The 216,830-nt window shown below is 40.5% G+C and overlaps 5 protein-coding genes across 7 annotated transcripts; 1 reads left to right on the forward strand and 4 right to left on the reverse strand.

The window, feature by feature from the left end:
* Positions 1-573: 573 nt before the first annotated feature.
* kcng2 (potassium voltage-gated channel, subfamily G, member 2) lies at positions 574-44,797 on the reverse strand. The gene is made up of 3 exons (XM_080863960.1): positions 44,349-44,797; positions 31,120-32,017; positions 574-1,771 (listed from the first exon to the last, which is right to left on the reverse strand). The coding sequence occupies exons 2-3, from the start codon at positions 31,903-31,905 to the stop codon at positions 944-946; spliced, it is 1,614 nt and encodes a 537-aa protein (XP_080720086.1). The 5' UTR covers positions 31,906-32,017; positions 44,349-44,797; the 3' UTR covers positions 574-943.
* A 26,043-nt stretch (positions 44,798-70,840) lies between these two features.
* On the reverse strand, positions 70,841-164,694 carry ctdp1 (CTD (carboxy-terminal domain, RNA polymerase II, polypeptide A) phosphatase, subunit 1). Of its 2 annotated transcripts, none has more exons than XM_080862594.1 (13): positions 164,130-164,694; positions 162,940-163,023; positions 160,572-160,665; positions 158,513-158,641; positions 157,949-158,099; positions 156,993-157,083; positions 156,040-156,206; positions 149,875-150,918; positions 147,096-147,237; positions 146,744-146,974; positions 143,910-144,063; positions 123,285-123,508; positions 70,841-72,282 (listed from the first exon to the last, which is right to left on the reverse strand). In XM_080862594.1, the coding sequence occupies exons 1-13, from the start codon at positions 164,423-164,425 to the stop codon at positions 72,090-72,092; spliced, it is 3,000 nt and encodes a 999-aa protein (XP_080718720.1). In that variant the 5' UTR covers positions 164,426-164,694; the 3' UTR covers positions 70,841-72,089. The 2 variants fall into 2 exon arrangements, with proteins under 2 accessions (XP_080718720.1, XP_080718721.1); XM_080862595.1 differs by having other exon boundaries at positions 149,875-150,915; positions 164,130-164,693.
* Positions 164,695-166,678: 1,984 nt separating this feature from the next.
* On the forward strand, positions 166,679-179,046 carry adck5 (aarF domain containing kinase 5). Of its 2 annotated transcripts, none has more exons than XM_080862596.1 (15): positions 166,679-167,042; positions 167,683-167,777; positions 167,869-168,018; positions 170,836-170,911; positions 172,368-172,568; positions 172,650-172,790; positions 173,957-174,070; positions 174,378-174,509; positions 175,727-175,810; positions 176,054-176,135; positions 176,780-176,858; positions 176,939-177,030; positions 177,122-177,374; positions 178,341-178,457; positions 178,528-179,046. In XM_080862596.1, the coding sequence occupies exons 1-15, from the start codon at positions 167,019-167,021 to the stop codon at positions 178,628-178,630; spliced, it is 1,743 nt and encodes a 580-aa protein (XP_080718722.1). In that variant the 5' UTR covers positions 166,679-167,018; the 3' UTR covers positions 178,631-179,046. The 2 variants fall into 2 exon arrangements, with proteins under 2 accessions (XP_080718722.1, XP_080718723.1); XM_080862597.1 differs by having other exon boundaries at positions 166,894-166,939.
* An 8-nt stretch (positions 179,047-179,054) lies between these two features.
* Positions 179,055-198,004, reverse strand: cpsf1 (cleavage and polyadenylation specific factor 1). Its single transcript, XM_080862593.1, has 38 exons — positions 197,846-198,004; positions 197,212-197,377; positions 197,085-197,112; positions 196,859-196,992; positions 196,680-196,760; positions 196,443-196,594; positions 194,619-194,765; positions 194,280-194,419; positions 194,085-194,195; positions 193,900-193,993; positions 193,727-193,814; positions 192,718-192,861; positions 192,504-192,555; positions 192,344-192,417; positions 192,188-192,262; positions 192,022-192,102; positions 191,628-191,723; positions 191,353-191,535; positions 190,307-190,448; positions 189,924-190,102; positions 189,581-189,717; positions 189,322-189,502; positions 186,827-187,033; positions 186,575-186,664; positions 186,353-186,499; positions 186,106-186,258; positions 185,636-185,752; positions 185,275-185,365; positions 184,665-184,749; positions 183,138-183,279; positions 182,866-183,018; positions 181,097-181,273; positions 180,710-180,776; positions 180,555-180,602; positions 180,321-180,476; positions 179,531-179,660; positions 179,302-179,440; positions 179,055-179,225 (listed from the first exon to the last, which is right to left on the reverse strand). Exons 2-38 carry the CDS (start codon positions 197,353-197,355, stop codon positions 179,178-179,180), a joined length of 4,413 nt encoding a protein of 1,470 aa, XP_080718719.1. The 5' UTR covers positions 197,356-197,377; positions 197,846-198,004; the 3' UTR covers positions 179,055-179,177.
* Positions 198,005-199,286: 1,282 nt separating this feature from the next.
* parp10 (poly(ADP-ribose) polymerase family member 10) lies at positions 199,287-210,739 on the reverse strand. The gene is made up of 11 exons (XM_080862696.1): positions 210,633-210,739; positions 209,443-209,618; positions 206,612-206,848; positions 206,174-206,404; positions 205,045-206,099; positions 204,721-204,933; positions 203,715-203,820; positions 202,640-203,641; positions 201,172-201,305; positions 200,915-201,089; positions 199,287-200,841 (listed from the first exon to the last, which is right to left on the reverse strand). The coding sequence occupies exons 2-11, from the start codon at positions 209,615-209,617 to the stop codon at positions 200,543-200,545; spliced, it is 3,627 nt and encodes a 1,208-aa protein (XP_080718822.1). The 5' UTR covers position 209,618; positions 210,633-210,739; the 3' UTR covers positions 199,287-200,542.
* Between the last annotated feature and the right edge of the window lie 6,091 nt (positions 210,740-216,830).

Consider the following 216,830-nt stretch of genomic DNA (forward strand, 5'->3'; position numbering starts at 1 on the left):
ACAAAACAAAATGGTTACATCACGACTATGCAAATGATCACTTGCAATGTTGAACAATAGTTTTGATGATCCAGGAACAGCACCAACACATCGCATCAGATCGTGCCTGTATTCACCCCATTTCCAGTCTTTATGCTAAGCTAAGCTAATGTTTATTCTAGTTTGCTTTTTGGCAACACATGAGGCTGGTATCAGTCATAAGCATATACGCATGAACTATCAGACTATGCTACTGAAGCATCTCCCTGTGCATCAGGCAAAGCCTTTTAATGGAGATGCCAATGTGGGAACAATCTTCCTGTCAGTTGCCAATTAAAACAACAAAACATCCCAGCAGACTGAAAAGCCCTCTGACGGATGAATGAGTGTTATATCATTATGTTGAGAGTAAATAGCTGTGTTCCACTGGAAATGAATGCACTGAGATCATACAACACATAATTAAATACTGAATTGAGATCTTAATAATAAACTGCATGTTTAAAATCTCAGAAAACACCTTTATTTCACACAATCCACTCAATGCAGCTACATGAGGAACATAAACTATTATTCTGAGGTCTAAACAAGAACACGTGTGTTTTAGTAGCAGATTTTCTTTTCAGAGACTAAACTGAGTCACAGTCAGTGAGAGTACGGTCCATTAGGTTTGTTTTTGTTTTTTTAAAGATATTTAAGTGTGAATATTGTGTTGTTTCCTATATTTTAAAATCAGATTTGTAAAAAACAAAAAAGACCTCGTCTGCGGCTCTCCTGTAAAACCTGTGAAATTCAGACACACTCTGGTGCACAAGCGCTTCACACGTTCAAAGCGGAAACCCCGAGCTCAACAGAGAAAACCTCATCCCTGTTCACAGTGCCGCAGCTTGTCATTTTTGAAGTCCCAGTGCTGGGTATCAGCCTCTGTGGCTCCCGCTTGAAAAAAGACAGGCTGACAGAGAGGCTAAGTCTTCATGGACGCTCTGATCTCAGCTGCCCTCTGAGCAGCCATGGACTTTCTCCGCTGTATGGCTGAAGCCGTGGCCTCTGTAATGCCATGGTAGCTGTCCGTCTCCTGGGAGTCCTCGCTGTTCTGCGACTTGGTGCTGTCCTGCGAGTCTGGCTTCTGCCTGAGCGCCCGGCTCTGCTCCTCCTTCAGCTCAATATAGGAGCGGGAGAAGGTGTGAAAGATGGACGTGACAGGAAAGGCCATGAGGAGGATACCGCTCAGGATGCTGCTAAGCGCCACCACCTGGCCAGGGATGCTTCTGGGCACCATGTCCCCGTAACCAACTGTAGTCATGGAGATGACCGCCCACCAGTAGCTACCAGGGATGCTGGTGAATTCCTGCTTTGCGCCCATTTCGCTCTCAGCTAGGAAAACGAGTGGTGAGAAAAGAGCCATGGCCACGCACAGGAACAACAGCAACAGGCCAAACTCACGCGTGCACCTCCTCACTGTTAGGCCGAGGGTCTGCAAGCCTAAGGAGTGGCGGGCCAACCTCATGACGTAAAAGATCCGTAGTGCTCGGAGAACTCGGAGAACTAACCCCACCTTCTCCAGGTAGTTGTTCCCTGAGCCTGCAGGTTTCCCACCCACCGACAGAGAGTCCACGATGAGGGTGATGTAGTAGGGAAGAATGGCTACCACATCGATGACGTTTAGAGGCGTACGCAGGAACATACACTTGCTCTGAGTCTGAATGAAGCGCAGCAGGAACTCCAGGGAGAACCAGGCGACGCACACTGTCTCCAGAACAAAGATGTTATAGCATCTCTGGGAGCACTCACCCTGCAGAGGAGGGGGAAACAACAACAACACAAAGACAAGTGTTACAACCTTCAGCGAGAGAAACAAATCCAAAAGTGTTTTAGATGAAAGTGAGGTTAGGACACAGCATGGAGCCAGTCATTAAGAAGGTATTTTAAGGCTTGTTATTTCATCTACAGGGTTTGTTATTGACAGCCGAGGTTGCCACTTAAGCTCTGACAACAAAAATGTGTCTGTCCTCTCACAGAACAAAACACAGCAGAGAAGGTGCTGAAAGATTCATGAAGCTTATAAGTACACGCTTTGATTATCTGATTTAGGCAACCTCACTGAGTCACGCATCAAACCGCACTAAACAAAAGGCTTTAAGAGGTGTACAATGTGAAGATAGTGTTAACGTGAAGAGTCCCCGACAAATGAGGCTATGCTGGATTTTTAAGATGAAACACCTCTTTTCATAATAATCTACTGTAAAATCATCTATTTTTCCAAGCCTGATGAAATAGAGTTCATGAATATTTAAAAATATAATTATAAGAGATGACTTTATTTGATTAAGTCAAAGTTACCCCTGGAGCAAACTGAAAACATAAAGTGTGTGAGTATACTTTACATTTTTCTGACATGACTCAGTGTGATTAATGGCCGAGAAATATTCTTTGCTTTGCAGTTTCTGTGGTTTTACATTCAAATATGAGGAGATACAAAACAGTGACAAAATACAGCAAACATATGGCAACTTCAGCAGCCCATTAGAGCCACCATCTACAAGCACTGGGGTGTTGAATTTGTGTCGGAATGTGCACAAGGGTGAATATGTAAGCCTTTGCATTTGCCTTCGCATTTGCTCAGTCAGCCTCATGCATTTTTAAGAGTATAAACTCTGCTTTGCAAATAGCAGGGTTTTTTGCCCTTGAGACATCAAACTCGCTAAGCCCATTAAGGACCATGTAAATGACTGATAGGCAAAGCTGGAGTTGCAATTTTTCACCCAGTAAAAACAGCAGCAGAAGCAATAACCCACTAAAGTAAAAGTGAGGTCACATATTAAATGAGAGTAAACAGCAATCATGCTGAATATTAGGATTTCTAAAAGAATGTAACATGAAAACTAAGCAGTTTATTCAGTCTTGCTGAACAGGAAACATGTCATGGAAGAGTCCAGTCTGAATGCAACTGAATGCAAAATTGTAGCTTGACATCAAACTTACCCACATACATATTTCACTAGACATGGAGTTTTTACTGTACATCACTCAGCTAGCAAGAAATCTGCAGGCTAACAGCCAGAACTCCACACTGAAGGCAGTAATAAGTGGCTTTACAGCTAACCATCACCTTCCTCTTTAGGCATGAAGTACACAGTTACAAGGAATGGAGTTGGGGGGTGCCATAAACCACCCTGAGTGCTCAGAAAGAGTAGAAAAGTGCTAAGAACCAGTCCATTTGTCATCAGTTTAACTGAATCTTAAAACTAAGAATGAATTAAATTCAATTGTATTTATACAGCACCAAATCACAACAACAGTCACCTCAAGCTGCTTTATATTGTAAGGTAGACCCCACAATAATACATCAGAGAAAAACCCAACAATCATATGATCCCCCCTTGAGCAAGCACTTTGGAGAGAGTGCGAAAGAAAAACTCTCCTTTAACAGGAAGACACCTCCAGCAGAACCAGGCTCAGGGAGGGGCGGAGCCATCTGCTGCGACAGGTCGGGGTGATGAAATGATGGGATGCTTGAAACTGACTAATCCTTGAAACATTTTTAGTATACAGCCATGTTTGCTAGTCATGGCTGAGGCAGTGGGTTTCTGAAATAACAATCTGTTCTTATTTCCTAGTTGTCATATACTGATGTGATGACAGCGTGTTTCATATGCAGGAACTACACTCTAATACTTACAGTACACCTTTACTCTTTTTCAGTGTGCAGGTTAGGTGCATATTTACTGCTTTTATACTGGAGAACAACACTGACAACACTGCTCCGGATTGTTTTCATGGTTTTCGATGATTCAGTTAATCCAATGACTGCAGTGCAGTGTTAGCCAAGCGCAAATGAAAGCAGTGAACAAAATGAATGAATTATTCATCATTATTGTGTGTGTGTGTGTGTGTGTGTGTGTGTGTGTGTGTGTGTGTGTGTGTGTGTGTGTGTGTGTGTGATGCATCTAAAACTAACAACAATTGAACAATTGTTAGTGTCACAATTATAAGTTTGTCATAGTACAAATAGGAGGCACAAGCATCACACAGACTTTCTCTCTGGCTCAGATAATCGCTTTTTGTTTAACTTTTCTGTGATACTGAAATCATTTTTTTTAATTAGTTCTGAGGATGACAATCTTACAATTTGTAATATTTTTCCTAACACCACAAATGTGAATCTTGATTGAAACTTTAAACCTCTTGGTGTCAGGAGGTCACTAATCATTACAATCTATCCTCTTTCATCAAAGCTCATGACAATTCAATCAAGAGCTGTTTATCATAAAAGCAAAAATATAAATTTCCAGGCGGCACAAGAGCAAAAATACCATCAAGGGCAAGCTGGAGTTCGAGGACATAGAAGCATGTGGACAGGAACAACTAAGCCTTTCTGAGCTCTATCAGTTTTTCCAGTTTGGACTGACAGGCCAAGATTCCCACTTCGTGTCGTTACCTCTTGGGTGGGATGTAGTGCAGAGACTAACATATGCTTTGGGTGCAAGTCCCAAGGTGGTATTAAGAAAATTATAAAATTGTGTCATGTAACTTTTTGGTCTGGAAGCAAACTTATAAGAAATCAGAGACAGCATCCCATACATTTCAAAAGTGGATATGACTCCCATCACAAGATAATCTCCATAAAACAGTTGACAGTAGATAAAAAGGTTAGGCTTCACACTCCAATTGAGAAATATGAAATAACACAATAACTGTTAGATTAAAAGAATACCATCAGCTTCATTTTTGGGAGAATTATCAGCCAATTTCGACCGCTTTGTTCTCTCTTTTAAGGAAGATTTGGACAGCTTGCAGAAACTATAATACTGTGCTAAATATAACTGTATTCTCTGAAAAAATAAGTGCATACCCATTTACAGTTTATGTGCTACATATTTGGAAAAAGCAATCATTTGATCCCCTTTGGTGTACTACCCACAGCTATGTGAGTCGTGTCAGTAAAGTTAGCTTTTTTAAATATTAAATAAAAATAGAAATCTGTAAGTGTGTGTGCCTAAAACTCTCCCTCTGTCGGGAATCCATCTTTTAGTCCTCATGCTCCCGTGGCAAACCATCACATGGCAATTTTGAAGCTTCATGTGTTATTGCAGCACGGCCATTCAAATTTGAGCTAAAATCCACCCTCTAACCACATGCTGTCATTTCACATCCAAAGTAATGAGTCTGAAGCCAAAACAAATAAGTGTGCTACTATCCAAATCCTTAAGGAACACGCTCATTTTCACATGGCAACCAGCATGCTTCGCACTTCCTTTGTTTTTCTGCTCTTCCGTGTCCACGGGGGAATCTGTCTGTTTGTGACACATTTGCAATTGATGATGCCATCCCTTCGTTTGAATCTGACCAGTGTATATGTATTGTTCTCTGTCAGAGGCTTTCTGGCTGAGTGCATTCTCCACTCCCTTCTGCTCCTTCTCCACTCTGAAAAGCCTCTGATGTACATAGATGTACCGCTGAGGATCAAATTAAAAGCATGCAATTATTCATCTCAGCAGTCAGGGGACTCTGACCCCGTCACAGCTGAAGACAAGCATGTAAACCAAACAATGCAGGAAGCGACGGCTAACCTTTGATATGCACAGTAAGTTGGAGTGGGCTCCGTATAACAAACAGGCACACTTCAAGTACTGAGCTGCTCCTGTCTTTGGCACACCCAAGATTTTAATGGATCAATTTACTCTTCTCATTTGTTCACTTCACTGGGCTTTACCATGTGCAGCGAGTGTCTGTGTGTGTAATTCCCACCCAGATAAACTCCGGTCTTTTCTTCCGCACAGCAATTTACCTGTTCACAAAGGAATTTCAGACAAGTTGGGGAATTTAAGAGAATGCCTTTCATAGATGGATTCTGTCTTTTTAAATCATCTTCATGTCAAATCAACAAATCAAAACAAATCGTTCCAACACCTGGAGTCAGGTTGTGGCATTGTCTCAGCAACACCTGGCACTACCTGGCCAGGTATGATCATTTCTCCAGCATGTTTGGGCCCTAATTGAAAAATCTCTCACCACTTGGAAGATTTCAAGAGCCATGGGGATCTGATGCCTGAGTAACCTCAATCAGCTCCTTCCAACATGAAGGAGCAGCAGCTATTGAGGTTCCTCAGGACACGTCTTGCACACACTACTTGTGATCTGTCGGCCACATTGGACATGGTATAACCACCTGGTGCCAGTGGTTGCAGACGGTCGATGCCCTTTCACTTGGTGACAATCATTTGCAAAGAATGGTGGGTTCACCACCGAAACCTTGGCTGATTGTGACCTACACCCGTTTTCACTCCCAACTCTTGAGCCACGATCGCCCCTACACCCGTTTTCACGGGTGTAGGGGCGATCGTGGCTCAAGAGTTGGGAGTTCACCTTGTAATCGGAAGGTTGCCGGTTCGAGCCCCGGCTTGGACAGTCTTGGTCGTTGTGTCCTTGGGCAAGACACTTCACCCGTTGCCTACTGGTGGTGGTCAGAGGGCCCGGTGGCGCCAGTGTCCGGCAGCCTCGCCTCTTCTGTCAGTGCGCCCCAGGGTGGCTGTGGCTACAATGTAGCTTGCCATCGCCAGTGTGTGAATGTGTGCGTGAATGGGTGGATGACTGGATATGTAAAGCGCTTTGGGGTCCTTAGGGACTAGTAAAGCGCTATATAAATACAGGCCATTTACCATTTACCATTTCACACCTTGGCTCGTGTGATTAAGAAGAGGTAGGGGGTCCATGTCCCTCTTGTGGGATACTCTGATAGGGCTTAAATCTATTAAATCTTAAATCTCCACCATTTGACCTTAGAACTGAAGAAACGTCTTGAACAAGAGGTGAAACGTCTTCAAGCTACTTAAAGAAGTCCAGATGCTTTTCTTTCTAAGCTCATTTGCAAAGAATGTGCTACACCAAAAACCTTGCATTGATGATTTGGTTGTTGGCAGATTCCCACATCTTTGTCTGCAAGACAGCAAGTTCCACCTCAACACACAACATTTGAGATTAGGTCAGCTTTTTCAAGGAGCAGTTTTTACATTACAAAATGCCAGCATGACTGGAAAACAGCATTGTAATTATTTGTCTGGTAAGATGGTTATGGCTTTATTACCAGTCAGTGGTTCTGGCTTGGAAACTTTTGTTGTTGATCACCAGCTGAATTAAACTCATTATATGTTATTGAAACACCTGACCAAATCTTAAATATGCCCTGTAAATATGTGAAAACATTATCAGTCCCATGGTGTAAATGCACTTCCATGCTTCCTGCTACCATGGTTGCAGTGACAGCGCTCTCCTGGAAAACTCAGAAACAAGCTAAGATACAAGAGGAGAGAGACTGTCACCAACAGTTTCAATGACTTACCTGTAAAAGCATATTAAGACAAAGTTGCATCTGCCTTATGTTTCCTCTTTGCACAAAAACTCCTAACTCAGTCTAGATTTACTGAAATGTTGTGCAGCCACAGCTTTTCTGAATGGCCAAAAAGCAATAAGGAGTGAAAATCCAACCATCACTGAGAGGAATGCCTATGGGGGCAAACTAGCATGACAATCAAAGAACCAGGTTTTAAAAATTACAAAAAAGAATGGAGGGACACTTGTACAATGGCAACATTCAGCCACTATGAAAGGTTTGACATGCAGCTTTATTTTTCTCCTTTCTTCTTCTATTATGTGCCCACTGTTGGTGCAAAGTGTCCACTACGGCGTCTGAAAGCAATGGCAACTCTCACAGAGATGTACACAATAACTGTTACACAAATCACAAACACTAACACAGAGGAGCTGTCGTGTGGAAAACACTGAGCATGCTGACAGTTGCCTTGTGCTGCATCGTCTTTGCCTCATTCTTGTTGGTCTTTTGCTGCACTCTGTGGCCAGTGAGTAGATTGAATTGTTCAGAAGTGCTCTACTGCGTCGTTGTCCCCCCATCACCCACCGCATCATCGACAAGGAGCAGCAATAAGACCATCTCACACAGCCATACAAGAGAGATTTATCTCTCTTGTATGGCTGTGCTCTGTCAGAAGTGTCTTTGAACTGCAAGGTTTGTTTCTATTGAAAAAAAAAGAGCTTCAAGGATGAGAACAAACAGTTTGGTCAGGAAATAGTGCACAGCTGTTTCCCTGCAAATATTAGTGGAAAGAGTCTGGGGCTGTCTAACACACTGTAGATACGAAACAGGGAGTGGAAATTCAAGGAAGTCAGAGCTTATTTTAGTCTTGTCTATCCCATCACAGGGTTAGGGTCTGACCTGGGCTAACAAAAAATAAATAAAACACTAAATTTATGAAAACTCATTGCATTGATGTGTAGTTTTAAGGTTAGATATATTTAATGCTACAGTTGCACTAGGAAAAATAATGATTGGAGACTGCGGTGCCAAAGTTATTGCAACCATGTGAAACTGTTTTAAAGACAGGGACAAGGCTGCAGTGAGTGGCACTGTCAGTTACCACGTTCAGAGTGACTTTGGTGTATCAAGATGATGATAAAATGGAAATAAGATGGAGTCAGTCTGCTATCAGCTTGCAACTGAATGAGTCCATTTTACAACTACATGCAATCTGTCTGTGATAATACAGTAATTAACTGTCATAAATCAATGGAAATCACAAATCTGTTTCTGTCTGATAAAGATGACGAAGTTCACATTGACTACTTACATTCAGAGCCTTGCTTTTATACAGGAATAAAATCAGAATACAGCCAGTTGCCAACCAGTTGATTCGAGTTCGCTAATGCAAAAACTGCCTGAGAGTGATCCAGTCAGCAGAGAGTGAGTAAACTGTCTGGCTGTCCACCACCAGACAACCTGTGTAATCACAGTCGAAAGTGGTCACCCAGAGGTTAATGGTCTTGAATGCTCAGTGTCTGGGGGACCGGTTGGTCACCACAGCTGTTTGCAAGCTGTGAAAAAATTAAAAGGCAATCACCAGCTTTATTTTAGGAGGTTTCCATCCTATTTATACTCCATCAGCTACAAAGCAATCCCTTTGCTGATGGTTGATTGCTATAATGGACTTTGTGTCAGTTGCCCTCTAGTGTAAGGGTGTCAGACTCAACTGGAGCTTAATTGGGCCAGATTATATAAAACCACTGCGTAAAACAACATGCCTCCAAAAGGTTTCCTTTCTTTAGGTTCAAGAAAATGCAAAAAAGCTGCAAATAAAAGTTCAAGTGAAAGGCTCAATTAACCCTACTCCCTTACAAATCTGACACCACAGAAGCTATGATTTCTTGATTATTATTTTTCTAATTTAATGAGTGATGATTTGCAAAGAGACAATCAACCACCAGAGTCATTTAAAGAAAACCTGCAATTTCAAAATAATATGCCCCAGTTTTACTACTCTGTCTACTTCTACAAGTTACACCTCACAGTTTGGTGGTGCTTGGTGCCACTGCTCCAGTGCACCTCAGTGGTATATGTATATTTTGTTGTGGGCAGTCTGAGGTACACCTGTGCACTACTCATGATGTCAGATCAGCATCCTGATGTGGCACACCTGTGAGGTTGAATGGATTATCTCAATATAGCAGATGTGCCCACTACCACACATTTGGACTGATTTGTGACCACTGTTTGGGAGGGATGGTTATATTGTGTATCTGGAATGAATTTTAGGTCTCTACGTCCATCCCATGGGGAATGGGAGCAGTAACAAAGGTGTTGCGTTTATATTTTTGTTGAGTGTAATATCTCCACATTCACAAATGTACATTTCTGACATTCAAAAACAAAACAAAAACAAATCAGTGACCAATATAGCCACCTTTCTTTGCAAGGACACTCAAAAGCCTGCCATCCATGGATTCTGTCAGTGTTTTGATCTGTTCACCATCAACATTGCGTGCAGCAGCAACCACAGCCTCCCAGACACTGTTCAGAGAGGTGTACTGTTTTCCCTCCTTGTAAATCTCACATTGGATGATGGACCACAGGTTCTCAATGGGGTTCAGATCAGGTGAACAAGGTGGCCATGTCATTAGTTTTTCTTCTTTTATACCCTTTCTTGCCAGCCACGCTGTGGAGTACTTGGACGCGTGTGATGGAGCATTGTCCTGCATGAAAATCATGTTTTTCTTGAAGGATGCAGACTTCTTCCTGTACCACTGCTTGAAGAAGGTGTCTTCCATAAACTGGCAATAGGACTGGGAGTTGAGCTTGACTCCATCCTCAACCCGAAAAGGCCCCACAAGCTCATCTTTGATGATACCAGCCCAAACCAGTACTCCACCTTGCTGGCGTCTGAGTCGGACTGGAGCTCTCTGCCCTTTACCAATCCAGCCACGGGCCCATCCATCTGGCCCATCAAGACTCACTCTCATTTCATCAGTCCATAAAACCTTAGAAAAACCAGTCTTGAGATATTTCTTGGCCCAGTCTTGACGTTTCAGCTTGTGTGTCTTGTTCAGTGGTGGTCGTCTTTCAGCCTTTCTTACCTTGGCCATGTCTCTGAGTATTGCACACCTTGTGCTTTTGGGCACTCCAGTGATGTTGCAGCTCTGAAATATGGCCAAACTGGTGGCAAGTGGCATCTTGGCAGCTGCACGCTTGACTTTTCTCAGTTCATGGGCAGTTATTTTGCGCCTTGGTTTTTCCACACGCTTCTTGCGACCCTGTTGACTATTTTGAATGAAACGCTTGATTGTTCGATGATCACGCTTCAGAAGCTTTGCAATTTTGAGACTGCTGCATCCCTCTGCAAGATATCTCACTATTTTTGACTTTTCTGAGCCTGTCAAGTCCTTCTTTTGACCCATTTTGCCAAAGGAAAGGACGTTGCCTAATAATTATGCACACCTGATATAGGGTGTTGATGTCATTAGACCACACCCCTTCTCATTACAGAGATGCACATCACCTAATATGCTTAATTGGTAGTAGGCTTTCGAGCCTATACAGCTTGGAGTAAGACAACATGTATGAAGAGGATGATGTGGACTAAATACTCATTTGCCTAATAATTCTGCACTCCCTGTATAAAGTGCCTTGAGGCAACTGTTGTTGTGATTTGGTGCTGTATAAATACAACTGAATTGAATTGAATTGAATACTTTGGAACCTAGTATAGCTAAAAAACTAGCATTTACATTCACTGATGGAAGTGTAACAGTGGTCTCCTTTCTGGAGTTTCCATGTAAGCATTAATCATTATTGTCAGTTTTCATCAACCAGCTTTTTTTTTGTCTGGCAATAACAAAGACGGTAACTAAATAAAAACTAAAGGTCAAAAACTATGATAGACAGTGACACTGACACTGACTGACACTTTTGTCAACAAACAAAAATATTCTGGAGAGACCTGATTCAATCACAACTGAGTTGGGACGAATTTGGGAGTAATCAAGTCAGAAGTAATCTCCTTTGTGCCTGTGACATACGGACACATTTAGCATTTGATGTCAATAAAGATATGATGCTTTGTGAAACATGCGGAGCAGCTCTCACGAGTAAAACCACAACAAATTTTTCCACCTTACATTTTAGTTAACTTAATCAACTTTAGGTTTAGTCTGCTATAATCTTCTGATCTTCTGACTACGACTAAAACTAAATTTAAAAACGTTTGTGAGCTGGGTACAGATTAGGTGAACTGGAAACTAAACAGCCCATGGCAGTGAATGCATTCATACAACTATTTTTAACTGTGGAAAAACAACAACCTGCCCCCACCCGCCCTCACTTAATGAAGTATTTAATAACCATTAGTGCTGATTTAACCTGTTTCATTTCACCAGTAACTCCAGGCTTCATGGTTGTCACCTTTAATACAAAACGCTGTCACTCAAGTATTTTTGTTGTTTTGTTTTTTTAATACTCATCTGGATTTGTCTCCTGAAAGCTTCAAACAGCAATCTGTGAAACTGAAAGCTGGTTTTGAGATTACTGTAAGTAACCAGGATGCTTGAGAAAGTGGATACAGAAAGTGCTCACTGATACAAAGAAACCAGGCAGAGCAGAGAGAAGTATTTTACACAAATTGTTATAAATAGACCAATATTCCAATGGTGACCTTCTGCGTGTGTCATAATTTATCATAATAACCAAACACTAATACCTTATCAATCACATGCCTTCTCCTCATAAACCAGGCAGTTATAGCTTATGGTTTAACTAATTTCCCCGGTTCTTCTGTGTTTGTGTATAATTACTGAGTTGAATCTTAATTAGGAGGTAAATTATTCAGCTCAAACCAAGAGTCAGTAATGGTATAATCATGATGACTTTGCCAGGAACTTAAACAATAATAATCATATTCACTGACTCTGCCTGGGAGAAAATCTCTAACCCACCATCGCTGCTGAGCTTGATCAAATTTATTGAATCATCTGAAATACATTTCTTTTTCAATAATGTGAAAACACTGCTGTAACTCACGCACGCGCCACACCGACCCAAGCAGTTTTGTACCTCATGGGTTCACATTTATTACACTCGGCTGTTTGGGGATGGAAGGAGAAAAGTTTTGTGTTTGCTGCGCAGAAGTATTTTAATCATGTTGATTTGTGGCTTGTGCGGTCTGAGAGCCACATAAATTTACTCATACGTACTTTTTCTCTTTGAAAAAGCCATTAATCAATATTTACGCACTAGTGTTACCAGCAGTCGCACTGCTAGTGTGTATTTGCACTTTATGACACGTGAATGTATTTTTCCACCTCTACATCCACTTTAACTTGTAACAAAAAGAAGGCTGTGTCTTTACACTGTTATTTATATCCTGTTCTCTGCTGTGACAAGCCATATTCCCCATGGGGGCCATTATGGTTTCATCTGCTCTAATCTTACCTCAAGTAGCAGCGGTATTGATGGCTGTTGCCTAACAAGTGTATGCCCTCACTCTATCTAACTTCTATGGTCAAATGTACCTCTATTACTCATGAACAGAAAATCGTGAAAACAAATATAGCTCGGTGAAATAAGTCAACGTGACCGGGTAAACGGGTTTCTTTATATCTAGAAGCAGGTACGGAGGATTTTCACTTTTCGCTAACAGCACTTTTTCAGCCCATCACAGATCTGGTTCATTTGCATTAACATTTATGAGCAGGGCTAATGCACTTCAATTGGGCTGACAATGATTGCCTTAAAGAAAAACATTTCTGTCTGACTGACATTGCATTCAGCAGCACATTTAGACGAGTTGAAAGCTCGTCGTCTGGCACTGAAAATCCTTTCCATGTTGTATTAGATTTTTCTTTAGGTTTTGGAACAATTGTACCCTCATATCCCCTGAGAGTTATCACTGAATAAGTCAATATTCCTCATCTTTTCCACACAGTAGAGTTCTTCTTTTGTGGTCACACTGGGAAAATATATTTTCAACATACTTGGATTCACTGGTGACCATTAATGTTGCTGGCAGATAAGACTCCTCTGGCTGGAAATGTTTGCTAATGCAAATGATTCTCGCTAAAGCCAGTGATGTTCCTTCTTTATGTGCAGAGAAGTTGTTCAGCTGGGTGTGCTTGCAGCTCCACAGGGAGAGGAAATTACAGCCAGCACAGTTGGAGCTTTTCTGTTACATTTAGCAACCAAAAGGTAAAACAAGTGCATTGCTTATCCTCCTTTCCTTTTAGTTTTTGTTTGTTTTCAATTAATTCTGAATCCAAATGACTACATTCCAGCTGGGTAACTATATGGGGCAGGTAAGCTACCTGTGGAAATAATGGCTTTAATTTCCATAGCTGTTGTTTTGATGTTTGGAACTTAGGAGTGTCCTGATTTGTAAATGAATCTTTCTGAAAGACAAACAATTGGCGCTGAAATCAATCATGATAAAATAAATAAACAAATAAAAATTAATTCTAAGGTTTTATATATGAAGGCAATAAAAAGTAGTATTTATCAGATATTAAAATGAGGTAAATACAACCTCAGATGAAGAGCAACATAGCACGTTAACAAAACTTGAGCCTAAATGCAGAAGCAGTATATGAAAAACTCAGTACAGCCCATGATTCACCAGCTTGTAGAGCCAGATTCAGAAGCAATAACTTAAAGTAACTGCTTTCTGTATGACTCGTTCAGCCGCTCAGGTCATTGTGGAAGAATTTTGGCCCACTCTACAACATTTCTTCTGTTCATTGAGGCTTTCAGGCATTTGTTTGTGGATAGCTCTCCAACCACAGTAATCAGTCATTTGGAGTTTGACTGGCCATCGCAATACCTTGATTCTTTTCTTTTCCTACCATTCTGTTGTGGTGTATTTGCTGGTGTGTTTAAGATTACTGTTCAGTTGCATGACCCAGTTTCAGCAAAGCTTTGGCTGTTGGACACGTGGCCTCACATCTGGCTCTAGAAACTTCATGTATACAGAGGAGTTCAGTCATTGTGCCCATGTCCTGTGGCTGCAAGAACACGCCCAATCACCCTTCCACTACCATGTTTGACAGCTTATATGATGTGTTTAGTTTTCAACAAATGATGCCAAATATCTTAATTTTTTTTATCTTCGAGGACATTATTTTAGAAATCTTGTGGTTTGTTCAGATGCAACTTTCCAAACCTAGCCTGTGTTTCCATGTTCTTTTTAAAGAAAAGAGGTTGTCTCAGGACAACCCTTCCAAACAAGCCATACTTGTTCAGTCTTTTTATAATTGTACTTTTAACATTAAAATTTAACACTGAAACCTGCAGAATCTGAGATGTCACTCTCAGGACTTTTGCAGCCTCTCTGAGTTGTGCACAGTCAGACTTTGGGGTTTGCTAGGATGTGCACTTCAGGTAAGACTGGCAACTGTCTTGTTGACCATCTTCTTATGAGTAACTCTTCTTACTGCAGAATGATGGACTTCAACTTGTTTGGAAACAGCTTTATAACCCTTCCAAGATAATAGAACCAATGCTGTTATCATTCCTCATTGGCAAAACTAAATGCTCCAAACCAGCAAACGGCCAAAACCTGCTGACGATCAGTTAATCAAGTTAATCTGATTAGCACCACCTTTCCCTCTTAATTCATATGGTAGAATAAGGGTGTACTTATATTTTCACACACTGTTTCTGAATCTTGGTTTAATTGTTGTTAAATAAATAATGGCACAGTGTAATAGGTAGGGATGGGTATCGTTTAGGTTTTATCCGATACCGGTGCCAAATCGGTACTTTTGAAACGGTGCCGGTGCTCAAACGGTGCTCAAACCGGTGCTTAAAGAATGGAGAACACAAAATTGGTCCAAAAACCTCTCATGTTCAGCTGTTTTTTTGTAAAAAGATAACAATGTTAGCCTTTTCTGCAGCTATGGGGCATATATGGTATCACTCTTGGCTGGAAGCAGTGCTTAAACAATGGAAAAAACACAAACTTTGTCCAAAAACCTCTCATGTTTAACTGTTTTCCACTTTTTCTTTGGTCATTTTAGCCTTTTTGGCCAGGGTGAAGGGAGTATCTGCCATCAAACAAGAAGACAGCCGCATATAGCTATGATGATGTTTGCTAGTTCACCTTACATGCATTAATGTAATAACGTGGTTAGCCTACTCAACGTAAATCACACAAGAACAACATTAAGCTACTCACGCAGAGAAGAACGGCTGCTGCTGCCATCAAATACGGCGCATTTCTCGGCTTTTAAAAAAAACGCTATGCATCGCCAGGTGTTTCATGAGATTCGAGGTGTTACCTCCTTTGACAGTATCACAGTATCAGCTTAAAGCACTTGTTGCAGGCTGCTGAGTTTGCATATTTTGCTGTGAAGTACAGCCAGACTTTTAACCGCTTCGCCTTGGGCATTTTTAATCTGTAGCTCTGCGCTAACAGAACGTACGTACCTGGCCCCGCCTACTATCCTCAGAAACGTAAAACGATTGGCTAAAAGTGTATCACAGCTCAGGAAAAAAAAAGCACCGAAATAAAGCACCGAAATGTGCGCTGCTTTTCGGTCTGATTACTACCGTTTATGTCTACCGTTTACACCAGTACCCATCCCTAGTAATAGGTCATGTTTTGTTATTTATCTGAAGTTGTACGTTCCTAATTTTAAAACCTGCAAAGGACCAGATTATTTCTATTTATGTCCTGATACATAAAGCCAAGAATAAACTCAGAAGCACAACTCGGAAGAACTAATCATAAGTAAAAATTCCCGAGTAAATATAAGTATTGAACTAGGGCACGGCCCAATAGACCATGCCCCAGTCCATGGGCACAGCTGAAGAGGGGACCTAGGTCTACCCTCCTATAGGCCCACCACCTGCAGGAGGTGGCGTAGTGGTCAGTGGCACGAGTTACTGCCCCAAGTGGAGGAGTTTAAGTATCTCAGGGTCTTGTTCTTGGGTGAGGGGAGCAGAAGATCAACAGACGGATTGATGCTGCAGCTGCGGTGATGCAGACGCTGTATTGGTGCATCGTGGTGAAAAGAGAGCTGAACATAAAAACGAAGCTCTCGATTTACCGGTCAGTCTACGTCCCCGCAATCACCTAAGGTCACGAGCTTTGGGTAGTGACTGAAAGAACAAGATTGTTGATATAAGTGGCAGAAATGAGCTTTGAAATGAGGGTGGCGGGCCTCTCCCTTCAAGATAGGGTGAGGAGTTTGGCCGTTCGGAAGGGGCTCAAAGTACTATTCCACTTCAAAAGGAGCCAGTTGAGGTGGTTCAGGTATCTGACAAGGATGCCTTCTGGGTGACTTCTGGTTGAGATGGTCCAGGCATGTCCCACTGGGCGGAGGCCCTGGGGCAGGCCCAGGACACACTGGAGAGGTTATATTTCTTGGCTGGTCTGGGAATGCTTTGGCATTCCCCCAGACAAGCTGTAGGACCCAACTCTGGATAATGGACGAAACTGGAAGGGTGGATATATTTCCATATAAACACAATAGTGCTCATCATGTCTCTGAACATTACACTTTGAAACTGATTGTAGAGAAGGTCTGCTAAAGTTCTTGCATAAAACATGAACAATATTCCCACTGTTGTAAAGTCAAAGAGAATCACAATTCAACTAGAATTATTCACCAAAACTCAGAGTGAGCAGCAAATCATCACCACTGAGAAAAATGATGAAGCGGATCATCACCACCAATCATCAGCACACACTAAGACAAAATTACTGGCTTTCCTAAAGCTTTTGCGCACATCTTTCTTCCTTGCGATCACAGTCTGAGCTCTTGCTCCCCTGTTGCCCTGTGAGGATATATGACTGTGGCAGGGCTATACTTTGTGGCTGGCATTTACATCACAGTGGAGTGTATGGGCCAGTGAGGCATTGGGCAGAGTCACTGAAAGGTTAGACCAACACCCGGGGCTCTCTGTAGTGATGAATGGGACAAGAGGACAGTTTTCAAAGATGCTTATGTGAACAGAGTAAGCGATTCTGAGGGAAGAAATCGACAAAACACTTGAGATGTTTAATCCCCCATTCATGCAGCAAGTGCGGATGAGAGTCAGTAAATTTAAAATGCAATATAACTTCTTTTTTTTTCTTTTTGCTTGTGTGAGAGAGAGAAAAAGGCGAGAGCCACTGAATGCTTCTCTAAGAGCCACATTAGATTAGACAGACAGGCTAAGTGCTTTCCATCTAAGACGACGCCTTAAAAACTTCCGGTTTCAGCCAAACTCTTTCCTCCGGCTAAAGAGATTGAGTGCATTGTGGCTTCCTGGGCTTAGGTTGCAACGCTCCCTTGGTTAACAGTGAAATGTCATTTAATTTACTGGCAAACTAGAACTGCATTTGAATATGTGTGCCAGCTGCTGCTCCTCTCTGTCCATCTAACAAGTACCTGGTATGAGCAGGTTTTTCCTCTCTCAGGTCCTGTGTTTGTTTGTTTGTATTTGGGAATACCTTCGTGTGTCACACTGTCATCTTTGAGATTTTTCTAAGATTCATCTACAGAAATGAAAACAAATGATGTCTAATGTGTCAGGCTGGTAGTAACAAAATGCCTAAAGATACAGTTTTAAACTGGTTCTCTGTTAATGTAGATACAACAGTACTGCTTGAAACCACTTTAAATTACAGGTCTGACTCCTTGGAAGTAAACGATAAAGAAATGAGGGGTGGTATGAGACTTGAATAGTACGGTAGTTTAAGTACAGTAAATACAACATTCGGGCACCTCCCCACACACATCAGAAGCAGAGAGAGCGCCAAGAAGATCCAACGCATAACAGAGCTTTCATCAGTGTCAACAGATGTGAGACTAATGAAGTCAGATACAACACTAAATGAAGAGTGAGGTGTCAGTGTGATGGAAAGCGATATGAAGAAGTGCAGCAACTGTGGGAAGGCTAAAGTAGCTTAAATATCCCTATGTCAGATTTGCCAGTTGCCAGCTGAGCTGATCAAATAAATGATCATGTTGATTTATGTAATTGTTTCCTGACACTTCTTCCACTCTTAGCGTGTTGTCAAACCCTGGAGCAAGCCCACTTTATTCCAAGTTAGCAAGTGTCCAGTGACACAGTGCAGCATTTAAAAGCAAAACAGCTGACTAACAGTTTGTATCTAGTTTTGACCTTTAAATCCAATCCTATAATAACTCTCTTTACTGAATGTACATTACAACCTTGTGGAATCAAAATCAGTTTGTCCATGTTGTGTTTAGAGCATACCTTTGACCCGTGTGGCCACAGTATCACTTTTAAATGAAGAGTGTACATTTCATTTACGTCAGTAAAATTCTATTCAAGGAGCAGCGCTGATCAAACGATACATTGTGGCATCATATACCAGCCAACAAGTTATTCCAAGTTTAGTTTTATAAAGCAGAGTATCAATTATATTGCCAACACTGGGGCCACATCATAAGCATCATAAACATTCTATCTAATAATTTTGCAATATATTATTACAATCTTGAATTGGGTAGCCTGTCTATTTAAGAAGCCATTTCATTTCATTAGTGTAATTTGTACAGAACATTTGTTGAGATCTAAATGGCAGGCTATTAAAGCCATTAGGATGCAGTGTAATAGAGAAGGAGGGTTAGTGGGCGGATTCAACTGGAAGATTCTAAGAAAAGTGTTTAGCTGGGTAAATGCTGACATTAGTGCTACGAAGGGGTCTACACATAGAACTGATTCACTTCTGAGCCAAAACATTAAACCCAACAGACTAGCACTGAAGGGATTCCTCTCATGTCACCAGAAACTCTGACCTGTACATAAGAAGGTGTGCTATGCTGCTGAAAATGCCAAGACCAGATACGTTGGCTTATTCTTCTGTGGACTGAGGTTGCTCCAGGCCTCAAGGGCCGGTGTTCTGCAGGTTTTAGATGTGTCCTTGATCCAACACAGCTGATTTAAATGGATAAATTACCTCCTCAACATGTCTCAACAGTTCTCCAGAGGCCTGGTAATGAACTAGTCATTTGATTAAGGTGTGTAGACCCAGGGTGAGATCTAAAACCTGCAGGACACCGGCCCGTGAGGCCTGGAGTTCCCCACCCTGAGGACTGATCAGACCTGGAAATTAGGATTTTTTTTCATCCACTTTTTATTAACCATGATGTTAGTTTGTTTTTATAAGCTCCTAAAAAGCCAAAGTTTTAGAGAGGTGGGTGGCACTGTTGCGAGAAGCTTCAGGGTTTGGGTCCAGCCTGGGACCTTTCAGTGTGGAGTTCTCTCCGAAAATACTGGCTTCCCCCAGCAGTCCAAAGACACGCAGAGGGTTAGGTTAACTGGTGATTCTAAATTAGCCTAAATGTGAGTGTGAATGGTTGTCTGTCTTTATGTATTAGTACTGCAACCTATCCAGGGTGTAACCTGCTTCCCATTTCATTGAATCTGCAATTAGATTTCACCGCCCACCACAACCCCGAATTAGATAGTTAGAAGAACATGGAGGGATATTCTTCATCTATAATGCACATTTTAAACACTTAGTGCCAGTTTCCATTAATAATAATAATAATAATAATAATAATAATAATAATAATAATAATAATAATAATAATAATAATAATAAAAAGAGGAAGAAGAAACACTTCCTCAGACAGCAAGGTACGAAGTGTCCACGACAGTCTGGGCAGAATACAACCAGATGCTAGAGAGTGTCAGCAGAGAAAAGCAACACAAAGTCCTGAAATGCTGTTTTACTTTGGTCCATTTGTTCCGGTGAAGCATTAAACAGCTCAACTGCTCATTAAGATGGTTTGGTGTCACCACATCCCATGTGATAATACTACCCACACAAATGCCAGCACCTGAGCAGAGCAGTGCATTTAATGATGCATGATCAGCGTTAATCGTTTCACCTGTCTGCAGTTCTAATGTTGTGGCTGATCAGTTCTCCAGACCAAACTCTTCTACAAACACTGACGGAGGAAAGGAGACTCTCTTCTGCCAATTACTCCGACAGCATGGTGTACACCACGACTGTTGGGAACATAACAGCTCGATCACACCTATATTTTTTTTATGCACCACTGAGAGAGAAACTTTTCTTCATCTCATTTTTCATTTATGAGCATGTGCACATTGCCCAATTAACATTTCTTACCAGAAGCTGTAAACAAAAGTGACTCTTTTATTTTATTCTCTGTCTCTAACTTCTGATACTTAAAAATACGTTGGGGGGAGTGGCACACTGTGGTTTGTCTCAGTTTAACATGGTAGGTTTGTCAAGAATGACACAGCTGTCTCATTATACCGTAAAATTCTGGGTTTGGGGGTTGCCTCCTATAGCTGCTTCAAATCAGCTTCCCGGCCCTAATGAACCACCATCTGCAAGACATTCCAGGGAAGCCCCGGTTGTTTAATTAGTGCCACAATGACACAATTTTCAGCTGTCCAATGACATACTGTTTTCTTGATCAGTCCTCTTCTGACTTGGATAATTAAATAATTTGATTTAGAATGACAGATGTCTTCAGTCAGCGTTCACCTTGTTTTCTGTTTCTGGCTGATTTTCCCGTTCAAGCTTACGTACATGCAAACACACCCGGCTGTGTTGATGAAGATGGATCTTTTAAGAAAAGGAAAACTGCCATATGGCCCCTTTATAATCACACTGAGGTCTTTTGACATCATTCAAAAGGTGAATTAGTGTGACACAAACACTCTCCTCAGCCTGATCTCAAAGTCTCTCACGCAAAGGCGAACATGAAAAGGAACCAGAGGGAGACATCGGCAGCTTTAATATGCTTTTTTGCTCCACTTGTCATTGACTGTGACAACATGTCTAGTTAGCTGGGGGGAAAGAAAAGGCCTGGGGTGGCCACCTGGGTCTGGGTGCAATTCCCCCCTCCAGGGGCAAGGGTACCTAGACCCGGTTTGTAGAGTACGCTTGGGGAGTGTGATTGTGTGTACAGCGTCTCTTTATGTCTGTCTCCACGTTGGTTGAGTGTGGAGTGAGTGCATATGAGAGCATGAGGGTGGGAATGGATGTTTGTGTCTGTGTGTGCCTGTATGTCTGTGTCTATATGTCAGGTTGGGTATCAGACGCCACCTCTCTGGGGACACCTCAGGCCCTCCAAGGTTTGGAGGCCTATCTCCACCCACCACCACTTCCCCTGCCGGTGGCGGACTCCCTCAGGTGTCGGTGTGTTGGTGGTTCTTTGTGTCTGGGGGTGGGCGTCCGGGTGCACACCGGCTCACTCCTTGGCGGCCGCTTGTCGGGGCCTGGGGCCTGGGGCTCGCTCGGGCCCCTTTGGAGGTGGGGTGCCCCCGGCCTCTCGGCCTAGGGCTCGGTCACTCAGGCGCGGCTGGGGGCCGGCGGAGCTCACGGGCGCGTCACTGCAACTCCCCCTGACTTCTGCTCCGCGGCTGCTGGGCGAGCCCTCATCTGGGACTCTCCTCAGCTCTTACTGGGACAGTGGCGCGGCTGCCCCTCTGTTGGTCTTCCATGGTCTCTTGTGTTCTGGGGGCCTCTGGATGTCTGGAGTTTTGATCTCCTCCATACCCGCTTCACACCCTGGAGGACGGGGCTGTGGCCCCCCCCCACACTCCCTAGCAGATCATTACATGGAGAAACCTTTGGAATGCAAGCATGCTGATCCACACAGGTATGCACACATGGGTATTCACAGACGCGGACTAAAGCTTTCTTGGCTGCTGCCTCAAAGCACACTGTGCGCTGTCTATCTTGCGTGCTGCACAATATCGTTTATTACTTAGTAAATACTGATATCTATGACTAGCTAGTTTATTGTGATGGTGCTTTGTTTTCTCTATTATTATGTTGCTCTTTGTTGTTTGCTGTCTCCTCTGTTTGTTTTTGTTTGTTTGTTTGTTTTTGTTTTTTTCTCCATACAGGTGACCCAGGAGTTTTTTTTTTTTCTCTCTCTTCCCCCCCCTTCTCACCGTCTCTTCTCCCCTTTGGTTTTCTTTCTTTCTCTCCCCCTCTCTCTCTCATTCATTCCCCCTGTCCTATTTATTAAAAAAAAAAAAAAATGACAAAGGATGAACTGAAGCTCTGCCATCACGTAATGTCGCATACTGCTGTTTCTGATGTCATTTAAAAAAAAAAAAAAAAAAAAAAAGAAAAGGAACCAGAGGGAGACATCGGCAGCTTTAATATGCTTTTTTGCTCCACTTGTCATTGACTGTGACAACATGTCTAGTTAGCTGGGGGGAAAGAAAAGGCCTGGGGTGGCAGTGCTTTTCTTCCTGCAAGATGAAAGCTAAATGCAGCAACAAGTGAATCCAATCTCCTTGCACTTTTAGACCTAATTAGAGCTCAGAGACTGCAAGTTATGAGCATCATCGCGTTATTTCACAATTTTACAGGTTCAAGCTTTGTATTGTTTTGAACGTACAGCATTTCCTCTCAGTTTGTAATAATCATACATCTTCTCTAGGGTATACTGCCATTAAAGGGCTAGGTCTATGATCTGGGATACACATATGATCGCGAGGTTTCTACCAAACAACTTTATATTTTTTATTCTTGAACTCTACTAGACTATTAGAATCAATAGTTTAAAATAATCCTCATTTATCTGATACTAGGTCTGAAATCAGCTATTGTGAATTATCTCCTCTTAGGCCAACTTTGATGCATGCATTTATAGAAAACATGCTGGAACAGACCAACAAACCAACAGCAGTTACCATCGTCCGAGTTTGATAAAGGGTCTTCCATGAAGCATTAAGAGTGAAAAGAAAATGCAGTATAGATAAATTATATTGTCAAATGTATTTACATGTCTGCCTTCTCACACACGTATGGACTTGAGTAAAATCCCAGCCCACCCTTTGCAGCTATAACACCTTCAAACATTCTGGAAAGGCTTTAAACGAGGTTTAGGAGTGTTTATGGGAATTTCTGACCAATGTTTGAGAAGTACTTTTGTCAGGTCGGACACTGAGGTTGGATGATAAAATCTGGCTCACAGTTTTCGCTCTAATTCATCCCAAAGATGTTCTGTCAGGCTGAGGTCAGGACTGTGTAGGCCAGTCAAGTTCCTCCACAGCAAACTCGCTCATCCATGTCTTTATGGACCTTGCTTTGTGTACTGGTGTGCACAAAATGTTCCCACAATATTGGGAGCGTGAAATTTCCAAAATGTCTTGGTGTTCTGAAGCACTAAGAGTTCCTTTTCACTGGAACTTAGGGGCCAAGCCCAACTCGTGGAAAACAACCAGACACCATAATCTCCCCTCCTTTGTCTATTTTTTGCATTTGGTATTTGGTAGTGGCTGCTATGATGTCTCCCTCTTGCGACAGGTGGTGGTCTTAAGTATTATTAGTAAACACTGGCATGTTTTATCTTTTGACCCCTCCATAGTTTACTTCTGTATGAATATCTATTTTTTTGCAAACAAATGTGCCCATTAGACTGATTGGCGTGAATCTCCTCAGCCTTCCTCATCTTCCGTATCCAGTTTACTGTGTGGCCATTTCCCACATCTAAACTGTGTTATGATCAAAGAGTGTCATTTCTTGCACCGCCACACTGGCAGGAAGTTTAAAACCAAAATCAGGATTTCTTGTAAAACCAAATTTGGGGTCCATTTGTTGACCTGTCCCTGTGGGCTGGCATACTTAGGTTAAATTAAAAGAGGACTAAACGTCATGATCTTTGGGATTCTTTATTATATTATTTGTGTGCTCAGTGGCCATCATACCAATTCCTTCATTTCCAAGGCCTCCTCCTAAAAGATGAGCTGACTGACAAAGAGCTTTGCTACAAGGGAAGTGTATTCATGCACTACACACTGAAAGCCCTGAAGGCTTGAATGAAAAACTATTTTTAAATTGTTTTCAGGATCATTATAAATTCTTAGAATGATTCATTTGAGGATTTATTCTTTCACTTAGTTAAGGAGTGTTTCTGCATTTTTTTAAATCTGTGATCACTTTAGTGGAAAAAATTATTTTGCTAAAGTTATTGTATCTATATTTTTGTGTGTATTTTATGCTGTGTTGACATTTTGGTTTGGAAAACTATATTCTTGTACAAGTATATTTTGATTAGGACTTTTTTAGCAACAATTGTTGCCATGTTTATAACCTTTTGGGTTAGTTTTCTCTGCAGATGGGTTTAATTATCTAAATAATTGGAACTGGAATATTATCTGGCATATATATATACACATACAGTGGGGCAAAAAAGCATTTAGTCAGCCACCGATTGTGCAAGTTCCCCCACTTAAAATGATGACAGAGGTCAGTAATTTGCACCAGAGGTACACTTCAACTGTGAGAGACAGAATGTGAAAAAAAAAAATCCATGAATCCACATGGTAGGATTTGTAAAGAATTTATTCGTAAATCAGGGTGGAAAATAAGTATTTGGTCAATAACAAAAATACAACTCAATACTTTGTAACATAACCTTTGTTGGCAGTAACAGAGGTCAAACGTTTACTATAGGTCTTTACCAGGTTTGCACACACAGTAGCTGGTATTTTGGCCCATTCCTCCATGCAGATCTTCTCGAGAGCAGTGATGTTTTGGGGCTGTCGCCGAGCAACATGGACTTTCAACTCCCGCCACAGATTTTCTATGGGGTTGAGGTCTGGAGACTGGCTAGGCCACTCCAGGACTTTCAAATGCTTCTTACGGAGCCGCTCCTTTGTTGCCCGGGCGGTGTGTTTTGGATCATTGTCGTGTTGGAAGACCCAGCCTCGTTTCATCTTCAAAGTTCTCACTGATGGAAGGAGGTTTTGGCTCAAAATCTCACGATACATGGCCCCATTCATTCTGTCCTTAACACGGATCAGTCGTCCTGTCCCCTTGGCAGAAAAACAGCCCCATAGCATGATGTTTCCACCCCCATGCTTTACAGTAGGTATGGTGTTCTTGGGATGCAACTCAGTATTCTTCTTCCTCCAAACACGACGAGTTGAGTTTATACCAAAAAGTTCTACTTTGGTTTCATCTGACCACATGACATTCTCCCAATCCTCTGCTGTATCATCCATGTGCTCTCTGGCAAACTTCAGACGGGCCTGGACATGCACTGGCTTCAGCAGCGGAACACGTCTGGCACTGCGGGATTTGATTCCCTGCCGTTGTAGTGTGTTACTGATGGTGACCTTTGTTACTTTGGTCCCAGCTCTCTGCAGGTCATTCACCAGGTCCCCCCGTGTGGTTCTGGGATCTTTGCTCACCGTTCTCATGATCATTTTGACCCCACGGGATGAGATCTTGCGTGGAGCCCCAGATCGAGGGAGATTATCAGTGGTCTTGTATGTCTTCCATTTTCTGATGATTGCTCCCACAGTTGATTTTTTCACACCAAGCTGCTTGCCTATTGTAGATTCACTCTTCCCAGTCTGGTGCAGGTCTACAATACTTTTCCTGGTGTCCTTCGAAAGCTCTTTGGTCTTGGCCATGGCGGCGTTTGGAGTCTGACTGTTTGAGGCTGTGGACAGGTGTCTTTTATACAGATGATGAGTTCAAACAGGTGCCATTCATACAGGTAACGAGTGGGGGACAGAAAAGCTTCTTACAGAAGACGTTACAGGTCTGTGAGAGCCAGAGATTTTCTTTGTTTGAGGTGACCAAATACTTATTTTCCACCCTAATTTACGAATAAATTCTTTACAAATCCTACCATGTGAATTCATGGATTTTTTTTTCACATTCTGTCTCTCACAGTTGAAGTGTACCTCTGGTGCAAATTACTGACCTCTGTCATCATTTTAAGTGGGGGAACTTGCACAATCGGTGGCTGACTAAATACTTTTTTGCCCCACTGTATATATATATCAGGATTGTTGTAAAATACTTGTTTTTTTGAGAATCCTGGTGTTTTCTTTGCACCTCTATGCTCACAGTTGTGTGCCTGAGATGACCACATTAGAATTATTAGCTCTACACTGATAACATATCGAGCCAAGAGTGGAAAAATCTATCTCAGATGCTGCAAGCCGAAGCTTTATTACTCACAAGGAATTTTTGTACATACATTTACCTTCTTATTCAGAAGTTTGGACATATTTAACATAAACAACCACCATTATAATTGAACAAAATAAGAAAAAGCACAATTAGTCAGCTGTGAGTAGGAACTAAAGTACTGTGAAAAAGTCTCATTTCTTTACATCTTGATAGAAAAACAGGAACTAGGTGCAGCAATTTATTGAAATGTGCAAACACGCAAAGAAAGAGTATGTAAGATAAAAAGGGAGTTTGCACAATTCTAACAAGCTTGTAAGTCAATATTTGGTATGACCACCTTTTTTTTTTTCGAACGCAGCCTGAACTCTGTTAAAAACATTACAAGGAAGATTGTCTAAGCAGTCTTCAGGAATAGTTCTCCAGGCTTTCTGGAGGACATTTAAAGCTCTTCTTTGGATGTTGGCTGCCTTTTGATCTGTTCTCTGTCAAGAGGATCCCACACTGCTTCTATAGTGTTGAAATTCGGGCTCTGCATGTGTTCTGTTGTGTGTTCTTGTGTTTTTCTATCCAGGTATGCTTTCATTGCATTGGCAGTGTGTTTATTTGTGTGTGATGATTGTCATGTTGACAATGAAACTGTTGCCTGTCAGATGCTTTCCATATTGTACTGTCTCTGATGGTCCTTTTCTGTGTTCATAATTCTATCAACACCACTGACCGAAATGCAACTCCAAACCAGACACTCTCTCCTGTACCTCTCTCATGACCTCCTTTATACATCATGATGTTGTGATTTCACATTTGGACATCTAGTATTTCCATTTTTGTGACCTTTTGCAGGTGCAGATTTACAGTTTTAGTGCTGATCTCAAACTCTGGCAGAAAGCAGACATCAAATTCTCTTTGAAATCTGGAGAATCGACCGCAACCGCGACTTTTGAAATCCTCCCCAAAGCCCATGAAAGTGAAGCAGTGAGGATAACCATCAGGGAAACTGCTAACATTCTCGCCCTAGTTCAGGAAATCAATTTTGAAAATGGATTTTGTTGCATCTCCTGAAGGTCAGGTCATCCTACGGGATCCTAGGGAAAGCCTCTCTGGACCTTCAGGTCCAGAATTACCAGAGGTGTGTGGTTGGATGTGCAGCTATGACCCGATAACCAGACTTCACATCAGTCTTCATAGTTAAAGAGCAGTTGGCAAGACTGAAGAGGGTCAGCAGCAAAACCAAGACCAAGCTCATCATTTTCTTTGACACTCATGAGGTTGTGAATTATGAATTCATGCCCAAGGGTCAATTCTGTTTAAAGCCAGGGCGCGTCTTTTTCTCCAAAAACAAAAAGAAAACAAACTGAAGTTCAAGGTTCACCATGTTGACAAAAACCAAGGCTCATTACAGAATTGGGCTTTCAAGATTTCCAAGGCTCTTTTTTTGACTAGTAGTGAACCCCTTTTAGTGAAAGATATACACAAACAGAACCATAAAAAAGGTTTTGATTGTTGTGGTTGGATGGAGTGGATGGAGTTAGAGTTGCCATTCTTTCAAAGGACATTTTGAGGCCATTCTTTTCTCCACACTAATTATATGTAGCAAAAGATAATTAATGGCCTAATTCCTCACACGGTAGCCCACACACTCCAAGTTACGCAAACATCGTGCTAACAGATGTAAACACATCCTTAAAATGTTTGCCTTGCCCATACGGGAGGAAAGTACAGTCTGAAGTGCTGCTGTAGCTGTGATTCACTGCAAGGGAACGCTGCATATTTAGTGATCGGTTGACTGAACATACAACACAGTGAAGTGAGGCCTGAGTGCCAGCTGGAAACACAAACCGCCCAAATCGAGATCAGCAATTCCAAGAGTAAGGCTGAAATGTAGATCAGTTTAAAAAATATATATAAAAAGTTAAAAGTCGTTAAAGTATATTCACTTAGGGTACTTTTACCAGCTATTAAAAGTACTAAGCAAAGCGCTGCAGTAGCTCACACATGTCAGTGCTAAGTTATGGCAACATTTATGGATGTCAGAGAAACTGAGGTGATGATGTAAGTTTCCCTGCTGCTGCAGTTTCTTCAGCATCTTTTTCTGTGCTTGCAAACTATTCTGTTGCGAATATTTGTTCAAATTGCAGACATTTTGATATCCTGTTCTAAAATAGTGCACATGCTTCTTTAGATTTTTTACAAAGATGGATAAAAGTCATGCTGAAGAATGAGTTACTGTGACAGTCAAGAAGTGCTGGCAGAAGAGAAATTGCCAGATTTCTCTAATTTATTTTCCTTACAATGTAAAGTATCACTGAGTACTTAGAAGTGAGCAGTTTTCTCTAATTTATTAGAATGTTTCATAATATTAATATTAGTGCTGTCAGCGTTAATCTCGTTAAAATGATGTTAATGCATAACCGCATTAATGCGGCAAATCTCTGTTAGCTAGTTAACGCGGATTGCCCCGTGCGTGGGGCTGCACGGTGCTAATGCGGTAACAAGCTAACCGCGCTAACACGTTGACGCCGTGCAGCCCCACGCACGGGGCAATCCGTGGTTTAAAGTATACAGCTGCTAACTGTACAGATTAGCATGTCACGGTGTTATATAACAATAATGAGCTTAATTCATATTCATTTTTTGAAGCAGGTCAAATAAAATCAGCCACATGGAGAGACATTCAGTGGGATTCTGCTAATGAAAAATTAAAATCCATTTATTCTTTTAAAGATGAATACAGAGCCTCGTTATCGTCCTTGTAAGGCGCTTGCTGTCACTTATTCCATATAGGAGAGAACATATATCATGTGTTGCTGTGTAATAACATATGCAGAGACTGTGAAGGGAGCCTCTCAATAATCTGGTATTCGAGTGAGGGGAGACGAAGCCTGAGCTGTTGTGCCTGAGCCTTCGCCTCAGTATGTGGGCTGCTGCATCAACATAATCTGAATTTTACTGAAGCAGCTGTACAGCACATACAGCCTGAGGCTATACTGAAACAAAGAGAATTCCTAGGACAGGGTTCCCTTCCCATCAGACTTAAAGATTGTTTTTGTGTGTAAAGCCATAACTGTGGTGTTCCTCATAAAGAATCTGCTGCTATACTGGATCAGCGCTGAGTGGGAGCCAGAATCCATGACTGCTATCTGTTTGTCTAAACTTAGTGAGGAAATCCTGTCTTATCTTCTAAAGTTCAGAGATGCCACCTTTGGATTTAGTCATGATTTCTAATAATAGATATTCTGGTGCCCAGCGCTGCAGTTTTTACTGAATAAAAGCAAAGCAGTAACTCAAAAAGGCTTCATTCTGGAAACCAGTTAGGAATTTTTGAATAATTTCAATTAAAATCTGTGGATCTGGAAAGATTTGCAAGTTCTCTTACTTAGAAATCATGGAGGGGTCTAATATTTTCAGCAGAGGTACATTTCCACTGTGAGACACAGAATCTAAAAAGAAAAATCCAGAAATCACATTGTATGATTTTTGAACAATTTATTTGTGAATTACTGTGTCAAATAAATATTTGATCACTTAAGTCAAAAAATGTTAGATATTGATACAGAAGCCTTTGTTAACAATTACAGAGGTCAAACGGTTCCTGTAGTTCAGGGAGGGATTTTGTCCCACTCCTCCATACAGATCTTCTCTAGATCTGTTAGGTTTCGGGGCTGTCGCTGAGCAACATGGAGTTTCAGCTCCCTCCAAAGATTTTCTATTGGATTTAGGTCTAGAGACTGGCTAGGCCACTCCAGAACCTTGATATGCTTCTTAGGAGCCACTCCTTGGTTTTCCTGGCTGCGTGCTTTGGGTCATTGTCATGTTGGAAGACCCAGCCACGACCCATCTTTAATGCTCTGACTGAGGGAAGGAGTTTTTTCCCAATATGTCACAATACATGGCCCCATTCATTCTCTCCTTAATACAGTGCGGTCGTCCTGTCCCCTGAGCAGGAAAACACCCCCAGAGCATGATGCTTCCAGCCCCATGCTTCACAGTAGGTATGGTATTATTGGGATGATACTCATCATTCTTCTTCCTCCAAAATGGCGAATGGAGTTAAGACCAAAATGTTCTACTTTGGTCTCATCTGACCATAGGACTTTCTCCCATGACTCCTCTGGATCATCCAGATGGTCCCTGGCAAACTTCAGACGGACCTGGGCATGGGCTGACTTAAGCAGGGGAACCTTCCATGCAATGCAATTTTAAACCATGACGTCTTAGTGTATTACTGACAGTAGCCTTGGAAACGATGGTCCCAGCTGTCTTCACGGCATTGACCAGCTCCTCCCGTGTAGTTCTGGGCTGATTCTTCACCATTCTTAGCATCATTGAAACCCCACGAGGAGAGATCTTCCGTGGGGCCCCAGTCCGAGGGACATTGACAGTCATCATTAGCCTCTTCCATTTTCTGGCAGTTGCTCCAACAGTTGTTCTTTTTTCACCAAGCTGCTTGGCAATTGTAGCCCTTTCCAGATTTGTGAAGGTCTACAATTTTGTTTCTTGTGTCTTTTGACAGCTCTTTGGTTTTGCCCATGTTGCTACTTAGACTTTGGCTGAATGTGGGGTGCACAGGTGTCTTTATGACAGCTAACGATCTCAAACAGGTGCTACAAATTTAGAATCATGAGCAGAGTGTAGCTGGACTATTTGAAAGCAAAATAACAGATCTTTGAGGGTCAGAAATCTGGCCAATAAACAAGTGATCAACTACTTATTTGACACAGTAATTCACAAATTAATTGTTCAAAAATCATACAATGTGATTTCCGGATTTTTCTTTTTAGATTCTGTCTCTCACAGTGGAAATGCACCTCTGCTGAAAATTGTAGACCCCTCCATGATTTCTAAGTAAGATAACTTGCAAAATCACACAATACTTATTGACCTCACTGTATTTTGAAAAAAAAAGTTATTTCTGAAGAGAACTCACTCTCTCCTCCTCCTCTCTGAGGTCGGGCATGGTGCTGACACACAGGGTCACAGCAGTGATGGCTACAAATAAGACCGAGAGGCAGGCGAAGATCTTCCCTGGAAGGCCCGAGTGGGGGTTCTCCACCATGTCCCTCAGCCTCCGCATGCAGCCTCCTGAAAAGGTCTCCTCTGGTCCTTCCACAGGCTGCTGGGTCTCCTCGCAGGACTGCGGTGAGTTGAGCTCGGCCCCCTCCTCCTCCTCCAGCCTCTGCTGCTCTTTGTACTCCTCCTGCCTTAATCGCAGCTTCCTGAGGCAGCACCAGTCCAGGTTGTTCTCCTCCACCCCCCAGTACAGCAGCTCCTCCTGGAAGGACAATGCACACATCTCCCTCAGGAGCCTCAGTTTTCCCGCTGCCAGGAAAGTCACGATGATGCGGAAAGCTGACGGGTTTCGGTCGAAAAAGTACTCGTTGCAGCTGCCGTCGTAATCATCGCACACGTCCATGATCTCTGCTTCGTTGCTACAAGCCCGTAGCTTCCCCAGTCGCGTCAGAGGGAACTCATCCAGCGTGGACCAGGGTATGTGGTACTTAATGCCACCCACATTGATGATGGCTACCCCATCCGCCAGGTCAATCTCACCTCCATCCTCTCGGTGAGACTGAGGCTGAAGCAGGAGCTGAGCGCGCTTATAGAACAACCCCTTCTTGGATGTGACCTCTTGTGGGTTCTCCAAGCGTTTAAACTGGAATGTGGTGAACTGGTGATCAGTGCTCCCTGCCAGGAAGGCCACCTCCTGGTACATCCCTGCAGCTCTGCTGGGGGAATCCTGTCCCGCACGATGCGATGGGAGGTGGTTTCACAGGGCTGGTGACGTGAGTCGCAGCTCGTCATCCATTCAGCAGCACAGCGCGTCTCTATATGACAGAAAAGACAAATATCTAAGTGACATCAGGTACATGCTCGTGGCCAATGCAGAGCAGTTAGACAGGTTTGTGAAGGTCAGACAGCAACTTTGATTTCATTCTTCGCACCGTCATCACTTTTTATTTGCACACAGCATTAAAATGTATCAGTTCATCTGAACGTAACAGCAGCAATTAGTAGATTTACTCAAAGGTGAATGAGAAGCTGTAGATTCAAAGATGGAGGAAGCTAATGAAGCCTATTAGGTGGTGCTAGGTGCTCAGAGAGTACTCTGCTTTGAATTATGTAAAAGAGGAAGACAGAGGATTACAGAAGTGACTGACATTACTTATTGCATTTGATTGCACAGAAATGCTGGTAGATGCATGTGTGTACGGGAAGTGTTTTTTTTTTTTTCGTTGTCTCGCATGTCTACCCGTTTTCCACTATCCTACACAAAAATTATGTAAAAACAGATGACCCACTTAGAAGCATCAGCAAACTAATTTACCTATTTAAGGGGCTTTTATGAAATCCTGGGAGAGGCCTAGAGAAGTGGCATGAATGAGTATGTTTTTCAAAAGGAAACAGGCATAAAGAGAACATGCAAACTCCACACAGGAGATCCAGACCTACCCACTGAGCAGTAGTGGAAACTAATGTGTCTGGGGAACTATTAGTGCTTCAGAAAGTTCCCAGTCTTTGGAAAACTTCCTGGCATTATGAAACTGGTAACTCACTTTCTTCAAGCTGACCTCTCTGTACTTGTGACTTATATCATCAGGCTAGCCAAGTATATTTTAAGCTGCAAGAGTAAACCAAGTAATAGCTGCAATCATGGCTTTTAACTCCTTTTCTGGCTGGCCTGAAGATGGAACACATAGATGAAAAGTTTTTAAGAAAAAAAACACCTCAGTCAAGAGTCAGATTTTTTCCATAGCTGTATAAAATGATGTGGAGTCAAACAGCAGCGTAAGCTCAGAGAAAAGCAACTAGAGTTCATGCTGAGGTTTGAAATCAAAGCAGATAAATGAATAATGTTTTTCTATTCACTGCATCAGCAGGCTGTGAAAAGTTCGCTTTATTATCCTGTAGGAAATATAGAACATCACACAGGTCCAATCGCAGCACGCTGAGACGAACATGAACACAGGAGAGGATCTACCTACAACACATGACATTAAAATACTGTTCAATATTTTATCTTCATCAAAGTGTTTTTTTTTTTACTGTTTTACCTCAAATTAATGAATTGATTTCCATGTGAGTGAAATAAGTCTTTGATCCTTAAGCAAAATATTTCTTAGAATTTGTTGGAGAAACCCTCGATGGAAGCGTTTCTCGTAGTTGATCGCCAGGTTTGCACATATCAGTTTCAGCTCCCTCCACAGATTTCCTGTAGGACTGAGATCGGGAGACTGGCTCCATGACTTTAATGTGCTTATTTTTTAGCCATTTTGTTGGCTTGAGGGTATGTTTTGGGTCACTGTCACGCTAGAAGGCCCATGTAAGGCCCATCTTCAGTGTTCTGGCTGAGGGAAAGAGGTTCTCCTCCAAGACTTTACAGGGCATGGCTCCATCCACTGGTACCTCCATGAATGAATGAATGTTACCATGTAGCCTCAGCAGAAAAACAGCTGCAAAGCTGTGCTTGACAGCGGGGATAGTAGTCTTTGGCTCATACTTACCATTTGTCTTCCTCTAAACATGGCAGGTCAAATTGATGCCAGTTTATTTGATTTCGGTTTCATTCGACCACATTGCATGGTTCCAAACCGAGGGCAATTGATGCTCATTTTATATTTCTTCTATTTCAGATTAATCACATCAACCTTTGTCACCTTCTCACTAAGCCTCTTGCTGATGTTCTTGTAGCCCATTACAGTCGTGTGAAGTTCTACAGTCTTGTCCCTGGCATTCTTTGACAGCTCTTTGTTCTTGCCCATGGTGCTGGAGTGGTTGGAATGGAAGGAATTGATTCTGTGGACACGTTTGATTTATCCACATAATGAAATTCGATCAGGCGTATCTGTAATTATGATATGCTGATTGTTTGTAATCTGCATGACTCATGGCCGCATAGCCGATCTTTGGGAGCCAGAATTCAGGCTGGGTTATAGGGGATCAAATGCTTATTTCACTCAAGGATATGCAGGACTTTTGATTGGTATTTTGTCTCTCCATTCATTCTAGGCAGCACAGTGGAACAGTGCCTCACAGGAAGAAGGTCCTGAGTTCAATTACACCCAACAGGCCAAGGTCTTTCTGTCTGGAGTTTGCATGTTCTCCCCGTGTTTGTGTGTTCACTCCAGGTACTCCAGCTTCCTCCCACAGCCTAAAGACATGCAGTTAGTGGGGATAGGTTGGAAATTGGAAACACTGAATTGCCCATAGGTGTGAGTGTGATTGGTTGTCTTTGTCCATGTGTTAGCCCTGTGACAGATTCGCAACCTGTCCAGGGTGTACCCTGCCTCTCCCCATAAGACAGCTGGGATAGGCGACCCTGAAAAGGATAAGCAGTAGCGGATGGATGGCAATTTCTTTTTCTCCAACTGTAATCACTAAAGATGAAAACAGTCATTGTAAGTATTATACGTTTGCCGAGGGTCTCTACTATCCTAAAAGATTAACTTAAGAAAGGTCCCAGAGACAAGTCATATAGGAATGGTTACTTCAGGCAGGACTCCTGTAGTCAAAAGAAATATCTCATTTCCATTGTCACACATGGTGGCAAGGCTCCATTCTAACAGTTCTGTGTCCTTTCATGGAAAGCTATGCATGGTGGGAGTGTCATCAAGACCCAGAACAGAGATCAGTGACATCAGAAACAGCAAAGGATGAGCAGGGGGGAAGGTGGGTAGCAAAGGGGATTGCAGATCCTTGGTAAATCCTAATGTGAGTATTGTACAGAAAGGTATCAGCTGAGTTGGCACTGAGCTAAGCTGATTTCCTTCAGATGCATTTAATGCCAGTTCCAGAGCCATGTTTAACATAACAGCGATACCACATATTGATAACAATTAGTTTTTCTACTGTCCAAGCACATTTGATGAGGAAGCATTACCTTTTTTCTTATAAATGGCAAATGAACTGTGTGTTTTTCTACACTACTGGAGCACTCGAAGCATTTATAAGCATGCCTCATTCACCTACTCAGACCTATTCAAACAAACACTTTTTTCTATGCCTAAGTGCTTTCTATGTAACATTCACACTGGGATGAATTCTTGATAGGACTACTTGGGGTTCAGTATCTCTCCAAAGATCATCTTCTGAAAATAACAGCAAAATTGTTTGTTTGTTTGTAAAAACAATCTACCTACAAATCAGTGCTGTTGAAGCAAGAAGTCTTGCTTTTGCACATTTCTGATTGAGTTTTGCAGTGATGCCTGAATGCCTGCTGTTGTTGCTGAATCAGACTTGTGTCATCACTCGCTGATCACACAGACAAACGTGTTGCTTCTTCGTTGCTTCTTTGCACATCTTTTCTCATCTTCAGAAACTCTTTGACTCTAATTACATATTTGTTGTGTTCAGTTCATAACCCTTTGCTTTACGTAACATGGGTATTTGCACACATAAACCAGATATGTATAGCAAAGGCCTGTGATCCTGTTTGCTGAGAATGACTGGACTGGACCCAAGGCAGTGGAGCTGATGTAGAGAGACTCGGAATATCGTCACAACAAATTAAGAGTTGGACCCCTCCAGCTATCCTCAGTTTCCTCTTCTATTTGTGGGGCCAATCAGTCTGAAACAGGTCGTTTTCTCCCGGGGTGGGGTTCAGAGAGCGTCACCTCTACAGCAACTCAAAAAAGTGGTTCTGACAGGAGCAGTTTATTGAGCATGACACTGCACCCCAGGGTGGCTAAAAAAGTACAGAGAGAATAAATTCAAGCTATATAGGAAGATGGCAAACCACGAACGAATAACATGTCAAATAAGGATTTATTTAATCGTGAAAATACTACATTTCTAGCCAAGTAAATGAAACATTAAAGCATTTGCAGCAAGAGTTTGGCCACCAGACTGCATTTGCTGATGTGTAGTCTTCATTAACGATGTTTTTTGATGTTCACTGTTTTGCTGAATCTGATGAGGCCCCTCCCCGATTATCTAAAAATTCTAAATATAATATTTTGCTCATAAGTTTACATACACTGCCAGAATTCATGATTTCTTAACCATTTTTCAGAGCATATAAATCATAACAACGAAAAAAACTTTAATTTCACTCATGGTTAGTTGTTGGCTGAAGCCATTTATTGTCAAATAACTGTGTTTACTCTTTTTAAATCATAATCACTACACAAACTACCCAAATGACTCTGATCAAAAGCTTACATACCTCAGTTCTTAATACTGTGTTTTGCCCCCTTTAACATCAATCACATCTTTAAGTCTTTTCTGGTAGTTGTGAATGCTGCTTTTTTATCTTCTCAGATGGTAAAGCTTCCCATTCTTCCTGGTAAAAAGCTTCCAGTTCCTATAAATTCTTGGGCTGTCTTGCATGAACTCAGATTGGTTCAGTGATAATGAGATGGCCACTCCAGAACATTCGCTTCATTTTGCTGTAGCCAATCAGAGGTCGACTTGGCCTTCTGTTTTGGATCATTCACATGTTGCAATGCACAGCTTCCGAGCTGATGAGTGCAAATTTTTCTCCAGTATTTTTTTTTTTTGATAACTTACTGCACTCATATCGCCATCACTTCTGACCAAATTCCCTGCGCCTATGTAGCTCACACATCCCTGAAACATTAGTGATCCACCAACAAGTTTCACAGTAGGAGTGGTGTACCTTTCATTACAGGCCTTGTTAAATCCTCTCCAAATGTAGTGTTTATGGTTTTGGCCAAAAAGTTCCATTTTCGTCTCATCACTCCAAATGACTTTGTTCCAGAAGGTTTGATGCTCGTCTCTGTGCTGTTTGGCATTTTGTAAGTGGAACACTTACAAAATGTTGTTTATTGTGTTTATTGTGCATCAAGGGCAGGGATAGCTCAGTAGGTAGAGTGGTGGCCCCATGATTGGAAGGTCGGGGGTTCGATTCCCCTGAACAGCTACCCTGAGGTACCCCTGAGCAAGGTACCGTCCCTACACACTGCTCCAATGGCTGCCCACTGCTTCACTGAGTGAATGGGTTAAATGCAGAGAGGGATTTTCCCCACGGGGACCAATAAAGTACACTTTCTTTCTTCTTGAAACAGCCACACCACATTTTTTTCAGAGAGTCCTGTATTTCACCTGAAGTTATTTCTGGGTTTTTCTTTGTATCCTGAACAGTTTTTCTGACAGTTGTGGCTGAAATTTTAGTTGGTCCACCTGACCATGCATTGGTTTCAACAGAACCACTAATTTTCTACTTTGCAATTAGAGTTTGAACACTGCTGATTGTTTTGACATTTTCTTATACCCCTTTCCTGTTCTATAGAGTTCAGCTACCTTTTCCCGCAGATTCTTTGACAATTCTTTTGCTTTACCCACGACTTTGAATCCAAAAAACATCAGTACAGCAGCACTGGAGTCTGTCAGGAGTCCAGAAAGTCACTGACCTTTTATACACACCCACCAATTACAAGCAAACAGATCACAGGTGAAGATGTTTATCTTTAATAGCCATTCTTACCTTTTTGTTTCAAGTCGTGTGCATGTTATTAGACCAAATCACCAGGCTGTGTAACCATTGATCAGGGTCATTTGGGTAGTTTGTGTAGTGATTACTATTTAAAACGAGTAAACACAGTTGTTTGACAATAAATGGCTTGAGCCAACCACTAACCATGAGTGACATTAAAGTTTTTGTGTTATGATTCATATTCTCTGAAAAATGGTTGAGACGTCATAAATTCTGCCAGGGTATGTAAACTTATGAGCACAACTGCATGAGCAGTGATCATAATTATCATAATAACCCCCTCCCAAATAAAGTTAAGCTTCTCTGCCTATTATATCAGTCCTGCATACATATTAGTTTTTGTCTATCTGCCGAAATACAGTATTGGTATTAAAATAAACCAACATCTTAATATTTTAAATGGTAGTGGCATATTATCTTAGTAAGGACTCAGAAATATCTAAATATATCAAATATTTAAATTTAGTGTTTCTGAGGAAAAAAAATAATGGCCAATTTCACCAAATATCAGTACTGGTATCAGTCTTAAAAATCCTCTGTCCATTAAGCTCTAGTTTTACTGCAATCAGAACAGACTCGAATTTCTCAAATAAACACTGGACATTCGTGTAATGTAAAGTCTGTCTCATAGACCACAGAAAACTCAAAGGGTTCACATCAGTTTCCTTTTGCAGCTGTTTAATAACGGCAGGGTTAAAGAGCTGCAGGTAAAGCAGCTGCCTGTGAGCAAAGACTGATTTTTCAGTTTTTAGCTCAACATACTCAAGACAGCCACAAACTTGGGGTCAAGATCACATGTTTTAAGATCGCTCACCGCCCACATCTCCAAGCAGAGCTTTGTTGACAGTTTCAATTATATTTCATCGCTGAGAAGAAGGGCAGAGCGTCTTCTCGTATCATGTACACAAAAACATTTTTGTTCAAATATCCTGTCTGATGGTATTCATGATATCTCTGAAAGAGACTGCAGAGCCCTCACATCTTGAAGTGAGGTTAAATAGGTTTAGCTTTAGGGTAAGAAGGCAGCTGATAGTAGAGAAAAGTGTGTGGGTTGTTCTTGTGATCAGCTATGAATGTAGAAAAGCAAGCTTGCCGAGCATTGCGGGGTACTCTGCTAAGCTTAGTTGTTCTTTTAGAATGACCCTGTACACATCCAGCTTAGTTTTTCAGTCTCTTTATCCCCTTAAAAATGAAAAGCTGTAACTAGTCCTTCCAATAAAACTCAACAAGAGTTAGTTCAGTCCCAATTCTAATTAGACACAAAAAGACACAAATAAAACCTGTTTCTTTTTAAGGTGTAGGATCTTCAAAACTCAAAACATCTGTTTAAAGTCTTGTAGCTTTAGATGTTTGAGAAAAAACTAGATGAGGAAGTTATTCATTCCTTTATTGGAAAAAGAACATTAATATCGATTAAAACGTATCTAGTGTAGTGAGTCCTGTATATATATATATATATTTTTTAATTAATTAATGTATTTATTTATTTATTTATTTATTTTTTCCTTGTATGCTGTGACTTTTTGTTCGTACACTCATGTGGACACTGATGGCCCTCCTGGCATTTCCCCAAGCCAGAGCAGAGGTTCATATCTAAAACAAAATATCTCACCTACTTTTACACAGAAGGACCTTATAGCTATCTTTATTTAATTTAGGGGTTTTTATTATAAGCCTCACTTTGTTTTTTGGCACCATCATTCTTATGGCAGTGCTCACAATACCACACTAAACATAACGGCCGCTGCATTATCGATGTACACCGTCATCGTAGAAACATCCCAGATGGACATAACAAACCATGCAGTAAATATATATTCGCTGCATGTTGATATTAACGTACTTGGCCATTTAAAATGGATGTAGCATAATATGGATGTTAAACTTTGAACAGAGCATTTGGCCGCTGTCATCTCAGCTTTTTGAAAACAGATGTATGGACTCTGCATACTCAATCGTGCACTGGCGAAAAGTTTGCTCCAGACTTAAGTGAATCCTTTTTTTAAAATCATCCTTTCAACACTAATAGGGCTAGCATTTCTAAAATGCATATCATCTTGTATTCAGTAAGACTAGAAACCATTGATTTAGGACAGCAAACTCATCCGGGTAGTGCTGATTTAGGGAATGGATCAAGAAAGCCAAGCTGCCTTTTACTCTCTGTGGATCCAGAGGAGCTGGCCCCTGTTGACCATTAGAGAAAACACAGGCTCCATTTTCTTTTATCTTTTATACATTATCTATGGATCTAAGTGGTTTTAAATTTATCAGATGTGCTCCCTATAATCCACCACACAGAACACCCTAAACATGTATACGGGGCAGGAGGTAGTGAAATGAATGATTTTGGACACTTAGTCTAATTTTTAACTTTAGCCAACTCGTTCTCATCCCAGGTCGTCACATACCGCCGGTATGTTGCACATTCGGAGGCATGAGAGCCATTTGGACTGAATCTATACATGTTAATGTGTTTTATGCGCTGATCATAAATCACTTTGGAAAACACCATCTGATAGGGTCAAGGTTAGGGTTAGGGCTGGAATAGATGGCTGTAGCATGTGTTACCGCCGCGAGCGTTACTGTGAGGCGCGTCGGGACGTGATAAATCGTCGGTATGTTATGGGATGGGATGAGGATGCTCTGGCTTTAGCACATTGATCCAGTAGTTCTCAATTCCAGAGCAATTCTAATTTAATAAAACAGGACATCCAACATCCCCAATAGGTTGAGGTATCACAGCTCAAGTTACAGTTACAGCCTTTTATTTTTAATAAAAAAAGGCTTTTGTCACACCAGGTGACCTTCAACCCCAAATATTGGATCTGTGCAATCAAAAGTAAAAGAGTCACCTTTCTCTCTGTCCCTCTTCAGAAATAATAAGTGAAGAAGACAGAGAACTCTTGAAATGTGAATTGCTCTTTTACCTCCAACTGCTCATGAAAATACAATTTACATGAGTCTTTGCATAAATATGCCATCCTCGCATCACTGATGCATTTGCCTTCCCACATCCACTCAGCCTCCGTCTTTGTTAAAGGCCTGAAGCAGACGTCTGTTTTGACTGACACCGAACCTTCACCTGACCGGCTGCTAAATCACTGATGGTTACCCTCTGGATGACTTTTTGGCCGCTGAAAGCCCTGCTCGAAATTATGAGCACCGTTGAGTTTCTTGCCAGCAGTATAGGTGCAGCAATCATCTCTGAGAAAATTATTTCATAATCTAGAATGACGCAAACTGCAATAATCACAGAAAGAGTGCTTCTCACGGCATAATCACATATGTACCACTCAGGGGAAGCAGCACAGAGTACCTATTAGATTATGACTCATGGAAGCTGATGGTTTTGTCCAGCCAGGTTTTGTCTCACTTAACTGTTATGGATTCAATACCTAATGTTCATAATTGAAACTGGCAAACCAGTATGGGATGCTTTCCACACTGTGAATTATAAATGGGCTAAATGGGTTGGCTTTCCGTAACCCAAAGCCTATTATTTATGTACACTGCTTTGAAAGCTTAAAAAATGCACTTGCACGACTGTTCATTTTGAACCGGAATATTTTGGAGATCCAGCTTTGCAGATCAGACCGGGAAAGAGATGCAAAGGCAGAAATGAGCCTTGCAGCACTGACCCACCTACACTGCACTCACTGTAAGTTTGATCAAAGTACATTTTGTAGCTAAAAGAAAAACACTAAGGCTGCAGCAACTGATGATTGTGATTCAACTGAATCTATAATACTCTTCTTTATACTGTTACAGTGGCACAGGATCATATTAAACATGGGAAAAGCATCAAATAATGAGGTATATGTATGCAAAAGAAACCCCTGTGAGCCAGAAGCTCAGGCTGCTGACAATTCTAGACGCTCCATTTCAGCTCCTTGGATTTATGTAGAACTCTCTGTTGCCAGATCCAGCCAATCAGAAGAAAGCTGGTTTAAAGTGAGAGGGAAGGAAACTAAAATGATTTTTTCTGGCAATGGAAGAACCCAAAGGGTAGCATCAAAGCCCAGTATGGCTTAAAAAGGGTTACATTTAAACTGAGAATAGTGCAAAGCTACTCTTTGAGCTCTACTACTAGAGCTCAAAGATGAATGTACGGAGCTGTCCAACTTCAACAACAATTAATCAATTATTTGGCAGTGTTTGTGTGGCTGTTGTTCTACCTGTAAACACGATAGGTTAAAAGGTTTTGAATACCAATAAAACTTTGTGGGGTCATGTTCACAGTCCATAAAAAGTTGCCTTACATCAAGGTCTTCAAGGTCAACATGATTCATGATTTATTTGTTGAAAACTGACAAAAAGTTTTATATTGTTAGCCTTACAAGTGTGGTGCGATTGTCAACATACAGTAAACATGTCATGTCAACTTTGACCTCGGGTCAGAGGTCAAGTTTTCTGAAAATCTCGTGAATGTGATCACTTGAGAATTTTGAAATTCATATTATAGGTGGAGACTGGGAGACTGAGGGGTATCTCTGGCCGCCAGTATTTTTTCAGCTCATTGCATCATCATTCCTGTGATGTTCCTGAGGGGGCTTCTATAAGTGTCCTTGAGGTGCTTAGTGGCAGTACTACAGGGTGCATTCTTTCATTTAGAGATGCTTTCATGCACATTAAATCATTACCTTGTAATTATTTTGGATCTTTTGATTGCCATGACTTGGAAAAACAATTTTCAGAAGCCAGAAATTGCGTATGTGCAGGCACAGAGTTTAGATTAGGGACACTTACACCTCAGCAGCTTAAGAGGGGAAAAAAACACAGTTGTGTCCATTGACTGCACTCAATTATTTTGACTCACAAGCACACAATGTGGTCAGCCTAGCTGCTTGCTACAGCCAGCAGCCTTCCATTCTTCTGCTCAAATTATTAGTAATTGATGAACCACCTGCACAGCCAAATTTTAGGGAGCTCTTTTATTTATTTATTTTTAATCTTTTTCATGTAAAAAATGACAAACGCTCACACACTGGGGCAACTGAACACCAAACAAGTGGTGGTCAAGATTTCAGGCTGCAGGGCCAACAGCTGAAACAAACTGTGATGCAGTAAATTCTCCTTTTCATGCAACATTTTGATTGTGTTGTCTTTTGTGCATCTGTAGAGTGTTAGCCACACTGTATCAGTGCTGAGGTTTTGGATCTAACTTTTAGCTTTATTCTGTGTATTCTCTGTCAGGAGGCATCTAATAGCAACACAGCAGACTTAAAAGTGTCTTTTTTGAGCAGCGTGTTTTGCTCTGTGCTTTTTACTTATGCGTTATTTATAATGGAATCAATCATGGGCCTGTTTTTCTCTTTTAAAAAAAGTTGCTCCAGTTGCTTTCATACAAGTCCGTCCAAATCCTCTCAAATTTTACATCATTACTACTTTTTATAGAAGTTTAAGTACGTGACCGTTTCAATTTGAAAATGAAACCTTCCCTTTGAGCCCAACACTCCGTGTCAATCAGCTAATTCAAAGGACTGGATTTCTCAAAGCATGAGATAGGGAGGGGAAGATAATGGGTTGAATAAATTGCTGCAATGGAAAGTATCTATTTGATGGTGGGGCCAGTTAGGATGGAGATGGAGTTTAGGGAACAAACATCGGGGGGGGGGGGGGGGGGGGGGGGAAGAAGCTGCCTAGTTCCACATAATGAATATTCCCATTATGTTCCTTAACAAAGAACACAAGCAGAGCAGCAGCTTTCTACCTTCCATCTATCATGTCCCAAGAATCTGCAGGCTTCTCTGCTCCTTCTGTTAGCTCAACCTTCAGCTGGAGGAGGAGGAGGAGGAAGGCTAATGAGGGAAATAAGTTGGTGGAACTGTTTGCTTTCAGGGTGAACTTGATAAACCAACATATTTTTAATAGGCAAGACAATAGCCATGTTCCCCACCGCACAGGAAGGGTGGGGCATGCTTTAACACACAGATTTACATTTCAGGGGAAAGAAACATTTGCATCCCTTTATAGCAGGTTAATGATCCCAGCAGGAGGAGGTGCTGGCATGTTTATACAGGCAATCCACACAGGAAAAACAAGAAAAAAAAGAATGGGGGTGCTTCTTTTTTTGAAGCTTCTCTTCTAGTCACAGTGCAACTCCATTGCTCAAATATTGACAGAAAAATCAAATAGTCTTCCTCTTGAGATGACAGGTCAAGGTTTGGTGCTCGTTAACCCTGCTCTAGAGCACATTTAAAGCAGGAGGCTGCTGGGAAGAGGCTCCTTAAAGGCAAGGTGACTATTTAATATGCATGAAAACATATTTAAATTAAAGAAAGCAGGCCGTAGTACTCCTCGTGCTGCCTAAAGGAATTACCTAATAATAGCATAACAGGAAGAGATGCAACTAAGCACCTTAACGACACTTCTGGAAGTCCCTTCAGGAACATTACAGAAATTATAATCTAATGGAGAAAAAAAATTGGAGGATATTATGAATATATTCGTTGGACCTAGTATCCTCTGTAGCCACTTTACTGCTCGCTATAGAATAATTAATGGGATAGTCCAGTGAAATGGAGGAAGTTTGTCATATTTGTGAGTTTAAAAGAGGAAAAGCCGGCAGTGCCTCTCTTATTCTTCAGTCAATATTTGAGCGCTTGCATGTCTAAGACTGACTATGCTGTCTCTACCGAGGCAACAAATAAAAACAAAACAAAAAAACAACCTGTAATGTGATGTTTTGCAGTTGTCAGACTTACCCGGTGTGTCGCTGGGCTTGCGTCCATCTGTTTCAGCCCGCTCGCACGTACGCGCCCCTCCGCGTGCAGCATGCCTGTAAGTTTCCCACGCAGATGGTCTGGGACATTGTAGTGAGAACGAAGCACCGAGCTTCACACACAGCCCGCACCGGCGTTTCAAGGCTTCTCAAAGTCACCGGTTTGAACGATCGAAAACGATCTGCGTTAAAATTCAATCATGTGGTCCAGCGGAGACGCCAGGGGACGCAGAAATGCTCCACACCCGCGAAGACTCTGTCCGGGCTGTCCCCGTCTCTTCATCATCAGAGGCGACGTGGCAGATGTTGCGGAGAAGCGTGTGCGTGTGTGTGTTTGTGTGCGTGTGGCTCAGAACAGGTGAAGAGCTGTGTGCAGCTCTCCGACGGCCACGCCGCTGCGCTCCGTCTGCTCAGGTGCGTCCGGATCTGCGCGCTCCGCGGTGCGCTCTGACTAACTGCGCGTCTGGGAGAGCAGGACCGCTTCTCACAGCGTCAGGGGGGAGTGTTTGGTATCTTTTCCCCTTCCCCTTCGCTTGTGATAAGATTAAACTCTCATCATTTCTTTTCTTTCCATGGGAATGTTTTAGTTTACATTTGAAATAAGAATTCAATTTTCTTTGGTTTGTTTTTAGGATCCCAGCACATCTAATGCCTTAATTTAGAATCGTTTCTTTAACATTTAGGTATTGATCAAAATGTATTTATTTATTTATGTATTTTAGGACCTCTGATTCTCATCTTTGTTGTCTGATATGAATTAAAAAAGCTTCCCAATGCAGCGGAAAACTGAAAGAAGTAGCCAATAAAGTGAATAAAGTTCAACGTCTTTGCGCTTTGGCCCTTCGAGAGGCAGACGCACCCAGCTGATTCAGTGGGTGTGGCTTTGCGGAGCTGAAAGACAGCCTTTAACAACACCAGTACGTTCTGTCAACAGCTGAGTGCATTGAAAATGAGAGACAGCCGCCAGTAATTGCAGGACTCTGATTGATGCTAGAGCAAACAATGGGGATGGCGGCGGAAGAATCCATTTGCAGGATATCTGCTAACAGCTCGGGGTTAAAGCTGCTGTTGCTCTGACATTTAAAAAAACGACAGGCCTGAGATTTAAATAGGAGCAATTTTCACCTACTCAAAATGTAATCAAGTGCAGGCATTTGTTTTTAGCAGTGGCATGCTGGCTGCACAAACTACCCTTCAACAGGTGGCATTAAATTAGACTACCATATGGAATGGCTGCTCCGTGGCGGTGATAATGAAGTTAATATATAATTATTCTTTTAATTTGCTTTAAAAACTATTTTAAGATAAAGTAGATCATAAAATGTCAGACTGTGTGATCATAGCATTGTTAATGACCCGTATTGCTCTTTTTTGTAATCTAACTAATGAATTTATTGTTGTTTTTAGGTCGATCAGCCCACAGTTTTTAAACGGCGGGTATGCTACTCAAAAACTGTGCACAAAGTTTTTGTTTGTTTTTTTTTTTTTTCATTTTTGTAACTTCTTTAACAAACAGATTAAGCAAAGGTGTATTTCTATTGTTGGGGTTAAACCATGGAATGATCCTGATATATGTGCAACTGATATTTTTTAATTTAAAAAGATACATATTTGTCTACAAATCTTTCAAGGTGATGTGATATGTGTTGTTGTTAATGATAAGCACATACAGCAGGCATATATATATGAGTACTGCTTCGGCATCAGCTTGTTCAGTAACTATTTATTATACAGGCAGTGAATTTCTATGAATAGTTTTACACGGTCTGTGTAATATCCAAAATTTAAATCAATATTAGCTGATGTCTGTGTGAGCCCATTGGTTGATGACTCAGGTGATATTTTTCTATACAGCCACTTGGCCATATGTAGTGCCTTAAACTTCAGCTGCTTTAGATTTCCCACAGTTTCTGTGCATCTGCAAGCTGCTTTGCATCCCACCCACACCCCAGCTTCACCTTTCATGTTGTGTCATATCAGTTTAGATGATTTCCACATTTATTTCACCCATGCTGGAATCTGGCTGCTCTCTCAGACTCTGGCTGAGAGAGCATTTCCATGTATACATTTGGCTGTTCAGGAAGGTCCCTGAACCATCATTGCAGAAGACAATAAAAATCTTGTTTTGACTAAAGTGGTGCTGAATCACATGATAATGCATAAAAATAAAACAATAACTGTTTAAAATTTAACTTCGTTATTTGGGATTTGCAACCTACGAAAGCCACTGAACATAATTCAGAACCACTCATAAAATAGTTTTTTCTTATTATATTCTTGTATTTCTTATTATTTTTTAATAAAATGTTATTTGTGCTGTGGTGATGCCAGCAGGGAAACTTAAAATTATTTCTAAAGTCTAACAAACTGATTAAATAAAACGATAAAACATTATTAAAATTGAAATTGAAAGCCTTTATTGTCATTAAATTGGAAACAGCTCTATAAAAGTGCACATGTGCTTATAGCACATTATAAAAACTATACAATAATAATTTAACTATACACTTACTATAAATATAAATACACAGAGACAGACAGGCAGAGAATATTTCAGTGCAGAAAACTTTTGTGAAAGTTTGAGTTGAGTATGGTGATGGCTTTGGGGAATAAGCTATCCCTGAGTCTGTTTGTTCTGGCTCTTACAGATCTATAGTGCCTGCCAGAGGGCAGTAGGTTGAAAAGATGGTAGCCGGGGTGGGCAGTGTCCTTTAAAATGTTTCTGGCCCTACTAAGACAACGGGAGTTGTAGACAGCAGACAAGGAGGGCAGGGGGCAGCTGATGAGTTTTTGTCCTGTGTTTATCACCCTCTGCAGTCTCTTCCTGTCTGCCTCCGTGCAGCTGGCGTGCCACACTGTCGCTGCATAGGTCAGCAGGCTCTCGATGGTGGATCTGTAGAAGGTCACCAGCAGCGGGGTGTGTAGTTGCTCCTTCCTGAGCACCCTTAGGAAGTGTAGCCGCTGCTTTCTTGAGGGCCGTGGTGTTAGCTGCCCAGGAGAGGTCTGCAGAGATGTAGACGCCAAGGAATTTGAAGGACTCCACTCGCTCTACACATTCTCCGTTGATGTGTAGGGGGCAGGGGCAGTTCTGTTAGATCCACACCATTCTCCCAGTCTCAGGACCTCATCTCTGTAAGCCGCCTCATTTCCCCCTGTGATCAGCCCCATCACTGTTGTGTCATCAGCAAATTTGACAATGATGTTCTCTGGGTGGGCTTAGTACACAGCCCTGGGGAGAGCCAGTGCTGAATGTGTGAGGGGAAGAGAGGTGAGGACCCATTATTATTACATATGAAGTTTTGCAACTTTGCAGACTTATTGTGGTCTGTTGCAATCCACATGTAATTACAGCAGACTGATCATACTAACTGGAAAATGAGTTTGTCACCTCTGTTTTAAATAAACCTGAATGCCTCTTGTGTCATTAACTGTGCAAAGTTAAGCCAGTGAGACACCTAATGGTAACTGGAAATGACTCCAAATTGAGTCAGACTAATTGTACAGTAATAATGCTTACGGCAGCAAACAGATGAGAGCAAGCCAGTGAGTTAAACTGGACTTAGACTGGTTCGCTCTCAGTCCTGACAGATTGAGAGATTATCTGAGAAACCACATAATTATTCACGATTCTATGCAAAAAGGAGGTGAAGAAGTTGGTGACAAAGGACTCATTTTTCCCATCATTACCGCTAATTTTGCTTTTATTTGACAAAAGCATGCAGTGGATTCTTAAACTCCCGGAGAGCAGCCATTTGGCTTTTCTACCTTTAAAACCCAGAGAGCAGCCAAATGGCTGGTAGGCTTTTAGCTAAGCTTTAGCTTCAGCCAAGTGGAAGCTAAATTGGCTAGTCATTCATATGTATATTAGGTTGTTACCTGGGAATTCTGGAGGGAGGGGAGTGGGGGTGTGTGATTAAGGGGGTGGGGGAGCTGCTAAAAGCTGTGCACTTCCTTTTGTGTTTCATCTTGATGCATTCTCAATCATCCAGGGAAATAAATCTCCAAAAGTCACCAACTTGGAGTGTTTCAGTTTGCCATCTTAGGGAGAAATCAACACACATGGGTGTATGTCCTTTGTTGCTGAGATTTATTGATAAAAACAGTACAAAAAACCAACCATTTGTACACATATTTACAAATGGCCTGCTGAGTGGTGCATGGAGCATGTTCATTGGTTCATGGACCTCCCTGAACTAATGGCATTTATTGCAATTGTCATCTTGCGGGGGATTAACAGGGTTCCATCTCTAAATGACTGCTGGTGGGCAAACCTGGGAAACCCACAGATAATTGGAACTATGGCACGAAACCGCTTCCAAGACATCATGCAACACCTACGCTTTGATGACAAGTCCACCCGCAGTGATCGAGCAAAGACTGATAAGTTCGCTGCAATTTCCAGTGTGTGGGGATCATTTGTCACCAACTGCATCACGTGCTACAACCCTGGTCTACATATCACCGTTGATGAACAGCTTTTCCCATCAAAGACTCGGTGCTGTTTCCTGCAGTATATTGCAAGTAAACCTGACAAGTTTGGGATCAAGTTTTGGGTGGCTTGCGACCTAAAATCCAAGTACATTTGCAATGTCTTCCCATATCTTGGCAAGGACCCCAATCGTCCCACTGGGGAGAGACTTTCTGAAAATGTAGTAATGAGGCTGATGGAACCATTCCTAGACAAGGGCAGAAATGTTACCACGGACAATTTTTTCACATCGCTTTCACTTGCGCAAAAACTTCTTAGACGGAAAACCACCATCCTCGGCACAGTCAACAAGATTCGCAGGGAAATTCCTCAATCCACTCAAACCCCCACTCCCCTCCCTCCAGAATTCCCAGGTAACAACCTAATATACATATGAATGACTAGCCAATTTAGCTTCCACTTGGCTGAAGCTAAAGCTTAGCTAAAAGCCTACCAGCCATTTGGCTGCTCTCCGGGTTTTAAAGGTAGAAAGGTAGAAGCCTGGGGATGCTACTGTTAAAAAATGACAAAGACTTGCTTTAAAGATTAGAGTCAAGAAACACCACTCAATTGGCATCGCTAATGAACACGCTGAAAAGAAAGTGTGCTGGTGTTTGTAAATAATCCTTGATCTCTGTTTTGGTTCTTTTGTGTTTCTCGTGCGCTTGCATACACGAGTGTCTTCGTCTTGCCTGGAGTGATTGTTCTTGTTTGTCGTGTTAGTCTTTGTTCTTCTGTTTACTTTCAGCTTCCTTTTGTAGTTTTTAGTGTTTTTATTTCATCCCTTTATTTTTGTTTCCTCTCTCATTATTTCCTAGATTGAATTCACCTCTGCTTTGTCATCCCTCTCCTTCGTGTCTATGTAGTCACCTACTGTCTCCATTAGTCATTGTCAAGCTGTCGTCTGATGTTTCTTCATGTCGTCCATCATCCTCCTATGCTTCTCTTGTTGGTTGACTTGGTTTATTGGATTTCTTTCCCTCTGCTATAACTGTTCATCTCTGTTTGCTCACTATATAGTTTCATCAGTGATCTTTTTAGTTTACTATGTACTTTGTCAGCAGTTGGATCCACATAACTCTTTGTAACCAGTGCAAAAGAAATATTGAAATTGTGGTATCTTCTGCCTCCGCCTTGAGTTGGGATGGGAGAAAAGACAAAGGAGAGTTGATTTAAAGAGATCCTTTAAATTTGGGGAAATCTAATAGGGCTTTTTAAAAATACATTGTGTTATGCCTGCTTTTCACGGGATGTGAACTCTTCAAGCCCTTTCCCCTCCTTGTGCCTCCAACAAGGACTGTGTTTTTCTGTGTGTGTTTCATGAGCTAACTCTACCCACACAGAGGAATCAGATCCTCTTGGGCTCCTTTAGTCTGGTGACAGACATTTTTAATCTGCTTCCCATCCCTTGCATACATCTGTCTCTCTCAGCAGCCTGACTCCAAACTTTTCCTGTGTTTGAACTTGTTATTCAAGGTGCCTTCAGTTCACATCACTTGATGAGATGAAAATGGAAGGTTTCTGGTTGTTGTTGTTGTTGAAAATCATATTTAATTTAACCATTTTGGGTCACACAGCTATTCTTGGTTTTTATCCTTTACATGAAAAGATTATGTAGTCAAGGAGGGTTAAAAGAATCAAAACACAGCTAGGAACAAAAAAAAACCCCCATTGCAGTGGGTTTAGACCCTGAGAGATAACTATGAGCCACACTGATACAGCTATTAGCGGCACTCCACAAGCATCTGACACTGATGAATTACCATGCTCCAAATATGCTGCATCAGCCATGTGGATACATAATAAACTTAGACTTCATCATCTCAACTCCCCTCCGCGGGAGGATGAAGGGGCTTGGCCATGAGTAACGAGCTGCTAAACCTGTGATTATGGTCATGGCATGTTTCCAGCCTCGTGTCCTCTCAGGTCTCCAATGATACGGGAGGAAAACATGAAAGGATGAAAGGGAGCACAAGGCCTCGTTTTCTCCAGAGCGAGACTAAGAAGTGTTTACTGTTGGTTAATAACGCTTGTTCCAACTAATGCGCGCAAAAGGTCTGTCTTTGGTTGTAAAGCCTCATTAGCCATGTTTTTATTTCAAGGCCACATAGGATTAGTTAGGCTGTTGAAAGCCTGTGTGTCCGTGGTTCCCAATCTTCATATCTTGGACATGTTCCCATTGAAAGATTGAGTTACAAATATTCTTTTTATATCAGCTACATTTCAGTGGATTTTGTTACAATATTATTATAATACTACAAGGTAGGTGGTTAGGGGTGTGACTCTGAAAGGTCCATTCAACATTGTTGTAGCCCGTAGATTCATCACTCAAAGGCAATTAACATTTATAAGATGCCACAACACTCCTGCTGCTGTAGTAAACTCTTAATAGTGGAAATATAGTTGTTTACAATGATCAAACACAAAGAAGAGAGATGGAGACCTCAACAAAAGTAAAGAAAAGAGGAAGAAGACCACCCTCCAACCTCCACGCTCCACCTTTCTATGGCTTAAATGAGTGCAGGTGAGTCAGTCAGCAATAGGAATAAATCAGAGAGGTGAAAGCAGGTTAATAAGGAAGACAGAAAGACAGCAGGAGATTGATAGATGTGCTGGCACAGTGGGGTGTGCATAACATTAATAAGTGTGGAATAATGGGGATGCATAAACACCGCTCAATCCAACCAAAAGTAATGTGTCAGCCAAAACATAGTCTTTTCTTTGATGTTCTCAACTACAATGATGAAGTGTAAAAATAATGCTCAGCTTATCAGTCCCTGGACTGAGTTGCACATTTGACCAATGAAAACAAGACAAGCATAACAAGCATAACTTTTACTCAGCACTAAATCTTTGATGCTAAATCTTTGATACTACTCGCCTGCAGAGGATAATAATCAGATGTAGTAGCTTTTCATTAAGGCGAAGGCTCCCTAGTTGCACATTCTTTTCCTATACCAATTTATTCATGCTATAAACATTCTGATTGCCTCCCTGCTTTGTTCTTCATCCACCAGTGCAAGCCATAGAAATGCTCCTTTAGGCTTACCCATTAATGATATTGTTAGCTAAAAGTATGTTTAGCTAACTATTTGCACCATTACGTTTAGCTAACAGTTTATATCATTCCTTTTGGCTAATTATTGCCAATTTAAGGTAATTATTTTAACTGTTTGTTATTTCACACAATAATAATTTTTTTTAACATAAGATGAGCTAATTGTAAATTAGCTGCTTTTACTTGTATTTAAGTTTTATCACCACTTAGTACCGTTTCAATTCATTCTTTTTTCTTTCTTTTTTTTGTGTCCCGTTTGGATCTTTAGCCATCAGAATTGTTGTCTTAAGGCCACCTGTGTGCATACCTGTGTGGATCAGCATGCTTGTATTCCAAAGGTTCCTTCATGTAATGATCTGCTAGAGGGGGGGGGGCCACAGCCCCGTCCTCCAGGGCATGAATTAGGTATGGAGGAGATCAAAACTCCAGACATCCAGAGGCCCCAGAACACAAGAGACCAAGGAAGACCAACAGAGGGACAGCCGCGCCACTGTCCCAGTAAGAGCTGAGGAGAGCCCCAGATGAGGGCTCACTCAGCAGCCACCGAGCAGAAGCCAGGGGGAGTTGCAGTGACGCGCCCGTGAGCTCCGCTGGCAGCCAGCTGTGCCTGAGTGACCGAGCCCCAGGCCGAGTGGCCGGGGGCACCCCACCTCCAAAGTGGCCCGAGCCGCTTATCGGGGCCTGGAGCCCCGATAAGCTGAGATCTTCCTCCACGTTTCAATTCATTCTACAGGTAATTGTATCAGGAGATTTTTAAAAATATTTTTTTAAGCTTTACTATACAATTCATGCATATCTCCTGAGCTCTCAATGAATTGCTCTATATACACCTTATACTGAGAATCACTGGCCAAATGAAGCAGTACTAATCAAGCAAATATGTTGTGTGTGTATATATGTGTGTGTGTTGCATTTTACTTTAATTTTGGGAATTAATGTTATCACAGAATACTGTTTCCTGTTACATTTTCACATTTTGGCCGGTTTAATTCTGCATTATGTATGAGGGGTAGGTGCATATGAGCTGTTGCTGCACCATTTCTGTCTCAAATATAGTTGGGTTCTTTTTTATTTTTTTATTGATTTTTCTCTCTTTTTTCTGTTCTTTTGTTTTTGGAAAGTACAGCTTGTTTCAGTATGATCAGAAAGAAATAAAATAAATGTAAATAAAATAAAATAAATTGGCCGAGTGCATGGATCTGAGAGTGTGTGTTCATTTACTTCCCTGTGACCAACTGATGATCTGTCAAGGGTGTATCCTGTCTTTCACACTATGTCCCCTGGGACCTTCTCTAGCTGGATTGGTTAGGAGATGGATGGATAGATGGATTGATTTCCTCACTGGATTGAGTAAATGTGGTACATCTTTAATTTTAAGCTTTTTTATTGATTGAGATTAATATTTTATTTGTTCAGTAGGTTATTTTTCAAGGGTACAGCAAGCAGCCTTGATTGAACATGTGCAGCCTGCTTCGATTTGGCTTTATGATAATGACCAGCTGTCGTAAAGAGACGCTCACCTTATGTAAGATCTTGTCATGATCTGAAGTGAGCAGCTTCAATATTAATGACCAAGCTGTTGATCTGTATCTTCCCATCGGTCTACTGGGGCTCAGCTGACAGCTTGTTGATATCAGGAGGGGTAATCCTTCTGGTGTAGGATAAAAAGAAGCTTAAAGTATCAAAAAGAAAATGCCCTTGTCTGTTGTGAGTAAAGTTGCCGATACTATAGATTGAGAAGATAGCACTTGTTGTAGAATTCATATAAAAGATGGGTTTTATGTTTAAGCATTTATACCTACTATGAACAATGGCAATATATTTTCCACCAAAGCCTTCAAGCTTATTTTTGTATAAATGTTTTCACTTTTATTTAAACAATGACTTTGGCAGCTTCTCTACTTCTTCCCACAGCAATGAGCTAACAATCATGTAATCATGTAATTTTCATCTGTGTTATTCAAAGGCTGATATGTATCATTCCACTGCACAACAGAGCTCGGACTAGACCGTATTTCAGAGTTTGCACTGCCTGTACACTGAGCATATGAAAGGTGAACATGGCTACCGTGGTATTACCCATTGTTTTGCGAAGTCCCGTTCTGAAGCCTCAAGTTGAGCATTTCCACCATCAGTAGTCATGAGAATTTGCATAATTATGATGAAGGAACTGACCTCCCAGCCCACTGTTCGGTTTCAGTCATTATGCAAATGTACTGTTTATAAGATTGGGGAAACCTGCAGTCAGCTGAGACTGAAGAAGTCACCTGGATGAGTGACGAAACATTTCTCCCACTGAAAACGCTACGTCCAGATGAACAGAATCAACTTTTGGAGAACTAGTAGACAGCTTTTTTTTTTTTTTTTGCTTTTTTTGCCCTTTCACCTTTGGTTTGGTTCATTGTTAGGTTCAAGTTAAGCTGGGCATACACTATTCAGCTCCTGCTCAAACTACACGATTGACTCACAGGGGTTAGAAGTTCGTAGGTCACGATGCAGGGTCTCACACTATACGGCCCGATGCTCTGATGCGACCTGAGTGCATCCATAACACGAAGCTTATAACACAAAAATCTGTGTGAGAGGCTGCGGTGACACCCTCACGACATCCGACAGGATTTCAAACAGGTTTGATTTTCTTACGACCAAATGACTGATGATTGGGAGCTGGTCGTGAGGTGTTAATCGCTTCTCGTTACCCCACGTATACTGCACGATGCACGACACACGATGAAGGCGAAACACGGTCCGACCCCGAAAACGGTCGCACGACTGAAAAATCGGCTCAAAAAGGGCCAAAAATGGCACAGTGTAAGCCCAGCTTTAGGCATTAAAAAATATTTGCAGGTTTGAGTACAGCACGGTCACATAGAAAAAGGAGCCAATTTATTGTACTTACTTGAACAGAAACACAACAATAAACTCATTTATATGGTACAACACAGCACAGCAAGAGACACAAAGATCTCAACACCAATAATTTGTCAAACATAATGGAATGGTTTTGTTCCATTATATTTTCTGTTTTAAGAGCATTACAACACAAGCAGTCTCTGGGGAGACAGCTAATGGAGATCTTAGCAGAAATAAAGATATAACATAAATGCTTTATACAGAGTGGAGGAAAAAGTTAAATGTCACTCTAAATGGAATCTACTTTCAATGCAGTTTTAAGACTGCATTAAAGAAATTTGTACTCCTCACTCCGCAGAAGCTTAAAGGTCTAGCTCCTCAACATCCAGTAATCATTGTGAGATAATGAGCCCTAATGACTAAATCACTTCAGGAAAAAGCACTTTAGAGTTGAACAAATTACATAATTGCATTTCATGGGGAGCAACTTCCACCTTTTATAGACTTTTTCTTTCTGGGTCTGTACAGTAGTTGGATTCAGGAAATGTCAATCAAGGCCAGACCTTGTGGGTAAAACGTGGGCACAGAGAGAAGTGTTATATTCTCCTCTGTAGCTGCTGTTATTCATTCACATCATTTAAAGGCAGAGCAATCGATATTTGTATTTCACCAATGGATCAAATGATGATGACTTAGCGATATTCATTCAGTAGTTAAAATGAAAATAATTCTATCGAGAGGGGAAATCTGCTAAAATCAGAGTGTTTGACTAAAGAGACATCAGATGGACAGAAATGCTTCTTAAAATGAGTGATCAATGTTTCTATGTGTAAATGTGAAATTCCCTTGCAGCACATTTGTCATTTAACTCTACAGATGAGGCTTAAAATAATATCATAATATATTAATCACAATTCCACTGACAAACATTTATAGTAGGATATATAATTTTTCCTTCAAATTAGAGGTGTAGCCACTTTTACAGGATTGTTGATCAGAGCCAACATAGCTGACTAAGATAAGATATTGATCCTGGTCAATATTTGTAATTGTAATTATTTACTAGGTTTTCCTATTTACATTTCTATTGATTTAATACAGTTTAGTTTTTATATATAAATCTGGTATTTATTGATTCATTGAGTCATAACATATTACACACACACAAAAACAATTTATATAAGCTCAATACCTACAAATAATGACTGAAAAGGCTCCAGCTGAACGAATGCTTATAATTACACCTGGCCTATATTCTTATCATTAAAGATTCTAAGTAGAAAAAGAAATAACATCAAAAATCATATAAGCCTCAAAAATATATTTGTAGAGCATTATTTTGAAGACCACACAGGAATTTCACATTTTTATCTTTATAAAAACATTATTCCACAATTTAACCCCAACAACAGAAAAACATCTTCGTTTAGTCTCTTTCTTTGTTTTTGTTTTTTACAGTAAAACAACAAAAGTCTCTCAGATCACACTTCTTGTCTTTTACTGAGAAAAACCTTTGTACAAAGTTTGAGAGTAAATTAGATTTAGCTTTAAATATTAAAAGAAACCAAACTAAATTTATTATTGTTTTAAAAGTCGACAATTCCACCAGAAAAAAAAGGGAAGTATAAGTGAACAATAAATGATATCTCATGTTATTATATTATTTTCATCTCCATCTTCATCCGCTTTATCCGAGGCCGGGTCGCGGGGGCAGCAGCCTAAGCAAAGAGGCCCAGACCTCCCTCTCCCCAGCCACCTCCTCCAGCTTATCCGGGGGGATACCAAGGCGTTCCCAGGCCAGCCGAGAGATATAATCTCTCCAGCGTGTCCTGGGTCTGCCCCGGGGCCTCCTCCCGGTGGGACATGCCTGGAACACCTCACCCAGGAGGCGCCCAGGGGGCATCCTTGTCAGATGCCCGAACCACCTCAGCTGGCTCCTTTCGATGTGGAGCAGCAGCTGCTCTACTCTGAGCCCCTCCCGGATGGCCGAACTTCTCACCCTATCTCTAAGGGAGAGGCCAGCCACCCTTCGGAGGAAGCTCATTTCTGCCGCTTGTATCCGCGATCTCGTTCTTTCGGTCACTACCCACAGCTCGTGGCCATAGGTGAGGGTAGGGACGTAGATCGACCGGTAAATTGAGAGCTTCGCTTTTACACTCAGCTCCCTCTTCACCACGACGGACCGGTGTAGCGTCCGCATTACTGCAGCTGCAGCCCCAATCCGTCTGTCGATCTCCGGCTCCCTTCTCCCATAACTCGCAAACAAGACCCCGAGATACTTGAACTCCTCCACTTGGGGCAGGAACTCATCCCCGACCCGGAGTGGGCACTCCACCCTTTTCCGGCTGAGAACCATGGCCTCAGATTTGGCGGTGCTGATCCTCATTCCCGCTGCTTCACACTCGGCTGCGAGCTGGAGGCCCTCACCCGAGGAAGCCAACAGAATCACATCATCCGCAAAATCAGAGATGAGATTCTGAGGCCACCAAAGCGAAAGCCCTCCGCCACTTGGCTGCACCTAGAAATCCTGTCCATAAAAATTATGAACAGAACCGGAGACAAAGGGCAGCCCTGGCGGAGCCCATCACCCACCGGGAAGGAGTCCGACTTATTGCCGGCAATGCAAACCAAGCTCTTGCAACGGTTGTATAGGGATCAAATTTCATTTTCATTTTTATTTATGAAAATAATATTTAGGTCTGTCTCAAACTTTTGTGAGTATTGTGCCCTGTTGCACATTTAGAAAGCAATTAAAGTGTATTTTCTGATTTACAGTGAACACCAGTCGTTAGGGAAAAGAGTGTATTATGTGACCTGTCGTGAGTAGTTTCTGGAGGCTGATGGCAGTTGCTAGATGATCAGAGGGTTGCTCGCAGGCTGCAGTGAACGGCAGTAGTTTGCATGGAAGACTCTGTCAGACACCCAACCAAAAAAATCACAAGGAGGGTTTTGGTGCAGAATCCACTTTGTAACTGATTTCACCTGACGACCACTTGTCAACCAGTTGGTGAACATGCATTTTACCACAGTGACTGGAGGTACTGTAGTGAGTCAGGGCTGCCAGGAAGTGGCTGACTGGTATTTAGTCTGTGGATTGGCCAGTTACTCCTGTAGAGAAAGTCTGAACTGGCTCTTTGTTCAAAGGGTCCAGGTTTTGATTTCATGGATGTTCCCCCAACAGACAATGCAGAAACCTGATGGAGCCAGGGACGAGGAGATTCGCCTGGCTCTACCTACCTACCTGTGGCTGTCTATCTTGCTTCCTCTGACAAAATACTTTTCCTGCGTAGCCTTGCAAGTCCAGTGCTATTTGTCAGCCACATCCATTAGCTCTACTTTATGATCACTTTGTAAAAAGCAAAAGAACCGGCGCCATGGGTCCGTTACATTTAAGGCTAAGAGCAACATATGAGAACCTTGTAAGCCACGAAATGTTCATACACAAGTTTTGTGCCTCTTGGTGTTTTACGAAGAGTTATAAAGGGAATGCACACAATTTAGAAAGGCGAAAGCAAAAGATCAATCAAATAGGAATTACCACTTGATCAATTCACGTAAACTTTATCCTAATTTATGTAATCTACTCTATGATAATACTGATTTCTGATATGGGTCTTGAGATGAATGAGAGAAAGGAGAAGCAGTACATCCTTGCCAGCGGTGGACTTCTCTCCATCCTGTGCCCAATAAAGTCCAAATGGTGAAGCAACGACTCAGTACAAAGTATTTCAATTGCTCTGAGACTTTGATCCAACATGGCAAAAAAAGAGCAGATCAGTCACATCCTGGTTTCCACTGCTGTTGGCATATTGAGTAATTTCCTATATCTCACAGCCTGTATGAGCAGTACTGTAGTTCTGCTAGTTAAGACACATTTCACTGCGTGTTGTACTCGTATAACTTTGCATCTGACAAAGACTCTTGAATCTTGAATCTTTAACCATAAAAAGAGGATTCGACGGAGAGGTTAGTGACGGAAGTGACGGACAAGGTAAGCAACTCATGTTGTAACTGACGTCAGACGCCGGAGATTTTGGCGGAAAATTAAAGCAAATGGTAGTTTAGAACTGAACAAATTCCTTTAAGCTTCAGTATTACCAAATACACTTATCAATTGTCTTATAACTAACAACATTTGTCTAAATCATCTCCAACACCCTGGAGAACAACGGGGAGAGTTTAGAGGCTCTCCAAGATTACATTGATCAGTGCTTCCAGGATCTCGTAATGAAGAAGACTCAGAGTGCATCTTCCCCGGCCAAATCTGAGACGCCGTCGTCGAAAAGATGTCGTTCCTCATCTGGGGCTCTCCTCAGCTCTTTCCGGGACAGTGGCGCGGCTGCCCCTCTGTTGGTCTTCCTTGGACTCTTGTGTTCTGGGGGCCTCTGGATGTCTGGAGTTTTGATCTCCTCCATACCTGCTTCATGCCCTGGAGGACGGGGCTGTGGCCCCCCCACACCCTCTAGCAGATCATTACATGAAGGAACCTTTTAATACAAGCGCGCTCATGCTCACAGGTGTACACACGGGTGCTCACACACACAAACTACACCCTTTTTGGCTGCTACCTCAAAGCACACTGTGCGCTATTGATCTTACGTGCTGCACAATAATGTTTAATATTTAGTATTTACTGTTATATTCACGTAGATCCTCGTGATGTTGTTTATTATGTTGCTCTTTTTTTTCTTCTGCTTGTTTTCTCTTTTTTCTTTCTCAACAGGTGATCCAGGTGATTGATATTTGTATTTTTTGTCTGCTTATTTTGTTGGTTTTTGTTTTTTGCCCTTTATCCCTCACCTCGGCTTATAGCACTCACTGAACTCAAACGATCTCTCTCCTGTTTATACTGTGGGTGCGTTTTGGAGAATTTTTAATGGGATTATCTGGAATTATATTAGATCCATGATACTCTGGTAGCCAGAAATATTTCCAAACAAAGTTTGCCTTACCAACTTTATTAGTTGAACACAGTTGCTTTAAAGAGCTTACTGTCCCTAAGTGGCCTAAAGCAGGTATTAACACCGCTTTAATCCCTCACCTTGAAATAATAAAAAGATTAAAGCTTTATCTTTTTGTAATGCCATGAAACCCTTTTGGGAAGGAGAAGCTTTTATCTGCTGTAGATCAAAGGGATTTTTTTCTTCGTTGTTTTTATTCAGAATAGGACTAATCTTAAATTTTAGGACTATTTGCTAAAAGAAATACTTGTCATATTGTGTTGGGGCTTATTCAGAACTATCCCATTGTCTTGTTTTTCTTTTGTTTTTTTGTTTTTCAATTTTGGAACTAATGAAGTAAATTAAAATTATCTGAGACACTGTAGAATGAGACATTTAAGTGTACAAAAAGGTCGACTCATGTTCTGATTATTTGTTGTAAAAGATCTGAAGTTAGTTCGGTTTGCACTACCTTCAGTCAAGTACTTTTCATGTGAAGCTGCAGTTGAGATAAGGATGCTGGAGGCAGTAAATAATGTACAACCTCCTGGAGAGCTTTCTTCACGGTATCACATCCCATCAGAGAAGAGCTCTTTCTCTTTTTATTGGGTGAGTCGACAAATCCTCTGCTGCTGTTGTGCAATATTGAATAGGTGGAGGGGAGCAGAAGGACCAACCGCATGCGATAACACTGTGAGATTTTTTATCTCCTTTAAGTCACAGACGCAAACAATCTAACAACCAGAATCCCAGCTGTGGAACTTCTTTCTGCATATACATGGATCTGCATATTCTAGGTCATCACGCAAAGGGATTTGATTTGCAGAGTTCACATTAGATGCTGTACCAGCGAGTCTCCCGCTTTAAAATAGTACCTCGAGTCAGAGATGAAAAAGGAAGCGCGAGCAGGACCTGACATCCTGTGTGAAACAGGACACGCAAAGAAGAGCCCTGCCAGCGTCAGGGAGCAGCCTCAGCAGCAGCAGGAGCAGCTGGATCTCCGGATGAACATTTGACTGCTGCCTTTGTTTTACACTCATGCTGGCCCACTTCCCCGACAGGAAAAAGTGATGACACAGGAAAAAAACTGTAAAAACTTGAGCTTTTACGTCTATTATTCCCTCAAAAAAGGGGACATAAACACTTCGCCTCTGTCAGTGCGCCCCAGGGTGGCTGTGGCTACAATGTAGCTTGCCATCACCAGTGTGTGAATGTGTGTGTGAAAGAGTGGATGACTGAATGTGTAAAGTGCTTTGGGGTCCTTAGGGACTAGTAAAAGCGCTATACAAATACAGGCCATTTACTTCATGGACTGCCAACGTGATTTTCCTTGTTCAAACACTAAGAATGAGCGCTAACATCTTGAGATAAAATGATCAAGATTGCTGCCACTGCAGCAGCAAAATCAGACTTCAAACACATTAATTTTCTTGGAAAACAGGTGAAATGATTTCAGATTATCTGGTCTTTGATAAAACCAGCATTTTCCAGCTGAATGACTGGCACTGATATTTCATTGATAGTGCAATGAAAAACAAAAATAATTAGCATCTGCTGCTTCAGTCATGTTTCACCATCACAGGCTAATACTGCAGCTGCTGCCTGGTACCAGGTACTAGCTAGTGACCGTTTATTTAGATTCACATAACACCTGACACATCTCTGTCGACTTATTGGTTTTACCTTCAAGCCACCATCATTTGCACTTCATCACTGACTGAACTGTACCAGAATGGTCATGTAAACCTGTTTATAAATGGGACCTAATCCTCCCTCTACTGATAGGCTTCTTTTGTTTCATCCAATATATTCAGTACATATTTTGTATATATTCAAATACCGGCTTTTACAATACTGATCAAAAGTATTGAGCCATGTTCAGTGATTTATTGAAATGTACATGTAGCCTCTTTGTCATTTCAATTCTGATAGGTTACATGAAAAATGCATGTTGACCATACCTATCCTGTCACCTAATGAGATGGTAAATGAGATGGTTCTTCTATAGCGCTTTCCTTTCTTCATACAACATGCCTCATTCATCCAGTCGTACAAGCACCTTTTTCTACGCCTAAGTGCTTTCTATCTAACATTCACACACATTCATACTCTGCTGTACGCATCATTTAATCTTCCTGCCCATAATGAGGAAAGTAGCTTTTATCTACTGTGATGTAACTGTGATGAGACAAGTGGAAAACTGCTTCTGTCCGTCTATAGTTCCTACAAGGAGCTGTTCCCTGCAATCATTGGTCAACCTCACAGCACTAGTTCCTAAATTCAATCTTGAAACTATGTGATATCATCTGATGACAATTTAGTGTTCAATTAGCTTTCTAAAGTGTGGATTTGCTAACAATAGCTGACACAGTTATTGTTTGGCGACACTGGAAGCCTAAAAGAAATTCAATGAAGAATTCTGGAAAAGGACACGCGGCGGCGGTCCTGCATCTGTCCACAAAGACAAACAAATAATGTTGTGGCCAGTAATATTATACTTTAACCAAAGCTATATAATGATTTTCAGGTGCACTGTAATTCCTGCAAATCCATGACAATGCTAGCCTATTTGAATAACCCCTTATATGGACTTCAGTGTTTAGTGTCTGTTAGCAATGCTAGATGTAAGAAAACTATGATGACAAATATAATAGGACAAAGAATGCTGACGTTAGCATTTGGCTTCATGCATCGCTTTGTAAACAGTGAGTACAGCATGAAGAATTAACTGAAAATCTAACAGAAAGTGACCAGAATGTACAAACTTATGCTCTACCAGGTGCATCAGGCTTGTTCTTGTGTATATTGACTCTGTGTGCACTTTAGTATTTCAAAGATTTAGGATCAGACTATTCAAGAGTTTGCATGGATTTAATGATTTCCAGTCAAAGTTCTGGAAATCTGAAAGTCACATGTTTTTTCTGCTCCGAGGCTGTCAGAGCGCCTCTCTTTGATGCCTCTCATCACAGCCACGGCTGCGCTGCCGCACACAATCAGCACCCAGCCAGTGAGAGGCATGTGGGGCGGATTCATGGGATGGCACTGCCTGGCACATTCGTTACTGCTGTCACCAGCAGCAGGAGACATCTCATAAATGGAGTGGGCTGTGGGTGTCAGAGGACGTCCATCTTGTCAAACAGCAATATTTGGGTTTGCCTATGCCGAAAACCACCTACACCTACCTCCCCTCTCCATCCGTCTCCACACTGTCTGCTTTGCTGCTCATTGCTACAGTGTGACACTGAAGGACAGTCATAGCTACAGAGGATACAGTGTGAGGTTTTACAAACTATGCGAGTGTTAAAGTAAACCTGTTAAACCCATAACATCCACCAGATTATCTCTTTAGGATTGGGGTTAGGTTAACATCCACCTCTTTCTATGGCATGCCCAACTGTAAGGCTGGAAAATAGCACTGTGGGCAAATCTCGAGCCACCCTTTATTTCTTTATATTTTGCTAAGAAAATGGAAAACGTAAATAATATGTGTTGTAATCAACTTTTTATTCTTTTTATTCTTCAACATAGGCTGAAATCTCTGAAGCGAGCTCTTTAACTAGTCTCCATGAATTGTTTTCCAGGTTTCTTGATGGACAAAGCTTTGTTTATTTTTTTAACTTTGGTGATGGGATTTGTGAAACGATACCACAGAGAGAGACTGATGCAGAAAAGACTTGAATATGTTTGACTGATGATATTGCTGATCTTCCTGATACAGATCCAGAATCCAACGGTTGTCTGGGAGAGGCTCATGGTTGGCCTTATCCTACAGAGAGGTGACAGACTGGCACATCAAAAAGAAAAGTAACCCAGCCTTCTGTACTGCTGAATATTTGACTGCTACAGATAACATGGTTGACATCAATAAATCCATTGCTTTATGAAGGCAACACTGTAACCAAGGACTAGCTTCTCTTTGCGCTTTGAGGTACTAATATTAATAATTTAATCATCCTTTTCAACAGAAGGCTTCCTTTGAACAGCTGATAAGAAACATTGCCACTTCCCGGTGGCATTGGTGTTATTGTCTTAGCCTCATAGTGCCTGCACCTTCAAATCTGTTTACGTGGTTATTAAACATTGTGTTCAGCTCCATCTGTAGCAGGAGACTTTAGAATTTAGCCACCAAATTCCAAATAAATGAAAAAATAGCTTTGACTCAGCATTTCTCAGTGCAGTTTTACCTGCCAACTTAAATGCAACTCCTGTGCTGCATCGTGATAAGGACAGAAATCCTTTGAAAGGAAAAACAAAAATAATTTGCATTGTACACAGCTGGAATAATCCCCCAATTATGAGCACCATTTCAAGGCTCATTACTGGACAAATTGACATAGTAAGAAGGATATGTTTTTCTGTAAGAAGCTCAGCAGGGCTGCCTTTGCAAACTTCTGTTCGTCCTACAGAAACAATGCCGAAAACGGCCCCTGATGTTTTCCGAAAAGGAGCTGAAGATAAACTACAGTGCACGACAATGGACAAAAATATCCTGGGTATTAGTGAGTGCTGTATTTCTGGATCAACGAAAATTAGCAGAGGTGTGGGGATTTTGATTAATATTCTTAGTCCTTAATGACTCGGGACCAGAAAGCTATTGGCTGATAATAGCTAGATAAGTCTTTGAGAGACCTGTCATCTGGATTTATAAAGATATCAGTCATTTGAGTTTAAGATGTAAGACCTCTTTGCATAAAAATGTTAAAGTGAATCTTTAATTTATGACTAATTTATCTAAAAAGTCCAACAGATAACAGTGTCATTTATGTTTCTTTCAGTGTGGATCTTATTTTTACAGTAATTTACAATAATTCTTGGCAATAAGTCAAATCATATCTCGACTTATTGATCTTAAAAAACACACACACATACATATATATATAGTGAAAGTGTTGTTTTTTAAAGTTTTGAAGGTTTAAATTGGTGTCAGAAAAATGTTCAAGATCAAAACAGAAGAACAGTAGGACAGTATCTATTGTGGGCCTTTGATTAGCATCACACAATGGAAGTTGGCACATGATGTTGACCCAGTTACAAGCAGCACATTTACACTAAAATAGTGTCCCTCATTATTTCTGGAACCCATTAAAAACTTTTCTGACCTGTTTTAAACGTTGGTTTCAGTCTGCAACTGATATATGACTTAAAGGTAATTTGAAGAGGACTCAAGGGCCAAATTCAATTTGATTGATCTAATTTCATTATGCAGCTCTTGCTATCATGTATCTATCTTATCAACTTAAACCAGGGATTACTGATTCTCGTGTTCATGCATCTTTTTTTCCTGGAAAACCATAAAAAAATGTTGAAAGGATTACATGAATGGAAACACATATGTCATGCAGTGCTTGTAGGGTAATGTTAATAATGGAGTTAGTTAGTCAAGCTGGCACTGCTGCATAAACTCAGAGACACCAGTGGGTTTCCAACAAAAGCAAAGAAAAGAGTCGCTGTAATTTTAACTAATCTAATGATGCTCTAAAATGAACTGTATGGAGTGGTGTATGTCATTTCTAAAATGATCATTCACAGTTTTCTAACAGATTGGGGCATTATCTGTGGTTGCTGTAATGGCTTACTAAAATCAGATTCATCGCTCCTTTTCATTCATTCATTGACTTTCATCGTTTTACAGCAAGTTCCACCTCCTTCTAGTTCCCCACACGCTAACAGCTGCAGCCTGTCTGCGCTCTGCTAATCAAAGGTGTGGAAGGTTTGGACGACCTTTGATGTGAGTCTTGCTATTATGCTTTGCCCTGTATCATATTTGGAAATGCACTTGCATGACTCAAGATGTGAAAATCTACAATAATCCACATGAATGCCCCGAAGTCTGATGACAGGAAAGCTGAACCTTGGTCTGATCTTCTAGGAGACTTCCAGCTCGATGTGTGGGGGTATGTTCATCCATCACTCTTTTCTCAACTTTATTATGAACTTGATTTCCAAGTCAGTGGGTTTACATAAAGCAAACAAATATAATTAGCATGTTTTGGCAATTATGTTACGGTTTACACACTCTTTTATTCGTGGCATGATTTTTTTTAACCGTTTCTGCAACAAGGGCTTATTCCTACCTGACTGAAGAATCAGTGCCACCGGTCGTTTGCATCAGTGAGTCCACAGTAGAAGTCTGAAATGATCAAAGGCTCATCTCTCAATAGAACCCAATCTGACTCAAATTCTGTTGTGGAACCTTAAGAACTGTGAATAAAGAAATGATATTTCGTTATTCATAATTGTACTTTAATATTAAACATGCTAACTGAGATGTAGCTCTTCGTTTTTTGGAGTTTCTCTGGGCACTGCAGAGTCTGAGCTTCAGGTGGGTTGCTGGGACGTACTGGGGAGACTGGCAACTGTCTTCAGTGTTTTCCACTTGTGAGGAATACTTGTCACTGAAGAATGATGGACTTGTTTAGAAACATCTGTCCACACTGGAACCAATTCATACCAACATGGCGACCAGAGGCCATAGAAACACAATGAAGCAGCAAACAGACAAAGTGGTCACACTTACTGATGATCATTTGATCAAGTGCACCTAAGAATATGCGTTCTCACAGGACTGCTTAGATGCCTGTAAAAATGTTCTTTTTCACATCACTGTGGGGATACAATGGCTGTTGAAAATTAAACTAATAAAGAATAAAATTAATCAAATTCAATTCCAGTACTCCTGTCTGCTTTTCTACCAACATCTGCTATACAGAGAATGGATAGGCACATAAAGCGGACACTCCCGATTCCGGTAGCCCTTTAATTTATTCATCATGTTGTTATTTGTCAATGTGGGGCACCCTGCACCTTCACTGGTTATCATTTAAACCGCTTGTCTCAAAGATAAGAAAAGTTTAACTTAGATCCCACTTCACTTTGCAAGCCATTCATTCAGTCATTGTCGCTCATAGTCATGGAGTGTAATTGACTTTCTAATTCTCTGATCAACAAATTGCTGCTGGGAAGCAATTCAAAATAATGTAGTGTGTGGCTAACTTTAAATGTATATGATATTATAATTTTATTCATATATGATTTTTTTTATTCCAATGTATCTAATTATCAAACTGTTTTATAACTTGTTTTATTATGTTTCTTCTAAAGCATTTTACACCCCAATATGCAGAGCTGACAATTCTGTTAAGGTGGGATCCAACAGAAGGTCAGGTAAATGACTATCAAGCTTTCTTTCATTTTACTGTGTGAAAGACAGATATCATTATACTCAACTTGAGGCACTCTTTAAAGCCATCAGAGCTGCTCTCAGACGCAGTGTAGGCAGATCTGACCTCAGCTGTCAGTCAGACCAAAGTGCGTCACCAGTTTTGTAGTTTGTCAATCGTGTTCAAGACACGGTTAGGACAAAGATACAAGAATAAAATCAGCTTCAGCAGAAGTAAGAGCTGAGATAACTACAAGTGGGAGCAGCTGTCATCAGCTGTCTCATGAGCAAAGAAAGCATTTTTCCATTTTGTTCAATCTTTAGGTTACGTCTGGAGGAAAGATCTAAAGTCTCATTTGCATTTCTAGACTAAACAGCAGTTTTGTCTGCTTATACAAATTTCTTCAAGTCAGAGAATGGTGCATATAATTTAATTTTTGCTTGATAATTAAAATTAAAAGATTAAAACTGATAAAACAAGTTTTAAAAAAGGAGACTTTTCCATTTGATTACATTTTGTATGATGGATTGTGCAGAAAAAGTAGAATTGGGCTGAAAGATCTATTGCTTTATCACCTATTCAGGTTGTAAATCGTGTTTTTAAAAAGTAACTAAGTAATTAATTACTTTTGAAAATAAGTAATCAGTAAAGTAACGGGATTACTTTTTTGGGGAAGTAATCAGTAATTAGTTACTGATTACTTTTTTCAAGTAACTTGACCAACACTGCTGATTAGTACTGTATGTGCCACAGTGGTTGTGAAACACTGCTGTAAATGGTATTTATTAAAGTGAAAGGCAACAATATGACTCAGAGCCAGCTGTTACACCTGAACTGTGCTGAAAGTTTCTTCCTGTGAAAAGGGAGCCTTTCCTTCCCACTGTCACCAAGTGCTCATTGTGGAGTTCTTCTCTGTATCATTGTAGGGTTTACCTTACAATATAAAGCACCTTAAGGTGACTGTTGTTGTGATTTGATACTTAAGTTTGAAATGTAAAAATAACAACAAAAACCAACACAAAACTATATACATACATTAAAACTGAATTTAACTATTTATACATTTAATTATTTCTCTTTCTTCATTTCTGTTTCTTTCTTTTTTTATCACTGATGACAACTGTCCAAATGTTACAGCACCCTGGAGTTACCATAAAAATGTTTGCTGCCTTAAAAATGTGTTGATCTGGCCACACACCAGGCAGGAAACATAACATGATTTTGTGTTTGCAGGTTGTCAACATTTATATTCAAAGAAAGGTCACACTTCTTGTATCCACAGCCATAAAGCCGGATTCTACAAAAAAGGCTTTTGTGATGCAATTTGGCAGTTAAGGTAAGTTCCTCTCTGCAGGAAGGAGGTTTTGGGACCATGTAGTCTAAATTGAAGCTACAAAATAAGCCTAATTTACATTCAAATGTGGACATCAAAGCACTGCTGAGCACTATAGCTCTGTATATTCACAGCAGAGGATGATTTGCGCACGGGGAGGAAAAGGGCCTCCATTTACTGCTGTTTGCTTTGGCTTTTAAAGCAGCCGACGATCAGCCGTTCCAGGAAAGAAACACACCAAGCACCATAACAGATCTGGCAGAGTTGCGCTTTTAATAGACTTTATGACCGTGATTTATCCTGCTGTGTCCTGTGCAATCAACATCACACCTGAACACCCATTACTCTGACTGAATGACAAGATGATAGAGTAATATCACAGGTGTGTTTCTTTTTCTGGCCATAAAGCCCCAGACATCACCGTGCCCTGACAAACACAGCACAGAAGGAAATGTTATGTATTTGCCATCCATAGATGATTATTTCGGTCTTTGTTTCCCTCCTGCATCTAGAATTGCAAACTGATGACTTGCGCTGTTTGTAGACTCCAGTAATGAGGCTGTTTGCGTCTTTGTAGTAGGAAAGAAAACAGAAGCAGAGGTTCTTTTCAGGTTGCATAAACCCAAGCAGCAAGATGGAATGAAGGCTAATTCTGTTGGTTATTTTTAACCAACAGACCATTAACCGAGTGGCATCTCCTGGTGGGAGTCTATTGCTGTCATACACAATATAATTCCAATGTTTAAAACCCAACTAGGAGCAGACGGCAAAGGGCCAACAGACTTCATCCCGAGTATGATTACGATGTTAAAGGTGGTTAAGTTCAAAATGTAAAAATATATCATCCCAGAACAAAAACCAACACAAAACTACTGTGTTCTTTAGAAACAGCTTTATTAAAAGAAAGTATCTTTTCTCTCTAGGTTAAGTTGGAAATAAAGACTTTACATGTCAACTGTTCTTTCTGTTGAAAGTCAACATCAAATCCACACCAAGTATGGCTGTCAATCACTGTCACAGTTTTGGGGCATAAAAGGTGAAACAAAGTAAAATGTAAAACTTTTACTAAACAGAGACTCAAACAGACACCAGCCGTCCTGCCTTAGGACAGTAATTTTATTGAATTAGCTGAAATGCAAAATATGTCACTGCTGAGTTCTGCAAGTCAAAAGAAAAAGAAAACAGACTCAGTGCTATAGGTTTGACACTAAACAGATGCCAAACACCAGGGGTGAGCGTAAGCAACCCTCGTGCAGCACATGCTCCATTAGTCACAGTCTGTTCAAAAAGAAAAAACTGGAATGTGTATCGTCACCGATGTGCCTGAACTACAGGCAGATACCACCAAAAACAAAGAATGAGATGCTGTTTTGTGCTGCTTTCTCTCCACGCTGCCACGAGCGAGTAGGGACAGTTGATCATAAATATCTCTTGAAAAATTAGGCTGAAGCAACAATCATTTTTCTATTACACAAGAATCTTGCCAAAGGCATGGCTTTCTCCAAGGTCCTTATGTCACGCTATTGTTTTTTGTTTGTTTTTTTGTTTGTCAGAATTGTCACCCCCAATACCATGTAAGTGATAACACAGCCTCATTAGTTTAAAAAAAAAAATCACAAATGTGACCACAGCACACAGGAATGTCCTGCAAATTCATAAAAACACCATTTAACACCAGTCAGTGTGGGTGGTATATAACAGCAGAGCAATGTTTAATGGGCAGCAACAAGCTAATGCTGATTCCCATTAGATAACTAATACCCCCAGTAATGAAAGATTAAAATGTTTTCACCGCTGAGTCGATGTATCCATAGATTTTGTGGTAAATTCTCAATTTGCTTGTTTGTCTAAAAGTATGGTATTTATATGTTGTTGTTGTTTTTTTAAAGGGCTGTCTCTCAAGCCTGGGCTATTTGACTTTTTTGAATGGGTTCATGCGAATATCGCTACAATAGTGCACTAATTACTCGGATGGCAAAATTAAAAATAAAAAATACAATTGTGTGAAACTCTTCACACTCTATCATGGGGTGCCATCTAAGACAGTAGAAAGCAAGGGACTGTCAAAAAACGTATGATGCATTGTCAGTGGTGGACAACTCCAGGCCTTGAGGGCCGGTATCCTGCAGGTTTTAGATATCACCCTGGGTCAACACACCTGAATCACCCGATTAGTTCATTACCAGGCCTCCAGAGAACTTCAAGACCTGTTGAGGAGGTAATTTAGCCATTTGAATCAGCTGTGTTGGATCAAGGACACATCTAGAGAATGCCAATGGTAGCTAGCAACCTAGCTAATTGTAGCATTTTTCTTTAATGTTAGTTATATCTTGTAGAGTCTTCTTCTTTGTAGGATGAACTATTTTAATGTTCTCTTTTGAATCTAAGAGGAGTTGAAAATGTTAGCCAAATACAGCAGCTAGCTTGACTACTACAGTCGGCTAATGTGGTTATTGTGTATGCTAATCCTGCAACAGTACTACAAGAATGTGTACTAGCGTCTGGAAAGAAACTACAATAGTAACTAACTTTGCTTTTTATACCACTTACAGTTAAATGAATAGCTCACATTTTGGGAAATATCTTAAGAGTTAAAGATGTCATGTATCCCAGACAGCTTAGTGTTCCCCCAACCCCCGAAAAAACAGATAAAATCTATTGTTTTAATGAAACACAACATCTTCATTTCTTAATAAGTGACCTTTATTTTCATTACTGATAACCTGACAATTATTTTCATGACTAATCGATCAGCAGTTTTTTCAACATAATATCAACACAGAAAAATGGCTGTCAAAAGACTGAGGTATTTTTTTTTTCCTTTTGCCTTACTACAGTTGACCAAATATTTACCATCATACATGAGAAAGAAAGAGTAAAATCTTCACACTGGGAAAGCAAAAACTGGCAAAGGTTTTGCATTTTTGCATAAAAAGGAGAATAAAACAAATATTTTATTATCAAATTATTTGTCACTTAGCCATCCCCACTTAGCCAGCTACAGGTGGTCACCTCTCGACAAGAAATATTTCCCAAAATATCAGACTAGTCCATCAAATCACAGAATGCTGAGCTACAAATGAAATCAGATTAAAAACCCAAACTAGATAAGGGAATTCAGATTTTGTTTCTTTTGTCAATTGGTGATTGGCTCCAGTGGGAGATAAGTAAAAGGAAGGTATCCATTCTAACAAAAGGATCAACAATTAAGGTAGCAGATGAAGGAAATGTGAGCCATATTAAAAACAAAGTTGGGATCACTTCATGGTTATAGAGCACAAAAGACTCAATAGTTGATCTCATTGTCGCAAATGTACCAAATGTACAAACACAACGAAGAGGAAGAAACAAGCTGTGGAAACACATTCATATGTCTAGATCTGCTGGTTGCATTCATAACACAAAGAAACTGTCAAAGAGGCCAAAAATAAAAATAAAAGTGGAAGTCAAGAGTAAAATATTTAGCTGCAGGCCTTAGTAAAACTATCTCAAACTCTTTGGCATGTACAATCAGCAAAATTTACATGTTATGATTTCACTCATTTGTTTCTCAACAATATAAAAATCGAAATAGAAAAACAAAATGTATCAAATTTCACGTGTCCTACAGATTTTTTATGTTACAATAAAATGTTAACATCAAAGGGTTTTTTTTGTTGCATTTTGTTATTTTTGCCAAAAAGGTTACACATCAATGCTACAAAAATCTAAGTCTTTATTTTTGTCTTGATTTTTGTACAACACATCCTTTCTGTACAGGATAATCTTTTTTTGTCTTCTTTATTTTCTATTACAACACTCATACATCCTAATTACACACAGATCCCAAGCAGAAAAATAATTGTTTAGGTACCATTTTTATGGGAGAGTGGGGTTTTATTTTTATTGTCTTTGAGCCCCTTAATTTCATCATCACATAAAGTCATTTAGCTCTGCCTCCAAGGCGGCGGCCATCTCATCTTCCTCCGAGTTACTGCCTTCTTCTTCCTCGTTAGAGTCTTTGGAAGATTCATCGACAAATTTCTCCTCTTCTTTCTTGTCTTCTGTGTTGTTGCTGTCGACATTGTCTTCCTCCTTATCTTCCTCGTGCTTACGTTTCTGGCCCCTAAAGAAATGACACAGGATTATTTATGAGAACTTATAAAGCCTGATATTTATGAGATCCTGAGGAATATTTTCAGTTCGCACTATTAAAACATTCAATAAGATTTAAAGGTGCTTAATTTTGTTAAGTTTGTCAGAACAATGCTAGCATTTTACCTATTTCCTGCCTTTGTGCTAGGCTAGTTAGCTGTGGCTTCATACTTTGCAAAAACACATGAAAGCGATGTCACTTAGCAAAAAAAGAGCATTTAATTAAAAAAAACAACAACTTTGAAACATCATGAACGGAAAAAGTGCCTGCTTTTAAATTCTTAGCCAACTATCCAAATAATCTTTAGTTTCAGTCCTATTTTGAATATAGTAATCTCTTCCAAGATGAAAATGACAGCTGGATAAACAGATTTAATCTCTTTCAACATGTTCAAAACATGAAAGAATGACATTCTCCCATCTATTAAACTGCTAGGACCTTCTCAGTCCCCATATCGCACCTATTCCCCTCTACAGCAGATTATGGACTAATTTCTTGGACATCATGAATAACCATCACCCTAGCTTACATTAATCTGCATATCTTCATACCAAAATGAGCCTAATGAGTATGTGCAGATTAATGTATCAATTAATAAATGTCACATTTGCTACTATAGGTAGTCCACCCCATGACAAATGCTATGATTTGCTCGTGATACCAGTCCTCATTTAGCCCGATAATCTGTTTTTAGTCTACAAATCTCACACCCATCACTAGACAGTTGTTAAATTCATATATCTTATGCACAGCCTTCTCAATAGAAACTAAAACATACAGTGAATCCACCTTAAATGTTCTATACTGATGGTATATTTGAAGCATCTGTGTAGGTATTGTTGAAGCTGGAGGAAAGCACACATAGCTGAAGAATTCTTTGATATTACTGTGAACATGCCATCCCTCTTTTCACTCCACTCCAGTTTCTCCATGGCATCCTCAGTAGAATGGCTTATTAGCATGATGCTAATGAGGTGTGTAGGTGTTTTGTATGGTCATTGAGAAGGTCTGACACCGGCTCTGACAAGAGGACCCATCTCATTAGACCGCACTGTGTCAGACAGCCTCGCTAGCCTCCCACGGCAGTGGGGATCTGCCTTTGTGTTCATTAAAGGTCAGATGTCGGCTTACATCTGTGGAGAGGTTTCGTGACATGACGGTTTACAGCGGACCCCTGCAGACGGTGTCTGTGAGCAAAAGGGCTGCGCTTGTGTTACAACAAACGAGCTCAGAACCCCTGAACTAACAAGAAGTTTAATCTCCAGAGCCAGAAGTTGGAACCTCAGCGGTGAGAGGGTAATGTGAGGCTGAGCTGTGAGGGCAAGAGTGGATATGAGGAACTAATTATTATTTATCTGGAGACAACGGAGAAGAAAAGCCAATCCATCAATGTACTGTATCACGCTGCCTGAGCACGCCCATCACGCTATATGGGCCCGTTTATCAGGATGTGTGTATCACATGAATATTTCCATACCCACATCCACACCGAAGAATGGTGATTCTTTCCAAATATTAACAATGGGGACAGCAGGGGGCGGGAGGGGAATGGCTTCCCCCATTGCTTTCTGCTCTGCATCATTACATCCAATCTAAATCCTCAGCTATTAATCCAACCACCCACAGACACACACGCTACTTACTCCCACGAAACTCATTCAAGTCACCTCCCAAGCAGGCTTCAGCAGCTATCCATTTTAAAAAATCTTTTTCACCTTCTGTTAAATGACATGGCTACAAAGGGAGAAGCTGCCGTTCACTAGTTTATTTACTAGTTAGTAACAGGCTGCAGAATAAGCCATCTACAGCTTCTTTCTTTCATTTAGATATTAAACGGTCATAGCTGAGGGTGTACAGTCCTGGTGCATGTACACCCTCTCTCTGCTCTGGATCAGGATGTAATAGAAATAAGCTAGTCCTTATTAGATATCAGCAACAACCTCAAAGAAGCTGCTGCCTGCTATGCATAGGTTATATGACCATTTCCAAACAAATCCACAGTTAAAGATTATTCACGCATATAAAACGTTCAAGACATTTGCCAGTTTTCCCAGGAGTGGACGTCCCAGCAAGTTTCTCCCCCACAGTCAGATCATTCAAAGCATGGGAAGCGCTACTAAACGACACCTGTGGTGAGGGGTGCTAGTGTCAGCGGAGCAGTCAAAAAACGGCAACATAGAGTTCATTTTTATTGGGTTCACTGGTCTGATTAAAGTTTTGTAGGAGAGGACAGCAAAAAATGAAAAAGTTCAGAAGCAGTAGGTAGTCTTCTACCCAACAGACTGTATATAAAAAGTCAAGACACCATAACAATGGCTGATCTCGATTTTAAAGCCTTAAGCACTTAGACCATGACCATCTTATTGTTTGAAAACAGGTATGTTGAGCCAGGAGAGAATCTGAAGATGAAATAGAAGAAACTGAACAGATGAAATGAGCAAATGAGACTGCAGAGTCATCAGCAAAGAGTTCATAGAGCAGAGGAGCCAAAGGTCATTCACCTGTAGACTCTTTACAATGAAACTTCTTTTTGCAAATACAAAATTTGCCCCCTATTGGCCATCATACAGAATGCAGGTTTAAGGCCCCAACCTCTAGGTTCACTGGGTTTCACTTTTATTCAGTCAGCACATTCACCAAGAGACATGCATGCTGTGGACTTTGTGCACAACTGGGGGTTTGTATATATGGATACTGAGCAACATGGACATAAATATTTATTATTAGCCTTCAAGCGGGAGTAGAAATTGATTTATAAATAAAGTATAGGGTTGTGAACAAAACAAAACAGACTCTTTTTATTTTTGTTTTGATGGCTATACAAGATGACCAAACTGAAAAACCCCAACCCCCAAACAACAACAAAAAAAACAAAAACACGAGGGATTAAAGCTGGAAGTGTTCACAATCTGCATATCATATTATTTTTAATAAGAAATGTCTAAATTACTTGCAGCTGCCAGTGCTACGCCTCGGTCTCCTAGTAGATATACCTATGGTATGAATTTGAAAATCCTACCTGACAATTTTGTTTAGTTATTGCATTCACAAGACTTTTAAAACACTTGATCTCTGATCTTGGAGTCAAAGTCACTGGGATTTAAACTTGTGTGAGATTTTTAATAGCAGATACATGTGTGCCATGAATGTGACAATCTTGCATCACCTTGCTGGAAAGTTACTGTATTCACAAACTTGGGTATCTATGCTGCCAGGGGGTGATGACAGTACCCTATCAGTCTTTTTGAATGATAAAACTATACAGAAGCTCAAAAATATGATGGATTTATGATCTAATCCAGCTTGCTTCATGTAACACTCACAGAGTTTAGACACATTCGTTACATGGAGTACTATAAAGCTATCATTACTAACTCACGTATGCAAAGCCCTGAGGGGTTTTGGTGAATGTGCTCCTCAGACTCTCAGTAAAGTCCAATATTTCACTCTCTCTTAAATGAATACAGTTCCATCGTTTTAAATGGCTCCACAGGAAACCCTAGAGCTGAGTCAGATACTAAAGGGGAGGAAACAAACCAAATGGGGACAGATGAAAGTGAAAAAGGCAGCCTGCTCCCTAGACAAAATAAAAAGATAAGACTGCTCGGTAATATAAAGCTTCCTCATTATTTTCAGTTGTATAACTGATACAGTGCAAGTGTTGAGATAATAGGATCTCTTAATGCACTTCTTTCATTTAAATTTCCTCATTACTGGATCTCTTATTGGCTAGTAAATTTGACGCTGTAGCTGTGAAGGCCAATCTGCCATAAAAACTTCAGGAGGAAGTTGCTAACAATGTACTTTAAAGTGTTAGCGAGGCACTTTTGACTTCTTTTTCAGCATGAGAGGATTTACCACTGTACACAAATGCTGGCTTGTCAAATAGCTGCAAATTATCAACAGCTAAATGAATTGGGCCCTAAGCCCAGAGAGTGTGCTTGAAATCAAACTGCTGTTGATAGCACAAGAAGTAGAATGGGGCTGACCTTCCAGGTGGTAATCCGCAGGCACAGTTCCTGCTAGTTATGAAAAAGAACTCAATTTTGTGTATCTAGCACCAGCTCACAACAACAGTCAGGGTGCTTTAGATCAGCGGTCCCCAACCCATGGACCGGTACCGGTCCGTGAGTCGTTGAGGCTTGGGTGTATGGTTTTCAGCGGTATTTTTGATCGTTTTTATTGTTAACTCAGTTTCCCTGGGTCTTTTCCCTTGTGTTATGAATAAATCTTCTTTTTTTGGTACCGGTACTGGTTTGATTTTAGTTGTATTTATTCGCACCTTAAAGGCCAGTCTGTGAAAATAGTGTCGGTCCATGGCGCAAAAGGTTGGGGACCGCTACTTTAGATGTTAAGGTAGAAACCCAACAACACTGGAGCATTTGGCAATTTGGGACAATGAACTCCCTTTAAAGCCAAAGCACCAGACTCAGGCAGGAACAGTCATCAGTTGTGACTGGCTGGTGGAACAAGAAGAAAGAGCCAATAAAAAAAACAGAACACAAGGAAACCATGGAAACCAGAGCAAAACACCACGTCCACTAGCACCTGATCCAGCTGTAACTAAGTTTTACCAAAAAGGACAATTTGAAGCCTAGTCTTAGAGGATGTCCGAGTCCTGAACCCCAACAGAAGCTTATTCCCCAGGAGAGAGTAAATAAAGTCAAATGCAATTCTGAAGCCAATGAAGAGAAGCCAGTTGGGCTGGTATTACCCAAATGATAAAAGGCATTGCTAAAGATTTATTATATTATATTATATAAGAGGATTAAAGATATATCCCAGTAAAAACCAATGTAAAAAAGCATGTGGTTATACAATGTGTTTCTGAGAACTATGCAACTGTTTGGAATTCTCACATTCATGCCTTCCAGGTGGTTTTGGAAATTAAAATGATATTGTGTTCCTCAAAAAAATACCAGAAACGTCAGTTATGAGGGTGCAAAAGGCGATAACATGCTTGTTATTAGAGACACAGATGTTCCGGTCATTACTCTGAGGTTTTATTATGTGTGTGTACTATGGGAGTATAATTGCATGAGGACATACTACAGAGCGCCTGCTAGCGAACAAATAGCCTGCAGCTACAAAGCCTAAACACATCATTAGAGCCACCAGTGATACAAAATAACAAATAAAAGTTAGGAGAAATGCATCTGCCCCAAGTTGACATACATTTTTATAAAACTGCGTTCTTCAATCCAGGCAGCACGAATGGTGCCCAGGGGAGCATTCAAAGGAGCTGCACTGGGAATGACTTCACAGAAAGGGCACGGTAACCATCCCGCTGATAGAAAAGTAAGCTCTTATTTAAAGCCGGGGCGCCGAACACCACCCAAGGCATCCTGATCTAGGACTGTTGAGGAGACGCAGTGAGAAATCACTTCAAACACTTCTGACAGCTCTGCTAACAGCAAGGAGGAAGGAAGGGTTGGTTGGAGGGGAAAGATGGAGCAGAAAGGCAAATGGAGCAAATGCAGTGGGGAAGAGGAGGAAACAGAGCACAGAAGACATAAGAGGGAGGTAATGAACTGAATAATGAACTAAACTTTGAGGGGCTCAGACCAAATCTTGTTGATTTCTTGGGGGGTTGATTTCTTACTTTCTACAGTTTGTTAAGCTAATTCCAAGATAACTTTTTCAAAACAGAGGATGGAAATCAAAATCAGATTTCCTTTCACACTTCATCCAACACTTTTTCTATCCATAACGGCCGTTTTGGCACAATGTCAACTACTCCCAATGTATTTAGCCAGCTAGAATTTATTTTTAACCATAATCCATATCATTTACAGCAGATATGTCAAGCACAGATGCTTACACAGATACATGCATGTATTCAGAAGCTCCATATGCAGATAAATGATAAGCAGTCTATTTAAAATGACTGTTTTTCTGCTGACTTTATCTTCTCAGTGTATGAGGGAAGCTTGTCAGTTTTGCTTAGCTATGCTTCAAACACAATAGGGGCTTTCAGCAGCGTTCAAACCAAACAACAGACACAATGACAGTTAAACAACAAACAGTCACACAAGTCCCTTTTTGAAGCCACATGCTTTTAAGCCCCACTTTTCAACAAAGCTCACTTTCTGCACTGTTCTGTTCAGTAAGGTCAGGAGAAAAGTCAAGACGAAGACACTCAATTCATAACAAAGTACAACAGTAGTTGCCTCAAGGTGAGGGGAACCAGACAGGACCAAAGCCGTGGAAGAGAACCACAGATTAACAATAACATTAACAATTAAATACTGCTTGTGTAGTTAAAATCCATTTGATCCATTTGAAACCATTACACTAGCAAAAACCTGCCCTGCTGTGCTTTTTCAAATTCTACACTCTGTATTTTGTGGTGACTCAAACAAATTACAATATAATTATTTTACCGGCCAACCATTTTGACAAAATCTGCACGTCTTGCAGATCCCAAAACAGAAAAGCTTGTGGCAGGAAAACTGCAATACCAAAATGAATGTACGGCACATCTTGTGGATAGCGGCATCTTCAAATTTGCAAAACAAACCCCTAGATGAACTGCTGTTAACATGGGTAGTGTTAATCATTTAAAGATATAACTGGTACAGCCTTCCTATAGTTTTTAGTTTTTCTCTACTTTTCCTCTAAGACCTTTTTCTCCTTTAAAACAGTTCACCAGACGATAGGCATCTCCAAGCCAAGGCTGTGACAAAGGTGTGACGCAGCATGTCAACTGTGTGATTCCCTGTCAGTATCATTTATATCTTCCCCTGTCACCAATGTCTACATCAAACCACCCCCATCTCTGGCTAAGCCACAGGCTGCAGAATCACATTAAAGCCCCCCGGCATCTTATCATATGACTTCTGTTTTTTTTTTTATTTCATTTCTGAGCGCTTACTTGTAGCATTAGCTTTGACGAGGCAGCAGGGATCATTTCTCAGGAGTTTCAGATGGATTTGGACCAGGATACGTTAGTTTTTACCTAAAAACACACTAGGGGATTAGTGAAACATCAATACTGATGAAGGGAGAAGACTCTGGTTCAATACTGCAACAAAAAACATCCATTACATACCCCAAAATCTTTGAGATAGGGCAGAAAAGTCTTAAAACACCAACACTTTGGACTGGTTCCAACATTGCTTAATTCATTTTTAAGCTTGCAATGTCCCCACTCATAAAATATTTGAGCTGTGTCTTTGCTTTGGGGCTTTCCGTCTCTATACTCTACCAGAGCTGTGCTAACATCACTGTTGACCCTGCTATATCTCTTATGTTGTATCATCCCCTCCCCCTCCAAAAATAAAAATTAAAGACTGTTCGAGTTAGCGAACAGTGACAGGTGACACATGACTGCGAGGTTACAGGGATATTCAATATAGTTGAGTGAAAAATGGAATGAGTCTACTCAACGCAGAACTTTGCAGATGTGCTTCGGGTGGTACATAAACCTCTAATCCCATCAGTGTGATACCGAATAATCAATGGATATCGGGGAAAAGGGCACGCTTCACATCATTCCTTTGTTTCCTCTTTCTTCAGGGACTGAGTCAGCAGACTGAACATGCGAATGCTTAGTCCAGTCACTTGGAAAAGAGCAAAGTTAATATTTAATCTTTATACATGGGAGGTGCCAAGGGTCCAGTCACAACAAGAATAAGTGTGTCTGGTACAGAAAAGATGTCGGAGCTCATACAGAGAGTCTGAGGCAATTATGACGCTGATTTATGGCTTTAACACCGAGATCAGCTCCACTTGGAAACAGAACACCTGCTGAGAAATAAACCTCGGATGGATGTCGTTTGATTGGACATGAAACAGAATTTAAACTACTTATCTAAGACCTGAAGTAAGAAAGGGCTTTTAATGTCTATAACACAGCAGCCTAAGTAAGGTTTACATTATTGAGCCTAATTAAAAACAAAGTATACTGGGAACTTCGTGTTCAGACAAAATCTAAGAGTGGAATTTATTTATTTTGAATATTTATATGAAGACTTTTATAATAAATCTACATTACAGCTTAAAAATCAGGACTATTTTTGATATTCCACAAACCCCCAACAACTTCAGTCCATGCTGTGGGTGGAGGTTGCTAAGGACTTTCTCATCTCAAAGCATTTTTTTTCCTTAACAGACTAACTACCCCAGTGTTGGAATCTGGCTCCTGATGAGGTACTTTTTACACCTCTATTGTTGGCAGTTGCCTACTGACTAACAGCTCGTCTAATTATCAATATTGAGCCCTAAGTAGAGACCATAATCATGGTCTTCAATCAGTGGTGATTACACCAGGACACTCTTTGTGTTTTCGCTAAGCTGTGAAAATAGGAAAAAGCTTTAGATTCAAATTTGTGACGTTTGCAGTAAGACGACATTAGCACAGTGTCAAAAAACCAAACAAACAGAGCTTCCTATTTTGTGCGCTTGCAGAGTGACAGCAAAGCAAATGCGGAGTCACCAGGCAGAATGTGAATGTGAATCAAGTTTTGTGAAAATGCAATGATGCAGAGTCACAGCGTTCAGTGAAATGCCAGTCGCTGGGATGGAAAATAATGAGTCTGTCCCAATTATGGCTTCATGCCATCATTGCACTGTGAGACAGTTCTATCTCACAGTACAAACACAATCCCAGAAACGTTAGGGTGCTGGGTAAAAGTAAATAAGAACAATGCAGTGACTTGCAAATTTCATAGACCCATATTTTATTCAAAACAGAACATACAAAAGATAACATGTTTAAGCTGAGACATTTTACTATTTTATGAAAAATATTATCTTATTTTGAATTTGATAAGAGCAACATGTTTATACAGGGCCATGTTTACCACTGGGTAGCATCACCTCTTCTTTAACAACAGTCCATAAACTTCTGGGAAGTGAGGAGACCAGCTGCTGGACTTTTGAGAGAGGGAACTTATCCCATTTTTGTCTGATATACAATTCAAGTGAATTTGAACTACATCTACAAAAAACGTTGCCATTCCAGTCATGAATATCCAGGCCAGGGAGTTAAAGTCACCTTTGCTCTTTCCAAAGACCCTTAAAACAAACAGCTTAAAAAAGTGTTGCCTACAAAGCAGGTTTATTGTGGGTATAATGGCAATCATAACCTAAAGTAAAAGCAGGTCAGGGTGGCTGAACAAAGCTGCGACCCATACCCCCTTTTACATGAATCACTGTCTGTCCAATTTCCAACAGTTAGCAGATATTAAGTGGTGACTAAAGTACACGAGTGAAGCCTCAGGAGTTTTTCAAAATCCACTCCCCCCCCCCCCCCCACACACACACACACACCGCAAACATGTGTTGAGGACATGTAGCTTATGCATGACTGTATGGCTTATGATAAACAGTGGCTATTGACAGACCAACCTTTTCCTGAGATCCATCTCTCTACTTCAGATCAATGTGTAGTAAGATAATAAATAGAAAAACTGTGTGCGTCACCAGTTTGTAGGACAAAACTGGCTCAGATTACTTGCAGTTTCGGTTTTCCTTCTCGTGCATTTCTCCTTCCTCCCACTTTCCTATCTGTGAAAAGCCTGAATAAGCATTCCTTTTCCTCATGGTCTTCCGCCCCCTCTCGCACTGCTGAACTGTGCGCACAGGGATCACTACCCTGTTTTCCTTCTGCTTTGCTGAGGTTCGGCTTATTTACAAGAGACATGCAAGTTAAGGTGGACTGCTGCCGCCGTCTTTTAAACCCTGTGTCACTCATAATCCTTCTTTACTGCATGTGACAACTTCCAAAGCACCGTTGGGATTAAGGCTTGAGGTTTCAGTGTCAGACTAACAAGAAGGCTGTGTGTCAACTGACAAAATGTCCCATGGGATAGATTGATCCATTCAGAGAGCCAAGACGAGGCCTAAAGCTCCAGTTGCTCACACACTTCAGTAACCACTACATAACTAAAATTTTCATTTTCAATTCACTATTGGTGTTACCATCAGAGAATACACATTTTTCCTAGCTACAAGTGGTTGCAGGTAGAGCAGGGCGATATGGCCAAAAATATTTATCACGATATATATTTGAAAATTTGCGATAACGATATAACTGACGATATAATTGATGCGAGACAAAATACAGTTGTATTTTGTAGTAATGTTGTGGAGTTCCACAACATTACTAGCGCAAAAAGACAACCTTCCATTTATTTTCACTTAAACAAGAAGCTGGTTTTTATGTACATTAAAGCTTTATAAAAATGTAACAGTGCAAATGCAAATTCCTTGCTGAAAGTTTAACCAAAAGGCATTTCCAGTAGAAATGGGCTGACATATCCTGAGCATAACCATGTATAATATCCACTGAAGTTAAAAAGAGGTGCTTTGCAACATTAAACTGCAGTGTGCAGTACGCATTTTTCGGACCATAAGGTGCACGGGATTATAAGGCACATTAAGCGAAACAAAGCAGTCAGATAAATCAAACTTTATTAAACTCATTCTTCTTGCTTCCTCCACTTCTGTACCATTGATTCATTAATGTTGAATTCTCTGGCAGCTGCTCTATTCCCATGTTGTTGCAGTATATTAATGACTAACCTTGTATTGTGGATGGATTATCTCAGTTGTTCTCCTGACTGAAGTTTGGTCCGTTTACAGCATCCTGCCATGCGATTGCATTTGTCTCCAACTATCAGGAACTTTAACGTTAACTTTTATAAGTGGAAAAATGTTAGTGTTCGTCCTCCAGCTTCACTGTTTATGTTATGCTAACATAGCTGTGTCGCTAGCGATCATGTAGCACATCATTATATACCAGCTAGCCCAACTTCAGTAACCCTACAAACGTCACTGCTGTTTAGTTTCCTGTCTTCATTTATGTTGGAAGTGATAGCAGAGCTGTATGTTTTAATTTTTTCAGAAATCTCTCAGTCAGAACATGCTATATCATGCTTAGGTAACTAGCAAAACTAGCGAGCTAACTTCCGCTAGCTTCCTGCTAACTTCTAACTCCGTTAAATGTAATAAATTTTGTTTTCATGGATGCCTGGAAGTTAAACTTCATAGTTACACCTGGTAAAGCAGCAATGCTGATCGTTTTATTAAAGATGAAAGAATTTAGAGAGTTTTTAACTCTCAGTGATGCGGCAGTGTTGTTTGACCTGAAGCATACAGAGTTTAGGACCCAGATTACTCCCAGATTTAAGAGCATCTTAGTCCGACAAATACGACAATAAGACGGCCGCTTGCATGTTCTGCAAAAAAATGTGCTTTGTCGTGTATCTGACGGACAAACACCAAACCAGTTCCACATCACTGAAGTTGCACCATTTTTACAAACCAATTCTGGTTCATCTGTTTCACTCAACAATCGGCCATGTGCGTATGAAAACAAAGGCACTGCGCACGCGCGTTTTACTCCCATTCTATCACGATATTTCATTTTCCTATCGTTGCCTAACATTATACAGGTATTACCGTGAACGGTATAATATGGCCCAGCCCTAGTTGCAGGGGGTCTCTGACTGGTTTCTAGACCAGTGTGGCTGGGGCTTTAGTTATCTTTCACTACAGATACACATTTTGTAGACTTTTAGATAATTAAAGGTTTTATTATTGGTGGCTGATAAGGTGAGGAAAAGGAGCAATTGTCAATATGCCAAGAGCGCAAGTGTTAGTGTCAGCTCAGAAAATGCACTGATGTAGTGACAGGTAGCTATCAGAATAGTTTGCTAACATCTGAAGAGCCAGATAACTGCTCATGGCCAAACGCGACAGTGATGCACTAAAATGGTCAGGCTATGGTAATGGATGTCCCTACTTCATGTTATAGTTTATCCACAGTTAGCAACCGGTTAAATGACAAAAACAAATAAAAAAAATATAAAATAAAATAAAAACTGTCCTAGAAAAATCTTTGAAAACTATCAAGAAAACGTGATAAAGAATCTTAAATGTTAAAATCTTTTTCTACTTTTAGAAATGATATCAAGTTATAGGTTTTTTGTATCCGCAAGCAATTTTCCACCAAACCTCCACCCCAGCTCACTGTTTTCATACAGTTTCTAACTTAACTTCAGTGTGCTTCAAGTCTGACAGAAATATGCTGCCAAATATAAATTACTGCAGATGGAAATAATCTTCTTTTGACTACAGCAGTGCAGAATGAACCAGCTTTTTTTTTATAGCCATATCACTTGTTGCCACGTGCACTTCCACCTCATGGCTGTGAGAAGCCTCGCTCAAAGGTACCCTGGTGCAGATTGGAGGGGAGGGGCAAATGGTCTCTGAGAAATATCCAGAAACCTTTCTTCTTTTTATACCACAGTTCACGTGTCTATTTCTCTCTAAAAAAGAACTTTGTGCTGAACACACAAATACTTTCAGAATGTGACAAAAACACTATCAAATTTAAACACCATTTATGCTGTTCTCCATCATAATGACACCTCACATTAATAACTTGCGCGCTGGAGCGTGACACCTTTTGTTCTCTGTGGGCTGATACTGATATCAGTATTTTAAAATATAGCAATATAAAGCTAATGTATTTTTTTCTACATTGTATCAAGCATTTCTGCAATGTAACTGACTAGACACAGAAGCATGTTGAGCCATTAGCATAATGCTAAAAACCTCTCTTCTGCTGATCTGATAGGATGCAGAGCTGAGGGAAGCTGGTCAGGCTTAGCCTCAAAGTCTCCTTGAATTCAAGGCATCTAAAATAAATTCTTACAAAATATTCAGTGCTTGTAGCTCCTTCAACCAATGATTTGCTCATAACATACATAACACCAGGGTTTCCCTCTGCCTGTCTCTGTCCAACAATGGAATCAAGGACTTAACATCCAGCCTCCTTATGGTTAGAGTAACACAGAGTACAAGGATAAAGTTTACCCATATGTGAATTTGCTGTTAGAGCTCCTCACCACCAGCTTAAACCAGTTTCTGCATTATCTATTGGGGAACACCACTAGGAATTAGAAACTTGGACCCTCTAAACTGAAAGTTAGTCCAGACTTCCTGCATTAGGAAACTTAGTTAGTTGTAAATGTAACCCACATAAAATTAGGGTACCACTTTAAGGAGTAATAGATATGAGGAGAGATGGACAGCCTGCTCAACCAATCGAAATGCACAAGTCCCAGTATGCTTTGGCCAATAGGAAAGCATCCTGCCGCTGTGTGTCCCACCCACCTGCTCTGAGTTCGCTGCTACTGTATGTGTGGAGGTAGTCGCGTGCTGGCAGGAGAAAAAGAGAGCTGCGCTGCAAAACTTTGATCCCTGAGAAACCGACGTTTTTGGAGAAGGGTCTGGCTGCAGCCACTGGGGAGCGCCATATTGGAACCTCCACAGTAACCGGAAACACGTGACCTCCACACTAACCGGAAACACGTGACCTCCATAGTAGGCGTAAATACGTTCCTGCATGGATCTTTTTTTTTTTTTTGTCTCGTTCCTGCATGGATCATTAACCTTGCAAATCGATCGTAAAGGTTGGTACGGAGTCTTCCATGTATAAATTTGCCGTTAATAATTATATAATTCTAGGAATCATCTACTTTGCTTACACTGATTACGTTGCCACTTTGTTAGCGTTACAACAACGGTCAGACCCCCGAGGTATCTAAACTTAAGTAAGGAATGTGTGCACTTTTGACACCTCTGGTTAGCATTTACTGGTCAGTTTCGGACATATTTGATTTTTGCTTGTTATTGAACAAATTCACTTCACTGCTTTTCACTATCTGACATCAATGCACATTGTTCCATTTACTGCATATTGCGCTTTATTCATGTCTCTCATTCCACCTGCATCAACATTGTAAAGTTTGTCACAAAGAGATTTATACATTTATAAATACTAATATTCTCTATTCCATTCTGTTCTGCTTTTTTATTGCCCAGATTTTAGTTAGCCTTTGTTAAATTGTCTTTTATATGTCAATATATATGTATGTCACAAATAAAAGTGTCTTGTAAATTATGTTTTTGTAAAGAATTTTCTCCCCAAATCTCTTACATGCTAACTGTAACGTGGTATTTCTGCTAAAACCTGAACTTAAATGTGTATATGATGTTTATCTGTTTTTCTCTCAGTTTTAGATGCACATATCAAATTTGAATTCCGCCACCAAGCCAGAATTGCAGGAATGCACAACATGTTGCTGAAGACTCTTTCACTGCCCTCTGTGCCCCACTTTCAGCCCTACTGTCAGGGCAAAGATCGAGGAGCATATAAATGGATACATTAAAAATGTATCAAAGGTATGTTTGAAAGGCAAATAGCAATGGCCCTTTTTATTTTTAATCAGCCTTATATATATTTAATAACTATAACTTTGTATATTTAATAACTATGAGGTATTAAATATACCTCATAGTTAAAGTTATAAATATGCACTTCTTTTCAGCACTTCTGCAGTCTCTCTGTTGACTTTTCACATTGTACAGTTCAGTGCATTGTAAATAAAATAAATAAATAAATAAATAGGAAGATTTATGAAACCATTAGGACTTTATCACCTTTTTATCTGAAACGTTACTGGTACTATATATAACCTAACTGGCATTTAAAGAGTAAAAAAAAAAGAATGTAGATAAAATTTTGGTTTTGATGAAAAGGACTGGTGCTAATTTAAAGAGTCAAGTCGCTAAAAGTAGATAAATGTTTTAATAAATATACATATTACAGCATTTTGTGAACATACACAAAAGTAGCCTATTTTGGCAACGAACAAGCTGAGAGAGAGTTTTATAGTTTTTGCTCTCCTTGAACAAAAATAATAGTGCATGATAATCAATGTGGATGTTAATCAATTAGATGTCCCAGACTCTACTGTTAATAATACAGCAGTCCCTCGTTTATCGCGGGAGTTACGTTCGCTACGCGAAGTAGCCAATTTTATTTTTTACAATTATTATAGATGTTTTAAGACTGTAAAATCCCTCACCACATGCTTTATGTTTCTCAGACATGCATGAACATTTTCAAACTTTTCTCTTTTGTTTAAACACTCTTAAAGTTCAACCCATTATAGAAACATAAGTCCAGTATTACAAAATGAAACCGTGCAAAACTTTTCATGTGCAGATTTATATAAATTCGACAAGCTAAACGCATTCTGTAGTGTACAGCAGTGGTCCTCAACCTTTTTTGCACCACGGACCAGTTTAATATCAGACAATATTTTCACGGACCGGCCTTTAAGGTGTTGCAGATAAATACAACAAAATAAAATGATACAAACAAAGACAAAAACGGTGGTATTTTGTAAATATAATAATAAACGCGAATTCGGCTGTGTAGTTGTGTAACTTTATGAGCAGCGTCTTCCTGAAATGCGCCAACATTGAGAGTAATGTCCTCCTCTCTGCTTCTTGATGCTCTCTGGTCGCTATGGTAACACGTAAATAGTTCTTTCAAAATAAGACACGACCACAACACGGGAAAAGACCCAGGGAAACCGACTCAACGGACCGGTACTGGTCCGTGGCCCTGTTGGAGACCGCTGCTGTACAGGAGACACTGTAGTAGGTTGATTGACAATGGTCTACAGCAATCACAACGCACAACACAATGTACTGTAAAAAATAAATTAATTAATTAATTAAAAAAAAAATCAGCGAAACAGTCTGCAAAAGGTGAACCGCGTTATTGTGAGGGACCATTGTACAATAATTTCCAGTAGCACTGCTGATATATGATATGGTGAGTTTTGAGGTTGTCTTCAAACAAGTGCATTGTACTAGAAAAAGGTGTTTGAAGGATTAAAAATGTAAAAAGTGATTTTTTTTAATAAACCCAGATTGTTAAAAAAACCCACTTAGAATCAAATTTATTTATCAGCAGCATCAATAGTAACAAAAATACACTTTAGTTTTCGCTGTCAAAGTCGATTTAACTGAAGTTATGTGTTTCCGGTTAGTGTGGCGGTCGCAATATGCAGCCAGATGCTCTTGTGGGAGTTTTTGGGCTGGGAAAAGTATTAGATATAAGTTGCAACTAACTGTGCTGCACATAAGTTTGCTGGTTATCAGCTATCTTCCATGTTAAACGTAGCCAAAGTGAGTAAACAGGCGATGCTGCAGTTTTCTGGCAACTTTAGAAAGTACCGCGTGGAGCTAAACTGTTAGCCTTTGTTAGCTCTGGTTGCCATCAACTGCCTGAAAGTTCATCTCAATCTGCTTCCAGAAGTAAGGTAACACTTGAAGCGCAACTTATGTTTATTTTCCTTCACGTCGTATTACTGTTATTAAAGAGAAAAACAACATGTCCTGTTACGTTATTTAGAGCCCTGCATTTTCCAACCGAGAGACACCATACCATTGTCTTTGGCCGTGATGCACTGAGATCGGTGAGCACATGTTGTATGTCTCAGTTAGTTCACGTCTGTTTCACATTTTATCGTTGAGAAACTGAATTAATCTCAATTGTTTGATTAATAATTGTCGCATATGCACTGACTTTACTTGGTTTAATGCATAGTTTGTGTAAGAGAGATGTTTTATTTTTGCAAATTTGAGTATTTTAATTGCAAATTGATGTTGAATGTGATTTCAACAAAATCCGAAGTTGTGAATTATAGCTAGAACAGCATAATTAATATTTGAATTGCTCTTCTGACCCTGTCTGTTGACAGGTCAGGTCTTTTTTGTATGCTGAATTGTTCCTGAGGTGGATTCCTCCGGTGAAATAGACGGCGAGCCTTCCCTCCTGGACTTAGAGAGACTGAGATTCGCTTCTTTTCCACTTGATGATCTGCTGCACCTTGCGGTGTGGTAGTACTGTATCACTCACACTTTTACACACAGCTGGTTATACATGAGACCACTGACTGACATTCTCTCACCACTATTTTCTTTCACACCCTGGGAATTTTTTGAACTTTACCCCTTGGACATTTTTTATTTGGGACTCTGAATAATAAGCTGTTGTGTAGAACACTCTCCACATGTGAAAAGAGTGTGGATTTTCATTTGAATGTACATTGGATTTGTGTAATCTGTTTCTATAAGAATTAAGGAGTCAGGTTACTAGGGTGCACCCGAGCATTGAAACCCAACATTGAAAACCAAAAGTAACACTTGGCCAAGTCATTGTCTTAGTAGTTTATGTGTTTTAGTTTTCTTTCATTTTTTGTAAGTTTCCTTTCTACCATTGTAAAGTGTCTTTAACCTGTGCTTGTCAACCTTATGGTTTATTTCACTAAAGTTGGCTGGTTCTTTTGAGTTACATTCTTGTCTCTGTGTCTCATTTAAACACACCCCTGTGCTCCTATAGTCGAGCCTATTGGCCCATTGATATATTCTTTTCAACAATTCCCCTTACTGTGTTACATAAATGATACAAGATATTTATCCCAGAAGGTCACAATGCCTGATTACTTCCCAAACCAATTTGTTGAAGATTTGTTGGACACTTAGCATGTCAGACATTTTGGACTCTCTCGCTGTATGAGCATCTACCTGCTCTGAGTTACCCAGCTACTTTGCACAAGCACACTGAAGTAACAAAAATGATGTGGACCCTTTATCAGTTGAAATTCTATTTTTTGAATTTAATTTTGTTGCTCAGCCGCTGACATACAGAGGATCCCTTTAACAGGTAAACACAGGCAAAGGTGAAAAAGCACAAATTTACAATTTTTAAATTATTATTATTATTTTAAACCATCCACCAATCCATCACAAATGCTGCTATACAACACTGTCTAGAAGAAACGGTGTGCGCACCCACACCAGCACACACACCTTACCTCCTCAGCTAATATGACAGCTGAACTCCGACAGCAGCAGTTTGTCTGAGGAAAAACTCTGGATTATGGGAAGAGATGGAGGCTTTGTCACTGAAACAACTGTGCTGGCTGCTGCTGATGAAGAGCCTTTGTACCTGACAAAACGCAAAATCACAAAGCCCCGGGGAACAGGAACAGCTCTGACTGCAAGTTAAAAAGAGAAGGCAGCCAGCTGAGTTGCGATATGAAATCAGTCACAGAGGTAAATCGGTTATAAGTGACAAGCTTGATTCAATTAGGCTGTTTGTTTCCTTCTCACCCTGAATGTCAGACACCTGCATAAGTTCCTGCTGTAATTGTAGACGTTTAATTAATCTACAGCGAGCGTCAACATGCCCTGCAGCAGGGGACAGATATGAAAGCTTCGCCTTTACCGAGACAGAGAGAAAAAACAAAAACAGCGCTCTGTCTATCTATGGGTTCACAAAAACAGCTTTAATAAATGCAAATAGAATAATTTGAGCACATAGAGCAGAGATACAGTGTCATTACAGCAGGCCTCGGGTTGTCGGGCGATCCTTAAAAGCAATTACCTCAAACTGGGCCCTCGGGTGCAGACGTTGTAATTGGAAAGCTCATGGAGTCTAACTTACAACATGCACACATGCAGATAACAGCCTCAGCTTTCCCTTTACAACCCGAACCAACCGTCTTCAGGAGTGAGCAGCTCGAATGTAATGAAGATTACAATGTCAGCACTTAACAGCAATTTCTTCACATTTGAACGAGGGTAACACGGTTCACGAGCTCAACGGATAAACAGAAATTCTGCCCAAATTAAAAGCCTGATTGTCGGGACTTCAAGCCATCTACTAAAACGTGCTCACAAATTAAATACTTTGATCTGTGAGAACTTACCAGTAAATTGCTCTTTTTAGACTTCAGAATGCCAAACACTGGCAATATAAGCAAGGAAAAAGAGAATAGCCAACTACTGACTACAGTGTACTTCAGAGGGCCACAGATGACATGAGAGAGCGACTGTAGCCCAAGAGTGACAAATGTGCAGAAACAGGTGCGGTACAAGCTGCAATTTATACCCCGAAACCTCAGTTTTTCTCTTAACTGGATGGAATTATGGCAGCTATAATAGAGATGAGGAGGCAGTCAAGGGAGTGCTCTGAATGTGTGTGACAGGGTGAACTGCTATAGTGAAGGATGATGTTGTTTCTCTGTAGACTAAAGTGCTTCGGAGAAGAGGAATAAAAATTTAGAAGATAAAACGAGACAACATGAGGTCAGTAAACCTGTCAGGGGATCAAACTCATGTCCCAAAAATTAGCCTGCAGAGAGACACAAAGGTTGATTTTACAGTTTTTGAAGTTAAACTATTCTGGCTCGCTTGGAAACCCACGAGCAATGCCTCATGCGGCAGAGCAGGTCATCTAATAATGGTAGTTGGTGGTTCGAGCCCTGGAACCACCAGTCCCTTTGAAAAATGTAAATTTGATCTTGAGTTCTGAATACATTTACTGAAAAGGAAAGACCAGAAGTGTTCAGCAGACTTGTATCACTTCTCACAGCCTCTGCTCATTTTTGATTTTTCACGTTTAAAAACGTCCTTGCTGTCCCCATGTCGAGACTGAAACACCGAGGGGACCGAGCATTTGCTGTTGTGGCCCCCAAATTATGGAATAAGTTGCCCCTCCATATTAGGCTGACTCCAACACTTGAGATTTTTTAAATCACTTTTAAAAACACACCTTTTCTCCAAGGCATTTTAGGAGTAGCACCAGAGTCAGCTTCCAGTCAGTAATAGTCAGTTTTAATCTGTTTTATTTATTAATTTTCATTATTGTCCATGTTATTAATCTTTTACCATTTATTTCCCCCAGAAGCAACCTCCAGCAATGCTCCCCCAGCAGTGTTATAGGTGCACAAACAAAATGCAGAGAGACACACAGGCTTTCCACAAGTCTTGTGGACGGTTTAGAAAACCTACGCTGTGCTGCCATGCTCTTTAGATAGAAGGCAGCTTTCTCCTTCCAAACAAGCCGCACTTGTTCAGTCCTTCATCAGTGAGTTCAATGTGATTTTGCAAACTCACTCGTTTCGTGGGAGTACTGTGGCGTTATTATATTAACACGCACCTGAATGCTCCACACAAGAAAATCACCAAGCCAAGTGCTTTCACAGAGGCACTCACACTTGTAATTAGTACTTAATGAAGTGCATTTGATTAACAGCACTTGGCTGCTACTTGCCCCATTAATGCCTATGGAAGCAGTAAGGGTGTACTTGTGTAAACTCTTTTTCACATGAATGTACATAGAAACAGATGCAACAGGGGATCTTTGTAGTGGTTTCCATGGCGCCACAGGTTACAGGGGTAAACAAATGAAAACTGCAAGACTAGAGTGGAAAACAATTTACTCTGAAAAATAGATTCTAAAAAGCAGGCGGCTATGCTTCTCTTGACCCAGAGTAACAAAGGCCTCAATCAAAATGAGAAGGCAACTCGTGTTTTTCCCAGGAGGTAAAACAGCACTACAAGATTACAGTGGGGCAAAAAAGTATGATGACAGAGGTCAGTAATTTGCACCAGAGGTACACTTCAACTGTGAGAGACAGAATGTGAAAAAAAAATCCATGAATCCACATGGTAGGATTTGTAAAGAATTTATTCGTAAATCAGGGTGGAAAATAAGTATTTGGTCAATAACAAAAATACAACTCAATACTTTGTAACATAACCTTTGTTGGCAATAACAGAGGTCAAACGTTTACTATAGGTCTTTACCAGGTTTGCACACACAGTAGCTGGTATTTTGGCCCATTCCTCCATGCAGATCTTCTCGAGAGCAGTGATGTTTTGGGGCTGTCGCCGAGCAACACGGACTTTCAACTCCCGCCACAGATTTTCTATGGGGTTGAGGTCTGGAGACTGGCTAGGCCACTCCAGGACTTTCAAATGCTTCTTACGGAGCCACTCCTTTGTTGCCCGGGCGGTGTGTTTTGGATCATTATCATGTTGGAAGACCCAGCCTCGTTTCATCTTCAAAGTTCTCACTGATGGAAGGAGGTTTTGGCTCAAAATCTCACGATACATGGCCCCATTCATTCTGTCCTTAACACGGATCAGTCGTCCTGTCCCCTTGGCAGAAAAACAGCCCCATAGCATGATGTTTCCACCCCCATGCTTCACAGTAGGTATGGTGTTCTTGGGATGCAACTCAGTATTCTTCTTCCTCCAAACACGACGAGTTGAGTTTATATCAAAAAGTTCTACTTTGGTTTCATCTGACCACATGACATTCTCCCAATCCTCTGCTGTATCATCCATGTGCTCTCTGGCAAACTTCAGACGGGCCTGGACATGCACTGGCTTCAGCAGCAGAACACGTCTGGCACTGCGGGATTTGATTCCCTGCCGTTGTAGTGTGTTACTGATGGTGACCTTTGTTACTTTGGTCCCAGCTCTCTGCAGGTCATTCACCAGGTCCCCCCGTGTGGTTCTGGGATCTTTGCTCACCGTTCTCATGATCATTTTGACCCCACGGGATGAGATCTTGCGTGGAGCCCCAGATCGAGGGAGATTATCAGTGGTCTTGTATGTCTTCCATTTTCTGATGATTGCTCCCACAGTTGATTTTTTCACACCAAGCTGCTTGCCTATTGTAGATTCACTCTTCCCAGTCTGGTGCAGGTCTACAATACTTTTCCTGGTGTCCTTCGAAAGCTCTTTGGTCTTGGCCATGGCGGAGTTTGGAGTCTGACTGTTTGAGGCTGTGGACAGGTGTCTTTTATACAGATGATGAGTTCAAACAGGTGCCATTCATACAGGTAACGAGTGGGGGACAGAAAAGCTTCTTACAGAAGACGTTACAGGTCTGTGAGAGCCAGAGATTTTCCTTGTTTGAGGTGACCAAATACTTATTTTCCACCCTAATTTACGAATAAATTCTTTACAAATCCTACCATGTGAATTCATGGATTTTTTTTTCACATTCTGTCTCTCACAGTTGAAGTGTACCTCTGGTGCAAATTACTGACCTCTGTCATCATTTTAAGTGGGGGAACTTGCACAATCGGTGGCTGACTAAATACTTTTTTGCCCCACTGTAGATGGCAGAAAATCATAAATTAATACATTTGGTGCTCTTCTCAGGCAGACTAATTCACTTATGATTAGTTTTTGTATGGAAGCCAAAACACATTCAGGCACAGACGGCAAGGAAAAGATGCATATCAGCTGCGTAGCTCAGCTGGTGGGCTTTCATCTCCCTTGTTAACTTGCAGGAGATTTCGATGTTTATCTGCATGAACTGTCAATTTAAATGGTGGAGTCACAGCTTGAGACTATCTAACCTTTGGAAATGGCATCTTTTACTAATGTATCACACAATACAAAGGACTGAATGTGTAGCATGTGATGCATGTGCGCATGTTGTGACACACTGAAGACAAGGCTCTCGTCTTGAAACACGATGCCCTCAGACAACAAGATTAAGCCAGAAATGATTAAGATGGGTAATAATTACATAACGGAGCAGTGAAGGAATTGAGATTTCACACTGAATGATAAAACGCAGTGGCAAGAGGACAGAAATTTGATGTGTAGTCTATATGCAAGGCCTTTTCTTAATCCCCAGAAAAAGGGCAGAGTGCCAGAGTAGATAGCCAGCTCCACACAGAACTATCGCCTGCAGAAGAACAAAAAAGAAAGGTAGCAGGGAGCGAGACGAGAGAGCAAGGCAAGACAGAGCGAGAGGAAGAAAGCGAGACCAGCGAGTTCCAATTCACAGTACGCCAAGATGGGCTATATTTTTACTTTCCCCTTTCATCTCTGTCAAAGCACACACTGAACAAAAGGAGGTAAATGCTGATGAGACCAGCCAGCCTCACTGTGTTGCTTCTGTTTCTGCTGTTTGCAAAACAGAGGACAGAGCATGCAGGGGGATTTAAGTAATCAGGTTTTCAGTGGTTCTACACGTTTAAAGATTGCTTCCCCATTAATCAGCAGGCTGTTATTCGATTATGTAAAAAACATGTTATGAATATTTACTTTTAGATGTTAGTAATCTAAACCCTGCATATCATGTTATATAACCATCCTATTACTGAGCAAGGCTGGGTGTTTTAACAAGCCAGGGCAGCTTTACACAACATGAATGCATTATAAGCTAACACAGTGAGCTTGTGAGTGTGTTTGTGCTTGACTAGCAAATCAGTTAATCTGTTTTTTTAAGTGCCACTTATGTAGAAGCCACAACAAAAATCAACCAAAGTCATATTAGCCAAGCTGCGAGGGGGTGGTTTCTTTGCGATCTGATGAGGTGATGAATGTCAAGTGTGCTAACTCCAAGTAGCTGCACAAACTGTTTGCTGACGAATAAGCTGACACCGGAGAACTTGAGCTATGTGAAAGCAACTATTATTCAATTAGGGAAATTCGGGTTCTGGTGGGTGGTCAGGGTTCACTGCAAACAAACAAGCCATTAGTGACAGTGTGAGGAGAGCGAGTGTGTCTCACAACACTGATATGTTTCCATATTGTGTGCTGACTTTTCAGGAAGTGCAGCTCTCTTAACCTCAATACAGTTCTTTTAAACATCAAGATTTAGTTCACATTTTCACATATTGCTACAATCAACATTTAGTGCTAATTGGCAGAAGCACTGAAGATACAACTGAAGTCGCTCCGTAGAACTGCTGACAATACATTAACAAGTCTGAGTCACTGAACTCACGCTAGTTTAACTAGAGCAGGATCTCATTCTTCTCTGCTCTTCATGAGCTCTTCCATCAAGTCTTGTTCTTCCTGAACGCCTCTATCTGGCGCTTTGTTTTATTTTTATTCACCTCCTTGACGCCCTGCTTGGTTCCTCGTTGTTTTACCTTGTTTAGTTTCAGTTTCTTGCATAGCTGGCTTATGCCTGATTTAGACTTGTAAGAGAAATTTCTGTCGTAACCAGAAACTGCTGTTAACCCAGTGCCGTAACCTGAAGTGCACCTCCCGAGAAATGTAACTACACATCGGGTCGACACAGCCCGTAATGACTTGAATGGAGTGGAAGTAGAGCTGGGCGATAGAACGATAACGATATGTATCGCGATATAACTTTTACTCGATAGAGAAATTAAGCTATCGCGATAGACCTCGCCGCTCTTGTCCTCAAAAAAAATAAAAAAATAAAAAAGGTCAGCCAATCCAAATTAAGTAGCGCAGCGTCACGTCGCGTGACTTGTAACGTACAGCACAAGTGCCAAGCCGCACGTGTGTTTGTTTGGGAAGCAGCCAGCGGGTAATGGAGCCAGCGCGTAATGGAGGAAATGAGTGTGCCGACTAGAAAAATCAACCGAGCGTGACCGAAGAGAAAACAGATGATGGTTCCAATGCCGGAGAGATTGTCGAACGGAAGAGCCATAGAAGTTCCGTAGTGTGAAGGTATTTCGGCTATTTCAAGTCTGACAAAAAACAGAGTAGCGTGCACTGTAAATTGTGCCGAAAGCAAGTCTGGAAATACAATAAACCGGTGCATGCGTCACACTGCGCCACGTTATTGTTTCGGTGAAATGAATTTCTACAATACTGTTACTGTTAATTCTACTCTCTGCAGTGTTTAAATGCTTACATATACACACAGTTACTGTCCGTCCACACATACGACTCGGTTCTGCTTCTATGCCCCAGCTTTGTTTACTTTTTCCCACCGAGGCTTCTGATTGGCCAACATTTCTGCACGGTTAGGAATCTAGCGCCACCTGCTGCTTTGGCATGTTCATAGCAGCGTTTTCCTTCATTTCTGCCTTTATGTGTGGACGAGATTATTTTTTAAAATGAAAACGGAAAATCGCCGTTTTCAAAAATACCTGTGTACGTTTGGACGTAGCCTCAGTCTCTGACTGGAAGCGCTAATTCGTCATTCGGCTTTTGTCAGACTAAAGTAACTGTTAAAACTGTTTGAAAAGCTCAGCTATACAACAAGGAGAGATTGAGAATTTCCTTTTAGTTCTCAGTTTATTTGATATTGACAAAAGTTAGTCAGTTTTGTCTGTTCTTCTGTAAAACAAACTAAGATTTATTTTTAGAATTAATATTTTGTTTCTAAGTGGAATTGACAATTTAGTCTGTTTTGTTTGTTCTATTTTGAAACTTAAACGCTTTAGTGGCTGCCTTTTGTGTAGTTTGCAATATTTGCCTTTATTTATCTGAAAAAGTCTCATGTTCCCTTAAGTACATCTACCCTGTTGAACTTATTATGGGAAATAAATATTTAAATAAAAACAAGCTGCTGATTATTTCACATTTTACTTGTGAGCAACGGCACATTTAAATCTTACAAATATAGTTATTTGGCTTATATCGTGATAGATATCGTTATCGCCTGAAATGAAAAAAACATATCATGATATGAAAAAATCTCATATCGCCCAGCTCTAAGTGGAAGGTTGTGGTTTAGCGTTGGGAAGGGTTTCCGTGTACATCACAAGTTAGGATGTAGCTTTCCAGCAGCTTTCCAATCTTTATTCTATTCACCTGGGTTTCAGTTATCTTGCTTTGTCCTTGGCTGATCTGGTTTATTCTTATAAAGCTGGGCCCCAATGGGTTTTGCCCCACTTTTCATCCTATGCCTCTTAGCTTCTCTGAGTTGTTTTGTTACAGACCCTCCTACACCCAGCTCCAGAGTCATTACATTTTCTCCTGTGTAAAATCTAGTAGGTGTAAATGTAGTAGCTGACTCATTATTTTCTTAATTAATTCAGGAAAATTTGGAAGAAAGTGAAAAATCCCCACAACACTTTTTTTTAAAGTAGTTAAAACCATCCTAAAAGTTTATCATGTAAGACATGGAAAAGCACCAAAGCCTGAGAAGGGGAGATGTGGAAACAAGACAGTTTGCAATTTACATAAACATTTACTTGAAAGTCTGTTAGAATGCTAAATACTTCTCACGGGTTACTGCATAGTCAACTATTTGATTCTTCTTTATCATTACTTCCTCATGATGCAATCATCAAGGACGTCGCTTCCTCATACTGGAAGAATTTGATACAGCCTTATGTGCTTTAATGAGAAAACGTCGGGCTCTGGCTGCTAATGCTACTGCTTACAACCAAGTTCAACAGAAGACACTTTGAAAACATGACACCTTTCCAGGCTCTCTGTCACAGAGCATGTTTACCGTCAAATAATTTGAAGAACTACCTCTGTGTGCTCCTCATCACATTCTCTTGAAGTCGACTGAAAATGTCATATGATCAAAGAAAGATCTGAAGATTTCTGACGACTTTATCTCCGTTGCTTTCATAAAGGTGCGCTCCAGTGCAGCTTATGCTACAGCAGGTAAGACAAGAATCACTGAGGAACCTTCGCTTCATATTCTAAAGATTCAGTTGGGAACCTTCACAAGCAAAACTAACAATTCGACCAACCCCCAGGCTTTTGTCACGGATGGTTAAATAATTAGCATTAGTCATAACCATCAAGTAAAAGAAAATACAACTCTCTTTGGATTTGGATTGGATTAAACTAAATTAATATTCTATCCCTATAGGTCCTCTATAGACGTTTGGCTTATTTACTCAGAAATCCACAAATCCTCCAGAGGGAAACAAACTGCCTCCAAAAAACAGAACAAAAAAAAGAGCTCTGACGAGTTGGACTGTTAGATCTTTTGCCTCTCTTCCCCCTGTGGCTCTTTTGCATAAAGCATCACAGACTGGCTGGGTTGGCAGACGCGGGGATGCTGTAACCAGTTCACTGACGTCATTTCGGATGATTTCTGAAATAGAAGCTAAACTTTTTCCAAAGAGTTCTGGTACTAGATCGAGACAACCCTTTACAGCTTCACAAATGGGTTTCCTGGGTCCTGAATTGAAATAATCAGATGAGAAAACAACGTAATCAGCCGGGATAGTTTCCTCAGCCCGGGTCTAAAGCATCACCATGCTGGAGTTTTGCAGTCTGAATATCCAGAGCTGTCAGAGAACATACAAGGAAAACATTTTCCCCTGGAGGAAAATGTGCACTTTGTCAAAGAAAGAACAAAAAGTGATGACTACAAAGTGAAGCGGCCGTCTCTTGGAATGAGGAACATCTGAAAATAGTGCTGAGACTGGGGATTCTCCAGTTTTCCATGGGACTATGATTTGGCAAATAGTTAAAGGACTGGGGCCACAACAAAAGGCGTCATCATCAGGGAACACTAACAAACACATTCATCAGCCAGCTAGTGTTTCCTCCTTTAGTGCGCTTACATGCAATGTGTGAGAAAGCAATGACGTCTGCAGGAATCAGCATGATTTCCTTGATGCTCCTGACAAACAATTTTACTCTAATGAATCTTGGGTGCCAGGAACAACAGGCTCTAACTGCTGATGCTGGAAACAAACCCATCCCAAGAAATTTAGCAATGATACAAGCATGAGATGACAAATGAATGCTGGGAAGCAGAACTAGTGGGAGAGAATGATTATTCTATTTAGATACAGAACAGAAAAAAGCCTTTCACAGCATGGCTCCAATTCATCAAGGTGTGCTGCTTTACACAGCCGGTAATATATCCCGAGGCACACGTTTTACACCAGTTATAATGAAGTATGTAGTCCCTTTACCCAACTTTGAGAGCTGGAAGTATATTCAATCTGTATAGTAAATTTGCGTGACTTGCAGTATTTTCAGACACAGGCATTTATATATATGGCACTGCAGTTTTCTGCAAGTCTGTCAATGATGCCACTAAAGTGCTCAAATATATCCTGGGTTTCAGTGCTCACCACATTTAACGGCAAACTTTTACGACCCTTTAACAGCACTGAATGCAGTTTGACACTTTTATCAGTCATACTGGACAGAAACAAAGCAGACGGGTTGATGGATGAGTAACGCATGCATGTGCTTATCTGAAGTCTGCATAATGTGGTGAAGTTTAGCTACAATGTTTGCTCGAGGGATGTGCGCTGCCTGAAACTCAGCTTAACTTAAACAACATCCTTTGCTGAGTCTATGCTTTAGTTCCCTGTTTCACATTGATGTTTTAAATCTTTCAGTTTCATTGTATCACCAGAGAGACCCCCACAGCTGGAAGAAAATTTGCCGTATTGTGACATGCTTGATTAAACAAACAAACAAAAATCTGATTCTGATTCTTTAATAGCTTCAAAAGCTAGCAGAGGTGCTTTGTTTCCCTTTGAATATTGTGATATTTTCCAAATGGCTCTCATCATTATCTTTAAACACTCACTTGTTCCAAACAAAACCACTACATTGCTTATGAGGTGACTTTTATATTAAAACAAACATAAAAAACTGGTCTGAACAACTATGCTTTAAATATCAATTTGGATATTGTGCTAATACACTGTTAACTGATCAGGATGCACAACTGTACTGTGTGATAGTGCTGCTGAGGAACTGACAACAATACTATCTTACCTTACAAGCTACTGGACTCTGGAATGTAAACTTCTACACAGGTGCACTACATCTATAATCTATAGAGATTTACATCAACCATGACGTCTCTTAATGGGACTCAAAGACATTGACAGAGATTAACATCACATATACCTCTCAACTGAAGCATAACAAAACTAATCATTTTCAGCAACTGCACTTTGAGCTGAATTCTTAAGGCGGACCACTAAACTGACAGAACATATATTAAAAAAACAAAAAACAAGCTCCATTGGACCGATAAACAGATTGCTGCTTTATAAGAATAGACCAGATGGGCATTGATTCACTGTTTTTAACTGCTAACCTTCCTGGTGTCTATTGCTGAAAGGTAAAGCTAGAATTTTGTGCCTGAGGCATGAAGAAGAATCAGCAAGGAGATGGAGCTACTAGATTACAAACCAAATTTTTAAATGTGGTAGCAATATTATCACATTCACACTTGTGCTGTTAATGTACAGTTTGAGAGTTGTTTTTTCTGCTGCTATATGAATCCATTATACTCTTGTAGAAAATGTATGTAAGGTCAAATCCAGAATTTGTAGGCATTGCTGTGTGTTGAATTAATGAACATCTTTCCAGAGCTATTACAGTATAAATTTGTATATACAGTCTATAACAACAAGGACACATCACTTGATGGAACAGTGTCGGATGGAACAGATGTATGACTTTTTAATCAATTCAGATTTCTATACGGGTAGTAGACACAAGTACAAGTAGTGCTGTGCAAATGTGCTGAGGATGCTATATATTAGGGCAGGGCAATATGGCCAAAAATATTTATCAGGATATATATTTGAAAATATAAATGAAACTTTATTAGTGCAAAAAACCCCATCAATGTATTTTCACTTAAACAAGCAGCTGTTTTTTATGTGCATTAAAGTTATATAAAAATGTAACAGTGCAAATGCAAATTCCTTGCTGACAGTTTAACCAGCAGGCATTTCCAGTGGAAACTGGCCGACATATCCTCAGCATAACCATGTATAATATCCACTAAACTTAAAAAGAGGTTATACACACACACAATATGGTAATATTATGTTTACAAACCAATTCTGGTTCATCTGTTTCTTTCGCCCTTCTCATTCTCCGTCGCCGCAATGCTTTTTCTGACATATGCTTATAAAAACAAAGGCAGTGGGCATGCGCGTTTTACCCATATTCTATCGTGATATTTCATTTTCTTATCATTGCCTAACATTACACCAGTATTACCGTGAATGGTATGATATGGCCCAGTGTAGATCTGGCATTAAAGACTTCTAAGCAGTGTTTTTGGCTTACAACACATTTCTTTAATGACTGCTACTTTGTCTCCAGTGTCAGAAATACTTTATGCCTGTATGGCCTGCTATGAATACGTTATCTATGTTATCTTAAATAATGTACATAACATTACAAAAAAGCTTCTAGTGTTGATATTAAACTAAAATGTCAGATAATGAAACCTACTTCCAGACAGATTAGTGTCTATATGTTAGACATTTAATTTAAAAACATATAACAGTGCCTGAGAGAGCAGGCCAGGCCATAAGACGCTTCATGAATACTTGAGAATGCATAAGGAAATCCTTTAGGTTAAAAAATGATGTGTAGGCTTTATTCACCTGCAACAGCACAAAGTCAGCACAAAGATTACAGTAAGTAACACTGCACAAAAATCCGTTTCAGTTCCCCGAGGCACAATACATCCCATACTGTGCAGCATGCCCTTTACTTTAACATCAGCGGCCCATTTGATAAACCCATTTCAACAACGTGCCTCAGGTTTATTGCTGTGGCATCAGAATCATCCACTAAGAAAAGGGGGACATGCACCATTATGTGAAACATTTCCCAGGGTGCCTGCTGCTCGCAAACAACATATCACTTAACAGCAGCCGCCTCCCCACCCTCCACATGCAGTGGCACCACATTGCAATACTGAAATGTGGTCTGAGCAAAAACACTCGATATTAGCTTAATTCATTTTACAAAGCAGAAACTTACACGAGAATGAAATATTAATGTTTACGTGTACAGCAACGACCAAAGTGAAGAATATTCAAGCAGGGTAGCTGTCATGTCACCTGAATAATTAACTTGCTTACTTCAGCTGAGTTCAGTGAGTGAACTCTTACATAAGGATAATTATTTCACATGCAGAACTTATAAACTATCATTTAAATACTTCTGTTTGTAAACATTTATTAAATTATTGTGAAAGCTGTGAAAAATCCTAGAAGCATGTGGTCTGTGACTCAGCTATGAAAAAGGAAGATTGTACTGTCGCTGCTATATCTGACTAAATTAAATACCGATTTCTTCCCCACTGCTATCAGACTCCTAAACAGCTGACCTACCTCAACTGCAATTTGCACATCAGGACACTTTGCACGCCAAGTTCATTTTACACATTAAGCTCTTTTGTACATCCATTTACATCGACATCTTTATACCTCACTTGTCTTCACTTACTTATTTTTGTACTTATTTAGTTATCTTTCATTAATTTTATCCTTATTTTTTTAAATCTTTATTTATCTTAATATCTTGTCTTATTTTTATCCTTATTTATCTTGTTCCTTCAAACCTACCTAACTTGGGATTTGTGTATGAACAGCAAAGGAAGAATTTCATTGGACAGAGAATTGCTATTTCTTCTGTACACATGACAATAAACACTTTGAATCTCTTGAATGTTAGTATTAAGTTAGCTAACACTACAACATATGTACCAATATTAAACCTTAATGCTAGTTACTGCCTGCAGTAACACACAACGAACACCTTTCATAAAGGATTGCAGTGACACAGTGTATAGTTACTAGTGACAACCAAAATTCCAGAGGAAGAGAAAACAAACAAGAGCAACTCGCTCTGCTGACACTGAAAAGGTTAGCTGGAAAAGCCTGAGTGTCCTTTTTTTAAAGTTGCTGTAATAATGGTCATGATAACTGTGTTGTGAAAATCTGATACTGTGGTTCTGTATTTTATTTAAGATTAAGGTTTTAAGCGTACATTATTAATATTTTAATCTCTGAACTGGAACTTCTGGTTAAGCTAACCTGACTGTATCAAACCTATATGAAAGCTAAGTTGTCAAGCTAGCTAAACAGTGAGTGTTGACTCTTCCGTTGATTATCAGTTTATTAATATTGTTTGGAGATCGTGCTAATTATTATTAATTATTAACATTTACTTCTTGTTTTTCTGCTGGAAGCATCAAAGGACTCAATTCAGCAAAAGTGAGGTAAGTGTAAGTAGCCAAAATTATTGACCTGATTTAGAGGTTTTTTGTAATAAATTGGCAAAAAAGCTTATGCAACATAGTTACACAAGTTCATATGAAACCTGTGAATTATGGTAATCCTCAGTAGAACTTGTATACAAAACTAGAGATCAATTGGTTTCTAATTTTATATTTTAAAGAATCACGATTTAGATAACAACAATTAAATAAGTTGGTAGAATTATTCTCGTACTCCCCCATATCAATAAGTTGTATCTCTGTCTGCAGGCAAACATGAATATCTGTTTAAAAAAAAAAAAGAGCATAAAAACTCAAGAGACTTTTGGCATTTCCCAGCACTTTCAGCAGCTTACAAATCAAACAAAACACAAGGGGATTTGTGTCAAGCACAATCAAACTTTATTCGTGGTTTCCTAATTCAATACAGAAGAATTTGAGAAAATGTTTTAGGTCAAATTAAAAATTCCTAAGGGGAATCTAGGTCATCACGGCAGCAGAAGATAATGAAGATGGAAATACTGCAAAAAAAAGCAAATTGCATGGAGCTGTCTTTGTAAGTAAAGAGAAAAAGACTTGCTTTATTATCAGTAGCCTTCAAAAAGACTTGTTTAACAGCCTAAAGGTAATTCTCAATAAAAGGCTGCTCTCAACATTGAGCTATTCACAGATTGAGATGAAACACTAGAGGATATCCCTGATGGCTTACCCTAAATCTTTCAACTTTAACTGAGGATAATGGTAAATAGCAAGGTGACGCCATGAGGCCCTCCAGATCATAAATCGTCATAATTTAAGATTTAGTAGTGCATTCATTAAACACTGAAGTCACTCAGTTCAAAATGAGTAAGGCAGGATAGTCACAGTGAGAGAGAACAAAATGAGCTTGAACTTCTTGGTAGGTCCGGGGCATTTTGCAGCACTGAGTTTCATTCATGTTTAATCAGCTCTCGGACTGTAGCACCTCTTTGATATCACACAGTGGGCACAGTGAGAAGAAAGCCATGACTGCAGGCTCTACTGCACATCTATCCTTTGATTAATGAGAGGACACCATTTAATCACTCCTTTATCCTCAGGAAATTTCAAAAGACCAATCTTTAGACTCAGCTGAGGGACTCCTGTGTGTGGAGGGGTCATTGTCTTCCATTATCTACTTGGACATAGAATAGAATATTTCTTAGCACATTTTAATGAGCGTGTATGGGTGTGGGTATGCATGTTCCCTTTGAAATGATAGTTTAAGGCTCTTGTTCTCCATTGTTCCAAGACCGGAGTGGATATTGATGGGATTTAATTGACATTAATGTTATTGTCCATTTTGCTTGTAGGTCAGGTTATTTATTGATTACTTCACTGATTCCTGATTAACTTTATGTGGAAGCCATTGTGGAACCAAAAAAAATGTTTTATCACTTGAATTGGAGTGCATTGTAGAAAGAATCTGATGATTTAGAACACTCCCAACACAAATGTTAATAAAGCTGCAAAACCATAGAGGCCAGACAAACCTGATGAAGAGTGTAAGAAAAGTACTGCAATACATTAAATAGGAAGACTTGTAGCTAAAGGGAAGGCTCATTGAATAAAAAGCTGAATGCAATGGTAATTCTATAACCATGTATTTTATTTTCCAAGTACTACTGCTCTCTTCTGAAGATGCTTGTTAACCTAACAAGCAATTCTAAACTGGCGCTAGATATAGATCGAGTGTTGTTGTCTGTCTCTTTATACTGGCTCTTTGATGGATACTAAGATTTCGTGCAAGACTGCAACACTTATTTCAGTTTAAAGGTCTTTTTATTTCTGTGTTAATAATCTTGTTTTTCGTGACCAGAACTTCATCGACGTTGCTTTACCTCACAGCCTGACATTCACAGTAAAATTCCTTCATACAATCTCAGTACAACCACCAGGTCAAGTTGTATAAGAAATGGACCCTTCACTTGTTTTCCCATCTTCTGTTAAAGGCTCAGCAGTTTATCAGCAAACCATGGGACAGCACTATATGGGTCATACATAAACAGATGGTGGGACATGATCTAATCTGGCCACAACGGGAAACAGCGGTTCAAAAAAAACCAAAAAAAAAACATCCAACACAGAAGCTCCAAGAAGATGAAACACATTTCAAATTTCACACTTTGTAGTCCGACAACCCTGAATGGAAAGCTTTACAACTCATTTGCCTCGTCCATCATCTCTGTTCTGGCGATGTTATAATAACAGGCTCGCTCAAGCTGACAAGTTCCATGCTTTCATTTTTGTTAGGAAAACAAATACACTCCAGAGATATGTGGCGCAGGAAAACGGAGACATGGGCTGTCTGAATGAATGTGTATCACCTACAGAGACAGGAAATTAAAAGTGAGAAGTCCTGATAACAGCACACATGTCTGCAAAGTGAAGGGGTCTAATTGTGCTAAAAGATATGACAGACAAAGATGTGATGTAATTAGTTCAGCAGATGATGCTGGAATGAAAAAGCTAATGGTGACAGCTTGAAAGACATTAATCAATGGAGGCATTCGAAATTTGAAAAAGAAAAAAAAAACGTCCCTGACATGTCAAAGTATAGTTTGTTTCTGACATCTGACATCTATAATGTTGATGACTTCAGTCCAGCTCCATTAGCACTTTACTTAAATGGCATTTCGATTACCTGCCTCCAAGCTCTCACCTACATTTATTTTATTCAAAATGATACAGTGTGGAAGCTAATGGATTTTTTGGCCAATACAGGTGCAGGCAGAAGAATAAAATGTGACGCGTGGTTCTTAGTCCACAAATTCCCGAAGATAAACACAACTTTTCTTCACAGGTAAAAGTTATCCAGTAACAGAAATTTCCAAACACACAAAAAACTACAAATAGCTAGCTAAGCATAACTTCAATGGGAAAAAAATGAAAAAAAATGTGAAAAAATGTAAAAAACAAAAAACAAACCAAAAAACCACAAGATGAATGAATGCACAAGAATGCACAAACTACCAGACTTCAAAGAAGTAGGAATGACTCAGCCTCCCAGTCTCCAGCTGTCTATGTCGACAATGGAGTACAACCTAAGCTTAAAGATAATAAAACTTGTACTGTCAGCATTAATGTCATTAAAGTGATGTTAGTGAGCTAACGGCGCTAACGTGGTGCATCCCCATCCACGGGGCAATCCGTGGTAACTTGTTAATGGAGATTTGCCTCATTAATGCAGTTATGGCGTTAACGTCATTTTAACGAGATTAACGCTGACAGCACTAAATAAAACTGAAAAATATTTTAAAGCTAGGATGTTGCATCTTGGGTTGATATTTTCAGTTTAGCTACTGGTTTCCTTGCATATTTTGCTGTGGAAGTACTGCGTTTTGTTGGAAGTTGTTGAAGTAGCTCCCTTTTACATGCTGATGTGTTCACTGAGACGATTGTATGATCCATTTTGGGTGCATTTCCATGTTTTAAGCATGAAATTAGCTTACTAGTTACTTTGACGAGGTTTAAGCATTAAAAGCTCGCTGGTCAGTCATCTCCATGTGTTCTGTCCTTGGTCTCTCTCCCATTGCTCATCTTCTTAGCTTGGCCTGGATTTACTGAAGGGCTCCTAAATGTGGATTCCATTTATGTAAAATCATACTAAGTCTTCACCACAATTACATATTTTAACTGTAGGCAACACTAACTAACTGTCAGAGAGGCTGACAGATGCTTACGGCACATCAGTTGACCAATCTAGTATTTGCCAAAGCTTCACAATGACATCGCTTGATCGCTCTGGGCGAGTGTTTGTTGAAGCACCACACATATGGCTTTCATGGTTTGCCAACCTGTTCACCAACTCTCCGGTTGGTCTTCTGCACATGCTCCTGCTCACTCTGGTCTCCGGCTTGACTATATAAAAAGGAAAACCTCGTTAGGAAGATCATCACCACCTGTCCCTGCAGCCTCCCTGGCACCGCCCCCTTGAGCTCACTGCATCACTCCTCCCCTGCGGCTGAGCCAGGGACCACACCTCCACCACAGTTCGGATTTCTAAATAATATTTATTGGGTGTTTATAATTCATGTAAGCATTATCAGTTACAATTACCATCAATCTGCATTTTGTTATTATTCAATTCAGAACTGCCCAGACCAGACACAGTGACATTCCACCAGAATCCCTTTGATCTCTGATCTTCTTTATGACATCAGCACACTAAAACCTTTAAAGAGGGGAAAGGTTCTCATTCTTGTCAGTCTTTCAAAGATAGTGGAAGAATTCACTAGGCAGGAAAACACTTAAACTACTCGAAACTTCAGTTTCTGACACAGTTGACCGTATTTATAAAAAATCTTTTAGTTAGTACAGAGATTTAGCATCAACTTCAATTTGAAATATGAGTCTGTCAAATCCTGTTGTATGCAACCTGAGAGCCGAGAACGAAAAACTTAAACAGCAAATCAAAGAGCTGAAAAATGAGAATAAAACTCTCAAACAACAAAACTCTACCATACGTGACCTTAAAGTCGAGAACGCCGACCTTAAGGAGCAAAAAAGAGAGCTCATAAATGAGAACAAAATTCTCCAAAAAAACATTGAAGTTCTCTTCAAACGAAGTGGGTTCTCTAAAAACAAGAGGAAAAGAGACCTGCAACTAGAGAATGAAAAAATTCACATCAGAATTCAAGAGCTGGAATATTTGAATAAAGTTCTACAGGATGCACAAAGCTCCAATAGCAAAGAAATTCAGCAACACAAAGAGGTGATGCAGGAAATGCAGGATGAAATCAGAGAGCTGCAAAGCAAAAAGGCAGGCTATGTTATAAAAGTGAAAGGCATGGAAAAGGACAACCAGTCTTTAAGAAAGAAAAATGATGTGATGATAAAACGCATGTGTGAGCTGAAAAGAGACTTTGAAAAGGAAAAAGATGACATGCAACAGGAAATACAGGCTGTTAAAACTGAGCTCCATCAGGCAAACACAGCCTTTAAAGAGTTAGAAGAGAGTGAAGAAAGAAAAAGGATCATGAATGAGGAAAGCAAAACAATGGACAGTGCACAACTACGACTTTGGCCCTCCCTATTAAACCTGGTTAACGCAGGTTCAATAGGGAGGGGTGGGGGGTATAACTTAGACAATGGAAATTCATTTGATTTAATTGGCCCAAAATGAGTGACTGCACCCAGACACTCAGTAGCAAACAAAATTACAGAGATTCAAGAGAGAAAACTGTTTCTGCATAGACTCCTATAGTAGTGCAAGTTGTGTCATCACTTGGTGTCCTGCATAGAGTGCAGGTTTAAGGTATTTACGTATCTTTCAGAATTAGAAGCTATGCTGCGTCAGGGATTATAACAGCTGTGCCCCCCCCAACCGGTCGAGGCAGATGGCCGCCCCTCACTGAGCCTGGTTCTGCCGAAAGTTTCTTCCTGTTAAAAGGGAGTTTTTCTTTCCCACCGTCACCAAGTCTAAGGAGCTTGGAAAGAAAAGCGCCTGGACTTCTTTAACTTAAAGAAGTCCAGGCGCTTTTCTTTCCAAGCTCCTTAGACTACTATGGCCTTGATGACTGAGAACCTTCACAGACACTGTCATCAAGGGTTTGCTCACAGGGGATCATCTGATTGTTGGGGGGTTTTCTCTCTTATATTGTATGGTCTTTACCTTACAATATAAACAGCCGTGAAGCGGCTATTTTTGCGATCCGGTGCTTTAGAAATACATCTTAGCTGAACTGAACTCCATAACATCTGGACTGAAATGCCTACACACAACGGTAGGCATTTCAATCAAGAGCTCTGTCCAAAACGTTCAATGACAAGCATCAGCACCAGGATTGTTTTTTAGCTCACCAACAGTTCATGTTCCATACCCAGTTTTTATTGTAACTGCAACTTTGTAAGACTGGGTTGGGAGATGTTCTTGTGGTGAGCTTTTATTCACATAATTGGTTTCTTTAATAGTGAAATAAAATAAATTTGTATAACTGGAAACAGCGTTCTCATGTGTGATTATCACATTGTATTCTTTAAACCATGTAACAGAATATATAATATATATAATTTACTCATAGTAATATTAATATCTAATGTGATTGAGTTTCCTCATCTCTACTTATGTGCTGATGTGTTCACTGAGGCCATTGTATGGTCCATTTTGGCTGCATTTCCATGTTTTAAACATGAAATTTGCTTATTTAAAGGGTGTCTCATGTATCTCTTATGCAGAAATATGTGTTGCCTAGCTGGACAAATGTAGCACAGGTCTACTATTATTGGCCTAATGTATTTTAACAATCATTTCAGCATCCAGATAATCTCTCTCATGCTCCCTTAGATGAATTTAGCCTGGTTGTCATGAAATAGGCATTTGAAACAATAACTACCAGTATCTTTGAATGTGTGTGATTTCACTAATCCTGCATATTTTTTGCAAGACAACTGGGTGTTTTTATGTAAAGAATGATCTGAGAACACTGAGGCTAATGAAGTAACAAGAGAAACATAGTAAGTAGTCTTTCAGTTTGCATGAGTAATTTTGATTATTGTTCATTTTCATTTACCATGTCAACATGTTTTAGAGCAACGTTTTCTGATTTTGAGCTCTTTTAGGTGTAAGTCATCGTCAGTGATTACCCTAATCTGCTCACACAGATATGTAGAGCCAAATACTGTCAATAAGGCCTCTGCAATGTTCTGAAGACAGTTAAACTTGTCAGGTAGTGATGTCCAGCAGGTGAAAATGCAAGCTCCATGAACACGCACAGCTGTGGATTCCAGCTGCTTCGATGTTGCATTAACTGGCATTAACTCAGCCAGTTAATGCGAGACAAATCCAGCTGCTCATTAAAGATTTCTGGTTTGATCAGAAAATACAACATTGATCCATACACCTGAAAGTCCCAAAAATGCATTGTGTCTCGAGTCTACGGATGTATCCGTGTATCTCCGTGGTGCTGATGCTGTGCTGAGCGAAAAGCTCCTGAAGCTTTTGAAGTGTCGGAATGTGGAAAGCTAACAGCGTCCCTCTCACCAGTAGGCTAAGTTATTTTTAGCCAATTACAAGATGAATCTGGTACTTGGGGTTGTTAGTTAAGATACCGTCATTAAGAAGAGGCACAACAAATGTGTCTATGTGAGCTGATTTGCGATGTGCACCACTGGCGCGGCCATTTATTTTTTGATGCACCTTCTCAGATTAATTCACTGTGTGTCGTGCCCAGGGCTGGACTGGGACAAAAAAACAGCCCGGCTTGACTAAAGACCGGCCCACCAGGTATTAAAGCCATAAAGCCTTTGAATGAAAACAAACGCTGTTGTGACAGTGATGTACACTGTCTTGTTGGTATATGTATGATTTCTATACATTTTACATCAGATAAAAACTTTGGTTCAGATAATTATTTAATAACAGCCAGACATTTTAAATGAGAATAAGAAAGAAAAGTATTTCTTTGTGAACCCCTTTCCCTGTTGATGCCCTACCTGGCCCCCCTGGCAAAACTTTGCTAGATCCACCCCTGCACAGTTACCAGCTGTCAGCTACTTAGAAAAGGATCCTGGTGTTATTTGTCTCTCAGAAACAGTTCATAACTTCCCTTCAACTCATTCATGTCACCTAAAAGGTAAACCTGTTTCTCCATCACATGTTCAGCTCTGATGATTCAGTAAGGACATCTCCTGGTTTCATCTTCATGTTTCCCTCTCACCAGATATACAAACCGATATCATGACCAGCAGCTTTTACAGCTGTGGCTCCAGCAAACATCAGCTGATACTAGAAGGTAATATTAAAAAAATTCTAACAACAGCTGATCAAGCTTAAACGTGCTGCTGTTGTTTACCGCGACATCCGCTGGATTCCTCTTTCTGGCGCAAAGTGGGCGATAAACAAACAAGAGAGAAAAGCCGATCAGCTGATCATTGATCAGTTTCATGATTAAAGTAGAAACAGGAGAGAGAGGGGAGAGAATGAGAGAAGAAGAGGCAGCTGTGCAGCGTAACGACAGAATAAATCCACCTTTGTGTCTTTTTTCATTCTAGCTGAAGTCCGGGACAAACTGCGTCCCCTCTCAGCTCAACACGAAACGCGCAATAATTTCTCTGAATGTGGGAGGATTCCGTCTTTTTACGGGACGGTTGGCAACTCTACTAACTAACCTTATGAATTAAATAAATTTCACCATCAGTAACATCAAAACACCCACCCAGCTGTATAGAAACTCCGTCATGCTAGCTAGTACGCAGTACGAGTTATTGTAACGGACTGTAAAAAGTCAGCACAACGAAAATAAACTCCACCTAAACTTGGTTTATATCTGACCCAGATAGACTGCAGGTCATAACTTCTTACCTGAAGTTCAGTTCACCTGACGCTCGAACCGGCGGCCGCCTCGGGTCTCTCCTCGTCCTGCCTCCGATCTCCCTCATCCACGTGCTGGCCTCCACCACTTGTTAATGTTACTGAATCTGTGGAAGCTCCGCGATGCCACCACCAAACAACTGAGTTAGTTTTACACACCGGCCAGCATCTGGCCAATCCAACACCTTTCATTGTTTATACCGTTACAAAAAAAAAAAAAAATCATCGGGCCACCGAGCAAATGCCCGGTGTGTCTAGCTATGGCCGTGCCATCAGTTAACCCTTCGCGTGCCAACTGTGACACGCGTGTCTAGGGTTGCCAACCCCTGATGTAAAGAATGATCTGAGAACACTGAGGCTAATGAAGTAACAAGAGACACATAGTAAGTTTTAGTCTTTTAGTTTGCGAGATCAATTTTGATTATTGTTCTTTTTCATTTACCATGTCAACATGTTTTAGAGCAACGTTTTCTCATTTTGAACAACTTCAAACCATAAACATGTAATTTTAAAAATAAAACAAGTAATAAATATATACAAGTATAAACCTTTATAATCAATCAATTCCCGTTTACCGGTTACTAATCAAAACATGCAATAATTACGTATCCTAGCTAGTTCAATTAGCAGCAGGTTGACTGAAAACTGGAACGTATGTTACTGAGCTGCTGACATTACAACGTTGCTTACAGATTGCAATTCAAAGCTTCAGTTTTATTCAGCTGTTGACCTTTTGAGACATGTTGCCATTCACGTCCCTTCGTTTTTTTTTTTCATTTTTAATTCAATTCACACCAATGCCAATTTGTCCTTATAAAAAGTAGAAGGAAAAAGAAAAAATCCTCACACATTTATTCTAAAATGAAAGGATGAAAATCACAGGAAGAGAAGCAAATTGGTTGAAAAGGGTTATTTTGAGGTAAGGAAAGGGTCATTTCAGATGTAATTATCTCTAGGCAGAGTGTGAAAAATTGTCTGAATATGGTCTTTGGTCTGGTCAGGTAATATCAGAATGTACATAAAGATGGGCTTATCAGAGAAAAGACAGTACCCCATGGATTCTGTTCACTCTTAAGTATTTATTGTATAATAAATTAAATGTTAATGTTAATCTTGGTAGTAAAATCGCAGCTGTAGTTGGAAGCAAGTCCCTGAGCTATTTGTCACTTGGCACCAATACTTTCACACAATAATCCTTAACTGGAAACCTCTATTTATGGTTTGGCTACAGTCCCAAACTCTGCAGTCTCCCGAGAGCTTCCTAATACACTGAAAAGAGTCATGATGGGAAAGTACTTTTTACACTGAACAGGAGGTAAAGCTGATGCATAAATTATAGAATTATCTGAGTGATGACTGGTCCCTGCTGTACAGTTTGTTTGTACAGCATCAGTCAGCCCTATATGTGTCTCATCAGCCCACTTAAACCTGCAGGGCTTTCTGAAGCCTCCTCTAACATGTTTTACTGTAACAGAGGAAATCTTTTATGTTGACAGGAAAGGAGTTCAGTGTTTCCTGCATGTTTACCGTAGATGAAGCAGAGAGAAAGTGTGTCAAACAGCTTACAGGATTAGAGCTGTCACAGATAATGAGTCTGTACTATAATTACTATATTACAGGATAGGAGTTACTGTATATTTGAACTAGGCCGGTAACATGAACAGCATATGAGGGTATGAAGATAAAAGGCAGTAGGGTTTGTTTGTTTTTTTATTTCAGGAAGCTATTACCAGGAGAAGCTCTGTAATTTGACCGCTGGACAACACTCACCGACAAAAAGAACGTTTAAAAATCAAAACGACTTGTTCTTTTCAAGTGTTACATTTGGCCAAAGATGCTGGGGAAGCTTAAAAGTGCTTTCTAGAACTTAAATGTTTTTAATAATGCTGAACAGCCCATCCATCCATCCACTTATCCGCTTTGGACTATGGGAGGAAGCCGGAGTACCCGGAGAGAACCCACGCAAACACAGGGAGAACATGCAAACTCCACACAGAAAGGCCAACATCAGGCCATCAGAGTGGCCTGATGTTGGGATTGAACTCAGGAGCTTCTTGCTGTGAGGCAACAGTGCTAACCACTGAACCACCCCCTGCTGAACAACCAATTCAGAGAAATAAGCATGTTACAGCTGCTGTTTCTGCCTCTATAGCCTCCTTTCTTATTAAATTCTGGTCAATTTATCAATGAATAAAAAAAGGAAAAAGAGCAGTATTAACCCACAATTATTTTAAAGCATAAGATCAATTTTTCCTCATCACAGATACATCTTTATCACCATCCAATACTGTCAGCAGTGAGTGCAGAACATGGTGGTTTGGAGCCAAGCAAATTGCAAACTACTGTGTGAAATACTGCTGTAAATTGAAATAATGACCTGACAGATGACATATGTAAAGAATATCAGCTGAGACCAGCCCCAGCAGCCCCAGCCCCAGTTCTTTCACCTGATAGCAAATTAACAAACCAAAGAGACTGCAAGACTATTTTGGTTTAAAAGCTGGCTTCATTAAACTTACAAGTCAAACTAGATAGCATTTGTATTGCTTTACATAAAAATAAATACATATTAATAAGGCTCATTACATCATGTTCAATCTGGCAAAAATCTGTCACTCCTGTGTCTTCATCTAAAAAAACAGAAACCTCCATGCAGGGCACCCAACCCACAGAGTTTAACCAGTTATACTTTTACAGTAAGTCCCAGCCTAACATGTGCATGTGTGCTCTCATATATGTATTAAAGAGGCTACAGAAAGCAGTCTTAAACAAGACTAAACACCGATCATTCTTGAGTGTGAGGTCAGTAATAAATGTCTCATCATGTCTGAATGAAGCCAATCAGAACATTAATATCTTGCTCGCCTTTGTCTGAATGTTCCATTTTCCACAAATGAAAACGTCAACAGTGCAACCCTGCTGAAACCCTGCTTTGAACTGAAAGATGTTGACATGCCAATATGCTATAAAAAAAAAGAAAAATACCAATGTGAGCCAATGATGAGCAGCAGTTCTTATGAAACATCCTATATAAACCATGGTTTCAACTGTCAAGCCACTTTTCAGACATAGATTCCTTTATTTTAATGACATCACCTCAACATGTCCACATGAGTCACTAAGGCAGGGGTGTCAAACGTACGGCCCGCGGGCCGGATCAGGCCCGCAAATGGCTTTAATCTGGCCCATGAGATGATTTTGTAAAGTATAAAAATGAGCATCAATTTTTCAATAAACTAACTGCTGTTCCAATTGTGTCCATTGGATGGCGCAATAGCAATTGTGAGCTACTTTGTTTTGCCTGCGAAATTTAAACCCGATGTGCTTTGGCACCCTTATTTCCCCAATATGTCTCTGTCAAAAAAAAGAAAAGTGGATGCAGAGTGCAGAGTGTTCCAAGAAAAATGGTCATCCTCCTATTTATTCACGGACGTGAATGGGAAAGCTGTATGTTTGGTGTGTTCCCAGCATGTTGCAGTGCTGAAAGAATATAACCTCCGTCGCCACTATGTGAGTCTTCATGCCGACAAATATGACAACTTTCAAGGACAGCGGAGAAGAGAGAAGGTGAATGAACTGTTGGCGGGTCTGAAGAAACAGCAGTCTGTGTTTACTCACAGCTGAGACAGCAGTGATGCTGCAGTGAAAGCTAGCTACCTCATTGCTAACAAAATTGCACTAGCTTCAAAACCATTGAATTCAGTTTTGAAAAATTCAGGTTCATCCCTCTTCCGCAGTGACCCTCAAAACCTCAAACCTTCTTGTATAATCTTAAATCTGTCAGAGTGTTTCTCCTCATCAAAAATCTTTCACATCAATCCCGACCAGCAGCTAATGACACCAACAAATTTTTTTCTCTGTCTTCAAAGACTTTCTTACTCTTTTATTAAAGACATTTCATGTTGTGACAGAAAGTTAAGACAGATGGGGTTTGGGTGATTTTGACTGAACAAGATGAGTAAATTCTTCCTTTTGCTCTGTAGTTAATTCGCGGAGACAGTAATGAAACTGTTCAAAACACATCAGCAACAACCCAGAGGAACACTCTCTAAAAGGAAATGCATCCAGATTATCCATAAGTCATTCCTACACTTCTTGCTGCAGAATACTTACTAATATTGAGTCCTTGTTCAACCCGACCCTGTTAACTGTTTATTAAAAATAGTCAACTCTTTCCAAGGTTACTGAGATTTGAAGTTAAACTTGTCTTTTTAATTCTACTATGTGAAGAATTATAAAGTGTAAACATAACACAATGAAAAGACTTTTGTGGAAACTTCTGTGTAAAACTCAAAAAATTTTGTTTGGCAGCAGCTGACGGATATCTGAGAGCTGATATTTTCTGCACAAAGACTTAGCTTAATGTTTACTATTAGCTGTTTAACGCAACATTTGAAAAGAGTGCTTTATCTGGATCACTTTATGTGAAACAGTACATAGCCTACTTCCTGATGTGAGCAATCATTCCTTATTATTATTATTATCCATCTTAAATGTCAAAATTCTATTTATTTACCTTAAAGACAATGACATGTAGGACTTGGGTTAGCATGAACATTTTGTGGTTAAATAAGTTGTATTAAAGACACAGGTGGTGGCCTGGAAACATAAATAGTTGAACTAGATACCAACTTCTAAAGCCCATTTCCACAAGACACTAATCCTTGATTGTAGCTGAAAACATGAAGAAAGATGGTGAGAAAACAAAAAACTATTCACTTTTAAGTTCAGGTCAGTTGCAGGTGAATTCAGCAACTACGGCACCATGATTGTTTCAACTCTAACAATGGATTTCTTTCGGTTTTACAACTAATAAGTTAGCTAATGAGTCTTATTAGCCAACTGTTCCTGTTAGCAATTTCCAAACCCATAAAGAAGGAGGAAAAAAAGAACAAGGCAAATGTTACAAATGATCTGTTTGACCTCTACAGCTTATATCCGTCCATTAGTTATAGATTGTGGAAGACTGATCGTTGTTGTTGCTGTACGTGTCCGATGTCAGCTGTGATTTGATGCTTTCTTGTTGGTGCAGGCTATAAAGCAGGAAATCAGCTCCCTGGTGTCTCCTTTGTCACACACAGAGAGAGCAGAGATGCACCAAGGCCAACACGGCTCTGCTTTTCCACTCATGCCTCACGTCTACAATTACAGTGAATTAACAGCACAGTATTAAATCATATATGAATTATATACACCCATAAAGCTGTCTGGATTAACAACTTTTGTGACCAAGTTCCAATATTTATACGTTACTTTGCTACATTGCTAAATTTATTATTGTGCTTCTAAAAGTTAAATATCCCCTCACCCACATTCGCTCACAGCAGACGGCTGTCACCAAATGCTCATTGTACAGTTTTTTTTCTGGATTATTGTAGAGTCTTTACCTTACAATAAGGCGCCTTGAGGTGAGTGTTGTTGTATTGTATACAGACAAAAGTGAATTTAACTTATCTCACTAACTCACTGGTCTATTGTTGATTCTACATTATTGCTTCTTCTTTATCCACATCTGTATTTCAGTTTTGCTGCTATTTGCATCAGTTAGTTAGACAATAAAATGCACTGTGATGTACTGTGTGCACAGTCAACAAAGCAGAATCTCAACGGATCCCCTGCATGTGCCACATTACTTGCTGCCCTGAATGTGCACCGAGTCACAGCTGATTCACCAAAATAAAGCACTTTAAATCAGCAAACAAACAAACAAGGGAGTGGAATCAGCCCAATGGAGATTCTTACAAGCTGTTCATCTTTCAGTGCATTTTAAAAAGACTGAGCATCTAATCATCCAAGTGGAATGATTTGTGCAACTAAACAGCAAAACTGAATAAATCTACTGCGTTTTCTCAGATAGTTTTTGTCAGCTTTGCTCCTCAGAACAAAAAGTGCTGCTTTATTTCTTAAGAAACAAATTGCTGGCGCCGTAGGTGCAAATTCCCCGCTTTACAGGGTGTATTTCTAAAAAAAAAAAATCTGATAAAAGCAGGACGTTATTATTTACCTGCAGTTAGCTGTCTAAATTTGGTGAACAGGAAGCTTGAAAAGAACCGTAATAAGAGCAGCGTTGTTTTCACTTTAAATGGAAACAAGAAAGGCTGAAGCAGATCCTGAATGATGGCAAGAACAAAACAGAGACATTTGCATCACTACAGTATCTTAGCAACAGATGTATGCCTGTTTTGTACCAAATACAAGGAAGTGGAAGAGCCAGGATGGAGACTGACAGAATGGCAACTATTAAGCCATCTCCCAGAGGACCAGAGGTCCCACTTACTCCGTTCTAAAACAGGAAGCCGCTATATGAATTCTTCTAGAAATGTTAAACTGGGCAACAATAAAATCAAATACTTTTCTGTGTCAGACAGGAAAATTACATTAACAGGGTCTTGTAGACAGTCAGAGGCGGATACTGAGGATGTTTCCCCCCTCTCTAGTAAATGGCTCAGCTTTGCATCTTTGACATTTTAGAAATGGTGTTATGCAAAGTGTTTTATTTGGCCTCCTACTACACATGCAAATAAATACCTGCTAACAGAAAGACTCAACGTATGTACTGTCAAATCTGAACTATTATTCTGTTGGATTTATATAAAAAAAAAACATGTTACAAACTTACAAACTACTAATTGGAGGCAGAATAATAATCTTACCATCATGATTGTAGCAGCTGTAGCATTTATGTATGTATGTATGTATACGTCTGGATGTATCCCATCTCCTCCTTCACGAATGAACTAATCTGAATAAAACTTTGCACAAACGTAGTTGCACATACAGTGATTATTAACATCTATATGATTTTTAAACAGGTTTATGGGGAATTTAAAGCCTTATTTTTCGTATTCATACTATGTTCTCTGTCAGCATCCATTTCACGTGTCACACTCTTTATGTTAGTTAACAGTAGGGCTTCAACGATTCATCGACTAATTCAAATAATTCAATCATAAAAAATTCTCCACACTAATTCTGTGCTCCGATGCTTCGGTCAATGCACGCTCTGCAGCGTGCAACTGTCACTATGGAAACATGAGCGTTTCAACCACAACTGAGGCAAAATGCAGACCTGCAATACAAACGTATTCAGGAGCAGCGTTTGAATAAAAGTCTGACAACATTCAGCCCACATGACTCCAGTTATAAACAAAAACACAGAGTCTGTTTGCACACCGCGAGAGCAAAGAGGCGGAGCCGCTACCGGCACGGTGAGCACAGGTAGAGTGAAAGACGAACGCATTTCCAGCTGTTTCTATTAAAATATAAAGATAACCTGTGAACGTGGTCTGATACCAGACTGGTTAGATGATACAGCTTAATGAAGGCTTGTTGTGTTTTTGTTAGTGAAAGTTACATTTTCTGTTTAGTCTAAATTAATTTTATTTCTTTTAAGTTTGTTATTTTACCAAAAGATATCGCGACTATTGGAGAAAGCCTCAAGTGTTCAGTCAAAGAACTGCATGTCTCAGGACTTAGACGCTGGCTTCAGTTTTCACCCTCAGAAGCTGCCACGAATTAATTTCTTGCATTAATTCATCATAAATGTTTATAAACAGTAAAATGAAAATTAAAAAAAACTACAGAAGGAGAAATATCAGTAGCTCAGATTTAAAATCAACACATGACACCTTCAAGCAGTTCAGCTTCAAAGTTGTTCTGTGCTGTTTTAAACGGTGAATGATTTGTATATGAGAACAATGCTGGTTCCTTTGTGGTACTTTACTATTATTTACACATGAAAACTAACTAGGCTAACTTGTAAAATATCAGTGGAAACTGGAGAGAAACAGTGGTCAGTCAAGCTAAACGCACAGAAAGGAATTCAACGCTCCTGAGTGCAATTTTAACCTCATACAACAAAAACCTGTGAGCTGAATATTCTTTACAAACAGAAACAGTTGTCAGAGCATCACAGTGGTGAGCACAGGGTGATATTATTAGACTGTCGCTGGTGTCTTTTCATGGAAGGAACCAAACACCTACCAGCCAATTTCAGTCCACACTGCTTTCAGAATCAAATTTACACCCCTTCCCCTTGTGTGTCAGGCTGTTTAATCATGTGCTGCTCCTCTGCACCACCGCACAGACTGGAGGTGGACTTGCAAAGGTTTTCAACAACCAGTAAACAACACTGTGGACAGTGCGTTTCAGGCTTCACTCAGCGGCAACCAAAGTTGTCGGACCAGGTGACAGATGGACTGACATGTCTGGGCAACCATGGATACTGAGCCACAGCCAAAACCATTCATAGGGAGAAAAAAGGAGAGGCTTCTGGGTGAATGCAATGTAGAAAAATACTCAATTTTATGCTCTGACAGTCAGAGCAGTGAGGCTGAACGCTGAATTACACAAGGAAACCCAAGTCTTGAGAAAAAGGTGCAACGGTCAAATATTAGTGCTATTATCTAAAGAGCTCAGGGTGGAAGCTGTGGAGTTTCTCCGTCTACCTCGTCAAAGCTGGAGTTTAGCTTAGCAGATCTTTTCTTTATAATATACAACACAACAAATATTTAGGCCTGAAGTACATATTTAATACTTATACACAATTGCTAGGTGCATTAGGTACTAGAGGTGCTCAACAAAAGCACCATATGGAGTGGCAGAGGTAAAATGCACTAACAGGTGCAGTACAACACTACACTGTATTTGAGTCAATAGAACAAATGACAGGAGTCCTGAAATTCAGAACGCAAAAGGAAACGAATATTTGAAATGAAAGGAGGGCGCACCTCAAGCCTCACAGTTAGATCAACACCCATATATAGGTTTAAAAAAAAACCAAAAAAACCAAAAACAAAACCCACAGTTTCGGGCCTCGGTGCGTTATCACAATATTCCTATGTAGAAATTATGCATTTACATTTTCCCCACTGCAGGTGTGCATTGCAGCCACTCTCCACACACTGTATTTGCAAATTTTAGCTTGTTTAGGACAACACGGCAATGGCATACTGTGAATACTGATTGACTTTAGTGATCTACTGCATTTTTGATTTTATTTTAAAATATATTAATTACCGTATTTCCCGGACTACAAAGCGCACCTGTATATTAGCCGCACAAGCTAAAATCAGGGGAAAATCCTGTTTTGTACATACATTAGCCGCACCTGACCAAAAGCCGCAGGTGTTTCAATGTTGACTTATCATATGTAAGAGAATATGCACAAAGGGAATTGTCAGGAAAGAGATGGCTGTTTGGAGACATCACTTTTATTAATATTTTGAAAAACAAGTTATGGGTACATATTTGCACATGTAGTACATAACAATAACCTACAGCACACCAGAACAATAGATTCGGCCTACCTTTTAGGCTCAGGTGCAGTGACACAGCTTTAACAAGAAGAAAAGTCAGTCATTCACCACCATCTTTCTCTTCTTCCTGCGCACTAAAACCACCAAAGTCCTCTTCTCCAGTGTCGGATACAAACAGGCTCATGATGGCTTCGTCATCCACTCTTCTTCTCTCCTTCGTTGTCACTTTCAAAACCAAAGAAATCCTCATTGTCAGTGTCGGAGTCGAACAGCCTCAGAAGGGCCGTGGCGGTGTCCTCCTCTCCATCATGCAGCAGTCCAGCCCTTCAAAATCCGTTGGTGATCGTGGATGTTTTCACACTTTTCCACGCTGTCAGAATCCACCGGTGGAGTTGGGCATAACTTGCTTTTTGGGCATAACTTGCAAGTTTATCGCCGCTCATCATCCACGACTCCCGCTGAACGCGTAGCGCTACTTTGAAGTTTGTTTTTCGCGCTACTTCGTACGGCACTACGTTGCCTGGCGGACGGACATGTGACTAACATACCACTCTTGAACCCCGATCCTTCCGCCAGGCAACGTAGTGCCGTACAACAGCGGAACACACAAAACAAATCGTCTTACGATATGACAAAAATCACGGACAATCCATAGAAAAGCCGCACCTGACTAAAAGCCGCAGGGTTCAAAGCTTGTGCAAAAAGTAGCGGCTTATAGCCCGACATTTACGGTAGATGCATCATTAAAGGAAATGTAAAATTGAGTATGTAAAACAAAAAAAAATTCAGTATCATCAAAAATACCCAAAACATGTTTCAGCTAACTGTCTGCGTGTTAGCTGGCGGGCTACAGATCTATTTCACATATCTATTTGAAATGACACACAATAAGTGTCAAAGTCTTTAAGCCAGTTAGAACTTGTACACAGATATGCTTTTGCTAGCGATCAGCTAACTACAACTTAGCACAATGAGGCGATTAAATGAATTGGCTAACCTTATCTACTCAATACAGGATTTTGCTACACAAGTTAACATGCACACACTCCATGTTAGCACACATGAAGAGAAAGAAATATAGCTTAGTGTTGGAATTAATCCCAAAAATAAAACAATTCCATGATGAATGAAATGCAACTTTCATATCTGTAGTAGTATTATTTTAGAGGACTAGCAAATGTGGTGCATGCTTAGACAGAGGTTATTTACAACCCCAAAACATCCCTAAACTAAACTGTGGCAGTTTTATATTACCTTCTGCCATCCTAAAATATGTGTGCAAGTTGTAACATCCAGGAATATCTGTATTATTGATTGATATCTGTATTATTTAACCTTTACAATTTTTTTTCTTATCTGGAACCAGATTGTCTGGGTCTAATTCATGCTTGCCATTTCCATCTCTTGGAGAGGCTTTTCATACATCAAAAAAATAGTTTTGGGCAGAATGCTTCTGTAGACTGCAGCGCATTTTAATGAGAAATGCTTAATTTCATAATAATCCACACTCTGAATGTACCAAAGACAGCAAAATACTTTGTCCTGTGAGATTAAACGCTGGCAGTCTGACGACTCGGCATGTTTTTCAGCAATAAGAGACTCTCATATGTTCAGAACTCTTCGAGCGCCTGCTGTCTGTTTGGAATTAGTCTCCATGGCAACGGACCAGACCGTCTGGCTTCAGCAAAGTAGTGCTGATGAAGTGGTGTGTTATGTTAATAGTCATCGGAGAAATAAGACCCTGAAAATATACAGTACATTTTGCAAGATTCCCCTATGGACTTGTTAAACTATAATTTAAGCTTAGCATACTTCTCACCTAGACATGTTTATGCAAGATGAGCATCACTGACAGTGAGTGCAAGCATCGGGGGGCAGTAATAGTAAATATCTGGCATGTAGATGGTTGTAACTTTAGAATAACTTTATGACTTCCCTCTATCCCACGATGCCTGTGTTTGAGGCCCAAAAAGCTGCAGCGGGGGGAGTTAAACGGCAAGAGATAAAAAGTTCTGTGCCTCACCTTGCCACACTTTGACACTGACTGGCCACATTGGATGGAGTCTGAAGCCTCTCATCGATGCTCAGCGCCTGAGGACCGAGTCTCCTTCCCACCGTCTGTCCAGCTCCTGCCTGCTGGTGCCGTTGCTGCTGCTCCTCTTCATCCTCCATCTCCTCGTTACCTGGCTTCTCCTTCCCTCGGCCCTCACTCTCGTTGTCGCTCTCCTCGCCTAAGATGTCATCCACCTATTATATTTTTGTTAAAAGGAGCTTTGTGAGCACATTTTTATCTTCTTTAACAGCAGCATGAATTCACACTGTAAATGCCACAAATACCCTTTTCATTTTGCATTTTGGCCTCCTCTCAAGTGCAAATTGGATTCATTAATTCCCTTCCTCCACGGAATACAAATTAAATCAACATGTCTTTATTTCTATAAGAAACATCTGGCAAATAATACATAAAGCTCCACTGAATCCTGGGAATCTTTAGTGAATATGGCTGTGAGAGAATGTCTGTTTATGCCCTCAGCCTTTCAGTGAAAATGCATTTAACAAATTCCAACCAAAGATTCGGTACGGAGGAACAGTTACACATCTACAGACATTGTGCATTACTGGAGAACACTGACATAAAGGACACTAAACAAAATACCTAAGAGAAAGGCCCATGACTGCAGCACATAAATTTGGATTTAAATATTTATTTCATGATAAGAATTGTTGTTTTCTTTTATTCATTTAAATTTCAGATCTTTATGTAAGACCACAAAAATTAACAAAGGATGTTATGTTTTCCTTTGGCTCATTTTTATGTGTTTTCCTATTCTCTCTAACCAACACACACACACACACACACACACACACACACACACACACACACACACACACACACACACACACACACACACACACACACACACACACGCGCAGACTTATGCACTACTAGTTCTTTATGCTAATTAAAGCATGACCAAGAGCAAGGTAATAATGAGGTCAGTCTTTGTAACAGCTGTGAGCCAAAGGCTTCCAGGACACTTTCCTCTCTACTCTTGACTCTGAAATATCAAACAGGAAGCCTATCACGAATATGGTCATCTCAGGTACACAGCTCTGGCTCAGGAAGCCTCACTCATCACCTGCCTAAACCTTTTTTTTTTAATTGAGGAGCAGCCAATCAGATGAAAGCTGGCTTAAAGGGGATGAGGAGCTACAGGAAGCTTTTTTTTCAGGAAGTGAAAGAACTGAGGGACTGCACCAACATTATATAAGATAAATACAATATATAAGAATTTCTTAAGAGCTGTGAGCCTCCAAAAAGGAAAACATGAAACAGAAAATAAGTGTAGTGGGTGCCCAAATCTCTGGAGAGTACTGCAGCAAGGTAAAGATTAGCATATTTCATTGTTTGCCATTAAATTTCCGATGATGAAAAGCTCTATTAAAGGACTAATTCCTGTTCAAATTATCATCAAGGAGAACCTCGTACATTAGTCTGTTCGGTTGATCCACTACAGATTCTAATTATGCATGTAATTATATCTGGAAAGCACTTTTCCTTTTCCATATAATTGGGTAATATGCTGTACTGTAATGACGGTGATTAAAGTTGGAGGGATTAAAGAAGCTGGAATCAGATGTTTGATGCAGGTACTGTTGTATTAGTTCAAAGATAAACAAAATAAAATAATATTAATAATCTAATTATGTGCTGCTTATTTTATGTCTTCCTTTGTTTATCCTATATAACTCTCATAAGGATTACAGTTTAACATTGGTTTATTTCCTGGCTTGTTAAATTAAATTAGAGAGACGGTTGCACTGTCAAACAGTCAATGCCATACAAACTTCCTGTAAAAATGTCAACTTTTATTTTAATATTTCCATTTTGATGAATTTTATCAAAAAGTTAATTAAAAAATATTACACTATTTTAAAAAAAACAACAACAAAAAACCAATAACAAAAGCTCATCAATCCTTTATTGTATTAGCTGCTCAATTTATAATGGCAATGGCTACGGACCAACAAACTACCCAACTGGCTGCTTTCAGATCAATAGGAATGAATATAGCCTCAGCAAATGTCCAGTCTTTGACCTTAACAAGCATCAAGCTGAAAGTGAGATTAATGAGAGGGGCGTAAGTCAGGATCACGTCTGACATCAAACCAGGTTTTGTTGGTGGTTACATGAACAACACAGTGTGCCTTGGTTAAGGTAGAGGGTAAAAGTGCCAGTAGTAATAAGTCTGATGTAAAAATGGAGAAAGAAAATTTTTTAAAAAGGAGGTCAGGTTGTTCCTCGTGTTCCATTTGCTGAATCAAATTTGAATCAGCTTAACCCTTTAGGGCACCAATAAATTGCAGTGTAAGACAAATAAAACAGTTTTTCTTTTTATGTCTGTCAGGAAAACAAATGAATATTCATCATTAATTCCTTCTAAAATATGATCATCTCAGTCCAGTCTGCCCACGACGATCTACCATGAAAGCGAACACTAACAATCGTTTAGCCTCGTCTCTGTGGCAGCTGCTAAGGATTTAAATGGGTTCTATTTTTCTGTTACTACAATCAAAATATGAGGGACAGATGGGCTGTTTATTAAAAAGCAGAACAGTGTAAAAAACATTTGTAAAAACTGGCTTAGGAAAGCTATTTCATCTAAATAAAGTTAACATTCTCAGGTTTACAGTTATGATAAACAGACATTTGAACCAACACATATGAGGTTCTGACACTGCAGCTACTATATTTAACCTTGATGGAAACAAGCACTTCACCAGACTGCAGTGTCACAAACAACCAGCCTAAAGACTACGGTTGATGTGCTGGAGGTCCTTCCCGGCTGTGGAAAAGAACAAAATTATAATATACAAAGATACTGGCAGTCAATGATACTACTCCTCAGGCTCCTAGTAGATATACCTGTGGTAACAATTTCAAACTCCTCGTCGCCTTGTTCTCGAGTTATTGCATTCACAAACTCGGGAGTCCACGCTGCCCGCCTGCTCACCCGGCAGGGTGACAACAATACCCTATCGGCCTTTCATAGCTGAGGGGTAAAAAGCTGAAGTGAAACTGACTTTAAAAGCAATGAAAAGCACCAACAGCAGCTTCTTGCACCTCTGCTGTTTGTAGTGAATTCTGTTCCCTTCCACTTCACAACCAATCGGCATTAGATCTACGCATTAAGTCATCCAAATTGAACTGCATTTTTGGAGGACTGAATCGGAGTATGTTTGTGTAGGCTGCAAACCGCTCAGCCATCTTAGGCTCTGTGCAGCCAAATACTTTAGCAAAAAGGACATTCAATTAGATTCTATTTATATATCAAAACTTTAAAAAAAATACAATAATAAAGAGAAAACTTAACAATCACATGACCGCCTTTGGACAAGCACTTGGTAACAGTGGGAAGGAAAACTTCCATGAACATATCCAGAGTATCCCGTGTCAGAAAGCCAAAAATGGAGCAATATTTTCTTAATTTGTAACTAAACATGATTTCTCCTTTCTTCCTGATAACTGAACAGGTGTTCAAATGACACGAAATGACTCTACTTAGATTTGGTGCCAACATTTGGAATCTACAACTAGCAAGCTCTCTTTTTCCGAAGACCATCTTCTAAAAAAAGAGCCAGTTAGCCTAGCTTGCATATCTCAGCTCCTAACTTACTCGGCTAACTAGCAAGTACCAAATTTGCACAATAGTTACCCTAAAATGCTCAACAGTTTGATGAGTAAGACCTACCTACATCACAACACAATGGAACAGGGAGTAATGGCATGCTTATTAAGAAGTTTTGAAGGAGCGTTGTGCTCTCAGTGATACATCTCAGGCTCTGGCTTACAAATGTTGCCAAATCACAGCACATGAAACACCTTCAAATCTGCTCATACTGGCATCAAGAATAGGGTTGAGTGACCTCATTAGTACCATCCCATTATTCCATTATTATGACACGTTAAACTAGCATCTCTACAAGTTAGTTAAGCAAGGGAGCTGAGGACTGTTTTATCCGAGATCTCTACACAGTGAAAATTACTTTGCAACCACAAACCTCGCACCCCCCTAATGGCCAATAAAAAGAAAGCGGGTTTCAGGTACTTTTCAGATCCAGAAGCTACATATATCTTTAATACAGTCTACCATAAGTAGAGTTACTGACACAAAACTAGAACAAGGCAGATTCAATGTAATATAAATGTGCAAAACAACATTTGATCACTGATCATATCTGTTATTAATCTCTGTCTCTCTTCCACAGCATGTCTTTATCCTGTTTTTCTTCTTTTGCTCCAACTTGTCGCAGCAGATGGCCCCGCCCCTCCCTGAGCCTGGTTCTGCCGGAGGTTTCTTCCTGTTAAAAGGGAGTTTTTCCTTCCCACTGTCGCCAAAGTGCTCACAGGGGGTCATATGATTGTTGGGTTTTTCTCTATATCTATGAAGCGCTTTGAGGCGACTTTTGTTGTGATTTGGCGCTATATAAATAAAATTGAATTGAATTGAATTGAAACAATCAGCCATTGGCACGAAGCTAATGGCTGATTGATATTACATTCTACCATTATAAAAGGTATGCCAGTAGAGCAGAATAGTAGTAGTATAGGTTCTTAGAAAACAGGTCTTTATTCCACAGACAGGGGAAAAAGCACAGTATGTATCAATTTAAGAGCAAAACACTTACATGTACTGTGTGTGCATCAGAACAGTTCCTGTCTGCTACTCACCATGGAGCCACTGTACAGAAAGCCCCGTCGGCTTCTGATCATTTCCTTTCAAAGACCAATGTACAGTTCACTCTGTCAGGTAGGGTTCTTACAACCTTGGCAGAAACGGAAGCATTAACAATCCTCACAAAGAGCAAGGCAAACTTCCCACAGATTTTTCTCCTTTTTTTTCTCTCCTGGATATAATCAAAGGCCAACCAAAGAGCCCACCGTCAAACTTTTCAAAGCACAGCACGACGCCCCCTCAAAGCTTGTTTAGAGGCATGCTTTTGGTCTCATCACTGCAAGCTGGAAGTAGTGAGTGAATAAGTTTAGTGCAAGTGCGATTACAGGGAACGGAATCTATTTACAGCTAAATATCTCTGCTGCTAAACTATTGTGTTCGCCTTGTTTTTGACCCTCCCAAAGTTTACTGTGATGATAAATGTGTTCGAGGGAGGTGGCGAAGAGGTGAAGGAAACAGACTAACGACACAAGAACATGTTTTGATTATCACTCAGTCGTAAGATGCAGACAAACCACAGTAAATGTATCGTGTTTTACAGAATAGAAGATCACCTGTGGCAAATATTCTTTTGGCCGTTCACAGGCTGCCAAAGCAGCTGCGACCTGTTGAGAAACACTTCACGAGACATTTGAGTCATCTGGATCCAATTCTTTGAGCCCTGTAAAGCTGAGGTGGCTATTCAGCATTTGTTTTCTTTTTTAACAGAATGATGATAAAATACTCGGAGTTACAAATGTGATTTGATTAGTTACTTGACATCAATACCGGTTTAAAAGCACAGAGCAACAATGAGTATCACGCTCACAGTCTGAAGCAGCAGCTTGGAGCTTTAGATTTAGTTTACCTTTGCAGAGTTGTAGTTCAAATGTAAGCTAGCAAGTTGCAACACCACATTTGTGCTCTGTCCATTGCTGACAGGCATGCATGGCTTCCCAGCAACACTAAAATACGCCCCCCCCCCCAAAAAAAGGCACTTGTTGCAGTGACAAATGGTTAAAACTAGGGTACAGCTGTGCAAAAATAATCTTGCAATAACTGGATCGGCTGGAAAATCTAAAGTAAGGCAAACTAATAAAAGGCACATGCAGAGATGCCCATCTACAAACAAAGAGTCACAAAATATCTGACAGTGACTTCGCTGACTGTTGTTTGTTGATGTTATTTATGAAGGAGCAGCTCACATTTTTTAATATGTACGCTCAGGGCCATCTAAAAATGTCAGCTTTTGTTTTGTAGTCTCTGGCAGGTTGATGGCTTATTTAAAAAAGAAAACAAAGAAACTGCAGGACGCAACATGTGGGGAAAAAACAAAAAAACCCACTAAAAACACAAAGGATACAAAAGCATATTTAAAAGGACCACAAACAGAACAATGACAGCTGTTACTCAAGATTACAGCTTGTAAGCATTAAGATATAGAAATCATTAGGAATTAAGCTGCATTGTTCTGAAAGACAGGTTTCCTGCCATAATACATTTATTCATACAAGACAAATAATTGTTTGGTTTTTTTAAAGAACATTTCTTCAATCATTTGTTTTAATCTCCCTGATTACTAATAATGGGCATCAGCCAAACTTTTATTTACACTTCTGCTTTCAATCTGTGCAGGTCCTACAGTGTTCAAAGCTGGAGCAGCAACACATAGTAATTATACCACAAAAATGCCAATCAGAATCAATACTGGAATTATTAATCAGAAGAAAAAACCCCTGCAGAACTCAGAACCACCTGATCATAAGCAACCAATAAAGCTTTCTGACTGGCAGATGCTTCAATTAATCGACTGACCCTTTAAAATCAAAGTCAGTCAGGTCTTTACATCCAACATGTTGCCTTTGAGAACCAACGACTCAGCTACTGTCTGAGTTGTGTGTCTCTCAAGCACAGATCTAAAATTCCGCTTTTTAACTCTTAACTTTAAGATTCATATACTGAGAAATAAGCCGACAGTCAATTATGATCAAACAAAGGGCAGCAATTAGAAGAAGCCTTTACTTGGGGGAGCACTGAACAGATGTTGCCCGGCGGAATGAGTATTAGCTTGGGCTGAGGTCAGCTTAAAGAAAATTAGCAGCCATTGATCAAATTTCTGCTCTGACATCTTACTTTGCATAAAGTATCTCTTACACCTTACCAGGCTGGTCTTTTACAGTCCACTGCTATTTGTCATTTTGTCTCCATTATTATATGTGATGGCATTTAATAAAGGTTTTTCTATCCATCAATACCAAAGACTTACATGAATAATACCCAAAAATTTTAACAACCTGACATAGATGGATGTTCATTTTAGCCACATTAGCTCCTAATTGAGTAGTCTTTCAAGAAATACATCAACCTCCTCCACCTATGGAGCTACGTAATGTTTTTATTATTTTTTTTTTTTAAATGCATGGTCTACTGTGAGTTTATTATTACCATCATGTATTAATTTCACAATGCCAAATAAGACAACAGCTTAATCATTATGATGCTAAATAAATTATCACTGCCTTCTGTGAAGATCAGACTACAAGACAAGTGTGATGTAGGTCCTGTACACGTTCTAGCCAATTACACCTTTTCTCTTCTGTCAACAGAACAACCCTTGGTGAATAGCTGCAGACTTGCAACTGCTCTCTATACAAATACATTTTATTAAAGGGTTTTATCATGACTACAGACAACTTTTTCAGTGGTGGTTTAGTTCCTCTTTAATGGTGAAGGAATAACTGAGGCCAATGAAATGGCCTTTGTGAATGTTACTGAACTTTTTATCCAAAATATCAGCTGCAACAGGATAAGGAAAAGCAAGAGACAACAGCAGACGGCTCTACTTGAACAAACTAACCAGTTAACCTTTTCATTAAAGACTTGCCAGCTGATCTAGGAACTCCAGGGTTTCTCCAGTGTTTTTTCAGGGCATCGCAGCCTTAAGTTGACCCCTGTGTTTTTTCTAGACCAGGTTTGGCCAACTCCAGGCCTCACGGGCCGGTGTCCTGCAGGTTTTAGACATCACCCTGGGTCTACATACCTGAATCAAATGATTAGTTCATTACCAGGCCTCTGGAGAACTTCAATACATGCTGAGGAGGTAATTTAGCCATTTAAATCAGCTGTGATGGCTCAAGGACACATCTAAAAGCTGCAGGGCACCGGCCCTCGAGGCCTGGATTTGGACCCCACTGTTCTCAACAAAAGCGATCCTTACAACCCTTAAATTTGCTAACGCTTAAAATGCATCTTATTAGATCTACTGTTCCCGTGAACTGTTTATGCACACACATAAAGACAGCTTGGAAAAAAACCTAGAGATAAAATACAATTGAATAAAGAACAAGGCAAACGTTACGGCTTAATACAGTTGTACGTGTGTGTATGATTGGATGGGTACTTAATAAGGTAACTAAATTATTCATTGAGTCAGTCATATAAAATACCTTTACTGTGACTCTCACTGGTGCTCTTTGTATTGTATACAATCCAGTCTGTAGTCATACCAGTGTAACTGACAACAGATAATGTTGCTGCTGCAGGAGCAGGAGATGGCACTGATCTTTCAAAATGTGCAGCAAAAACAAACAAAAACACAGCAGCATTCCCTCACCAGCCTCAGTCACATACAACTATGAAAGACTTAGCTTACCTTAATTACCAAACAGAAGTGGACAGTAGGGGTGGGTGATATAGACTCAATATTAATTAATTCCAAAGAGCTGCAGTCACAGATGACAAACTTTCTAATTTAAAGTGAGAATCTATTGCTTTAAGCTGCCAGCAGCAGCATTATAGTGCAATAATAGTATATAGTAGTAATATTAGTATAATAACAGCAATATATCCTTAAACCAAAAATAAGTAAGAGAAAAATTGCCTAGCTAGTGTTTTCCCTGGTAATTTTTGGAACAAAGCATAAGGCTGATATGTGGCTGTTTTTCACACCAGGGAACAAAAAAAGCATAGTGTTGCTATAGCAACGACTTTGCTATACAATGTAAACATTTATACTGGTATTATTACGGACAATGTGAGCCTTAGTGGACAGACATAAGCGCAACAGCTAAAACAAAATTACATTAAAAAAATTTTCTTTAATCTTTCCTGATTTATTCTTTATGCCTAAGATTTGTCTTATTCAATCAATTTTTACCTGTGTAAAAATGGCACACCTTTCTTCTCCTCCACTCTTCATTGTGACCTCCACAAAGAGGATGCACCGATGGAAAAAAAAACATCTGACTGACGGATATTTAAGACTGATCCCGATATTTGGTAAAAAATGTCTTTTTTTTTCCTTTTCTATTTATTGACTGCTATAAAAGCCAACATCAATAAATGGATAGATCAGCAGATAGCCAATAAATTGGTTGGGCTCTGAGCTTTACAAACACACAGTTACATTAAGTGTCAAATTAACCGTGTCTGTTTTCTCTTGATTGATCGTTGTAGCTGCTCCAAATAATTCAATTAATTTAATTAATTGCAATCTTTTTTATACACCTGCACACACATATGGCGCTATGTCAACTGGTACATTAAACTGAACTGAATCACACCACCCCAACAACTTTTCTGGACAAAATCCAGTAGTACGTACCCCAGAGCTTAGCTATGAAAAGAACTTTCTTAAATCTTAAAGTTTTGGTGTAGGACTGGTTCGCCTACCTAAAAAAACATCACTTTCTCTTTATATTAAGGTAACTCACAGGAGAAAACAATATGCCTGCAAGCGCTACAATGTGTGAGGTAGGAATCCAGAGTGGGAGCTCAGCATATTTCTGTGCAGCCAATCAGCAATCATTGTTCTCACCAATTTCTGTTTATGCTGGGTTAGTGTACACGGAGCTCATGTTTTCAGCGTGAGGGCAGCTCATGGAGAACTTTTCATAGCAAAGTCCCAATGAAGAGGGATTACATAAGCTACACCCTGCCAAAATTACCGACTTCATCTCGGAAAGGTAGTCAGAGGTGGTAATAGAGCCGACGGCTGATTGCTGAATGGAGTAAGAGTGTTGATGGCTCGTTCAAAGTGGGGAGAGGAAGATGAGGGCTTTGTGCTGGGTGAGAAAATGCTCACTGGAGACCATCGGGAAAAGAAATTAATGGAAATGAATACGAGAAGTCGATGTGAAGATATTGTGATTGCTAGCTATTTAAAAAAAAAACAGTAATGTTATGCATTGGGACCGGTGAATCGGGAGCACAAAGAACTCCAACACCAATCTACTCATACCTGCAGCTGTTCATTAGCTCAGGGTCACAAACCCAGCTCTCATTGTTTTGAGTCAAGGGCATTCCCATCCTCTGCTTGCTCCTCATAAATAAAGGAAAGCTGAAGTGCTCAAACGGAAAAGATGCAGCAATCTTCTGAGAATGAACTTTTTAGAGGCTCTGTAAACAGGAACACGCTGGTTTCTTTTTACCATTATCCAGAAAAGATATGCTAAAAAAGCTGAGGTTAGTCGAAGAGAGTTGCATAAGGCTGAACTGAAAACATTACTGTGAAATAACAGACCCCACGTAGCTTCAGGTGACAGTTTGTGTTATTACTTTTTAGATTTCAGTGTTTATATCAATGATGTGGGGGTTTTTTAACCTTAGAAAAAAAAATAAACCTTCACCAAGTTGCTCAGAAAGGAATAGAAGCTTCTTTTTTTTGTTGTTGTTGTTTTTTGTTTTTTTTTTAATGTGGACCAATAGTGGACATTATGCAACAGCCAAATGAGAGATTTCTGCCAGGCTGCCAAAGACTGGTGCAAATGGAAACTGGACCAGATGGAATATTCATCCCGCTTCAGGTCAAGGGCTAAATGATGGATTCGTGTGACTGGGAGCAATAATTTGCTGGTTGTGTTGGCATGATTCCTGTTTGCAGCATTGGTCTGATTTGATCAGTCTAATGTCTTCTAATTAAATTCTTTAAAAGTTGTGAAACTCAAATTCAGCACCACAGACCGTATCACACACTCAGCTTAATAGGTAGATGATTTCATCTGAATAGATTCACTTCGCTCAAACTTGACCTAATACTCTTTTCTTATAAAGCTACATTGTCTTACTTCCAACGTATGTTTTCTAAGCTCTACTGTGAAGACAATATGGGTTTATGAGATTTCTAAATCAATGCATTCTGTTCTTGTTCACAAACGTTTTCAGAATTGAACTCTGTTTGGATAATGCTATGCTATCAGTGTATGCCCAGTTAGCATGAAAATGTGCTTTGTTTTTGCAGTTTTCAAGTAATTTCACATCTTCCACTTTCCACATCTTTCTCTAGAATGCGAGGCTTGTCAATCAGCTTTGAGTGTGATCAATCATAATAACTTTAAAGACAGCTAACGTTTTATGTGGTTGCAAAGCACATCTTAAGAACTAGTTCTGTCAGACAATAGCCCAGTCCTTAAAAGTTTGACAGTATTCTATAAAGTTGAGGCTAATTGAAGGACGTTTGAGTTTTTCTGTTAACACTGCCAGACAATTATCAGGAGTTAACATGAAGCAGTTAAATATAAGATTTTTTTTAAAATAGTCTTTTAAGTGAGCTTAAACAGCAACCCGAATTAAAAACCTTCAGTGAGTATAAATAGACTGACATTTAAAAACACCAAACTGAGCTAAAATCACAAACAAATTACAAACAAACAACTGAGTTGTTTATTACAATAAATTAAATAAATGACATCACAAAAACTGTCCAGTAAATGTATTAATTGCATGTCCAGAACTAAAAACACATCTTTGCATCAGACATAATGAACCTAAATTTAAGCACTCCGAGTATTTACACGCTATTGCTGTAAGAACACACGTTCAACCACTCAAATCCAAGTTCCCCTACTACATATTTGCTAATGCCAAAAGGCTCAGGACAGGTCTCCATGTCTGAGCATCAAATGCAATTATCCCTCTTGTATTTCCAGATTCTGTAGCATTCATAAATCATTAGTAAACGCTTGGACTGATGTAATCTGAGAACTGATATGATGACAAGTAGCAGTAATCAAGCTAGGGCACCCTGACCCCAAGAGGAGCTTTGCACTGGATTAAAAGTAAACTTGTGACTTTATTGCAAAGAAAATAAATACATTTAAGCTTTTAAATCAACAAAAACGCTCATTGTTGGCCAAATTAAATTTCACAGATTGCAAGTCTTAATACACTATATGTTGAAACTGGTGGGACTGCTATGCTGTTCACATTAAAACTTAAATTACAGGTCTAACTCTGTTCACAGAGAGCAGCAGAGGCTTTCATATACCTAATTCTGCATGTCTCTTTGGCACACATTAGCTGTGGCAGGGTGCAGCACGTGCCAAATGACTCTGCTGGCAGGAGACTGGGTTAAAATGCTCTCTCCTGGGAGACCATCCAAATGGATAAAACAGGTGTTATTACGGTTGGCTGTAGGGGGCTTTTTTCTTTTTTTTTTTTTTTTAATGAGACAGACAGATGCTAATGGTCGGCCTGCTTCTTCTACATTTATTTTCTTTCTTCTTATGATTATCATCTTCTATATTAATTCTAACAAAAATAAATAAATTTTGTTTGCCATGCATATCATATTTTGGGAAATACGACCAAGATCAATACTTGCAGGTGAAGAGTGACTGATGAATGCACTATGGTCTTAGACTTAATGAGCCATGTGCGTGGGGGAGCATGCTACTCCAACAACAACCAGTCTTATTGCTCGCCTGACTTTATAATACCCACATGCTCATTTATTTACTTGATTTAGAATCCTGGAGCAGATGACTGCATAGAGTCTCAGTAATAACATCCAACATAGGACTGATGGTCCACATTCCACATCATTATGTTAGCGAGAGCAATAAGACAAAACCGATTCCAGTCATTTCCAGTCATAAATGCAGCCATCAAGGGCACAGCAATTTCAAAGAAAGGTCATCTAGTTGGTACACGGTTATTTGCCAGGCAGCTCTGCACACGTTGCTCCAGGTAAACTGACACAAACACCACCATGTTACCATTGCTGGCATTTAAATGTGAGGCTGTCCAACTGACTCAAATGTGTACCTTACTTGAGCCAATTAAGTGTGGTTCTTTCCCTCTGCCCCTGAAGATCCAGAGTGTTTAAGAATGTCACAGACTGGCCTTTAGCAAAACAGTTCGAAGAGGATGACATTTGAAATGCAGTGCATCTACAAAGGACCCTTCACTTGAGTCAACTTCTCTACCCCTTTACAGAGCAAAACATGGTGAACGAGGCTTTAAGCTTCACTTGCAAGAAGCAAACAGTCGTGCCTTACAGTTCTACAAGTCTGATAAATTGTAGAGGTGGGAATCACCATACATCCCACGATACAATATTATCACAATACTTAACGCACGATACGATATTATTGCAATTTTTAAAAATATTTTGCGATATTCAGATTCTGTACATAAAGGTAAACTTTATCAATATTCATTTTATCTAATATCAAAGTCTCGCACTCAGTCTTTCTCTCATTTCAGTCAGTTTTATTGTTGACAAACTGAACGGTTTGTATTACAGTCTAGTCCAACTTAACTGAATGCAACCATCTGGTACAATTATAGCTATTCTGAACTATGCAATTTATGAAAACTATGCATCCCATTCAGCAACTGAAGAATTTGAAAGTAAATTAAAACAAAATATAATTTTACATTACATAAAAAAGTTTTAAACTTAATTAAAATAAAACATGTCTTAAATTTAGTTTATTGCTGCCAAAAAAAAAAGTTAAACACATTTGGACAGTGAAGGAATGTCAGGATTCTTGCTCAGAAAAAGGAGCTGATCAACATGCTCTGAAGTCAGAGCATGTTCCAGTCCACAAAAACTTTTTTTTGTAACAAAATATCGATTTCTGCTCTCCCTGTATCGATACATTATTAGCAAACAAAATATCACAATACTACACAGTATCGATTTTTCCCCCCACGCCTAATAAATTGCTAAAGCTAATAATCTAAACTAAAAAAAACCAAAGGCCTATCAACGTGCCTTTATTCAGATACTTGGAAACATTTTTTAAACAGTTGCCCCTTTGTAATACTGTGATGTAATATGATTGTAAATGTATTATTTATGGAAATAACACAGTAAGATGATATAAGCGCTATGCAGGATGTAGTAGGATTATCATTTATTAATAGCGGAGTATGTAAAATTTCATTTCATTTCCTTGTCAGTCATAATTTATCTTTAAACACGTACACATCAGGCAGAATTAGTTTAAGAGGTGTTGGAATAGCCCAGTAGTGTGACTTTGAGAACTACAGCCTAGAGCAAATAAAATTATATGCCTTAAAATGTTTAAATAGACCACTTCAAAGTAAACATAAGGGTTTGGACACTGTATTTTTTCCCAAAACAGAGCAAGATTAAACAAATCATTATAAAATTGCCCCCAAATTAATGATTAACTTCAGAACTAATACCACATTTACACAATTGTGTTTTGGGAATAATACTGGGAATCAATTCTGGATACCTTATCAGGCAACTTGATCTTTATCCACTATAGTGCTACATCAGCAAGACGCTGGCCTTTAATTAAGACTGAAAATTAATGCTTGGTCCATGCTGTCATGCTAAAGTTTTAGTGCACATGGTCGTGATAAATGGGAAAAAAGCATGTGCTAGATAAAGACATGTGACTTTCAACAGGAACAGGACCACCAAACCTCACCCCTTCTGTCTTTATGCAAAGGAGGATTAATACTTATGAACAGTTAATTAAATTGAACCCAGAGTCAAACAGGCCGAGATCAATCTGCGACCCCTCCGGCTGCTTAGGGAAAAAAGCAATCCATGAATGATTGGCAGGCGGTTGGCTAGAGGTTGCTGACAGAGGTAAACTTGTCTGCACATGAAATTGAAAAGTGTGACTCAAACCAGGAAGAGAGGCTGTTTCTCTTCAAAGTAATAGCTGTGCCTTTTGAAACATATTTACTTTTACTTTAAAGGCACTTGATGTCTATTTGTTTTGCACTAATTCAAGCTTAACTATCGCTTGGCCAGTAGTTGGTGAGTGTTTGGAGACGGGTCAGCATCTTCCATGCAAGCTATGGGCAACTACAGCAATCTCAGCAAACCTGATGGGAATACACGTTTTTCCTAAGCAACCAGAGGCTGTCAGGAAATCGCAGAATGGTTTCTAAGCCTGTATGACCTAAATCTTAGAGCCAACTGCCATAAATGTCTATAATCCCTGATGTTAAGGATGGACCTATGGATAGTCACGATCCTCTCCAATCTCAATTTCATCTTGTGTGTCCAACCTGGTTTGCATTCATTGCCAAATCCTGTTTAACAAGACAAACGTTCCTTTGCACTCTCTTTTTAAGGGCAGAAATGTGGGGAAAGTGTGATTTTCAAGCTTCCCCTGGGCATCGAAATATATCCCCCCCATCTATAAGAGAGCAGCTATGAGGCTTTGACACTTCAGAAGATTGAGAGATGGCAGCTCTATCCTCCAGTAGTTCAGCCCCCTACTTCACACAAAGCAATTACAGAGTGCAAAAAGCTCTTATATCTGTAGGAGTTCACAGAGGATGAATAATTAGAATAATCAGAGCAATCCCTACAGAGATATGTGAGCTCATAATTTCACCAAGGTAGAACCAGTGAGAATTACCACATTTGAACAAACTACATTTTCCAAACCTCAGTCTAACAAAACAGTTAAGCTAATTTACTTACATGTTCATCAATGAATGAAAGACAATCATTTCATACTTAGAACACATACATGGTTTTCAAGCACCATACCATCCCTGTTTCAAAACAGCATTTCAAAGACATGAAAGCCATTTTTTCAGTCTAATTACACCAGGTCAGACATAATTATACCAAAGCTCTGACCAAACCACTGACTGCTCCATTTGCAGATTAATAACAAACCCACAATGTTCAGTTTCCATTGGGCTGCAGTGGTTCTAAAATCCAGTCTGTTTTCCTTTAGCCACAGCATCTAAAAGGACCCATTAGATGCCTCTATCAGAAAGAATTATATTGAGTAATATTAATGGTTTTAGTACAATGAACTCTTTGTTTTGTGTGCTTACTAGGGATGGGTACCGGTATCCGGTGCCATGATGGCACCAGTTCTGACATAAACGGTAACCAGACCGAAAAGCAGCGCACATTTTGGTGCTTTTTTTCCTGAGACGTCATACACTTTGGATTCTAGCCATTTTACCTTTCCGAGGATAGTAGGCGGGCCCAGGTACGTACGTTCTTTTAGAGCAGAGCTACAGAATAAAAAGTCTGGCTGTACTTCACAGCAAAGGATGCAAACTCAGCAGCCTGCAACAAGTGCTTTAAGCTGATACTGTGCAAAGGAGGTAACACCTCGAATCTGATGAAACATTTGGCGACGCAGCGTTAGCGTTTTTTTAAAAGCTGAGAAATGCACCGTATTTGATAGCTTGCTGCGAGACCTCACACCGTGCACATCTACTGCGGGTGTGGTGCCTGTTATTGGACCCGGAGTTCGCAACATCCCCCAAGAACCCGAAGAGGCGAGTCCTGGCCACGTTATTACATTAATGCACGTAAGGTGAACTAGCAAACACCGTCATAGTTACATGCGGCTGTCTTCTTGTTTGATGGCAGATACTCCCTTCACCCTGACCAAAAAGGCTAAAATGACCAAAGAAAAAGTGAAAAACAGCTAAACATGAGAGGTTTTTAGACAAAATTGGTGTTTTTTCCATTGATTGAGCACTGCTTCCAGCCAAGAGTGATACCATATATGCTCTATAGCTGCAGAAAAGGCTAACATTGTTATCTTTTTACAAAAAAAACAGCTAAACATGAGAGGTTTTTGGACAAAGTGTGTGTTTTCCATTCTTTAAGCACCGGTTCAAGCACCGGTTCGAGCACCGTTTAAGCACCGGCACCGTTTCAAAAGTACCGGTTTGGTACTGTATCAGATAAAACCTAAACGATACCCATCCCTAGTGCTTACTGGTAAAAAGAAAATGGGAAAAGATGTACATTTTTTAAAAAAAATCAAATTTCAATCTATTTATTCTTCTTCCAGACAGCAACTGTCCTCTATTGTTTTGGACTGTCCTCAGTTGCTGTCTGCTCAGCAACTGAACCCAGGCATGAACAGCCTGTCAAGCTTTGGGATTCATGGCATGCGTGTATAAGATGGGTGTTCAGGCAGAACTCTGGGTTGTCTGTTTTGTTAGCCTTTCCAAATCCAAAACAATAGAAAATATAATATAAATGAACTGAATCACTAGGCTATTTATGTTTTACTCTAAGCCATCAAACAACCTTAAAAGCAATGCTGTGCGACATCCAGTGGCACAGAACATTAAAAATACATATGTTTTTCTAGCTTAAGTGCCAATGCTAAAAGCAAGCCTGATGGACTAATTAGCATGCTAGCTAACAGTAGCAACGGGGGTTATCTGCTATTCCAACACAAGCTAGTCAGGCCACGTCTTAACAATAAGACGCAGTTGCAAACTATACATCACAATGGAAGCATATGTATATAATTTAACAAATAAATGTTAAATAGCTGCTGGTTTTAGCAGTAGTGTAGGTCAGCAATATATAGAAGATGTGTGAGTCAGCTAAGGATCTATAAGCACATGAAGTGTAGGAGAAAAAAAATAGGGGGAGTGGGGAGTCTGTTTCCTAAAAGGCAAAGCAAAGCAGTTCCCAGGCTGAGTGGTTGCCTGCAGCTACGGAGTTACTTAACCCCAGAATTCAATCGAGTTAATAACAAGGCAGATCATTTTGCATCCCAGTAACAGGAGACAGTTTGTGGTTTAAAGCATGACCAATCACAATGACATCCATATCATTTAATTACATCTAACTAAAAGTGCAATTTCCTTATAGGGTCTATACCCAGATCTCAAGTTAAAACTTTAAGGGTTGAAAGCCACAAAACTATTATGTCATGTACAAAAATCTTCATTGTTTCATTATAAGAAGTCTTAATGCTTTCAATCCAGATTAATCTTTTGCTCATTACTTTATTCATTCACTAGCCCATGAAAGTCACCTTTAAAATAAATAGATTTGCTTGAAAACAATGGGATGGGCAAAGGAAACATTCCTTTCCCCCAATATGTTTATATACAACAATAAACTACACAAGCATGCTGCACTTTTAAGCAAGGTTAATGAATGTCAACCAAAACAGTTCATTAGTGGGCTGTAAAATAAGAGTGAGTCTGTGAAATGTGCAAAAAGGGACCACAAAGTGTAAAGAGTACCTGAGTATTTTTTTTCCACTACTAAAGATCACAGATAGTATAAAACACAAAAGTAACTTCCAGGCTGAAAAAAGCCAATGCGGCCAAAGTGACTAAAACCTGCATTCTACCCAAAGACCACCAGATGGCGATAGCTGAGGCTGTGACACGTTTATGGCAGAAAAATTAAATTACATCTGTTTTATAAATCTTTTTCCAACTACTTTTCAAAAACGCGGATTACCTGTGTTATGAAACCACAGGATAATTAGTTAACGACTTGTCAACCACACACCAATGAGCGTGTAGTTTCACAGTCAGGTTTTACTATGACGTCACGTTTGCTTCTTCACAACCAAACGTTGTGAGCTACATCCATCTTTCATACTGTCAATGTTAGCGACACATTCCATTTTTGCAATTTTTAATTAAAAAATGTTCATGGTGCAGCTTAAAGGTGAATGCAGTATATATTAACTACAAAGAAATACAAAAGGTTGCTTTATTTTTTTCCAGAATTCTTACTTTTAACTTCCCTTTAATCATATTCAAAGGACAAATGAATCTAGCAGTAACCCATGCAGCTTTCCTGTGAGAAATTATCATTACATGCAAAAGAAAATCCATCCATCCATCCATCTTCATCCGCTTTGTCCGGGGCCGGGTCGCGGGGGCAGCAGCCTAAGCAAAGAGGCCCAGACCTCCCTCTCCCCAGCCACCTCCTCCAGCTTATCCGGGGGGATACCAAGGCGTTCCCAGGCCAGCCGAGAGATATAATCTCTCCAGCGTGTCCTGGGTCTGCCCCGGGGCCTCCTCCCGGTGGGACATGCCTGGAACACCTCACCCAGGAGGCGCCCAGGGGGCATCCTTGTCAGATGCCCGAACCACCTCAGCTGGCTCCTTTCGATGTGGAGCAGCAGCTGCTCTACTCTGAGCCCCTCCCGGATGGCCGCACTTCTCACCCTATCTCTAAGGGAGAGGCCAGCCACCCTTCGGAGGAAGCTCATTTCTGCCGCTTGTATCCGCGATCTCGTTCTTTCGGTCACTACCCACAGCTCGTGGCCATAGGTGAGGGTAGGGACGTAGATCGACCGGTAAATTGAGAGCTTCGCTTTTACACTCAGCTCCCTCTTCACCACGACGGACCGGTGCAGCGTCCGCATTACTGCAGCTGCAGCCCCAATCCGTCTGTCAATCTCCGGCTCCCTTCTCCCATCACTCGCGAACAAGACCCCGAGATACTTGAACTCCTCCACTTGTGGCAGGAACTCATCCCCGACCCGGAGTGGGCACTCCACCCTTTTCCGGCTGAGAACCATGGCCTCAGATTTGGAGGTGCTGATCCTCATTCCCGCTGCTTCACACTCGGCTGCGAACCGTTCCAGTGCGAGCTGGAGGCCTTCACCCGATGAAGCCAACAGAACCACATCATCTGCAAAAATCAGAGATGAGATTCTGAGGCCACCAAAGCGAAAGCCCTCCGCCACTTGGCTGCGCCTAGAAATCCTGTCCATAAAAATTATGAACAGAACTGGAGACAAAGGGCAGCCCTGGCGAAGCCCATCACCCACCGGGAACGAGTCCGACTTATTGCCGGCAATGCGAACCAAGCTCTTGCAACGGTTGTATAGGGATCGAATGGCCCGTAGCAATGGGCCAGACACCCCATATTCCCGCAACACCTCCCACAGGACACCCCGAGGGACACGGTCGAATGCCTTCTCCAAGTCCACAAAACACATGTAGACTGGTTGGGCAAACTCCCATGCACCCTCAAGTATCCTGGAGAGGATAAAGAAAATAATCGCAATAATCCACCACTGACCTCACTTCAAACGTGGCTTGTCATACCCCATGTGAACAAGCCACATAGCTCTTTCACTAGAATAATCGCCCACCGAGAGGCTCTTGGCAGATCTCAAGGATCTGCTCTGCACTTTCCCCCCTGCTGAAGCATTAGAAGAATTCAGAATTCCATTATAGAGTATTACCAAAGAGGGAGCTGAGCTCCCTGACATTAGTAATCACTTCACCTGCCTCGTGAGGCCAAAACTACAAAATGCAGTAAGCAGACAGAAGTAATAGTCTGTGGAAAGATTTGAATATCAGATGAAAGGTTTAAGGATGTGCTCCTGACGTTTTGACTGCTGTGAAAGGTTCCATTATATTTACCATTTGATAACATTTAACTTTTGTTAAATTTGCAAATTTTGCAACTTTTGCAAATGTTTCCCTGTCTATGCATTTGAACACAGCAGGAAAGGGCTGAAATATGTGCAGCATTTCCACTTCTAAATTGATGTCCCTCCTTTGCAGTGCATAACTGTCTGACAAATATGGTGACATTATCAAAAGAACTAATGAGCTCAGAGGCATACGTGTTTTGCTGGATTAGATCTGGAGAACCAGTTTCTGATTTCCATTCCTACATCCAATGCAAAGCAATAACACTGCAGGTAGATGCCTGCTGTGAGTATGGTATGGAAATTTATTTCACAGTCACTGCTGAAATGAAACCATTTAATTGCCTCATTCCTTGTACAGAGAACTTTCCCTTTTCACAGTGTCTGTCACTGTTGGCGCAAAATGGCACAAGCCTATTTTGAATGTGTGTAACAGACTCATTAAACATGACAGATTTCTGTAGACTCCCTAGTCTAGCTCAAACGCCACCAGGTCGAATGCTGAACGAAAGTTTCGTCCGTCCTTACCTCTTTGTCCATGCTGTCCAGGTCCTCCTTGCAGAGAGTGTATAGCGGCATTGTTTCTGACATGCTTGGCTGTCGTTTCCGCCGAGATGGTCCAGGCTGCTCATCATCTTGGCCGGACTCTACTCCCTCGTCTTGCTGACTCTGTGAGGTTCCCCTAGGGTACACAAGTATAAAACAAACGTGAAACACTGAAAATACAAATAACTTTGTCCAAATGTGGTAGCTACATTTTATTCTGAAATTGGTAGTGGGTACTACATCAGAAAAACAGTTTTTAATGGCATCTGTGGTCTTTAAATGCTGTGCTGCTCAGATGTCACATGAAAGTGTACAATGGCCTGAATATTAATGAGAAATACACAACACTGTTATGTTCTATTATATTTCACTACTTTATGTTTTTATAGATGCACCTGCCTGCCCAGAGACCAGTGTATACACTATATGCTTGGGTCAGGTGTGATGTTACAGTGAGCTGGCTAACTACCTCCATGTTTGTTATTACTGCAGCAAAATGTTAGTTACATAATTGCTTTGTCACTTTAACAAATTTACTTGTTTCAAAAAATCTGCAGTTTGATATTATACTATCATAATAACCATGCAAGCTAGCTTTTCCACTCATACTGCCATAATGTCAGGAAGTAAGGTATCGTTGTTCAGCTGGGTATAACGTAGGTATGCTGCACAAATTTGGCAATGGTTAGTTCCCCAATTCCTTATTTGCAAAACAGCCACCTAAGTTACTAGACCAGCACATGAAATTGGATGATTTAGCTGACCTTATCTATTCAACTAAATGTTTTAGGGAAATCACTTGTAGTTTGTCCGTTTTAGCAAACAAGCTAACATCAGCCTAAACATCAGAAACACAGCTCCAGGCTGGATTTGATCCTGAAAACCCAACTGACCCTTCACAGAATGCCCTGCTCAAGTCCAACATACTGTTATCCTGAGGGGTAAAATATATTTCTATTTCTTGCAAATGTGATGTCAGGTTACCTGCTCACTCAATGAATTTGTTTGATGCCTTACATAATAATTAGCTGGTTAACCATAGCGACTATGTCATTGAGTAATGAGGCTATCGAAAGCCAAAGCTAAAATGTCTTTTTTGGCCTTGTGCAACGTGAGTGCTGGAGTCTTTATTGCACTGGGAGCTTGCTGCTTGTTGACGTTTGTGATTACTGGCATCCATTTCTAAGCTGCTGTTAGCGTTTCTCACTGTTGATTGGGAGAACTGAAAAGAAGCATTGTCACATCTTTTGGATTTTCACAGACAATTCATCGAGCATCCTTCACACTGAAGTTATTCCATGTGCTTTGGAGGCAACCAACAAAGTCAGGGAAGGTCTCTTCAAAAAAATAAAAATAAAAATTGGATTAGAGAGGATATCTACATCGGGATTAGTTTGTGACATTTCTTTTAGAACATTGAGACGATGACACTTTTTCTCATTTCTATAAAGATGCAGATTAACACAAAGATTTTCAAAATTTAGATAAGAGAAAAACAAACCGAACCAAACGAATCACCTTCCAGGCACAAGGATGAATAAAAAAAACAAAGAGTATCATTATCATTTTTCTGTCATATTTTTCTCATTTTATTCTTGATGCTGTATATGTTATAGTGATATTTACAGGAAATGTCAGGCACCAGAATTAGGTTGCAAACACTGTACATAATCAGCTCATAGACAAGTAGGTGTAGGCGGTAAAAGGGAGTAGACCAGTCACAAAACACACAGATAGGCTTTCTTCTCTGTAACGAGGGCCCAGTAGATGCAAATGGGAAGACAAACTTTTCTACGGTTCCTCTTGGCAGTGCTTAATTGAGCAGATCTTCTTTGATGATTCAATCCAAGGTTATGCAACTTCCTGAAAACTCCATAGTGCCTCTAATCTATGAATAAAATGAGCCAATTTTCCGCTTTAGATGATTAATTACAGAGTATGATCACAGATATATTCAACTTAAAAACACTTTGAGCTGCTATTAAAAGTTGGAGTCTGTAATTTTCTGGCGTTATTATAAAGCATGCAGGTCAGCGTCTGCATGTGGCATCCCAATGACAAACTGGCAATGTTGGTGACTGATGAATGACAGAGTGACAGATCAGAGGTGAACTGTGAAGCCATCCTTTCACCTGCCACATTATTGCTGTCAAACAAGGACGCGACTGGCAATTCTGATCACTGCATAGGGAGAAAACATCTGACTGCCCTGAATTCAAAAATGTAAACAATACAAGGTGGGAGAGTTGTCTGGGAGGTGAAGCCTCTGTGGCTGATGATATCCCTGACCATCAAAGACCATCAGTCCACACAATAACAGGGTGTTGGAGCCTTTTTATTATTCCTCAGTTGATGGCTAAGGAAGCTATACATCTCCAACGGGGGTAATTCATGTAGTAGACTATCACTACACTGGCAGCTGCTTTGGTTTACAAAGAAGGTAAAGATTAAATGAGAGTCAGGAGTCAAAGGAGTACACTGAAGATCTAATATAAAAGAGTTGTCTTTAAGCAGACTGGCTTAATGTGGAAACACTGAGCCACTTTTCTGAAACTGTAGGTACTTTCATAAGACGCTTCAGAGTTCAGCACTAGTTTATGGCAGTATTATAGAAATGGAAAACCAACATATTTAAAATGTAATGATATGATTATTAATACTTTGATAGAAGTGCTCCACGCTCTATTAAACTGGTGCAATGTTGTTGCATTGAGGTTGTGTAATTCGGTATATTACATGATGCATCATACATGGTGTATGATCCCCCATGATCCCTCACAAAATATTGTTTATTTCACAGTAAAGTCCTGCAGTACCTGAGACCAGACTGCTCTCTGGGATCAGAGAGCAACAAAGATCCTGCCGTGTGGAGGTAGGCTGATGGACGGGACACTGCAGGGCCCCTGCGAATCAGTTTCCCTGTGATGGAGTCATATGTGCGAACCTCTGGAGATGCAGATGGAGTTCTCGGGTGGATGGGTGCTGGGTGGAAAATAGGTTTCTGCAGGGAGCCCTGATTGTCAGGGAGAAGTGCTGGACTGTTGCTCCTTTAATCAGACCAAAAATAAAAAGGAAAAAGAAAAATAGTCAGTGAAGTTTTGGGCTTCTGCAGTTAGTATGCTTTAAATCATCAATTGGCTGGTTTCCATAAGATCACAACGCCCTCACCGTGCTGTCTTAGAGTAATCCTCCTTCAGTGGGTAGAGCTGCTCCTCCACCCTCTCCCACCGTTCTAGACAACTCCAGAGCCAGTCTGGGTTGACAACGTGGAGGTGCTTGCAACCTTGTGCCTGACGGACCTTCTCGGTGCCTGGATGACAGAGATGGAAGAGAATGCGAGCGAGTTTTGACCTTACAATCGAAAGCCATTACCAAACACGCACTCACTCTGCGTCTGCTGAATAATTCAGATAGATGATCCCACTTTCCCTACTGGAAAGCAGAAAATAATTACCTGGCCAATATTTTTTGAAAGATAACAAAGGATCTATCTCTTGGAACCACCGGGGTCAACATCCATTCATTTTTCTTTTTTTCCCTGCCAAATCTGGGCATAATCCAACTCCTAAAAGTCAGGTTTTATTTGATAAAGTGCTGAATAACACTACAGACACAAAGACATCAGACTGAATTACTGAGTGCAGAAACTTGTACTTGATGTACAAGCTGAATGCTTGAGCAAAGTGAGCAAAGCTGCAGTTCAGCTGTATTTTGCCAGATCTATTTACATCCTGGTCAACATACTACTATTTGATAGCTACAAAAGTAAGATGTATCAAAACAAACTAATCTCTACAATTTAAATGTCCAATGTCAAACAGCCAAAAAATGCTCTCAGTGGAAAGATGGCTTTCAAGAAGCCATTCTTAAGGAGATGAAATAGGAAAAAAAGGCTGAGGTATGAAAAATTACACTTGATCTTTACTGAAAATCAACCACAGCAGGTCTTACTGAGTGATGAATTCAAATCTGTAATGTCTAAATCTAGTCATCATCAACAAATATGGAGGTTGTAAAAAGAAAGGTATAACAAAGCTCAGGCTAAGATAAATATCTCTTATAATTTAAACTGTGAATCAGCAAAGCTACGCTAAGTAGAAGAAGAATAACAATATGGAGCTATGATGAGCAACTAAACAAGTACAGCTGAGTTTTTGTTTATAAACCAATATGACTGACACGCAGATTTATGCATTAGAATTCACTTTTGATGACCATTAATGTTTGAAAAAAATTATTACAGTCTATCAGTAGCTGTTGAGATATTTGCGTCTAGAGCAAAGCTGGAATGGCAGAGACTGCCAGGATTATAGTCACAGTTGCCATGGCCACTTCAAATCCACGTGGCTATTTTTTTTTGACTCAAAATGAACTTTTAAAATGATTGATCTGACAGTTTAATTTTTCTGATACCATATACCCTTAACAGCTTTAACAGCAAAAATAAAACTTAACTCCGAGTTTGTATGTGTTTGTGTTAGGGGCCCATCAAAGAACAGAGTCTTGATGGACAGGTTTAATGGAGGAGAACGTGGGGGACATAAACAGCTTCCTGCTGTACCCCATGTCGTTAAGTGGGCATAGATGTTAAAGCTATGATTATTTAATCACTAACCCTCGTAGGATGTGTGTCATGGCTGCCCACTTTGCTGTTCAGCCAACGTAACAGGCATTTTCAGAAGTTATTTCCAGTTAAGTATCCTACTGCATATATTCCATCTCAGGCTATCCTGGTGATGTATGAGGTGACTGATTGCCAAGTGCTGCTCTCAGCAGGACTGCATCCCAGGTTAACAGTGCCACTTCCTATGCTTCTATTCACATGGTAAACTTGATTGGTGGCAATGGAAGCCGTGAATCTACAATTTCCAAGCTGGGTAAAGGGACTCTGACATAAAAACATGTTTCTTTCACTTCAGTAGGTCTAATTAGAAAAAAACAAAGTGTATGAATTTCACTTCATTCATTTCATTTCACTCAAGTAATGTTACTTAAATCTGTATGTTTTTATTTTTAGCACAACATTAAAACAAACTTTCATATCTATTCACGTATGCACTTCATTCCTGGGGAAACACTTTCTTCCATAAAGAAAAGCTGTATAGCTATGACAATACATTTTTCCTCCATTAGTCATTCATTGTATTTACAATTACATCTCTAAATGTTAGTTTTCGTTGATGCTGCATTCTTGCATGCATGCTCATATGCATGTCAGTGTAATCTAATCTCACTGATAACCACCTTACTGAGTTTCTGTTTCGGCAAACAGAGCATGCTGCTGCAGCTTCATTGGTACTGATGCAAAGAACTAAACCATGTTCGTAAGTTTAACCAGAACTCGTCACACCAGCGCACTGCTTAACTGTATGCCTGACCTCTACGATACATCAACTCTAATGACACTTTATTCAGTGACATTTAAACAAGCCTTACGTGAGCTTTCTTAAATTCACCATTCACCAAATGTCACCATTAGCAAACCATAATTTGCATTAATCACACAGTTCCAGCATATTGTTACCTTAAAGAAAATCACTAACTATATCTTGCTAAATAACAGGTCAGAAAAAGAGTGAAAGGTAGCAGGCGTTCAGCACTTGAAATCCACTCTTTTGGAAACGCTTGAAAATAAACCCATAAAAACTGAATTGTCAGATTTAACTAAAGCTGAGAACACTATGCACAACTATTAAGAAGTAGGGTTGAAACTAGTGATTATATACATAATCACTCCATCATTAATTAAATATTCCTTAAAGGAATAAATCAACTGAGAATGAGATTGCCCCCTGTTGTCCATTATGCGTCCCAGGTTTAAGGGATCTCTGCTTCACGCTTATGGCTTCATCCATCTTTTAATACAGTACATGTAACTTGCGACATCACCACTCAGTACCAGCAAAGCCTATACACTATACTTTAACTAGCACGCATCTGTACATACCGGCTCTTGCTGCGATGAGATGTGTTGTCCGATTGGGATTTTGTGCACTGAGAATCTGATTCTTGCTGATCTTGGCCCCCAGCGCTTTGGCATGATAGTACTCACGGGTTCTTTCCATGGGGTAGTTAGTGGGGTACAGACCACTGAATACTATCGTCGTCCCCTCCAGTGTCTTGCTTTTCAGCTCTGGGACGATCTTCCGAATGTCCGGAATTTCAGAAGCCTCCTTCCTCAAGTATGCCTCATAGCGGGCGTAATACTCTGCATGGATCCTTTCAAGCACCTCCTCTAAATAGATGAGATGATCGTCCTGGTCATTATCAGCTTCTTCCTCCTCTTCCTCGTCATCTTCCATACTCTGATCCAGCAGCTCCTCGCCCATGGTAACACCAGACTGTTCACTATTCTGGGACTCTGTTTCTGGCTCTCTCCTATCTGAGCAGCCATTTCCGAGCTCGGGGTCAGGCAGAAGAACTGAAGGCTCTGGTGAGTCAGAGCTGCTTTCACCTTCAGCTCTGCCTTTACTGTCCTCTTCCTTTGCCCCATCCTTACAAGCAGGTTCTTGCGTGGTTCCTTCCTGACCAGATTCCTTTGTCTGGCCAGACCTACTTTCACCGTCACTCTCTGATGAGGGGGGCTTTTCTGTAATGGAGTCACTGTCACTGTCACTGGAAAGGTCAAAGTCTAGGTTATTGGACTCATGTCTTGGTGCCGATGAGTTTGCACCTTCCTTGTCCTCTCGCGTCCCATTTGTATCGTCTTCCTTAACATTTGTAATCTCATCTCTCTGGGTGTCCTTGGATTCTTCCACAGGTTTTGTTTCAGTCTCTGAACCTTTATTTTGTCCCGATTCGTCCTCATCCGCTGTCGGGTGTGTCCGTTCTTTTGATGGCATGTCCTGAGAAGACTGAGGTGCTATGGACTCTTCCTTTCTGGAAACATTATTGTCCTTTGCCCTTTTCCTGAGGCCATTATTTTGCTCATCGACACCAAGCGTCCCTGTTTGTTCTGTGCTCTCTGCTGGTCGACTCAAAGAGCCTCCTGCTGGAAAAACACATAGAAGTTTAAAAGTATTCAAGGACACACGAATTAGAACCTAGAGGTGGGACTACAGTGAGATCAGCTTCTGATTCCCAAAAGTTACAACAACAATTAAAAAGGTGAGTTAAGGACTTAGCTACTGCCAGTGGTCATCAAAGATTATCTTCTACAACTGATGTGCTCAACAGAGGTTGTGCATTGATACTAGAGTTGCAGTACTAGTAATGGAGTACTGACAGCAACAAAATGGTAATGAACTAATGAATAAAAGAACTGTGCTGGTTTATAAAATTCTTAGAAAACAAATTCATAGAAAGATGGAATGTGTTTTTTTATTCTGTCCATTATGAAAAAAGTGAAATGGGCAATCAATACATTAATTAATATTTTTCCCCATCTCACTCCAAGTATATTATTTTAATTTTTGCCCCCCAAACATGTGCCTTACTTCCCTAAAAAAACTCACATGTTGGTGAGGTGGTGTATTTCAGGACAGGATCGGGTCTAAAGTGTTTTTTCATTATTGGTGGAACGATTTCGAGGATTGTATGGCTAGCTAGCTGATTATTCTTCACTTCCACCATGCTAAAGATATTTGGGACATGTCAGCACATCATTTCATTTGCCAACAGTAGGGTGGGTATTAAACCTGGTTACCAACTGAGTTACATTAGTACTACTGAGTACCGATTAACTTAATGATTCCATTGTTGTTAGGTACCAGAACACACATGGGTAGAGGAAGAACAAGACTGTATGAAATCCCTGGTGAAGAGCAACATGTTGAAGAGCAATAAAAATGTCTCAGGTGTGGTTAAACCCTATGCAGGCAGTGCTCTCTGCACCATTTTAACCTGCATCATTTTCCTTTTTTTGAACCACATAACTTTATTCGAGCTGATGGTTACATGTTTTATATTAATTCTGGAAGGTCTGTTGCCCTCCAATTATAAACCTCTCACTAATAACCCTCCTGACATTTCACACTCCTAGATTTTTGCTCAGGAAGCGCTGTTCCAATTTCCCCTTTTGGCAAACACTTCTTGGAGCAGAGTCTTCCTCTAAGACAAATTGAGGTTGTGTACACTGAATCACTCCGGTGAAAGCAACTCGCTTTGTGCTAACCAATCAGCAGCACAGAATTAAAAAAGAAAAATTTGGAATCAGGTTGTCATGTTTTCTTCAAGCAAAGGAGTTTATCATTTTAATAAGATAGAAAGATCTACTGCAAACTTCGAATGAGGTTCCTTGTTCAAACAAGCATGCTGTATCACTGTGACCCACAGGGCTGGATGGACGAGAGAGGGCAGTGAAATAATCTGAGGAGGCAGGCCAGTGTGCATCAGCCATCAGAAAGAGAATTCAGCAAATTAAATAGTGAACAAACAAACTTTTCAACAAAGGCTAATATATTCCAAAGTACAAAGAACCAATTACTCTGACATTATGTGATGCATTTCAAGCTTAGAAAGGTTGACAATTGCGTGGTAAGAGCAAGAACTTTTCATTTAATGTAACTGGAACTCACCCATGATATAACCCACACAGCTCTGGTCCTATATTGTTATTTATTTATTTATTTATTTTTATTTAGTGATATATCAGTTAACCATGCAATAGGCTAAGCTTCAGCTGGACCACAACATAAACGGCTCATTAAAATTTTAAGATCAATCTTTATCATATTAAATTTTTTTAATAGAAAATATGGCTGAAATCTTCTGTGTTTGAATCAGTGGGGTTTATAATATAAACAGAAAAGTAGATCTACTGGGGAATAAATATTTGAGAGCAATACCAAATGCCTCAGAGCTTTGTCCACTATATTGCTTTAGAATATTGAACTACCACCTGGTCTCTGATTTATTCATAAATATAATGTGATTGAAAAATGGTGCATCACAATTCAGCTCAGCAGGACGGCAGAAATTAAGTGTTTGATACTCACAATTTCTTTAATGAAATCAGGATGCCAACATTGATAGTTCTGGTTGTCTGGGTAAGATAAGTTGGTTGTGCTAGTTTTGGCATGTAAATATGCTAAATTATTAAATAAAAATTTAAAAATAGCACTGTTGATGTCAGTGTTATTAGTTCTGAAGACTGGCAGTATAAAAGAAGAACATAGCTTCTTGGTCCTTGAAAAGTGACAAAGTCAGAGTACCCTTGAGCCAACAATCCCTTTAACGTTAACTAGTAATGACTTCATGAACTTCTTCACAAATAAAATTCTTATCATTAGAGAAAAAATTACCAATAATCATCCCACAGATGTAGTATTATCTACAGTTACTTTCAGTACCATTGATATTCATTTAGACTCTTTTTCTCCAATTGATCTTTCTGAGTTAACTTCAATAATTACTTCCTCCAAACCATCAACGTGTCTTTTAGACCCCATTCCTACAAAACTCCTCAAAGAAGTCCTGCCATTAATTAATGCTTCGATCTTAAATATGATCAACCTATCTCTAATAATCGGCTATGTACCACAGGTCTTCAAGCTGGCTGTAGTTAAACCTTTACTCAAAAAGCATCTCTAGACCCAGCAGTCTTAGCTAATTATAGGCCAATCTCCAACCTTCCTTTCATATCAAACATCCTTGAAAGAGTAGTTGTCAAACAGCTAAAAGATCATCTGCAGAGGAATGGTTTATTTGAAGAGTTTCAGTCAGGTTTCAGAGCTCATCACAGCACAGAAACAGCTTTAGTGAAGGTTACAAATGATCTTCTTATGGCCTCTGACAGTGGACTCATCTCTGTGCTTGCCCTGCTAGACCTCAGTGCAGCATTCGATACTGTCGACCATAATATCCTATTAGAGCGATTAGAACATGCTGTAGGTATTACAGGTACTGCACTGCAGTGGTTTGTATCATATCTATCTAACAGACTCCAATTTGTGCATGTAAATGGAGAGTCCTCTTCACACACACTGAGGTTAATTATGGAGTTCCACAGGGTTCAGTGCTAGGACCAATTCTGTTTACATTATACATGCTTCCCTTAGGCAGTATCATTAGAAGACATAGCATACATTTTCACTGCTATGCAGATGACACCCAGCTCTATCTATGAAGCCAGATAACACACACCAATTAGTTAAAGTGCAGGAATGTCTTAAAGACATAAAGACCTGGATGGCCGCTAACTTTCTGCTTCTTAATTCAGATAAAACTGAGGTTATTGTACTCGGCCCTGAAAAGCTTAGAAATATGGTATCTAACCAGATTCTTACTCTGGATGGCATTACCTTGGCCTCCAGTAACGCTGTGAGGAACCTTGGAGTCATTTTTGACCAGGATATTTCCTTCAACGCACATATTAAACAAATATGTAAGACTGCTTTCTTCCATTTGCGCAACATCTCTAAAATTAGAAATATCCTGTCTCAGAGTGAGGCTGAAAAACTAGTTCATGCATTTATTACTTCCAGGCTGGACGACTGCAATTCATTATTATCAGGATGTCCAAAAAACTCGCTGAAAAGCCTTCAGCTAATCCAAAATGCTGCAGCAAGAGTCCTGACAGGGACTAGAAAGAGAGAGCAGATTTCTCCTGTATTGGCTTCCCTTCATTGGCTTCGTGTTAAATCCAGAATTGAATTCAAAATCCTGCTCCTCACATACAAGGTCTTAAATAATCAGGCCCCATCTTATCTTAATGACCTTGTAGTACCATATAACCCTATTAGAGCACTTTGCTCTCGCTCTGCAGGCCTACTTGTTGTTCCTAGAGTATTTAAAAGTAGAATGGGAGGGAGAGCCTTCAGTTTTCAGGCCCCTCTTCTGTGGAACCAGCTTTTTTCCTTCCCACTGTCCCAAAGTGCTTGCTCATAGGGGGTCATATGATTGTTGGGTTTTTCTCTGTACCTATGAAGCGCCTTGAGGCGACTTTTGTTGTGATTTGGCGCTTTATAAATAAAATTGAATTGAATTGAGAGCCTTCAGTTTTCAGGCCCCTCTTCTGTGGAACCAGCTTCCAGTTTGGATTCGGGAGACAGACACTATCTCTACTTTTAAGATTAAGCTTAAAATTTCCTTTTTGCTAAAGCATATAATTAGGGCTGGACCAGGTGACCCTGAATCCTCCCTTAGTTATGCTGCAATAGACGTAGGCTGCCGGGGGATTCCCATGATGCATTGAGCTTTTCCTTTCCAGTCACCTTTCTCACTCACTATGTATTAACAGACCTCTCTGCACTGAATCATATCTGTTATTAACCTCTGTCTCTCTTCCACAGCATGTCTTTTATGCTGTCTTCCTTCTCTCACCCCAACCGGTTGCAGCAGATGGCCCCGCCCCTCCCTGAGCCTGGTTCTGCTGGAGGTTTCTTCCTGTTAAAAGGGAGTTTTTCCTTCCCACTGTCACCAAAGTGCTTGCTCATAGGGGTCATATGATTGTTGGGTTTTTCTCTGTATCTATTACTGTACGATCTACTGTACAATATAAAGCGCCTTGAGGTGACTGTTGTTGTTTTTGTTGATTTGGCGCTATATAAATAAAATTGAATTGAATTGAACTTGACATATTAGTGGTTGAGGTTACGGGAGCCTCGTCTGTGGTTGTGAAGTTTCTTCGTTTTTAAACAAATGTACAATTTGCTACATTTTTACAGTCTTTTGAGGAACATTAATATCTGATCCAGACAGAAACAGAAACGAAAGCATTTAGTGAACAATCTATGTAATGTCTGAAACTGGACAATTAATTCGGCTCCTGTTTATCTGACTGCGTCATTAAATAAATAAATAAAATAGTTGATTGTTGGAAGTGACCCTCAACTATAGCCCAGACACTTCCCACAAAGATTCCCATCACCACTGCAGGCATAAATTTCTGATTAAAGGCAGAGAACCATGAGATAGTGTGTTTTCCAATTAAACTTCTCTAAGCATCACTTATTTTTATTTTATTTATTTATTTATTTATTTCACACTTGGTACAACAATTCAAACAAACCAACCACACTTTCTATCAAAAAGCACTACAACCATGTGTGAAAAGGAGCAGGAAGAAGAAAATAATCTTATTACAGGGTGTTTACCTGCATAAAAGAATTGTTGGTCCAGATTGTTTTTAATGGACATATTACCTTATCAAAGATGAGTGGGTGAACCATACCTTTCCTGGCCATCTGAGCTTCCCGTGATCCCGGAGGAGCATTGATGTCTCCCGTGCCCTGGAAGTAAATGTATTTCTTCACAGTGATGAGGTTAGGTGCGAATTTCCACACATCCTCTCGGTCATCGATGATACAGACCATCGAATCTCCACAAGGAAAAAGGTTTCTATCCAGGAAAGAAAGAAAGAAAGAAAGACAGTGCTCAAAACAACAGTAAAACTGCTGAGCGTCATGGCAGATGCTCAACACAGACAGCCCATTAAAAATCTAGTAGTGTTATTTGTGGTTACAGGGAAATAAGGGGAACATCAATTTCTTATATCAAAGTTCCGCTTTTGGGTTTCCAAGAAGAGGCATCGCTGGCAACCACTCATAAGTGACACTGAGAAAGAACAATAGAGCTCTACCATTTGTGCTGCACAAACATGAACAAACAATGACAATAAAGACATTAAACAAATGGATAATGGCGCTAAGAAAATTATTTGGATTAACCAGCTCCTGGGTTTTTGGTTATTATCTGCTTAAAACAAAAACAAACAAAGAAAAAAAGAAAAACGGAACAAAAAGAAATGTTTTATTCATGTTTTTTTACTCAGTGAATTCTCTACTCATTTTGTTGTCACGCTTATTTTGCTCCTCTGCTCTCTGTTTCACCTTGTGTCTCACTGCTCCGCCCCCTGTGTAAAGTCTCTCCTCCACGCACTCGGAACACAGCCAATCAGAGGAGAAGGCAAAGCATAACAACTTGTTACACAACTGGAAACCGAGTGTAAATACTAGAATCAAATCCTTACATAACCACCAAAGAAAACCAAAAGAAACATACCCCGAATCTTTCTCTTTGTTTTTAAAACAAAACCCTGTATAGTAGAGTCCAGACAGAAGACAAGGACTGATCACTAGACTAAGCTGTGAGCGACCGATCTAGTCTTAGGTAGGAAATTCTCACCTAAGATTCCCAGTCTTTGAGAATGGATCGATGCATTCATCTCTAGAAAGGATTCGATGAGAGAAAAGCTTCTTTTCAGGATCCAGGAAGCCTATAAAGAAAAGCAAAAAAATGCAGATTTAAATTATTTTTATTTTTTTTAATCTATGCAACTGTAACCACTTCTTCAACACAACAGTGGATATTTTTCTTAAACTGACAAGCTTTTCTTGACCTTCTCTTTGGTCTTCCTGAATGCAATCAATCCAAGTTTCCCAGGGATTTTTACTGAAATAAAATGTCTATCAAGAAACGTGGACAGTAATGTACAGTGACTAAACAGGACAGCCACTGTACAGGCTGCGAAACCACAGCAAAAGCTGTCAATGGCAGGAGCGCTGATCTCAAACATGTTGAATCACTGCATCAGGGTCAGCAGTAAAATCCAATTCAAAATGCATTAAACATTCATCATATGGAGGCAGAACAGTACTAGAGTGAGACTGCCCCTACCATTTATTGCCTGATGAAAGTTTGCACCCAGAATACTAAAAACAAGCTGCTTAGACACACTAACATATCAATATAACGTTACTGAATCAGAAAGCTGTAAAATATTTTCATTTAGAAAGAAAGCAACATCAGGATTACTTTGAGCAGCCAAGCGCTGTGCAAAGTAAATATCTGCAAACTTGGCAAGAAACCTGCTAACATCTGAGACATTACATGGGTTTAGTAAGCGTTTTAAAGTTTAAGTACAACTGCAACTTGCAGATAGATAAGTGATCCAACAAAACATCAGCAAGAACACAAAGTATGAGCAGACACTCCCCTCTTATGGACACAAACGGGTAGTACAAGGTGAAAAGTTTCCCAAAGTGTCAAAATGCAAAAAGTGAAAGTGTAAGGTGATTTAATACATATCCGAACTTTAAAGTGGAAAGGTGCTGCAACATGTAAAACAATACGCTCCTTACCAGCAATGGTGTGTGCATAAAGGCGGCTCCCAAATGTGAAGACATGCAGCTCATAGAGCTTGGCGATTTTCTCCAAGAACTCCTTGCAGTGTGGGCGAAGTCGTGTGTGAAGCATAGGCTCTCCTCGGCCAAGCTGGAAGTGGAAAATGCCCTGAAGGACACAACAAGAGATTAAGAAAACATCAGAAAGAAGCTGCAGGGTTGGGTATCAGGATGCACTATTAAAGACATTATCATTGCCGACAAACTGAAAACCCCTTGATCTTGTTTTTAATGGGAAAACAAGGACTTGTGAAATACATGGGCAGGCTCAGCAGCTTAGTGTGTGTTTGTGTGTGTAGCTACATTACAGACTGATTTATGATTCTTTTATTTGCGCTACTTTTAGAGATCATTTTAGCATTTATCAATATCCTATAGCAGTGTCTTGTTGCTACAGCGGAGGCTGTTCAACAAAAGCTACATTGTACGAGTGTTTCAAAATAGCACTTTGCTAGAAATCAAAAGACGTGGTAGAATAAAAACCCTGCTGACAGTGATAGTTGTATGAGGGGAGACCAATACCTTGTTGGACATCCGTTGGCAGTGCTGTTCAGTGGTGTGAATCAGCGTCTGGTCCAGATCTACCATTAGGACCAGCTTTTTGTTGCGGTGCAGTCTCTGCTGGTCCTCTCTGCCCAGCTGTTCTGCTTGCTGTTGGGAGCGATTGAAGGTAATGAGTGGAAAATTAGAAAAACGTTTGCACACTCTAGGTTGTGTTTTTGTACAGCACAGGTGCAAGAGATATTAGAGAGAGATATTTTCAAGGTTTATGGTTAAGAATTTTTTGTTTAAGTTTGTGTGAAATTGTTAGTTAAGTGCTTGATAGAAACTTAACGAACAGTAGCTGCGTCCAGGTCATTTGTTTATGCTCTCATTTAAAATAAAATTCTCTCTGCTTTTAAAGCTATGGCCTGTATATAAAAGATGGACACAGATCCCATTGTTAAGTGTGAGAATGAACAACATGAGCGTTAACAACATCAAAGAAGGAAAGATGTCAGGCTTATTTTAGAGAAGCAATTGTTGCTGTGAGAAGACCATTTCCAAACAATCTGAGGTTCCTGGTTCTGAAGCCACAAGGATTATTCCCAAGACAAAATATTAAAGGTAAATCTTCCCAGGAGTGGATGTTCCACCAAATTCAGCCCAAAGTCAGACTGCACATCCTCAGAGAGAGAATGTAAACAAACAAATTACTCTACAAGCCTCAGATAGCATACTAAAGTTTGTTACAGTATAAGAAGACTGGAGAAGTGTAGCATTTTTCTGCCAGAAGAAAACTTTGTCTCTCTACAAATAACACATTTGCAAAGTTGCATATGAACAAGCCACTGGAAATGTGTGAACAAAGGCCAAATTGCACAAAGCCACGTCTGGTGAAAACCAAATCAACACCTCATTCCAGCTGTCGAGCACAGTGGTGGAGGTGTGAAGGTTTGAGCTTGTTTTGCAACCACAGTCCCGGGCTCCTTGTAGTCCCCAAGTCGACTATTAAGTACTCTCTATGCCAAAGTACTGTAGAGTCAAATATAAGGTCATCTATTAAAAAGCTAAAGCTTGGCAGAAACGTTGTTAAATAGCAGGACAAAGATCCCAAGCAGCAAATCTACAAAAGAATAGCTGAAAAAGAAAAGAATCAAGATGCTGCAGGAGTTGAACCTTTCCTGCAAACCTCAATGAACTGAAGCAACATTGTAAAGCGTCAGTTCTTCCATAACAACTGTGTTCTATATTATTAGCAATTACTTCAAGTTATTACTGTTAGGACTGGTTTGATAGCCTACTGAATCGCAGGGTGCACTTAAGAGTTTCACAGGACAGCACAGAAGTCTGTAAAAACTTTATCACATTACTTTATTTCATGTTTACTGCACATTTACTCTGATTTAGGTCGAAATGAATTGGCTCAATGTCAAAGCAGCTATTACAGGCCTTTTTCAGTAGTACCTACTCGGTTCAGCTTGGCTCTTTTTATGGTTTTTCATTAGGTGGTAGTACTACCTAATGGTACCAGTACTCGGGTGGGATTCCAAGTGATCTGAGGCAAATTGAAAATGTGACATCAACAGACTGTATGCAAGCGAGTGACACCCAGCAACAAGGGAAATGGCTACAGAAGAACACAACACTGTGACCCCCCCCCCCCCCCCCACACACACACACACACACACACACACACACACCACATAGCAGCAGATATACCTTGGCATCATTGTTGTTGTGTTTGTGTCGCATTCAAATGACATCACAGGACTTTCTGCCGTTGCTATAACGACTGCACCTGCATTAGATCTTACTCAATTGTGATGGAAAACGACTGAAACAGAGTTGCGTTGAGTCAAGCCGAGTAAGTACTAGCGGAATAGCGCTCTTGGTAAGACCAGTCAAGAACTTGCAAATGCGTGGTCACCTACATTTAACTGATTAATCAATCATAAAAATGCAAGTCATATTTACCGGAATTAGGACTACTCGACTTTTGCAATAAAAAAACAAAAACAAAACAAAAACAAACACACACGCGTAAGGTTTATCTGGCCTGCCAGTCCAGTCCTCCACGTAGCTTCATCATATGACTCACCTCAGAGCTCACCATCAGCTCAGGGACACTATGCACCATGGAGACTGTTGCTGTGGAGATGGGAGTTTGCTGGTTCCCATTTGTGCTCTGGAGCCTGAGAAGGAAAAACAGAGTGGGCGTCACACATTTTTTGTATCTCTCAGGTCCTTGAACATATTGCGCCGGGAATAAAAAGAGAGCTTTGAAAAACATGCAGATTTGAAACTGCTCCACTTGACAGCCGCTATGTTTGCAGTGAGCACAGAATACACCTCACTTACAAAGTGATGGTGAGCATTTCAAGCTACTTCAGGAATATGTTAACATGACATCCAAAAGTGACACCTGCTGAGGCAATTCTGTGCCACATCATGTAAACTCTGTCTTCAATATTGATACCTTCAGAAAAAGAGCCAGACTTTTACTTCACAACAACAACAACAACAGCAGCAGCAGCAGCAATTATAGTAAAACACAGACTGTGGGTCTATGTAAAAATCATTTGGTGTGTTTTGGAGTTTTATTAATAGCTTCAAATGCTCTTGCTTTACCAAAGTGATACAAAGAAAAACTGCAGAGTGCGAGTGCTTGATTTGGGACCAGAGCTGCAGCTCTGCACTCTGTATATGATCTCTGGCACCATCTGATGGCAATAAATGAATCAGGTTATATCGCAAGCACTACATTCAGTCAGTGTTTAATTTCAGTAAAAGTATGAGCTTCAAAGTTATGAGGTTCCAAAAGTATTCTCTAACTGAACCACGACTACAACTGGTGCCTGCATGGCACTGTCAGCATGAACTTTTTACCATTTATACAGGACTGTTTCCCAGCAAACAGGCTGCTTGAGTTGAGAGACCACAAGTAACTTAGACATTAAATATAACTGGTTAATGCCGCGTATGTAACCTTAGCCTTTTTGTATCAAAAATATAAATGTCTCTACATTATTAGAGAGAGAACTCCAATAATGAGAAGATTATATGAGCTAGCACTTAGAGACAGTGGGAAGAAAGAACTCACATCTAATAGAAAGATACTTCTGGCAGAGCCAGGCTCAGTGAGGGGTGGACATTGGCTGCAACCAAATTCTTCAGAGGTGGGGCAGAAGAGAAGTATATATATTAAAATTACTGGTAACAGCCAGCGTTACCCCTCAGCCTCCGAGAAGGAACACCTATGGTATCAATTTTAAAAGCCTACGAGCCTCGAGTTATCACATTTGTATAACATTTAACTTTTGACTTTGAGATTTATACTCATTTTAACTTTAATGGCTGAGGGGTAAAAAATGGTTTGAAAAGCTCCTGAGAACCTTTTTGCATCTTGCAAAGGGTTTGACTCTAACTGAAAGTCAACCAGTAGATTGTTGTTTGAGCTAACTAGCTGTAGCAACCTTTCAAAAATCAAATCAAATCAATTGAGTAGATTATGTATATAAACAACAATAATGTGCTTTTTAAGTATCTTGAGGTAAGTGTTGTAGATGAGCTTTGCCCCACAGATCAAACACTTGTATATTAGGTTAAACTGGTGATTCTAAATTGGCCACAGAGGTAAATCTAAGTGTGAATGAATGTCTGTCTCTCTGGATTAGTGATAGTGATAGACTGGCATCTATCACTCCTATGACAGGCTGGACAGGCTCCAAGAAAACAGACAGAGAAGACAGAGAAAACAAAAGAAAGACATACTGCCTTTACCCAAAGCACAAGGACAGAAAATAAGGCTTTATAAGACATAGGTTCTATGGAGCTTCCATACATAGATGGTGTTGAACAAGTGGAAAAACAAAGTCTGGACTCTCTAGATCTACAAATGCCTCCCTACTAAAACATCCTCTGTAATCACATTTTAAAAACAATGATATCACATAGTTCAAATGCTTAGCTAAGTTTAAGTTCATTCATACAATTGAGTAAATGTAATATCAAAGATATTATCATCATATTATTTTGGTTTACATTTAATCATGTTTGTACATTTAAAGCCTACCAATAATGGCATTTTGCTTGGTTTTTGTCTTTGAAAACAGCGTTGGGTAAACGTCACAGCTATCTTTTTTTAAAGAAAACATTTTTTTAATTTTTTGACCAATGTTTTCAGAATAGTTTTCATTTACTCATTTTGCTAGGTTTTGTTCACTTTCCCCCCCCCCATTTCTTCTGCCACCAGCATGTGAAATGACGCAACCGTGACATCCATCCCAAATGAGTGGTTTGCTGTTCCATTTTAGTTTGTTTTATTGTTTATAGATATATCTATGTAATAAAAAGGGGTAAGTTGTAGTTCTTGGGGGGAAATGCATGAGCAGATCAGAAAAACACAAAGATTTAAGTTAAAGACAAACAAACAAAAAAAGAAAGAAAGAGATAAAGCATGTATTTACTGAGTTAGATCTTGACCACATTCGGCACATAAGCCCTTCATGACAATGGGATGGCTGCATTCTTCTATTCTGGCTATGGTGCCCCTGCAAAAAGGAAAAAAAAAACAGGAAAATAATTAAAGACCCAGTTTACTTGCTTGCAAACTGAAGCCTGAGACTGTGCACAGATTCTCATTAACTGTAGCATGCAAGTATATAAAGAAACATATAAAGAAAGGTATTAGTTAGGTGTTTTATTTTATTTAGCTGTAATAATAAGACGCTGTAAAAGTACTATAAATAGCTAGCAGTAGATTAAGCAGGGAGCAAGAGTTTACAAAGAGTACCTGAAAGCAGCACGACCCTTTCCTAACAGCAAATAACAACTATATCAGCTTTGAATGTGTATCAATATCAAAAGGTGTCGAATTTAAATGTAAAGATTTCAAAAACAGAACATTTCTTTTAAATCTGATATATAATTCGCATAAAAAGTGATGCTAATACATAATAAAGCACAAAAAGACCGGTCAAACCATTTAAAACGAACTTCAAAATCTCCTCTTTTGGTAATTAACTGCTATTAACGCGTATTAATTCTCCCGTTACTGTGAATTAATACGCGTTAAAGTATATATATATACGGCTGGTTCAAGCTCACGAGGATAACGGCTGCCTCCAGGGTCACTCTTCTACCTGTCAATCTGCACTGCTTGTATACAATTTTGTGCACGCGATAGTGGCTGCGTCAAGGCAAACAGCACAGCACGAGCGCATCTACCACGTGGTCGTGCCTTCAAAACAAAAGTGCGGAGCTTTGGGAATTCAATCATTACTGTACGTTAATAAAATTAACTAAAATTCTGATTTAGCAAATACAATTGTTTTCTAACTTTCTCTTCCACTACAATCACAACTCCTGAAAAAGCTCGATAAAACAACATTTATAAAACACGATGCTTTTATTTTGAAAGCCCCCCGACGAAACGCCAGCTTGTTTATTTTGCGGTACTTGACTCTGGTCGGAGCAAACGCTTCACTGTGTTGCTTTGAGCGTGGCTAGCAAACAAGCTAACGTCAGGTTAACAGCGTTAGCTCGTTAGCTAGCTTAGGTACAATGAGCGTGAAGACAGCTGCAACAAAACGGAGCTGACACAAACAGGGAACAGGTCAGCTAACATTAACGAGCTATAGCAAGCAGGGTGACTCACCCAGGAGATATGACTTCTCCAAGTTGACTGCATAACTCCTTCACTATTCCAGCACGGTCCGATTTCACCTTCTTCTCTGGCAGCCTGGCACCATCAGTCCCCTTCTCCTGAGGTATGGGTGCACACAGTGCTAGCACGGAGTCCACGTTAACAAGAGAGCCGGCTTTGACTTTCCACTCTATAAGCCGGACAGGGAGAGCCCCAGCTGGCCAGCAGATATCCGCCACCTGCACCATGGGGCCCTCTGCAGCTGCACCATCGCCGCCACCACCAAAATCTGCAGGAGGATCCTCCATCTGCCCCGCACTCTCCAAAAACAAAATCTCCTTACTTTTGAAAAGCTGACAACTTAAAAGGTATCCACTCGACTTCGCAAACCCCCGTGTATCATTAAAACGTGCGAACCGTCAACATCGAGGAGAATTAAAACAAATGTGCTGCAGATTTAAACACAGCAGCTCCACAGTCCCAGCTACGTTCGCTCTTCCCGCCCGTAAACAGGAAAGCGCAACACTGCAGCGACACGGGTCGCTACAGTATCCGGTATACAGCAAGCCACTCGCGAAAAACACCAGAGAACTTCTATCGTCTCCGAGAACGCCCACTCTTTGGATCTCTATTTTCTTAGAGGGCGCTCGCGAGGTAGTCCTGAATGAATACATCCCTGTGGACGTGAAGCCCCCAAATGTAAATTCCGTCGAGGATTTTATGCTGGGGACTTTATCGTGTGTTTTATAGGTGAATGTGAGGCAAAATATTTTACGGGGTTCGATTGTAGTTAAAATGCGTTTTTTGTGACAGCGCAATAATAAGACACTTTACGGCATCTGCCATTTTGATTTGGGGCATAAAGCTAGTGAATCCTAAATTGACCAATCAACTTGCAGGTTTGGTTTTAGGAAAATCCGATTCTCTTTTTTTAAGATAAAGGAAATGATGTAACTGTTGTTATGTTTTAGGTCGTAAAAATTATAGGTATGCAGAAAATAATGACAATAGTAATTTGTGGGTTTTTGTCTAGAAGCAGGTTTTACCCGTTTAGGTCCTTTTCACTTGTGATCATCGAGGACGAGCTCGCCGGCGCCCTCTGCAGTGCCGCTGGCTAATCTACAGTCAGTTTGTGTACAGTGGGATTATTAGGAAATGAAACTACTTCCCTAGATTATCTCTGAACGCAGTTTCTATTTAGGTTTCAAAATAAAACGACTCGTGCCTCTTTGTGACGCTTTTCACAATGTTGCCGTAAACTTTTAAAGTCACCAATGTGGTTATTCTAAGTGCTCCTTATTATAGATATCACCTATATAGCGCTTACATATTGTGTTAAAATCCGTGCAACCGTGAAAGATCATTATTTATGTTTTCCCTTTTTCTTTAAAGCTGCTGAACCCGCACAGACATGGTGTTACCTGACGCAACGTGATGTAACATATAAGTAACACTACACAAGTGTCTCATGGGGTTTTTTTGCAATAAGAGCACGATATTTACAAATACAGTAATGTTTTAAGGTGTAAGTGAAGGAGGTTGTTATAAGTTTAAGAAAGCCTTAGGTTTGATTGTATAGGTTATACCGGCCCTCGAGGTATGTTAATATTTAACTTTCCAGGCTGAAGATGGGACTGAAGGAAGTCAGCAGGGGATATAGATGATGACCTTACAGGACAAGGACGTACCTCGCACTGTTCTAGCTACTCAATGACGAAGAACTTAAGCACCTCCTTCCAGAGTGTTCCTTACAACTAACCGAGATGTTTCACTGCCCGATTTCTTTTTCACGCAGGTGTGAAAACGCCTTTCTTCTTATAGTTCACAATAAAAGCCATAGAAATAGTCTTGAAATACCAGCGATAAAACATAGCTTACACAAGTAGCTTCCGTTAACGTTTGGTTTTTAAAAATGATTTTATACTATGTTCTACAAATTATGAAATAGACATCATTTTCTTATTAAATGTATAAACGTTGTTGTGGGGTTAATGAAATAGAATCTTTTTTTTCATTGAGGCAAAATTCGTAATTTAAAGGAACTCATGAAATTCCTGAAATTATATTTTAAATAAAATTATGTATATTGCACACCACGGGGCTTCTGTTACCTAACCTAGGTCACTGTCAGTAGGTGGATGCAGTAGGTCGTTGGATGGACTTAGCACTATTGTGGTTAAAGTTCTACAATCTATTTCCATCAATAAATAGACCTATTTGCTAAAGACAGGTTCTAGTTATTAACACAACGTGTGATGTTAAATTAAGTTTTCCTTTGCACATTTCTTAATTTTAGAAACACACACACACACACAGTGGAGGGAAGTATCTGCATTACACAGGAAGTTTCCCGATTATCCACATATTACATCCACCTTGACTCGTCTCCCATATCATTGGCACTGTATCAGTGCAAAAGAGACAACGATAGTGCAAAGGTGGCCGAGGTGGTGGGAGCCAATCATAATTCAGATACACACATGTCCAGTGTTGGTAGGAACCAAAATTTCTGTGAGGTAGGGGGACCTTTGTGTGTCTTCAAGCAGGAGGTACGGGTGTGGTTTTAGGACGGATCTAATGAGTTAGATTTTTTTTTCTAAAAGAATCACATCAGATAAGAAAAATGTGACTATTTTCAGTTATCTCAATAATAAATAAGTAAGAAATCTTTTCACTTGTAGTTTTTATTTGCACGGCCGAACGAGCTGTCAAAAAATAAACGGAAACTACAGTATGTGGGAGGGTACCATCTCGCATTGCGTTACCCTTTGGTTAAACATAAAGGGAACCAGTGTGCTGTTAGCAGTTTATGAAGGGGAAAGGTAAAGCGTTTACTGGTGGCTGCTGACACGGAATATTAATACGTCTCTTGGAGCGGGTCTGTTTTAATAACTCGGAAACATGATAGCGGAGAACTGTAAAGTGGTAAATAAATCGTATTTACTACACCTTATTAACCCAATTCTCTCCAATTAGCAAGTTAATTGCTAGCCAGCTGCAATTGTTCCCGGTGTGTTGGCGTTTGTGTATATTATCTGAAGTTTAAACTAAATGCCAAGGCCGTGTTTCAAAACCATACTGCTACCTAGAGTGTTTTAAAGCTGGTTTTGACATGAGGTAAGAACACATTCAACACTGTTTCCAGCCATGATGTGAGTAGGAGAATGAGACTGCATGAGTGGATCGTGCGCGCTGGAACACTTGGGAGGATGGGGGTTGCTCAGGTCCCTGACCCCGCTGCCATGTGTGAATTCATTTATCAGCACTGGAAACATTTTGTCCCTCAAAAGCAAACTGCCAAGAACAACAAAGTCACAGTATAGCTGCTCACGTTCGCCTTGAACCAGACGTTCTCGCTTCCCGTCCCTCGCGCGCACGTTTTCTTGTTGTTCCTCAGAACACAGCGTCTGTCCTCTGGGCCCACACTTTACTTCGTGCCCTAAACCTCTTTACCTAACTCGGGGGGTTGGTTAATGTTCACTTAACCTGTGCAAACACAGAGTTCAGATGTGTCAGATGGAAGTGGCGCTGTAGTTCACTCATACACTGCTTTGTTTTTCTTCAGTTGACGTTATGTCTGCATCAACTGGCTCTCCTCCGAAGAGCTCCGCTTCCTGGATCTTCATCCCTCCCAGCAAGGCGATCTTTCAGTTCACTCAGGTAGCAGACAGCTGAGGACTGTAGATGAGCTTCAGGCTATGCTCAAGTCTGCATGCAATGAGACTGTATGTGTGTGTTTTAAATCTTGCAGAGATGCTAAGCGCAGAGGCTTGTTATGGAAGACGCTCGTTGGCCTCTCTGTTGGCGTTCCTGTGGCGGTGAGCATCAAGTATGCCGTATCGCAGCCCAGACAGAGGAGACAGATGAGGATTGTGATTGAAGGGTTTGGCCGCTTCTGCAGGTTTGTATGAATGTCATTATCAGCATCATGAGATTCTAACACGTGTTCAGTCTGAGGCTGTGAAATGGTCTCTAAATGGTGACTTCTTATCTATTAAACTTGCACATTAGATTTGTATATCTAATAGTGTTCTCTAAGTATTGTCAGGAACATTAGCTAAAGTAGGTCATTTTTTTCATGAATGGATAAAAGCAAAAGAAACAAAAATATCCTGACAACATTTCCTTTTATGGAAAGCGATAATTTTATCCCTCTTATAAGGTTGTAAATTCCATCTCATTACTTTTAGTTTTTGGGTTACACCACAAGACTGAGAGCAGGGTGGAGACGGGCAGGAGCAGATGTGTGGCCAAAGTCAATGTATTCATTAAGCCAAAATGGCTTCTGTTTTGCCTCATTTATTATTCCACCAAGAGGTTACGTTTTTACTGTCCGTGTCATTCATTCTGTCTGTAAACATAACAGCCCAAAAAGTTAAGACTGAACTCTGATGAAACTTTGGGGGTGTAGAGTGGGGTCATGTTAGCTTTGCATCCACTAAGCTATTCAAGGTCAGCTTCATTGGTCAAAACCTGACAAAAAGCCTGATGGAAACTTAGAAACTGTTATTCTTGCTAGTGTGGTGTGTTTTATCAAGATGTATAAAATCTACTTTATAAAGACTGAAAGTATCAAAGTTGTTATATTGATGTGAAGCTCAAAGGCCCCATAGAGCTGTTTGAAACGGTGTTTCTTACTGCCATTGTTTGTATTGACAAACATATCGGCATATAGGAAATGATTTATTGGCATTCTAAGTACCTCTTAACTTTGGACATCTGATCTCTTCTTAAAGGTCAAATGAGGTATAAATATTATAAAAATCTGTTATCCTTTAAACTTTGCTTAAACTTCAGTTGCTTTTGTTTGTATTGGCAACATTTAGGAAGTGATATGGGTATATGACGATTCTAACTATCACTCTGCATTTAAATATTGACCTTTGACCTCACTTTTACGTTTCACATCTGCCTTTTTTCAAGTTGACCCCAGAATGTGTTTCATCCTTAAATAAGGCATTGCCAAGAGAAAGAGAGCTACCTAACTCAAGGGACGAACTAGTGTTGTCTATGCATAACAGACAACTTTATGTTACTGGCAGCCTGTTGCTGTGTAGTGTGTCCTTAAAGATTTGAGGAAACTGAATGCTGTGAGAAGGTCATGTCCTTAAAGAAGACCTGAGACAGCATCTGTGAGCTACATCGGGCCCTTCAGTTGGTGCATCTGTTCTCTGAAGCCTCCTCAGAAGTGGTCTCAGTGGAAGGATGGCCAAATTACACAAGAACTCAACTGAAAATGCATCAAGTCTGATGAATCTAGTCCTCACTGGACTGTATGGAGGATCTTGGGAGACAGACTACAACAGTATGACTGTAAAACATGGTGGAAGCTCTGTCATGTTTTGGGGCTGCATTTCAGCTAGTGGGGTTGGGGATCTTTTTAAAAGTTATGGATTGTACATGTAGAAAAGTGCTATCTGATTTTGGAAACCACTGTGGGAAGAGTCAAATTGTTTATGGCCTCATTTTCAGCACAATGATCCCAAACACAGTGCCGTAAAATACCTGGACAGTGTTCTGTTGTGTGTTTATTCCATCAGTCATGGATCGGCCCCCCCAGAGCCTAGACCTCAGCTTTCTTAAAGCATTAAAGCAATGTGGGAACATCCTGATACAGAACAGTAGCCAACATTCAAAGAAGAGCTTTGACTGTCCTTCAAGAAACCTGCAGAACTAGTCCCAAAGACTACTTGAAGAAACTGCAAGAAAGTTGACGTACAAGAGTTCAGGCTGTGTGGAAGAATAAAGCTGGCTGTGTTAAATGTTGAGGTTCAAGCTTGTTACAATTATACAAACTCTGTTTTTTCCTTCTTTGCTGTATTTACATGTATGTTTGCACGTTTCAATAAATCGCTGCTCCCCTTCCCGAGTTTCTTAGCAACACTTCCGCGCAGCGCTGTCTGTGCCTAGAAGCCATTAGCACTGGGCTTAATTGACCCATTCTTACCAATCAGAAGATCGATGCATTGATCCCTGATTTTTCCAGTCCATGTGCTGAGATGTCCTTGAGCAAGATATTGAACCCCAGTGTATCCGTGCAAGTGCATGCTTAGATAAAAGTGACATCTTTGAGTTTTCAACCGAGTAGAAATGCAGAACACACTTTTACCAAATGCTGCTAACAGGAAATCCAATCGTAGATGTTTTCTCTCTATTTTATAAGCTGCAGATATCTTTGAGCTGATGCTAGATTATTTAAGTTGATTTCCAGATCCCCTTCCTCACACAACCCTTAACGGATCAGTATGTACTTCCAGCGTGGAACCAGAAATCTCATGCAAATGCTTAAACCGTTACACCGCAGAACCATTGGTGCTGCTTAAATGAAATTAACAAGATAATATGTATGAAAACATGAGGGCAGAGAATGACTCTGCTGTATTGCAGCAGCCTATGTGTGTGGAGCCTAGTGGTAAATGAAGAGCACATGATTTTTATTACACTAGTGCTGTGTCACTGTATTTGAAGTACACTTTTTTGCTTTATTCTAACTTGCTGGAAGTGTAACAATTTGCCTTTCTCGGATCAGTTCAGACAGACTACATTTTTAAGAACATTTTGCAATCCTCACTTTTTTTTCTCACTAATCTTTATTATAGAAAAACGATCTTCTTACCGCTGATCGTGTTAGGAATCGTCATCACATGCTAGCAACTCTGTTTATTTGTAAGTCAGACCTTTCAGTTCCAGTAATCATCAGATATGTGTGTGTCCTCAGATCTCTCTCTGTGGGACTCTTCATTTCCGCTGACTACTGGTGGACCACCAACGTGCTGCTTCATGGAATAGATGAGGTCAGTTTATTTTTAGAGTGGGTAATATGGATTGACCCACTCTAAGCTTTGGCTGAAGCTCTGACAGACCAAGGATTTCTTCATGACACCTAATGCCAGGGTCAGTGTGTCGTTGCCAAGCCTGCAGACGTCTGTGTCCCGCTGCATGGATATGCTTCCCCAGATATCACTGACCCACTGAACAGTGGTACAGACAGCAAAATGTTCTTCAGATCCTTTTATGTCTGTCACATGTGCTCAGGGTGAACCTGCTCTCTCTGTGAAAAGTGCAAGGAATCAGTGGTGGAGCTGCCAATTCTGGTATTCTGTGGCATATGTCAGTCTCCGTGGTGCCAGGGAGTGAGCGCAGGGCCCACTGGAGGATGTCGACCCCTCAGGCCACCCTTATGAACCCATACAAGGTTCCCATGGCAATGACTTCAGCTTCCAGGCCCCTCTTCTGTGAAACCAGCTCCTAGTCTAGATTCTGGAGACAGACACCCTCCCTACTTTCAAGATCAGGTTTAAAACTTTTGATAAAGCTTATAGTTAAACCTGGATCAGGTGACCCTGAATCCTCCCTTAGTTATGCTGCAATACTTTCAGACTACTGCGGGCTTGTCATGGTGCACTCAGCATTTCTTCTTCACTGTGTTTATACCCCACTCTGCATTTCCACAGTGTGTGTTTTGTCCTGTCCTCCTGTTTGTTTTTGGGTTTTTCCTTCCCAGTGTCCCCAAGTGCTTAATCAAAAGGGGGGGTGTTTTTTCTGTATTGTTTTAGGGTCTTTACCTGACAGTATAAATGCACCTTGAGGTTGCTGTTACTGTCATTTGGTGCGTTTATAATAAAAATGTAATTAAATAAAGTCTGTTTCTAATTGTTTCTGTCCTGTTGGAGGTCATTTTGTAGCTCTGGGCCTTCTATGGTCCTCTCCAGCTCTCCTAGAGTAACTGCCTTTCTCCTAGAATCTCCTCTGTGCTCTTGACAGGTTTGCAAACAAACCTGGCAATGGGACTTATTGATGTTCCATGCTGGAGGTTTTGAACTACCTTTGCAGCCTCTGTAGGGTCCAGGTATCGCCCCAGCAGTGACACTGACACTAGCTAAATGCAAAAGTAGTCAAAAAACAGAAAAGATGAGGAGGTAAAAATGTCAGTGGCCACTTATAAAGCCATTCCTGGTTTGGGGGCTGTCTCATTGTTGCCCCTCTAATGCACCTGTTTTTAATTTCATTAACACCACCTTCTGCTGCTTGACTGGCCACATCAACATCCCAGAAGCTTCACTGAATTGATGCTATTCTCTCATTAAAATGTGCCCCTTTCATTTTTAGAGTACATGTACATTATTTTCTCCCTTCAGTCACTTTATTACATGTGGGGTCCAAGCTTCATGTGAACTAGAAGGAACTAGTTAGCATTGATTTTTAGCACTGATGGCGTTAATGCTTTCTGTACGTGTATCTTCCTGTTAGAGCAATCCATCCTACGTGACTGAGATGTCAGCTTGCCACCAGAGGGCAGCAGAGTCCATCGTGGAAGGAGCCATAAAGAATGGAGGCCTGTACATTAAGCTTGGCCAAGGCCTGTGTGCCTTCAATCACCTGCTACCCCCTGAGTACATCCACACCCTGCAAGTACTAGAAGACAAAGCTCTAAACAGGAGGTACAAAGAGGTGAGCAGTGCAGCACAAGCAAAGCACAGGACTCGTGAAAGGACTGAGTGACACTGGTCAGGATGTGTCTGTCTTTAACAGGTGGACGCTCTCTTTGAAGAAGACTTCAACAAGACCCCTGATAAGCTTTTTAAAGCATTCGACTATGAGCCCATCGCTGCTGCCAGCTTAGCTCAGGTTCATAAAGCCCTGCTGTTTGATGGGACTCTGGTCGCTGTGAAGGTGAGCTGCTGAAATCACTGGTCAAGTTACTTGAAAAAAGTAATCAGTAACTAGTTACTGATAGTTCCCCAAAAAAGTAATCCTGTTACTTTACTGATTACTTATTTTCAAAAGTAATTAATTACTTAGTTACTTTTTAAAAACACGATTTACAACCTGAAGAGGTGATAAAGCGATAGATCTTTCAGCCCAATTCTACTTTTTCTGCATAATCCATCATACAAAATGTAATCAAATGGAAAAGTCTCTTTTTAAAACTTGTTTTATCAGTTTTAATCTTTTAACTTTATGCATCAAGCAAATATTAAATTATATGCAACATTCTCTGACTTGAATAAATTAGTTTAACATTTAAACCTATTTTCTGCACATTCCAGCACATAAAATAAAATATTTTTTGTGTTTACACTCACTCTTTCAAATAGATGCAAGTAAAACACAGCAGAAAATAAATAAAATCAAAGACTCAGCGGCCCTGTTGCTCTATTTTCACCTGTAAAGCAGGAGTAGGGCAGGCGGAGGTTTACCCTGGTGCAGGTGTGCCGCGGTCAGTTGAAGAATCCGCGAGTTTCTCTGTGAGTTTCCCATTACGTCATTGCGCACTCGGTGCTTGCTTGGAGGTTTAGGGGGGTTTTTTCGCTGTAAAAAGAAGTTTTCTTCCCACGCACAACGGACACTAATGTTTTTGTCACTTTTTATGAATCAAACTCAAAGTAAGGTCAGTACTTCCACGCTTTAAACGCTGCACGCTCATACTCTCTCCCACAATCGATATATGATCCATTGTTGATCTGCACACAGCTGTTGTCACCAACGGCGCACTCGCTTACGTCACTGTCATGAGACATTCTCGCAAAAAAATCACGGTTTTAGTAACGCAGTGACGCAGCGTTCCTACAGGAAAGTAACGGTAATCTAATTACCGATTTTGCAATAGTAATCCCTTACTTTACTCGTTACTTGAAAAAAAAGTAATCAGATTACTGTAACGTGTTACAAGTAACGCGGTACTGCCCATCTCTGCTGTTAACATTTTAAATGACCTCACTATAGCAGTGAAGCATGAGCCTCATGAAACAATGATTCAGTTATATCTGAGGTTTTATTTTTGGTTATGGGAAAGTTTGGTCCTGACTTTTAATAGTTTCTCATCGTGTTTCACACAGGTGCAGTTCATTGACCTCAGGGATCGCTTTGATGGAGATATCCGAACATTGGAGATCCTGCTGGATATTATTAAGTTCATGCACCCCAGTTTTGGGTTCCGATGGGTCCTTAAGGTCAGAAAGTGTCTGTATGACTTGACCGATTCACTCGATGTTCTAAACCCAGGGTGTCCAACTTCAGGCCTCGAGGACCGGTGTCCTGCAGGTTTTAGATGTGCCCTTGATCCAACACAGCTGATTTAAATGGCTAAATTACCTCCTCAACATCTCTTGAAGTTCTCCAGAGGCCTGTTAATGAACTCATTTGAGTCAGGATGATATCTAAAACCCGCAGAACACTGGCCCTTGAGGCCTGGAGTTCACCACAGTTTTCTGTTTAGAAAACTTCAGAAGTTACAGAGTTTTATTGTAATTTGTGTAGGACTTGAAGGGAACACTGGCTCAGGAGCTGGACTTTGAGAATGAGGCCAGGAACTCTGAGAGGTGCGCAGAGGAGCTGAAACACTTTAAATTTGTGGTTGTACCTAAAGTCTTCTGGGAGCAAACCAGCAAGGTGAAGTTGCTGTCAGTGGTACATAGTAGTGCTGGGCGATATGGAAAAAATATTTATCACGATAGGAATTATTTTATACGACGATAACGATATATATCACAATGTACCACCTGACCTGTGGTCATCTGGAAAGTACGCAGTCTGTAAACAGCGAGCGCAGAGGGTGCAGTCTTTGTTAATGAAACGGATGGTTACGCTCATGTAGGGCTGCGTATCTCTGCTCGTCACCGTCCAGGCCAGTCGTCAAGGCATAATGCACAACACTGCAAACATCCTTCTCTACTTCGGGCCGGCATGCGTCATAAGCGAGGCAACTCGACTTTATTGAAGTGCTTACGACCGGACACAACGTACCTCGGATCAAGGACTTTGACGAGGTCACGAAAGCTGTCCTTCTCAACTACATAAACAGGGGCCATGCCTTTACAAATGTAACCCGAGATGGCTCCTGTGATTTGTTTATGGCGCTGGTATGTTTTCTCATAAGGGCCTTGTGTGAAAGACTGCTGTATCTTCGGCTGGCTATAGTTTTTCTTTTCCCAACTTGCTCCCATCGTTCCACAACTTGGTTTAGCTTGAATTTTCTAGATTCTTGAGTATTCCTTTTCGTGGACCTTCTGTAGGTGATAGAAGAGATTTGTTGTGTTGCCATCGGGTGCAGGAATAGTTTTGTAGCATAGCTTGCTTCTGCTCCGTGTTGGTGCTGTTGAACCCAAAATGTAACCAAATCACAGACGTACCCCCTCTTTTCGGTCAAAGTGCTTCTTCCTGGGCTGCCTGTGTAGCTGTCTCTGTCTGTTGCATGTCGGGGCATGAAACTGCAACATGTCGCACGTCCATCGTTTTGAGTTACCGTAAAGCATGTCACAAATCCGGGTGCATGTAAAGCAGCACCATGACGCAAAACCACAAGACGGAGTTTCTTTGCGAAAAAATCATTTTTTTTATACTTTATTTTCTCTTGCATAAAGTTAAGAGTATGTATAGTGAGAAGACAACACTAATATATTTGCCACAGGCTATTTAATGTTATATTTTATGTAATAATTTATAAAATTATGATAGAAACGACAGAAGACAAATGGCATGATAGACACTTTTCTATCGTCCACACGATATATATCGTCATATCGCCCAGCACTAGTACAGAATAAGTGCACAATAATACTGCTCGACTTCCATCAGCGTCCTCTTTATTTTTTCTCTCCAATACTCAGAGAGTGCTGACAGCAGAGTTTTGCAACGGCTGTAAAATCAACAGCGTGGAAGAAATAAAACGTCAAGGACTGAGTCTGAAAGATGTAAGCTGACGATACTCTAAATCCTCGAGTCACTCACCTCTTCTCACCCTCAACCAGTTGTGGCAGGTGGTTGCCCCTCCCTGAGCCTGATTGTGCTGGAGGTTTCTTCCTGTTAAAATACATTTTTCCTTCCCACTGCCGCCAAGTGCTTGTTATTGTTGGGTCTGTGCAACATAAACCACTTTGAGGCAACAGTTTTTGTGATTTGGTGCTATATAAAATAAATGTAGCTTTATTTTTCAGACTGCAGATAAACTGATCAGAACATTTGCTGAGCAGATATTCTACACGGGTTTTATCCATGCAGACCCTCACCCCGGGAATGGTAGGTACATCACATGGACTGTAGAGCACGGAGCCACTGGTGTTGTTACTCTGCATTTTTAAACCTCAGCATTAGTCTTTTGGTTTCCTCCATGTTGTTGTTGTTGTTCTTTTTAATGACCCAAAAAGGCTCATAATTTGGAATGAGGGTACATTTTAAACCCAACACTGGCTACCTTGTAAGGACAATCTTTACCTTATAGAAGTGATTCAATAAAGTCCTGTGATTTCACTCATTAAAACTGAAGCACAAACTTCCTGGATGCTCTGTTCCACATAACAGGACATGTTGTTTGTCAGTTAATTCCATTAAAATCTACGAAAGGCATCAACACAGCTGACAAAGAAGCCAGACACCTGTAAGCCTTAGAAAAATCCAAATGAGAAAAGTCACACACTTGAGTGTTTATTAAGAAACTTGTTTATAGCAGGGTTGTTAAATCAGTGGCTATGTGGGAAGTTTAATTCTTTAAAATTCTGAGATTTTTTGTTTTTACTTTATTTTTTTACAGTAACGTTCATAAACAAGTTCAAGTTGTTTACTCATGCTAAAAAAAAACATATACATATCATATGAAATGACATGAGTTAGTAACAGAGGTTCTAAAGAGAAGAAGTCACTCAAATTTGGATCATGTGTTGCAGTTCTCGTGAGGCGAGGTCCTGACAACAAGGCGGAGCTGGTGCTGTTGGACCACGGCTTGTACGAATACCTCAGCCAGCAGTAAGAAACTGATGAGTCGGCATGAGATACTCTCAGGTTTTTCTTCAGCTATCTGCTTTAACTCTGACCTTTGAACTTAGAGATCGAGAGGCCCTCTGTAAACTTTGGAGGTCCATAGTCCTCAGGGACGAGGCAGAAATGAAGCAGCAGTCCAGCGCCCTCGGGGTCAAAGGTCAGGACGCTTGACTTAAACGCCATGTTAACTTTGTTATGAACAAATGTGGGGATTAAAATCAAACACGAGGGCTCGTCGTCCTCTGCAGAGTACTTCCTCTTCTGCGAGATGCTGCTGCAGCAACCAATCAACATGCACAAGTTGGGTCTGTCCAACATCCTGAGCAAGGAGGAGACGGCCTACATGCGTGAGATGGCCGTCCACCGCTTCGAGAGCATCATGCAGGTGCTGAAGTCGATGCCTCGGCCCATGCTGCTGGTGTTCAGGAACATCAACACGGTGCGGAGCATCAACATCAGACTGGGGGCGCCGGTGGACCGCTACTTTGTCATGGCCAAGAGGTAAACACCCTAACACAACATCTCAGGGGTCAGGGCCATTAAGGATGAGATCAGATTGTGTAAAGCAATATTTCTTTTGGGAATGTCAGTCGGTACTTAGCTTTAAATTAGTGGGTATGCTGCGTGTTGCCCCTGTGTGGATACAGCTGCAAGGATCAGCTAATGAGTGTGCACACCACAGTTTCACCCGTATACGTCACTTCTGACTCCAAAAATCATCAGCCAAAAACCCTAATGCACAGACACCAGTAGGTGATGGCTTATGACTCTGTCCATCTGTTATCTACAGTCTGTTTAAAACACCTGATGCCTGGAAGTATTCAAACAATAAAGAGCGTAATGAGTCAATGTCTGCTGGGCAGTTAGTGTGAACCCTGAGTAAGCAGAACCCAAAGTGAGCCCCACACACACTCAAAGAAAACCAGGCCTCAGGATCGATACGTTTGTCCTTATTTGGATTTTTTGAGACGCTTTGAACTTTATTCTGTGCTTATCAAAGAAAAATGTCCCCACACGGTTGGTCAAAAAGCACTATGGATTTCTAGTTCAGGACCTTGCATTAATAACTTAAAGGCACGTGACCTCTATAGGACAAAGTTTTGTGAAGAAATAAAAACCGATCAATGCACCGCATTGAACTCCATCGCACACTGTTGAAGTTCACACTTCCACAGTCAGCTCATTTTCCAGCATGAAAGTTATAATAGAAATTTTCCCAGAGCGCAAAGTTGTTTGAGCAAAAATGCAGAATTTTAAACCTGACGCTGATGTTAGGGCTGAATTACATGTTTATTTTTAAATGTAATTTTGTGTCTCGGTGACCATTAAAGTTGATTAAAACAATACTTTAAAATATCTGCCTCAAGAAGTGCTGTGAGTGATAATCTTTTGTGAAGCCTCCACATCTCCAGCAGAATGTCGTAAAGGTTTGCAGATCTTGTGCATGTCTCTTTTTCTCATCAACAGCGCCGTGCGAGGCTGGGGGAAGATTCAGGCTGAGAAGGTCGGCGTCCTCCCCCAGCTTTGGCTCTTCCGCTGGGGGAGGACTGCATGGGAGAGCGCCAAGTTTGAAGTTGCTCTGAGGTGTGCAATAATTAAAGAAATTATATGTTCTGTGATTGGAGCCACTGAGCTGATTAGATTACTTTTACAGATCAGAGATGGCAGTGATGAGCCTGACACGTGCGGTCCTGGCGCTGCTCCAGTACTTGGGCCTCCTATCGCTGGACTCCGACTTGTACGAGTACCTGAAATAGCGCGCAAGCGTCTCACTACAAAGGATTCATTCCAAGCACAAGTGAACACAGCTCATCAGTGAGCCTTTTGCTGCTCAAGCAGCTCCGAGTGCTGGTGGTTTACGTTGCTGCTCGACCGTGAGCAACGTTCCCACCAAACCACCTTCAGGGTCTGCTGGGGGAGAATGTGCTCCACTGCAGGACTGGAAGCATCCGTTCCAGGGCGAGAGGAGCAACACCACCAATGGGACTTTTAAGTAATTAAATCTTATTTATTTTAAGAGTAATTTTGGGAAACCAAATCCAATGAGGTTTTTAACCTGCAGGTTTTTTAATGAAGCAGACATTTTCTCAGTTATTCTGTCAGACAGTATTTTGTCCAGTACCACCTGACTGTTTAAATTATGAGAACATGGTAATAAAACACGAAGAAATCACACCAGTCTTGGTTTGTTTTTTTCCCTCTTTTATACAAAATATTCTAAGAAAACAAATCAAAGTTTCCATAACAAAAAGTCTTCTGTTCACTATAAAACAACTCAGTGAAGAAGAAGCAGGAATGTGGCGTTCAGAAATGAGCCGTTACTCTGTCGATCTCCAGAAGGTCATCCAGGATCTGCAGGGAGAAGGAAATTAAATGAGCGAAGAGCTGAGCTAACGGGAAGCTCCGGTCTGCTGTTCTGTGCACTCACGATGTCCTGAGTCGTCCCGATCTTCTTGGCCAGCTCGCTGCGCTCCATCGTGCTGAGGTACAGGTACTTGTTGAGGAGCTCTCCATCCAGGATGTTCTTCACAGGATTCTGAAGGCTCCGCCTGTCGCTGTGCAGCATTCTGGATACCATAGACAAACACGTCACTCACATCAGCATCCTGAACTGTAACGTTTCATAATTCATGTCAGAAAGCTGCAGTGCTGCTAACCTGAAGGCTTTTGGGTTCAGACCCGCGTGATGAGGCAGCATGGTGGTGAGCGCATTTTGCAACATCAGCAGACGGCGGTAAGTCTTCTCCTGCATGGGGAGGAGCAGGCCGATGCCTCCATCCAGGGTTGCTGTGGGAACATGATTAGTTCATATAGGGAACTGAAGCTTCTCATTACCATGTGATTCATACTGGTTGTGATTTGGCGATTGTGATAAGTTCACAAAATAAAATCAGCATAAATCAGTAACGACAATCGCCTCACTTTATATTGTAACGTAAAGACTCTGAGCAAGTGCTTTGGTGACAGTGGGAGGGAAAAACTCATTTTTAACAAGAACTTTTAGTTTAGTTTTAAAACACATCGTTTACAGTTTATTTTCAGTTACATCAAATTTCGTGTTTTAATTTACTTTCATATCCTCTCACCCCAACCGGTCGTAGCAGATGGCCCCGCCCCTCCCTGAGCTTGGTTCTGCTGGAGGGGAGTTTTTCCTTCCCAGTGTTGCCAAAGTGCTTGCTCATAGGGGGTCATATGAATGTTGGGTTTTCCTCTATCTATTATTGTACGATCTACTGTACAATGTAAAGCGCCTTGAGGCGACTGTTGTTGTGATTTGGCGCTACATAAATAAAACTGATATGAATTAAATTGAATATCTTTGGCTCACAGCACATTTGCAATGTTGTGACTGAATGTGATTCGGTAACATCAGCTTAGTTCAGTTAGTAAAAGGAATATTTGTTGGTATGAGTTTTGATTCTCCCGGTAAAGCCTTGTGCTACCCACCGAACCACGTGATGTGCTTGTTGTCCCAGGTTAGAGCCTTTTTGCTGCTAGCGTCCAGTGCCCCTCTGCACGGCATCCGCCAAAAAGTGTTGATGTTAGCTCCGGCGTTGAAGTCCGCTCGCCTCAGCAGGCGCATTCCTCCAAAGCTCTCTTTAGCTGCAACACACACACACGGAGCACTTAACAAGGACTGTGTAATTTTAAATTAAGTTACAAAACATCTACAGCACGTACCTTCAGGCAAATACATGTAAACATAGAGGTTCTTGTCTCGATCCGACACTGGAAGCAAGAGAACAGAAAAGCTTTGTGAGAAAACGATTTGATCATTAAAGTTTCTTTGTTGTTGTTGATTGTTTTTGTAAAATAAAGATTATTCCAGACGTTACCCAAGAATCCAAGCTGGTTGTTATCCACCATGAATTCGATGCTGTAGACTTCTAAAGGCTTTGCATCCTGTTGCCAAAACAATAAGAAAAGAGTTAAAACCCAACAGAGAAGGCTACAGGGCCCTGAATCATCCCCTGCTGCCAGAGCTGCTCTCGTCAAGATGAACCTGGCTGAAAGACATCAGTAATCACTCACAGATCTTCATCAGTACACCCTCCACTGTGTGCTGTAGCCACGGTTACTTAATCCTGATTTACACTCTCATACAGCACATCTTTCCTGACTGTTTACGACCCTGACTTCATTTGGGAATACTTGAAATGACAGATGTTTGAGTCTGGGACAGGCTCCACCCATTGAGTCGTGTCGTGGCGTTTCCTCCTCACCCTGCTGACAAGAGACAGCGTCTTGCTCTCCTCCTGGTAGCGCAGTAACGAGATGCTCTTCATCAAGTCAGCAGCCAGGATGAAATTCTTGATGCTGAACATCTGGTGGATGTAGAGCTGCGTGTCGATGAAGGCCATACCCGTCAGATCATTGTCCTTCAGGACCCACAGGAAGATCTGAAAGAGGAAGTTATACCATTTGTTTTTGCGGGCGACTCACCTCTTCGGGTGATTATCGCAGAATTTCAAAAATGAAACATTAAAGGTCATTTAAACTCCAGCGAGCATCCTGACAAAAAATTCAGTGGCTTAATAATAAGTGAGTTCAGATGAGAGGCAACCGGGCACAATCAGTCAGATTTCACTATCTGACTGATTGTGCAACATTTTCTAAAATATACAGTAGGGATGCACCGATACCGGTATCGGGTATCGGCCTCGATACCACATTTTCTAAAGTACTCGTACTCGTTAAAAGTCCCCCGATACCGGGGACCGATACCACGGTCTGAGACTTGTCTATGTTTGAGCGGCAGGTAAGGGGTTAATCACAGGCGCCGAGTGCCCGCCCCCAGGCCCCGAGTGCCCGCCCCCAGGCCCCGGCTGCAGCTCAGAGCTGAGAGAAGGGCAGGCGAGACAAGTCAGCCATGTGGAACTATTTCAAAGTGAACGAAGACGCGAAAAGAAACAGCACGTATTACATGCTCCAGTCCCTCATTGAGCAAAAGCGAGTGCTGGGGGTGTCCGAGCATGAACTCCCTGACTATCTCACCGCTCACCAATGGGCTCTTATGGAGACGACTGTTGCCATCCTCGCCCCCTTTGAGGAACTAACTAAAAAAGTGAGCAGCTACGACGCACTAGCCTCTGATGTCATCCCAGCTGTGACTGTGCTTGTGAGACTTCTAAACAGAGAAACAGACGAGTAAATACCTCTCAGCCCCATGTAGCAGTGTGGAAAGTGAAAGGCTTTTTAGCTCAGTGTCACACATTATAGATGAAAACAGAAACAGTCTGACTGCTGATAATGCAGAAAAGCTACTTTTCTTAAAAAAAACAAAAACCCTGCCACTCACTTTTTCTCTCCTTTAAGTGAGTCATCTTAGACTTGATGTTAATACCTACCTCAGTTGCACTGACTGCCACAGTTCTATTTTGGTGGATGTTGTTAGTTTATTCAAATATTGTGCACTAAATAGCAAAGATGTTTATTAATGCCCCTTGTGTTGTCCAAAGCGGCAGAGTTTACAACAAACTGAAAAAAATACTTGAGTTGCACTGTCACTGTTTAAATTTATTTTTCATAATTATTTATTCTGTAATATGTTGCATGCAACATGCTTTTCATTTTAAATAAATGTTCTTAATTCCAAACCAGTCCCTTGTTTTTTTTTTGTTAAATTATAGGACTAAAGCTGTTACCTGTAAATTTAAATCATGTTTTTATTAAGTACTCGGTATCGGTATTGGCGAGTACTGAAATGCAAGTACTCGTACTCGTTTCCAAAAAAGTGGTATCGGTGCATCCCTAATATACAGCAATAACAAACTTTTAAAAGTACTAAATTTTAATGGTGGACAACTGATCCATTAAAGACCCTACAGTGTGACCCTTTTCACTGAGTGGGATGGTGTGTAGAGGCTGGATTAGAAAGCAGGCTAGGACTCCTCTGACCAGGTAAATGTTTGAGTACTGTTCAATAACCAGACCCAGTGTGACGGAGCACTGGTGTCACTATATGCAGCCATGTCATGAGTGTTTTTCAGACCTTCTGGCCGATGGCTGACACCAGGTATCCGTTACAGTGACACAGAGCAGTCACCGGTCCCTTCTGCTCCTTCTCATAGAGCACTTTAAACTTGTTCTTGGTGAGGGGCTGGCCGGGCTCCGGCACCACTTCAATCACATCCAGGATCAGAATCTGAAGGTGAGACAAAATTGAAAAACAAAAAACGAATTTAATGGAAGTTAACAAAGCAGTTTTGTTACGAGGTGACATGTGGGAGGAAGAGACTAAATAATGTTTCATTTCCAGCTCACCCGGCCCCTGCAGGTGACCTCCTCCCCCTGCATCAGACACGTTCCTGCTGCGATGTAACCCTTCAGTCCAGACACAGTCTCCTGACTCCTCAGTGCCACCGTCTTCATGCACGTGACGTGTTCCCACTCCTCCAGGTCAATCCTTTATGGAGACAGACATCACAATCATTCACTCCTGTTAGCAACCATCTATCTATGATACAGCATCGTCCGGTCATAGATTATTGGGATTTATATGGCTGTATAGATTATATGTCAATATGGAGAAGGTGCTAGAAAGACTGCCAGCTCAGCAGGAAATCATCAATCAGGTACATATGGTCGAGCAGCCAGTGTGAGACGATTTTTTTCTCTGGGTGATTTTGTGACGATCGAAGCAACGCTGGAGGGGCTTTGAGTGGGGAAAAACACCCAAGTGTGCACTACGGGTGATTGATTTTTATTGTATAAATCATATACAGAGAGGGATACAAAGAACAGGGGATCTCAAACTGTGAGGTGGGTCACATTGGTGGGGCATGGAGGCCCAGGGGAAAAGCATGAGCGGAAAGTTGAATCAATATAAATTCTGAAGAGAAAATAAACATACTATATTGCACCATCAAGCAGACCTTTAGTTCACTAAAAGTCAAACCTGAACTTTTTTTTTGATAATGACTTGGGGAAAAGGAAGGTGAACTTTTTAAAGTGGGCGATTTGAGCAAAGCGAAAGAAAGCAGACCTAAAGCAGCAGCATGAAACTAAAATACTAAAACTGTTCTCCCGGGCTTAAACCAGGGAAACACTAGCTCACTAGTCTGAGTTATCTGCCTGTAACTAAGTTCTCCATCGTCCTTTGAAGAGGTCACGCTCTTATGCAAGTGAAGTGTGATCAAAGCGCTCAAAAAAGTTACATTACAGTAACTTGCAGTAAAGCAGCTGCTCTTTAGACACAGCATTTGAAGATACTTTCTGAGTGCATCTAAAACAGTTCGTTCAACTAAAAATGTTTCCTAATCTGAAGACTTTAAACTGGCAGAAAGCCTCAGCTGTCCCTGCTTCACAATAACAGATCAAATGATCCTGAATGGAAATGCACTTCAACATCAAACACAGGAATACAAAAGCTCAGTGCCCCAAAATATGCTGCTTAAGAAGACTGGGCCCGGCTTACATAATGCATCGTTCAGCTGCTGACAGAGAAGCACTCAGAGGAGCGCTAATAATAATGCAGAGTAGTTAATGAACAGGGACTTGGATAAACCACTCAATATTTTCAACTGATGAAGGTAAGCAGCCACGTGAGACTAAATTTATAGTCTACAACAACTTGGATAAATGGCCCAAGACTTTCAATTAAAGCCCACACTTCTCCCACAGTCTCCAGTGGAACAGCTCAGGGCAGGGAAAATGAGAAAATAAAACTGGCACAATCTGGGCTGGACCACTTTCTCCATGGCTGCCCAGTATCTATTAAAATGAAGCATTTCTATTGATTTCACAAACTGCACTATGGCTCTTTAAAGCAGTGCAATAAAAAGCTTTTACCGTGTGTTGGGAATGGCCTCCCAGCTCACTGGAGAGATGAGCTGGATTGAGAACTTCTCCTGCTGCGGATGAATGTAGCGTTCATCTGCAGGGGGCAAGAGGAGAAACATCAATGCTCTCTATTCACATGGAAACAAATCAGCCAAAGACAGATCAGATTTAAAAAGCTCAAATAGCCAACTAAAAGTAGTTTGTCAAATACTTCTAAATGATCCCCTGAAGTAACCGATAAATAGAACCTCCCTGTATTTAAACAGCAATTAATCTAATCTAAGGTCAAATATTCTGTATGTACTGAATCTATATTCTTTGAATAAAGGCTGTCAAGTGATCAGTGAATAACATTTTTGCTGGAAAGGCTGATCACTACTTTCATACATTGATAATATCAATACCAACGCAGGTGCTGGGACTGGATAGCTACCAGTCCAATAGCATCGATACTTTGTTTCTATCCTCTGAGTTGAACTGTGCTAAATAAACAATTATTAATATTATTTATTAAATCTCTATATAATAATCTTTTTGTGTTGACTGTCAAGTCTGTTTTATTTCTACAGCACATTTAAACAACAGAAGGTGCTTTAGAGACGGTCTCCGAAACACTGACCTCGTTCTATGACTTCGTATTCCTTCTCCTCTCCTGTCATCCTCGGAATGCGTGTGCATGGTTCTTTCACACTGGTGCACACAGCATACACCTGAAAGGAAAAAATACAAAATCCCACTAAAAAAAAGGTTCACATCAAAGACTTAATCCCTTCAAAGTCACCCTGCATTGATTTTTTTTCTTTTCCAGTAAGAAAAACTTCAAGGCCAGAAGCCTTTCATCTCCTCGATCAATATGCTTTTATTTTGCATCGTGTTATCCGAGTGGATGTGTTTGAGTCCGGGGAATGTGTTTCGCCTCAAATGTGTGTCGAGGCTTCAGCGCCTTTGGTGCTGTGAGGGCTTAGTGAGAAGAGCCTTGCCTTGGATTCCACGTGGTAGGAGACATAGTGGACGGTGCACCTCAGAGGGATTTTTCTGACTGGCCACGGGGCGTCGTAGGACAGATACGTGGGCAAAACGCTGATCCTTAGCTCGCCCTGTGAGAGAGCACACACACAGAAAAGCCTCAAGGATCTGATTTGGTTTGTTTACTTCCTGTAATGTCACTTCTGGCTTGCTTTAGTGATCTTCAAACACTTTCTCAGCTGAGACAATTAAACCTGGTGCTGTTCCAGAATAATTACGCTCCTTCCTCTGTGGTCTCTTTTCTTAACGTGTGCAAAAAAACACTGAATTTCTAAACTCTTCAGGACCTCCACGTTTATATTCATAAAGCTCTGAGGACAAAAATGTCTGCACGTCGTAATTTGTCTACCGATTTCATAATAAAAACCAGCTCAGTGCAGTCTAGTAAAGTATAACAATAAAATAAAACAAACAGTTCTTGTACCTGTTTGTTAAAGTACAGAAAACCTTTGGGGCAGTTGATATTATGGAAGGGGGAGAAAGACTCAATGGAGCCATCAATGGTCATTGGGTGAAGCCTCAACGCTCCACGAGACGTGACCAACATCCAGTGAGGAGACGGGCCGCAGATAAATACCTGGGATAGCAAAGACACAAAAAGACTCCTGGTTGCAGGGCTGTTTCTTGAATAACAAAGGTCTATAATTAGTTCTTAACAAAGGCATTCTTACTCCTGAGTATCCAGAGATGTCCTCAAAGTATCTGAACCTGGCAATCCGACCTTTCACGCCAGAATTTTCCTCGGTGGCACTGCTCTCTGCTTTCTTATCTTTCTTGAGCTTGGATTTCTTTTCCCTGAAGTTAATGTTGTGGGGTACCTGTGGAGAGTCCGGTGACACGGTTAATGAGGCGTCACCTAAGCTGACTTGATTTAATTTTATCAGTGCACACACTTTTTTGAAGCGGACTTTCAGGTTGTTTTGTGGCTGTTGTTGATCATACTGGAACGCTTCATAGATCAGAAGCTCTTGTTCAACGTGGACCTAGAAAACAATGAAAATGTAGTTGTTGTTTTTTACTATGGTTTGTTACATCTGGTGAATGATTAATATGACACAGCAGAAGTGACTGTAGAGTGTTGGGAGGTGGAGAAGAGTTTTCCAACACAACATCTGACCTTAGCACTGAAAACTGTAAAAACTCACCAGCAAATATGGTTTACTGTGATTGTTGCCAAGTGAAACCAAAGCCACTTCTTTGACTAATGGAATCTCTCCTTGACGGGTGACTTCTTCTTTTTTACCCTCCCCCTGTGTTGCCGATTGGCCAGAGGAACTGTCCACCAGCACCCTTTGGCCCACTGGGAAGTTCTTCACCAGGAACACCAAGCGCCAGTCTGGCAGCTGATAAATCTGTTCAAATAACCAGCAGTCAAAATGAGTGAATGCAGAAATAAGCCCTAATGTTCTTCTGATTCTTTACTGTACATACTGATCATGTGTTATTTTCAAGTTCAGTTTTATTGTATGTTCACACAAACTGTAACAAACTGCAAGTCAACATCCAGGAAAAAACTGGCTGTGAACCACAGATCAATCTGTTAAGTCAGCGGTCCCCAAGCCCCGGGCCTCGGACCGGTACCGGTCCATGAGTCGTTTGGTACCAGGCCACAAGAGTTGAGGCTCAGGTCTGAAATGTATGGTTTTCAGGGTTTTTATCGGTTTTCAGCGTTATTTTGTTATTGTTTTTATCGTTAACTCGGTTTTCCTGGGTCTTTTCACGTGTGTTATGAATAAATCTTCTTTTTTTCTGTGCCGGTACTAGTTTTATTTTGTTGTATTTATTCGCGACACCTTAAAGGCCGGTCCGTGAAAATATTGTCGGGCATAAACCGGTCCGTGGCGCAAAAAGGTCGGGGACCGCTGTGTTAAGTGATTAAATAATAAGTCTCTTGTGTGTTTCTTCAAAGTCATGCTAGAGTTGTACAACTGTGTTAAGATTACAAAGTGTAGCACACCTTTAAGCTAATTTAAAATAAAATCAAGCTGTGCACTACAACACCTCAGAATTATATCATGCATCGGAAATGAGTCTCCATCAGCTCAGAGTCACAGCTCTTTGGAAACAACTGAAACTTTCCAAAAACATTGTTTACTTTGTTGTGAAAGTAGCATCTCAGACACAGTGCTGGCTGCTTTTTGTCCATCAAGTGTCACAACTACTAAACTAAAGTGAAATGTACTTTCACTGAAAACAATATACCTTCGTGCTTCGCTGCATAAAACGTATGAAATACATTACTGTTCCTCTAGTTTCTAAAGTAGCCAGCAATACCTAGAAGCTGCAGAGCATCATGTCAACTTCAAACCCTCTAAAACCTCCCTGCTTTTTAGCTTTTGATTTTTTAAGCAGCTTGCTAGCTTATTTCTTCCCCTCCAACAGCACCTGATAAATCCTTTTTCCCAGGAAAACAATGTTTGCTTGGGAGTAGAATAACACAGATCACTTTAACCAAACTAATTTGGAAATTGCTAATTATGTCTGATTTAACAGTGTGCAGTACACAGTTTCAACATACTGAAAGATCAAACACTCATATTACCAATAACAGCTTAGCTGAGGCCAAGAGTCTTTTAACTGCATAAAAATCACTGACAAAGGAAGATGCAGCCATTAGTCCAATTACCTCTCACCTCAAGAAAACCAACAGAAAGAGCAAGTTATGTAAACAATCAGAACCAACTGTGGAGGGGGGCTTTAAAAGGCTGCCCCGAAGCTGATTATTCACTGGTTTAGATGAAGACTGAACTCAGATTTCTCAATCAAACATTTCTTGATCCATGTGACAGAGTGTGATGAGATTGTGGTTAAACTAATGAGCTAAAATAAATAGCTAAAACCTGAGGTGGTTTGATATTCTCCTTTAGCGCCAATTAGGGCTTAGTGACATGGAGTTTTCTACCCTTTTCCAAAGTGTTCATACTGTTAAGAGTTCCCTCAGAAAAGTCTTGCCAGTGTTTGAAGCTCTCCCACTCTCCCTCTGTTTGTAACATGAGGAAACACTGTAAATAAAAACTTATCTTCTTCAAAGCATCCAGACGTCTTTGAGGAAAAAAAAGTGAAAAATATTCAGTCTAGTCTGTGTGACTGTGCAGTTTTATTAGTTTGAATGTACACTAAACAACTGCAGTCACAAAATAACACAAACTGACCGAGGGCGCAGTAAATGAAGTTTCTAGTGGAGTGTGACGGCTTCACTTCATTGTCTGAAGGAGCTTTCTGATGCCAGCAGAAGTGGTGAAAATGTTCTAAGATAGCAAACACTTGAAACCTTATTGATTCTTTTAGGTGTTTACAATCAGTGTGCTGCTGATTGTGTCCACAGCAGAAAATGGCTTTAGTTTGTGTGCAGGTCGGTACTGTAGGGAACGCACGGACTGTCCACAAGGACCTGATACAATCCCACTTCAGAGAAAATGAACCCTCCCCAGCTGAGTGCAGACGTTTTACCCAGTGCATTGATCATTACTTAAAAAAAAAAAAAAAACATCAAAAAGAAATACACGCTTTTAAATGTGACTTTAAATTACATCTCTCTTGTGAAAGTTCTAAAAGCATCTTACGTGTTTGTTTTCCATTGTAAATAGAATAAATGGTGAATCAGCATTCAGTAGATTCCAGTAAACAACTATCACCATACCTCCATCACTCCATTCTCCCTGATGATCATGCACCAATGGGTTGGCTCTGCTTTGCTCGAGGTCGCCTCGCTCCCAGACGTTGCCGGTGCCACAAAGCTGCGGTTCATATCTTCCTTGGCAGGCGTTGCACTCGCATTCGAGTCTCCGTACAGCATTTCCTCCTCGTCATCCACTGTGTTGCTGCACACGCATTTAATAACAGTCAGCAGTGTGAAGACTGGCTGAAGGCGTCAGTGAGGAGGCGAACTGAACTCTTACCTCATGTCATGGATGATGGTCTCTGCTTCAGACTGACTCCTGATGGTGTCCTCTTTGATGGAGCAGCTCACTTTGTTTTCTGTTGTAAACATTCCGCTCACGTCTCGGTAGGCGCACAGTGTGATGACACGAGATTGCTGTTAAATCAGAAACCAGTTTAACCAAGGTTAATACTGCTGAGAACCACATAAGAGCGTTTTGCAAATCCAGTTTCCATAAGAGAAAGACCGTCATGAACGCTGCCAATATTAAAGAAGTGAAACTGAGTTGGCCAACTCTGCTGGGTGAGCCTCACTGTGGCCAGCAGGGGGGGTGTTTGTTTTTGTGAACACCGGTCACTCACGCTGGGAATCTGTGGTTTCTGCAGTGCCAGTCGGTGCATCTTCCCCATGTACGAGTCAGACTTCAGCACAAACATGGTGACCACTCCCTCAGCAGTCATGATAACCACATATGGGTCAGCCACAGAGCAATGCACTATGGGAGAACCCAGGTCCACGGGGATGAAGTGGAGCTGTCTCACTGACAGAAAAAGAAAAAAAAAAATTGTTAAAGGTATCACTCAAATGATGAACCAAAACAAACACACACACACTAAAGTAACGCTTTTAAAACACAACAACTTGTTTTACTTTATTTAATGAGGTTTTTGTTTAACAGCTTCCAGCTGCAATTATTCAAAGCTAAGGACAAAAGTTACAAAATAAATAAACCAACTAATTGTACCTCCTTCCAGCAGACGAAGGCCCATGGGAGAGACCTGAATGATGTACTTGTTGTCCCCAATGTTCCCAGCATACACAGTGGGTCCCTGAGTCGCAAAACCACTGGTATCCAGCTCCATGATCTCCTGACCTGTTTGAAGGATCTTCAGGAAAACGCAAAGATGCTTACATCCAACTTCAAAAGCAGAGATGAAATAATAAACAGTCTACAAGATCAAGCAGCACCTTCAGGAGCTGAAAAATAAAGCCAAACTTTGAATTCCCTCTAATAGTCACTACCACAGACTGTATATGAGGATAAACACGTCGGTTTTGATTTCCATATTTTGGAAAGCTCTGGTTTACTGCTGTTCTTATTTTAAAGCCAAAAGCCAGTTTACTTGGCTTAGAGGGGTAAGTGCTAAGCTATCAACTAACACTATCAAGCTTGGTTAGCAAGCTGCATCCATGAACTGTGCATGACACACAGATATACATGTCTACTTAATGCTAAGATCCTTTCATTGGAGTCAGTGAACTGGACCTTCGCTATGTGTGTGCTTGTGTGTGTGAATGTGTGTGTGAATGGGTGAATGACTGAATGTAGTGTAAAGCGCTTTGGGGTCCTTAGGGACATACAAATGCAGGCCATTTACCACTTGTGGTGCCTTCTGGAGCATTTGAACAGATTCGTCTAACATGTAATTTGCCTTGTTGTCCGGAACGATCTGTCCAATAAGTTTGTGCTCCAGTTTTAGTGAGTGAAGCTCTCGTTTTTTATTAGTTTGTTACTAATAAAAAGTTACCAGGTATCTGTGTGATTCACCCATACAAGTTAAATGATCATTTCATTTGAAGCGCTTGATTTCCGCTTCTAACGCTAACATTGAGGCTTCAAAAGGAGTTCAAAACTAACGAGTGGCATCACTGTAGCTACTTCCACCTTTTATATACAGTCTGTGTTCCATGTTTTAAATAATCTTTCTTGTCAAAGAAAAGCAGCAGAGTATCGGTTACAGTCTTTTACCACGACTTCAATCACAACAAAATCGATTAACATGTTTTTACCATTGTTGAATCTTCTCTGCTCAGAATGAGGAAGCCATGCTTCTTCGCATCATCCTCCATGGAAGGTTCCGTCTTCTTCTCCTCTTCCTCCTTTTCCACCTCCTCTTTGTCCTTTTCTCCCTCTTCACCATCATCACCCGTCTCAGCCTCAGCCCCATCCTCTGACTCGTCGCTTTTTGCAGCCTGTGAGAGGTGTAACAAGCATGTGAGTTTAAAAGGTGTCGCCAGCACTTATTTCCAATGTTTATTAGAGAAATAACAAAATAACACTTTACTGTTTTGTCTTCTTTGACGTCACTTGAGATCACAGTCCACATGTCGTGACAACCTGGCAACTCAAACGTAGTGACTACTTGGGGTCGGATGCTTCTCTGAGAACAGAATTTAACAAATTAACAAATGAAAGAAGGGGGAAAAAACAGACACACGATTCTACTGTTGTGACTCACACACGCTTCCCTGTGTGCGTTTTAATTATGCGCTGAGGATTGTTGTTTCTGGGGTGTTTACAGGCTACTCCGTCGATCTCTGAGGCAGCCCTGGTAGACCCAGACTTGACTTTAGCACCGTGACTGGACCTGTGGCAGACGGGCCTCGCGACCACAGGTTTTAGGACGGTGCGGTACCAGAAATCATGAATGAGAGACTGATCTAGTAAGGAGGTTTTACCTGAAGCACAGACAGGGCACCATTCTTGCCGAAGCCAGAGCAAACTACAACTTCCAGGTCAGGCTCAGGGTTGCTCTGAAACTGTGAGTGGAATAAAAAAAATTGAGCTGACAATTCATAACAGCTAACTGTAGCATTAATATAAGACTGTTTCAACTGTCTGTACCTCCTCGGACAGGAAAGCAGGTTCACCCATGGAGGCATTTGCACAAGGCCCAATGTTCAGTATGCTATCACACACCTGTGAAAGACAGAAAAAGACTCTTCCTCATCTTCTATGCACATCTACACCACAGTTAAGCTTAGCAGTTAAGCTTTTTACCTCAAAGGAGTAGGTGGCCAGCTGAGTGCCTGACTGGGCCTCACTTCCATACACTTCTATCTCATCCACCTCATCTGACAAAACAAAGAAGTCGAGTATAACACAGACTGGCAGTTCTCACACACGCTGCTATTGTGCACATGTCAAACAGGAAATGTACCGGTCCAATTGGTGGAGGATTCAACTCGCTTCTTTTTGCTTGGTGGTTCCTCCTAAAAGAAAGAAAGAAAGAAAGAAAAAAGAGACAACACGTCAAATAAAACACATCACCTTTCAAGCGCAGTGAGAAAAACTAGAAAATACTATATCTAAATTCAACGCTCAAACTAGCACCAAATCTAAGAATTGCTGTATTTAAGTTTGCACCAGCTCACTTGTTTGTCTTTGTCTTTTTCTTTGTCCTGCCTTTCTTTGCCTTCCTCCGCTGGCGTCTCCTGCAGTTTCTCTGTGTACTTCAGGAGCAGCGAGTTTCCGAGGCGGGAACCCAGGAAAAGGTATCCGGGCTCCATGGTCACCATCTAAGGAAGAAGAGTAATGTAAGGCGACAGTATAACTGGCTGCATCATTCAGGGGGTCCACAGTTACAAGCGAAGCTTTTAAGATCAATTTAAGTGTCATATTAAAGCAAATTTAAGAGCTGACATGGATGGAAAAACAAGTAATTACTCCTAAGCCTTTGGTCAAGAAATGATCATATTTCCATTTCCATAAGCTAACAAGTAGGATGGCCAGGATGACACCTAACCATTTCTAACTATTATTGTGGGTTTTCACTGTTGTATTGCAAGACATCCATCCATGCACTTCAGCTTATGCTTTTCAGGTCGCCAGTCTGTCGTGGGGCTAACACATAGACAGGAGACAACCATTCGCACTCACATTGACTCCCGCATTCACACCTATGGGCAATTTAGTGTTTCCAATTAACCTATCCCTATTAACTGCATGTCTTTGGACTGTGGGAGGAAGCCAGAGTACCCGGGGAGAACCCCAACCCTATTGCAAGACCTGCATTTTGTATTTTTAAAGATGTTAACAACCTGAAAGAGTCGGTGGAAAAAGAAAGCATTGAATGTAAACAGGACGACAGCAAACGTCAGTGTTCATCTGGTATCCATTGACCCAAGTTCAGTAATTATGATAGCCTAAACCTTTTTCACTGATGTATGTTTAAAGGTTAACAGTGGTTTGATTCTCTCCTGTTGGTATAACCCTCTGAATTAGAGCAGAGGGATAAAAAAAAAGCAACGTTTGCCTGCTCAAATCCTGCTCCCTCATGTCCTCTGTGTCTGTCCACAGAAACATGACAGAACGAGTATGTTTAAGAAACAGAGCTCCTGTATCACCAGATCATCACTGCTCACAGTCAGAGGCAGGACTTACGCAGGTCGTCAGGACGCTGGCAGCAGCTTTGTCAAAGTGGAAAGCGCGCACGCTCCTCATGCCGTCAGTTATCAGTGTCAACACGTAACTGCAAAACAGCAGCAGCCAGTAAGAAATAATTTAATGTCATCAACATTTGCATGCATGCTGCTGGTAGTGTTACAATAACTCACATCTCCCCTCCTTTCAGCGAGATCACCATCTTGTCGTAAGCAATAAAGTCAGACTGACAACAGTCCAGCGTGAGCTTCACTTCATCTTGTACACCTGCACAACCGAGACATGGTATAGAGTGGTGAGCATCACAGCATACCCAGAGATACACGTACAGGCGTGGGTTTGAAATGATTAATCTTACGCAGAGGAAAGGCTGTGGTCCCATTTGTCTGAGAATTGAGCGAGACTCCGTAGGGAGGAACGCTCTGGTTCAGATAGAGCAGCGAATTCACAGCAAACACCACCACACCACCTGCAAACGTTTCAAGTGTGATCAGCACTCGCTTAATGCAAATTCATATCCAACAGAGCACTGACACGCTTCCTCAGAACTCACCGATGGGTTTGGGGACAGCCATGACCTGTGTACAATCAAAGGGCAGATTACTGAGAGACCAGATAACAGGATGAACCTTCTGCATGATGTTGAGGGAGATTGCAACAATGCTGCAAGTGTCCTGACGGACAGCCACACGCCTGGGGAAAAAAAGCATATAGGAGAAGTGACAATTCTGATAAAAGTGGCTGCTTAGAAACTCAAATTAATACCAAGTTGCCAATGCAGTGTTTTCAGATGCATACTTGACTTGGGCAGAACACCAAGCATATATTAGGCGACTCATTTTCGTATTTTTTTTTCCTTTCTCCTGACAGAACTGAATCTGTTCGCACTAACCCAGGCCATGTCTGGTTGGGCTCAAAAAGAATGAGCAACGTGGGCTCGTAGTAGCCGTGGAGGAACTTCATGTCAATGATGTTGAGGAGCTTCTCATCTAGTTCACGGACGTCAATGATGTAGCTGGGCAAGAAGCTGGATTTAGGTCTGGAGAAGAGATAAACAGACAGCGTTCGTTTGAAAACTGCAATAACATTAAAAGAAAAAGCATGTTTAGGTAACATCAAGTAGAGAGACGTTTATGAGGATCTAACATCCTTTTCTCTATTATTCTGTTTTATATACTCATTCATCAAATTCATGATGTAAAACAAGTTCATTTTGTTTTGTAATTGAATTCAAAAACAAGTTTCATATATTCTGTTCTCATGTAAAGTCAAGCGTTTCTGTTATAAGTTTCAAGAACACGACTTGTAGCTCATAAAAATCTGAAATACATCATCTCAAATTATTCAAACCATTTCATTTAAATTACAATTCAAATACTATGAATACAGTGCATCCCAAACTAGTTCACACAAAACCACAAACCCTCCAGAGAAGGAGTGTCATTGCTGAAAAGGCTGGCTGTTCTCAGAGTGCTGGATCAAAGCACTGTTCTGCACTGTTTGAAGAGCCTACTATGTAACATAAGAGGCTGATGTCTCCGCCCTTATTTCTGGTTGCGTGCTGGTGCATTAACTGTTAATTATCATGTGGTCGTGTCCAGGTGTTTTACATACAGTGCCCGTCACGATAGAAATAAATACAAAGTCTTCACTATTTGTGGTGGTTAGTTTTTTTTCCAGAGGCAAAAATATTTGTCCTTCAAGTTTTTCCACTTCTTTGTACAATTTCTCTCCAGGAATCTGCTGATTGTGACTCCTTATATTGATGTTGTGATTTTTATGGTTATTTTTAACAGTTTTTATCTTACTCATTTATGATTATTGATACAATATTTGCTAACAGTTGCGAGAAAGTAGCTTAAAATGCAAAGGAGGGATGGACAGCTGTGAACAGTTAATCACAGTAACTGTGGGTTGTGTCCACCTGATGTGTAGTCATGTTACGTTGTAAGTAACTGCACTGTTGCTCATTGGTCCAACTGTCCTCTTCTCAGGTGAAAGTAAAATTTCCCTTTCATTTGGAAATCAAACTTATAGAGTCATGAAGAAGAGTGCAGAGGCATGGACTCCAAGGTGTGTCAAGCCCAGTGTGACATTTCTACAGTCTGTGACAATTTGGGTGCAATGTGACCTGACAGTGTTCATGGCTGTTGGTCCGCTGTGTTTTATCAAGTGCAATGTCAACCTAACTTTCTACCAGCAAATTTTAATGCACTTCAACTTTCGACCTGCTGACAAGCTTTATGGAAATGCTGATCCTTTTCCAGCAGGACCCACCCACAGTGCCAAACCTTTGGCTGAGTAGTTTGCAGACAAAGTTACTGCCCTTAATTGACAAGCTCAGCCAAACTGAATTTCATGGAGAATTTATGGATTTTATCAAGCGACAGTTGAGAAATACTAAAATTGGAGGCAAGCTGAAGGTCACTATGAAAGCAGCCTGGGCTTTGATCACCTCTATCTGCCCCCCACTTATGCAGTAACTTGTGATAAAGCCCATGCACTGAGTGTATGAATGGACATGGTTCTCAGAAGTTTCATTTCTGTCTTTTGATTGATCCTAGCAAATAATCTAATGATTTCAGATACTGGTGTCCCTTTTTTTCTATGAACTGCATCACGCAAAGCTACTCTAGTAGAGTAAAAAAAAAATCAAAACAACTGAGCTGGAACTGAGCGCAACAAATCAACTTTAATAATTGGATGTATAGCTTACCCTTCTCCAACGCCACTCTCTTGTTCATCCGTTAGCGTGTCCTTTCGGAATGGCAGCACCACGAGTTTGGTGCCATAAACGAGCATTACAGCACAGCGATTCTCTGGATCTACACGGACAATGGGAATATGTACATTCTGTACAAAGCCATCCTGAAAATACAAGAACAGTTATATTCACAGTTGAGTCACTTTGACACATGAACATAAACTCAGGTTTATTTTTGTTGCTACATACTCTGAGCTCTGGCTCCTCAAAGTAATGAAGAGACAGTGTCTTAAGATCATGTGTCCCAGGATCATACTCTACCACAGACAGCTGGTGAGAGACAAAGCACAGGCAAAGGTCACTGAGAAACAATTCTAGGGGTAAACAGCATGGTTTATTTAAGCAGCACACTGCTTGCTCTATAATACCTTTGCATCTTTGAAACTCAAAAGGAGTGCATCTCTGCTGGCTCCAACAAGTTGTACACTGGCCATAGACATGATGTTCCCAAAGAGAGAAAAGGAAGCCACCTGCTCCAGCTTCTCTTTGCGAGATTTGGAATCTGCACAAGAAAAGCTGAGACTCAGCAAAACAACAAACATTTTTTTACCAACAGTAAAATTGTATTTGAATGAGATGCTTTCTTTGACATACCAGATGACTTGTCAGCCTTTGAAGTACTCTGAAATAACACAAATGTGGCATACGTCAAAAAGCCCTTTCATGCTTGTGTTAAAAAAAAAGGCACAAAGAAAAAGGGGAATCTTAGAGTTAAAGTTACCTCCACATCATGAATGATCCTGTAAACAAACAGTTGAGACGTTCCAGCTACGACCAGGTTCTTCTCCTTACTGGATATAAAATTGCAGTAGACAGAAAACTCCACTGAGGTCGGTGTGTGGGCTTGTCTGTACACGGCATACATGGTGGCAGGCTGCCCTCAGCATCTAACAGGTGAAAACACTCACGTCAAGACCTCTGACATCACTTCACCACTAAAACGATCGGTACACAGGTATGTGTGTATCTACGTTAAACAAAATTACCCACAAAAACTGCACAGACAGTCCGAGCGCCGTTTTATAGATTACGTCAGTGTACGCTTAAATAGGCTTCATAATGATCAAATGCTAGCTAGCTGATGACATACCCGAAAACAGCGCTACATTTTCTCTGTTTTTCAGTTATTAGCATTTATTCTGATAACTGGTTTAACTTAACCAGCGATATCCACTCGTGTTGTTAGGCTCAGCTTTAGTTTAGCTAGCTTCGAATAGCAAATGTATGGGAAAAGCCGGTTATGTTAGCTGCCTTAGCAGCACGCTAACGTTCCCATTTGTAGCTGGCATGGCATTGTAACAGGATACCGTTTTTCAAATGTTTTCACAAGCAGTGAATGTAACGCGTGGACGTACCTATGTCCGTCACGTTATCTGAGTTTGCAGCTTTATTGTTTCCTCCCTTGTTCACACTGAGCGTGACATATTTTGTGTGATACTAACTTAAGCTAGCTAACCGATAGCAAGGTTAGCTGTCGTTGTTGTGGCTGCGTTGGTCTTCTTCTTCGTGTTCTTTTTTTTTTTTTTTGCCAACCACTCCAATGCACATTAGCGCCACCTATATTTAGCATTTTGATAGCAGCTGCTGTCTCAGAGTTACTTGTGTGTGTAAAGATCTTAAACAAATGAAGAGTAAAGGGGGCAGAGCTTATCAGTCTGTGGCGCTAAGGCTTTGTAACAGTGTCCCTCTACAATTACATTTATTTAGCTGACTCTGTGGATTCTTTAAAAGTAGCTAAAATCTTTTTGTTTAATCAGGCTTTTTGTTGATTCTTTTACTGATTGTATTGTGTTCTGTTTTTGATTTTTTTTTAAATTACATTTTAATGGCATTTAATTTTCTTATCTTACTGAATGTTGTGTACAGCATTTGTCCACACTTGTCAGTGAAAGACAGCTTCAAAAACATTTCTTACTTATTAAAGCCAAGTTTATCCCAGCAGAGTGCACCAAGCGAGTCATTTTTTAAAATAGGTTTTGTCGATGAGTGTGTAGATCCCACATGTGTTACAGGTACATCACATAATGAGGATTCATTGATATTGTGTGCTGCTCTCACCTTAACAATAAAATGTATAAGGAAACATAAATCAGAATACTTTATTGATCCCTAGGGGAAATTATTTATTATTTATTTAAATAAATGTAAAGAAGTGGTATCCCTTAATCCATAGTTTAATATGATTGGTCTGCTCACAATTTGCAGCTATACGTACTTCAAGTCTTCTGGGAAGGCTTTTCACGGGGTTTATGAGTTGTTGAGCTTAGGCTGAACTACTGTCGTTCCCAATCGCTTCCACTTTGTTTTAATACCACTAAAAGCTCACCGTGGAATATTTAGTAGTGAGAAAATTTCACGACTGGACTGGTTGCACAGGTGGCATCCTATCACGGTACCATGTTGGTATTCACTGAGCTCCTGAAACGGACCCATTCCTTCACAAATCAAAGCCGTGTGCATGTCTAGGTGCTTGATTTTATACACCTGTGGCCACGGAAGACCTAAATTCAATGATTTGGTAATACTGTAAACAGTAAACAACATTTTTTTTTTTTTTAAATATCGCCGGGCTCCACACAACTTTCTCCTCAGGTGTGCTGTTACAGCATGAGGTGTGCTACGACAACGATCTCCGAAATACATTTAGCGTCTTTTTCATTCATCATGTGTCATGTAAAGTTATAAGATCAGCACATTCTGGACAACATGTGTGCAGATACTACAGATCTGTTTGTTATAGGTCAACAGTGGTCTAACATCTACAAATAGGGTAAAAAACGACCATCAAACGCTTTCTCATTTAAAGTTTTATTTTTCATATAAATGAAGTGGAGTTCTCTTAAAACTAAATATTCTTCATTAAAAACAACAAACATGATGCTAAAAACAAAAGAGTTTTGTAGTAACTGTAAGTCTAAATTAAACACAGCAAAAACCCAGGGCCAAAACTTTCCAGGATTTAATTAAAATCCAAGACTTGATCAGATAAGGATAAGCAGAAGAGAATGGATGAATGGATGGACTTCTTATGAGAGCACTTGGAAAAATGAAGGCACTGTAATTAAAATCAGGCTGTCTGTGCTCACTTCATTAAACAAGGATCAGCAGTAGAGAGAAGACAATCAAGAACTATCACATGTTGAGCAACACACATACTGGAGCTCACAGATCATTTTGGTTCAGAAAAACAACAGCACACAGTCCGTGACGTGTGCAACAGCTGCGATGGATATACGGCTTTAAAGTTTTAAGACAGAACATAGATCACGAGACTCAAAACAAGACAGATTTATCTTTAATTTGACAAAGAATAAATGTTTTCAACCCAAGCCCACCTGTACGTGAAGATCACTGGCGTCCAGCTGTAGAGCAGTGGACGACACACCTCTACTTTTCTTTTTTTTGCTCTTATTTTTACCACACTTAAGTTTTATTCTTGCACAGCCAAAAGAAAGAAAGAAAAACTTTAGGGAGAAACTCAAATAACTTAACCCAAACTTAAAACTAAATAGGAGTCATATTCTTGTACTATCAGATGTGACTCATTCACAATAACCTCATACTGACAGAAGCAGGCAGACAGGGGTGCATGTAGTACTGTCAGCAAAAACTTGTCTTCCACTTATAGGAATACAATGACATTAACAGAGGAAAAGCCAGGCTAATATTAACTGGCGTGTAGGAGTGATGGCAGTGAGAACCAAATCGACTATTACAAGTCAAATGTCACGCAATAAGTGCTGTCTATGTAAAGCCACGGCACAATGAGCTGTAAATGTGCTGAAAGGGCATGTTTAAGGTTACTGAATGAAAACTGGCTTGTTGGGTTCAGTCGCTTGATTCCTTTTAATAACATTACAACATAGTGAGGAAATCAAAGAGGGGAAACGATCAACAGAGAAGCACTTCATGGGTTTGATCACGGCTGATCAAATGATTACACCTTAGCCCTTTATAAACCAAAATTGATTTTTTAAACTGAAGGCAGAAACATTAAAGCATCAGCAGTCTGCTCTCTCTAAATTTCATCGCCGGCGTCTAATCCATTCTCCTCAGCGGTGGATTCTCTGGCATGTGATGAGATATTCTGGAAAAGCTTGTGTGTCGTTGAAAATGACAAACATCGACGGCTTGGTAATGTTATCAGTCACGCTGTCGTATCTGAGGGGGATATCTCCTGTCTCCTTCAGCGGGGCCGTCTTTATCGAATGGCAGCCTTTGGTGTAGTCTCCCGTTAGAACTTTGGACACAAAAATAAACTTGTATCCATCCGCGTTTGGCGGGGAATACTGATCCTGGACAGATAGAGCCGAGTTCACAGCAAAATAGACCCCCTGACCGTAGACGGTGGCTGCGTGGAGAAACCAGAACATCAGAAGATGTGACAAAACCTGATGTAAACAAGACAAAGAAAGCCAGCGTACCATTCTTTCCACAGAAGCTTCTGTTGAAGCCATGGACGCATATCTCCTTGACGCTGCTCTCGCTCGTGCCGTGGTACAGGGTGCGCTCGATCTGCGGGTAGGTGGCGCTCTGCAATACGCTGGCCTTCTTAAGCTTGTACTGATTGTACAACAGCTTGTTCATGAGCTTCTCAACCTGCAAACCAAACAAAAATGATTGTAGTCACCACTGAAGCCACAGTCAGCTGCTGCAAAAGAGACAGAGCTCATCGTTTCACCTGTATGATTCGGATTTTGCTGTGGTATTCCTGAATGGTCTCGTAGAATTGCTTCACCACGTTCTGGAATTCATCAGATTCCTCATCCACTTTGGTTGCTTCAGGGAAGTTTGATAGCACGGAGTAGTCGTCTTCTGTTAAACAAATGATTTAGTAAGCATTATTTCAGTTTTTTAAATGATTCGTATTATTTAATAAAATAAACAGGGAGCTGCAAAACTGATGCAAGTGGAAAAACTAACTAACATACATCAATGACAAGAAGTGCAAGCCTCCACCAAGGCAGCTCGCTCTCTTTGGCGGTATTTTACTTTGAAGGGATCAGTTTATTTTGTATATATTTATTGTTTTCTTTGTTCTTTTTTAATTATACCACAAACAAAGACAGGACAATTTTAAGCAGAGCTTTAAAGGTAAAGAGATTGTTTTTTGAATGTTTGAGCTTTCATGACTTTGAAGATAAGGTCAGAGGTCCAAAGTAATGTGATATTTAGAATCCCCATATATCATTCCATATGCTGTCAATATAAACAGCAGCAATAAGAACCACAGTTTTAAATAGCTCTATACAGCATTATTATCATTTTGACCTTCGGATTAATCTAGTGACAATGTTGAAAATACACACCACGTTTATAAGAATAATAACTTCTAAGTCTTAAGGCTTTTAGTTTATTTCTGACTAATAAATCATGAAGTTGACCTTGAAGACCTTGGTGGAAATAAGCCTAATTTTAACAGATTGCTAACATGACCCCACTCTACACCCATACAAAGTTTTATCAGAATTCATTCTTAAGTTTTCGAGCTATGCTGTTTACCTTGGTGGACGTAATAAGTAGTTACAATTATATACATTTCCCTAAGTCTCCCCACTCAGCTGTTGATATGAAAATGTCTTTCTTTATTACATACTTTACTTTGTTTTATGTTTTAATAGTTTATTTCAGGCAGGTACACAATGCTAATACTTCTGACTGTGTGCTAATCTGAAAAAACACAGCAGAGCTAACTACAAATACACCTAATATTCCTCACAGACAACTTCAAGGGCTAAATACCGAAGCCAACATTCCTCTAATGGCCAAAAATGAGTCTGGCTGCAAAAGCAGATAAATCTGTAACACTGCTGCGTTAAAAAGTTCTGTCTCTATAGTATCCAAATGGACAGTTTTATAACAACTGTCCATTTGGATACTGTTAAAGCTTCAATTATTGGTGTGTTGGTGTAGCTGTTTGCTGGGCTTAACCTCAGCTAACTGGAGTCACTGAACCAGACCTCACACAATATTTGTGCTACTGCAGCACCTTTAATGAAGTTATATGAAAAATCATGTGGCCTGTTGTGTGATATAGCATAAGATAGCTGATGACATTTTTGACTTGCTAATCATTTTCTGGATTTTGTCTCTTTCACGGCCCCACACGCAGCATCATTCCACAAAAGGCTTAATAAATCCCACTTTACCTGGTACACTGTCACCTAAATCGTCTAATTCGAGCAACTTCCTGGAGATCTGCGCTGATTTCCCCGAAGCGATGTTGTGTTCTTGCATCTTCTCAAAGTTGATTGTGTGCGGCTGATTGTCTAGCAAGATGTCAACCTTCTTCAGCTTCTTTCTAAAGGCATTCTCAATGAACACTGTGGCTTCGGGAGAATAAGGAGCAGTGACGGAGGAGATTGGGTCGTGCCGCAACCACTGCACAGTATTCAGGATTTCCCGTTCTGGTACAGAATTGGAGATTTTCTCCAGAAGCAGCTTAACATCACACACAGCTCCCATCACAAAGTCTTTGAAACCAGATACGGTGATTATGGTCCCTTGAATCTGGATCTCAACTGCATGTTTCCTCTTGATAACGTCCAGACATGTCTTGTAGTACTCTGACATATTCCTCAAGTTCCTGTGCTCTATTTTCTCCTCAACCTGTCTCTGGCTCACCTTCTTACCAAAGGCTATGTCCACCCGAATCAAGTCACAGTTATAGCCTGCAAACACAAATAACTGGATGGTGTTGGCTGCTTCGATTGCATCTTTCAGGGGAATATTGATATTAGCCTTCTTTGGCTGGTGCACCTGGGGTGTCTCATCAGCCCCATTAGAAGAGCTTTCTTTTTGGCTCATATTCCTGGACAACTCCAAGGCTTTCTGCAGCTGCTCCTCTTCGTCCTCCGGGGTCCAGTGGCTCGACTCCATGGAGTACTGGATAGCTAAAGACAGCTGGGCCTCTTCCTCCAGATTGCTAGAATGGCCCAGAGCTCCATTATTGAAGAATAAGCCGCTCGCAGTGTTCTGATCTGAGTCAACAGCTGTCACATCGGAGTCCTGGTCCATCAGGCTGCTTGGGTCATCTGACGCCGTGTACAGGTCTACGTTATCCATGTTTTCCTGCTGGTCTGAAGTGGGCACACTGTGCACCAGTCTCTCATCAATAGCCGAGACGATTTTCTTCGCCTCCTCTAAAAGACCTGCAAAGAGTTAAATGCACAGTTTAAGCTGCGTAGAACTGACAGATACCTGCAAAGAAACCAAAGATGCTACCTCCATCTGAAGCATCAATTTGCATTGAATCTGACTTCAACTCCTGCGCAGACATTTTCGGGAAGTTTTTGTGAAACATCATCTGCCACGCAGCTTCAAAGATGTCCTGGAATAAATAAAACATTTGCATGATTTAGTTCCAACTTAATGTTAAATGACTTACAACTTCAAAAGACATCCTTAGTAAGAAAACGCACTATATGAGTAGTTTTGTATATCTGGACATTTTAGTTAAAAATTCCAGAGCAAGCGTAAACAATCTTAAAATCTTAAATATATCTTCAAATTCTATGGGTTGATCTGTTGTGAAGGGCAGCTTTTACCAGCCAAGAGCTATCATTAAATTTTTTTTATCTCCCAAAGATTTACTGGATTTAAACCTGCTTATATCTATTTATCATTCTCAGCTGGACTATTGTAACTCACAGGATATAGGGCTGCTTATTTTCAGCCTTTTTTAAAAGCTGTAAAGAACGACAACACATCACTTCTGGTCTGGTAGAACTGAACAGCCTGCCAGCAAAACACTGAACAGATTTTATTTGTATTGTAAGCCCTCCATGGATCAGCTGCAAAAACAGATTATGCATCCACTGTCAACATTTTCTTACTGCCCTTTTATTAATTAATCATTTCTCTTTGCAGACGTCTTATATTTTAAATCTTTTGTTGATTTACTCTTATTCTGTTTCATTATTTTATAGATCTCTGCTCACCTCATATTGGTTACATTTTCTGTCATTTGGATTTCATGTTTCATGGTTGACTTAGTCTTTTACACTACCTATTCAGTGTTGTCCTATTCTGTATATTTTTGCATAACTAGAACATTATTCCAGCAATGTGGGAAACGACGACTACTACTAAAAATAAAGTCAAGCCTTGAGGTATAAAAATCAGAAACAACCACCTACAAATCTGTCAAGATAAGAGGAAGCAGTTTACTTTAAAAGCACAGAAAAACACATAAGATTACAGAAACAAGCTTAATTTCTTCCATCATTACCTGGTGAGGCAGGGGCTTCCAGGGCACATATTTGGGGCTGATGTAGACACAAAACTTTGCCTCCATCTCATTCAGAATGCTCTGACACTCCTTTTCACCTAAAAACCGGGCCACTCCTGGAGTGTTTACTGTGATGGTTCTAGTGCAGATTGAAGAAACTACACCTTGCAGCACCTCCTCTGCCATTTGGCAAGCAACAACGTGGCCGTGGATCTGTCAGGTACACCCACACACACGTAAAAATATAATTTATAAACACTCTGACATTAATGACGTTTACACCACTACAGTCATGAAGCCTTTACATGCGATTCTGATACACACCTTTAAGCCACAATTATCCTCAGCCTCTAGTGGAAAAATAGACACTTGGTCCATGTCAACCAAGAGCTGATGACAGTGGATCTGAATGTACTTCAGCATGCCCGGCTCCATAGGGATGACCGTCTCCCTTTCAATGGGTGTAGTCAGAAACTGCATGATGGCAGCCTGCTTCTCATTCTCCATCCCCGTCAGAGTCCAAACATCAATATTCCCTCCTCGTTCTGACACCTTTACAGAGCAGAAACTCAGAGTCTGCAGGAACTCTGACCACTCTCTGCAATTCAGCATGCACTCATTTTCCTGGTCCATCGGCATGCTGAAGTAACACACTTGGGATTTTAAAAAGCTGCACGCCTTTTTAGCCGAGTCTTGGGTTAGAGACGTTACGGTAATATTAGAGTCTGATACGGTGTACAGAGTAGAGGAGCCACTTTGTGTCGTGGCTTGTAGAAGCCGTTCCTTTACATCTTTTCTGGCAAGAAATTGAGCCTTTTCCAGCTCAAGGGTGAAATGAGCCTCTGCTATGTTACAGAGAAAGTCCATGATGGTTTGTTTAACCTGCTCTGCCTGTGCTCTATCAGGTCCTTCAATGTAAACACCATCGTCTTTAGTTTGGATAATAACATTCGGGTTCGTGTTCTTGATGTCCCTTTGAATGGTACTATGCTGAAACAAAGCATGTTTCCCTGGGTCTGTGAGAGCAATATGACATGTTATTGTATCTGAATCATCGCTTTGTTCCTCCATTACTTCCTCTGCCTCCCCTTCTTTCACCTCCTCTACCTCCACCTCCTCTACCTTTGTTGGTAGAGGAGGTGGAGCAGCAACGGACTCCAAAGCCATTTCACTTGGAGGATTGCTGGAACTGGCTGCCGTGGGAGGACTCGTCTGCATCTCAATATCATTCACCTCCTCAGAGTTCTCAGTTGTGTCTTGGCTTGTCTCCACCTCTTGCGATGTTTTACTTTCTACAGGTACAAGAAAATCGAAGTAGGGCTTCACTGAGAGCGCAGCACCCTCAAGTTTGTGTGAGAGAGCCAGGACAGCATCCACAGCTGTTCAAGGAAAAACAAACATTTTCAGAAAACAAAGCAGACAAGTTTTAAAGGTTACAGTGTGTAAAACTTACATTCATAGTTACAGAAGGACACCTTTGCTGTATTCTCTGACAGCACGATGACCTCCTTTACGTCCTGGTTCCCGCCGCGACTGCTCTCAAAGTACAAAGTGACGTGGTCCGGAGTGGTTCCAGGGTGCAGATTCTCCACTAAGATTGAGTCGGGTTGTTCAACCTGTTCCACGGTTACTTGAGCCCCATCAAGTGTCCTCTTAGAGATTTGTGTGCTAAGTGTTTGGAAATCTGTAATATGAACAACATATTTCAGTCAGGACCACTACACTGCACCAATTCATCATGTAGAATTTGAATTATTTCACAAGCGGCCTGCTACTACAAAACCCGAAGAATCCATGGACCAAAGTCATTAAGATTTACTATCTGGAGACCACAAAGGTCTAAATCAACTCTTTGTTTTTAAGAAAAATTAAAGATATGCATTCAGTCGACCTGTTGCGAGCGGTTCGTGGAATTGAATGACGATCAGATCTCTCCCCGGTGAGGGATACAGGTTGTAGTCTTCCAGTCCCATTGTGTTCTCCACGTAGAGCTCTATCATCTCTGTGTTGGTGTTGGGGTTGATCCCCCGCAGCAGGAGTTTGCGCGGGTCCTTTGAGGCAGGCTTTCTCACACTCAGCTCAGCATTATGCAGAACGTGGTGCCCTTTAGACAGCACTCGGGCTGCGACTAAAAATGAGTGGAGCGGAAAGAAAAGAATTAGTATACAGTAAATATTCGGCACCGTCTATATCTGTTGTCTAAAATTAAAATGTTCTTTTGAACACAACAAGGTTTTGGTTCTACTCAAGTGCTTCTTACTATAAAAAGAAATGTTTACAAGTTTTTAAACAGTCAGGTTATCACAGGTCATTATACAGGCCAGCGTTTTTTAACCAAGTCTTCAACAAATTTGCAGGATGACATTTTGTCTTACACAGCATCAAGATGATTCTCTCCATCCTAACTCTGGGAGACTATTTAAGTGTTGACAGTGGTGCTGCACTGCATGCTTAAGTTGTTTCTACACAGATATATTATCTAAGTTTATTGGTACTTACAGAAATTAGACTACAAATAGGGCAGAGAAATATAGCACCTAATGATACTGAGTTAATGAAACGGGGATAATATTTGTGGTCAAACTGATTAGAGATTTACTCACATTTCTACCCAAGCGATCATCACAGTACTCGGACATTTAGCAAAGGGAAAAAGACCGTAGTGCAGCAGTGCTGAGACAGGTCTGTACCAATTTTTTATAAGGAAGAGTGACCACACAATCTAAATCACTTCTACGCTTGCACTCCATGATAGAATATTTCTAAGGCAGCAGTTCAAGTCTGTGAATACATGCTCTGGACAATATGCTGTGTCCTGTGCCAACCTAAAAATGGCACTGCAGAGGAAAGCCATCGGCCAGCACAGTGATACGTGGACAGCTCGAGCCTGTTTGGGGTCCAAGGTGAAGTTTTGAATTGAGTGAAAAGAAATATCTATCGTTAATTAATACAAATAATCAGCTCAGCTCTGTGTTGTTCACACACAGAAAATGTACAATTTAAAGAAAAATATCGCCCGATTTTGAATTTGATGTCAGCAACATGCCTCAGCAGTTGGACTTTGGGGAGAGGATTGTTCTCTGATATAGGATTTTAGCAGCTAACAGCTATGTCACAGTTTTGTTTCATGATGCTCCAAATGCTTTAAGAAGGTGAAAGGTCAGGACAGCAGGCAGGCCAGTTCAGCACAAAGCCATGCTGCTGTTATCTTAGTGAAATTATAAAGGCCTCCCCTGAAAAAGACGTCTAAATGAAATAATAGATGTGAAATCTCTACATAACTTTCAGCTGCAAACCCATGGGTATGATGCATCCCTACACCATCAGAGACGCAGCCTTTTAACGGGGCACAGATAAAGATTCTGATGGTCTCTCTCTGGAGGAAGCATCTGTGTTTTCTAAAACGTGATTCATCTGACCACAGGACAGTTTTCTCTCAGTCGATTTTATATGACCTTTGGCCACGAGAAGATGGTGACTTCTGGAATCCCTGAAAGAGACCATGGGGGGATTCCCATGACAGACTCATGCCTGTTTTTAATGCAGTGCTGAATGAGGGCCTGAAGATCACAGACATCCAAGATTGATTTTTCTGAAATATGTGAGAAAATCAATCTTGGATGGCCTTCTTTTAATGATATTATGTGAATAAGGTGATTAGATATTGCAATTTTACAAACTGTGGATTACAATTAAACCACAATTTGTAGAAGCAGTTTTTTGCAGACTGGTGAACCTCTGCATATCGTTGCTTCTGAGAAACTGCCTCTCTTTTGAAATACAATCATGTCACTGCAAATAAACCTAATTAAGTCCAAAATGTTCTTGCAGCCTTTGTTTTTAACTTCGTTAAAAGAAGAGGAAATCCTACACTGTAACATGTCCGGGCTTTTTTGAGATGTGTTGCTGTGGTCCCTTTTTTTCCAGAACTCCCTTGATTCGCCTATAATTTTCTTTAAAAAAAAAAAGTACATTTTCTCAGTTCAAACATTTGATATGTTTTCTGTGTTCTTCTGTGAACAGATTTGCAGATCACAGCATTCATTCACCCCCACTGTTTTGGAATCGGGATTGTATTACTACTAACATAGTTGTAGTAGCAGGATTTTGCTGTTGATATGGAGCTTATTATGAACTGTTTTGTATCCAACTGGTACTAATGATTACAAAGCAGAACTGTATTAAGTCATTATGTTCAGTATAGCTTAATCTACTAGTTATTTCCTCTGCTGCCTAAGTAGCTCTGAGTATACAGTGGTTTGAAAATGTGTTTGCCCCCTTTCCTCATTTCCTAGTGTTTTGTCACACTTTTATGATTCAGATGATTGAACACATTTTAATATTAGATAAAGATAAACTGAGTAAGTACAAAACACAGTTTTTAAATGATGATTTCATTGATTAATTCAGAAAAGTTATCTAAACCTACCTGATCCTTTGTCAAAAAGTAATTGCCCGTTTTTTAAAATTATGAATTAGCTGTGATTAACCACAGCTAATTAATCTAAAGCTTTAATCTAATCTATAATCCGAAGCAGTAAAAGTCTGAAAGCTCAGAAATAAAACTCTTGTTTTCAAATCACTCAAAATATGAAGGGAAAGTCCCTTTTCTCTTAGCCCACTTTGGACTAAGTTTGGGGACTATAGGTGAAAAAATCCTTTATGTAAGAAATTTGGAAAAAAAGACAAGAAACAAATGACTGTCTGTTCACAGTGACTTGCCTGCTGCATCTTCAAACACGACTATGGCGCGGTCGCCATCCTTCACCACAGATACAAGTGGACCTCCACCAGAGCGCCGCTTGTTCTCAAAATATAAAGACAGAAGCTCCTCATCCACTCCTACAGGCACCTTCGACACCTCCAACGTCCTCTCCTCCACTCTTTCACCAGGCATCCTAAACAAAAATAGAGAATCGTGTTTTATTTGTCTGTCAAAACAATGCCAAAGCTTTGCTTGTTCCAGCTTTTCAACTGTGAGGACTTCATATTTCATATCGACTTTGTCTTCAGAAATGCTCCAAAATGATGGAATTATGTTATGGTACTGCTTTATGACATTAACACAAATCAAACAATAATGGAAGAATCAAATATCAAGGACAACTACACAATATTATATACGGCAACAATATTAATAACAAAGTACAGCTGTGACAGTTACTGCAGTAGTACAGCTGCACACATGCAGGTAAACAAGTACAGTACTGGGATGTACACAAAAGAGCATAAAGTTTCACGTCTGTCTATTACAAGTGGCATATGAAGCAGCTATTATCGACACATGTCACGGTTTCTGTTTTGCAATAACGTGTTAATAAAGTTTTAAACTGTCACTTTTAAACCTGTAAACATGGAAGAAAAAGCAAAACGAGGAAATCAGGAGGAGGCAAGCCTGCAGGTATAAAGGAATCTGTACTCGCTACTTTTTCTTTAAATTATAATTATATAGCTTAGTTTGACAGATAGTTAGAGATTAGTCATAGTTTAGCAGTTATGAGCAGAGACAGCTTTAAAGTGGTGACTTTGTGTTTAAAATGCGATAGCTGCTATCGAGTATGAGCCTGTCGTGTCAGTGATTATGGCCTACATAGCACTGCTCGTAGCTACCTTACAGGAAGCCCGGCCTTTACATAATTTTAAGGACCAAAATGTCGTGCTGCTGTTTTTAAATTAGCCACACAGAACATATTCCTTAGTCTGACAATAAGCGTCACAGCAGCTCACTTTTTTTTACTGCGTAGTTAACCTAAAGTTCATGTACAGCACGCTGTCACTTTGCTAACTGGAAAGTGAAACTAGCGGCTACAGCTGCCATGTTCAGTCACTGAAGCTATTGTTAGTCGCAAAGCTATTTATGCCGGCGACAGAATAAACTGTTATGTTTTCACACAGCTTTTAGCTCTGCTTACCTGTTCTACGACAACATTTGCTGTCAAAGCTAGAAGAGTTGAACTGTGGACTCTGAAGACTTCCTTGTTGTGCTGCTTGTTGAACGTCGGGTGGCGTCATCAGCTCAACGTGTTAAAGGGCCAACGCAACTTTGTGAGAGTTGACAGCTTACAGCAGTATTTAGTTTTAAGGGAATAGTATGGAGTTTGGTATACATTCGTTTGGTTTTCTTTGTTCTTTTTAAGAAGATTTGTAGTGCAGCAAAAATCAGATAAGGGCATCATTGCAAATGTTAACTTTGATTACTCAAACATCATGTAGGAGTATGTCATGGATAATATGTACTAATTTGTAAATAAAGGGACATCATTAACTATTAATAAAGACAAATATTAGTGCAGTACTGCAGTATATTTATAACTAACTGTGCAGCTCATTCTTTTTCTCTTGACAATACTCTTTAAATACTCTTTAAATATGAAACACATTTTGGGGCCAACTTAAAAGAAAGGCAGATGTGAAATGTAAAAGTGAGGTCAGAGGTCAAATGTGACATTATATTTGGATGCAAGCTATAATGTGATATTTAGAATCCCCATATACCAATCATTGCCTAAATGTTGCCAATACAAACAGTCTATAGACAGATAAGTTACTGCTTTTTAATCCATATGTATCCTTCTGTATACAACTTAATTGATGGACCTCTATAGTTTCTATAGTTCATTTCTGTGCATGTGTGGATTGATGGGTTGTTATGTCTGTGAAGGTTCTCAGTCATCCAGGTCATGGTAATCCAAGGAGCTTGGAAAGAAAAGTGACTGGACTTCTTTGAGTTTCTTGAAGACATTTCACTTCTCATTCAAGAAGCTTCTTGAGTTCTAAGACCAATTGGTGGAGTCTCATGTAAATCTCATTTGATTATGCAGATGATCAACAGTGGGTCAACAACCCTTATAAGAGACAACTCCCAATAGGGTGAAACATCTTCAAGAAACTCAAAGTTAATGGGTTGTTACCGACATCTGGTGAGAATTTCACGTCGATAGCATTTTAAAAAAGAATTTTACTTAGAAAATTGTGATCAACAGTTATTTTACCCGCTGTAAATGTAACACTTTACTTTTGTGACCACTGAAGTATATTTTATTGAGAACAATTGCCAGTACATAAAATTATGAATACAGGTCTGGAAGGGAGTATATTAATATTGTGGGGTGACTGAACATTGCTGGAATGTGCATAAGCACGTTTGAAGCACTCGTGATTAACAGACTTGTGAAACGACTGTTAAGTAATGGTTGGACAGAATTAGACTTTTTAGCACTTACGTGCATTTTATGGCTCATATAAAAGCCCTCATTTGATTAGGGCTACACCCTGAACAGTATAAACTGGATCCTGCTCAGTCACAATGGTTTACAGTGTGAGTGCTCAGGTAGCAGCTGGGTCTTAGATTTCTGCTCCTTTCAGTTTAATTACATACATTTGCCAAAGCAATAAGATAAAGGGTGTAACATATAACATTTATTGAGGGCTGTTTTGTGGCTTAACACTTATTAAGTGCTAACTTAATACATAAAATGCTAGCTTCTTCATTCTTCTGGGAGTTTCAAGTATATCCGCTATTGCTAGGACTGCAATCTTCTGGACAGAGACTTCTGATGTTGCCAGAATCTGCTGGAGCTGCGCTTCCAGTTCCAGGTGTTACAGCTGCTAATGCAGTAAATACAAATGTGTCTTTTTTGGCCCCGACCAGTTGTTCCTTTAAGCCCTGTTTCAGCTGAGCTTTACTGTCACACGGTCTTTCTTACAGATGTTTCAGCTTAGACTCCCACACCCGTCACAACACTCTTCCACTCCTCACCAACTACCACTGTGTCTGACCAGTTGGTTGACAACTGATTGCCTGCCTCGAACTTAGCCCTGTTGTTCTCAACCACATTTAGTGGACTTCTAATTCATATACAGCACTGTCACTAGGTTGACCTTGGGTATACTGTCTCAGCTTGGGACTCACATCCTGCTGCTATGGACTTCTTAATCTCTTGGGCAACTTGTGCAATATGCAGCTTGGATCCTGTCAGCTGTGACTGACTCCTTCCTCTACAGATCTTGTGCTCAGGGCCTGTTGTTGTGATCAGAGGCTGGTTGGTATTTCTCTATGGAGGGGCTTGATCTCTTACCATATTTCCTGCTTCTGTTCCATCTGTATGGTGGTTGTGGTTTTGATGGTTATGTAAAGGTTGGGACCACCAGATTCAAGAGCATGCTAACAAGGTAATATTGTGTTTAATTGCAAATATAACAAAAACTCATGTGATGACTACTTTCTAAATGAAAACTATAGCTTTATGTTGCAAAGAGAGAAGCAGGTCAAACTGAGAAACTTCAATGTGGCCTGTAGTGCATTACAGTTTTTCTCCATTGGTTTGGCTCATTTCTTGAAACAGAAATTACATTCTCAAAACTCTAAGATCATTTAGCACAACACTATAGCTCACCTGCAAAAGCTCATCTCTTCCAAAACTGTCCACTCAAGCTTCAGTCTAAATCCCTTTCTCATTTAAACAGTCAGTGTCTCCAAAATGGCAAAGATCCTTCTCAATAGCTTTGGCTCATTTCTCGACACAGATCGGACATTCTCATCATTCTTCGTGCTTTTGTCAAAATAAACCTGGATGGTTGATCACAACAACATGGTCCACCTGCAAAAGCTCATATCTCTCCAAAAACAGTTCACTCATGTGTCAAAACTACATTTCTTTCTAATCTGAATAGTCAGTGCCCCCAAAATGCATCGTCCCTTTGGCATTGTGTGAGTACTGCCATGCAAAATGTTTAGATGTTTTGTCACTATGGGAGAGGACCAACAATATACAACAGAAAAGAGTAGCCTCCAAGGTTTGACATCACAGATTGCACTCACACTACCAAGGAAATTATAACCATTTTTTATTCACACGCAAAGAAAGTTTCATACATATGTAAAAAGAAAATGTACATTACAGTAGTAAATTGTATGAACACAAAATCAAAAAACAAGGACTTATTCAGTGGTCGCTGTACTCATTCTCCTGCTCTTGTCCACTGTCTTCACCCTCCTGATTATTTACACGCTGTTGTCCGTCTGGCCACAGATTCTCGTCCACATCACAGCGGATACTTTCTCTTGCGATGCAACGAGGGAAGAAACGGCGTGCATGCCGCAACAATCCCCTGCATTGATCTCCTGTAATGTCGTCACACGCTGCGTCCATAGCATGGAGCAGGGACGGCTGATCCTGAGCATGATTCTCATACACTATCCACCTCCAAGCAGAGAAAAACTCCTCTATCGGATTGAGGAAAGGAGTGTAAGGTGGTAGGAACCCCATGACCATCCTTGGATGCGTTGCAAACCAGCCCCTAATGAGTGGGCTATGGTGGAAATTGACATTGTCCCACACAATTAGATAAATGGGTAGGTGAGGCCCTATGAGACCTCTCTCATTTTCAGGGATAAAATCGGTATAAAGGCGATCCAAGAAGATGAGCTTGTGTGTGTTGTATGGGCCAAGACTGGGGGTGTGAGTGGCCACACCATTCTCAGAAATGGCAGCACACATAGTTATATTGCCCCCTCGCTGACCTGGGACATCCACTGTGGCCCGGTGGCCAATAATATTATGGCCACGTCTTCGGCCCTTGGCCAGGTTGAAGCCTGCTTCATCCACGAACACCAGGATGTGAGGGGTCTCATGTCCTTCCAATGCCATCATTCTCTAAAATAGAGTAAAGAGCATAAAATCAGTCATACAGAAGAGCCATATACTACAGTTAGACAATTACATGTTCTCCCCCACAGGTTCAATATACTACAGGCCACTACTCCAGTGGTTCTAAACTAGTGATAGGCCTATGAGGAAGTACTGCAGGGGTATTTGATAGAAAGGGGAGTGGGAAATACTGATGACTTACTGAGATGTTACAGTAAAACCTACAGTAGTAGATAGATTTGATTGGGAGACAACAAAATAAGGATTATAATGAGAATTGTATCATACAGTAAACTGCAGTTTTCTGTTGAAATTGTTGAAGTCAGATGAAGCAAATACTGATTCTGAAATCAGGTAAAGGAGGTATTGAAACCAAATAAGTGAACAACTGCTTACTGTGATTACAGGTAAGGTTATAATGAGAGACAACCAGTAACTGACTTACATTTACATACTGGTAGCGCAGCTCCTTCACTCTGTCAGAGTTCCTCTCAAATGGTACCCTGGAGATTTGTTTCATTGTCATCTGATGCTTCTTCAAAACCCGGTCTATTGTGGAGATGCTTATTGTGTTTATATTCTGGAATATATGATTGTCCTGAAGGATGGCATCACGGATCTGTCTCAATGTGATGGCCAGTGTGTGGATGTGTGCGTGAATGGGTGGATGACTGGATATGTAAAGCGCTTTGGGGTCCTTAGGGACTAGAAAAGCGCTATATAAATACAGGCCATTTACCATTTATTTGTGGCCTCTTCCCATTATTATTATTATTATTATTATTCTTCCTCTTCTTCCTCTTCTTCCTCCTCTTCCTCCTCCTCCTCCTCTTCCTTGAGGAAGAACTTCCCCTTGTCCGTTTGCTTGGCCTTGTCTATCCATGTTCAGAGATCGGACTGGCTCTGGTCAAGCTCTATATATCTGTGTTTGGCAGCACACAATCATGGAACACACCTGTGTGTGACACTCCCCCTTCGTTAGTCTAGTTTCACCTGACTGTCAATGACTGTCATCAATTTATCAAATATTCAAAGAAATTCATATATGGTATTCATGGTATTATGTTCTTGACCAATTTTGACAATTGAGCAGACAGTTGTGCATGCGAGTACTTATACAATGAAATCATGCTGACATGTTTTGGAGGGAATGATCATTAGACTGAGAATCAATTAATCAGTTTAGATCTACGAGATCTATTCATTTGGAAATTGTGCTAAATGTGGGCTAACTGTATAACTGTAGGCTACCTGTACTTAATCATTTGCAAAGATGCACTGAGACAATTGAGACATGTACTAAGGCATTTGCCATTTGATAAAATGAATGAGAAATGCCATTCTGTTGTGAACATTTGCCAAGAGGTTTGGAGGTTTGTCTGTGTTATTTTGAGAATGTAATTTCTGTTTCAAGAAATGAGCCAAACCAATGGAGAAAAACTGTAAGACAACTATAAATAGAATGGACATTAATAGCACTCCATAGCCTTTAATACATTCTACAATCAGCTATCTCAGATTACTTTTTATAAATTATTATTTTTTGAAGGTGGTTTGTACAGCTTACTTAAGATACAAAAACTATGAGTGTAATCGGCATTACAAAACACAAAACAGCTAATAAGCACTGAAGCCAGAAAGCAACTGTACTGTGACTCCATGGCATGAAATTACTGAGCGGTAAGAGAGGAAAGAACCTACCGGTTTCACAGCACTGAAGGCATAACACCTCATTTAGACTCAATTTAATTAAAGCACATAATAAAGAAGGCATACGTCATGTGTTTATGTAATTCACACTGAATATTTCATCAAAGCACAGATGTAAAAGCAGAAAATCTAAATTTTTTCTGTGTACTGTGGAGCAGGGAAATTATTTTACTGCTATTGTTAAATAATTGTCATCATTACCATTGCATTAATAATATAATCTGGAGTTTATATTGCGTTTAGAGGTTTAAACAGTGTGTCTTTCAGAAAGGCTAAAAGTAACAGGACAGGAAACAGGCTTGGAGAGTTTTGCAGAAGTGAAAGTTATTTTGAGCAGCAGGCTAAGACGAGGCTTTAACAATGTAACAGATAGCTTTAAGAAGGCCTTAAGATGTTATGCATACAGTTATTATGTTGACCTTGTATTTCAGGTGCAGTTATGACTATTTTATACACAATGCATATCTGTGCTTATTAAAGAGTTGGAGCTCGGTCAATTAATTGGGGGTTGGAAGCTTTGTTCGGCGCGATGTCCGGACAATCTATTGTGCAAGTGACTTGGAGCCATAGAAGGAACTGCGTACATGCTTACAAAACACTTATATCAGGTCATTTTATATTAAGGTTTTAAGTAGAGGTTCTTGGTTAAAACATTTATTTAGTAGAAGACATACATATAGTCTCAGTGAGCCTCTGGTCTGGTGAAAGGTCAGAAGTGCAACAGGTGAATTGAGAAAGAGCATTTGAGGA

Source organism: Rhamphochromis sp. 'chilingali', assembly GCF_963969265.1.
Source record: "Rhamphochromis sp. 'chilingali' genome assembly, chromosome: 17".
Classification (NCBI taxonomy): domain Eukaryota; kingdom Metazoa; phylum Chordata; class Actinopteri; order Cichliformes; family Cichlidae; genus Rhamphochromis; species Rhamphochromis sp. 'chilingali'.

Bases quoted from the DNA above. Each gene is read 5' to 3' on its own strand.
- kcng2 (XM_080863960.1), bottom strand. From the start codon at position 31,905: ATGTACCAGGAGGTGGCCTTCCTGGCAGGGAGCACTGATCACCAGTTC. The intron at 1,772-31,119 runs GTGAGTTCTCTT...CCTCCTCTGCAG, and splicing joins TCAGAGAGGAGGAGGAGAGA to GGTGAGTGCTCCCAGAGATG.
- ctdp1 (XM_080862594.1), bottom strand. From the start codon at position 164,425: ATGGAGGATCCTCCTGCAGATTTTGGTGGTGGCGGCGATGGTGCAGCT. The intron at 150,919-156,039 runs GTATGGTTCACC...GTGTTTTTCCAG, and splicing joins AGCTCAGATGGCCAGGAAAG to CAGGAGGCTCTTTGAGTCGA. The intron at 144,064-146,743 runs GTACTGCAGGAC...TGTGTACCCTAG, and splicing joins AGAGAGCAGTCTGGTCTCAG to GGGAACCTCACAGAGTCAGC.
- adck5 (XM_080862596.1), top strand. From the start codon at position 167,019: ATGATAGCGGAGAACTGTAAAGTG. The intron at 168,019-170,835 runs GTTTGTATGAAT...GTGTGTCCTCAG, and splicing joins GGGTTTGGCCGCTTCTGCAG to ATCTCTCTCTGTGGGACTCT. The intron at 177,031-177,121 runs GTCAGGACGCTT...CGTCCTCTGCAG, and splicing joins CAGCGCCCTCGGGGTCAAAG to AGTACTTCCTCTTCTGCGAG.
- cpsf1 (XM_080862593.1), bottom strand. From the start codon at position 197,355: ATGTATGCCGTGTACAGACAAGCCCACACACCGACCTCAGTGGAGTTT. The intron at 196,595-196,679 runs GTATGTAGCAAC...TTGTATTTTCAG, and splicing joins TTGAGGAGCCAGAGCTCAGA to GATGGCTTTGTACAGAATGT. The intron at 192,263-192,343 runs GTAAAAAGCTTA...TGTCTTTCACAG, and splicing joins TGGCCACCTACTCCTTTGAG to GTGTGTGATAGCATACTGAA.
- parp10 (XM_080862696.1), bottom strand. From the start codon at position 209,617: ATGCCTGGTGAAAGAGTGGAGGAGAGGACGTTGGAGGTGTCGAAGGTG. The intron at 204,934-205,044 runs GTGTGTATCAGA...TGTACCTGACAG, and splicing joins AGGATAATTGTGGCTTAAAG to ATCCACGGCCACGTTGTTGC. The intron at 203,821-204,720 runs GTAATGATGGAA...TATTTATTCCAG, and splicing joins GGAAGCCCCTGCCTCACCAG to GACATCTTTGAAGCTGCGTG.